General features: G+C 38.9%; 7 long non-coding RNA genes and 1 pseudogene across 12 annotated transcripts, besides 3 other annotated features; 3 read left to right on the forward strand and 5 right to left on the reverse strand.

The window, feature by feature from the left end:
* Positions 1-16,419: 16,419 nt before the first annotated feature.
* On the reverse strand, positions 16,420-45,774 carry LINC01753 (long intergenic non-protein coding RNA 1753). The gene is made up of 3 exons (NR_147162.1): positions 45,727-45,774; positions 22,176-22,222; positions 16,420-16,955 (listed from the first exon to the last, which is right to left on the reverse strand). It is a non-coding gene; the product is annotated as a long intergenic non-protein coding RNA 1753 (long non-coding RNA).
* On the reverse strand, positions 39,525-40,091 carry PIGQP1 (phosphatidylinositol glycan anchor biosynthesis class Q pseudogene 1; annotated as a pseudogene).
* A 123-nt stretch (positions 45,775-45,897) lies between the features above and the next one.
* LINC01755 (long intergenic non-protein coding RNA 1755) lies at positions 45,898-50,930 on the forward strand. Its single transcript, NR_147161.1, has 2 exons — positions 45,898-46,063; positions 50,644-50,930. It is a non-coding gene; the product is annotated as a long intergenic non-protein coding RNA 1755 (long non-coding RNA).
* A 10,949-nt stretch (positions 50,931-61,879) lies between these two features.
* Positions 61,880-159,970, forward strand: LOC105378737 (uncharacterized). Of its 3 annotated transcripts, XR_007067029.1 has the most exons (4): positions 61,880-62,069; positions 62,694-62,800; positions 118,535-118,666; positions 158,829-159,970. It is a non-coding gene; the product is annotated as an uncharacterized LOC105378737 (long non-coding RNA). The 3 variants fall into 3 exon arrangements; XR_001738068.2 differs by lacking the exons at positions 118,535-118,666; positions 158,829-159,970 and adding an exon at positions 76,139-76,276; XR_007067030.1 differs by lacking the exons at positions 118,535-118,666; positions 158,829-159,970 and adding an exon at positions 71,706-71,956.
* On the reverse strand, positions 151,790-226,300 carry LOC105378741 (uncharacterized). Of its 4 annotated transcripts, none has more exons than XR_001738066.2 (4): positions 226,074-226,300; positions 199,542-199,644; positions 155,357-157,927; positions 151,790-154,102 (listed from the first exon to the last, which is right to left on the reverse strand). It is a non-coding gene; the product is annotated as an uncharacterized LOC105378741 (long non-coding RNA). The 4 variants fall into 4 exon arrangements; XR_001738065.2 differs by having other exon boundaries at positions 151,790-152,161; positions 154,055-157,927; XR_001738064.2 differs by having other exon boundaries at positions 151,790-157,927; positions 226,136-226,300.
* Positions 159,989-171,326, forward strand: LOC124904591 (uncharacterized). The gene is made up of 2 exons (XR_007067031.1): positions 159,989-160,436; positions 171,111-171,326. It is a non-coding gene; the product is annotated as an uncharacterized LOC124904591 (long non-coding RNA).
* Positions 180,536-181,735: an enhancer, noted in NCBI's record as "P300/CBP strongly-dependent group 1 enhancer chr1:56545398-56546597 (GRCh37/hg19 assembly coordinates)". NCBI's record gives its function as "activates an origin of replication core promoter dependent on BRD2, BRD4, P300/CBP, MED14 and CDK7 cofactors, with strong dependence on P300/CBP, by STARR-seq in HCT116 cells {active_cell/tissue: HCT116}" and the evidence as "EXISTENCE:reporter gene assay evidence [ECO:0000049][PMID:35650434]".
* Positions 234,095-235,294: an enhancer, noted in NCBI's record as "MED14-independent group 3 enhancer chr1:56598956-56600155 (GRCh37/hg19 assembly coordinates)". NCBI's record gives its function as "activates an origin of replication core promoter dependent on BRD2, BRD4, P300/CBP and CDK7 cofactors, and independent of MED14, by STARR-seq in HCT116 cells {active_cell/tissue: HCT116}" and the evidence as "EXISTENCE:reporter gene assay evidence [ECO:0000049][PMID:35650434]".
* Positions 236,217-236,306: an enhancer, noted in NCBI's record as "active region_1075". NCBI's record gives its function as "activates an Ori minimal core promoter by ATAC-STARR-seq in GM12878 lymphoblastoid cells {active_cell/tissue: GM12878}" and the evidence as "EXISTENCE:reporter gene assay evidence [ECO:0000049][PMID:35858748]".
* On the reverse strand, positions 255,468-259,192 carry LOC124904188 (uncharacterized). The gene is made up of 2 exons (XR_007066109.1): positions 256,530-259,192; positions 255,468-255,866 (listed from the first exon to the last, which is right to left on the reverse strand). It is a non-coding gene; the product is annotated as an uncharacterized LOC124904188 (long non-coding RNA).
* Positions 259,193-264,322: 5,130 nt separating this feature from the next.
* LOC124904187 (uncharacterized) lies at positions 264,323-273,358 on the reverse strand. Its single transcript, XR_007066108.1, has 3 exons — positions 272,687-273,358; positions 269,050-269,301; positions 264,323-266,970 (listed from the first exon to the last, which is right to left on the reverse strand). It is a non-coding gene; the product is annotated as an uncharacterized LOC124904187 (long non-coding RNA).
* Between the last annotated feature and the right edge of the window lie 15,000 nt (positions 273,359-288,358).

Here is a 288,358-nt window from a genome sequence, read left to right on the forward strand (position 1 = left end):
GATCACTTTACAGATTTTGGACTGTTTAGCTTCCATAATTCAAATGAGCCAATGTCTTAAAATAAATCACTTTACACACACACACACACGCACGCACACACACACACACACACACACACCCTATTGGTTCTATTTCTCCAGAGAACCCTAATACATATTTTATCTCCATCATTGGAATATTAGCCATCCAGCTTCATCTTATTTATTTTTGTGGTTGCTATAAGGTTTTCAAAATGAGTCTTCATCTCATCATTAGCCTAACTTTATATAATACTATACCACTCCACAATTAATGTACGCTCCTTAAAACTGCATACTTCTCTTATGTTGCTCCTGTGCTTTTCCATCGTTGTCATATACTTTATTTATATATACTTTATGAATTCCAAAATACATTATGTGTTCTCTAAATTTTCATAAGAAAATATTTTCTATATAAAAATATATTTACCATCTCTGTTGCCTTTTCTTTATTTTTGCAGATCCAAGTTTCCATCTGATATTATTTTCCCTGTACCTGAACAACTTTCTTTAACATTTCTTGTCATTGAAGTATGCTGGAAACACATTCTTTCAGCTTTTGCTTACCTGAAAAAAAATTTTTACCTTCACTTTTGATAGACATTTCTACTAGTTACAGAATTCTGTGTTGATAGATTTTTTTTCTTTCAGTCCTACCATGGTATACTATGCAGCCATAGAAAAGGATGAGTTCATGTCTTTTGCAGGGACATGGATGAAGCTGGAAACCATAATTCTCAGCAAACTAACACAAGAACAGAAAACCAAACACCACATGTTTTCACTCATAAGTGAGAGCTGAACAATGAGCACACATGGACATAGGGAGGGGAACATCACACAGTGGGGCCTGTTGGAGGCTGGAGGGCTAGGGGAGGGATAGTATTAGGTGGAATACCTAATGTGGATCACGGGTTGGTGGGTGCAGCAAACCACCATGACACATGTATACCTATGTAACAAAACTGCACATTCTGCACATGTACCCCAGAACTTAAAGTATAATAAAAAATTATTATTATTCTTTAATTATACTATTTTATTGTGTTCTAGTTTGCATAGCTTCTTACAGTAAGTCACTCATTTTTAGCAATTTGATGATAGTATGCCTTTGTGTATGTGTACATGCATGTTTATTCTTATCCTTTTGAAATTCTTTAATTTTCTTGAGTTTCTAGTTTTCATCCAATTTGCAAAAATTATGGTAATTATTTTTTAAATTTCGTTTTCTGTCTTGAGGTCCTTTCATTCATTTTGAGTTCCCAACTGCAACTTATTTGGACCACTTGATATTTCTCCACACGTTACCGAGGCTGTGTTTATTTTTTGAATCTTGAATCTTTCTCTCTGTGCTTTAGTCTTGATAGTTCTTACGTCTTCAAATTCACTGCTTTTTAAAAATCTGTTATGTTCTGTCTGCTATGAAGTCCATCCAATCAGATTTTAATTTTAGGTACGGCATTTTTATCCCCAGAAGTTCCATTTGGATTTTTATTTTATATCTCCAATTTTTCTCTTCATTGTGTTTATGTTTTTCTTTAAAACCTCTGCTACATGCACATACACACATGTGTATACACACAGACATGTGTATATAAACATACACACACTTATGTATAACTCTTTTTTTTTTTTGAGACAAAGTCTCACTCTGTTGTCCAGGCTGGAGTGTGGCGGCACAATCACGGCTCACTGCAACCTCTGTCTCCTGGATTCAAGTGACCCTTCCACCTTAGCCTCCCAAGTAGCTTAGACTACAAGCATGTGCCACCAAACCTGGTGAATTTTTGTATTTTTTGTAGACACAGGTATAATAATTTCTTTAAATTCATTCTCTGCTAATTCTAGCATATCTATCATTTCTGAGTATGTTTCTATTGGATTTTTTCCCTCTATCAATTATGGGTTGTATCTTCCTGCATTTGGTCCTCTGTATTAATTTTTTTTTTATTTTTTTGTGACAGGATTTTGCCGTGTTGCCCAGGGTAGAGTGCAGTGGCGTGATCATAGCTCAGTGCAATCTTGAATTCCTGTGCTGAAGTCTAGCAATTTTTGATAGGCTGATGGTTGTTATGATTATCACATTGTTGAGTGTGGGTTTGTTTTTTTCCTTTAAAGAATTTTCAGGCTGGGTGCGGTGGCTCATGCCTGTAATCCCAGCACTTTGGGAGGCCAAGGTGGGTGCATCACCTGAGGTCAAGAGTTTGAGATCAGCCTGGCCAACATGGTGAAAACCTGTCTCTACTAAAAAAATACAAAAATTAGCCAGGCCTGGGGGTGGGTGCCTGTAATACCAGCTACTCGGGAGGCTGAGGCAGGAGAAACATGAGAATCACTTTTACCTGGAAGGCGCAGGCTGCAGTGAGCAGAGATCATGTGCTGTTGCACTTCAGCCTGGGTGACAAAAGTGAAACTCCATCTAAAAAAAAAAAGAAGAATTTTCTGATTTATCTGCAATAAAGGTTACTTTCAGATTAGCAATATTTTCTGATTTATTCTGCGATAAATGTTACTTTCAGATTAGCATTATTATTTGAGGTTTTATTTTTTAAAGTTTCAAGGTATTCTTTTACCCTGGGTATAATTTAGTCCTTAGACTAAGGCATAACTCTTTCTGGGTCTCAAGCAAATGATCCAGGTATGACATTATGACTTTTCATTCTGTTTGGTGCTTGGAATCCCCCAGCTCTATATGAGCTTTGAGAATTTCTCAGCTTGCACATTCACAATTGTCCTTTGCCTTTTTTTTTTTTTTTTTTTTTTTTGATGGAGTCTCACTCTGTCGCCAGGCTGGAGTGCAGTGGTGCAGTCTTGGCTCACTGCAACATCCGCCTCCCGGGTTCAAGTGATTCTCCTGCCTCAGCCTCCCAAGTATCTGGGACTACAGGTGCGTGCCACCACGCCCAGCTAATTTTTTTATTTTTTTTTTTTTTAGCAGAGACGGGTTTTCACCATGTTGGCCAGGATGGTCTTGATCTCTTGACCTCATGATCTGCCCACCTTGGCCTCCCAAAGTGCTGGGATTACAGGTGTTAGTCACCACACCCGGCCCCTTTGCCCTTATTCATATAATTTCACTCTACACATCAGTAAATTTATACTGAGCAATACAGTAAAAGGCATCTCTGTGTAATTTTCTGGAGCTTTTCCTCTACATAGCTCTCATCCCTCTGGAACGTTTCTTTGCCTTTAAGAGCTCTCTACTAAAACAGTTGGTTTGCAGTTGCTAAACATAAAACATTTTAAATAATTTCATTTGACTATCTTTCTAGTTTTTCATAGTGATAAAGTCTGTTCTTAGCTACTCTATCATAACCAGAAACAGATATTCAGAAATGACAAGCTTTTTAATATTTGATAATCTGGATATAAAATACTATATAAATGTGGCTTTAATTTACATATCTCTGATTATTAATACAATTAAACATCTTTTTCTAAGTTTCTTGGCCATTTTTGCTTCTACTTATATCTTTGGACAATTTTTAAGAGTTTCTTTTTCATGTCAATTTATATGGATATTTTGAATATTCTTGTACTAATTTTTTGCTAATTATATTATTGCATATATCTACTCCAAATATCTTGTTACTCTTCTCACTTTACATTGTATTTTGTTTAATAATTTTTTAAAATTTTAAATGTGGATAACTATGTAAATTTTCATGGTTCATAGGTTTTTTTTGTATTTTTTAATAACTCTTTGCTATGGTTTCTTCAAAAGTTTTAGAGTTTTACTTTTCATATTTATGACTTTAATTCACTTCCAATAAATTTTTGCATATGGTATGAGGTAGGAAACTTATTTTTTTTATCTGAAAGTATATACAATTGCATTTATACTATTTATTGGGATAATCATTTTTTACTTTATTGGTCTACAATGCTGCAGTTGTCATATATGACGTTTCTATATGCATGATTCTGTTTCTGAACTCTGTATTATTTTCATTGGTCTGCCTATGAGCTTGTGCTAATACCGCATGGTTTTAATTACTAGGGCTTAATAATAAAGCTTAATATTGGGTAGAGCAAGTACCAGCACTTTGTTATGTTCTTTCAACTTTTTCTTAGTTATTTTTGGCCCTTTCAATTTAGTAAAGAAATACCACTAAGATTTGGTTTTGAGTGACTTGAATTTATAAACTAACTATGGAGAACTGACATACTTTAGTATATTGGGTCTATTCAACTGTAGGCTTAATATACATGTTCATTTATTCAAGTTTTCTTTATATCCTTTAATAATTCCCTATAATTTTCTTAATATGAACATAAATATATTTTCATTATACTTATTCCTATATAATATAAAGTTCTTAATCACTATTTGAATGAAATCTTTCTTTTTCTATTATGTTTTCTAATTTTTGCATTTGTGTAAAAGTATATTTGATTTATGTATATCTTGTATCTATCAGCTTTGTTGAATTAATTAATTAGATCTAACACAGTGTCTATGAATCTCTTGGGACTGTTTACAAGACAATTATATTGTCTACAAATAAGGACAGTTATCTTTATTCCTTTATAATTTGTATGTTCTTTTCTTTCTTCACATTGTATTATTTAGGGCTCTTAATACAATATTGACTAAAAGCAGAAATGGTTCTATTGTTTCACTGTAAGTATTGTGTTTGGTAGGTTTTGACAGATATTTTCAACAGGTTAAGAGATTTTCTTCCTAATCAGAGTTGATTATGAGATTTTTTTTCATTTTCACCTTGAATGGATGCTGAACATTTTAAATGTTTATTCTACATCCATTGAGATAGTTGTTTATTGTTTCTCTTATTAGTGTAGTACACTATATAATAGATTTTACTGTGGTGAACCTCCCTGCTTCCTAAGTAAACATTATTTGCTTATGGTGTCTTGTTTTTAACATGGCTGAAATCTTCATGTTAATATTTATTTAGCATGTTTACATCTGATCTTATTTTTGCTTTATATAGGGGTCATTTTTGTTGCAGTCTAACTTTAATGGCTACTGGTTTATTTTAGTTGCTATTTTATCTTGAGTCAATTTAGTTAATTTATATTTTTCCTGAAATGCATCTATTTTAACTAAGTTTGCAAATGTACTAACATAATGTAATTCTTTGTAATTATTTCATTCTTTATGATAAATTATGTTTGTCAGAGGTATTTGGGTATTTGTATGGTGGTTTGAGGGTTTATATATTTGTTCATAAACGTGGTATTGATTGAATTCAGCTCCACCCTTTCTCTACAACACAGCTAGCTGCCAAACCCAGTGACATGTTCACACAACTTCATTAAATCTTCCATTCCATGGATACATGGCCTGATGCTCTAGTAGTCTGGTATATGTATTATTGTCTCCTATTAATAGTTAAAGAATTTGTAGCTCAGGGACTTTTAAAAAGCTGCCCAAGTTTCAATGCTATTTAGCATGCAGTGAGGTTTCTAAAATCCAAAATTCTGGGCTCTTTCCGTCATCGTCATCGTAGCCTTTCTCAGTGTGTGGTCTGATGACCACCTACAGTGGAATCACTGAGGGCACTTGATAACAATTGTCATTCCTGAGCCCCACCCCCAATATACTAAACCAGGATCTCTGGGGGTGGGGCCTAATAATCTGCACTGTAAACATATAGATGATTCTTCTCATTAAATTTTGAGAACCTCTGCACTTATAGTGGCTTTCTTATTAAGTCATTTGACAAAGTGGAATACTTAACAAGTCATTTGCTTCTGAATTTCTGTCTCTGATGGCGGGCATTCCTGGCTCAGGAAATTATAACCAAAGTTCTCACGCATTTATCCCATTTTAAAAGGGGCTTTTAGCCCCAAATGGACACAGGGCCCAGAAAAGGAGTTGTACAAACTCAGAGTCATGGAAATATTAGCGCAGGAAATGAAGTAAGAAAACGGATGTAAGAAAGGGACTGTTGCAGAGCTCCATATTACAATAAGAAATATTATACCCAAGTTCTAATAAAGAAGTCTTATTAAAGTCTTCCTAGGTCCTTTATTAGCTAAGAGATTTTTGTTTCTTTTATCTGTGGTTTGGTTTTTACCTTTCTTTCGCATTTGTTTTCTTCTTGGATTCTTGGAAGTTCCTGTATGCTGATCTTTCTGGAAAAGGATAAAAGAACAATCTCTCTTCTTCATTCTTTACCGTTAATTGCAATAGACTTTCCCCTGTGCTCCTTCATTCAGTCACTGATTCAATATCTCATTCATACATTTATTTACCAAGTACATACTGAGTCTCAGACATTGTACTAGATGCTGCAAGCCCTGTCCCTGAAGATGGTATAATTTACCAGGGGGAAATAATAAATAATTACAACCAAAAGTTGAAAATGCTTAAAAAAGTGTCTCTGGGCCAGGCCTGGTGGCTCATACCTGTAATCCCGTCACTTTGGGAGGCCGAGGCAGGTGGATCACAAGGTCAGGAGATCGAGACCATCCTGGCTAACATGGTGAAACCCCATCTCTACTAAAAATACAAAAAATTAGCTGGGCGTGGTGGTGGGAGCCTGTAGTCCCAGCTACTCGGGAGGCTGAGGCAGGAGAATGGCATGAACCTGGCTGGCAGAGCTTGCAGTGAGCTCAGATCGGGCCACTACACTCCAGCCTGGGCAACAGAGCGAGACTCTGTCTCAATAAATAAATAAATACATAAAATAAAAGTCTCTGGTTGGCCGAATTGGGGGCATTTTAAAAGGGATTGAAGAAAAGAAGGTGAGTGGTTGAGGGCAGCAGGCTACCTGGACAAGATTCCTGTCCACCACTTATTAGCTGTGTCTTAATGTATCTCTCTGTCTTAATTCCTTCATCTGTAAAAGGAGGAAATTATTGAAAAACAATAATATTATTGAAAAAATAATAATGTGTTGTTAAAAGAAGAACTTTAGACAAATGAAATTTAACAGAGCTTAACTGAGCAAGGGAAAAAAAGATTCACGAATCAGGCAGCTTCCAGAACCATTGCAGATTCAGAGAGACTCTAAGGATGCCTCATGGTCACAGCAAATCTATAAACAAAAAAAGGAAGGTGACATACAGAAAATGGAATTGAGATACAGAAACAGCCGGATTGGTTACAGCTTGGCATTTGCTTCGTTTGAAAGCAGTTTGAACAGTCAGCTAGCTGCCTATGAGTGGTTGAAGTATGACTGCTGGGATTGGCTGAGACTCAGCTATTGTTATAGAAGCATGCTCCTAAGTTAGGTTGTCAGTCTTGTCTACTTATTAAGTTAGGTTATGGTTCGTCCATAAGGACTCAAGTGTGGAAATACAGAGGCTTTCCAGGCCACATTTAGTTCAATTTAACAGTGTCTACCTGATGGGGTTGCTTGTTGTGAGATTAAATGATTCAGTATATCTAAAGCGCTTAGCATAGTTCAAGGTATGTAGCTATATATACAGGCTAGTTGTTAATGTTGTTATTATTATGAAAGGGCTCAAGGGGGAACTATTATATTTCTTACTTAAATAACCATGTGAACAATAGCCTGTGGCATGTGAAGGAGTATGGTATCCGGGCAGGGACAGAAAATTCCATGTGATTGGAGTGTCTGTACAAGTGTACATTGTGTGAACCTAAGTGTTGTGTGTGCATAAGAGTTCATGAGTGTGGCCTAATGGTGGAGACCAGGGGCTTGCACCTAGGAACCATGATGTTGGAAAGCTTGGTTGGGGCCATAAATGACATCTGGAGAGGTAGTATCTCACAGTGGATCCACAGCATCGAGTCTAGAACCAGAGGGCCTAGATGTGAATCCCAACTCTTCCAATTACTAGCTGAGTAGTTTCGGGAAGTTGCTCAGTCCTCTGGGCCTCATTTTCCTCATCTGTAAAATGCAGATACTCTTAGAGCAGGGGACCCCCACCCCCAGGCTGTGGACAGGTACTGGTCTGTGGCCTGTTGGGAACTGGGCTACACAGCAGGAGGTGAGTGGTGGGCGAGTGAGCATTACCGCCTGAGCTCTGCCTCCTGTCAGATTAGTGGTGGCATTAGATGCTCATAGGACTGTGAACCCCACTGTAAACTGCACATGTGAGGGCTCTCGGTTGCATGCTCCTTATGATAGCTGAACTGACGCCTGATGATCTGAGGTGGAACAGTTTGGTCTCAAAACCATCTTTCCACTCTGTCTGTGGAAAAATTGTCTTCCATAAAACTGGGTCCCTGGTGCCAAAAAGGTTGGGGACTGCTGTCTTAGAGCATCTCCCTCAACAGGCAGTGAGGAGGACATGAAGTAATATTTGTAAGGTGTTAAGAATTTTGCCTCACATGTAATAGGCTTGATTTATGTTAGTCATTATTATTAAAGGAATGTGTACCTTATGATATTGATATATACAAAATCTACAGCCATACTGAAGTTGGTGATAATATGATCAGATTTTTAAATTATGGATTATGAAACCATAAATAAATAAAAAAAAATAAACATAATAAACATTTTTCTAAACATTTTAGGAAAATGGCTATTTTCCTAAATATGAGGGGAAAAAAATGGCTTTAAAGACTGGGTCCTCATAGAGGTAAGATGGAATGTGCACCCATCATCTTAATAGAGTTTACTCAGTCTAAGATTTGAGTTCTCCAGTGTAGTCCATTGAGGCTGCTTAAATAGAGGTGCAGAACCCAGAGCAGGGAGGGGAAGCCCCATGTTAGTCTGTTGGCTCCTGCACATTTGGTGTCGGTTCATTCTGGGAAGTATGCTGAGAGAGGCAGAAATTACCTGGCTTTGTTCAGAGGAGGGCTCCTGAGATCGTGAGAAGGTTGGAAAACATTGCACAGGAAAATCAGTGAGTTGAACTAGGGATGTTTAACAAAGGAAAGGCTGGGGCCAGGAATATGATGATCGCCCCCACCCTAAGTGTAGGAAGAGCTGTGAAGTGAAAAAGGGAGTAGATGAGTTCTCCACAGTTTCAGGGGAAAGAAAATGAAACAATAGATGAAAACTACAGAGATAGGGATTTCAACTCAGTTTTAAAAGGCAACATTATAGCCAGTTTTCTCCAGCACTTTCAGTATCTTGAAGCTGTCCTCAACATTTTACTTATTTGTTCACCATCATATGCTAATGCCTAGAAGAGTGTCTGGCTCAAAGCAGTGGCTGAGTAGCTGTGTTAGACAAGGTTATCCAGAGAAACAGAACCAATCATTTATTTATATACATATGTATGTGTACATATATATGTGTGTGTGTGTGCATATGTGTATATATAATATAAACATCATATATAAGTATATATGACATAATATATATCATATATGTATGTTCTATATGTCATTTTTTATACATATATATTTACAGAGAGAGAGAGACATACACACAGACAGACAGAGAGAGAGAAAGAGAGGGTGGGGGAAGACTGTAGGGAATAGGTTCATACAATTGTGAGGGCTGACAAGTCCAAATTCTTCCGGGCAGGCTGGCAGGCTGGAGCCCAGGGAAAAGTTAATATTGCAGTCTAGAGTCTAAAGATAGTCTAAAGGCAGAATTCCTTATTCTTCAGGAAACTTCAGTCTTTTCTCTTCAAACCTTTAATTGATTGGATGAGGCCTATTCATATTATTTTGGTAATCTGCTTTACCCAAAGTCTACTAATTTAAACATTAATCACATTAAAAAAAAACCATTTACAGCACCATCTAGATGATGTTTAACCAAACATCTGGTACCACAGCTTCTCAAGTTGACACATAAAATCAACCCTCATGGTAACTAGAAATGCTTTAGGAATAAATGATTAGAGAGTTACCCAATACTGGAGATATTCATGTTAAGATGAGCTGAGATTTTTTTTACAATATAGTTTCAACCTTTATTTTAGATTCAGGGGGTACATGTGCAGGTTTTCTACCTGGATATATTGCATGACACTGAGGTTTGAGTTATGATTGATCTGGTCACCCAGGTCAAGTACTGCGCATAGTACTCAATAGTGATGGGCTGAGATATTTTAAATGCCATTCACGTATCTGACTGAATTAGATGAATTTTAAGGTTTCTCTAATTTTTGTACTTCATGAGTCTAGGAGTGGCATATATCACTAGAGAATTTTTAGAAGAGATGAAAATAATCCTCTATAAATAAATACAAGTATACTTATTATTTATTATTGCACATAAAATCCATCATAATTTGAATATGTTTGCTTTGGCTGAATGATTTTTTAATTTTCTATTGAGTGCATGCATATATATGTGCTACTGTAGACAAAATAGACAATAACCTCTGCCTTTTATATTATAGTAGAAGGGTGGGGAGAAACACAATAAACAATAACGAGGTAAATTATAGAGAATAGCAGATGACGATAAGGTACTATGGAGAAAAGTAAAGCAGGCAAGGAAATGGGAAACGCTGGGGTGAAGGTGAGGAAGGAGAGTGATATGTTTATAGCCAGATCTGGGAAGGCTACACTAAGGATGTAAAATGTGAATACAAAGTAAAAAGAAGTACCATAGCCAGGGTACATTTTGTGCATGTTTCGTAGCAGAAGAAACATTTCCAGCAGAGGAAATGGCAAGGGCAAAGGCCCCAAGGTAAGTTTACTATGCTTGATCAAGAATAACATGGAGTAACCAGACACAGAAAGACGAACTTTGCCTGTTCTGACTCATTTGTGTGAGCTAAAAATTACAAACTTTGAACTCATGGAGATAGAGGGTAGAATGATGGCTGCCAGAGGCTGGGAAGGGTAGTGACAGGTGAGGGGGAGGAATATAGTTAGATAAAATGAATAAGATCTAGTATTTGATAGCACAACAAGGTGACTACAGCCAATAATAATTCATTGTACATTTAAAAATAGCTAAGAGTATAATTAGAAGGTTTGTAACACAAATGATAAATGCTTGAGGTGATGGATACCCCATTTACCCTGATGTGTTTATTATGTATTATATGCCTGTCTCAGAATATCTCATGTACTCCATAAATATATATGCCTACTATGTACCCATAAAAATTAAAATTAAAAAAAAAAGAATAACATGGGGGCCAGTGTGGCTGAAGAGAGGACAGTAATAGATGTCAAAGCCAGAGGAGTCACAGGGGCTGGAGAGGTGGGCCTTATGGTGCCCTATGAGAATAAGGAGGCTTTTGATTTGCACTCAAGGAGAAATGGAAACCACTGGAGGGTCTTAGGCAGAGGGGGAGATGATCTGACTTCGATTTTTAAAGGACCGCTCTGTAAGTAATGTGGATAATATAGCTGGAAGCTATATATATTCTGGGCCTATCCAAGCAGCTACATAAGTTCTCAACTCCTAGTTTCTTACCAGGACCATCCTTCCATTTTATATGATGTTTTTCTGTTTGTTTTGTTTTGCTTTAAACAAGCTTCTTGAAGTATAATTGACATAAAATAAGATGCATGTATTTAAAATGTACAAACGGATAAGTTTTGACATGTGTATATACTCGTGAAACCCTCACTACATTTAAGATAGTGACATATCCACTACCCCCCATGGTTTTCTCATATGGTGTGTTTTTTATTTTACTAATTGCATCACCCAGTTGCTGTTTTAAAAGTAGGGTGGAGTGGGTGGTATGTGGAATAAAGGCAGTGGCCACGTATGTGTTCTCTATTACTGGCAAAAACCTGGTCACCATTCCACATTACTGTTATGGTGGGTTTCCTTCCTCTTTTGCTTACTGAAGAAATACCTAAAAGAGTATTTATAGGGCCAGTTTCAACTATCCCAAACATTTCATTGCACTTTGAAAGGTGTGGCCTACAGTTCTGAGCAGAAAGGGAGAACAACCCATGTTTCATGTGGCAAATATTGCTTGCCAAGATTGTGTGATGGACATACATCTAGCCTTTTGCAGCTATTTTGGTCCTTTTATAAGGAAAGTTAAACCTATTTGGTTTGGAATTGCCTACATTACTGACAGACAAATATAAGCCAATTAAATTGGATAAAAAAATGTGGCAGAAGGAGGAATTTTTCCCCCTGCAGAATAAAGACATTCTAACTTCTGCATCATTATGCTTGGCAGTAATTTCCCCCTTGAAGCTAATTAAGAAATGTGGGTGGGTTCTTTTTAACTTCCTTAATTTTACCTTTGATTATCCTCTTACTTCACCCCCTCCCATCTCTGAGGAGCAATAAATTTTCTTACTAGGTGAGGGGAAATTCCTAAATAATTTAATAACACACCTTGCCAATATTATCCATAGTATCTTGGAATTTCCTTCCATCCAATGTGCTACCTCTCCAGGTTCATTCTCACTTCCAGCCAGATGATGTCTTCTTTATTATCTGCACCAACTCCTCAAGTATCTTATGGATTTTATTATTACCCAGATAGCTAAACAAGATTCATTTTCTCAAGTCCAGATCCATCCACCTATCCATATATTCATTTGTAAATTTTTTGTTCAATTATTATTTAGTGACTCTTTACTGTATTAGTAAGTATACCATATCAGGGAAGAGAGAATGTTAGCAATATGAATACTTTTCAAATCTATGCAGTATATATTTGTCTGTTAAGGTATTCTTTGTATAACAAGTTTGAACTTGGAGGAACGTAATAGGAAGGCAGTCTTGACATAGACCAAGCTACCTTTTCTTATCATGACTTAAAAATAATGTGATATGTTGATTTCTGCTTGTTTCATTCCTTGATTGGGAACTCACAAATCGGAGAAGAAGGTAGTGGGAATGGGTGATAAAGTGGGAATGGTTAATGGGTACACACAGTTAGATAGACTGAATAAGACCTAGTATTCAATAGCACAGTAGGGCAATTCTAGTTAAAAATAAAATATTATATATTTTTAAATAACTAAAAGAGTAAAATTAGAGTGTTCCTAATACAAAAAAGGAAAAATTCTTGAGATGATGGATACCCCAATTACCCTAATTTGATCATTATACATTGTATACCTGTATCAAAACATCATATGTACCTCATAAATATATAACTATTATATAACTATAACTATTGCACCCTCACAGTAATTAAAATTTTTTTAAATTTAAAAATACTTACAAAAAAGAAATGAGGGAAGAAGAAAGCCATATTAAACATTAACTAAAATGTGATTTATAAAATGGGCATAATAGTAATGCTACTGATGGCAGCAGCAGCCTATATAAAGAGGCTGCTGCCATGATACTGGCTGCAGTTGGGGGAGGCATGGCCAGGGCTGCATGCTGCATGGAGCCGGTGGGAGTCAGAAACAGGTGGAAGCACCACTCACTTCTGAATTGGAAGGGAGGGAGCCTTGTGCTCCCTAGGTACAGCTGCAGATGCCCAGCCATGGCTGCAGACCTGGGCATCCCTGTACTCTTGCGGGCCAGAAGCAGACAGGAGCCCCACATGTCCGGGTGCAGGCTAAGGAGTACCTGCTCTCCCACAGGCTCAGGAGTGCCTGCTCCTGTTCTCTGGCCACTCCCCGCTCCCAGTACCCACTCTGATCTTGGAGCGAAGTTGAGGCTGAGCCTGGGTGCTGTCGCAACTCAGTTGAATGTGTACAAGCTCAGGGCAGCACTGACATGTCAGGTCCCTGCCGCCTAGGCCCCCCTCCAGACTTTGGGTGCCAATGAGCATGGGAGGGAAGCAGGGGGGAGGGTGCCTGAGGATAGCTTGGCACTGGCCTCCAGGTGCCCCTGGGCACAAACAGCCTGAGCACCATGAACAGTGGTAGGAGGCAGACAGGCTCCTGGGTGGAAAAAGGTAGGTTCCCAGTGAAGCCCCGCCTTCAAGCCCAGGAAGGCCTGAAGCCTAGGGGCAGGGCTGCCAGTCCTGCAGACATGAGGGAGAACTTATGGTGCTTTTTCCCCAGCCCACCCATGGCCACCCATGGACCAATCAGCACACACTTCCTCCCTTCTGAAGCCCATAGAAACTCTGGACTCAGCCAGATTTGAGAAGACACTGGGGGTGGCCAGCTGCAGAGAAGAGCTACCCACTCCAGGGTCTCCTCTTAGCTGAGAGCTGGGCAGACATTGGAATGACAAGCTGCAGTCAGGACACCCTGCCTTTGGAGAGGAGCTATCCACTGCAGGTCTCTTCTGAGCTATTCTGTCATACTATAAAGCTCCTTTTCACCTTGCTCACTCTTTACTTGTTCATGTACCTCATTCTTCCTGGGTGCAGGACAAGAACTCGGGACCCACCGAATGGCAGTGCTAAAAGAGCTGTAACACAAATACGGCTTGAAATATGCCCCTTGCTCACCACATTGTGGGTGACGAGAAGGAGAGAAGAGAGGAGGAGAGAAGAACTGTGGCCCTTTGGAGAGCCCAAACCTAGGAGCTCCCTGAGCTAGGGCTGTGATGCCCTCTCTGGGGCTCTGTGGTTCCTGGAGTCACCAAGCTTCCAGGCGCCATCATGTTCCCTGGTGCTAGCCACGGAAGCAACTATTTGCAGTATGTCTGGTCCAGCCACAGCCTCAAAGGGAGCCATTGGCTGTACCGGTGCCTGGAGTTGCCTGGCCCACTGCAGCCAGTATGCCTGGCTGTGTGTGATGGCTGGACCCCATGCTCTTTCGCTCACACACCCCTCACTGCTCCACTTGCCCTTGGCAGGCATGGGATCCAGGCCGGTAGCACAAGCCGAGCACAGCCTTCCATGCAGTGTGGGCCCAGTGGGCCCCAGCAAAACTCGGGTGAAGGCACCACTGGCCACAGAGGTTTCTGGCTGGTGAAGTGACATCCCAAGATTCCGTAACCCTACTTTGCAGAATGCTGTGAGATTTAAATGCATTAATACATGAAAAATGCAGAGGAGCCCTAGCTTAATAGACATGAAATATTAGAATTGTTATTGTACCACATTTTCCTTCTAGTTTAACTATTTTGTTGTAGGTAGAGAATCCTTGTCAGAATTTATGGACTCCAGTCATTTCACTGCTTACAAATGATTTAGAGTGAGATGTAAATCCCAGAGTAACCCGTGTCCTTCCCTCTCACCAGCTGACCATATTTCAATCCTAGGAGCTGGGACCACTTTACCATCATTTATCTAAGCAATGTAACAAATTTTATGACTGGAACACTGGTGCCCATTACAGTCAACAGATTTTTTTTCCTAGTTCTATGCTATGTTTTATATTCACATTAAAGTATAAATATTTTCTGTCCATACATTGTGTTTAGACCATCAAATAAAATTTTCTTCCCAAAATCATCACTTCATTGAGCTACATACACTTTTCCCTTGATTTTGTTGATGCTGTTGAAGGTAATTTACACATTATTTCGTTCTGTGTTATAAGGAATAATGAAGTAACTGAGACCTTCTGAGAATCAATGGTAAATTAATTTGGCTCTGCCTGTCTCACTGAAGGCCAGAATTGTTGTGGTATGTCTGTCAGTTTTCATCTAGATGTCTGAGAGCAAGTGTGGGCTTGAGAGCTTATTTGTATCGACTAGTATTTCACCGCACTAGATTTTATGTACTATACTGTGCTTTAGCACCAATAATGCTTTGTTTTTCAAAAGCAAATATCCAGTATTGCTTAAAGACATCCATTTTAATACTATATTCTCAATATGTGAACTGATTGAAAATCTATCATTGAGCATATCCAGTTATATATATTTTTGGATGACTGATATGTCCATAAAATGTGCTACAAAGAGACATAAAACATAGTCCTGAACTTGGGTGTCATAAAAATCTAGTGAGAGAGAAAAAAATAGAAATATGTTGAAGATATACATTTAGCACAGAGTAGGAATGTATTTAGTTGTTGAGAGATATCAAGCAAGGCTTCACAGATAATTCTGATATAACAGTTTTGAAGAATGAAGTTTATCAAACAGGGTAAAAAAATACCATATTTGTCTTAGTTCATTTTCTGCTGCTATAACAGAATACCACTATATTTATATATAGTTTATAATACCACTATATATATATATATATAGTTTATTTGGCTCATGATTCTGGAGGCTGGGTTCAAGAGCATGGGACCGACAGCAGCTCAGCATTTGGTGAAGGCCTTCTTGCTGCTTCATAACATTGTGGAAGGGCAACAGAGTGCACGTAAGAAGAGCAAGAGAGGAATACGGGGCAGAACTCTTGCAATAACTAACTCACTTTTTTTGGTAATGGCATTAATCCATTCATGAGGGTGGAGTCCCATAATCTAATCACCTCTTTAAGGTCCTGCTTCTCAACACTGTTACAGTGGCAATTAAGTTTCAACATGAGTTTTGGCAGGACATTGAAACCATAGAAATATTCAAAAGTATTAAATTATACAATAATATTCTGTTTATGAAAATTAAAGACTTTTCACTCATTTATGAAAACTTTCTCACTAACCATAAATACAAATATGTATATTTAAAAGATCAACATGGAAATATAGATATTTTCCATCTACCTTGTACTGGTTAACTTGCTGAATAAAATATTACCCCAAAACTCAGTGGCTTAAAACAACAGCCTTTTATTATTGCTTGTGTTTCTACAAGTCCACTGGAGGTCTGCTGACAACTAATCTAGGTGGACTCTGAGGGCAGCTCTGCTCCATGTGTCTCTCATTCTCCTCCTGTGACTAGTGGTTTGCTTGAGCAGGTCCTTCTCATGGTGATTGCAGATGTATAGCTGGAAACACTGGAGGCTTCTTAAGACCTAGCACAGTATACCTGAGCACAGGTATACTGACATTTCCATCATCTTTCATTGTTCCAAAAAAGTTACATGGTCAAGTATCAAGTCAAGGGGCAGGGAAGTATATTCCATCCATCATGAGGCCATGGCAAAGATATATATGGTGGCACAGGTGAAAAATCAAGGCTATTAACAGAATTTACTTCATACCTGTGGCAAGAATCTGCAGTAGCTTACAACAAAAAGCATAGAGAGGGTCTATCACTAAAAAGTTGGTCTAAAAGCGACAATTTACAATACCACACCAGGCCAAAGGAAACTGTTGTCATCAGGCATGGTTATGACTTCTGACATTCCTGATAATCAAGGCAAAAGGGAAAGGAAAATAAGATGTCTGAGAAAAGGAAGAGTAACAATTTGTGATGAAAATTAAATAGACACATATATATCTAACTCACAATATATTTACTCTAGATGTATACATTCACATACATTTCACATAGTTAGAAAACGGACTGTTAGCATATTACAAGATAAATTCTTAATCTAATAATCTCATACATGCCCATCATTCATGCTCTATCTCTCTTTCAAATATTGTTCTTACTTTTTACAAAAAAAAAAATTTGAGATCTGAGAATTTTTCCCCTTTTACTCAGAGGTATCTCTGTGTGTAGGGTCATTTAATGATAAGGAACAGACCATCCCTTTTACCTCTGAAGAGTACCCTGTTTTTCAGCCAAGAGAGACCAGACAAAGATAACCAGGCAGATTTTTTTTCACCCCTAGTGTCTGACTGGATGACAAAGAAGTCTGGTGCTTTAGCCAAGTTGTCTGCCAACAATTCCTTTTCTTCACTTGCTATTAGTTGCCTGGTCACAAGAAAAAAAGCAAAACAAAACAGTCTTTATCAACTTATGGACATCTTACTTTCCCACTTAATAAATATTTGGGTCTATCTGTTGCCTCACATCCCGTGTGAGTTGGTATGAGAACCGGTCTGACTATTTTGTATAGAAACAAACACTTAGACATGTGCCTTTGGGCAAATATCTGCAACACTGGTAATACTTTGCATATGTATACTTTTTTCAGTTTCTCAAACAAGTGGCAACATGGTGAGATTGAAAGGTTTGGGTCTGTAACAGCCTCCAATTTTATCCTATTTACTTACTCTGTGTGAAACAGAAACATCAGTTAATATATTAGAATTTCAATTTTTTCATTGGTAAAAGTGATGACAATTATAACTACTTTTAAGTATGGTTAAAAGGATTAACACTGCGAGAGAGAGAGAGAGTGTGTGTGTGTTTGGCAGGGTGGTAGCACATGTTAAGTATTATTCAACAGATGTTAGACTCCTTTCCTGTATGAAGTCAGGACGACTATCCTTATTCATTAATTAAACACAAGCTAAGAACCTGTGCCATATCAAAAAGAGTAAATCAAACAAATAAGAAAACTGAACTATAAAATTAGAAGTGAGTTTCCGGGGGTCACACAAAAGAAAGACTTTAAGGCTAGAAACCATATTTCCTGGTTCTCAATCCATTGTCTATTCTATTGCTATACTTTTTATTCATTTATTTATTCATTCATTCAATCAATCATCCGTTCCTCCCTTAATCATTTGCACTCATTCTATTCAAGGGCTTCTTATATAGCTGTATAGGTTGTACATGTCATAATAGCTGTGTGACCTGGCCTCTTCCAAACTTCACAAACCATGCTCTTCCAACGCTTACTATAGCATTGTTCTTATTCTAGCTACCCTGTGCATTTTTCAGTTTGCTTGTATTGAAATTGTGTACCATATTATTAGCCTCAGTAACAAGTTCAAATGAAGAGTGACAAGCGAGACTTTGTATCTTTCCTCTCATCCAGGTATTCTCACTTTGCCTCCTCAGAAGTTCATTTAAATAAAAGCAATCAATGTATCCATGTTGGCACTTGGGGATGGCCAGCCTGGAAAACGTCTATAAAATGTGTCCCTTGTGCTACAATTGGCTAAAGCATCATTAAACAGAGGAACAGATTCTATGCAGCAGGTTTGTGATAATAGCATTGTGTTCCTTCTCATTGAGGAGGAAGGCTTTAGCCAGGGACAATTTCAATTTTGGTCTGGTCTCAACTGCTCGTTCATCCAAATTATTCAGATTAGCTTCTGAGTCTTTCCCCCATTATGGACCTAAAACAGCTTTGCTCTGGGGTCCTGATTATTTGCAATGGGAGGTCTCTATACTATTTTTATGAAACTGTTTGTGTTTTTCAGGGTTTACTTCAAATATTGAGGTATATTAGTCTGTTCTTACACTGCTATAAATAAATCCCTGAGACTGGGTGATTTATAAAGAAAAAAGGTTAATTCGTTCATGGTTCTGCAGACTGCACAGAAAGCATGATGTTGGCTTCTGCTGGGCTTCTGGGGAGCCTCAGGAAACTTACAATTATGGTGGAAGGCGAAGTAGGAGTGAGCACCTCATATGGCCAGAGCAGGAAGAAGTGGAGGGAGATGCCACATATATTTAGGCAACCAGACTCACGAGAGCTCACTATCACAAGAACAGTACCAAGGGGGAAATCCACCCCCATGATCCATTCACCTCCCACTAGGCCTCACCTCCAACTCTGGGGATTATAATTCATTATGAGAATTGGGCAGGGAGACAGACCTAAACCATATCATGAGGATTCTTTAAAGAATTGGTAAGAAAATTTTGCTTGGTCTCCAGATACTAACAAATGACAGGTAAAAAGTTACTAAATATCAAGTCTTGATTTTTATTTCTGCTTATAGGACCCAACAGATTTTTAGTGGTCTGTGTACTCAGGCCAGCTGCCTCTTTATTTTTCAGTTAAGGCTTAGTATGTATCTTTTTGTCTGTCTTTTAAAAATACACATGTTATTTCTTCCATTGCATGGCAGGAGGAAGTATTTTAAGAGTCCTTGAGTTAGGAAGGGTAAATTTCTGGATGGAGTCCAAGATTACAGCAGCCTCCTCCACTGGGGAGAAACCTGGACAACATTAAATTTCCCATGTAGCATCATTAAACATTCTCTTGTTGCCCTAGTTCATGATTTTATTGTTTAACCAGTTCACACTGACAGTCTTGTGGGTTATAGTTCTGTTTGACTGTCGAGTACATACTATTTCCATTATATTACATTCCAATATGTTCTGAAGGAACATGATACATGTGTGCATGGAGGAAATGTAAGTGACACCAAGTGGGCAGTTCTATTTCTCCTTGAATCTGACTTAATTTTAAGGATTGACTTTTTCCCCTCCTGTTAGCAAATTGTATTGTTCACCTTTACTTTGATATCCTGTATTTTGGACCTCTTCAAATTTTACAAGATTTTAAAACCCTAGTTCCTCCATTCCAGCTAATAGGAACTATTTTGCTTTTTTGCTATTTTGAAATTTCACTGGCTTTGAAGTTGATGTGTTTATTTTTATATTACTCTGTTCAGAAGAGTAGCTAACACCATTTAATAACTACCATACACTTGTCTAGCTTCTTGGTTGCTTCGTTTCATAGGTATCAATAGCTTCTTTTCATTAAATTGTTAATAAACTTGCAGATTAATAATGACTTTCTTGAGGGCAGAAATTAGGACTTTTATTCTATTGAATCCTCAGGATATAACCCAAAAACTGGCCACAGAGTTAATGTTTTATAAATATATGTTGCTTATTCTCATCTTCAGTAGAAGAAAACCCATCAAATAATAGCCATAAAACATAAAAATTAATGAAAGTATAAAAACTGCACAGGTGAGTGATATGGTCAGGCTTTGTTTCCCCACCCAAATCTCATCTTGAATTGTAATTCCCGTAATCCCCATGTGTCCAAGGGAGAGACCAGGTGGAGGTAATTGCATCATGGGAGTGATTTCCCCAGTGCTGTTCTTGTGACAGTGAGTTCCCATGAGATCTTTTACACTTCTCTCTGCACTTCTCCTCCCGGCCATCTTGTGAAGAAGGTGCCTTACTTCCCCTTCGCCTTCCGCCATGATTGTAAGTTTCCTGAGGCCTCCCCAGCCATGTGGAACTGGGAGTCAATTAAGCCTCTTTTCTTTATAAATTACCCAGTCTTGGGCATTTTTTAATAACAGTATGAAAATGGACGAATACAGTGGGTAAGAACATAGATTTTAGAGCCACACAGATCCAAGTCCAAATCCTGGATATGCTGCTGGATAATGATGTAATCTGGATAAGTTAATGATATCTCTTTGTGTCCTCATCTATAAAATGCAGATAATATCTGTCTTATAAAATTTTAATGAAAACTGAATAAAATAGCGCATGAAAGCACAATACTTAGCTCATAGTTAACACTCAATAAATAGTATATATCATGTTAATTATTAGCAGTAGTATCAATATTAGTATTACTAGTAGTATTAATATCAATATTGAAAGAGTGAGATTTATAGGATTCCTGCATCCTTTTTGGCATCAGATCCTAATTCTGACATTTACTAGGGTTTTTCTCCAGTTTTTATTGAGTTATAATTTACAAATTTAAATATATGTGTATTTAAGATGTACAACATAGCATTTTTATGTAACTATACTTTGTGTAATGATTTCCATAATCAAGTTAATTAACACGTGTAATCTCGTATAGTTATTATACTATTTTCTTTTTTTGTGGTAAGAACACTTAAGATCTGCTTTCTTAGCAAATTTCAAGTACATAATACATGATTATTAACAATAATCACCACGCTGTACAATAGATCTTCAAGCTTATTCACTGAAAGCTGAAAGCTATTTGTTCTGTGGCCTGTGTCAGGTAAGGTCTTTCGAGAAGCTGATGCCAAGACAGGATTAGATGTGTAAGAGGCTTGTTGTGGAAAGTGGTTATGAAGGATAAAGATGGATGGGACAAGAGAAGGCAGGTGATGCCGTTCTGGCACCTGTGAAAGGGGGGGTGGGAAGGAAGGAGGCTATTGAGGAGCTGCAGTTCTGATTATGGTCCTGAGAAATCCCTGGCTAGGCCAATGCAGGATCTCAGAGCAGATTTATAGGATTCCTGCATTAAGCAGGAGTGGACTAACTATGGTGCCACTGCTGTGTTCTGTCATGTCCTGGAGGCAGGGCAGGTGAAGTATGGCCTTAGCATGAATGTCAAGATCTGAAGATGCAGCCACATTTTCACCTATGCTTCCAGCAGCAGCTTTTCCTGAATGGAGATCTGACTAGTGCACCTCCATGCCCACCCCTTGGTCTTAAGGTCTATTTTTCCACTTGTTAGGGTCTCTGTTTGTCATCAGTGGCATAAACGACACACACAAAAAACTCCATTGAGGTAGTTAGATTTCACTTGAATGATTTGCCTGAAGTACCTGGAACGTAGTCAAGTGTTCAGAAAATGTTCATTCCTTTCCTTTTCCCCCAGTTTTTCCTTCTATTTTTAACTTCCCATCCCATAAAGGTAGATACCCAATCTTTACTGAATACTTTCAGTGACAAGATTCCAGCAAATAACTCAACATGGAAAAATCCTCACTTTTGTCTCATCTTGTAATCTTGCGTAAAATGTACTGACTAAAGTTGAATTACCCAGTTAATGGATTTGACCCTCTTGTTCTTTTATCTATGCAGTCAGCCTTGGAAAGAGAAAAAAAACAGAAAAAATGAAAAGTAATTCATATTTGGCATTAGATTTTATTTCTTGAGGGAATAAAACTTGTGTCTCAGTGAGATTAAATCATTTATGGAAACACTATGTCTTGAATGCTTTGTCCTATTCAAGTCGTGGGGGCACATTCACAAAATAGAGCTGCTTAGATCAGAGAAGATGAGCTGAGTGGGAAAGATTGGTATCTTCTCAGTGTTCTCAGAGACAAACCCTTCTGAATTCCAGCCAAATAATAGAGCACACAAAACTAGGGCATAGGTTGAAATAATTACATATTACACAGAAAAATTGAAAAATATAAAACATAATTAATGGGATTAGAATTCTACAAAATATTACATAAGCTATGGCAAGCAGATGATATATAAATACACATAGTTTTTAAATGATTCTTTCTATACACACTCTTTTAAAAGTTGCAGTTGGGAGAAGCACACACTTTGCTTTTTGCTTCTGCCTTGACTGTAACACATCACAAAAGTGTTGTTAGATTCAAAACACTTTCATGGAGAAGCTTTCCCAGCTCCAAACACAATCAGTTTAAATTAATTATTTTCCAGATTGCATAATGTTGTGTGGTTGTCTTTGGATGCCTTATAAGCAATATTTAAAAACATATATTACTCTCTGCAGAAAATTTCTCAGTAAAGCACTTTTATTTCCATGGTTGGCTTAACAAGGTTAATCCTGTTTGTATCTGTCCATTTTGGATATTTGAATTGAGTTCTGCTGAGATTCTTTCTATGAGATGGAAGAGAGAGAACTCTCAGGTTTTTGTGATGGCATTTGAAGCTCTACATGGTCAGATCGCCTACTAAAGAACTTCAAGAATTCCTCACTGCTCATAGGAAAAAAGGCAGATCATTTGGCTTAGACTTCATTTCTAAATAATTACATATTTAAAGTTACTAACAATACAAAGAATAATGAAATGAGCACCCATATATCCAAAACCCAGCCTTGCCAAATCTGAACATTTTGCTATTTCAGATTTTTGCTATGATTGAATCATTTTTATTCTAAAATGAGTCTGAAAGTTAGAGCTAGAGTTGTAGGCTCCTGCGATATCCTTCATCTCATCAAATTCCCACTCTTCCAAGAAGTAACCAATGTCCTAATTTGATGTGCATCATTCATGCAAGTGTTTTTGTCTTTCTATTATATATGCAATAGAGTATGTCTAAAAATAATTCATGACATTTACTAGGTTTTAAAATGTGCGTAGAAATTATATTCTATATATCCCACTGAAATGTATTTTTGTATGTGGTAGAGGAGTGAGGATACACTTGTTTTTTCTTTTACAAATGAATGTTACCACACTTCTTCATGTATAGTTTATAATCCTTCCTACCTCATTTTGTAGATTTGTTTAGGTGTTTTTCTTTTCTTCAATTTCTCTTTAAATCAGTTGTGGTAAGCTACATTTTTCTAGAAAATGGCTCATTTCTTCTACATTTTCAAACTTATTAGCAAAGTTTTCCAGAGATTAGCTTTAATATTTTTCATTTTCTGTTATTTTTATAATACATCCACTTTTCAAACTTTTAAGGCCTATGATTAACTTTGCTGTCTACTTTGTTTCCTGACTAACTTCTCCAGAGTTTCTTCTATTATATTAAATTAATTTTTATAATGAAACACAGCTTTTGATTTTAACAATTCTCTCTATTATAGGTTTGTTTTCTATTTCTTTAATTTCTATTTTCATACTTCTTATTTCTTCATTTGTGTGCTCTTTGGGTTTACACTTCAAAAATGTTTCCAATTTATTAAATTGTAAGCCTAGCGTTTTAATTTTCATGCCTTTTGTTTATAATACAGCAATGTCAAGTTACAATTTTTTCTCCAATTACTGCTTTAATTGATTTCTACTTGTTTTGACATTATCATTCACAGAGTTTATATTCTTGGGTGGAGTGGTAAAAGGTGATGAACAAAAATAATTAATAAGTGGTAAAATATATTTTATAGGTGACAAATGCCATAAAATATGTTCAAGGTAAAGTAATGAGGAATTCTGGGGGTAGAGATGGGATTTTTGCTATTTTAAATAGAATTATTAGGGAAGGCCTTATTCACAAGATGATATTTGTGTAAAAACTTGAAGGAAGCACCCTTGCCAATATCTAGGGGAAAAGCATTTAAACAGAGGGAACTGAAATTTCAAAAACTGAGGTAGAAGCAGGGTTGAAGTATTTTTCTCTTGAGTTTCCATTTCTTTATATATTAAACTAAAGTTTGGCCTGCAGCAGGGTTTCCTGACTTTCAAACTTTGGACATTTGCAAATAACCTTCCTGTTATTTACCTTATTCACATACCACCCAAAGAGTGTATAATGTATTGCCAAAAAATGCAGAGAGATGGAGTAGAGGTACTACTTATGTTAGCTTCAACCTAAGTAGGAACTTGTTTTTTGAATATTTATTAAGATAAATTTATAAATTTAATAATAATTAAATTGTCTGTGTGAAAACTACAATCATTCAGTATTACCAGTGAAATAAGTGCCGCATTTAGGAAAACAGCTTTAAATTAGAAAACTTAAACTCTTGTTTAGTTCTATTTCCATATGTTTATAAATTGACTACTGAATGAACATTAGATAATTCTATAATTTTCCATAGATATAATTTTTCTGATTCTCCTTCAAAATCTAAAATACCCTAAGTGTGATAAGAAATGTTGTTGGTTATCAGTATGATGGTCCCTGACTTATAATGATTCAACTTAATAACTTTTCAACTTTACAATGATGTGAAATTTTCACAATCTCAATTTAATGTACAGTATTCAATAAATTACATGAAATGTTAAATACTTTATTATAAAATAAGCTTTGTGTTAGGTGGTCTTGCCCAACTGTAATGTAAGGCTTATGTAAGTGTTCTGAGCACACTCAAGTAGGGTAGGCTAAGCTATGATGTTCAGTAGATTAAGTGTATTAAAAGCATTTTTAACACATAATATTTTCAACTTATGATGGGTTTATTGGGATGTAATTACACTGTAAGTTGAGGAGCATCTGTATTCTTTTTGTAACTTTTGTTTTAAGTTCAGGGGTACATGTGCTGGTTTGTTAAAGTATTTGAGGCAGCAAGGAAGTAGGTATGGCTGGAGCAGAATGAACATGGAACATATTTTGAGAATTAACAGGATATAAATTATTTTAAGTACTTTTACCACTAATGAGATAGGAAGCTACTGGCAGGTTTTAAGCCGAGGATTGACAGAGTCTGACTTTTATTTTTTTTAAGTTTCAAATGTTGAGAGCAGACTCTAGGGATAAGGACAGAATCAGGGAGGCCAGGTGAAGAAGCTACTAAAATAATCCTGACAAACAATGATAGCAGTTGGATTGTATTCATAGTGGTGAGTGAAATTAGTGAAAAAAAAAAGTAAATATTATAGTTGTCATTTTTCACATATTACTCTTCCTGCCATTTCTGTTTATCTTATTTTAAATTCCATCTTCCATGTCTCCTAAATTTCCTAAATGTTTATCTGTCTGTACTTAGTAGTTTCTTCAGGTCTATTTTTCATTTCACTAATTATTTCTTAAGCTTGTTTTAGGCTACTGTTTATACTTCCTTCCAATTTTAATATTAACAACTGTGTTTTTCATTTATATATTCTTTCTCAAATACATCTTTTTAATGATGTCTCATCCTTCTTTCATATATATCTTTTATATCTTTAGTCATTTTAAAGATTGTACCTTTAATCATATTAAACATACCTAATAGTTTCTATCTATTATCTAAAGTTCTTAGAGGCCTGTTGCTATTGCTTTGCTACCTTTCCCTAGTGATTGTTACTTCAGGAACTATGTAATTTTTCTTTGTGAGCTAATTTTCAATGAGGTTTTAACTTGGGAAACATTTTGTAAACTTGTTTGAAGGTATGGCCCATCAAATGGATTTGTGCTTGCTTCTTCTTGGAGCCCCCAAAATAATAGCTGTGTGTATCCCTTTTATGTTAATTTCTCAGCTTGTAGTTTTCCAGATCATTCATACAGCATTGATTCACTACTGTTGCTGTTGCAAAGATTGTCACACTCCAGTCTTAAGTGGCAAAAGTCTTTTGTAATAAATCACTAGAAATGAAAATTTTAATTTTGTGGCCAGGTTGACAAACAAATTTTATTTGTGCCTTCCTATAATGATAGATTTCTTAAACCTTTTATTCTATTTTTGTAGCCCTAGGAAAGCACTTAAACTGTGGGTAGATGTCAGTTATGCTTCCCTCTATCCCCAACATTTCAGGCCTAATATCTCCTTCTTCGTCCATTTACATGCATAAAAGTCAAGAGCTTTTTTAGTCCCAGGGTTTCCTTATGAACTTACTGGTGAGGTGTGCAGGGTTTTTGTTTCTGTTTTTTTTTTTTTTTTTTAGTTTCTGTGGATTTTCCTTTCTTGTTGGTTCACTTATGCCTTTAAATGGTATTTGTTGTGTTTTATGGAGCTGTCGAATGTGACATATTGACAGAAGTAGATGGTGAACTGTTTTGACACTTTGTGATCTGTTACTAATTTACCTTTCTGATTTTATATTTATTACCCATTGATTTACTCATACTAGCTTAATGACTTGGCCAAATTGACAAGTTATTACATTGCTTCTGCTGTTTTTTTCTCCTGGATTTTTTCCATTGCTAATCTCTTAAAACCATATATAACCCATATATTAAGGCTCAGCTTAAATGTCAATCCTTTCAGGAATCTGCCTTTCATATGCCAATGGGCAGGGGTATTTGCTCCTATGATGTCTTATCTTCACCTCTTCATTAGTGCCCATGGGCTTCCCCATCTATTATGCTTATTGTTATGCTCTTACCTTCTCCAGCATCACCCTGCCCTAGCATTAGACTGAGAACATATGATCCAGGACAAGAGCTGTGCTTGATTCATTCTGTATGTAACACAGGTATAGCACTATGTCTTTCAGAGTCTGAGAGTATATTAAATAAAATTGTGTAAAAGTAGAGTTTCAAGCAGAAGCTGTAATATAAACATACCATGAATGGAATTGGTATATCCAGTGAATGCTTAGATTAGATATCTGTAAATCTATTCCAATTTTAAGAACTAATAAAAAAATAATAAAAACAGTAGGAGGCAGCCAAATGCCTAGGCAGATAGGGGTAGGTCCCCAGTGAAAACCCACCTCCAAGCCAAAGACAGTTTAAAGCCTAAAAGACTAGGTACAAGTTAAATCCTTAGACTGGATTGAGAACTTGTCTTCCTGTTTGGCATGCTTTCCTCTTGATTCCCACCCTTCACCTATTTTACCTATACCTACCCTTTCCTAATTGTTTTTCTATGCTGTCATGCCCACCTTTGAGTGGTGACTTTGCTTCAACATTTATTGCATACTCACAAACCAATCAGCATGCACTTCCCATCCTGTGCCTATAAAGACCCCAGAATCAGTTGGTAGAGGGGGAGACAGCCTGCCTTTGGGGAAGAGACAACCTGACTTTGGGGAAGACCATCTGCCCTTCCCATTCCCTCTCTAGTTTCCCTCTCCACTGAGAGCCGTTTTCATTGCTCAATAAAATTCTCTGCCTTCACCATCCTTCAATCATCTGCATGACTTCATTCTTCTTGGACAATGGACAAGAACCTGGGACCCACCAAGTGTGGTTACCCAGAAACGCTGTCACGCTGGCTCTTTGCCCTTGCTGGTGGAGGGCAGCCACCTCACACAATGAGGCAAGGGGCCAACTGAGTTGCTAACATACCACCGTCCGTGGAAGGTGGAACTAAAGGAGCACTGTAACATCCCCTCTGGGGCTTCAGGATCATGGGCACCCTCACATGGGCACTGCCACATTCCCCTCAAGGCGACACACCTGATCTGACCACAGGCGCTGCAGGAAGCTTGTTCCTGTATCGGCACTCAGAGCGGCTGGCTGGGTTCCTCACTCACTCGCTCGTGTGCTCCCTCCCACAAGGGGTTGAGTGCAGTAGGCTGAGTAGAGGGGGCACCCCTGCCATGAGTTCAGCAAAGGGGTCAAGAAAAATCCTGCATCAATAATAGCCCAAATGGTTAAGCCTATTATGTTTCAGGCACTTTGCTAGGTGCTTTACTTAGATGATCTCTAATTCCCCTGACAATTCAGAAAAACAGATGAGGTTAAGGTAGTTGCAGAAGATCAGAGGCAGTAGAAGTCAGAGCTGAGATTTGGATCTAGATCTATCTAGCTTCCAAAGACAACAAAAGGCAAATGTACATAATTGCCAAAAGAGGAAAGCAATGAGCTTTAGTGAAGATAAAGTATTGTTTATTCCAGGTAGATGGTCAGAGACGGTAGACTGAAGTAGATGAAATTGGAAGAATGCCACTCATTTGTTAAGGTACAGTTCCAGTGCCCCCTCATCCAGGAAGCACTGACTCCCCTGCCTAGATAGTTCCTTCCTTCTGGTTTTCCTCAGTCCTCTCTGTATTTACCACAATTTTTACATTTTAATCACTTGATTTTAATAATCTGTTTATGGGTTTTTTTCTCCACTAGCCAATGACTGTCTTAAGGACAGGAACTTTAATTTTTTTTACTCTTTTTTTCATGCTATTCTCATAAAATATTGATGTGTTTCTATCAAAATATTTACATAACATATTCTGGTCTCAGAGATTCATAATGCAAATAAATAAATAAAGGTTCTAAGAACTCTTGCAAAAGAGATTTGTTTAGCCTCAGCTAAAGTAACATTTCCCAATTCTGTTTGACCACAGATCTCCTTTTTTTTTTTTTAGAACACTTACTGATATTTGTGTACTAATATTTTGGAAAATAAACCTTGATATAGTTTTCATACATTACTTTCTTTAATGTTTCTTTTCTCTTTGTTTTTGGGGTGATAGATAAGTAGTGGTGTTCACTAATTTTATAATATAAAATAAATTGTCATCATATCAATTGCTAAAAGAAAGTATGCTGTGTAGCAAGCAGTAAACAGTTTGTTAAAGAAAACTGCTCTCTTGGTAAGAAAAAGTACTTGGCATTTCTGTCTTTGAGGTAGCCACACTTGTCCTAGCAATGTGTGTGTGTCTGCATGGTGTGTGTGTGTGTGTGGCAGGGGGGTATGTGGTATGTGTGGTGGGGCATCCATAAATCCAATCCAAATTTGCTCCTCACTTTGATTACTCTTTTAGATTGTTACTTCGTTTCTTCACAAGCATAGACTTCTTTGTCTGCTGCTTCTGTTGAAGCACATAAATCCAAGTGGCAGCTGTAATATTTAGAAGTACAAAATACATGGGAAAGGGCTCAACAGTTTTCTCAGTGCTAATGGCAGCCAAGGGCTGAGCTGTGTGTGTCATAAATGGTAGGGTTGTCCAAAGGAAAAAATCCTTTGTAGGCAGTTTTATCCTCTTTAAATTTTTGCTTTTAAAGAGTGGAATCTTTCAGTAGCAGAAGCGGTTACAATCAAACCTCACCTGTTTTTTACATCTCACAGCTCCTTGGGGAACACAGCAAATGAAGATGACCCAGGGAAAAAGGGGTAGTGATGCCAAGTTCTTAGCAGAACGGCTTTCCAAAAGACGTGCTATGCAGAGGTGCTTTTCTGTTTCATAACCATTTTGGTGTCTCTTGCCCCATGAAATGACTCTAGAAAAGTCTCCTTTTCTGCAGCCATAAATGCCTCTACTATGATCCTCAGGAAAACACTCATAAAACACACTCATGTGAGGAATTCAATGTTACTTGTCTCATGAGTCCCCAGTATACTACATATGCAGGCATAGACCTATATTTAATACCAAAACATTTGGAAATGGTGCACCCCAAGATTCTCAGTTTCCAGTATAATTATAAAGCACTTGCTAAAGTAGAGTGAAAAAGATGTTTTTATTCCTTAATGTTGTTTTTGTTTTATTTACTATGCTTGGTAAGTAGGTAGACTCCTAAATAAAAAACAAAAGTTAATTTTAAAATATTGCTGGTAACATTTTGATCAGGAAAAATACCATTATTGAGGACCTACCATGGATCAGCATTATGCATTTTATTCCTCTAAATTCTCACAATGCTCTTATAAGGTAACATTTATTCTCATTTTACATATGAGGAAAAAGATCTCAGAGGCTGAGAGGTCACAGAATTATGAAATGCTAGAGCTAATGTCTGAAACAAGGTTTTCAACATCTCCAAGGGTATAATAGGAATGCTGGAGGAGTGGAGGCAATTTCAGGTCAAGTTATCTATGAGATAGTATCTGCAGCAAGACATGAGGACATGAGCCTAGAGTCACTGTGTTGCAGGATTTTTGTCAGCCCCTTTACTGGACTCTCAGAAGGGGTGCCATCTACTCAGCCCACAGTGCTCAACCCCTTGCTGGAGGGAGCACATGAGTGAGCAAGTGCAGAACTGGCCAGCCACTTCATGGAGCAAGCTCCGTGCAGGGCCTGCATCCAGAGCAGGTGTGCCACCACAAGGGGAATGCAACAGCCCCCAAGTGAGGGTGCCTGTGACCTTGAAGCCCCAGAGGGGGTGTTACAGTGCTTCTTTAGTTCCACCAGCCATTGACAGTGGCCTGTTAGTAGCTCAGTTGGCTCCTTGCCTCATTGCATGGGGTGGCTGCCCTCTGCCACTGAAGGCAAAGGGCCGGTGTGACAACATTTCTAGGTACCCACACTCAGTGGGTCCCGAGCTCTTGTCCAGCATCCAAGAAGAATGAAGTCACATGGATGGTTGAAGTGTGGTGAAGGCAGATAATTTTATTGAGCAATGAAAATGGCTGTCAGCAGAAAGGAGAGCTGGAGATGGGATGGGAAGTTCAGGTCCTCTTCCCCAAAGTCAGGTTGTCTCTTCCCTAAGGTCAGGCCATCTCACTTTCTACCTACCGAGTCTGGGGTCTTTATAGGCACCGGACACGGAGTGCATGCTGATTTGTTTGTGAGTATGCAAAAATGGTTAAAGCAAAAGACACTACTCAAAGTTGGGCATGACAGTGTAGAAAACCAATTAGGAAAGGATAGGTATACGTAAAATTGGTGAAGGGTGGAGATCAATCAGAGGAGAGCATGCCAAACAGGAAGACAAGTTGACAGGGAGACATCACTCCTGGTTCATGGCCTCTTCTGTGATGGTGGTGCCATTCCCTAAGATGGAGAAGGGTGGGGACTAACTGGGGTTTGAGAGGCAGAAATCAAAAGTACCACTGGGGTCATAGAATTAGCTAGTGTCAAGTTAAAAGGAAAAGAATACAGAAACTACTAGATATTTTTTCCAAAGAAGCATCTGTTGCAGGAAAATGGCCACAAAGGTCAGGGGTGCATTATAACTTTCATAGCTCTTTGCACTTTTAATTTCTTGGGCCTTTTCCTCCATTAATCTTTTTTAAATGTTTTATGACTATATTGGTGTAATGACAAATATAATCTAAGCTAGCATCATTGTCATATATTTATTTTTTTCTTCTGATGAAAAAATAAAAATGAAAACGTTTCTTTGGCCTCTAAATTGTGGGCCCAAGGTACTGTGCCTGATGGATATGTTGGCTCTCATAACAGTGTTGAAATGAGGGGAGAGTGAAAGGGGAATGGGGTATTCCAGCAACACAAAGGTCCTGCCACCAATGGGCTAGAGTTCGTGAGCTGCACTTATCCGCTGATGGCACTGGAACCACCAAATGCTTCAATCTCATTGTTCCCTCAATTGCTGCAGCTGCTCAAAGTGCCATCACAGAAATTTCTGGAATGGTCACAACTGCTACTGAGCAGAAAATTTCAGGGTTGCCATTGCCAGAGGTACTGCCAACTGCTGAACTGTTCTTAATTTCTTGTCCTTTCTCATCTCCCTGTAGTATGTTTTATTGGCAGAACCTGATGGGAATTCAGCAGGCCTGGGAGTCTGGGGCCTGTCATTTGCAGGCTTCCAGTCCTCCATCCAGGAGACCACAAGAGAGCAAATTCTGGATTGATAATCAACCGATAAGTATCTGGCATATGCATGTTAAGTTTGAGATGTCTGTGAAAGATACCAATGGAAATGTCAAGTGAGAGCACATTGAGGGGGGTGTGGAGAAATGAGTTAGACAACTAAGCCTGCAACTAAGATCACCAACATTTCCACCAGATAAAAGAAGAAAAACTGGCAGAAGAGCCTGGGAAGAAATCCAAGTGGAAAAGCAGCCAAATGTAGAAGCTAAGAGGGGAGAATGTTTTTAGAAAGGGTGGATGATCAGCTGCGTTAAACACTGCTGAAAGGCTTAAGAAGACAAAAACATGAAAATGTCATTGGATTTCACATCATGGCCATTGTTGGTAACCTTGACGAGGGTAATTTCAATCAAGAGCTATGCACAGGGGCCAAAATGGCTTCGTGCTTTCTGATTTACTTTATGAAATCCCCTATGGTATGTGGATTATTACCTCACACATCTACTGAGTTCCAAACTCAGCTTTCTGACAAGTCCAGTCTTGTTTCTACTATCTCAAAAAGTTATAAAATAATCACTGTCCTTCCTTTATGAGCAATAACACTGAGAAATAGAAGGTTCCAATCCTTTCTTGCAAAAATTCTGGCCATGTGCAACTTGGACCACATGGAATCTCAAATTAAAAAATATTCTTAGATGAAAAATTCCAAGGCCTCTAGCATTTCTCATCGGTAAGTGCTTTGAGTGTGCACAGATGGAAACCAGGAGTAGGTATGGTCTTCCCATTACCACCACCCCAACACTTATTTTATCATCCTTTCTTTAAAGAGCAGAGAAGTTTTGGTGTTCTGATCCCTTTATTTTAAGGCAATGGCAGATAACTTTAGATCACATCTGTCAGCTAAAAAAATCCAAGGAAGCTGTTGCATGCTAGTCAGCCTTCAGAAGATGAAAGGTCAAATAATAACTGGTGAGGTGAGAGGAGCTGTGAAAGGGGAAAATGAAAATCTATTGAAAAATGAGGAGTTACCATGTAAGGCTAAGTAGCTGAGAAGGGCCCCAGGAGAATATTCTTGCTGATTCCAAAAAGTCCATGGAATTACTAGTGGCACCAACAGGAATATTAAGATAGAGAAAGAATCCAAAGAAGAATGATATTTTGTCATCTCTGGGGCATTCAATTATCTGGGAAAATCAGGTACATTTCTTTTTCCAATTCCTAAGTTTGTCCTTTGCCTACATTGCTGTAATGATTTCCTTATTTGTCTCCGGCAATTGTCATAAACCCTGATTATGACTCTCTACACTATAGAAAAGATGATATGATATTCCAAACACACAAGTTTAACCACATAGTTTAAACTCTCCATTGCTTCCCATTACTTTCAGGATAAAGTGCAAATTCCTTAAGATAGCTTACCTTTCTTACCTTCTCCACCCATCTACCACCAGATACACATACACCCCTGCCCCAAACTCCAACTATAATAACTACTCCCATTTATCCTGGATAATTCCTGTTTTTCATTCCAGCTTAGATATCACCTCGTGTGGAAAAAAAAAAAAATCCTTCTCAAATCTCTAAGACTGGGCTAAGTTCCTTCACTAGGTACCTCTAGCCCTGCCTTAACATATTTCTCTATATAGATTATTTGACTGACTTCTCCACTAGACTGTAAACTCTGGAGGGTTGGGACTATGTCTTCTTCACTATTATAAGTTGTATTAGTCTGTTTTCATGCTGCTGGAAAAGACATACCCAAGACTGGGAAGAAAAAGAGGTTTAATTGGACTTACAGTCCCACATGACTGGAGAGGCCTTAGAATCATAGCGGGAGGCAAAAAACGCTTCTTACATGGCGGCGGCAAGAGAAAATGAAAAAGATGCAAAACCAGGAACCCCTGATAAAGCCATCAGACCTTGTGAGACTTATTCACTATCATGAGAACAGTATGGGGGAAACTGCTTCTGTGATTCAAATTATGTCCCACTGGGTCCCTCCCACAACACATGGGAATTATGGGAGTACAATTCAAGAGGAGATTTGGGTAGGGACACAGAGCCAAACCATATCATTCCACTCCTGGCCCCTCCAAATTTCATGTCCTCACATTTCAAAACCAATCATTCCTTCCTAACTGTTCCCCAAAGTCTTAAATCATTTCAACATTAACCCAAAAGTCTATAGTCCAAAGGCTCATCTGAGACAAGGCAAGTTCCTTCTGCCTATAAGCCTGTAAAATCAAAAGCAAGCTAGTTACTTTCTAGATACAATGGGGGTATAGGTATTGGGTAAATACAGCCATTCCAAACAGGAGAAATTGTCCAAAACAAAGGGGTTACAGGGCCCATGCAAGTCTGAAATCCAGTGGGGCAGTCAAATTTTAAAGCTCCAAAATGATCTCCTTTGACTCCATGTCTCACATCCAGGTCATGCTGATGCAAGAGGTAGGTTCCCATAGTCTTGGGCAGCTCTGCCCCTGTAGCTTTGCAGGGTATAACCCCCCTCCTGGCTTCTGCCACAGGCTGGTGTTGAGTGTCTGCAGCTGTTCCAGGTGCATGGTACAAGCTATCACTGGATCTACCATTCTGGGGTCTGGAGGACAGAGGCCGTCTTCTCACAGCTCCACCAGGCAGTGGCCCATTAGGGACTCTGTGTGGGGCTTCAACCCCATATTTCCCTTCCAAACTGCCCTAGCAGAGGTGAGGGGCCCACCCCTGCAGAAAACTTTTGCCTGGGCATCCAGGCATTTCCATACATCTTCTGAAATCTAGGTGGAGGTTCCCAAACATCAATTCTTGATTTCTGTGCACCCAGAGGCTCAACATCACATGGAAGCTGCCTAAGTTTGGGGTTTGCACCCTTTGAAACTATGGGCTGAGCTGTACATTGGCCCCTTTTAGCAATGGCTGGAGCAGCTGGGATGCAGGGCACCAAGTCCCTAGGCTGCACAGAGCATGGGGACCCTGGGTCAGGCCCACAAAACCATTTTTTCCTCCTAAGCTTCTGGGTCTGTGATGGGAGGGGCTGCCATGAAGACCTATGACATGCTCCGGAGACATTTTCCCCATTGTCTGGAGGATTAACATTGGGCTGCTTGTTACATATGCAAATTTCCACAGCCAGCTTGAATTTCTCCTCAAAAAATGGGTTTTCCTTTTCTACTGCATCATCAGGCTGCAAATTTTCTGAACTTTTATGATCTGTTTCCCTTTTAAAATGGAATGCTTTTAACAGCACCCAGGTCACGTTTTGAATGCTTTGCTGCTTAGAAATTTCTTCTGCCAGATACCCTAAATCAGCTCTCTCGAATTCAAAGTTCCACAAATCTCTAGGGCAGGGGCAAAAATGCCACCAATCTCTTTGCTAAAACATAATAAGAGTCACATTTGCTCCAATTCCCAACAAGTTCTTCATCTCCATCTAAGACCATGTCAGCTTGGACCTTATTGTTCATATCATTATCAGCATTTTTGTCAAAGCCATTCAACAAGTCTCTAGGAGGTTCCAAACTTTCCCACATTTTCCTGTCTTCTTCTGAGCCCTCCAAACTCTTCCAACCTCTCTGTTACCAAGTTTCAAAGGTGCTTTCACATTTTCAAACATCTTTTCAGCAACACCCTAATCCTGGTACCAATTTACTGTATTAGTCCATTTTCATGCTGCTGATAAAGACATACCTGAGACTGGGAAGAAAAAGAGGTTTAAATGGACTTATTTTACCATCCCATAGGGCTGGGGAGGCCTCAGAATCATGGCGAGAGGTGAAAGGCACTTCTTACATGGTTGTGGCAAGAGAAAAATGAGGAAGATGCAAAAGCATCTTCTGATAAAACCATCAGATCTCGTGAGACTTATTCACTACCATGAGAACAGTATGGGGGAAACCACCCCCATGATTCAAATTATCTCCCACCCGGTCCCTCCCACAACACATGGGAATTATGGGAGTACAATTCAAGATGAGATGTGGGTGGGGACACAGCCAAACCGTATCATAACACTAATGCCTAGCACAACATATGGCTCATTTTATCAATAAAGACTCATTGAATAAATAAATTCATGAGAGAGAAAAAAACAGCTAGGACAATTCCAGGGGCTGAATTGAGCCTGGACATTCATCACTCAAGATATCTCAAGGGAGTGCAGCCAGGAAGGAATCATTGTTGAAAAACTGAAGGTCAAAGTCAATAAATCCAGACCACATGTCTTGTCCAAAGACAGAATATCAACCTAAGAATGAGTTGGCAAATAAAGAGTTTGGTGAGTTTATAGAAATATAGGGGCCGGGCGCGGTGGCTCACGCCTGTAATCCCAGCACTTTGGGAGGCCGAGGCGGGCGGATCACGAGGTCAGGAGATCGAGACCATCCTGGCTAAAACGGTGAAACCCCGTCTCTACTAAAAATACAAAAAAAAAATTAGCCGGGCGTAGTGGCGGGCACCTGTAGTCCCAGCTACTTGGGAGGCTGAGGCAGGAGAATGGCGTGAACCCAGGAGGCGGAGCTTGCAGTGAGCCGAGATCCCGCCACTGCACTCCAGCCTGGGCAACAGAGCGAGACTCCGTCTCAAAAAAAAAAAAAAAAAAAAAAAAAAGAAATATAGGACAAGGTACAAGGAATGGCTGAAGGAGAGAGGTTGTCCTGTTCATTTGGGCTGCTGTAACAAAATACCTTAGATTTGGTGGCTTATAAACATCAGAAATGTATTGCTCCCAGTTCTGAACACTGGGAACTCCAAGATGAAGGTACTGGCAGAGTCAGTGTCTGTGGAGGGCTCACGCTCTGGTTCATCATTAGCACTTTCACTGTGTCCTTACAGTGGAAGGGGCAGGGCAACTGTCTGGGGACTATTTTATAAGGGCACTAATCCCATTCATGAGGGTGTCACCCTCATGACCTAATCACCTCCCAAAGTCCTGACTTGATACCATCGTCTTGGGGATTAGGTTTCAACATATGAATTTTGAGGTAACAAACATTCAGACCATAGCAGTGGAGAATCATCAGTTTGGAGCCCTTTTGTGTGTACTCATCAGGTCTAGCGGAAGTGGGGAGAAGAGTTTCAAGGGGCTCATCTAAGCTGACTTGCATGTATACAGTAAAGTGTAATAGACACATCACAGGGTACTGGAATCAGATCGCTTGCATTTGTATCCTGGCTCCTCCATCTCTTACTAGCTCTGTAACTTTGAAGAAGTTACTAGCCCTTCTACACATCAGCTTTTCTCATCTGAAAACAATCATACTAATAATGCCAAACTCTTAAATTCATTGTGATTTGTTGGTTGGTTTGTTTGGAGACAGGATCTTGCTCTTGCACCCAGGCTAGCCGGCTAGACTGCAGTGGTGCTATCACAGCTCACTGCAGCCTTGAACTCCTGTGCTCAAGCAATCTTCTCACCTCAGCCTCCCAAGTAGCTGGGACTACAGGCATGCACCACCATATCCTGCTTATTTTCAATTTTTTTGTAGAGATGGGGTCTCACTATGTTGCCCAGGTTGGTCTCAAACTCCAGCCTCAAGTGATCCTCCCACCTTGGCCTCCCCAAATACGGGGATTACAAACTTCAGCCACTGCATCTGGCCTAAATTCACTGTGATTTTTAAATGAGCTGATTTGTGCAAATTCTCTAAATTAGTACCTGGTACATAAAAAGCTCTCAATAAGTGTGAGAAATTAGTAAATATTAATGATGCCTTCAAGATTAACATATGCCACATGTGTCCAGGCTCTCTGTGTTGGTCCACATTAAGGACTTTCCTAAAGGCAAGTCCCCCTTTGTTTGGTATATGGTATCCTGTATCTCAGACTTTTTTCACTATGCATAATAGAGTTCTTTCTACCTGCAACATACACTTGGACAGAATATATTTAGAAGTTTAAGATATGAAGTTACTTAACAGCATTTTCTAACAGTGACATGAAACTGCCAAGGCCCTGTCCCATCTCCTTTCACCCTGCTTACTATGGCTGGGGTCAAGCAGCATCATTTCCTCTTTGAAGGCACTGAGACATCCCCAACAGGATTTCTGACTCAGTGGCAAAGGCCCCATTTGGATATTGGACCCCAATCTGAATTGTGCAGCTTCATTTCCTAGAGAAGCCAAATTATTAATTTCATGATATAGGTAGTGATATAGAGGCTTTGTTTTCTTAAAAATTCTTATTCTTTAACATCTGGGAGGCTTTACATTCACAGCAAAAATAAAAAGGTGGATTCATGATCCATCCCTGCAGGATGTTGGGCTAGTGGGGACTCTCCTAGGCCCCATCAGTGTCTGCTCTCCCAACTGGGTGCAAAGGGTCCTTGTGGCCTGCAGCAAAGGAGCTGGTGGGCAGGAGTAGACAGTGCAAGTGCCCCTGAGAGATGGACAGGGAGCACAGCCTCCTTCTGTCTCCAGCACATCTCAAAGATGTCCAACTCAAAAATGACAAACTGCATGGGACACCATTGGGCATCTTCAGGCTTCCCTGCTCCTGGGGATCATGGTGTTCACACAGGCACATCCCACACTCACTTCCGCTCACACCCACACCCAGATTCTACTGACTCTGGCAAACAGATGCAGGCTAAATGCTAGGACCACCTCCCCACAGCTGCTCACACCTTCCCAGGAGGGCTTGTCTCTTGCACCTGGGAAGTGACCTATTTCCTCTAGAGCTAACCAGGGCAGATGGACAACTTGGCCAAGGGCCCTGTTCCCACAAGGACAGAGGGTGGGCAGGCACTTGGCTGCTAACAGAGCAGCCCTGGTCGCCCCATATGGGCTGACTTCAAGCAAAGGGACACCCCCATGACCTGTCAGCAGCTTCTTCTGCAATCATCTCTCCAGGGTCCATCAAGGAGTAAACTCAGTGCAATGCAGGGCATGAGGGTCACTAGTGCTGGCCTCCTGGAGGGCTCTGGCTCACTGGGCCAGATGGTTTGGTCTTGGCTTGGGGTCAGTGGCTGCTTCTTTCCCCAAGATCCACTGGCAATTGCTCTGTTGAGACAGCTGGAAGGCATCGGGGACCCAGGAGTGTATCCTGCAGAAAAACTCCCAAAGAAGAGGATACTTGGGGTCAGAGTCTCAAGGAATGCAGAGTGCATCCTGGGTAGAACCTCCACTGAAGCCTGACAGGGTCAGGTGCTGGGAAGCAGCCAAGGAGGCCTGGAAGCACGCCCCACTGGAAATGGGTATTGTGGGCAGAGGCCAAGGCTCTGCAAACCTCTCTCTCCCAGAATCTGGAAGAGACGATCCCAGCTCTGCTGGGAGGGAGGATGGATGAGGCTCTTGGGCAGGCCTAGTGGTTTAGGGATAGCAGCTTAACAGTGTGGTGATCACAACTTCAGGAGGCAGGTCCCAAGGCAACAAGTGCTAGTGACAGAGAGCAGGCCTGCTGACCTGGCTGGCAGCTCGTGCCTCCTGCTCACTCTCCCCGCAACCTGGGAACCAGAAGGAAGAGTGTGACAGGCAGGGCTCAGGCAGCACCTGCGAAATCCCTGGAGAACTGGGGACAGAGAAGACAAAGAGCAGGGCCTGCTCACACACATAAAGGAACACACACTGCAGTGCCCAGCCTGCCACTGTAGCAGCCGTGTGCTGCCCCAGCAGTTAATGCCACCCTGGAAGAGTGGAGAGCTGACCAGGACCTTGGCCTTCTTTGACTCCAGGGGTATATCAGCTCCGAGAAGAGGAGCTGGCCACACAGGGAGCCCCGGGAGTGCTTGGGTTGGCAGCACAGCTGGGGGTGGTAGGTGTGCACCATTGGCTATAGGCCCTAGGGCTGTCAGGCCACAGGATGTTCTGGATAAAGGAGGGTATGGGGTGGATGTAGCTGATCCACAGGTGGATGTGGTGAAGGAAGATGGCTCGCAGCACCTGTTTCAGTGCTGCGTTCCACCTGAGCCCGGCAGGGGTGCCCATTATCCACTCCAGCAGATTTGGAAGTTACCCCGCCACAAGGTAATAAGCTTGTCTCTTATATTCCTTCTTATAACTATTATTTTTTTCTCTTTTGTAATTGCCTCGGCTTGAGTAATAAATATGGGCTCTAAAAGTGTAAACATACAAACAACAGGTGGAGTATCTGAGAAATCCAGTTAATTCTTTCCTGAGGATTGGGACAGAGTTTTAGTGTAGGCAGCTCCTGCTTTTATCCCTTCTTGGTGCCTTGGCCTCAGTCACGTTGCCTTCCTCCACAGGCTTCTGCTAATTGACACTACTGTCTATAATTCTGCCGTGGGTACCTTAACTGAGAGTGCCTTTTGATTCTTCTGGGGAAATTCATCTACACCATTTCCTTAGACTTCTCAATCATTTCCTCATACTATAAGTAACACCATTTTAGAAAAGGAAAACAGTTTTCCCATTCTTCATCATGACATCCATTATTGGCACCTGTTACGTTTTATCATAGCTCTGAAATTCCTAAACTTCCTCAAGTTCATGGTACTTAGTGTCTCAGTAATTCCTTCATGGCATGCCTAGGCTTAAAGAAATACCTAATAATTCTGTTTATTAAGTAGTTAGTACAAAACAACTTGTTATAATAAGCATTATATTATATTATATATATTATATATGAAAAAATATATTCTGAAATAACCACACTAACTGTATTTGTTTGCTATGGCTTTGTATTAGTCAGGGTTCTCCAAGGAGACTATGTATATAAAATAAGAATTGGCTTGCACATTTTGGAGGCTGACAAGACTTAAGATCTGCAATCAGCAAGCTGCAGACCCGGGAGAGAGGATAGTATCATTCCTGTCCAAGTCCATGAACTAGGAGAGCCAGTGATGTAAGTTCTAATCCAAGTCTTGAGTCCAAAGGCAGGAGAAGATCAAGGTGCCAGCTCAAACAGTTAGGGAACAGTTAGGGAGAGAGAATAAATTCTTTTTACCCATCATTTTATTCTCTTCAGGCTTTCAACAGATTGGACAAGGCCCACCCACATTAAGAAGGGCAATCTGCTTTCCTCAGTCCGCCAATTCAAATGTCAGTCTCACTCAGAAACACCCTCACAGGCAAACTCAGACAATATTTAGTCAAGTATCTGTGCACTCGATGACCCAGTCAAGTTGACTCATAAAATTAGCCATCACTCGTTTTGATGTTAATAAAATATCCCAGACTGGGTGGCTTAAACAGCAAAAAAAATTGTTTTCTCACAGTTATGGTGGCTAGAAGTACAAGATGAAGGTGTTGACAGCTTTGATTTCTGCTGAGGCCTCTTTCCTTGGCTTGCAGATGGCCACCTTCTCACTGTGTTTCCACATGGTCTTTCCTCTGTGCGTGAGCATCCCTGGGGTCTCTCTGTGTGTTCAAATTTTCTCTTCTTATAAGGACACCAGTCGGATTAGATTAGGGCCCACCTAATGGCCTCATTTTAATTTAACCACCTCCCTAATGGCCTTATCTTCAAATATAGTCACATTTTGAGGTACTAGGGTTACGATTTCAACATATGACTTTGAAGGTGGGGAGACCCAAGTCAACCAATAACACTTACTAACGGGGTTTGTGGGCCCATTTGCCATTGTACATTTTCTCATACCTTGGAATCACATTCATCACTGCCACCCTCACATTGAATTTTATACAATACAAGCTTGGCATCACAGTAGCTGCCAAAAACCCATTTTCACAAAGGTGTAACATCATCAAATGGAGTGAAGCATTATCTAATATTGAGACTCACCTAATGGAAACGATCACAAGCTAATACTTTGCAAATGTCAATCATCACTGTGTTTTCCTTTAAAATGTGGGATATCTTGAGGTGTCCCTATGACTTGTGGTGCCAAGAACACCTTACCACACAGTTTGAGAACCATAACAATAGGTAACTTACATATTTATCACGTTGGTCTTCCCACTAACTTCCAGTTTAGTATTGTCCATTTAACTATTTATAAGAGGAGAAAACTGAGGCTAAGGCTGGCTATGTAATTTTACCAAGGTAACACAGTTAATAAATACTAGAATCAGGTCTACTACTCAGTTTTCCAGCACTGCTACTGGCGTAGAGATAAATACTTATATTTACATTGAAAAAATATATACTTAAATAATCACACTTACTGTATTTGTTTGCTTTGGTTATGTATTAGTCCAGGTTCTTCAAATAGGCCATACAAAACTGGGAGTTATTGGGAAGAACAAACGTGATAAATGTGAAAAACTGGGTTGCTCCTAACAACATAGACGTTTGTTAATATAATGCACATACATTGAAAAAATGTATACTTAAATAATCACACTTACTGTATTTGTTTGCTTTGGTTATGTATTATCCAGGTTCTTCAAACAGACCACACAAAACTGGGAGTTATTGGGAAGAACAAACGTGATAAATATGAAAAACTGGGGTGCATAGTGTTGCTTAGTATTCTACATTCAGTCCCACCTCCTTTTAGTGTATCAGTCCTTCCTGCATGTCAGAAAGCTATAAAGTTAAAAGACATTTTTTTCCAGGCTTTTTTGCAGCTGGGGCTCAGGAGACCAATTAGTATTTTTCTTTTTTTTTTAAATTTTATTATTATTATACTTTAAGTTTTAGGGTACATGTGCACAATGTGCAGGTTAGTTACATATGTATACATGTGCCATGCTGGTGTGCTGCACCCATTAGCTTGTCATTTAGCATTAGGTATATCTCCTAATGCTATCCCTCCCCCCTCCCCCCACCCCACAACAGTCCCCAGAGTGTGATGTTCCCCTTCCTGTGTCCATGTGTTCTCATTGTTCAATTCCCACCTATGAGTGAGAATATGCGGTGTTTGGTTTTTTGTTCTTGCGATAGTTTACTGAGAATGATGATTTCCAATTTCATCCAAGTCCCTACAAAGGACATGAACTCATCATTTTTTATGGCTGCATAGTATTCCATGGTGTATATGTGCCACATTTTCTTAATCCAGTCTATCATTGTTGGACATTTGGGTTGGTTCCAAGTCTTTGCTATTGTGAATAATGCCACAATAAACATACGTGTGCATGTGTCTTTATAGCAGCATGATCTATAGTCCTTTGGGTATATACCCAGTAATGGGATGGCTGGGTCAAATGGTATTTCTAGTTCTAGATCCCTGAGGAATCGCCACACTGACTTCCACAATGGTTGAACTAGTTTACAGTCCCACCAACAGTGTAAAAGTGTTCCTATTTCTCCACATCCTCTCCAGCACTTGTTGTTTCCTGACTTTTTAATGATTGCCGTTCTAACTGGTGTGAGATAGTATCTCATTGTGGTTTTGATTTGCATTTCTCTGATGGCCAGTGATGGTGAGCATTTTTTCATGTGTTTTTTGGTTGCATGAATGTCTTCTTTTGAGAAGTGTCTGTTCATGTCCTTTGCCCACTTTTTGATGGGGTTGTTTGTTTTTTTCTTGTAAATTTGTTTGAGTTCATTGTAGATTCTGGATATTAGCCCTTTGTCAGATGAATAGGTTGCACTCACATTGAGATTTTTAAGATGGGAATAAGGTGGAGGTTATTGTCCTGTTTGAGACTTGGACAATTTTTCTGCAGTGGCATCCCAGCAACTGGACTTCAGGCTTACATGTCAAGTCACAGCACTGAGTAGATTCAGTGTTCACTTCCCAGTTACCAAATCTGTGAAGGTTGAGAGCATTTGTGATGACAGCAGCAGATGCCTCCTAATCTGGCTTATTGATCCTTGGCTGTAACCACTGAGGGATGTTCTTAAACTCAAGAGTTCCAGTGGCTGTCTCCTAATTTCCCACATTTTGGACTGCGGCAGAAACAGAAGCTGTCCAGTGTGTGCGTGCATGTGTGTGTGTGTGTGTGTGTGTGTGTGTGTGTGGAGGGGGGTGGTGGCTGGAATCATTCTTGTGATATTCTGGGACATTTTTTGAAGACTCAGCTATTTTCCACATTTTAAGCCCTTAGAACACTTTAGAAAGCCTGAATTCCCTGTTAAAAGATCCTTAAGATACCTTGAGTGATACATGTTTTCTATATGTAAGTTTGGATGATACATTGTAATATGTTAATAACTTAAGAGAGAAAAGCCACTACTTTTGTATTAGAGAAATAGGAAATATAATAGTACATTTCAGCCATCATGACCTGTATGTTTAGAAGGCTCAGGAATTAATGGGCTACTTTCCATTTCTGCTATTAGGATTCATTAAACAGTTAAATGGTTTAGGTGGATCATTTCAAAAATAGACTTTTCTGTATTCTCCCCATTAGCTTTATTTTTGAAGATATAGTCCCACATATATTTCTTGGGAAATACACACACACACACACACACACACACACACACACAACCCTTTAGATGACAGACAATATAACTGAAACTTTTATTTTACCAAGAACATGAGGAAAGAAAGACATGCTATTTTAACACAAATATAAATAGATTCAATAAATCAAACTTGGCAGAGTATCAAAAGAGAAAATCAATTCTGATAATCCTAACTGTAGAGAATTCCCTAGAACTTCAATATGGTCCTGAATTTGGGAAAGTATTTCTCCTAAAGGACTAGTCCCAGCTAAAAGAATTGAGTTGTGCCTTGGTAACTGTTCCCATCAAAGCATGAGGCAGCCTCTGTTTAATAGCCAGTCTGAATGTCACTGAGGCCCAAGCTTGCCTTGTAAACCAGAGAAAGGAAGCAGAGATGTTGTGTGCTCTGAGGTCAGTGGTATCAGTAAGCACCCTGGCAGGCACACGCAAAGGGATAATTGAAAAGGGTTTAATCAAAGGCCCGTTTACAGTTAAGGTCAGGGATAGGGGAACCAACATGGGATGGAGAAAGACTAAGGGGCTAGCAATGGGGGAAGTCATTACTGCCTCTAGTACCGAATGGGCAATACCTGGAACAGCGTGAGCAGTGTAGCCTTGGAAAAGGGTGCACCTGGCAGGAGCTGTAGCCAAAAATGGAGAAAGGCAGCTACTGCTAAACCAGCAGGGCAGCCTAGCTGGCAAAGATAAGAACAAACGTTTCCAAAGCCCATCGTGCCTGGGAAATGTTTCTGATTTCGTAGTAAAACAAAAAACCCTGGATTCCGTGTGACATACTCATTAGGTGTTCTTGGAAATGTTATTTAAATGTTCTGAGGTAGGCTTCTTAGCTTAAAATGGGAATAATAATGTCAAGGATGTCATCAGGGTCAAAGAAAATAGTATATCTGAGAGTTATTCAAAAACTACAAGACAGTGAAATTCCACTCATTTTATCATCATTATTATTATAATCATTGTTAGTATTATAACCTTCAGAGACGCCCATTGATTTTAAAACATTATTTCAACAAGCCATCTTATGACAAATATATGATTTTTCTATGTGCCAGAATATTTCAAAGCTTCACCACTGCTGTCTACCAATATATAAATAGCAGGGCTACAGAGAACTATTAGTACAGTGAAGTTTTCAGAGAGTAAATAGGATACTGTAAGCTTAAAGGAAATGGAGAAAACACAAGTGGCAAGCCTTCTTAGATTTGGTATTCAGGAAAATCTGAAATTTGGAATGTGAGAAGTTGGAGACATGGTCATTCAGACAGTCATTAAACCTAAGGTATCAATATGGCAAACCTATTTCCACCTCATGCACCTACCTCATGTGCCCATGGCACACTGCAGAGCGCAGAGATAATATCAGAACCCAGATCACATTGGAGCTGAGAGAAAACATTAGAATCTTCCTTAATATAGCATTCCAGGCAGATACTGGTAATTAACTGGAGGCAGGAGAGGCGGCACATGAGATGAATCATACTGATTATAACTGGACGCTCAACAGATAGGCAGTATATTGAAATTGACTGAACACTTGGATATTTGTTTGGGCCTCACAGTTTTTAAAGGATTCTGATAAAACAGAAAGTCCAGAAAAGAGCAATCAGTATAGTTGAAAGACCTGGTTATGTTTTCCAGAAAAATGAGAAGACTTGGGTAAGGATAAGAGTAAACTCTTCCAAGTATCTGCAGGGCTATATGCTAAAGAGGGGGTAGATAAGTCCATTGCGAAGTAACTAGAGTTTATGGGTAGAAGTGTCTAAGAGACCTTTATCAGATGTTTAGCATTTAGAGCTAACCAATAATAAAAATGTAGCCTTCCAACATACTAAATTCAGTTGAATCTGGGTGAACCTCTATCAGGGGTGTTTTCAAATAAAATAATTCCTGATTTAGGAGAGTGGGTAAGCTAGATGACTATTAATATCCATTCCACGTGTATATTTCCACAGCCCTAGGTCTTTTTGAGTGCTCAGAGGTGCTTACCAGTTCTCAGAGGGCAGCTGTAAAGGAAAGCTGTATTGGTTCACTTGGGAATCTTCAGATGGGTATAGAATTGGCAAAGTCCCACATAATCCATTTGCCAGCTTTATTTTACAATGTGTTAGCCAGACCTCCCCTAGCCAATATTTTTTGCCCCAGAAGGGAAAGCCCACAATACAGTAAATTACTGATGATGCTGCCAAAAAGGAATTTCACTCTCAGATCAAATTTGGATTAAATGTAGTAAATCCAGGGCATTAGTTTTTAATAATCAAAAAGTTCTGTCAATATGCTTTAAAAGAATAAAATTCCTTCTTTTAAAGGTCCTTTTGATGTAACACTTGAAAGCTGAGATGCAATCAATCATTAACAATGTTTAATATTCTCTACCTTCTAGAAATACAATACAGTCAAGGTGCTGAGGTGTAAAAACTGGCCAAAGCTCAATGCTCATATAAGATGAAACCACTTTTGAAGTATCATTTTCTTACCCACATTCAATTTAGTCATTTCTTCAGTATATCACCTTTATCCATCACTACTTATTTGAACTTAAAGATTTTACCTGATACTTGGGTCTCTAGGTACATGTAGGGGAAAGGAAACATGGTGTAATATCCACAAGAAAAGCAAAGATTAGATTTCTCAATTTAACCTGGCAGCAAAATAGGACTTAGATATCTTGGAATGGAATAGCTAGACATTTATTTAAATTCAAGCAAATGAATCTCAGCAATGCTGCCACTTTTGGGTGGCCAACCTGAAGACAGGAATTCTGTCTTATTTTTCTCTATTTCCTTAACTCTCAGCCCAGTGCTCAAAACATAATGGCAGTCAATATGTATATAGTGAATTGAATAAAATGCAAACTACAAAGTCCTCCCTTCTCAGAGTATTCAATATATGGAATTATCCTTATTTTGTTGTGGTTGTTTTCTAATATGTCTGTCTCCCACACTAGCCTGTGAGCATTGATAGCCCCAAAGAATGATCACTTATGTCACTGTTCCCAGTGTCTAAGTCAGAGCCTGGTGGGCATTCATATGTTCGTTGAATAAATGCTTTCCTCAATGAGTTTATACTCACACACTCAAACAGGCTTTACAGATGAACAGCACTGGTTAGTAGGAAAAACAATGGCTTTCAGAGTGGCTGGAGCCAGCCTAAAGAGTCTTAAATCAACTATTTACTAACCATTTACCCTACAGAAAGATACTTATCCTTTCTGATCTTCAACATCCTCCTCTGTAAAATAGGGAGAATAGCGGTTTAAATATGTGATGTTTATTATTTATAAAACACTTTCATGCATATATTAATTATCATTAGTGTTCATTTTCCCAGTTATATACAGATGTACCATAGGGAAAACAATCATATGACAATTAAGAGGCTTTGGAGTCAGGTTTCCTGGTTTGAAACCCAGACTCAAATTTAGTAGATATATCACTTTAGGAAACTTTATCATCACCTCTGTGCCTCAAGTTTCTCTTCTATAAAATAGAGATACCAATAATACCCACTTCATAGATTGTTCGGGAGTAAAATTTTGTTTTGCATGTGAAGTGCAAAGAACAATATCTGTGTACATAGTACACAGAAAATGCAGTGATTTTTTTTGCATCTTTCTCTTCCTTTATATTGCACATAGAAGTCCTCGAGTATTATCTAGCCCAACATGTAGCAGTTCAAAGCAGAAATCTCCTTCTTATTCTATTCTGACTACATTTTAAAATTATATGATATTGATTCATCTCATCTTCTTTATTAACTTGCTGAGGTCCACAACTAAATTTCCAATTCCTCTTTTACTACAACACTTTTCAGAATCCCAATCCCTCAGTCTCAATGCTGGCCCTGAAACCTAACCCCACTATGGTGAGTTCTATCTCAGTTCATGTTTCCTCCACTTTTCCAGTCACTGATTAAATATTTCAAAATCATTTCCACCTCTTTTTTTTCCTCCCTAACCAATTTTTATCTCAGAATCTTAGTCTTTCTCCATTGTGTTTTCCAAATTCCTTCTTTCTGCTCTATTCTGCTAGTGGCACCCCAGCTCAGATTCATATCATAAACCTAGGCTATTGCATCAGCTTCCTAACTGATCTTTCAGCTTGTAATCCCTCCGTCTCATCTTTCACACCATGGCAAGGCCAATCTTTCCAAAGCACCACTCAGATGTTATGGCTCCCTCCTCAATACAGTAGTGCTCCAGGTTGTTGCCAATGTAAGGGTGAAACTCTTCCTGTTGACATCCATAGCTCCCCTCATCTGTACCCCTTTATCTCTCTAGGACTAAACTTCCAATAAAGGATGTGGGAAAAGTACTAATATTTATTTTATAGACTATTTAAGTGAGGAACTATGCTACACACTTTTGCAATTAAAATGTCATCTCATGCTTCCCACTCCATACTGATTCTCATATATTCATTTGCCCAGCACATGGCTTCCTATAAATGTGAGAACTGCTGCAAGCCACTTTACTTTCAGCAAACTCTACCAGACTTCACTCCTCATTACCCTTTGTGTATCTCCTCTCTACTGGCTGTCACTTTTACCTGTCATATCACCTTCGGATCCTGCCTCCATTTCCTTACTGTGACCCATTGGATCAGCAACAGAGTTTCACATTACTCAAAGGGGCTATGATCTGACATTCCCTTAAGGTAGTCCTTTCATGAACTGTTTCTGGACTCCAAACATAAAAATTACTGGCAACAGGTGCCTCTTTGAATCTTCTGGAACATTGCTAAAGCCAGATGCACATTCAGATTTCTACAAAAGCAATATGAAGTGGGCATTATTACCCCATTTCTCCCAATAAGAAAACCAAGCCTTAAGACAATTAAGTAGCTTGTTCAAGGACACACAGCTAGTGAGTGTCAGATCTAGAACTGGAACCCAGGTGCCTCGAGATAAAATCCTGTGTTATTTTCTAAGTACATGTTTCTTGCGCATATAATAAAATAGGTTACTTTCTTCTATGTACTTACATACTTCAGTACTAACAAACAAACAAAATATCTATTAGGTATGGTGGTAGAAATTATTTTCTGTACCACTCTCCATTCCTAAGTCTTTTGGAATGATACAAACTCTCTGACATCTCAGAATACAGCAGAAATTGCCTTCCTGCACTTTGAAGGCAGCAGGACATAGAGAAAGTGAAAAGACTTATGAACCAGACTAGACAAATCACAATGGACTGACTTGATGGCCTTGAGCAAGTTATTAACTCCCTGGAGGCATTTTCTTATGTAGAAAATGAGAATAATATGTCTTATTTCACTGAGTGGTAAGGAATGAAAACCATATTTTAAACACCTGGGCAAATTGACAAATGTTAACTCACCGTCTCTTCCATTCCATAAATGACTATCTCCTTTTGCTGCCAATAATGAATATATTTTTAAGAAGGAACTTACTCTACCCATATAATTCTAAATCTTCCAATTATAGTCTTCCAAAGAAGACTGAATTCTTCTTTGTTTGTGGGTTAATGTCTTTATATAAAATGACATCTATTGGGAAGAAATGTGATCAAATCAAAGACCAATCTAATTCCTTTTTGTAGATTCATTAAATTATTTAGAGAAGGGAAGAACCCACTAGCTGCCAAAACCTTGAATGGAAGCATAATTTCAAACACTAAACTGTCTTACCACATAAAGAGCAATACAATTCTAACCTCAGAGTTATTCAACCTCAGATGGAGAGAAATTAAACAGAAACGAGTTATATAAGTGAGGAGCCCCATACCAGTTTACAATATTTTCCAGGAATTTATTTATAACAGTCATGGAAAAAATATTGAGCTTCTATTTTGACCTTAATAGTGTATGTGGCAGAGCACCTTACAAAGTTTTCTGATTGGTTTTTACTGTTATTTTATTGTAAAATCTGTGTTTTATCAAATTTTCATGATCAACAAGATTCAGAAGGGCCCTTAGTCATAATCTCAGGCAATATCCCACTCATGTAGGCATCTCATCCTCAGAATCCAAGGGCTGAATAACTACCTCCTACTGGAGAGAAGAGAAAGAGAGGGAAGAGAGAATAAAAAATGACAATAAGTGCTTAGGAAACATCCTACCACACAGGGTTATTAATAATAGTAAATGAGGTTACAGTACTCTTTATTCATCTAGATGTTAATTTCTTTGGGAAAGCCGACATTGAATTTAGTTCTAACAACACTTTTCTAAATTATACTCCTTTGTAAGTTCTTTCTTTCTCTGCCTTTCTGCTAGGATTCCAGGTCTGCACCTGCTTCTCCTCTGATTCTTCTTTACCAGCTATCCATATTTACTCCATCCTGATGAGCTTCAGCTACCACTCTCGAAGTGTGATTCTTAAATCTCTATCTGCAGTTCAGAACTCTTCTGAATACCAGAAACCATAGGTCCAATTGATTGTTGACCATTGCCATCTGGCATTAAACAGGACTTCAAGCATAAATCCAAAACTGAACTCATCAGATTTATCCCAAAGCTCTTTTTCCCCTTGACAATTAGTCAAATAAAAATATAAACCACAAGTGTCTACTTATAGTTTTTATTTTAACATACCCAAGTTCTGGAGTGAAACTGAAAAATTCAATGCATCATTAAAGGAAATAAGAATTCTCAAAAAGCATCTGTCACTACCAAACACCTAGAGTCTGATTAATTTACAACAATCATTTTCCTTTTTAAAAAAGAAAGTTTTCTGAAGTATAATTTATGTGTAAATGACTTTCTTTTCCAAGACATAAGGGAAGAACAGGGAACATATTTACTATCCTCTATTAAAAAATTTTAATTCCAGAAAAATATATTAAAAAGTGAGTTTTAGGCATTGAACAACAAGCAGCAAAAGACTAAGAGAAGGAAATCAAACAAGGTGGGTTCTATGATTGCCCAACTTACAGCCTAGAATTGCAAAGCATGTAGGGAAAACTCAAGTAGATCATGTCTACTTGATCAAGTAGATCATATCTGGGGACGTAAAAGGTGACTAATCTTCATAGATACAGTACCAGAGTGGAGGGAGGTACACACACACACACACACACACACACACACACACACACACAGGTAGAGAGAGTGACCATGAGCATGCTTCAGAGATCTCCAGAGAGGTCCTCCAGATGTTTGACTAAGTACTAATTTATGCATACATGAAAGGAAACAACCCAAATCTAGAAAGAACCATTGGAAATTAGTAAACCAAAAAATTTCCAGAGCTTTCAGAGGGCTGAAGTGGTTTGTGTGACAACCAACCCAAGTGGAAAGACATTGTAATAGAGCATCAGGTCAAATTACCAGAAGACAATCACCATGGTAGTGGGGTTAAACTAGTTCTAGACTTACAGCTACTCTTGACATGCCTTAACAAAGCTTAAAAGCAAACATCAAAAGGATTCAATTGATTCCAAATTACTGCATGCCAGAACAACATCCAATACTATGTAAAGGAATACTACAAAACTCAGCACCCAACAATGTAAAATCACAATGTCTGGCTATGATGGTTAATATTGAGTGTCAATTTGATTGCACTGAAGGATGCAAATTATGGTCCTTGGTTGGGTCTGTGAGGGTGTTGCTACAGGAGATTAACATTTGAGTCAGTGGACTAAGAAAGACAGACCTACCCTTGTTTTGGGTGGGCAACATCTAATCAGCTGCCAGCACAGCTGGAATAAAACAGGCAGAAGAAAGTGGAATAAACAGACTTGCTAAGTCTTCCAGTCTTCATCTTTCTGCTGTGCTGCCCTTGAACGTCAGACTCCAAGTACTTCAGCTTTTGGACTCTTGGACTTACACCAGTGGTTTGCCAGGGCTCTTGGGCCTTTGGCCACAGAGTAAAGGCTGCACTGTCGGCTTCCCTAATTTTGAGGTTTTGGGACTTGGACTGGCTTCTCTGCTCCTCGGCTTGCAGATGGCCTATTGTGGGACTTCATCATGTGATTGTGTGAGTCAATTCTCCACAATAAACTCCCCTTTATATATACCTCTATCCTATTAGTTCTGTCCCTCTAGAGAATGCTGACTAATACACTGACATTCAATACAAAATTAACAGGATATTATAGACCATAATCTGGAAAAAATTAATAGAAACAGACCTTAAATGACAAAAATAATAAAACTATCAGACCAAAAATATGTTGAAATGTTTCATCTTTTCAAGAAGAAAGTGAAAACATAAACAGAATAAGAAGAAAAAATGCAAGATATAAAAATAAGGCGCAAGTGGAATTTCTAGAAAAAAAATACAATGAAACTAAAATAGAAAATAAACAGATTGACTCCTGAAAAAGAAAAATTAACTTGAAGATATAACGGTAGAAATTGCCCAAAATGAAATACATAAAAGCAAAAGAAGCATAAACAGAGCATTAGGACAGAACAAAGAAAATGTTATTCAAAAAAAGTTATTGCTTTAAAAATTTATACCAACAAAGCAGTATAAAATTTATATGTAGAATATCTTCACTATAAGTTAAAGAAAATTCTTTTGGAAAAAGGAAAATGTGGCCAGGTAGATATTCAGATCTACAAAAGGAATGACCCTTAGAAATCTTAAATGTAGACTTTTTCTCCTTAAATCAATTTGTAAAACAAAAATAATATTAAGTTGTAAAATTTGGAATATAGGTAGAAGTAAAATGCATGACAATACCAGAATGAAGTATAAGAAGGGGAAATTGAAGTATACTATTGTAAGATTCTTATACAGTACACAAAGTCACATAATATAATTTGAAGGCGGTTGTAGGTTAAAATAGAAAATCGTAAATCCTAAAGCAACCACTAAACAATGTACCGCAAAAAAAATACAACTATTGAGCCAATAGTGGTGAATAGTAAAATACTAAAAAATAATCCAAGAGGAGGCAGCAAAGAAGATAAAAGGAAATAAGAAATAGAAACAAATAGAAAATAAATAGCAAAATGACCATTTATGCCCACTGTATCAATAATTACATTAAATTTAAATGGCCTAAATACTGTAATTAAAAGGGGGATCATTTTCAAACTAGATTCAAAAAGCAAGACCTGACTCTATGCTTGCCTATAAGAAAGACACTTTCAGTATAAATACATGTATGGTACACATATAAAATAACATCAGAATGACTGAGAGTGTTTCTGCAGGCACCCCAAAAGGGAAGTCAGAGACTCTACTGGGCAGAAAGTGAGAGATCATCAGTGTAGCTTTAACAACAGTGTGATGGTTAATACTGTCAACTTGATTGGATTGAGGGATACAAAGTATTAATCCTGGGTTTGTCTGTGTGGGTGTTGCCAAAAGAGATTAACATTTGAATCAGTGGGCTGGGGAAGGTAGATCCACCCTTAATCTGGTGGGCACAATCTAATCAGCTTCGAGAGAATGTAAAGCAGGCAGAAAAAAGTGAAAAAGAGAGACAGGCCTAGCCTCCCAGCTTACATCTCTGTCCCGTGCTAGATGCTTCCTGCCCTCGAACATCAGACTCCAAGTTCTTCTGTTTTGGGACTCGGACTGGCTTTCCTTGCTCCTCAGCTTGCAGACAGACTATTGTGGAACCTTGTGATGGTGTAAGTTAATACTTAATATTAACTCCCCTTTACACATATATATAGCCTATTAGTTCTGTCCCTCTAACAGAATCCTGACTAATACAAACAGGGACTAGACCTTGTTTCATTACCCCTCTTATAAAACCTTGCATGGATTTTGGCTGGCTACCTTTTTGAATGTGACTCTCTAAAAGATTGGGTTTGTATCTCCCTTCTCTCAGAGATGAAGTAAGGGCATCATTTTTGCCTCCATATTGCACTATAGCAGCTGGATATCATGGAAGGCATTAGAGGATCTTGGGTACAAGGGGTGGACTGTAACAGCCATCTCTTACACACCACTTCACATCCCCTGTGCTTCATCTCTCTCTTATTCCAGTAAGCACAGTTCTATGTACTCTCAGACTGACTTATTGCTGATCCAATCCAACACAGCCTCACCTCAGACCTGCACCATGTGCCTCTCCTTCCCTGGAGCCTCTCGCTTAATTCTGAGGCATGGAAAGTGCTGGGACTGCACTCAGTGCCCACGCATGCAAACCCAGAAGTTAGGCAAAGTGAACACTTCATGGGATGAAACTTTGACAAATGGTAGATGCAAGAAAATGGAGAAATTCGTCTCCTTTGCTCTCCTAATCACAGGTAATCCAGGGATGTATTACATTTGCTTCTCAGTCAGTCCTGTGGGAATAAGACAAGCGGTCACCTCTAGCTGTGACCCCCTCAGCGACATGTCTTTTGATTGTCTTTCTCTGCGTTGCCCCCCAGTGTGCAAAAGCTATTAAATGGGATTGTAGTCCCTACTCAATTACTGGTATATAAACCACTACCTCAATGTCTGAATTCTGAGGAAACCAGGCTAATCAAAGGGGTGACAAAATTACTGTTATTTTGAGATGATGAGTGTCTATCTGGAAAACCAAATAGTCACAGCAGCAACAACAGGAACGACAACAATGATGAAGACAACAACAACAAAGATCCAATAAGAAGACTCAGTACATTGGCTTATGATAAAAATTACTACATACAAATGAATAGCTGTTCTACATTCCAGTAATAATTTACTTTAAAAATTAATAGGAAATGTACTAAACCTAAGGATGACAGAATGACTATACTCTGGGCCATAAAATAGATGAATTACTGGGAGGAAATACCATGTTCCAAGATGGAAAGACTTAGTATTGTAGGTATGTGAATTCTCCACACATTAATCTGTAAATTTAATGAAATCCCAATTAAAATTCTAATTCTTTAACCCAACAACTTAATTCCAAAAGATATCTGAGAGAATAAACTCATGAAAATAGCCAGGGACATTCTGAAAAAGTGTAATAAGAGATGACTAACTCTAATAGATAGGCAACTTTGCTATACAGCTATAATTTTAAAATTGTGCTTTGCAGATATAGACAGTCAAGGAAACTGAGCTGAGTAGAGACAGATGTGATATATGCTAGAAGTGGCATAACAGATCAGTGGGGAATTGATGGAGAGTTTTTTATAATAATAGCACAACTGGCAAGTCACTTGGGGAAAAAATATATTCCCCCTCATACTTCACAAAATAATAAGTTCCAGGTGGAATAACAGCATCTTAGTTTGGTGTGTGTTCTTCCATAACTGTATTTTGGCACTTACTTTTTTTTTTTTACATTATAGATTTCTTGCATACAATGTATTCTTCAACTTACTTTCTTCACTTACTGTTAGTTACCTCTTGGATGTGGGGAACAGACTGAATTTGAGAGTGATAAGAAAAGGGGAGATCATCATAAATTAATTAGTTAATTCAATTAAACAATGATTGAGTGCCTACAAAGTGCCAGGCCATATTCTTGTTGCTGGGGATACAGCAGTGAATAACAACAAGAATTCTGCCCTCATGGATCATACATTCTCGTGGGGAGGACATAAACCATCAATAAAATATTTAAGTAAAATGTACCCTATATTAAATGGTGACAAACGCTTCAGAGGAAAATAAAGCGCATGCATGCGTGCACACACACGTACAAGACAAGGAGAGCAGGCCTCACTAAGATGACATTTGTGTGAAGATGTAGAAGAGGTGAGGGAGAGCCATCCCATCTGGTTATGGGAGCATTTTCTCTGACAGAAGAAACAGTGAGTGCAAGAGAGAGTGAGCCTGGCATAAAAGATAAGACATAGTTCGCAGAGCCTTATAGGCCACTTGAGAACTTCAGTGATTCCACCGAGTGAGCGAGTAAGCTGGTGGAATATTCAAGCCACAGAGAGGCATGATCCGACTTAGTTATTTTTGTTTTAAACAGGATCGCTGTGGTTACTATGTAGAGAATCACACAAAGATGAGTCAGATAAGAGTGTGCCATAATACTGGAGAGAGAGACGGCAGTGGGTGAGATCAGGTTGGTAACAGTGCAGCTAGTTTCTGGATATATTTTGACAGTATTGCTGAGAGGACTTGTTGATCGGTTAGGAGAAGCATGTTAGAGAAAGAGAGGCAGAAGGACTCTAAGGCTGTTATTATGAGCAATAAGAAGGTAGATTTGGTAATCACTGACATGGAAGGATCACTGGGAGGAGGAGGTTTTAAAGGGGGTATCAGGGACTAGTTGTGGATCCGTTAAATTTGAAATGCTTATTATTAATTGATATCCAAGAAGAGATATTGAATAGTGGATGGATATGTAACTCTGGAATTCACAGGACAGGTCAGAAATAGATGTATAAATTTGGGCATCATCAGATCACATTCTACGCCATGAGACTAAATGAGATAATCAAGGAAACAAGGGCATGTTTCAGTAATTCTTATCATAAACATTTAAATTTTACAATAAAATTATATTTGTGTTTTATATATATAATTAAAAATACTTGTAAAGCACTGGAAGAAAATATAAGCAAAAATTTATATAATCATCTATAGAGGAAATTTATATAATCATTCTAGGCTTGACACCAAAAATGCAATCATAAAATAAATCACTAATCCTTATGACTACAAAATATTTTTTAACATTCTATGTATCACATATGGTATGTATAAAAACAAGAAGTCAACACATTACAGGAAAAAATAGTGCCAATGTTCAGACATACAAATTACTGAACTTAATATGTAAAGATTTCTTGCAAATCAGTAAGAATAAGATCAGTACCCAAAAGGAAAAAAAAAAGTACAAATTTGAACACAAAGTTTATATCAGAAGAAATAGAAACCATCCCCAAGTATATAGGAATGTACAAACTAAAATAATAACATTTTCACCTAAATTGGCAAAAATATCTTTATGCTGTACCACCTAGTTTGGGCAGGGGTACTAAGAAATGAATGTTATTTATATTTTTACTGTAAATTGATATTAAGTTTTCAAAGATTAACATGACAAAGTAGCAGAGCATTAAACTCCCTATATTTTTTAACAAGAAATTCTTTTATAACTCATTTGAAAGAAATATGTTTGTTTCTGGATGATTAATTTAAAGGAAATGAATTACAATATTTTAAATTAGTAGTTATTAGCCAGGAGCTGTGGCTCATGCCTGTAATCCCAGCACCTTGGGAGGCTGAGGTGGATGGATCACCTGTGCTCAGGAATTCGAGACCAGCCTGGGCAATGTGGCAAAACCCCATCTCTACTGAAAATACAAAAATCAGCAGAATGTGGTCGCACATGCCTGTAGTCCCAGCTACTAGGGAGGCTGAGGCAGGAGAATCTCTTGAACCCGTGAGATGGAGGTTGCAGTGAGTTGAGATTGCGCCACTGCACTCCAGCCTGGGAGACCGAGTGAGACCCTGTCTCAAAATAAAATAAAATAAAAATATAAATAAGTAAATAAAAATAGTAGTTATTAACTTAAAGGGGGGAAGACTAAATAATGTTAGAGAATTGACAAAGGACATTTTGCTGCATTCCTAGGATATTCTATCATAGGCATGAAAATCATGTTGTAGAATGATATTTACTGATACAAATATTTGTGTGAGTACATGTTTTACTTGCTGAGTTAACTAAGTTGATAATGAAGCAAAGGGTAGAGTAGCCTTTCACTTGAAAACTTATATACTTATAATCTGCACAGAAAAATGCAAAAAATATTTGACAATATTAACAGTTTTTATTTTAGGGTAGTGGGATCACAAGTATTTATTTTTCTCTTTTCTGCTTAACTGTATTTTCTTAGACTTTTACAAAAAAGTTTTTTTTTAAGTTTGTATGGTTGAGAAATGAAACCAGTATATCAAGAAATACAAGAAGAAGGTCCAACAGTCCTGGTTTCCATCCAACATTATATAATCCTGGGGTGTTTCAAAACCACCCAGTTATGTGCTGACAGATTGTCCAGATGTCTGGGATTAGAATTACAGAACATCTTTGTCCCAGCAAATTAGGTGGCTGGGCACACAAACAACCTGCCCTTTATTTTATTTATCTGCCCTTTGACAAGACAATTTTCCCTGTCATCATCATTTTGCTTTTCTGTTATGAATTCAAGGCACTTTACTAGGTACTTTTTTTTTTTTACATTCTTTATTGCATCCATGTAAATAACCTCCAACTGGGGTATTAATATTTAATTTTACATAGGAGGAAACTGAGGCCCAGAGACTTTGAATAACTTGCCCAGTGTAATTAGCAAGTAAGGAGTGGAGCTGAATTTTATATCCTGGTTTCTCTAGCTTCCAAACTTTGGTTTTTCCACTATAATTTTTCTTCTAAAGAATGAGTGGAATAAAAATTGACTTAAATGGTTGAGGGACATCAATTAAATGACAAAAAATCTCATCATGTAACATTTTGTTCCTTTTCAATTATATTTCAAACCTCTTTACATCAAGGAAAAATCCTCAATTTCATAAGAGCATATCTATAAAACCTATTTAATATTTGCTAATCCTCCTTTTTCAATAGTAAGCAAGCAAATCTAATACCAAGTCTACTTAGAATGTAATAATATTGCTTTGCCTTATTGCATTTAGCTTTACCTTCTCTTTAGTGCAAGAGATAGTGATTTTTTTCCATTTACAGTTGTCATGCAGATTTAAATTTAAATTTTCATACATAGATTTTTAAAAATATTCAATCATCAACAGTACAAGTAGCACACCAGTATTGCAAAACATTGCACAGGTTGATTGCAAATACCAAGAGCTTGGGAAATAACTGAACTACTTCATGCTGCCTATTCCCATCATTTTAGGAGTTTGAAAAAGGAGAGAGAGAGGGACACTCTTAACTTTCGTTAAACCTTTATTGTGTCTTGGTAATTTCCCTGTGCAGTCTCCCTGAATTCTCACAGTTGTTCTGTGAGCATTCATACACCCAGTTTACAAATTTGGTAATTGAGGTACTGCATAATGATGTAGCCTAAGGGCACCCAACTAGTAAATGGTGAACTTGGGATTTGAACTCAAAGTCCTGCATCTCCAAAGACTCAGCTAGTTTTAGACCATGCCATCCGAAAGGAGATAGCTAACTGGTTTGCTTTTTTGCAATTCTATACAAGTGTTAAGTTACTAGCATGTGGTAAAACCAAGAGAAGTTCAATGAAGGGGAAATTCCTGTGGGCCAGAGTTGAAAAGCATATGTGGCTGATACGGGCTTTGCAGAACATGTTAGGCCCTGGAAGCAGGTGCAAGTGCATTTCAGATGGAGCAGTTGGGATGGTCTTCATACCACTAAGGCCAGTTTCTGAAACCCAGCACCTCATAGCCCCACTGCTTTATCTCTGACTCCTCCTTTTTTTTTCTGTAAATACCCAGGAAGGAGCAACATTTTAAGCTTCTATCAACAATTCACACCTTACTATGAATTAATTTTTAACACTTTGCTGAAAGCAAGTTGGAATAATGGAAAGCATTCCAAGATCCAAGAGGTTACCAAAGCACAAACATCACCAAATAGACAGTGTGGATGCAACAAAGTTGATTCTCAAATTTATCCCCATTTTTATAATTGCCAACTCTATTCCTTCATAGCTATGTAAAGGGCTTTTCACCATAGTAGCCCAAATATCAATGGTACTCTCCAAAAAAGATTGAGGTGGTTGTCTGACTCATATCTCCCCTACTACATTTCTCCCTGAGATAATATTAGAAAAGAGTCTAGAGACGTATTAGGACCTTATGAAACACATGGCTAAGACTTCTGACCACGTTTTCCAGCTTGTGTGCATATAAAATTCTGGTCAGGGAAACAACCACCATCATGGGCCTCCTCTGGCCACAGCTTCATGTTTATTATTAGGAGATTGCTTACAGCCCCTAGGGAGGTCACAGTGTTGACATGCTTCCCATCCTTTCTCCTCTTTAGCTGGTCAGATAAGGCATTTAAACCTGACACCTCAGATCCTTTCAACGCCAAAACCAGATGTGCTCAGCTGGAAAGAGGAAAGGGTTCCTCTGTGTTCAACAAAATCCAAGCTCTCTGCAGTGAAGAGGGCCAAACTGACAAGCAGGCCAAGGGTTAGTCTTTTCTGTCCCCTCCCTGGTCTCTGCTTCCTTACTCTTCTCATATTGGCCACAGCCTTCCACCTAGAAGGAGGACCATGTTTTACCACATCTGCAAGACTTAGTTGTGCATAACACCAATGTAATATTTTATATTAGAGATATTTATTCAATATGCTTCCTCCTCTATGCCACTGTGGCCTCTAACTGCATCCAAACTCTCATCACCACTGCCTTAGATTATGAAATAATTTCCTAACTGATCTCTCCACCTCAAAGATAATGCTCTGCATTCTAAAATGATTATCAAAATAATGGCTGTCATGAAGATAGTGCCTAGCACCGCTTGAAGGCTGCTGCCAATGTGCTTCCTGTGAGCTCTTCCCATGCATAGTTTCTGCAGCCTTCTCCATCCCCACTTCCACAACATGCCCTTCACTGTAGCTGCCATGAGCTGCTTCCAGTTCCCCCAGATGCCTTACAGTCTACCTCTGTGAGCTCCAGCAGGTCACTGTCTCCACTGGTTGTAAAATGAGGAGACTATAACATCTAATGTTTATTAGTCCTGTGGGTTTAAGATTGCTGAAAGCGTTCTTTCCTTCTCTTCCTTTGAGAGCTCTGTGTGTTCCGTAGATGACAAGGGGGAAACTGAGTCAGATATTTTTCCTGTCAACTACTTTAGCCAGCTCCTGGCACATCATTTCTCTAATATGACTTGGATTCTTACCATTCACTGTGATGTCTCCAGCCCCGGACACACTTAGTTTAAAATGTATGAAGCACCACTGGGGTCCACATGGTTTTATATCTGTTCCAGTGGCCTCATGCAGCTGAGTTCTTCATCCTTTGTGTTCTTCAAGGGGAATGGAATGCTTTATGCTCTTTTCATATCTACTCACAGCATCTACCACAGAGGTAGGGAGAGGCAGGAGGGAAGTAACATTTATAACAACACCATTAGGAGAATGGACTCTGTAGCTTGAGAACGTCAGTTCTAATCCTAGCCCTGCCATTTACTAGCTATGTGACCTTGGAAAAGTTAAGCTCTCGGGCTTCAATTTTCTTATCTGTATAATAGGAAAAAATGAGCTCTTCCTTAGGTTACTATGAAGATTATATTAGTTAATACAAGTAAAGTACTTAAAGCAGTGCCCAAAACATAGTTAAGTGTTATAGACATGTTTGCTGTTACTACTTATTAAGAACTTATTCCATTCCAGGAATTATGCTAGAAACATTAGATAAAAATACAAATAATAATAGATACTAGTTATTAAGCACTTGTTAAATACTTTCATTCTTTATTGATGATTCTCAATTCCTGACAGCAGTGTGTCTCGTTTTATAGAAGACAAAACTGAGGCTGTGAGTGTTTTGGTACCTTGTTCAAATATGAGAATTAGTATATTTTTAAGGCCAAAAATGAGACCCAGGTCCCTCTGAGTCAAAAGCTCATATTGTTTCTATCACAGCATGACTAGCCCTCGTCCGTTTGTTTTCAGGCTTTGTTTTTTCTGCTGAGACAGGCATAGAGGCTGGAGCTCACAGTCTGACATTCTCCCCTGTGCTGTGGAGCCAGGCAGATAATATTATGTGTGGGTTATGCCCAGTTTCCCATCCTCCCACCTCATATTCTGGAGAAGTAATGACATCTCTTTTCCTCCTGCTCAAGAAGGCATTCTGTAGGGTAAGTGAGAGAGGTATTTGTATAGGGATAACCATGACACATTTTATTTAATGAAAGCCTCCCACCTGTCTCCCTGTTCAAGGATCACCTTCTTCAGAAAACCTTAAAAACAGTGATTTGCCTCAGGTGCACTCCACAGTTTGCTGCTCAGAGGTGTCCCTCACTGCTCCCCACCACTGCCAGCCACTGCTCCTGTGGAAGTTGGCTACCCCGAAACTCCTGGTCTATACTCCCCCTTGACAGGGTGCTGTTCCATCTTTCTAGGTAGCAGTGGCTGAGGGTGGACAAGACACTCTTTTTTGTGTAGCCTATTACTTCTCTTCTCCACCATACCATCCCAAAAGGCCTTACTGGAGGTTGAATATAACCAAATTAATTATGATTTCAAAAAATGCTTTATATAATGGTCCATTATAATCCAAGACAAGATTACAATTAAACCCTTTCACAGGAGTGTCTCTATCAGACGCACCCAATTTCTTGCTTAATCCTGCCATCCGCAAGTCTCCACTCCTTCCCCTGATGACCTCCCTTTTATAGATTGTCCTACAATGTGAATCCTTATTCTTCACGGAAACATTGTGGCCTCAAACATTTAATCAGTGTTGACATCTGTTTCCACAGGTTATTTCTGGACACAGTAATCCTTCAGCAATACAATTACCAAGTTATTCAACATGGAAGGCTTTGCCAAGACAGTGGTGGCTGGGATTTGACCCTCTAAGTGTGAGGTTAGTATTGATCTCCAAGCTCCGTCTCCACACATATCTCACCAACCATTCCCCAATACAAGTGAAAATCCTGAGTAAAATACAAACACTTACACCTTCAAATGAATGCACTGATGCTCAGAAACACAACAGCCAAAATCTGTATTAAAGAAGAGAAATACTTTCCTAGTTGCAACAAAATCTACACTGCTATCCTCTACAATAAAGGGTAGCACTGAACCTTGCTAAGCAGAGTAGTGTTGGTTCTTCTATATTTACTCAGTGCTGCTATCAGTTAGGGTAATTTGGTCCAGGTAATTTAAAAAAACCTAAATCCAGTAATCTTAAACAATGAAGTCAGTTTTTATAACCCAAACCTCAAAAAGTACAAGGGACTTCACCAGAGTTTGATATAGTGCTTCAACAATACCACCAAACAACCAGTAAGCCTGTCTCTATCCATCTTTCTCTTCTGCTGTATTAATTTCCCGTCACTACTATAACAAATGACCATAAACTTAGTGGCTTAAAACAACAGAAATGTGTTATCTTACAGTTCTAGAAATCAAAATCCCGAAGTCAATGTCTGGGCAGAGCTGTGCTCCTTCTGGAGCTCTAGAGAGGACACTGCTTCCTGCCTTTTCTAGGTTTTAGAGGCTGCCATCTTCAAAGTGAGCAGCACAGCACCTTCCAATTTCTCTTTCTCTCTGCTGCCTTTGCCACTTCCCCTTTTCTCTCCTTGATATTCTTTCCTCTCTTTTTTATAAAAACTCTTGAAATTACACTGAGCTTATTCCAATAAACCAAGATGATCTATCCATCTCAAGATCCTTGACTTAATCATATCTTCACCGTCCCTTTTGCCATATAAGGTAACATTCACAAGGATTAGGACTTTGGCATCTCTTTGTGTGTGTGGTTGGGGTAGGCATTGTTCTTTCTACGTCTGCTTTCCACTGTGTTAATGTCATCTGGAAACAGTAGTACTTGTATTCATAAAAAGACTGTCAGCAGCTCAAGGGGCTACGTGCTTCTCAGTCCCTTTGGCGTGAAGAACAGAGACTCTTATGGTCTCTCACAGGACACCAAGGAAGCTTCTTGCCCAGGATCATCCTCATTTCTATCATTTTCATGGTCAGAGTTTAGTCTCACACCCTTCCCTGAATCAATTATCATGGCCTCAGGGTTAGACTTTGCAGATCAATGTAAGCCAGGAGCTGAAGCTTAGGGTGGGCTCAGCTCCCATGGATGGAAATGTGGGAGGGGTGGTTCTCTAAAGGAAACTCAGAGTCCTGTGCCATGAAGCAGGAGAGGATAGACACCGGTTGCCAACAGCAGCGACAAAACCCACCGCATGCCAACACTACTATCAGAATATGATCAGTAGGTCCATTAGAAATGGGATACTGCCACAGTTGCCTATCCTTTAATGACCCCTTCTTACTCTTACAAACATCTGGCAGAAGCTTTACTTTTGGGGTCAACTCTGAGTCTTGGATGGCACTGGAAGGCAGGTTCGATGAGGATCTAAATTCCTAATACTTAACTAACACACTAAGGTGGAAGATTAGTGATTTCTCTTCTAGTAACATTACTTTAAAAAATATGCACACTCATTTGTATTTAAACATCAGTAACAAATCCCTGTGGCACACCTCTGAAGGGACTGAATCATACCAGTGCACGGCAACATAGGGGCTGAGATCTGATTTCCCAGACATGAGGTAGGGATCTATGCATTGCTTTGTTCTTCAGCTCTTGCTTTCTTTTCTGTGTTTGCATGGCCTTCTGGAAAGCTGAAATTATTTTCTGTTTTTCTTTGTCTTTCTTACTTAAGTTTTATTCTAGTGCACTTTTGGAAAGCTGGCTTTTGTGTGCACGTGTGCTTTTATATATCCTCCATGGAAACAATTATATGGGTAGGATGGAACTTTACTTGAACAAGTTTCCCTAGCCATAGGCCTCCTAATCTAAGAGTTAGAGACCTTTTACTCCTTATCTTTGTAAGCAAAAAATATGGTTATCTTCATGCTTTTACCTTAGAGTTAATGTTTTGAAGACCTGCTAACTGAAAACAATGTCGCAGATTTATCTTGGAAAATGTTAAAACAGAATTTTCCCCTCACTGTCATCCTATATAGCAAACCTCAGGTAGGTGTGTATGAAACTTTTCCCTTTTGAGTTACATGTCCAAACTTGTGAGTGTTTTTCTTATTTTTACTTTCTAAAATTAGAGAATGCCTGAGTTTGCAAGAGGCGTAAGAGCTATCTAGTCAAGTCTTTGTCAAATGCACAAGCAACATCCTCTAGTGTTAGAGAACTTACCACTCCACAGTCAGTATATTCTATTTTTGGACTGTACGTAACACTTTAATAGTTCTTTGTTTGTAGTGATAAGACTACTTTCTTAGAACTTCTATTCCTTAATCTTATTTCTCACCTTGAAACAACATCATAGAGATCTACTTAATCGAACCATAATCATTTATTTCCAAAGGTGTGAGACACTGTTTCTACTTGACTCATTAGAATAACTTACATCTAGACAGTGACTTCTAGGTATCTAGAGCCATCATGTGCATTAACTCAGCTAATTCTCAAAGTCTTGTGGGGTAAGTATGGTTGTTTCCATCATACAGATGAGTGAACGAGTTCAGATGAGTTCCTGATTCCATTTACATGTGTTTAATGTTAATGCATTGTGCGTGATCTTTGACCTGCATGAAGATTACAATTTAGTCAAAATTTAAAGAAATATATGTCTATATTCTCAGGGAAGTGATAGGTTTAAAAAAAAGAATAATGTTCTTTAAGATAATTTCTATGGTTTGGGGGCTATGGCTACAGACTGATTTAAATTTAAATCAATGAAATTTAATTTGAGAGAGGACTATCCCTGAGCACTCAGGGAAGCCATAGGAAAAAAGAGTTGAAGTCTTACCTGGAGAGATGGTCCAGCAAATAGGAAGACTTAAGGTGCTGAAGAGTTTGGCATGGTGAAGGAGCTTCCGGATGACCAAAGTGCTAGAACCCAATGAGAACATGGGAAAGCTAGACAAGCAGAGACTGGAGAGGCAGGCATGCAGGATATCATAGGGAATTGAAAATAAGTTATTTCCTTAACACTCATGGAAAAGAGTTGTAGAGTTTTAAGCAGAGAAGTGACAATATCTGATTAAAATTTTTAAAAGATCACTCTTGCTACAGTCTAGAGAATGGAATAGAGTGCAAAACTGGCGGAATGACTGGAAGGAGACCAGTGAAGGGGCTATCACAGCAGTTCAGGAAAGAGATCATGGTGGATTGAATTAGAGTGGCTATGGAAATGGTGAAATGTTGATTGTCCCAGTATTTCAGATGAGCACCAGTGAAACATATTTGAAAATAAGGCCTTACGTTATCAAAAATTATTGTGATTGGAGGATATAACATGAGATTTGGAGTCAATGACCAGAACTACCACTTACTAGCTATATCATCTGGGATAAGATACATTATCACCTGGGCCTCAGTTTTGTCATCTATAGAGGAGATATGACCATTATGTCGTTGCTCATAGCATTTTGCCATGTCTTAAAAATGGGGGTCAAAATAACCATCATGTCTTCTTCACACACTTGTTTTGTGAATCCATAAAATTTCAGATGTAATATTGGTACTATGTGGACCATTTCCATTGATCGGATACACAGTCCCATATAAGTAGTTAGATAAGGCTTGGGGATTTTGCTGAAAGATCTAAAGTTTTAGATTCAAGCAGGGTTTAAATCCTGAATTTACCATCTTTTAGCTTTGTTTCTTCAGACAAGTTATCTAAGTTCTCTAGACTCATTTCCATCACATGTATGAAAATACTTGAATTATGGAGTTTTAAAAAGACCGTCAATATTTTAACTTAACCTAAGACCTGGTTTTTTTCTAACCCTCTTTTTGAACAATTCTTCCTTCTGATCAATAATCTCTTTTTAAATCTAATAAAGAGATCTAGGGGGTATGTTTTCAGCAATTTTTATGAAAGACATTTATTAGGCCATAAAAAACAATGTTAACAGTTTTACCCACTTGTTGGGACATGAAGTTCTACGATTTCTTTTTATGGGTCAGCTTGTTTTTCTTCATTTTTTCCCCTCTCCTGCACTCAAAGTCAGCCCAAATATGGTAACAGTAAATCATTCAGACTGGGTTAATATATGCCGTTACAGGTTTAGATACCTCTCTGTCTCCTTGCTCATCTCTGAGACAGAAAGGGAATTAGTCAGACCGTCCTTAGAATCATTGCCTTGCACATTAAACCCTTGAGGACAGTGTAATGCGATCCCTATTTTCCTTACCTTTCAGATCTCTAGCTCCAGAGAAACCACAGCTCTGCTGGTTTTTGTGGTACAAACCACAAAGATGTTTTTTAACTTTGCTTAACTTTCCTTCCATCTGTTCTTTCCTCAAAAATGCACTTGCTGCTTTCCCTTCTCTTTTCATTGAAAGCCAAATTCCGTAGGTTTTGTTTCTTCCCCTTTTCAATCTGGCCTGATGCCTCTGCTTGTCGTCTTGACCTGTCTTTATGGACTTCTCTTGGTGAACTCAGGACCATAATTATTCCAAGGTCTCTCTGCTTTTTATAATTTCAGGTATGGATTATGTGGTGGACTCTCAAATGGTAAAAGCTTGATTTTAAAAATCAGCTTTGAAAATATTCCTTCTTCAGGTAAATTTCACAAAATGCCCAAGAAACAAGATTTCAGTTGCTTCCCACTTTCTCCTCCATGTCGGCACAGCCAGTGACCTACCTAAAGCATGAGGGATTATATTCGATCGTATTCAGAATAGTTCCTTTAAAAGAGACAATTTTAACTGCTCCGTATTTTCTGGATATCACAATCTTGAGTACGAAAGTTGGTTGGATCCAAATCTAGTGAAATTCCAAAGTGTAGGTATCTCAACTATAGAAGCAGCATGATATAGTTCAGTGGCTCCACAGCTATGGAGCATTTGATGTCAGTAGCATGAAAAATGGTTTAAGGTGGTTCACAGCAGTAAACAACAATGAAATGGACTATGAGAAAATTATTTTCTTTTCTGTTCAGTAGAATAACTACCAGGAATTATCCCTCAGTATGGTACTATTCTTGAATACTTCCCTGGCATTTCCTAACCCCTCTTTTGAACAGATAAAGAACAGGCATCAAACTGAAATCCTCAGCAGAAAACAACAATGTGTAGCTAGAATTTAGTGATGTTGCTTGGTTTAATTATAATTTTTATGGTTACATTTTTCCTTTTATGGTTGGTTGCCTTTGTGGGTACAGATTTCTACTCATAAGGTTGATATAAAACATCCTTATAAAGTATACTTAATGTGAGTAAAAAATAAGATAAACAAATTTAAAGAATAATATTAAGAAAATACTGATAGGAGTGTTACACATCTGTGTAGTAGAAATCATGAAAGTGATAACACAAATGAGTGTAATTGAAAAATATCATATTTGAATGAGTATAAATCTTGGAAGGTGACCAGGGACCTAATTTTAAACTGCACTTCTTCTTACTTATTACCTGATGATTTGTAAATAATGTACTAATTTACTTTGAGCCTTAGTTTCCTCTTCTTTAGAATAGAGGGAAAGGTGTATTACATAGGATCATAAAAAATAAAGTAATATAATAATTATCTAGCATAGTACCAGATATGGTGTAGATAGATACTCAATAACTGGTAGCTTTCTTTTTTTTTTTTTTTTTTTTTTTTGAGATGGAGTCTTGCTCTATCACCAGGCTGGAGTGCAGTGCTGCCATCTTGGATCACTGCAACCTCCGCCTCCCGGGTTCAAGCAATTCTCTTGCCTCAGCCTACCGAGTAGCTGGGACTACAGGTGCCCACCACCACATCCAGCTAATTTTTGTATTTTTAGTAGAGACGGGGTTTCACCATGTTAACCAGGGTGGTCTCGATCTCCTGACCTTGTGATCCACCAGCCTTGGCCTCCCAAAGTGCTGGGATTACAGGTGTGAGCCACTGTGCCCAGCCAATAACTGGTAGCTTTCTTTGCCCTCTTATCATTTCACTCCTATAACTTAAAAAGAACGTAATGTATTGGCTAAGGATAACTGAACTATGTACCCTTTCCTGGACAGTTAATATATATTTTAATGAGTTACAAAATATATAGCTGTCATTGCCATGTAGACCTGCTACTCATTACCAATTACATCTCCAAAAAGCACAGGAGCAACTCTTATGTGAGAGTCACTGACAAAAAGTCTGTGTTAATATTTCCTGATTGAGTCAGTCAGTATGACCCACCTCCCCTGTTAAAGTGCTTGCTTCTGGAACACTTCCTTTTATCTCCAAAACGTGCTTCTGGAGCACTTTTTATCTCTCTCTTCCCCTTTTCCTCTACAACCCTAGATACAATCTGTCATCAAGTTATGTATCAATAGCCTCCTTAATGTCAATCACACTTTCCTCTTATGCACTGTTTCCTCCCTGATCCGTGTCTTGCCCATGATGGTAATCTGAAAGGTCTACCATGTCGCTCATGGTCTCGCCACATCACCCCACCAGCTCTGCTCCAGGGCCTTGCAGTCCTTCAAGTGGCCCATATAGGTTGTTCCTTGCCTTCTCCTCAAGCCTTGTGATACCCATTTTCCCCTCCTTTTTTATTGTTTCTTCTTTACACACACGATTCTTCCTTCCTGGCAAGCTCAATGTGCTTCCCCTCCCACAGCCCGTTTCCTTCTAGTTTCTAGCCACCCTCCAAAACTCAGGTCAGTGGTTTCTTCCTCTGGATAATTTTCCCTGACCCTTGTCCAAAACCTTCGATTAGGCCAAACTTCTTGGCTATGCATTTCCTTTCTTCACAGCATTTATGTGTGGTCAACTTTACCAGACAGTGGTCTTTGAGAGAGCACGCATGCCTCGTGTTGCTAAGCATTTGTCCCCAGCACCTAATACAGCGACTAACACATAGTAACACTCAGTAAATATTTGTTGAATGAATGAATAAGTAACTTCCACTGGCACTTACCAGCCTGGACACTCCTTATTCTTGTCGTATTTAGAAATCTCAATGTGATGATAGTGGTTCCCGGTGTAATTTCTGACCTACAGAGAAGAGCCACTACACAATGCTGGGGTTCATTTATTCCTCAAAATCATGGTGAAGGCCATGATGTATCAAAATAAATTAGTTGTCCTCACTACATCAGAGTCTTGTTTGCTTATTGTTTTAATTTTTAAAAATTTTATTGTAGAAAAGACACATAATATAAAATGATAAAATGTACCACTAGTGACATTTAGCACATTTACAATATTATACAACTGTCACCACTATCTAGTTCCAGAAAATTTTCATCACCCCAAAAGGAAAACTCATACCCATTAAGCAGTCACTCCTTATTCCCCACTACTGTCAGCCCCTGGCAACCACTATTCTGTCTTCTGTTTCTTCAGATTCTCTGACTCTGGACATTTCATATAAATGGAATCATCACATTGTTTAGTAGCTGCTAATGTGAGTGTCTGTCTCCCAATCTAGACTTGCCTTTGTTATTTCTTAACCCATCATTAAGCCCAGTGTCTTGCATGTAGAAAATAGGTATGGAATAAATGCTTCTAGAGAAAGAAAAGAACTATTTTCTTTTCAATCATCTGTCATATGAAACACATGCATAAAATATATTTTTAGTTCTGAAGGCAAGGATTTTGCCATATTGTTTCTAGTAGGAAATTAAACTGAAGAAGTGGAGTACACCCAATCTATTAGTTTTTATTATCATATTTATACCAAACTTATTTCCAAAACTACCTTGAAACTAAAAGACCATATGATTCTGGAAAATATAGTAAGGTATTAATACAGAAATAGAGTTTCAGAAGACATAAAGGAAAAGGGAAAACAAATATATTAACCACTTAAGCTAATAGATAATTACCACAATTAAGGATGTCTCTGAATTTCCTGCAAAGCCAAAGTAAGAAAAAAGTATCTTATTATTGTTATATTATATTAAAAAGTAATCACTTATATTTTAAAAAGTGATATTTTTTCTTTACTAATTCTAAAAAAAATCATAGTTTTTAAATTTATTTCTAAATCTTTACAAGTAATGGACTTGTGCTAGAAACTACTCTGCAGTATGAATCTAAAGATGAATCTTTTTAAATCATACTTTCCAGGGCTACAGTTATTATGTCTTGTACAAGAATGCTCATGATTATGTGTCTACCGGTGCTTTAAAATAATCGCCAAGCTTAAGGGTTCATGCATGAACCTGGTAGAGCTATTTACTCAGCTATTAAATTTCTGTTCTATGAAGCTTGTCAATCAAGCCACAATTCAAAATAATTTAAGAGCAGCAAGTTTGTTGAGCCAAGCAATTCTGAAAACACCCACCTTCAATTATAGCAGTGGGTGTAGTTTGGACATGGGTTTCCATGAAGGCTGGTCTGAACCACAGGTCAAGCAGGATGACCTGTGACCATTTATATAAAGGCACCATGATCATTTTTCATTATTTCACACCACCTGGCAGAGACTGAGTCCAAAATAGCCCACCTGTTAGACATTATATTTTGATCAAAAATCAGATCACATAAAGTAGTGCTTGATTTAAAAATTTACCCAGGAGCCTGCAAAAATGGAATATAGTTAAAGCTGTTTTCTGTGTTTGCAAAACACAGGCCTTTCCTTTTCTGTAGCTTGGCAGAATAAAAACTTAATGGAAGGTTCTCATGGGAAACTTTCAGATTTGCTAAGCAATTGATGTAGCTAAAAGCATGCTGAGTCAATTGAGAGGAGCCCAAACTCTGTCTAAATTAGAGTTTCTGGTATACTTAGGAACAATTGCAAGGTTATTTTGGGGAAGCTGGTCTGTGAGTTTTCCTGACATTCCTTTTTTTTTTTTTTTTTTTTTTCCTGGTCAGCACATCACTTCAGCCCCAGGGTTGGATTAATTAAGGCCTGCATGCACACTCCTCCTCCCATCCTGAGAATGATGGTAAAGGTCACAGCTACTAAAACCACAAAGGCCTCAATGACATCCTATTTCAGTGTTAGAATTCCAAGAAGGCTTTTGTTAAAATAAACATCAAGAGATTTTAAATAAACTACACTGATTATTAACTGGCATGCTTTCTTTTTTTCCCCTCAAATGTGATCCATTGAAATCCAATTTATGTGCATTCATTTACTCAACAAGCATTTATGGAATACCTACTAAGCGGCAGGTACTATATTTGGGATGGGGAATGCAATGATAAAAATCTTACAAGGGCATTTGGGAGGCCGAGGCAGGCGGATCACCTGAGCTCAGAAGTTCAAGACCAGCCTGACCAACATGGAGAAACCCCATCTCTACTAAAAATACAAAAAAATTTAGGCAGGCGTGGTGGCGTATACCTGTAATCCCAGCTACTCAGGAGGCTGAGGCAGAAGAATCGCTTGAACCCAGGAGGCAGAGGTTGCAGTGAGCCGAGATTGCGCCATTGCACTCCAGCCTGGGCAACAGGAGAGAAACTCCATCTCGAAAAAAAAAAAAAATTCTTACAAGGGCATTTAAGAAGCTTACATTCGAGAGTAGTCATGCATTCATTTATTCATTCAAAATATATTATATTTACTGAGTGTCTACTATGTTGCAGTCATTACCCAGATAATTAGAATACATTAATAAGAGTAGTCAAGAAGGTACAATCTGAGCACAGACTTGAAGGAGGTAGGGGAGTGGGCCATTCTGACAATGAACAAAGAGCATTTGGGGCAGCAGTAACGGCTCATGCAAAGGCCTTACGATGGATGGAAACATGCCTGCTAGATGGGGCACAGCAGGGAGACCAGTGTGGTGGAGTAGAGTGAGCAAGAGTGGTAGAAAGTGGTAGGAAGAGTGGTAAGAAATGGGATTGGAAAGCAAGCGGTAATCCCAGCACTTTGGGAGGCCGAGGCGGGCGGATCACGAGGTCAGGAGATCAAGATCATCCTGGCTAACATGGTGAAACCCTGTCTCTACTAAAAATACAAAAAAAATTAGCCAGGCGTGGTGGCGGGCACCTGTAGTCCCAGCTACTCGGGAGGCTGAGGCAGGAGAATGGTGTGAACCCGGGAGGCGGAGCTTGCAGTGAGCCGAGATCGCATCACTGCACTCCAGGCTGGGCGACAGAGTGAGACTCCGTCTCAAAAAACAAAAACAAAAAAAAAAAAAAAAAAAAAGAAGAAAGCAAGTGGGACAGAGCAGGAGCCTGAAAGGGGAGGTTGTAGTTATATAAAGCCTGTAAGCCATTGGAAGGACTTGAGCTTTTGTCCTGCATGAAACAAAAACCAAAGCTGAGTTTTAATCTGATTTCTACTTTTAAAGGATAAATCTAGCTTCCATGCTGGGAGTAGATAGACTTTAGAGGTGATCAAGGATCAACGCACAGAGAACAATTAGGAAGCTACTAGAGAAATCTTGGCTGGGGGTTAGGGTGGCTTGGACTAGGATGGTGGCAGTGGAGATGGTGAAAAATAATCATGTTCTGTAAATCTTTTGAAGGTAGAGCTAATAAATTTCCTGATGGATTCAATGTGAGATGGGAAGTAAAGACAGATACCTTGATTCATTCACACATTCTTTCATTCCTTGACTCATTTCTTCACTCATCTATTAATCTACTCAACAGAAAGCAACTCAACCTTTTGTGCCAAGCATTATATTAGACAGTGATGATGTGGAGAAAAGGCAGAATTCTCTCAAAGAGTTACTACTTTAATGGAGACTACAGGCTTATAAACAAAATGTGCTATAAGGGACATATGGAACAAAGAAAGAACAATCATTTTTGCTTAAAAGAATCAATGAATTAGGCACAGAGAAAGAGATACTTGAATTATGTCTTAAAGGAGGAATGGGCATTTGTCAGTTGATTAAATCAGAGAAGGGCATGCCAGTCAAAGAAAGAGTAGACAAAGAGGCAGGAGACAGTTTCACAAATTTGAGAAACTACATATATTTTTGAGTTCTAGTACACATTGCGCAAAGGTGGGAATAGTGAGAAAAAGGCTGGAGAGGGATATGGGGTGAGATTTCAGATAATATTTGACCTCAGGCTAAACATGGTGGCTATTATCTTTTCGTGATGAGATGTTATAGAAAAGGTTTAAGTAGTGGAGTGACGTGGCCAGATTTATGTTTTAGGAAAATCACTAGTTCAGTAGGACTAATGCACTGGAAATACGTGTCAAGTTATTGACAGCATAAAAGGGAATGGTAATTTTGTAAGATCCAATTTGGAGAAAACTCAGGATCATAAAAACTTTTAACTTTGTCATTAAGGTAAATATCAATTAGAAATAAAAGCAAAATTATTTCATTACTGAGAGATAAAGTTGTCTTCTTTCAAAAAGCTGAGAATCACTACTTTAATCCCAGCAATGAGTCAAAATTTTTTTTAACATTTATAACATGCAAGGCTGCATTGTCAGTGACTCTGTAAGATACAACAGTGAGTAACATGTTCCCTTTCTCCAAGAGCAGGCAAGTCTAGAAACAGGTTCTGGAAGCTGACAGGTCTGGGTATAAGTCTTAGGTCTCTTCCTTCTGAACAGTGCTAATCTTTTAAATATGGCTCTCGACCACCTTAGTGATTTGATAAAACACACATACAAGTCCCAGTTGAAACTTACTAGATCAGAATCTCTGTCTGCAGAACCATAGAGACCATTTATCAAGTGCTCTAACTTATGGTTGTGCACAGTAAAATAGCTGTACAACCTTGTGTAGTTTACTTCCCTGAGCTGCAGTTTCCTCATCCACATAATGAGCATGACAATACGGCCTGCCTCTTAAGGTTGTGGGGAGGATTAAATGAGGCAACTTTTAGTAAGGCTTAGCACAGGGCCTGGAAATTACCAGGTACCCAATAAATAATAACTGTAATCAAGGAACCAAAATATAAGGCTGATTATGGTTAGTATTGTAACAGTGTAAAAGCAACAACAAAAAATGTAATGAAACATTACATCTGAGGTGAAATAATTCAGTTCTGAAATAAAAGGGGGTTGAAGAGATGTCATAGAAAGTTCCAATCTTTGTTCATGTTCCTCTTGCCCATGACAACATCCCTCTCTACTTTCCGTACCATGGATAACTCCTAATCTGACACCAAGCCCTGATACTTCCTTCTAGCAACACCTTCAGCCAGGCTGAGCAAGGTGCACTCTTCCTGAGCTTCTGAAGCACCTGCCATCGCATCACTCTGTGCTATAGGGTCAGGATGGCACTTCTCTGCCACCTGGATATGTTCTGTGCATGTCTCTCCATCTAGACTGTATGCTTCTCTTGAGAAGGACCTATCTCATTCCTTCATCTTTACATCCCCAGAGCCCATCATACTCTTTGATACAAGCCTGGGCACTCCTTAAATATCTGTCGATTTGAACTGGGTTCAAACTTCATCACAGGCCTGTTGATTACTTAGGGATCTGAAATAAAGAGATGGATAATAGGACATTCCATAGAGGTTATAGCAATGAATGAGAAATGGGAGCGTATGTGGACAAGGTAGTGAAGAAAGACGGTATCTTGTATGTTACATGTGCTCTCAGGCTACAGGACAAGTAACAGGGTGAACTGTGAGATAAGGGTGGGCAGAAATAATGATTAAGAAGTTGTATGCTATAGACAATGATCATCTGTTGATGAGTTGGACTAAATGGTGATGTGACCAGAACCATGTTTTGAGAAAAATCCAGAGGATGGAGTCAGAGTAGAAGTAGGGAGATGAGTTGTAGACAAACCACTCAAGCAGAAATAAGAAACTCCTGTTAAAGTTTGTCAACAGCCATCATATCTGGTACAAATGAACATGGCCCTAACTCAAAGGCTGTTGCAAGAGCAATAAATGAAGACTGAGAATGTTTCTTGGCATCTCATTCATTCCATTCCATTCCATTAAGTTTTACAATTGTCACTGTTTATTGTCTTCTAAAATCAGCCCATACAGGGTGGATGAGACCATTGGAGTTCTCTCATTCTGTTAAATAATTGTTTGCCATGTAATCTTGAGGCTACATCAGAAAAGCCGGATATAATTTAGGTGTTTTTTCTTTCTTTCTTTTTTTAAAAAACAAAGACATTACTCTGTTTTTATTCATCAGAGAAAGCCCTGCTGCTATTTGTCTGTGTGAACAATTTATTGAGGCTTGGAATTCAGCACTCAGGGAATTGTTTAAATTATCTTGGGGCATCACATCCTCCCCTGGTGTCTTGCCAAAGGAAAGAATTCAAGAAATATTTGTTAAAAGAATAAGTGAATAATTCATTGCAACATTCATTGCAGTGGTATCTGCCTGGAATTTGGCTTCACACTCCTGTTTTCCACAGCTTCAGTTCTACATGTTGGAATAGATCATCTGGACCCTCTGGATTCTGGTCCTGTACTGACCTTCAAGCTGTCTCTTTCAGCTTTCTGTGCTGAGGCAGAAAAGAGGAAAGCTGGACCACACCCAGCCAGGACTACACGTGCAGGTAGTACACAGGAATTGGGAATGTGCGTTTGGGCTGGCAGTATTGCTCTGTGTGGTTGGCAGAAGGAGGCACCATTCACATTGAAAACTAGGAATACGCAGGAGCTATTGTTGGGTTACCATTCCAGAAGTAGTTTCCATCCATGGTGCTTCCTCTGTCCAGGAAACCTCCCCAAAGAGGCCTACGCCCTCCCTTACTTGCAGTACTCCATAGCAGAGCAGGAGTCTACTCAGTCCACCCTGGCGTCTGAAAATGCACATGTGCTCACACCTAAAGCACAAGAAGCACAAAAACAATCCAGTTAGAAACACTTGTCACTCATATTCTCACCATTCTGATAATAACCATTGATAATTGTAGATAAAAGTCACAAATTTACCAACTTAGTGAGAGATTATAACACACTATCAGTATTTGATAGATCAAACTAACAAAAATTAAGAAGGATAGAGAAGATGTGAACAAAATTAACAAGCTGATTTTATATACAGTGGATCCAACAATTTAAAAAATTTATTTTCTGTCCACAAGAAGCATCTAGGAAATACAGCAACCAAAAGCCATAAACCATTTCATAATAAATATCAATAAATAACAAACATTTGTACCACCTACAATGTTTTCTAATTATAATGCAGTTATATTAGAAATGAATACAAAAAGAAAATTAAGACAAACATCACATACATTAAAAATTTTTTAATTTCACCAATAGACATCAAACACATTTTTGGAAATTTCCACAGATATCAATAATAAATATTTTAGAGAGTAGAAATAGTCTTTTTATTAAAATAATTAAAATGTAAGCATATGAAAAGAAATCAGGAAATACTAATTTGTACCTCAGTGAGATTCCATCACACACCTATTAGTATGACTAAAATTAAAAAGAGTGATAATATCAAATGTTGCCAAGTAACATTTGTGAAGTTGTAAAGTAACTGAAACAGTCATATACTGCCTGTGGTCCTATAAATCAAACTATTTAAAAACTTAACATTACCTATTCAACTTGAACATAAACACATGACCAAATGATTCCATTCCTAAGCACATACAAATCTGAAATTCAGAAGTATATCAAAAAATATGTATTAGAATGTTTACAGAAACATTATTCATAATTGCCCCACAAATAATCATGTGCTCATAAACATCAAAATGGATCAATAAGTTGTGATTTATTCATATATTGGACTATTTTGTGCAATAATGGTATAAGATACCAGCAGAGTGGTTACCTTCAGAAAAGAGGAACAGTAGCCATTGGAGAGGGCATGAAAGGGCTTTTTGGGTAGAGGTACTGTTGCATTTCTTGATCAAGGTTGTATCAACATGGATATGCTTAGTTCATGATAATTAATTGAGTGTATATTTATGTTTGTGCACCTTCTTTATGCCTATTTTATATGCTCTTATAAAATATGCCCATATTAAAAATTTGAGAGTAAATTTTGAGAATAAAAATTTGAGAGTATGGCAGATCAGCCTATTGATCCTTTATTTTCATCTAGTTGAGTCTTTTTACTGCCAGTCTCTATTCCTCCAGAAAATATCACAAGCCACAAAAATACTCTCTTCAGAAAAATGTTTATAAATTGACTTCTGGCAGTATGTTAGTCTGGTTATCTAGAATAACCCTTCAGATAAAATAACTCACAATGGTGAATTAGATATTAATCAGTATATTTTAAATGCATTATTGATACTTCTACATCTGTGTAAAATTGAATTACTTATAGCAGACAAATACTTTAAGAACAAGAAAAAAAATTCAATAAATGCAAAATTTATCTCTTAAAAAGTCATTAGAAAACCACTGAAGAAATGAGGGCTTGTGGGATAAAAATTGTGGACAGTTTTTATATCTATAGTTTGTTATACATAATGTCTAGCATTCAGTAAAAACTTACTAGACATGTTGTTAAATAGGTTTGTATAACTGAAAACTAAGAAATAGATGGAGCTGGAGGTCATTATGTTAAATGAAATAATCCAGGAACAGAAGGACAAATTTCTCACTCATATGTGGGAGGCTAAAAACATTTATCTCACAGAGGTAGGGAGTGGAATGACAGATATCAGAGGCTGGGAAGGGTGTGTGGGTGGGAGTAGGCATATAAAGAAGTTGGTTAATGGGTACAAGCATACAGTTAAATAAAAAGAACAAATTGTAATGTTCTGTAGCAGAGTGACTATAGTTAGCAATAATGTATCATATATTTCAAAGCAACAGAGAAAGAGGACTTGAAATGTTCCCAACACATAGTAATAATAAATATTCAATTTGATGAATATCCTAAATACCCTGATTTGTTCATTACATATTCTAGGCATGTAACAAAATATCACATGTACCTCACAAATATGTAAAATATTATGTATCAATTTTTTTAAACCCAAGAAAGAGAAAAAAGACAATCAGACAAAATTTAGATATTGAAGTTAATCAGGCAAGGACATTATCTGTGGTCAACATCTCCAAAAATTGCAGAAAAAAATACATAAAATAAATGATGTGATAGAAAATTCCACCAAAAATCAGGCTCTATAAATAGATATTTGAACTGCCAAAAAAGTAAGAAATTTGAAGAGGCCAAACATGAAGGAGAGCAAAAACTGTGGGACATAATTTGCACTGGATGCAGCTATCATCATGAATAAAAGGCTTCTGTGACATCTTGGTAACTTTAAGTTTCCATTTTATAGTTGTGCAATGCATAGGAATCAGGAGATTGAAGCTTAGGGTGTGCTGGGGAGTGAATTGTGTCACCCCAAATTCATATGTTGAAGCTCTAACCTTAATGTGACTGTATTTGGAGACCGAACCTTTAGGAGGTAATTAAGGTTAAATGATGTCATAAGAATTGATCTCTAATCCAATAGGATTGGAGCCTTTATGAGAAAGATCTCAATCTCTCTCTCCTCTCTCTCTCTCTCTCTCTCTCTTCTTTCTCTCTCTGCCTTCTCTCTTTTTTCTCCTCTCTCTCCTCATGTCATGTGAGGGTATACCAAGAAGACAGCCAACTACAAGCCAGGAAGAAGGTCCTCACCAGAAACTGACCATGCTGGCACCCTGATTTCAGACTTCAGCCTCCAATAGTGTGAGAAAGTAAATTTCTGTTGTTCAAGCCACCCAGTCCACGGGATTGTGTTATGGCAGCCTAAGCAAACTAATACATACTGTAGGCAAATTTAAAAGTTTAACAGGAGGTCCACAACTTAAACTATATCCTCAAAGAATTACACCCTCAGTGGAAGGATAAATAAATTTCCTAGTAGAGAAGGGGAAGGAGACTTCCTTTGTTGACTTGATTCATAAACCAAAAGAAAAAAACTCTTTCCAGAAAATATTTATATAAATCAATCCTCACATGGATTTTTCAGCCCCAGTTTTTGCTACTTTGTAGTACAAAACACATAATAAAGATAATTTAGTTTAAAGTGGTCGTGAGTTGCAGTGAACTAAAACAATTAGCAGAATCAAATGTAAACCCTCTCAGAAAACTCAATTCATACCACTAAGTACTCCCACAGGTAAAGTTCCAGGAAAATATGCTCAAAGTGAAAGATTACAAAATAAAAAAGAAATAAAATGCAAAGAACAAAAGTCAGCATACAAAACGAATAGAAGCATCAGAGCTACAAAGACTTTATATATTAAAAGTATCCAATATTTGCATAAAATAATAATGCCTTATTACTTTTCAAAGAATTAAAAAAGGCTTAAACTTGAGCAAAGTATAAGAAACTTGGGATGTGAGGAATGATTAAACATATTTAGAGAATTACCAAAAAATAACTTAGAGAAATGGAAAATGTAATTAGTAATACTAAACCTTCAACAAATGGTTAAAAATCAGATTATATGCAACAGAGGAGAAAACCAGTAGAGAAGAGAGAGCCAAAAGTATTACCCAAAATGTGACCCAGAGGAACAAAAAACAAAAATAACAACAACAAAACAAAACAGAACAAAAAAACAAAAAATGAAACATATAAAAGATTAAGATACATAAAGGATATAATGTGAAGGTCTAACCAATGAATAAGAGTTTCAGACAAACAATAGTAAGAAAAAAGAAACAAGAAATATTAAATTATATAATGGCTAAGCATTTTTCCGAACTGGAAGAACAAACATTATACTGCCAGTGGGAGTATAAAATCTGGCAGACATTTTGGCATAACCTAATAAAATTAAATGTAGTTATTCCTTTCAACTTATCAATTTTACTCCAAAGGAATATTCCTTAGACAAAGTCTTGCACATGTACATTAGGAGACATGTATTAATACAATATTGTTCACAGGAGTGCTATTCATAATAGTGTGTGTGGTATAGTTGTACAATGGAATGCCATATAACAATAAAAATAAATGCATCAACATTGATTAACCTTGAAAACACAAAAAAGCAAGTCAAAAGAATACATACCATTTGATTCTATTTCATAAAATGCAAAACAATAATCTTTATAGGGATCTCTCTCTAAGATGGTCTCACACACAGAGAACACTACTATTAACTTATTCGTGTATATCCACCCAATCTTTGTTCATTGTTTTATAAACATATGCACTCACTTACTACATACCACATACTACATACCCACACACCACAACATTTTTAAATGCCTGGGATCATACTGTATATATTGTTTATGACCTGCTTGTTTCACCTAGAATAAATCATAAACAGTTTCTCATGTTAAATAAAAACTGTAAATGATTTTATTGGCCAGATAACATTCTATCATATAGGATAGACCATACTTAACCAATTCTGTACTATTAAACATTTAATTGATTCAACTATTTTTTCATAAGTAGTAGCACTGCAATAATGCATATTCTTACACTTGAATCTGTGTTATATCACTGTTCATTTCAATGGGATAAATTGCTCTCAATAGAATAGCTTGTTGAATGGTATGACACTATGGACTACAACCAGTGATATGAGAGTGACCGTGTCCCTAGGAGTCTTTCTAGATAATAATGTTCTATTTAATTTGTATCAATTTGATAAGTAAAAAATGGCATCAGCCTGTTTCAATGTACTCTCCTTTTATTTCTAATGAAGCTGAAATTTTTCTTATATGTGTATTTCTTTTTTAATAGGTAGCATGTGCATTTGTTCCGTCTGTTTGTATATTTATCTTGCCTTTCTCTTTCCTGCGTAGATTGTTTATCAGAAATAATTTGTGAAATGTGTGTGTATGTTTGCTGAGGTTATTGTGCAATAGATTATCTTTTCCCAGCTTTGCATTTGACTATGTTTCCATGCCAGGCAAACCATGTAACTGTCACTGGTCTTATTCTTGGTGCTGCTATGTGCCACGCCTTTTACAGTGCTTCCTGAGATATTCCATATGCCTTGGGGCCACTAAACGAAGCTTCTTTCTAATGCTGTAGGTTGGGGATTGGCAAACTACAACAGGTAGGCCAAATCTTGCCTGCCACCTATTTTTGTATGGCCTGCAAGCTAAGAAAATATTTTAAATGGCTGGAAAAAAATCAAAGGAAGAATAACATTTTATGACACATAAAAATTATATGAAATTCAAATCTCAGTGTCCATAAACAAAGTTACATTGCAACACAGCCATGCTCATTCTTTTATGTATCATCTAAGGCTGCTTTTATGCTAAAATGGCAGAGATGAATTGTTGCAACAGAGACAGCATGGGTCAGCAAAGCCCAAAGTATTTACTATCTGGCCCTTTACAGAAAAAGTTTGCTGATCCCTGCTGTAGATTCATAGCTTGAAAAGAGATAACGAATGACACATTCTATCTCTAATATGTCTCTTCTCACCTTTAGTGCTTGTCTGTTAGGGCTGCTAGTGGGATTTTGCCAGAATCTCTTTTACTCACTGCTATAATGCAGGGCATCTTTCTTTATCAGGAAGGATGGATTTGAGCCATGCCTTCTTTTAATCCAACTCTAGAAATTCCTTGAGGTATCTAAAATATGAATGGTATCTTCCTTTATTTTGGCTTTTATGCTTTTTTTTTTTTACCCATTTTAAATTCCTTTGACCATTTAAATGGCGGTTTGCACATAAGGAGGAACAGCTTTTTACTCAAATTACCTTCTTACCCCAGTTCATAGCTATTTATGTTGCAACTTAGAGGGGTGTTTAAACCAGAGTTTACACTTTCAAGGACTAGCATGGATCCCCTCTCATTCCATGATAATTGCCACTATCTACTAATGTATTTGGAACTGGAAAACAATGTAGGAAGCAATGATCTAAATTTTAAGTGAAAGAGAAATATAGTTAATACCTGATTATTTCTCCAAGTTTATCACACTTATATTTTTGCAAGGGAGACAGAACAGCATTTTTGAATCACTAACTAATAATATTATTACCTCATTGTTAAAGCCAATATTTAAATAGGGTAACAAATAATACATTCTATCTCTAATATATCTCTTTTCATCCTTAGCTCTAGTACAGAGCCAAGAGAAACACTGTGTCCTTAGTCCATAACATTGACTTCCTCACTGTTTAGTAAGGTGCAAGTCCTATAGATGTGATCATTGGTATGGGCAGACCAGGTGAAGGAGCAAGCCAGACTGTTACATGGACCATCAGTCTGTAAGGAACACTGAAACATCAATAAAAAAGGAGATCGAGAAAACATTATCTATGAGAGTTTATCTCAAAGTAAGTACTGCATGAACCTGAACAGAGTACTTTGATAAATCACTTGGGTCATTGCTGAGTAACAAAACATGATAACTAAACTTCCTTCTAAGGATAATGTTTTGCTAAGGGCTATTGTTTTGCTAAAGGAGTTATATGAATGAATAGCGGCGATCCTTTTCCCCATCCGTCTCCCTTGCAGCTTTAAAGAGATGTTCTTAAAATAGATATTCATGGGCCAGTTGCGGTGGCTCACACCTTAAATCTCAGCAATTTGGGAGACTGAGGTGGGCAGATCACCTGAGGTCAGGAGTTCGAGACCAGCCTGACCAACATGGAGAAACCCCATCTCTACTAAAAATACAAAATTAGCTGGGCATGGTGGTCCACGCCTGTAATCCCAGCTACTTGGGAGGCTGAGACAGGATAATCGCTTGAACCCAAGAGATGGAGGTTGCAGTGAGCCGAGATCATGCCATTGCACTCCAGCCTGGGCAACAAGAGTGAAACTCCATCTCAAAAACTAAACTAAAATAAATAGATATTCATAAAAGTTTAAAATGGACACCAACTTTTCAGCCTTCAAGTCATCCACATATCATTCTAGTCCAGGGAAAGGAAATCCCCACATAAGTTTATGAAATACCCATCCTGGGCGTATAACAAGTTGGGGAAAGAGGCTTAATGTGCCTATTTGTATACTGTTTCCCTACTGCATCCCATAGGAAAATAGTACAAAATGCTTCAAAAGTAACCTTGGTACCAGGGGATAATTAAAAGTGATACATGAGAAAAATCATGATGACCCAATGGAAAATGGGTTTTCATTTTCTTACCTTTCTGCAAAACCAGTATCTTTAACAGCAAGGAGCTCAGTGGCAGGAAGGAAGAGTAAGTCAGACGGATATACATTCAGAAAGACAGACAAAAAATGAATTGCTGGCATTGATATGTAAATCATGCAGCGAGCATTTTGCAAAGCATGTTGAAGTATAATTAAAGACTATGCTTGGCTGGGCATGGTAGCTTATGTATGTAATTGCAGCAGTTTGAGAGGCCAAGGAAGGCAGATTGCTTGAGCTCACAAGTTCAAGACAAGCCTGGGCAATATGGTGAAACCCCATCTCTACAAAATATACAAAAATTAGCTAAGTGTGATGGCACACACCTGCAGTTCCAGCTACTCAGGAGGCTGAGGCGTGAGAATCACTTGAACCCAGGAGACAGAGGTTGCAGCTGAGATCATGCCATTGCATTGTAGCCTGTGGGATGGAGCCAGATTTTGTCAAAAAGTGGAGAAGAAGAAGGAGAAGGACAAGGCGAAGGGGAAGGGGAAGGGGCAGGGGAAGGGGAAGAAAGAGGAGGAGAGGGGAGGAGAGTAGAGGGGAGGGGAGAAGAGCAGAGGGGAGGGGAGTAAGGGGGAGGGGAGGGGAGGGGAGTAGGGGGGAGGGGAGGGGAGGAGAGGAGAAGAGAAGGAGGAGGAGGAAGAGGAAGAGGAAGAAGAAAAGACTATCCTTACAGTCAATCAAGTGCTGATATAGGAAGTACGAACTGTCATATGTATGTATGTATGGATAGATAGATAGATGATAGATAGATAGATAGATAGATAGATAGATAGATAGATAGATAGACATAAATATGAATAGAATTATTCCATAATAAACTGAAGACCAACAAGACCTTATGGGATATACAAGAGGACAAGGGTAACAAAAACTAGAATCTTATTTAAAAAAAAAAGGATTTGTACTGGACCAGAACAAGGACTATGTATTCTTTTAGTCATACTGGTTGATTACTATCAACTAAGCTTAAGGAAAGACCAGAAATTGATTTGGAATTTCATTGAAAAGAGACTAATCTGGAGAAAATGAGTTAAAGAGATACATTTAGATTTAATTGATAGTATGTTTTTAAAGGTTTCATTCAAATTTGTTCAGTTATTTTTAAGAAATACTTTCAATATGTTTATTAAGTCTCAAGTTAAAAAATTCAATAGGAAACAACTTAAATGCCAATTAAGAGGTATTAGTTAAATAAGATTTGGTACACAGAGGCTATATTCTAGATATTGAACTATTGGATCCTTTTTAATATGCTGTCTTAATATAATTTCTGGCTGGCTGTGCTACATATTTTATTATGATGTTACTGAGATTTAGCATCACATATTCAAGATACTCACTATGTACCTAGGGGAAAAACACATTAATTTTCTTTTATTTCTCTTATGACTTACACCTTGGCTGACCTTAGTCTTCTATATCTTTTCCTATATCTACCTTTCACCTCTAATTTAGGTTCCAATTTTCCACAGGTTCTAATATGCTAGCATCTATTTAAGCACCTTACATTTCCACATAAACCAACATAACTGTAAAAATCTGTGCTACCCTGATTGCATAAATGTCTCAATCTTACTTTATACCTGAGGAACTTTCTGACTTACTGATATTGGGATAGTTTATCATGACAGATCATGAAGACCAAACTCAATAAAGATGTCAGACTCTGGAATTTACACATGGTAGAACATTGGAAAAATTACTTCCCGTCTTGAACTATGATTTCCCCATCTTCAAAATATGTAGCTCAAAAGATTGTTGTGAGCATTAAATATGATATTATATTTGTGATGCCCACCACAGTGCCTACCTGGTTGCTGAAGCTCCATTGGTAATACTCCCTAAAAAAGATTCCTTCCTCAAATTCCAGAAGTCGGGGTCCTGATGTGAAGGAATGGATTCATGGTCAAGTTCCTTCTGACTTTTAGTAGCACCTACTTCCTGAAATCCCACATGGATTCCTGAGAAATTGCTCAAATGAAAAAGTATAATTTACCATGAAGGAGTAGGAGTATTAAGTTGATTGTCAAGTGTTTCCTCCCTACTAGACTGTGGTCTTCAGAATAAAGGCTATATTATTGTTTTCTATATCCCTAGCAAGTGCCTACTGCACACTGGTAAATATTTGCTGAATAAATAAATACCATTTTTATCCTTTTTGATGAAAGTCCGAGGGTTGTTGATACCTGTCGGGATTAATCATGCACTCATACTTCTCTAAATGTTGAATATGGAATTACTGACCACTTTCTAAAAGATAAACCTTAGAGCCAAATCAGTTTTCCAAAATTCATTCAATCCATTCTATAGCTATATAGAAGGGATTCTATATCTTCTTTTCTCTCTCTCCTTCTATCTCTTCATTTCTCTCTTTACTAATCCCATGTGGTTAGGATCCTAGTATATCTTTAAACTGAGTTTATCTTAATGGTATGTCTTAATAATCCTCACCATCCTCTTCCAGGTAATATGGCATTTCTATCTGTATTTCATCCTAATATTACATAGAAAGTTATATGAGCTTACTACTGGGCCCTCATTTAAAGCAGTTTCTTAATAAATAATTATTAGATTTTGACATCCTTGGATTTAACCTTCTCCAGATATATTATTTCTCCAGAAGTCATCAATAGATTAGCTCTGGAGTTAAGATTAATTTAGGGGGATTTAGGCCATATGTGGGTAGAAGGGACGAAAAGAGGGTTATTTATTTATTTATTTGAGATGGAGTCTCGCTATGTTGCCCATGCTGGAGTGCAGTAGCATGATCTTGGCTCACTGCAACCTCTGCCTCCCGGGTTCAAGCAATCCTCCTGCCTCAGCCTCCCGAGTAGCTGGGATTACAGGTGCATGCCACCACACCCAGCTAATTTTTGTATTTGCAGTAGAGACAGGGTTTCTCTATGTTGGCCAGGCTGGTCCCGAACTCCTGACCTCAGGTGATCCACCCGGTCAGCCTCCCAAAGTGCTGGGATTACACTTTGGCATGAGCCAAAGTGGCATTACACGTGGCATGAGCCACGGCACCCAGCCGAAAAGAGGGTTTTAAGAAAAATTTCACAAGCAAAAGGGGTGTATTTGTACAATATGTAAAAAAATAAAAAGGCTTCTGAGGTCAAATAAAACACTAAGCTAAACAAAAATAAATTCTTGCAGTACATTTCAAATCCTTTATCATAGTATAATGAATTGTGAAATACACAAGGTTTCCCAACATGATTTGGCCATGAAGAACTTTTTTTTTTCTTGGAAAATCTAAAGGGATTAGTGGAAAGGCTGCTCTGTATATCTATCTTGCTCATAATGGCTTTTCTTTGTCTGTTGGGGAAGTCTTGAAAAGATCAATTAGTTTCTTCTGAAAGAAATCTTGTAATATCTTCTTTGACCCTTTGTCCTCTGAATTCATGGAGTGATCTTTGAAGCTCATTAAACCTTAACTAAAGTCACTGCTCTCATAGTTTTTCCTTCACATTATTTGAATCAAATACCTGTTCCACATTTGAGGTCCGTTAGATAGGGATGAAAAAATTTTGTTTAAAAAAACACAATATCCTTTCTTTACTTACTTCATAAATGTGCTTCTTAAACTTTACTTAATCTAATCTTCCAAACTTTACCACAATGGGACAAAAAAATTCTAACATTTTACTGGAAGGACCCTAAGATATTTTCTTTTTTCCTTTTCATTTATGCAACAAGTATTCATTGAGGGCCTACTATATACCAGATACTATTTTAGGTTTTTGAGATATAGGAATGAACAAAGAATACTTTTTGTAGAGTCTACACTCTAGCTGGAGGAGGAAAATAGACAATAAAAATAAATCAAGTAAACAAATAAATAAATAATTAAATATGTCAGACAGTAAACTTGCTGTGGGAAAACAAACAAACAAAAGAGGCAGAGGATAGGTTGAAATTTTAAATAAGATGGTCTCATTGGGAAGGTGGCATTTGAGCAAAGTCTCTAAGGAGGTGAAAGGTACAAACCTGAGTGAGACATGGCTGTTCTCTCTCAACTGGAGAGACAGAGGCACAATTTTAATATATTTTGGTAAGTGACCATGGAAAGTTCAGGCTGCCCTGGGAACACAGGTCAGAGAAAAACTCTTCATTCTGGGAATTCAGAGAAGAATTTTTAGAAGAGATAATGTTTGCCAATATTTATAAAGGGTAAATACACATTAATGTGAAGCTTATTTTCTCTGCTACCTAAATGATGAATTGACAACTAGATGATTAGCCACCTTTGAAGCCTGGTTTTATGCAGAGCTGCATTAAATGTGACACCCTTCACTCAGCAGTGTGAAAAAACTCTAATCATTTACCACCTTAGAGCTTATATATTTTTTTCCATCTACTAACTGGAATCAAGAAAAATAAAAAAATTCAGAAGTGATTTAAAAGCATAATAAATGCTTTTAAATAATAGGGAATTATAGGAGCCCACTTCTTGTGGATTGATTCATAAAATTATTAGCAAGCAACGTTTTAGTTTGTGGACCTGTTGTTTTTGCAGGCTGACCCTTCTCTGCAATTGAAAGAAGCTGCATAATTGTAGGAAAGGGATAAGGACCCAGAAGTGGAATTTCAGGCAGGCATCTCTACAAAACAAGGGTAAGGGGGGAGGTGAGTCTCATAGTTTTCCATGTAGGTAGCCAACTGGTTGGCTTCAGCATGTCACCAGTCACAAGGCTGAAGCTAAATGCTTTGTCAGTGTCTGCCCCTCCTGAGAGGACTGCTGTGGAAACCACAGTGCCCACAGGCTTTGCTGAAAGCCATTTCAGTATTGGTGGAAAGAAAGGGCTATGTCAAACAAAGTGTAGCCCAGCAGATGCTGATCTCTCTCTTCCATGTGCGGCATCTATCCAAACCTGGGAGTTAAATTTTTCAGAGCGGAGGCTCCTTTTGTCGTGAAAGCCTAACCTTCAATTTGAAAATGTTCTGAAAGCTTTCCTCAAGAAGAAAATATTTGTTCAAATCCTCAGAATGCAATAAGAAAATATCCTTCTAGCAAAAGCAATGACTTAGCATTTTGGGATTGGCACAAAAGTAGGAAAACACAGCAAAGGGAATCGCAGCCTGTCTGGCTATTGGCTGAGTCTTGCTTCTGAGGATTAAATTGTCTTATGAACTTGGCTTACCTTCTCTCTTGATGGTTCTTGGATAGTATTCCCAAGACTTCATATTTTTATGTGTCCTAAATTTGCAGAATCTTAAAGAGACACACAATATCATATGACAGACAGTAACTTCCACAATTCCCTCATTTTTGGTATGGGGAAACTGAGGTCTGGAGAGGTTCTAGGACTTATCTATAATGCCCCACAGTTAGTTAATGCCAGAGCTGGGGATAAAATTTAGTCTCCTCCCTCTTTCAACTGTTCCTTATTACCTCCAGCTCTCAGAAGTTAATTTTCTCCCATTGTGCTTTTTATTCCCAGGTTATATGATGAAGTTTACATTAATGTTAGTAATGTCCTTGGAGCTAAGTCTTCGAAAAGTACTCTCAAGTGTGTACCCTTTAGGGAAATATAATCATGAATGAGAAACTAGGTGGTCTGGAAGAGGAATGATCAATGATGACACTTATTCCAAGTTCTCAGCCTCACAGAGCAATAGGAGCCAGCTCGCTTAATTTCTCTGTTTCCATATTTGCAAAATAAGGATTATCTGTGATTATCTGTTTCCATTTAGTGGTTGCTCTGTGAAATATTTGAAATCAGTGTAGTGGTGAGTGGATGATAATGGTGAGAAGCGTTTGGGAGCTAGGGAAAATAGAAGTGTCTGCCCCCTCTCTGTTTTGCTATTCAGTAGCTGTAACTGTACAGATTCTTCCTCAGATTGAAACTCCACTTCCCTTGTTTCCCGGTGGTTAGTCCCACTCCTGCTCATGCGACATAAGAACATATATAATAATCCATTTTAATATATTTACTAACCAGGTCCTTTTGTTGTGCAATATTTTGTATACTTAATTCAGTCCTTCAACAAATGCTTGCCTACTAGAACACTGTGTTAAGTGCTGAGGTTGCAAATGGTTTCTTGTTTAACTTTCATTCAACAAATACTGTATTTCATCTGCATCTACTACATAACATTTCCTGTGGTGGGTGCTGAGAATGCAAAGTTAAGATAGAAACTTGACCTTGAGAAACATATGTCCAGTGAGAGATACAGGAGGAATAAATAATACTTAAACCGCATTTATGTTTATCATTACATTATCATGGCTTTTTCCTAGTAAAAGTTATGTAAATGTTATTTGATGTTTCTGCTGAACATATGAGCATGATAAGCTGCCACATTTCCAAAATAAAGATAAGGAAGTTGTCATTAGTAGCCTGGGTGGTTTTGTGGTAATTCTCTTTCTGTAATATCTATAATACTGTAGGACATTCATGGGCCTCATTTCACTTTTGCAGATGCAGGTGAAGAACCACTGCTTTTTATTAAGCTGCTGCCAGGACTCAAGCCCAACCTCTAACCCTAAAGTCCTTCTAGCCTCTGCAACTCTATGATGTAATCTGCTAGCCTGGACTTCTGAATAACCCCTGGGTACACTCCCAGTACCTGGATTGTTAGTTTATCCACTTTAGAGGATACATCTGAAACATCCCACTAGCTTGAATGGACATAGTAGCCATCACCGTGTTTTACAGACACCATGCTTCACCTGCCAGGCAGGATCCCTTTTAACTTGTCCCATGCCCTTTGCAGTTAATGAGGTTGCATAGAATGGATTCTAGGATGTGATACAGACTCCAGAGACATGTGGACATTGGGAACAATATCATGAATGTACTTCAGGGACATCAGCTGACAGTTCACTTTAAGATTCAAGTGTTTTTCTTCCCCATGGAAACATTTAGCTGAGCAATAATAGGAAAGGAGGAATATGAAAGAAGATATGGACAACTACATCTGGTGTTGTGCATTTTATAATTGTGCATTAAGAAACTTCTAATCCTACAGACTTGATTCTAATAGAAACCAGATACTTCGGAGGTTTTATCTCCCAGGATGTCTTCCAGGATCATAAGAAAATCCCCTACATAACCAGAGAAAGTGAGGTATTAGAGTCTGAGCAATGGACTGGTGTCAGCAATAATGAAATGGCTTTAAGGCTTAGGAGGCCAGATTTGTCAAAACCAAGTGGGGATATGCATGAAGACACAGTGGCATGAAAATAGGAGAGAGAGCAAGAACATTCAGCATGAATGTGTAGCAATGTCTCCAAAGCCAGATTATGCAGTAAAAGAGCCAGAGATCACATGGTCTGCACTGTTTTGTTTTGGTAAAGAACCTCGCCCACACTGTTTTGCATATTCTCTGCACAGAAATATTACAGAACAGTTACATCGTTACTGTTTTCCGTGCTATGTGAATGGGGCCCTAGAATGAAAGCAATTGTTCTTATAGAACAAGGTTTTATCGCATGGTTAAACATGAAACCATGGCTCTTAGTCTTAGTTTTGGCCCTCCCAGAAGTAGAGCCTGATATAAATATTTGGGTACAAATGGATTATTTTGTTCATGCAGACAACGGTAGACAAACAAAAGAAGAAAAACAGAGGAAGGAAGATAGTCACTAAACGGTGTACTATTAAGTCAGTTACCTCAACATGGAGCTGCAGCTTAATCCCCTAGTATTTCTAGCCTGGCACATTGGACAATGTGATCTTCTGTGGTTCCAGAAAAAGAAAGAGATACAGAACTGGCAGCCAGGAGTCTGCTGAAGTAAAAGATACAAGTTCTGTGGGAGCGGCCCTCCAGCATGTGCTGAAATTCCTGTCCAGACGTCTAGAGAACTGCAGTTTAGTGCCCACAGTGGAAGGGAGGGTCTTCTCTTGCATGAGAATCATCAGTTCCAATGGTGAAACCCACAACATCCAGAAGAGCCCCAGATTCTCTTCTGAGACAGTCCTCTTCTATTGTAAAGTTGGAAAGAACGTGATAGTGTTCTCAGTAAGCCCTCCTAGCCCTTCCCTTAAGACACAACCAACAACATCAGCAGCAAACAACAACAAGAATTATAAACATGTATTAGAGAAGCTAATACATTAGGACTATCAAGATCTCTGCTAAAGGCTTAGGGAATTTCTCCCCAGGGGCAGGGCTGACTTGGTCTTAGTGAAGTGTGGTGTAAAGAGAATGGGCTTTCAAATTAGATGAGCCTGAATTGGAATTCCAGCTCTGGTAGTAATTATATATGTGATTCTGGCTCTCTGAGCCTCTATTTCCTCACTTATCAAGTGCAGACCAGTGTGGTCAGCTATATTGTGCGGTTCTTGGTAGAATTTTGAGAGTCTGCATCTGTGAAGTGCCTATTTATGGAACCCCACAAATGTAAATCAAACAACACACTTCAGAGCCCCTTGCAACTTTCCCAAGCGCTGAGCTGCACCCTGTTTCGGTCTTCTTATACAAACCACCTTCTGCAAACCTTGCTCATTTGGGCTGGTCTGACTTGGGGTCCAGTCTAGACCACTCTGCTGTCATGCAGGGAGCTTCTCTGATAGCCTCTGACAGAGCTCTCACAGTATCCTCAAATGCAATATCCTGTAAGGAAAAAGGAGAGCAGCTTTGGACCCAGACATATCTGGCTTTGTTACTTCCTATTTTGCTATGCAGTAAAAGTTTATTCAGTAGCTGTTGTATCCAAATCACTATATTAGGTGCTGTATGAACTCAGGAAAATCCAGGAATTCTGCCAGAGGCAGGGCATTTAGGGATGGAAAAGGAGCAAACACAAGGCTTGTCTCTTTTTGGAACATGGGAAAGTCTCTCATTCCCCAATCCCTAGGCCAAACCCAGCTACCATAAAGGGGGTCAGAAAAGGCATGATCTCCCAAAAGGGATTTTAGAGAGTTGAATAAAAAAGGATGCCCAGAGTCATCACTAAATCACAGCCCATCAAGAAATAAAACAGCAGGAATACTAACTGTAAACCCCATTATGTGAAGGGCGAAAGCAGTTGAAATATTGACATGTCTCTGCAGCATGGGACTATGAACATCTAGAATGATGCTGGCATCTGTTCAGCTTCCAGAGAGGTCTCAGGAAATTTGCAATCATGGCAGAAGGCAAAGGGGGAGCAGGTATGTCACATGGTCAGAGCAGGAGCAAGAGAGCAAATGGGGAAGTGCTACATACTTTTAAGTGACCAGATCTTGCAAGAACTCATTATCATGAGGACAGTACCAAGGGGATAGTACTAAACCATTCATGAGAAATTTACCCCCATGATCCAGTCACTCCCACCACACCCACCTTCAACATTGGGGATTACATTTCAATATGAAATTTGAGTGGGACAACATCCAAACTATATCATCAGTCATGGTCTCTTGCTTCTGGAGTATCCCTGCTTACTGAGTATCTGCCTTCAGGGTGCCGGTCAAATAGCTGGAGTTCAGCCACTCTCTGATGAAGGGAAATCCACATGGTTTTGATGATGATGGCCTTTTGACATTCAGCTCCCCCATCTCTCTCCTATCTTTCTCCAAACCCTGACAATATTGGGCACTCTGCTGACTCACTGTCTAAGCAACCCCGAGAGAAGTAATCCCTAGCTTAGTGACAGGGACACAAACTGAGCATCTTTACACTTTTTGAGCACTTTTCCTGGGTCTCTTTTCCCTGTATTGTAGGAAAAAGCAACACTTTCATGAGGTGAAAGGAGAAGTTAGCACCTCCCTAAAAAATGACACCCCTTCTTTCTCCCAGTCCTCTTCTACTATGAAATTGGAAAGAAGGTGATAGTGGACCCAGTAAGCCCACCTAGGAGGGTGTTGGGTCCCAAATGTGGCATGTTTCTGCCTTAAAATGTGGATATGGGACACTTAAAAGTTCTTTGTTCTCATCTTTATGTCTTGGTAGTAATTTTGCGAAAATTAAGAAAAGTCCCACTTAGCACCTAACCTTCTGTTGTTATATCAAATTTTGATGTGCCCCCACATGTATTATTTCACTTGAGTGTCAAAATAACTGTAAAATTTTAGGGTGAATTTTAGCCCCATTTTATAGGGGGAGAAACTAAGGTCTAAAAAGTTAAGTGACTTGCACAAAACATTAATAATAGAATGTGGATTTGAAAATAGAAACCAAGTCTCTTGACTGTCTCTGCCTCCTGCTTTTTCAGACATCAGACTAGACTGTGGGCCAAGACCATATATTACCTATTTATTTATCCTTATACACCTGACAAAAATGGCATATATTCCTCATCTAATAACTAAATGGAAGAGAAAAGAAATCAACTTATTTACAGATTTTCAATTAAATCCCAGAACCTCAGAATCAAAAGGGACATTAAAAACCATCTAATCCAATTCTCCATCTGGTAGTTGAACCCTATTCACAAGCCTATTTTTCTTCCCAATATAGCTCTTTAGTCTTTTAAATCCTATAATCATAAATTCTGTGCATGCTCTTCTCTCAGCCAAGTACCTTCAGTAAATTAATATAATGATTCCACAAGGGACAAGGTCCTGAATCTTTTGTTGTCCAAAATCAGCAACAGGCCTTGCCAGTCTCTTTCACACTTGTTTGCTAATTCCCTTACTTACACTCTCTTATTTAATCCTCACAAAGAACCTATGGGGAAGGTGTTATGATTATTATCTCTATTTTCATATGACAAAACTGAGGCTTAGATTAAACAACCCTTCCAGAGTTACATAGCTAGAAAACAATAGTGTCGTATTTTGAACTCATGACCATCTGATTCCAGAGCCTGAGGTTTCACACACGACAGCTCTCAGACATGATCCCTAGTTTGTGGTCTGACCAGGACAGTGTACATTGGCCAACCCCCTCATTCTAGAATACTATACTGAAGTCTGCCTACACCATCTAGGAAAACATTCTTGTCTGTAATGAAAAACAGATTATTGCTTCTCTGTACTGTCCTGAAAATATAGCTTTGTGGCATTTTCCATTTTCATGTGTTTTCTCTCCCAGGCACTCTCATTTCATGAATCTGTCGGTTTTAAGAAACCAATACACATATCTCTCACGTTACAGTCTGACAAGGAGAGTGAAGTGTGCGTACATCAGGGCAATTGGCCTGTCACTGCCGTCAATAAAGGAAAGCTGCTTGCTGAGAAGATAACTCATGTCATCCTGACTGAAGCTGAAATGGGAGATTTCTCTGTGCCTTTTATATTCCCCACAATCCTGTGCCCACGAGATAATTCTCCAGAGGATTGCTGATATTGGGAGATACTCTGAGACGTGTAGACATTCTGACTGCAGTATCATTGACTCACTAAATCATCCAGACTGATTTCCTCACCACATAGAAGAAGACACAGAGGGAGATGGTCACCCACCCAATGTCACATAGCAACTTATTGATAAGTATACCTCTTCTCATGTCCAGGCTTGAATGCTTATTATTCAATACTTCCTCAAGTAACAATCTGACAATTATGACTGACAAGGTAGAGGATAGGTGAGAAGTCTGATTTATTGAACATTTTATGATAGTCATCGTACATTTAATATTTAATTTTCATTGAGCATCAACACTACTTTAAAAGCTAATATTATCTTCCTTTTACAGATGAGGAATTTAAGACTCAAGAATTTCTAATTTTTCTGTATGCACATGACAAGGAAGTGGCAGAACATACATTTAAAAGCAGATCTCTCCCATTCTTTCTGCCTAACTTTCCCCATCCCTCGTCTCTCTCCCATTCTATCTCTCTTTCTCTCTCCCCACCCTCTCTCTCTCCCTCTCTCTCTCTCTCTTTCCAGTGTGTCCCTTTCCAAGTAAATAGAACCACCATCTATACAACTACTGAAACTGGCAGTCTTCCCTTTCTTTCAAACCTCTCATTTAATTAAGTTCCAAGTTCAAGTTCTTTACATTCTAGCTCTTGGCCGGGTGCAGTGGCTCACGCCTGTAATCCCAGTACTTTGGGAGGCTGAGGCTGGCGGATCACAAGGTCAGGAAATCGAGACCATACTGCCTAACATGGTGAAACCCCATCTCTACTAAAAATACAAAAAATTAGCTGGGCGTGATGGCGGGCGCCTGTAGTCCCAGCTACTCGGGAAGCTGAGGCAGGAGAATAGTGTGAACCCAGGAGGCAGAGCTTACAGTGAGCTGAGATGGCGCCACTGAACTCCAGCCTGGGTGAAAGAGCAAGACTCTGTCTCAAACAAACAAACAAACAAACAAACAGACAGACAGACATTCTACCTCTTAAAAATTTACCTAGTTCTTTTCCTCCCCGACTTGCACTACCCTCAATCATGACATAATTTACCACCTGGACCACCTTAGAAGCTTTCTACTTTACCTTCTTTTCTTCACTCTCCTCACTGGTACTAGAGTGACCATTTTACCTAACAGTATCACTTATTTACCTAGAACTCATGGGTGGCTTCCCATTGCATTTGGGATGAAGCCCGAAATCAGCATTCATGAATATCTTTTATTTTCTTTTACTATAACTAAATATCACAGACTGCATAATTTATAAAGAATAGAGGTTTATTTAGCCCATGTTTCTGGAGGCTGGGAAGTCCAGGAGCATGGCACTGGCATGTGGTGAGGGCCTTTTGCTGTGTTATAACATGGTGGAAAGCATTTGCATGGTGAGAGGACAAAAGTATGTCAGCTCAGGTCTCTCTTTCTCTTCTTAAAAGGCTGCCAGTCTCATCATAAGGTCCCCAACCTGATGATGATGTCTAATCCTAATTACTTCCCAAAGACCCTACCTCAAAATGTCATCAACATACAAATTTGAGGATTAGGTTTCCAACATACAAAATTTGGGGGACATATTTAAACCATAGTATCAGGTGAAATTCACCCCCGATATTTCCCATAGGTTCTTTTCTATTTTCCCTAAGTGTTGGCCGGTCTGAGAAATAAAGGGACAGAGTACAAAAGAGAGAAATTTTAAAGCTAGGTGTCCGGGGGGAAGACATCACATGTCGGCAGGTTCTGTGATGCCCCCCAAGCTGCAAAACCAGCAAGTTTTTATTAGTGATTTTCAAAAGGGGAGGGAGTGTATGAATAGGGTGTGGGTCACAGAGATCACAAGCTTCACAAGGTAATAAGATATCACAAGGCAAATTGAGGCAGGCGAGATCACAGGACCACAGGACCGGGGTGAAATTAAAATTGCTAATGAAGTTTCGGGCACGCATTGTTACTGATAACATCTTATCAGGAGAGAGGGTTTGAGAGCAGAAAACCAGTCTGACCAAAATTTATTAGGCGGGAATTTCCTTGTCCTAAGAAGCCTGGGAGCACTACGGGAGACTGGGGCTTATTTCATCCCTCCGCTACAACTGTAAAAGACAGCCGTCCCCACAGTGGCCATTTCAGAGTCCTCCCCTCAGGGATGCATTCTCTTTCTCAGGGATATTCCTTGCTGAGAAAAAGAATTCAGCGATATTTCTCCTATTTGCTTTTGAAAGAAGAGAAATATGGCTCTGTTCCGCCCAGCTCACCAGCAGTCAGAGTTTAAAGTTATCTCTCTTGTTCCCTGAACATTGCTGTTATCCTGTTCTTTATTCAAGGTGCCCAGATTTCATATTGTTCAAACACACATGCTCTACAAACAATTTGTGCAGTTAACACAATCATCACAAGGTCCTGAGGCGACATACATCCTCCTCAGCTTACAAAGATGGTGGGATTAAGAGATTAAAGTAAAGACACGCATAGGAAATCACAAGGGTATTGACTGGGGAAGTGATAAGTGTCCATGAAATCTTCACAACTTATGTTCAGAGATTGCAGTCAAGACAGGCGTAAGAAATTATAAAAGTATTAATTTGGGGAACTAATAAATGTCCATGAAATCTTCACAATTTATGTTCTTCTGCCATGGCTTCAGCCAGTCCCTCTGTTCAGGGTCCCTGACTTCCTGCAACAGCATAGCAATAAGACCTTCTGAGAACTGGTATCTGTCCTTCCCTTTCAGGCTCCACTTTCTCCTTTGTTCTCTAGGCTTTCCCCCAGCCTTTCCTGTGCTTAGAGACATCTTTGTCTGACTAATACTCAGACTTCAGGTCTCAGCCTGAACTTCACTTGTGGAAACTCTTCACAAGTGGAAACACTTCAGGAACTTCCTAAATCAGTTGAGCTCTCCCTTTTATACAGTTCCCTGACACACTTTACTTAATTTTTGTCTCACTCAACAACCTTGTAACATATCTTCCATAGCCATCTTTCCTGGTAGACTATATGTTCCATGAGGAGTGGGGTTTGACTGTCACATGTACTCTGGTATCCCCAGCACCAAGTCCAATGCCTGGCATATGTTGGGCATGCAGTTAATACATGGTGAATGAATGAATGAATGAATTAAAGGATGAGCTTTCTGAGAAGATGAGAACTATGTAGAAGCCTAGAACTTCTGCTACAAACAGCCTTTAATCTACCTCCTTATAGGCTGCTACACTTGGGAAACATAGAATCTGGGTATTAAGTGTGGTTTGTTTTGTGCTATTTAATACTTCTTTGTCTTCCCAAAATGAATAGTAGCTTTGTAAACAATAGATGATGGAGAGTGTGTTTTTGAATTCATTAACATTGCTAAACATGATGAATCTTATCATTGCATACAACATGTTGGCCACATTTTTTTCCTTTTTGTTGCCAAATATTAAAATGTGTGCTGGTTTAACTTCCCCCTAACGGTCCTCTTTCAGTGATAAATAACCATCAGGCCAGCATATGTGTCTGAGTGTTGGCAGTAATATTTATGTATAAACACAATATGCCTAGATGTAGCAACTTAGAACAGCACAGTGCTTGAAGGGACTCTGGGAATCATTAAACACAACCCTCTTACTTCACAGATGTGAACACTAGACTTCCAGGTCAAGAGGGTAGACTAAGAACATGCTAGAATTACTCCCTCCACAGTTCAAACTCATAGAAATCCTGGATGAAACATTTTTTAAAAATACATAACCCAACTACAAAGCAAGGAAGGGAAGTTTCCAATGCCAGAAATTTAGAAAGAACCATTGTGGTAAATGGAAGCTGAAGACGAACTATTCCTGAGGGGATTAGGCCCAGTGAAAGCTTTAGGAACTAAAGTTTCAATGCTGATTTTGGGGACGAATTGGGTCCCAAGATTCAGCTCACTATAGGGAGCTGAAGTTAGGACTGCTGCATAGACTTAGAAATTGAAATAGGCTTTCCATCCTCAAAAGAGGATCTGAAAATCTCTAACAATTAGCACCAGGCCATAGCCAAAAGTAAGCCTATCCATCTTGGCTAAGGATGGAAATATAGCATGAAATTGAAAGTTTAAAATTATGCCTTAGCAGACACAATTGACTTGGCTTATCAGTGTGCCAAATCGAAAGTTTATAAACTAAAATAGAAATCAATTTAGAGAGAATGTACTCTACAGTGTCTGGTCAAAGGCAACCATTAAAGCACCTTGTAGGCTTGGGACAGGAAACCAGATGCTACTTTAGGAAATGTAGGATTCTCCATAGCCTTTGGAAGAACTTGGAGATCAACATTAGGAAGACAATTACTGGCTTTCAGGAGATCTGGAGTGCAGAAATGGCATGTACATTGCTACCAGTGAGTCCTGTTGCCCGAAGGGCTGAAGTGAGTCACACTCTAAAGCAGGGGACAGCAAGCTATGGCCGGTGGGCCCACAGTCTGCTATTGTATTGCTGGCTACTCATGAATTGAAAAAAAAAAAGCTCTTTATAAAGGGAAATAGAAAAGAAAAAGGATAATATGTAATAGAGACATTACATAGCCTGCAAGGCTAGGCTATTTATTATCTAGTTCTTTACAGAAAATGTTTGCTTGACCCTTGCTCAGGAGGATCTTTAGAAGGCACTGGGACAACCATCCCTTTTCTGCAGATGCTCTTGCATCTTCCTGCAGCAATATGGCTGAAGAGTTATGACTTCTTTCTTTCTTCTACTTTCCAAATCCTATGTGAGTCCTTCTCATTGTCAAAATCCCCCTAAAGGATTCTGGGAAATGTAACTTTTACACTTCACTCTTAGATGCAGTAGAGAATGTAGAAAGGGCAGGGATGATACTGAGGTGACAATCCAGATAAAAAGTCCAGGACCCAGTGTGAACATGGAAGAAAAATCCTATAGGTGATAATTTATGCAGAAGGAGAGCTCATAGAGCAAAATTCCAAAACGTAAATAGAAGTCAATGCATATCAAAGGGATCACAAATTCTCCAAAATGGGAAAAATTATATATGTAGAAGTAGAGTTAATATAGTGATCAGAAAAGGAATATGATGCAGAAGTGCTTAAAATATTCAAATGATTAAAGAATGGCAACAATAAAAAAAAAGAGAGTTTGCTTTTAAGTACATATTTTTTTAAAAACCAAGTAACCACCAAGATACCACTTTACACCCACTTTACTGTCTATTGAGCTTTGCTGGAAAAAAAAAGTGAATGTATTAGGAGTAAATGTAAGAAGTAAGTGTGAGAAAAATAAAAATTGGCAAACTGATTGGTAAATCTAAATAATTATTGAATATAAATAATATAAAGACAACAAAAATAATAATATTTATGTGAGTGTATTAAATAAGCTGGAACTATAAAATTAGACAATAACAGCATGACGGTTGGGGTAGAATGTTAGAAGAGAGATATTAAAACATGCTCAGGTCCACATCTCTTTTGAGAACAGGATGTAGATGCTGATTAATTTTAATATGCTAAACTCTTAAGGATAACTATTAAAAGAATAGGTTTGTAGAATTTCAAAATATAGTATCAAAAATATGAGGATCAAGGCCAACTTATCATTCCAATAGAAGGCAAGAAAGGAGAAATTTCAAAGGACCCAGGGGCTCAAAGAGGAGTCCTAGTGAAGTGAAAGTCATGCAGCCAGTTCATGAGTGATCCAGGACTAATCCCAGTGGACATGACTCCCAGTTTATTGCTGTGATATTTATACAAAGTCGTCTCTCTCCATATATCTCTGTTGATTTTTACAGAGAAACCATGTGAATTCCATTGCCAAAGTTTTGTGCTCCCATAAAAAAAGGAGATGCAATTTAATGGTATAGGAAGAGAAAAAAAAATGTTCTTTGTATTTAAATATACATGGCTTAAAATTCTGGCTATGCCATCTACTAGCTGTGCCATTGAATAAAGTATTTAATTGCTTAACTTCAACTTAGTCATTTGTTGAATTAAGTAGTAATAGCTATCTTACAATGATGATGTAAACATCAAATCATTCAATACATATTAAATATACATAAAGCACCTGGTTTAATTCCTAATGCTTAGTACAAATTCAGTAAATGTACATGGAGTTAATGGGAGAGGAATTTTCAAAATAGGAAGAAGTATATCCATGATAGAGAGGCAATGTTGAACATCAGCTCCAAACAATGAGGCAGACCTATTAACAATAAATAAATGATGATGAGGTGAGAAGTGAAGACCAGGAACAGGCTGGGAAGTACAAAATTAATAGTACAAAACGAATTAAGGCAAGGCCTCAGAATTGGATCTGAGTGCGATCCGAGAGCTCCAGGGGCTCACCTATACAGTACCAGTTATAAAGCATGGAGACAGGCCTGATGGCTTAGCAGAGATTGGCCCACAGGCCATTGCCTGTTTTTCTAAATATTATTTTCATGGAACCCAGACACACTCATTTGTTTACATATTGTCTGTGGCTACTCTTGCACTACAATGGCAGGGTTTAGTCATTGCAGCAGAAATCATGTTTTCAGCAAAGCCTAAAATATTTACTATTTGTCCCTTTTAGAAAAAGTTGGCTCACCCCTGGCTTAAAGGAATATGCATTTCCAGACAATCCCTACCATCCTGTGAATGGTGAAGCCAACCCTATGCCTTTAAACCAGACCAGCCTATCATGTTAAGTTGAGTCAGTTAAAATGAGCCCCAACTACTTCCAGCCTACTTATCACAAGTGCCTTCTACTCCCTTGCTTTGGTCCCATCTAGTGACGACTGACCTTTATACCCCTAGCTTTATCTCAAATTTCTGATCTGTGCTTACCTCTTGAAACTGATAGTTGAACCTAATTCCCTAGTTTAATCTTTGAAATACCTTCAAGATCCAAGCTGTGTTCCCTGCCTCTCCTGCTCTGTCTGCTTTGTGTCAATGTTCTGTTTCACCCAAATCTAGTGCTCCAAGAGGCAGGAAGAGATGAGAATCCCTCTGAGAGCAAGAATCATGCCTTACTGCTGCTTTTTTCATGGTTTCTGACACATAATAGAACCCATTAAAAAGTGTGTTGGGTAAATAAACATTCTATGAAGAGAGGAAAATCCAGACATTCATGGAAAACAAGCTGGCCAAAGGAAAGTGGGTAAGAAGGAAGGAAGGTATATACCCTGGTTTCATAAGAGGGAGGTGGTGTTAGGAAACTGGTAGAAGGTGAAATAGGAGTGGTAGGAAGGAGCCAGATCAAAGAGGGCTATGTGCACATGGTAAGATGTTTGGCTTTGATTTTGAAGGCAACGGAATGATTTGCAGTTAGGGATAGGACAGACCTCTTAACTGTATCATACTGTTTCAATATCTCATGATTTAAAGGTGAGGAATAGAAGGTGGCAGGGACAGAGAAAAGGAAATGGAGAAGTTTGAGGGTCATCCACTTCCCACCCTGCTGGGCTTTGCAGTGCAGGAACTGAGCCCTATAAACTCTATTTCCCAGGCCCCTTTGCCCACTGGCCTCTGGTTCAATTTGGCAATGGGAGCCACTGGCAAGAGGTTGGAGGATGGAAGGAGGGAAGATGCCAGGGTATTTCTTCCCTTCTTTAGTCCATAAAGTGTCTTAAATGGTGTCTGTCACTCTATTGCCATAGTGCTCTTCTTTCCTGGGTTCTGCTAACATCATTTCCCTTGGTCCCCACAGCCCTAGGCATGAAAGTTTCTAATCACTAGGTCTCCTCACTGTCCCTGTTTCCCCTTTCAGCTCTTCCATCAAGTTTGTCACCATTTCAATGCTAAGTTCTCTCCATTAAACTTCCTAGGTAAGTTCTGTGTTTCTGAATGGAATCAGATTGAAGCATTGAGGAAAGAAGACAATTTATTTATCTACATTTTTTAAAACCTCGGCATCCCTAGTACTTAGCATTGGCCTGACACGGAGTAAACACTCAGTAAATACTCATTTAATTAAACTTTGAAGAAAATTAAGCTCTTTCCTTTTCTATTCCAACTCCTAATAACAATGAATCCACACAGCAAGGATGAAACTGATAACAAAGATAAGAAAGTAATAAGAAAATGTTTTTATGATCCCTGAAAGTGGAAGCATCACAGTCAGACAGGCTCATGTCTCAGGGTCTGCCACGTAAGCTGTGGCCATGAGAAACAACCTTCCCATAAGACTTGGTCTAGACAAGGTGGCTAGGATACAGAAGCCACTTTAATTTTCTGAGGAAGATCAAATTTAGATAAATTGCTAGAGCTATAAAAGCCTTGCGGTTCAAGTCAGAAGATGTGACAGCAATTAACAGCTGCATGAGGCTCGGCAGGAGGTCAGGAAGATCTAAGACCAGCAGATACGGGCTCATGCTCTCCAGTGTGGTATCCAGTTCCTAACCTCCAACGAATCCCTGGAATATATATAGAGATATATTCAGACTTTCTAGGGCCCCATGTTTTGATCAGACTTTCCCCAAGAGGCAGCAGGATTATACACTGCAGTAAGGACAGACCTTGAAATCTGAAAACAGAATGCTGATTTTCACTTTGCTACTTAATGACCTTATGAGCTAAATATTAAACTCTAAATGTAAGCTGCATTTTAAAAGTCTATAATATAGAGATAAAAGTGTCTACATCACAAGGGAATTGACCTCTAAATGAAATGATCTAATATATTGATAAAAAATAGAGTAATATGGTTAAAGGGGCATGCTACGAAGCCAGTTTTCAATTGGAGCCTCTGTTATGACCCTTATTCATCTCTCTAAACAATAGTTTCTTCACCCCAAAAATGAGGATAATAACTATTCGATAGTGTTGGTGTAAAGACTAAGGTAAATTGTTGTAAAGTTTTCAGCAAGGCACCTGGTACCTTGTAAGCTCTCAACACCATCAAAATCAATTTGCCGTTTTGTACATTTGATACATGCTTATGGGCATTCTTTAATCCTCACAACACCCCTAAAGTGAGAATAGCTATTCATTCTAGTTAAAAGATTTTTATACTGAAGTTCAACTTGCCTAGGATAACCTAGGTCATCCTTGCCTAGGATTACATAGTTATTACACACCCAGAAATGATTCTGACTACAAAACCCTTACTCAAAAATAATATTACCTATGAATTATTAGTTATTAATATAGCGATTGTTGTTACTATTATTGAAATATACATAAGGTGCCTGGTACAGATTAGTTCTTTTTATCTACTAGTTTTCTACTTTTTATGCATAAAGAAACACTGACTGCCCTCTGTGATGTACCCCACGGTGGGTGAGGTTCAAGAGTCATTTTCTTAAGTAAACAGTATATAGGCTTGTTTTTCATGCTGGTAGACAAAGTGGGATTTTATTTTATCCCAGAGATAAGAAATACCTTTTTTTTCATTTGTAGTGCAACATCTGATTCAAAGATGGTGTATATTTTGGAGAGATTTTGACTAAAAGTAAGGTAATGTCATGTGTATTTTTTATAGCAAGCCAAGGAAATGGTTTAGAAGGAGCAGTGAACTTGGAGTTCAGGAACCAGGAGCTTAGATTTAGCCCTACAACCTGTACACACCCCGATACTTTTCTGGGCCTCAGTTTGCTCATCCAGAAACACACTATTGAGTGATGTGTCTTCTGACATTCATTCCTATCCTAAAATATGAACGCTATTTTGCCCACAATGTTAATATCTTTTATGATGATGATGGTAATAGAAGAAATTTACTTAACTGGGCACCTAAAAGGCCTTCATTTGATAGCACTAATGTAGGCTCATATCCTCAAGTACTTGGCTTGCAGCAAAGTGTTAGTCTAAAATTACAGCTCCCTCAAATCACATTATTTCTATGTATTAAGCTGAACTCTAACACTTAAAGTTTGAAGTTTTTATGATTTTGGCCACAGTAGACATCCTGTTTTCCAGGGAGAAAGGGCTTTAAAATGCACTTCTCTGCAAATCTACTCTCAAAATCATATTTTGATGAGTTAAGGCCAAATGAATAAAAACATACGGATTTTATTTTCCTTGAAAGTCACATGGGCTAAAGGTAAGGAAAGAAAAAAAAAAAGATGAGGAGGAGAAAGAAAGAGAGAGAAACTACACAATGGAGGAGAGGGATTCCATTGAACTAAAAGACCTGGCATCATTTTCTGGAACAACTTCCAAATAAGGGTTTTTGTACCAAATTCACTATCACTCTAATAGCTGAAGCTACTCTTGTATCTCCAAAGATTAGACTCCAAATGCAGCATGATGAGAGGAAAGAACAATGGTGTTGGAATCAGACCACAGTTTGAACCATTTGCTGGTAGTGTTACTCTAAGCAAGTCAGTTATCCCAGGAGCTCCATTTCTGCAAATGAGAATAATGATACCTGTAACATATGGCTATTATGAATCTTATTAACAACATATATAAAGGTTCTAATAATGTACTTGGAACATAGTAGGACCAAGTAATCTAGTCTGATTTCTATAATATATCATTTGGCACCTAATCTACCTATCAGTGGAAAGATGGACTTCTGGTGGAACCATCTAAATTTAGCATCTGTAAATGTACTTTATCAGCTCTGCCTTCCTTCCTCTTTTCATTTCTAAGTTCTGTGAAAAGTCAACAATCTGTAAAAATGGTTGTACGTGTGTTTTAGAACTACTGTGACTGCAAAACAATATATATACACAAATATGTTACCTCTGCTGATAGGGAAAACAAGGAAAGAGGAAAATCTTCATTTTCTCCTCAGTTTGTGGTTAGGGCAAGTTCCACGCTTGGTTTTTTTGGGGTGTTCTTGGCCACCTCACCCTTAGGCTTGCCCCTATCTCCATTTAGTTCCCACAGAACTATCTTTCTAGCTGTTTCCAAGGTTATCTTCTATTATCACTTCTCTCAAAGGCCTTTGGGGTTGGTTGGAAAAGGAATTAATTAAAGCCACATCCCCTCCTTCTCTCCTCTCAGGCCTTGGGCCTAGATCTGTCCTTTTCATGTTAATACTTAATCCTTGTACCTTCTCCTCATCCCTACTACCTTGAGAATGGGAGGAAAGAAAGAGAAACCTCATAGTGTTGTTGCTGCTGCTATTGGTTCTGACAGGTTAAGTAGGCTGAAGTTTAAAACTCATTCTTTAAAATATTCTAAACCTTAGACCAAATTGCCTTTCAAAGTCTGATCTTGTTAGAATGTTAGAATTCTATGTCCTAAATATTCACATATACTCTATGACTTGCTTTTCTTGTCTTTAAGATATGTTTAATAAATCATGTTTGCCTAAGTGCTAGGTGTCACACATCTGACACCATTTCTTAGGGAGTTGCTGTATAGAGACTCTGGATCTCTGACTTTTATGGAAGTGCTAAGGATCAAGTGAAAACAACAAATGAGCTATAATGAGAAAACAGTTTTATATATATATATATATATATATATATATATACACACATACATATATATATACAAACCCCTATGCATTTTTCACCCTAGCCAAGAGAGAAGTTATTATAATAGAAGTTATAATAGAAATAATGATGATGATAAAGACAATAAAAATAGTATCACCCACCTATTTCCTGAGCATCTACTCTGTACCAACACCGTATAAGATGCTTTACATGCATCAGCTTCCTCAATCCTCTCTATAATTCCTAAACTGCATATTTTATCTTAATCTTACAATTGAGGAAAAAGAATCTCAGAGAGGTGAAGCAACCTTCCCAAGGCCACACTGTTCATTCACGGCCAGGACTGGATACCAGGCTTTTCAGACCTTGAAGTGCCTACTCTTTCCACTGATGGAAGGAGGAGGATTCCTTATTGACTATCTATGGATGGGCCAGAATATAACTTTATTGGATCAGAAAGGCAGTGATGGAGGTAGGCAATGGAAGTTCTTGCAGGAGACACCCTGCAAGAGCATTGGAAGCTGCCTGACCATTGGAAGCCAGGAGAAAATTAAGAATCAGCAGTGGGGAGGATTGCCAGCAATTGGAAGACTGAAGGGTGAGTCTGAATATAGGGCAGTTTCAAGATTTATGCAAAATAGCATCTTTATTCAGGGCTGCCAAGTTGGGCCACTACCACATAAAGGTGTCTTTGTAAGCTCAGTTTTGAAACTAAAATGAACCTCAATGGCCGGGATAAATCAATAGCTCAATGACCCCTGGCCTAGGGAATTCCCACCACCCTAAGTGAATCTCCCCTTCTCACCTGTACAGTGTCACAGTCGATGAAAAATTAAAATTTTTTAAATTGTATTAATATTATTTATAATGTAATACTGTTGTGACTATCATATATTGAGTTTCTCTACTAGGTGATGGGCAGGGGACTAGGCACTTTATATAAAATTATTTAATTTAACTCTCATAATAAATAAAATCAATATCATTATCCCTTCAGAGGTTTAGGAAGCTGAAGCACTTAAACCAGTTGCATGGTAAGTGGCAGAATAAGGATCTGAACAGGAAGTCCTGAGGAATACATTATACGAAACTGTGGATATAAGGAACTAGGTATCTTGAATAACTGAAAACAAATAACAATCAAAAAACGCAAGAAAACCTTTACCTTACTTCCTCCCCAAAGGGGAAAACTCCAGTGATGTTAAACAATCAGATTTATATCTAGCTAAGAGTTTTCAGCATAGCAGTAACAGTTCTAAGAATCTTTTTTGATTTTCTGAATCTAAAGCAATTGCACTCTAGTTTATAGCATCTAAAAATCCAACTTTCTTTCATTCTTTTATATCCATAAGTAGAGCCAAGTAGGAGAGACAAGGAATGTAAAATAATAGAACTTTATTGGTCTCACCATAACTCAAGTGGATTTTAAAGCACACTGCCATTGTTTAAATACCAACACCATTGCCCAACTTTGTCTCTCTCTGTATGGACTGGTCATCTTCTGCTCCATTCTTAAAACATACCTCCCATATCACTTTCTTGGGGAAGTCATGTCCTCAGGGACGAATCACCCATTTCATTCTACCCCTCCTATACCTACCCATTGTTGAAGTGATGACAACATCTAGAGCTCATCTGCCATAATATCTGCCATGTTATTTTCATTATGCATCTTCTGCCGACTCTAGGACCACATCTTCTTTTCTCTTTGTTTCTTTTCTTTTTATTCCTTTCCTTTCCTTTCTCTCTCTCTTTCCTTCCTTCCTTCCTTTCTCTCTGTCTTTCTCTCTCTTCCTTTCTCTCTCTCTCTGTCTCTCTCCCTCTCAATGCATGGCTCACCTATCAATGAAAGAAGGAATAAATTAATACATTCTTTATTAGTACTCGAGCCTGGTTTCCCTATTAATCCAGAGTACTGCTTTATGCCAAACAAACCCACATCCATACTTTTAAATTGTAATTTAGCCAAAACAAATAATGTGAAATTATGTGTGTATTCCTTAGGTTAATAGTTACAACCCAAGGGCCTCCACAAGCATTCTAGTCAAGAATATGTACTACAAAGGTGATCAGCCAGCATCATACCAAAGAGATTATACTCCTGAGGCAGCTACTAGAGCAATAGTTTGAATCCATCCCAAAGCTTCATTATTTTTAGCAAAGTAAATGCCATAAGTGTTTTTAATTGGTGAAATTGATGGTTGGCTAGCATGATGTCTGTTAGAAATGGTCTTTCATTGGTGAACTGCATTAAAATTGGCAAAAATATTTGAGTGATTTCCCCACATTTTTACATTTGTACTCTCCTCACTCTGGCCTAACAGGATATAAGATTTCAGGAAGGCCTATAGTCTAAGAATGGTGCTAAAATGTTTAGCTCTAAATGTTCCTAAGCATTGGCTAAGAGAGATGATTCTCGATGGCTGGTGTTGACTTTAAGGGTCACAAACCCCTGCCTCTAGAAAGTTGTTATGTTTACCTCAGGGTAAATAAAAAATCTTTTATTCAAAATGGTGTTTACAGCACCTGAAAAGACAAATATCTGGAGCTTGATCAACTATAGAAAACATATGCGTGAACTCTTTGGTGTCAGCTTGCCAATGATGTATTTGTTTTTTTAAAAATGTTTATAGGTATGGAAAAATTTGGTCTGAGATTAGCTTTCAGGATAAACTGGTAGCAAAGTTAGGGGACAGCAGCTAGTGCTCTGCCACCCCGAACTTTTTAGACCTATTATTTTCTGCCAAGAAGATTCCAAGATGTGCGTTTGACCCAACTGGCTTAAGTTATTTTCTAAAACATGACCTCAGCATCTTGCTATAACTAACCAAGACAATTTGCACATACGAAGTACATTTTCTGTATGGAGAAATAAATGTTTATCCAAAGTGCATGGAAGCAAATTAGTGCCCCCACTGAAAATTGCCAGATTGTTTTAAACACAATCCAGTTCTGTCAGTTGAGGATTTTTACACTTGCTAATGCAAGGTTCCTTTGCCTTTCTGAGCAACAGATTCAAGATAATAATAGTGGACTTCTCTCCAAAATCTGGTCCCATATTACACAAGTTGGCCTTTTCCTCTCTGTTGTTTTACAAAAGTGCTTGCAAAGTGTCACATGCTAAAATTCCCTCCCCTCTAAAAAGACTTCTGTGGTTATATAATCACAACTTTTAGTTGCAAATAATTGAATCCATACTAGCTAATTTGAACAAAAAAAGTTTTAATGAAATGATGTTAGATAACAATGTGAAATGCTAAAATGTAGCCAGTGGAGATATCTAGCCATACCATAGATCTGGCCCATAGGACTCTTCTAGTGCAATGCCTCTCAAACTTTAATATGCACACACATCTGCTGGGACATGGTTAATCCAGATTCCAATTCTGTAGGTCTGACATATGTCCTGAGCTTCTTCATTTCTAACAAGCCCTCAAGTGATGCCAATGCTACTGGTCTGTCAACTAGTTTGGTAGTCAGACTAGCAGATATCCCTACTGCCACCACAGCTGCCTGCCAAGAGTACCTATGATGCTAAGACTGGACTCCAGAACTTCTGCCTCGTCTTCTCCAGAAGAATAGAATAGTTCTCCATTTTCCCTTTCCAGATGATTCAATCACCCTACTTGGCTGTCTCCTCTCATTGCCTCTTTTTTCTTCTAGAATTTATTTAAGAATGTTTGCCTGGCATAACCCACGTCACACTCTGCCCCTTAGCTCAAGGCTGTCTGGCAAAGGCAGTTTTTAGATTTCCAGCCAGCATAGGAAGGCACCCTAGAGAGGGGTTGACATGGATGTTGAGTAAGTCAATGTGCAGTATTTTCTAAAATTATTGATAATATTAACAATAAGAATAATTGTAGGGAGTGGCCAAGATGGCCGACTGGAAGCAGCTGGTATGCCCTGCTCTCATAGAGAGGAATGGAAAGGGCGAGTAAATACAGCACCTTCAACTGAAATATCCAGGTACATGCATTGGAACTAATCAAGGAAACAACCTGGCCCACAGAGAATAGGAAAAAGCACGACAGGACAATGGTCCACCCAAGAGCAACGTGGAACCAGAGAAACCTACCCCGTCCAGAGAACTGATGAGGGAATGTGCAACCCTGGGAACCCGCATTTTTCCCATGGATCTTTGCAACCCCAAGGTCAGAAGATCCCCTCATGAACCCACACCACCAGGGCCTTCCGTCTGACACACAGAGCTAATGGAGTTTTGGAGGAGCAGCTACTCAGGCACATGTGGAGACCAAGGAGCCTTAGATACCCAAGCTTTCTGGGCTTCCCCGCAAAAGCAGCTGCAACTCTGGCAAGCAGGAGGTTAGACTCCTGTACATCCTCCTAGGAAAGGGGCTGAATCGAGGGGGCTGAACAGTGACAGTCAGCAGGCCCCGCTTCCACAGCACCTCACAGGATAAGATGCTCTGGCTTGGAATTCCAGCCAGCCACTGGTAACAGCATTATACCTCCTCGAGATGAAACTCCCAGGGGGAGGGGCAGGCTGCCATCTTTGCTGTTTGGCTGACTTAGCCATTCCAGCCTTGGGGCCCTGGAGAGTCTGAGGCAACCAGAGGCCAAAGAGGACCCCCCGCACAACAAAGCTGTTCTACCAAATCCTGGTCAGACTGCATTTTTAAGCGGTTCTGTGATCCCATTTCTCCTCACTGGGTGTGATCTCCCAAATGGGGTCTCCAGCCACCTCCTACAGGTGCATTTGGGCCTGTGATAAGTCTATGCCTCCCTGGGATGGAGCTTCCAGAGGGATGGTCAGGCAAACATCTTTGATATTTCGCTAGGTACTAGAAAATCCAAAGCGACTAGAAACTTGAGGGGTCCCCCAGCATACCACAGCAGCTCTATGGGAAACTGGCTAGACTATTACCTGGGTGCCTGTTCCCATATCTTCTCACCAGGCAGATCATCTAGGCTTGGGCCTCCAGCCACCCCCTGCTGGGGTTATTAAGCCAATAGCAGCTTTGCAACTCCATTGACAGAGCCCCTAGGGACAACTTAAAGCCCTTCTGCCACTGCCTTTGCTGGGGAACTGCCCTTGCTACCCTTGGACTAATGAAGAAGTAAAGACCCCAAGTGTCTTATCCATACCTCCAACAAGTTGCAGTTGACCCAAGGAGAGGAGGCCAGTCCATCTACCACAGGTCTCACCCCCAACTGCACATCACCAGATAGGGATCCCTTAGCTTAGGCCCACAGCACAGACCCTCCATCCTGGGCTGAATGTACTGAGCAATTGCTGACCTGCATCTCTCTGTGGTGGCACCCCCAGGAAACAAGCAAAAGACCCTTGGCCACTACCACAACTAAGGTCCCTTTTTTGCTGCCTCCAAGTTAGGAGAGGAACATAAACCCTGAGATTGCCCCAGAGCAGTAGTGGGCAGCCTAGGAGTACCAAGCTACAATCTACAGCCAGCACTCAATGGGGAGAGGAGCCCACACCTTCAGAGCATTGAGAGGGAACACAGCTGCAACTGTGAGGAAACATAAGAGAGCCAAATAACCAAGCAAGAGTCTACCAACTGACCAATATGCCTAAATGCCACCTACTGGATCACATCCCAAAGCTTCAACATTAAAAATACCTCACTAACATGCCCCCCACCCCCCATGAAACCAAAGACAAGAAGTCAGCTTCAAATAAAGACCCTGCACAAAGCCTTGGCCCTGTGAAAAGAATCAGAAAAGAAGTCTATTAACTATACTGAATCTACACTGCAGTTAAAGGAACACCTACACACAGAGTTGAGAAATAACCAATGAAAGAACTCTGGTAACCCAAATGGCCAGAGTGTCCTCCAAATGACCACACCAATTCTCCAACAAGAGCTCTTAACCAGGCTGAGTTGGCTGAAATGATAGAAATAGAATTCAGAACATGTATAGAAATGAAAATCATCAAGATTCAGGAGAACAGCAAAACCCAGTCCAATGAAACTAAGAACCCCTGCAAGTTTCTACACAAGAAGATTATCCTCAAGACACATAATCATCAGATTTTCCAAGGTCAAAATAAAAGAAAGAATGTTAAAGGCAGCTAAAAAGAAAGGACAGGTCACCTGCAAAGGGAACCCCATGAAGGTAACGGCAGCCCTCTCAGCTGAAACTCTACAAGCCAGAAGATATTCGGGGCCTGTATTCAATATTCTTACAGAGGCCAGGCGTGGTGCCTCATGCCTGTAATCCCAGCACTTTGGGAGGCTGAGGCGGGAAGATCATGAGGTCAGGAGATCAAGACCATCCTGGCCAACATGGTGAAACCCCATCTCTACCAAAAATACAAAAAATTATCCAGGTGTGATGGTGCACACCTGTAGTCCCAGCTACTCGAGAGGCTGAGGCAGAGGAATCACTTGAACCCAGGAGGCGGAGGTTGCAGTGAGCCGAGATTGGGCCACTGCACTCCAGCCTAGTGACAGAGTGAGACTCCGTCTCAAAAAAACGAAAAACGAAACAAATATTCTTACAGAAAAAACCTTCAAACAAGAATTTCATATCTAGCCAAATTAAACTTTCTAAGCAAAGGAGAAATAAGATTTTTTTCCAGATAAGCAAATGTTGAGGGAGGGAGTTTGTTTACTACCAGACCTGCCTTACAAGAAATCTTGAAAAGATTACTAAAGGCTGGGTGCGGTGGGTCCTGGCTGTAATCCCAGCACTTTGGGAGGCCAAGGCAGGCAGATTGCTTGAGGTCGGGAGGTCAATACCAGCCTGGCCAACATGGTGAAACCCCATCTCTACTAAAAGTGCAAAAATTAGCCAGGCATTTTTGCACATGCCTGTAATCCCAGATACTTTGGAGGCTGAGGCAGGAGAATTGCCTGAACCCAGGAGGCAGAGTTTGCAGTGAGCCAAGATCACACCACTGCACTCCAGCCTGGGCAACAGAGTGAGACTACGTCTCCAGAATAAAATAAAATAAAATAAAATAAAATGAAATAAAGGGCCAGGTGCGGTGGCTCATGCCTGTAATCCCAGCACTTTGGGAGGTCGAGGTGGGTGGATCACAAGGTCAGGAGTTTGAGACCAGCCTGGCCAATATGGTGAAACCTCGTCTCTACTAAAAATACAAAAAAAATAGCCAGGCATGGTGGCACATGCCTGTAATCGCAGCTACTTGGGAGGCTGAGGCAGGAGAATTGCTTGAATCTGGGAGGCAGAGGTTGCAGTGAATCAAGATCGTGCCACTACACTCCAGCCTGGGTGACAGAGTGAGATTCCATCTCAAAAAATAAAAATAAAAATAAATAAATAAATAAAGAAGTACTAAATATAGAAAGGAAAAACCACTACCAGTTAATACAAAAGCACACTTAAATACAAACCGACCAGTGACATTATAAAGCAATCACACAAACAAACCAGCATAATAACCAGCTAACAACACAATGACAGGATCAAATCTATACACATCCATGCTAACCTTTAATGTAAACAGGCTAAATGCCTCAATTAAAAGGCATAGAGTGGCAAGCTGGATAAAAAGGAAGGACCCAAAGGTACACTGTCTTCAAGAGACCTATCTCACATGAAATGACACCCATAGACTCAAAATAAAGGGAAGAAGGAAAATCTACGAAGCAAATGAAAAACAGAAAAAAATCAGGGTTTACAATCCTAATTTCAAACAAAACAGACTTTAAACCAACAAAGATCAAAAAAGACAAAGAAGGACATTACATAATGATAAAGGGTTCAATTGAACAAGAAGACCTAACTATCCTAAGTATACATGCACTCAACACAGGAGCACCCAGATTCATAAAACAAGCTCTTAGAGACCTGCAAAGAGACACAGACTCCCACAGAATAACAGTGGGAGCCTTCAACACTTCAGTGACAGTATTAGACAGATAATTGAGGCAGAAATTTAACAAAGATATTCAGGACTTAAGGTCAACATTGGATCAAATGGATCTGATAGACCTCTACAGAACTCTCTCCTGCTAAGCAACAGAATATACATTCTTCTTATTGCCACATGGCACATACTCTAAAATAGACCATATAGTTTGACATAAAACAATCCTCAGCAAATGCAAAAGAAGCAAAATCATACCAAAAACATGGTTGGACCACAACACAATAAAAATAGAAGTCAAGGCTAAGAAAATCACTCAAAACCATGCAATTACATTGAAATTAAATAACATGCTCCTGAATGACTTTTGGGTAAATAACAAAATTAAGGCTGAAATCAAGAAGTTATTTGAAACTAATGAGAACAAATATACAACATACCAGAATCTCTGCAACACAGCTAAGGCATCATTAAGAGGAAGATTCATAGCACTAAATGCCCACATCAAAAAGCTGGACAGATCTCAAATTAACAACTTAACATCACAACTGAAAGAATTAGAGAAGCCAGAGCAAATCAACCCCAAAGGTAGCAGAAGACAACAAAGCAGAATCAGATATGAACTGAAGGAAATCAAGACACAAAAAACCATTCAAAAGATCAATGAATCCAGGAGTTTATTTTTTGAAAAAACTAATAAGATAGATAGGCTGCTAGCTAGACTAATAAAGAAGAAAAGAGAGAAAATTCCAATAAACACAATTAGAAATAACAAAAGGGATGTTACCACTGACCCCACTGAAATAAAAATAACCATCAGAAACTACTACAAACACCTCTGTGCACACCAACTAGAAAGCCTAGAAGAGACACATAAATTCTGGACATTTACATCCTTCCAAGACTGAACCAGGAAGAAATTAACTTCCTAAACAGACAAATAATGAGCTCTGAAATTGAATCAGTAATAAATAGCCTACCAACCATAAAAAGCCCAGAACCAGAAGAATTCATAGCTGAATTCTACCAGACGTACAAAGAAGAGCTGGTGCCATTTCTACTGAAACTATTCCAAAAAAATTGAGGAGAAGGGTCTTCTCCCCAACTCATTCTATGAGGCTGGCATCATACTGATACCAAAACCTGGAAGAAACACAAGAAAAAAAGTAAACTTTAGGCCAATGTCATTGATGAATCTTGATGCAAAAATCCCCAACAAAATATTTGCAAACTGAATCCAGTGGCATATCAAAAAGCGAATTCACCATGATTAAGTAGTCTTCATCTCCAGGATGCAAGGTTGGTTCAACATATGCAAATCAATAAATGTGATTTATTACATAAGCAGAACTAAAGACAAAAACCACATGACTATCTCAACAGAAGAAAAGGCTTTTAATAAAAGTCAACATCCCTTCATGTTAAAAAAAAAAAACTCTTAAAAAACCAGGTATTGAAGGAACATACCTCAAAATAATAAGAGCCATCTATGATAAACCTGCAGCCAACATCATATTGAATGGGCAAAAGCTGGAAGCATTCCACTTGAAAACTGGCACAAGACAAGGATGCCATCTCTCAATGCTACTGTTCAACATGGTATTGGAAGTCCTAGCCAGAGAAATCAGGCAAGAGAAAAAAAATAAAGGGCATCCAAGTAGGAAGAGAGGAATTCAAAGTATTCCTGTTTGCAGACAACATGAATCTACATCTAGAGGACCCCATAGTCTTGGCCCAAAAGCTCCTTCAGCTGATAAAAAACTTCAGCAATGTGTCAAGATAGAAAATCAATGTACAAAAGTTACTAACATTTCTATACATTAACAATAGCCAAGCTGAAGCCAAATCAGAAAGGCAATCCCATTCACAAATGCCATGAAAAGAATAAATACCTAGGAATACAGCTAACGAAGGGGGTGAAAGATCTCCACCATAAGAATTACAAAACACTGTTCAAATAAATCAAAGAAGACACAAACAAATGGAAGAACATCCCATGCTCATGGATAGGGAGAATCAATATTATTGAAAGGGCCATGCTGCCCAAAGCAATGTACAGATTTAATGCTATTCCTATCAAACTACAAATGACATTCTTCACAAAGCTAGAAAAAAACTATTTTAAAATTCATATGGGACCGAAAAACAGCCTGAATGGCCAAGGTAATCCTAAGCGAAAAGTAAAGGGTGGAGTCATCACATTACCCAACTGCAAACCATACGACTGGGCTACAGTAACCAAAACAGCATGGTACTGGTACAAAAACAGACACGTGGACCAATGGAACAGAATAGAGAGCCCAGAAACAAGGCCACACACCTATAGCCATCTGATTTTTGACTAAAATGACAAAAACAAGCAATGGGGAAAGGATTCCCTATTTAATAAATGGTGTGGGGATAACTGGCTAGCCATACGCAAAAGATTGAAGCTAGACCCCTTCCTTACACCATATACAAAAATCAACTCAAGATGGATTAAAGACTTAAATATAAAACCCAAAACTATAAAAACCCTGTAAGACAACCTAAGCAATACCATCCTGGACATAGGAACAGCACAAAAAAAGCAATCACAACAAAAGCAAAAATTGACAAATGAGATCTAATTAAGCTTAAGAGCATCCTGCACAGCAAAAGAAACTATCAACAGAGTAAACAGACAACCTACAGAATGGGAGAAAATATCTGCGAAGTATGCATCTGTCAAAGGTCTACTATCCAGCATCTATAAGAAACTTAGACAAATTTTCAAGAGAAAAACAACTCCACTGAAAAGTGGCAAAGTACATGAACAGACACACTTTTCAAAAAAAGATATACATGTGGCCAACAGCATATGAAAAAAAGCTCAATATCACGATCATTAGAAAAAGGTAAATCAAAACCACAGTGAGGTACCATCTCACACCCGTCAGGATAGCTGTTACTAAAAAGTCAAAAAACAACAGATGCTTGCAAGGTTGCTGAAAAAAAGGAATGCATATCACTGTTGGTGGGAGTGTAAATTAGTTCAACCATTGTGGAAAGCAGTATGGCGATTTCTCAAAGAGCTAAAAGCAGAACTACCATTCTACCCAGCAATCTAATTACTGGGTATATACCCAAAAGAATATAAATCATTCTACCATAAAGACATATGCATGCAAATGTTCATTGCAGCATTATTTACAATAGCCAGGACATGGAATCAACCTAAATGCCCATGAATGACAGATTGGACAAAGAAAATGTGGTACATAACCACCATGGAATTCTATACAGCCACAAGAAAAGGACAAGATTATGTCTTTGTGGGAACATAGTTGAGCTGGAGGCCATTATTCTTAGCAAACTAACACAGGAACAGAAAAACAAATACCACATGTTCTCACTTAAAAGTGGGAGCTAAATAATGAGAACTCATGAACACAAAGAAAGTAACAACGGAAACTGGGGTCTACTTGAGGATGAAAGGTGAGAGGAGGGAGAGGAGCAGAAAAAATAACTCTTGGGTACTGGGCTTAATACGTGAGTGATAACATATTCTGTGTAATAAACCCCCATGACATGAGCTAACCTACATGACAAACCTTGACTTGTACCCCTGAACCTAAAATTTTTAAAAAATAATAATTGTAATGGTTAAAATCTATTGCAAGCTTACTGTATACCAGAAATTGTGGTAAATTATTTACTTACACTATTATTTAATCTCCACAAAATCTCCATGAAGTAGGAATTATTATTGTCCACTTACAGGTTAGGAAACTAAGAGATAGCTATTAGCTGACTGCCCATGATCACAAAGTTAGTCAATGATAAGGACAGAATTTGAGGTGGTCAGCCACTGAAGCCCACACTCACTACTATGCTCTTCTTCTTCAGATAAGACTGGGAAATCATATTCCCTTCTCAGAAATTCACAATACAGTGCACTTCAAAACCCTGGAAAATTTCTGCAGTAAAGAAACTTTTTTACCTTGCTTAGTGCAGTATTTCCCAAACATATCTGGGGCATGGAACTTTTTTGTCAAGTAATATTTATTAACATTGGGCAGAAAATGTTCCACAAAACCAACTTTGGAAAATGTAGTCTTAAATAATTTCTTGGCTATAGGCAGACCACGGTTCAGGATTCTAAGCCAGACAGACCTTGCACTGTCACTTGATACCCTGCATGAGTATGTCTCAAACTTTGGTGTGAGTCAGAAGCACCTGGATTTCTGATTCAGTAGGTCTGAAGAATTTTTCTTCCTAACAAGTTCCCCAGGGATGCTCATGGTGCTAATCCAAGGACCATGCTTTGAGAACTACTGGCCTGGACATCAGGCAAGTCACTGTCCATCTCGGAGCTTAGGTTTGCTTATTTTTATCTCCTTTGTAGGGTCATCCATTCCTTTATTAGCAAATATTCATGAATGCCCACTATGTGCAACACACGGTGCTTGGTGCAAGCATACAGTGATGAATCAAGTAGAGAAGGCCCTGCCCTTATGGAGCTTACAGCCTGGCTGTGGTAAGTATATGAGATAATGAAGTGTGATATGTGTATCATCACGTATGGTCCATAGAAGGTGTTCACTAAATATTGTTTCCCTTCTTTTCTTCCCGTTGGCTCACCTCCAAATAAATCTTGCCCATTCCTACATCACTACCTGTATCCATAAATATGAGCTCCATTCTTTCCCCCAACCTAATCATATTAATCTTTTAACCCACAACTCAGAAACCACTTCTTTACTGATTTCTTCCTTAATTGCCCCATCCCGTGGTTACCGTTTGTTATATGAAACTTCTGTAACACTTATAATCTACTTTATATATAGGACTTCAAATGCAATTATTATCTTCCATTTATATGTCTACATCTGTATGTAGATATAGATGCAGCTAGATATATAGATATCCCCAGGAAAATCATAAAAATCCAGAGGGCTTCACTTCTTATTAACATTTCCAAGTATTCCTGTGGTACCTGCTATGTGCAAGACAGCATAGTATATATTTTTTGCTTCCTCCACAGTGCATTGTTAATCATAAATCTTCAGAAAATTAGCACTGTATACTTTACTCATTTAATAAAATTTACTGGGTCCCTATCATTTGGTGCAAAGTGACAGAGATTCAGAGACAAATACAGTCCCTTTTACATGGAATGCTCCCTGGAATCAGGGAGAATGTTGATTTTACATCTGAATCCTTAATAGCCACACAGTATCTGGCACAGTGAAGGAACTAAACACATTTTTCAAAAATATATAAATAAAAGAATGGTTTGGAATAGCTCACAGACAAATGACTATACTATACAGGGTCAAGAACAATAATAGAAATCCACCCAGAGCTCTGTTGGATCCTGGAGAAGAGAGTGTCTCTTTCTATAGAGTAGAAGTATTCATAGGAAATAGATAAGATATGTGAACCTGGGGTTGAAATGTGAGAGAAATTCTCCTATTAAAGAATGAAAGAGAAGCCCATAAGAGGAAATGGTCTTGAAGAAAATGAGTTGTTACCAAAACACCGAAACTAAAATAGCAACTGAAAGTTATTGCCAAGAGTGCCCAGTTGAGAATAAAGGCAGGCAAGTACCAGTTTGGAAAGGCATGGATTATATGCAAAGGAATGTGGATTTTCTTCTCAGGTAAAGACTGCACACTTGAAAGTATACATTATATTTGCCAGGCCAGATTTTAAATAATTTTAAAGGACTTGAAAATATTAAAAATTATAATATTTTCCACAATACAATCACATTTATCACATTTTTTTGCTTGTCTTGAAAAATTGGAAGAGCTGGCAATACTGGGCCCACATTTATCATGGCATTCACAGCTGTTGCTAAGTAGAAGTTGACCCCTTCATTTGTGGTAAGCATGCCTCAGTTTTCCACACATGTTCTTTATTTTGGATCCATTAATTAATTAATTCTTCATTCATGAGACATTCTTGAGTATCTACCATCTGTCAAACACTTCTCCGGGTTTGCGGTAAAAAGATACAGTTGTGCATCACTTAATTATGGGGATATATTCTGAGAAATGCATCATTTGTTGATTTTCTCATGTGAATACCATAGAACGTACTTACACAACCCTAGATGGTATAGCCTACCACACACCTAGGCTATATGGTATGGCCTATTGTTCCTAGGCAACAAACCTGTATAGCATGTTATTGTACTGAATACTGTAAGTAATTGTAACACAATGTTATGTATTTCTGTATCTAAACATATAAAAGGTACAATAAAAATACAATATAAAAGAAAAGAACTGGTACACCTGTATAGGTCACTCACCAAGAAAGGAGCTTGCAGGACTGGAAGTTGCTCTGGATGAGTCAGAGAGTGATGAGTGAATATGAAGGCCTAGGTCATTACTGTATACTACTATAGATTTTATAAACACTTTATGTTTAAGCTACACTTCATTAAGAAAATTTTCTTTCTTCAATAAGTAAATTAACCTTAGCTTACTGTAACTTTTTAAACTCTTTTTAGCTTTTTGACTCTGTTGTAATAACACTTAGCTAAAAATACAAACACACTGTTCAACTGTGCAAAAATATTTTCTTTATATACTTTATAAACTTTATTTTTTTAACTTTATACTTTTTTTGTTAAAAAATAAGGCACAAACACACATTAATTTAGGGTCAAGATCATCAATATCACTGTCTTTCACCTTCACATCTTGTCCCACTAGAAGGTCTTCGGGGCAATAACACACATGGAGTTGTCATAGGAGACAGCATTTCAACATCAGGTTCACATGTCTTACCTACTTCCTGTGAAATTTCCTATGATAGCAATGTCTTCTTCTGAATTACCGCCTGAAGGACCTGCCTGAGGCTGTTTCACAGTTGACTTTTTTTAAAGTAGGGAATGTACACTCTAAAATAATGATAAATGTATAGTAAATACATAACCAGTAATACAGTTATTTATGGTCATTACCAAGTATTATGTACTGTACATAATTGCATGTGCTATACTTTTACATGACTAGCAGTGCAGTAGGTTTGCTCACACCAGCACCAACATAAACATGTGATTAACGTGCTGCCCTATGATGTCATGAGGACTACAAAGTCATAAGATGATAGGAATTTTCCAGCTTCATTATAATTTTATGGGACTGTCATTGTATATGCAAGCAAAATCTTATTATGCAGTGCATGACTGTATATATGTGTGTCAAGGATTCACAGTTTAGTGAGGAAGATGAGTGTACAAATAAGTAAGTTTACCAGAGTTACCAGAGCTTTGCTGGAACTCTCCACTAGTATGGCGTGGAGGATTTCAGATAAACCTGGCAATGTTCTTGAAAGGCTTCATAGATTAGGTGAGACACAAGTGTGTTGTTAAAAATTGAACAAATGAACCCCTCCCAAAAGGACAAACGGGAACATGGGCTTTCCAAAGAGAGAGCACAGGTGAATAGGCCTGATAAAGAGAAGGAAGTGAAGACATTCTTCATGGTTTGATGTGGGGTGAATAATGGCAAAGGTGGGAGAGAGGAGGGGATGAGGAGAGGTAAGGCCAAGTTGGTAGGCAAGGGTTAAATCATAAAACATGTTAGATCCTTTGCTAAGGAATTATACTTTCTTACCAAGAGTACCACAATGTATTAGTTCATTTTGTGCTGCTATACCCAAAACTGGGAAGAAAAAGAGGTTCAATTGGACTTACAGTTCTACATGGCTGGGGAGGCCTCACAATCATGGTGGAAGGTGAAAGGCATGTTTCACAGGGTGGCAGACAAGAGACAATGAGAAAAAAGCAAAAGTGGAAACCCCTGATAAACCCATCAGATTTCATGAGATTTATTCATGTGTGTCAAGGATTTACAGTTTACTGAGGAAGATGAGTGTATAAATAAGTAAGTTTACCAGAGTTACCAGAGCTTTGCTGGAACTCTCCCCCAATATGGAGTGGAGAAATTCAAATAAACCTGGCAAATAAACCTATTCTTGAAAGGCTTCATAGATTAGGTGAGACACAAGCATATTCTTAAAAATTGAACAAATGAACCCCTCCTAAAAACAAATGGGAGCATAGGTTTTCCAAAGAGACAGCACAGGTGAATAGGCCTCATAAAGAGAAGGAAAATTCTCATTATTAGGAGAATAGCACAGGAAAGACTGGCCCCCTTGATTTAATTATCTCCCCCTGGGTCCCTCCCACAAAACGTGAGAATTCTGGGAGATATAATTCAAGTTGAGATTTGTGTGCAGACACAGCCAAACCATATCATTCCACCCTTGGTCCTTCCAAATCTCATGTCCTCACATTTCAAAACCAATCATGCCTTCCCAACAGTCCCCCAAAGTCTTAACTCATTTCAGCATTAACCCAAAAGTCCACAGTCCAAAGTCTCATCTGAGACAACGGAAGTCCCTTCTGCCTATGAGCCTGTAAAATCAAAAGCAACCTAGTTACTTCCTAAATACAATGGGGGTACAGGTATTGGGTAAATACAGCCATTCTAAATGGGAGAAATTGGCCAAAACAAAGGAGTTATAAGGCCCATGCAAGTCCCAAATCCAGCAGGGAAGTCAAATTTTAAAGCTCCAAAGCAATCTCCTTTGACTCCAGGTCTCATATCCAGGTCACACTGATATAAGAGGTGGGTTCCCATGGTCTTGGGCAGCTCTGTCATGTGGCTTTGCAGAGTACAGCCTCCCTCCTGGCTGCTTTCATGGGCTGGCATTGAGTGTCTGTGGCTTTTCCAGGTGCACAGTGCAAGCTGTCAATGGATCTACCATTCTGGGGTCTGGAGGTTGGTGGCCCTCTTGCAGCTTCATTAGGTGGTGCCCCAGTAGGGACTCTGTGTGGGGGCTCTGACCCCACATTTCCCTTCCACACTGCCCTAGCAGAGGTTCTCCATGAGGGCCCCACCCCTGCAGCAAACTTTTGCCTGGGCATCCAGGCATTTCCATACATTTTCTGAAATCTAAGCAGAGGTTCCCAAACCTTAATTCTTGACTTCTGTGCACCTGCAGGCTCAACACCACATGGAAGCAGCCAAGGCTTGGGGTTTCCACCCTCTGAAGCCACAGCCCAAGCTCCACGTTGGCCCCTTTCAGCCATGGCTGGAGCAGCTGGGACACAGGGCACCAAGTCCCTGGGCTGCACATGACACAGGGACCCTGGGCTCAGCCCACAAAATCACTTTTTCCTCCTGCACCTCTGGACCTGTGATGGGAGGGGCTGCCATGAATGTCTCTGACATGGCCTGATGACATTTTCCCCATGGTCTTGGCGATTAACATTAGGCTCCTTGCTACTTATGCAAATATCTACAGCTGGCTTGAATTTCTCCTCAAAAGATGGGTTTTTCTTTTCTACTGCATCATGAGGCTGCAAATTTTCGGAACTTTTATTCTCTGTTCCCCTTTTAAAATGGAATGCTTTTAACAGCACCCAAGTCACCTTTTGAATTCTTTGCTGCTTAGATATTTCTTCTGCCAGATACCCTAAATCATCTCTCAAGTTCAAAGTTCCACAAATCTCTAGGGCAGGGGCGAAATGCCACCAGTCTATTTGCTAAAACATAACAAGAGTCACCTTTGCTCTAGTTCCCAACAAGTTCCTCATCTCTATCTGAGACCACCTCAGCCTGGATCTTATTGTCCATATTGCTAACAGCATTTTTGTCAAAGCCATTCAACCAGTCTCTAGGAGGTTCCAAACTTTCCCACATTTTCCTATCTTCTTCTGAGCCCTCCAAACTGTTCCAACCTCTGCCTGTTACCCAGTTCCAAAGTTGCTTCCACATTTTTGGGTATCTTTTCAGCAGTGCCCCACTCTACTGGTACCAATTTACTGTAGTCCATTTTCATGCTGCTAACAAAGACATTCCCGAAACTGGGAACAAAAAGAAGTTCAATTGGACTTACAGTTCCACATGGGAGTGGCCTCAGAATCATGGCGGAAGGTGAAAGGCACATCTCATAGAGCAGCAGACAACAGAAAATGAGAAAGAAGCAAAAGCAGAAACCGCTGATAAACCCATCAGATCTCTTGAAATTTATTCACTATCATGAGAATTGCATGAGATTGACCAGCCCCTGTGATTCAATTATCTCCCCCTGGGTCCCTCCCACAACACGTAGGAATTCTGGGAGATAAAATTCAAGTTTAGATTTGGGTGAAGACATGGCCAAACCATATCACAAGACTATATAAATAGAGACATTTAGTGCATGTCAATGGAGACGCCAAAACCCTAAAAACTCTAAAAGTTTTTGGCCTTAGCAAGATTTGTTCAGAAGTGAAGTAGGTCAAAACCTTCTTCAAAATACTTTTAAATAAATTAATAAAGTAGACAAACAGTATATTTTGATTTTATTTTGTCTTTCTGGTGTCCCAGAATGTTAAGGCTGGGAGTTATCTTCTGAAGTATTCAACCCCTCATTTCACAGTTAGAAAATGGAAGAACAGAAAATAGGAAAGACTTCCCCAATTTTACACAGTGAGTACAAGTAGGGCTGCTGATATGGTTTGGATCTGACTCTCCACCCAAATCTCTTGTTCAATGGTAATCCCCAGTATTGGAGGTGGGGCCTTGAGGGAGGTTGCTGCGGTTTGCCATGGTTACTACGGGACTGAACGAAGGGGGACAAATGCACAAATGAGAACTTAAGACAAAAGTAACTATTTTAAAGGAAGGGGCCAAGGAAGAAGAAGAGGGCTCCCAGCTTCTACTGAGCAAGGGCAGCTGCCCTGAGCTTCTATAGCCCTTTGTATTTATTGGGTAGAAAGAGCAGGGTAGAGGAGGCAACGATTGGTCAGCTGCTTAATTGATCACAGGTTCACATTATTGCTAACAGGCTTCAGATATGCCTAATCACAAAAAACACTGCACTTGGGGCGTGACTGCCCTCAGCATTCCTTCTGGGTGGCAGACGCAGTTTGTCAGTTTGCCAACAACCTGTTTTCATGAGAACAGTTTGCTGTTTACTCATATAGCCTCCAGTGGTATACTGAGTTGATCATGACCCTCACTCTTCCGGCCTGCAACAGGAGGTGACTGGATCCTGGGGCAGATTCTCATGGTTTAACACCATCCATGTTAGTGATGTCATCGTGATAGTGAGTTCTCATGATATCTACCTGTTTAAAGGTGTGTAGCACCTTCCCCCTCCCTCTCTTCCTTCTGCTCTGGCCATGTGAGATGTCTTACTTCTCCTTTGCCTTCTGCCATGATCGAAAGCTTCCTGAGGCTTCCCCAGAAACAGAAGCTGCTATGCTTCCTGTACAGCCTGCAGAACCATGAGCCAATTAAACCTCTTTTCTTTATAAATTACCCAGTCTCAGGTATTTCCTTATAGTAGAGTGAGAACAGACTAATACAGCTGGGTCTAGCCACTGAGTTTTGTCCCTTGCTCAATCCAGAGCCTAGATACAATCACTCCACTCGAGAACTTTTCTTACCATGGTCAAGCTGCATTGCTGAGCCCTGTTTTCTGTAACTGCCTTTCTCAAGCTACTTTTCACAAAAATTCCTGTTTCCAATGATTTTCATTACAAAAATTGGAATTGTGTTCCCAGGAGGGAAGAGTTCTGGTTTAAAGACAACATAAAATTGCTCTCAACTTTTTGATAGAAATCACCCAATTAGAGGCACCATGCTCTTTGGGACAAGTCACAAATCAGAAAAGAAATTTTGTTAATTCCTTTTTTGGGTCATGTTTGGAAATAGGGAAGTGGGGGAGTTAGAGGTGAGGTGGAGAGGAGGAATTAATTACACTGGAATGAGTTGCGAATTATGCCTGCACAGTGGCTAGAATTAGGTCCCCAAACTAAAAGGTCCACAGGAAACATAAGCAGGCTATCTGCTAGAACAAAACTCCTGGATGGAGAAGTTTCTCTGCTTCTGCGTCTGGCTTTTCTAACTCTTTCCTTTTTTTCCACTCAATAGCATTCGAGTGGCTTATAGAGGAAAGTCTTATACCAAAGCTTATTGGGGACAAATGTTTAGAACAACCAAAAAAATTTTTTTGAGAGGGAGTCTCACTCTGTTGCCTAGGCTGGAGTGCAGTGGTGCAATCTCAGCTCACTGCAACCTCTGCCTCCTTGCTTTAAGCGGTTCTCCTGCCTCAGCCTCCCCAGTAGCTGGGATTACAGGTGCCTGCCACCACACCCAGCCAATTTTTGTATTTTTAGTAGTGATGGGGTTTCATCATTTTGGCCATGCTGGTCTTGAACTCCTGACCTCAGGTGATCTGCCCACCTCAGCCTCCCAAATTACTGAGATTACAGGCATGACCCACCGTGCCCAGCCTAAAATAACCACAAAATTTAAACCACTGTAGAGCACTGAGCAGGGAATCAGGAAACCCACTGCTATCAATTCAAGTCACCTTCCAAGAAATCCTCCTTCTTTTTCCAGCAAGCTGACACCAATAGGGTCTCATTATTTGTGGATTCCATATTTGCAAATTCACCTGCTTTCTAAAATGTATTTATAACCCCAAAGTCAATAGTTGCAGTTCTTTTGTAATCATTCAAGAACATGCGCAGGGTGGTGAAAAATTTGAGACACCCAACACACACATCCCTGGGTGAGGTCTAACAAGGCAGTGTTCCAACTTCTTGTTTCAGCCCCACACTGTGAACGAGGGCCCTTTTGCGGCTTATATGTGCCACATTTTTTATATTTTCATTCTTTCTGCTGGTGATTTCACTGTTTAAAATGTCCTCAACACATCCCTGTAGTGCTGTCTGTTGTTCCTACATGCAAGAAGGCTGTATGTCCAACAGAGAAAATACATGCTAGGTAAGTTTCATTCAAGCATGAGTCATAGTCAGCTGCCCTTGAGAATAATGTCAATGAGTCAACAAAATGTATTGAAGAAGGTGTCTTTAGACAGGAACAAACATAAAACAAAGTTATCAATTGATTGGTTGATGGAGATGTTGTGACCAGACGCTCACAGGAGCCTAGCCCTGTCTTTCCTCTGAGAGAAATGGTTTAGTACTTGCTAATTCCATGTTTCTGGCAACTTTATAGAACATAACTCCACAAAGTAAACAAGAATTGATTGTAATTCACTGACAGCTCACAAATCTCCATTCCAGAGAGACTTTCCCTGACTTCTGTATTTAAAGCAGCACGACCCCTCCCCTAAGGTACTTCCCATCCCCTTTCCTGGTGTTTGTCTCCATGGCACTAATCACCTTCTGACACAGTGCAGGTTTTATTTGTTTACTTGTTATTGTCTGACTCTTCTAGAAGGTAAGTTCTATGAGGGCAGGGATATTTGTCTACTTAGCTCAGTACTCTATGCTTAGTACCTACAATAGTGAATAGTGCACAGTAGGCACTTAGGGATGGTTAAATGAATACATTAATGAACATACTTGTTGATATAGTTTGGACCTGTGTCCCTGCCCATATCTCAAGTCGAATTGTGATTCCCAGTGTTGGAGGTAGGGCCTGGTGGGAGGTGATTGGATCATGGGGGTGGATATCCCATGAATGGTTTAGCACCATCCCTTTGGTGCTGTTCTCATGATAGTGAGTGAGTTCTCACAAGATCTGGTTATTTAAAAAGTGTGTGGCATCTCCTGCTTCTCTCCTGCTCCTACTTTTTCCATGTGATGTGCCTCCTCCCTTTTGCCTTCCACCATGATTGGAAGCTACCTGAGGCCTCCCAGAAGCAGATGGCACTGTGCCTCTTGTACAGCCTGCAGAACCATGAGCCAATTAAACCTCTTTTCTTTATAAATTATCCAGTCTTGGGTATTCCTTTATAGCAATATGAAAATGGCCTAATACACTTTTCAAGGCTTCTGGGAGGAAAAACAGTAAGTCTTGTTCCTTCTCCTAGCTCTATCAGCATTTTAGTCCCTATATTACCTTAACCAAAATATGTACTTTCCTGACACTTTATTTATAAAGTAAAAGGGTAAATTCTTATCATTTTATGAATCATGTTCTACTTTGAAAATATGAGAAAAGCTATGAATATTCTACCTAGAAAAAAAAATGGACATTCATATTTACACACATTTTACCTATATTTTCAAGTGGTTCACAGAAGTCCATCTATAGTTCGTGGATGTTAGTTTAAGAAATAGTCACACTGGACTAGAAAGATTATCTAAGTTCTTTTCTAACTCTTAACACCTATTTTTTTATCCACGCTGTGATAGTTAATATTAAGTGTCAATTAAGTGGGTTTATTTGTGTGTTTCTGGGTGTTGCCAGAAGAAATTAACATTTGAGTCAGCGGACTCGGAGAGGAAGACCCACCATCAGGAAGACCAACCCACAGTGTGGGTGGGCACTATCCAATCAGCTGTCAGTGTGGCTAGAAAAAGCAGGCAGAAGTTGGAAGAAGCTGACTTGCGGAGTTTTCCAGCTTTCATCTTTCTCCCGTGCTAGATGCTTCCTGCCTCGAACATCAGACTCCAAGTTCTTTAGTTTTTGGACTCTTGGACTTACACCAGTCGTTTGCCAGGGGCTCTCAGGCCTTTGGCCACAGACTGAAGGCTGCACTGTCGGCTTCCCTGCTTTTGAGATTTTGGGGCTTGAACTGGCTTCCTTGCATCTCAGCTGGCAGACAGCCTATTGTGGAACTTCACCTTGTGATTGTGTGAGTCAATACTCCTCAATAAACTCCCCTTTGTATATACATTATCCCACTAGTTCTGTCCCTCTAGAGAACCCTCACTAATACACATGCCCTAAGGAAAAAAAAAAATCTCCTGATAAAGTACCACATACATGGAAGTAGGTTAGGAGATGTGGGAAGAACATAGGAGACACCATAAAAAATAAGACTCAACTTTCAGCTCCAGCGGGGCTGCTTTTCAGCAAAAGAAGTGGACAGTCAAATATAGAAGAAAATAATTGCGGGTGGAGAGAATGGGGAAATAATGGAGAAAGAATATTAAAAATGCAGGAGGTGTTTGAGGAAGAGAAAACAATTCTATTCTCTATCTGGGAGCCCCTGGCTGGCTTACATATATGTACAGGTGGGATGGAGAAACAAGTCCTCATATTCTGTCAGCAAAATCACACAAGGACTGTCATTATCTGCTCCTGAAGCTTTGGTAAACCCCTATCTCCTGCCTTCCTCACCTTCTGTCATTCTGAGATAGCCTCTGTGGTCTTGGTTCACCACTTCCCCAACTCCGGCACCAAGATTTGTTTGGTTTACTCCTTTTGGTCTTTATGCATACACTAAGTTCCAGGACTATATCCAATACTCTCATATATCTTGTCTCATTTCTTCATCCTTTTTTTTCCAGATGAGGAAGTTGAGGCTCCAAAGGCAATATGCCCAAAGCCATTCAATAATTGGTAGAGCCAGAGTTAAGAATCAATGACTTTGGGCTGGAATCCCTTGTTCCTTCCACCATACCATGCTGCTTTTGCCTGTGCTTGTCTATCCTCATCCTGGTTGGGTAGAATTTGAAAGGACATATTGGGAGGATGCAGAAATAGGGTGTGGCCTGAAGGAAATTGGAAAGAGGTGACGGACAGATGTCAGGACACTATACTAATCAGAGACACCACATTGAGGTTATAGACCAATGAGAATAGATGAGGAGTTCACACAGTTGCAGGCAATGCTACACTGCATCACTATACCATATCTCATTTAAACATATCCTCATCAATGCTTTATTACACTATCAATAAAAATGGTAAATATAATTATGTTTATTGTATAGATAAGGAAACTGGAGCTGTAAGACAAATGACTTGTTGGGTTCTTACAGTGAGTCAGGAGAAGACCCAGACCTTGACCCCAGTGTGAGTGACTTCACATGCTGCCCTCCTCCTACCATATAACAGTCTATTTGCTTTGCCACACTCTTAATTCTGAAAAGACAATACTCCAGATGAACATTCCATTCTGCTCGTAGAAAAGTCCTGAAGGTTTAGGTTGAGACAATTGATTTCAAATGGTTCCTTTGAGTAGATACTTCCACCACTCCCAATTTTCAACTTGTTTTATAGATATCTTCTGATTCCACATATCTCCCTCCTGTTTTTATATGAGATCATCTGGCTTTCCAACTGAATTCCTTCTCTACAAGCCAGTGAACCTCGATTGGACAGGAAATGAAGTTTCTCACCTCTAGTTCTCATGCTTGCCAGCTGTCCCCTGTATTTCCCTTTACAGCCTAGAGAATGTGCAAACACAGACCTTCTCTGGCCTTGTATGTCATTAACAACACTGCTACCTGTTGGTGGAACCTGAACGCTAGTCCTACAGAACTCTCTGCACATGTGCCTTCTACACATCCTGCTCTCTGGTTTCAGTAAACTAATTTATATTTCAGGCACAGTCTATCTCATCTTGGTGCCCCTCTGTTCATGCTAGCCCAGTTCATCTGAGACTTGCTAATTTCAAGTCCTCTTGCCCAAGGCTTTCTCACCTTTTAAAAACCCAGCTTGAATGCCACTTCCTCCAAGTAGGTTTCATTGTCTTCTCCAGTGGATATTAATCTCCCCTACATATATCACTGTCAGCTGCGTACTTCTTAGTAGAATCTTATCTTATCACAATTGATACAGGTGCCTCAACTCCTTTAACGACTTGACTTCTCTACTCTCTTACAGCAGGAACTATATAGGAATTTTGATTCTCCACAAGATAGTGCCTTAAATGTATTAGTTAAATACACTCCCTCCAAATTAATATTGTCATTATAATGTCTATAATTAAACATTTATTTGAAGCAAGTATTTTTCACACATTATTACTATTCCTCATAACAACCCTGCAGGATATTTTTCATCATTCTCTTTGCTTATATGATAAAGCCAAGACTAAGTCAGGTTAATAAGTTTTCCAAGGTCACTCAGCCAATAGATCAATAAAGGAGCAAGGGCTTAAACTTTATACTTCCAATGTCCTTTGATCTTGGTATTATAGTTTGGCAATACTGAAAAATAAACTTGATAAGTGAGTTTGCATGCCATAATCAAAGTCTTTAAAGTTTAACCCTTCACATCCTTACCATCTGGAACAAAATTATAATGAAAATTATTATAATTTTTACACTTGTAATCCCAGCACTTCAGGAGGCTGAAATGGGAGGATCACTTGAGCTCAGGAGTTTGAGACCAGCCTGGACAACCTAGTGAGACTCCATCTCTACAAATCATAATTTTAAAAAATAGCTGGGCATGGTGGTACATGCCTGTAGTCCCAGTTACTTGGTAGGCTGAGGTGGGATGATTGCTTGAGCCAGGGAGATTGAGGCTGCCGTGAGCTATGATTGCATCACTGCACTCCAGCCTGGGCAACAGAGTGAGATCCTGTTTCAAAACAAACAAACAAATAAATAATTGGCATGGAATCCTTGTGCAAAAGCCATTCATGTTGAGAAACAGTATAGTATAGCACTTATGAATACAAATTCTGGAGTCATACTGCCTTGGATGGAAGGCTGGCCACGCCACTTGCTACCTGAGTATCCTCGCAAAATTACTTCACTTCTTTGTATCTCATTTCTTCATTTGTAAAATGGGCAACACTTTCATCCCTTCTTCCAAAGGTTTATTGTGAGAATTAAATGACCTATATGAATAAGCCACTTAAAAATGTGCTCAAAAAGTTAGTTTAGTTGTTGTTATTATTATTGGGCCATTTGGCCCGTAGGTAGGATCCAAACTGCAGATTAGTTTAACTGTAATTGTTTCGTATGCTATATTTTAAACCGGTGATTTAGTGCCAACATTTAAAATTTTGCAGATTATACACACACAAAATTCTAGATTCTCAGCTTCCTTTGGGAAATCAGAAAGTCTAGCAACTCTTTGAACCTATTCCTACCTGGCCACAATCCACTGGTACTAAGTAACAGCATTCCCCATTTAAAAAGGGCACATGCTTCCCAGTGCATCATCTGTGCCCAGATTTCCTGTTGCTGTATGCTCAGCCACTTCTTTTTTTTTTTTGCGCTTTTGAACTAATGATCCCTGTGTTATGCCTTTGCTTAGACTGTTTTGAACTTTTATCTAATCTACCATATGCTTCAATGAGTTATCAATTTTTCCAGTCCAAACACAGTTTTAAGCATCAAATTAGCAGTACATTTATATTAACTAGCTGATAGGAAAATGGATATTGAATAGAGATAGTTGATGATGAGGAAAAAGAAAAACCCAACAGCCGATACAGTGCCTTATCACAATAAAGCACCACATTGAAAATAAAATTCAAAATGTAGTATCTCAAAGTAATATCGTGTTACACAAATGCTTGCTTACAAGGGTGATCCTGCCCCCTGCCACCCACTTTAAGGCCTTACTCAATATTACACCTCCTTATTAGGTATTTTAAAATATTTCAATCATGCTCAGAAGGAATTTCTTACTTGTACATCTCACAAAGCACAATTTGAGAAATTCTGTTCTAATTCTTGTCTCAACCTCCCCAAGATTGTAAATCCCTGGAACACAAGGACATTATAGAATTTGCTTGTATGCCCTTTAGGGTGAAGCAAAGTGCATTGTAGTTATTTGATTAGTGTATATTTGAATAAATTGTTATAAGATAATTTAAAAGTTCCAGCAAAGCCAACTTAAAAGGAGTCTATATGGCTGATCGCTATTCTTGCTACATTTTATGCAAGTAAGCAGACCAGGTATAAAGAGACTAAAATTTATTTTGAAAATAAATTAGTCCTATTATAATTTATTCTTGGTAAAAGTAGAGAAACTACAGGAGAAAAAAATTTAGATTCTAGCCCTGACCATTGTGTTAAGTTTTTATTATTTGCCTACAATTTGAGCTAAATCCTGAATTCTTGCCTGGCTACAAGAAGTCTTCTCTAAAAGAGAGCTGGGTTTTACTTTTCCTCATGCTGCTTAATGGATGACATACAAATTCTTTTTTGACCACAATCTTTGTATGCATTATAGTTCTACTATTCAAATTATCAATGTTATGTATCTCTCATTGTTTTATTTTGGAGAAAACCAAAATCATGGTACTCTGAGGACTAGAGATGATTCAGCAAAACCTGTGAATCTCCTCCAATCCCACTGGGCCTAGATCAGATTCTGTTTTCAATACCAAGCACCCTCCCTAAAGGCCCAGGGACCATTGCGAAAGAGAAGGGTGCATGAGATGGTAAGAGCCAGATTAGGGAGGTGGAATGTGGAGGCTGAAACAACTCTATCTTGAAAGCTAATCTACCAAGTTGGCTTCTGATCAGCCGCTGTTCCAGGAAGGCCTCTAAGATTTCCAGTTTATCTATTGTTTCTTGTGTAAGAGCAAGCACTTACCTTAACTCCTGCCCTTAGGTCAAACAACCTTGATGTTATCATATGTACTTCAATTGTCCTACACGTCCTTTCTGAACCACCCCTCCCTTATGGAACATAAGCTCTGGGTCTGGGAGGATAATGGCACAGGGATCCCTCATCGTGTCTTGCTGCTGCCCAAGACACAGACAAGGCTTCTGTTCATAAGTTCCCATTAAATGTTTCTGAGAAAAAAAATGTATGAAGAATTTAGAGCCATCTAGTTCCTACACTGCTTAAGCGGAAGGTATAAAATATAACTTTTCACAAATAGTTCAATGAAAAATAAAATGCTTTTAAAAAGCATTGGGCATATAAGTGAGTCAGTTCCCATTAGAAAATAATGTGTTTATGTTACTTTGACTTTGAAACCAAAGTTGGCTTCCACTTTGTTTTTGGATGGCATGAGAGTTGCTTAAACTCTAAATCAATTTTCTCATTGTTGAAACGAGCATTTATGTTTACCATCATGTCTTGCCTTGGACCTCACCTCCCAAGAGAAGCCTTTCAGAACACCCAAGACGGGATTTAAGAGCTGTCCTGTGTGCTCCCATAGACTTCGTTTGCTACCATACTACCTAGAAATTGCCTAGACTGTAACTTCTATGAAGGTAAAGATGATGTGATCATCTTTTTTACCGTGTGATCCCCCGAGCAGATTAAATGCTCAGAAAATATTTATTGACAGAAAAAAATGGACGAGCAAATCCACAACTACATGAGTATACTTCCAAGATGGTTGTAAGAACCCAAAACTATTTGTAAAGAGCCAACAAATTTAAGTTGTCATCATTGTTATAAGCAACATTGAATATGGGGTGGCTGAGCTGAGAAATCTGCTTTGGCCATAACTGCAGCCTGTTGCTCCCATCTGTCGCTGTCCTGGCCCTGGCCCCTTTTCCCATTACACCCCCATGGAGCTTTCCTGAAGCTGACCCCATGCAGGCAGGACTGGAGGGCTGTTTTCCAGCCTCACCAACCTAATTGTTCCTCATTTCCTGCCCATAAATGGTACAAGGTGTGGAGTTGCACCTCCCAGTGTCCCAATTTCAATCATTTGTCTACATTAATCGATGCTAATGGCTTTTACAAATGTAAGTCTTTAAGCTCCTGTAAGTTACATGTGTTTGAGGAGGCCATTGAAAGAAAGCAAACTCAGTGTTCCTGTAGCTTCCAGGGAAATGTTCTCCAAATATCCTGAAAGCAGGGGCAGGGCCCAGCATTCCAAAGCCCTGTGCCTTTGCTCGGCAATCTCTCAAGAGATTGGGTTGTTATTATTAATAAAGTGTGACTTTTTCCAAATGAAAGAACAAAGCCCTGCATGTTACCAACTGCATGGAAAAGACAGGCTTAATGACATTTGAATTACATCAGTTTATTTAACACCAAAAATTGTGTGTGTTTAACTTATTTATTTTTAATTTTTTAAAATGTAACAGCATTAGGTAAGATTTTCAAAATAGTTTTGTCCTTGAGCCCAAGACTACAATACTGTAGTTATTAGCATCTTGGAAGAGTCACTATCAGTCTTTTTTTTGTAGTTATTGCATTCAATATAATACAGTTTGTCTTTTTTTCATATATTTTTGGTAATAATTGTAGTCTTAGGAACTAGTATTATTTATTTTAGTGCATATAGTCCAATCTCCTTAACCATTCTCTATTATTAATCATTTAAATATAAGACTGATATTTTAAAAAACATACTAATTTAGAAAGTAAGCAACAGACAGGGAAAAATACTCACAGCAAATGCAAGCAATTACTCACCCACTTTGGCATTAGCCATTTCATAGGCATCCTCAGCCCTTTAGGAAAAACCCCAAATGTCATTACTCTGAGAACCAGAAATAGGAAGGCAAACATCTGGTGATAACAATACAGAGCAAGAAATAATTCAAGAAAAACACACTTTTCAAAACTACAAGTGCAATAATAAATGTGAATAATTGAATGTTCCATAATCAAAAGGCAGTTTCCAAAACAAATAAATAAAAATCAAATGATATATTATTTACTGCAAATAGTATTGTTAGATTAATTACCTGATGCAATCACAGACTCCAAAGCTACATTGTCCTAAGATAGATTCCCCCAAAAGCAGCCACTGAGACAAAGCTTGTGTGCAGATAGTTCATTCGGGAAGTGATTCCTGGAAGCAGGTGTGAAGAGCAGGGCAAATGCAACACAGAGAGAAAAGCAATATGAGGATGCATGACTGAGCTGGTCACCACTGTGGCAGAGGGATGCTTGATCCTATGAGGACTCCTAAGGAACCTTCCAGAAAGCATCTCAGAACTCTTCTCCCAGGGTGGTGAAAGGAGGAAGAACATATTCATTGGCTCTCAATTCCACTGGCCAAGGGTAACCCCATGGGAATTAATGCATTCACACTTGGACATTTCCTGGCTTTGTTGGTTAAAATAACACTGTGCTGGGAAGGTTTGAAGTGGTTCTTAGGAGGCTTCTAATATGGTCCATCCTTAGCCACACTCAGACTGCTTGTGCTTTTCATTAAGATCACCTCCTCCAAGGAGGTGCCTAGCTGCTGTTCTACAAGGGAAGCTAGATAGTCACAGCCACAGCTGTCCCAAGCCTTCATTAGCATTCATCTCCCTCCTCCAACACCCTCTAGAGATTTCCCTCACTCCCAGCCAATACTTCAGCTGGCCTAGACTGCTTTCCTGATGGATGCCTCAGAATTTCATCCCTAAAGGGCCCTGAGCGCTTGGCTGCTCTTGTGTGCGTGGTTGCTTCAGTCACCTGTTCACTATTATGACCATGCATGGAAATATCAAGAATTATCCTATTGATTCCACTAAGTTCCAGACATACTCAGCCCTGCCTCTATTTTAAGGTATTAACCCTAACTCCTCTTCATATTCAGGGTCCATTATCCTCTCCAGTCCAGCAACTCCCTTTTTTACCATTGATAAAATGATGAGGAGCCCAGATGACCAGGTGGACACACAGTTTGAAGTTTAGTGGATACCTTACTGTGTCTCCTGATATAAGTGTCCCCAGCTTGGGAACTGGAACCTTTAATCCAGCAGAGTCTAACAATCAAGGCTCAAGAAACTCACCCTGAAGGTGTGCATTCTGGGACCTCTCATGTAACCAGTTATCTTAACCTGCATTTCCCCAAAGGCAGAATCTGAGACAAAGTCTTGTATGCAGGTAGTTTACATAGAAAGTGAATCTAGGATGGAGGGATGAGGAACAGTACAAAAACAAAGATAAAAAGCCAACAGAAGGAAACATTTTTGATTGGGCCACTGCTATGGTAGACAGGTGTTTAATAAATGCATTTTGAAACTTTCACCCCAGGAGTCAAAGGGAAAAGTATTTGTATCAATGTGTGATTGAATTTTTCCTTTGCATAAAGTTAAGTCACTAATCATTGCCAAAATTCTCTTTCTTTAAAACCCTGCATTTCCAACATGCAGTGCAGGCTAATTTTATTTTATTGTCCAGGTCAAAGACATTTTCCTGTATCAGTTGTCGTTTTCAATTTTTCTCGCCCCAAATTTCTAAATTATTCTGCCTTGTAGCTCCAGTATTGGATTTCTCTTAAGTTCCAGGACTTCAGCAGTCGTCCTCTCTGTTTAGTGTAACTTCCAGTCTTCCAGTGGTTCACATGGTGTCCCTATTTCCAAAGGGGCTCTGCTTACCCTTCCTCTTACTCTCCACATCCCCCCATGCATTATGGATTGATGTCATGCTTCACCATCTCCATCAACCCATTAGCAGAGCAGAACATATTGTGATAATAAAAATCTTTGCCAAAAATTCCTGGCTGTGATCGCATTGAGCCCTGAAAGAGCACGTTTTATTTTTCAGATAGATTCAAACAAGTGGTAACTCCAAGTAGGTTTTAACTTCTTCCTTTTAAAGAAGAAGGATTTTTGGCTGAAGTCAGCATGGAAGACAGTCAGAAGACACAAGTTCAGGCTGTGCTACTTACCTGATGTGGGACTTTCAGGAAACTGAATCTAAAAAGAAGCAACATTTGCCTGCCTGTAAAATGAATGTGATAGTCACATGGCCTGTACTATCTGCACAGGCATGTGCACACAAACACAGAAAGAGAGAGAGATTGAATCTCTGGTGTTTCCTCCTCTTCTTATAAGGACATCAGACTAGGACCCCACCCTATGACCTCATTTAACCTTAATAGACTTCCTAAAGGCTCTATCTCCAAATATATGTTAAGGCCTCAACATACATATTTTGGGGAAAACAAATCAGTCTATAACACCTCCTTAACTTATAGCATAAATAATCAAGGTGGAAAAAAAGAGACCTTTCTTTCTTTCTTCAGATTCATTCATAGGAAAGAACCCTCCAATCCATTCTTTAAAAGAGAGCTCCCCATGTCCCCGCAATTCACAGTCCTAACTCCACCTCCACCTCCACTTAAATCATCTCACCCAGGAAACTCACTTGACTGTTGCTTTTCTTTTTTTTTAATTTTAAAATTTTACTTTAACTCCCAGGATTTATGTGCAGAAGTGTAGGTTTGTTACATAGGTATACATGTGCCATGGTGGTTTGCTACATCTATCAACACATCACCTATGTTTTAAGCCCCACATGCATTAGGTATTTGTCCTAATGCTCTCCTTCCCCCTGCCCCCAACCCCCCGACAGTCCCCGGTGTGTTTTCCCCTCCCTGTGTCCAAGTGTTCTCTGTTCTCATTGTTCAACTCCCCCTTGAACTAATTAAACAAAAGAGCTTCTGCACAGCAAAAGAAACTATCATCAGAGTGAACAGGCAGCCTACAGAATGGGAGAAAATTTTTGCAATCTATCCATCTGACAAAGGTCTACTATCCAGAATCTACAAGGACCTTATGCAAATTTACAAGAAAAAAAAAACATCAATGAGTGGGCAAAGGATATGAATGACACTTCTCAAATGAAGACATTTCTGTGGCCAAGAAACATGAAAAAAAGCTCAACATCACTGATCATTAGAGAAATGCAAGTCAAAATTATGAGATACCATCTCACACCGGTCAGAATGGTGATTATTGAAAAATCAGGAAACAGTAGATGCTGGCGAGGCTGTGGAGAAATAGGAATACTTTTACACTGTTGGTGGGAATGTAAATTAGTTCAACCATCATGGAAGACAGTGTGGCAACTCCTCAAGGATCTAGAACCAGAAATGCCATTTGACCCAGCAATCCCATTACTGGGTATACACCCAAAGGAATATAAATCATTCTACTACAATGACACATGTACACGTATGTTTGTTGCAGCACGATTTACAATAGTAAAGACATGGAACCAACCCAAATGCCCATCAAGGATAGACTGGATAAAGAAAATGTGGTACATATACACCATGGAATACTATGCAGCAATAAAAAAGAATGAGATCATGTCCTTTTCAGGGACATGGATGAAGCTGGAAGCCATCATCCTCAGCAAACTAACACAGGAACAGAAAACCAAACACTGCATTTTCTCATTCTTAAGTGGGAGTTGAACAATGAGAACACATGGCTGTTGCTTTTCTAGGATTTCCTGTCACAGACCTCCTGCCTTCTTCACCTCTGAGGACAAGTTGCAGAGCGTATTGTATATGCCTCAGTCCAGGTGCATAAGCACGCTCTTCTGCCACTCTTTCTTCAAGTTTCTGAATCTGCCTCTATATCTTGTTTCTAGCTCGTTTTCCCTCTCCCAGGCTCCTCTTCTCTCTTCTTTCCCCTTTTCTCCTCTCTTCACTGTCTCTTTCTAAGGTGTCAGTATACTACAAAAATCCTGAAAATACAAAGAAAATAGTGTGTTTATTTGAGCTTTTTAGATTAATAGTTGGCCTAATGTTTTAAATATGGAGTTACTTCATCTGAAAAGGTATCTGAGGTTAAAGAAAAGTAGATTGACCATATTGCTTGAAAATTTAACTAGTATGCTGTTTAAAAATCATCTTATTTTCCATCTTCCGACTTTTGGACATCCTGAAGGCATCTCTGCCTTCACCTTTCCTCTGTTTTTTCTTGCTCCCTCCTCTTTTATCCTCTGTTTCTGTATCTCGTCCTTGTTTCACTGCCTCTCTCTGCTCCCGTTTCTAGTCTCTCATGGGCTCTTTCATCATCTCTCTTCTCATTTCTCCATCACTATGCCTGTTCTCCTCTCCCTAGCCCCTTCTCTCCATGTGGCTCCCTCTCTCCCACAGACACCCTCCATCAGCGGCTCTATCTGGCTTTATAATTTCAGCATAGCATTTTTGGCACAAGATCTTTTCCAATTTCCTGATGTAATAACAATGAGGCTTAGAGGAGATTATGGTGAAAAGTCTCCTGTGGATGGACAAGGTGTCAAATGAGCTCTCTCACTGATAGGGTTCAATAAATTGAGCCTTCTCATCATGGTCCTTAAATGAGTGGTGCATGTCTAGGCTGGTCATGTGGACCCAATTCCCAGCCAGATGGGAGACACATTGACTGAAGGCAGCCTGGGTCCTGCAAAGGGCTCTCAACCAAAGTCAGGATCTCTGCATGAGAAGCCCCCTCCAGCATTCACAGAATGTCTGATCTCCAAAAAGTCACTTGACCTCACTGGGCTTTAGTTTCTACAACTCTAAACAAAGGAATTGGACTGACAGTGTTGAGGAGCCTCTGTTTTTGCCTTTATGACTCTATGATTCCCCTTCATATATGGCAAATACATACATATGTGTGTGCCTGGTAAATATAGGTGCCAATTTTATGTAGATAAAACACACATGCAAATAAGTGTGTGTCTCTGTATATAAAGCACACACATGCATACACACACATTGTCTTAGTCTGTTTGCACAGCTATAACAAAATACCTTAGACTGAGTAATATACAAACATTAGGAATTTGTTGTTCATAGTTCTGGAGGCTGGGAAGCCCAAGATCAAGGTGTCAGCAGGTTTGATGTCTGCTGAGGGCTTGCTCTCTGCTTCCTCCTTGCTGTGTCTTCACAAGGTGAAAGGGGGCAAGGAAGTTTGCTCAAGCCTCTTTTATAAGGACGATGATCTCATTCACGAGGATGAAGCCCTCATTACTTAATTACTTCCCAAGGGCTCCACTTCTTAATGTGGTCACACTGGGTATTAAATTCTAACATATGAATTCTGGGGGGGACACAAACATTCAGACCATACCATTCCACCCTGGGCCCCCAATATTCATGTCTTTCTCATACGTGAAATACATTCATTCCATCCTAAGAGCCCCAGACAATAGTTGGTGTTGTTCCAGCACCAACTCCAAAGTCCTAAATCCAGAGTCTCATCTAAATATCATCTAAATCAAATATAGATGACACTCAAGGTATGATTCATCCTGAAGAAAATTGCTCTCCAGTTGTGAGCCTGTGAAATTAAACATGTTATGTGTTTCTAAAATAGAATGGTGGTCAGGCATTGAATAGTTACTCCCCCTTCAAAGAGAGAAATAGGAAAGAAGAAATAAGTAATAGGTCCCTACCAAACCCAAAACCCAATCAGGCAAACATTAAATCTTAAGGCTTTAGAATAAACTTCTTCTTTTTTAGGAGTCAGGGTCTTACTCTGATGCCCAGGCTGGAGTGCAGTGGCATGGTCATAGCTGACCGCTGTCTCTAACTCCTGGGCTCAAGTAATCCTCCCAACTTGGCCTCCCAAAGTGCTGGAATTGCAGGCATGAGCCACTGAACCTGGCCTGAATAAAGTTCTTTGATTCAAAGCCTCACCTCTGGACAGAGTGGAGTGGGAGGTTGGCCCTCCAAGGCCCGAAGGGGGCTCCAGCCCACGACATTAACCCATGCTGCAACTCTCACAGGTTGGAGTCTCATGCCTATAGCTCTTCCAGGCTGAAATTGAATGCTGGTGGCTTTATCAGTCCGGGGTCTTTGGGGTGGACCTGCTCCCATGGCTTCACTGGGCATTGCCCTAGTGGGGCCCTCTGGAGCCGCTCTACCACTGTGGCAGTTCTTTGCCTGGGCCTCAAGTTTCCGGGGGCATCCTTTGAAATCTAGGTGGATGTAGCCACACTCCCACAGCTCATGCATCCTGCAGCATGGTGAAAATGGCTCTGTATGGACACAGCTAAGGTTTACCATTTGTGCCTTTTGGAGGGGCAACCTGATCTGCACTTGGGCCCACTTGAGTGACGGCTGGGGTGGTCAAGAAGCACTGCACTGAAATGTGAAGAGTGGAGCCTTGAAATCATTCTGCTCTTAAGGCCTTAGCATTCTGGGCACGTGATAGGCAGGACAGTGCTAAAGATCTTCAAAATGCCTTGGGGGTCATTCTTCCATCGTCTTGATGAGTTGCACCAGGCTTCCACCCATCCACAATAATTTTCTTATCAGATGGGCACTTGGGCACATCCCTGGCATTCTTTCCCGAGCATGCTTTTGCAGTCTTTACAACATGGCCAGGCTAAGAATTTTTCAAGCCTTTAAGTTCTGCTTCCCTTTTGACTATAAATTCCTTCTTTAATTCATTTCTTTCTTCTCACGTTTTGCTATAAACAGTCAAGAGAAGACATGCAGTGTCCTCAAAATTTCACTTAGATATTCCTTCTGCCAAATATCTTGTTATATTGCTCAAGTGTTCTGACCTGCTGCAAAGCACTAGGACATAAATGCAATTCAGCCAAGCTCTTTGCCATTTTATAACAAGAATTGCCTTTCCACTAGTTTCCAATATCTTGTTCCTCATTTCTGTCTCAGACCTCATTGAATGGCCTTTACCATCTATATTTCGCCCAACATTCTGATCATAACCACTTAGGTAATCTCTAAGAAGGTTAAGGCTTTCTCTGAAGTGCTCTTCTTCTTTTGAGCACTAGCCAAAATTCCCCTTAAATATATATACTTTTTCTAGCATGGTCCTTCAAATTCTTCCAGCCTCTACCCATTACCCAGTTACAAAGCCACTTCTGCATTTTTAGGTATTTCTTACAGAAGTACCATGCTTCTTCATATGAATTTCTTCCTTAGTTCTTTTAGGCTACTATAACAAAATACCTTAAGCGGCATAATTTATAAATATAAATTTATTGCTCCCAGCCCTGGAGGCTGGGGAGTTTAAGACCAATGTGCCAGCAGATTTGGTGTCTTATGAGGGCCTGTTCTTCATAGATGGCACTTTTTATGTGTTCTCACATAGTGGAATGGTCAAGGAAGCTAGCTTCAGCCTCTTTTATAAAGGTACTAATACCATTCATGAGGCTGGGGCCCTCATAATTTAATCACTTACAAAGGGCTCCACTCCTCAATACCATCACATTGGGTACTAGGTCCCAACATATAAATTTGGGGAAGGCACCAACATTCAGCCCACAGCACACATGTTTTTTGGAAGAAATACTTTGAAAAACCATCCTAGAATTTATTTCCCACAAAATACAATGGGTCATAGGTGAGAGAAGCTTCACTCCTCCCTGGAACTCTCCAACAACACTAAGAGTGAAGAAAAGGCTTGGAAAACATAATGAAAGCAAGGTTAGGATATAGAATTATTGGACATGGTATTTTATGGTTTTGTTTTATAAGAAAATACTGGTATTTTACTAAAAAGACTAAATAGATCATATATTTGAGTCCTGATTCACAAATATTTTAAATTTGATGTTTATTAAAATGCTAATAATCCATTGGGTTTGAAAAGTAAAATGAAATTAGCAAATGCATTAACAGACAGTGATTGCAGAAAGAAGTATATTCTATAAACTATTTTCCTCTTGGATCAAAAATGTACCTACATATGGATTGGCCACATTGGATGTGCAAAAATGGGGTTTCTAGGGCCCCAGGGAAGTAATTACATCATTAACCAATTAATTATTACATGGCTACCATGTACCTGAGTTTCAAAGAAGTCAGATATGGCCCTTCCCCTCCTAGAGATGTACAATAAACATATAAACATACCCAAACAATATATTGATGCAATGACAGAAAAGAGAGGAGGCAATATAACAATATGGGTGATTGGAGTGGAGAGGATTTGGGGTAGAAAATGTAACAATCTGCTCATGATGAGATCCGCTCCTGAATGCCTTCCTTTTCTCACCACCCCAAGGATACAGGAAGCCTTGCTTTACATAGAGCCTGCTCACCAGTGGGCAGTGGGCACGGGTAATTGAAATTAAGCTAACATATTAAGCATATCACTCTTAGCTGCTCTTCATAGAAGGAACAAGATTTCATTTTTATTTTCCCAACCACCTCTCACAAAAAGTATTGTCTTCATTTTACACATAGGGGAGTTGCAAAATCACACTCTGATTCAGATATGCAAAGAAATACAACTCATTTTCTCCTTAACTCTCATGAGTTTAACTATTAATGAGTCTCTATTTACTCAGTAGTGACTTAGGGTAGTAGTTATAGGACAAAGACTATAATCCGGTCAGCTATACTTATATCCTATGCAATAATTTAAAGTCCTTTTGGGTTATTGTTTGGCTCTTGTTAGGTAAAATGTACTGAGTCTCTCATATTTTGGCCCTCTTCTCTTTATCTTCTGTATATTGGTGTTTGAGAGGCAGGCCAAAGGCAGCAGAGTAGAAAGGCAGGCCCTCAGGTCACTAGTGCCTTCTTCTGTGGAGGGGCCATTCAGAGCTGCTATTTGGGCTGGCTATTTCCACTGTTGTTGGCAACAGCCTGTATTCCTGGGCATTGACCTGTCCCCTGCTGCTAGGGCTGCAGCTGGGCAACTCAGGTCTCTCTCTCCTCTTCTCTCTCTCTGGTATCTCTCCCTCTTTCCCCCACCCTCTCATTTCCCCCAGCCTCTCAGCTTTATGAGGGCCTGGGATGCTTACTAATTCAGTCTTCTCTCTGACCTCTCAAGTGCCACAGATACATCACCTCCAGTCTCTGCCCTGGTCTCTGTCCTGTACCTGGCTCTCACCCCTTGCTGGAGGGTCCTATGGAAAGTTTACTGCTTCTCAACTCAATGGCTTTCCATGCCTCCTCAGAGTCATGTGGGAAATTTGGGGCACCTCATCACAGAAAATAGAAGTGGCTTTGAAAAGCCAAATTCTGTTTCTCCCTCTGCCTCTCTACTCGTCTGAGTTTGCTTTGCACCTTTTTTCAGAGTGCCAAATAGAAAGCCAAGAAGAATGACTCCTTCCCCAACATCACTCACCTAACACCTACCAGCCTTCCCCATGCTGGGCTGAGGCACAGAGGGAAGTCAGGGCACACTCCATTTGCCTCTCCTATCTCCTTCTCAGTTCTGCTTCCCAGAAACTCTGGAGCCAGAAGAGATGAACTTTCAGGGTTCTTACTTCCTAAACATACATGCTTCTCCCTCAAGGCAGTAAGCTTCCAGACCCAGCTGCCACAGGTGGAAGGAGTAATCATTTTACAATTATAGAAGAAACTCAGTGATCCAAGTTGTTCAGGTTTGTTTCTTAATATGATATGGGAACTTAGAAAATCTCTGTGGTTGCTGAACCAATACCCCCATTTTCCTTACTATAGATCCCCATTTTATTTAGAGCCACAGTGTGCCCATTTCAAAGTGTTCTCCTTCTCCCTGACTCACAGGTTACTAGAGCTGCTCGCGTGACCCAGTCCTTGCCAAGGAGATATGAGTGGAAGTTGCTGAATAGGGTTTTCCTTTTTAGAAAGACACAGACTTGGTTGGTGTTCATTTTTTGGTTTATGCCCTTTTCCTTTCCCCTTACTTCTGCCAAGTATATAGGCACAATGCCTAGTGTTGCGGTAACCACTTGCAAGCACTAAGGATAGTGACAGGGAAAGCTAAAAGGAATCTAGGTCTGTATCAATCATGGTCCCACCATAAGCAAAACCAGTGGGAGATGAGTGATAGATAGATAGATAGATAGATAGATAGATAGATAGATAGATAGATATACAGATAGATAGATATACAGATGACAGATAGATAGATAGATAGATAGATAGATAGACAGATAGACAGGCAGATTTATTGCAAGAGACTGGCTTATACAATTGTGGGGGCTGTCTAGGCAAGTCTGAAATCTGTAGGGCAGGCCATCAGGAAGGGCAGGCTGGAACTCAGGGGCACAGGATAAAACTGTAGTCCATAGGTGGAATGAGGCTTCTTCAGCAAAGCATCAGTTCTGCTCTTAAGACCTTTAGATGGTTTAAAACAATCCCACCCAGCTTATCTAGGATAATTTCCTTCCTTAAAGTGAATTCAATCATATCTACAAATTACCTTCACAGCAACCTGGATTAGTGTTTGATTGAATAACTGGGCACTCTTGCCTAGCCAGCGTGACACACAAAATTGACCACCACAGGGTCCCAATAGCATCGAGTTGCCACCACAGTAGCTCTGGACTACCTGCCTTTGTCTTTGTAGTCCAGAGCTACGTGGTGCTCTGTTTGTTTTCCAGAGAAAAACAAATGCTATTAAGATGTAGTAGCCAGGTTTCCATTACATACAACCAAATGCAAATCCTAATTAATATATTATTTTGCTCAGCTTTAAGCCCTTAACTTATAGATTCAAACAAATATCTAATTTTAGAGTCAAAACGAACAATAGGTCTGTTCTTGTAGGAGGGTGTTGTGCTTCTCCCCAAGCTCTGAAATTCATTGCTTCAAAGGGTAAGAAGGCCCACAGGCAATAAGATTTATGAAATATGAAAATGCAACCGAAAATGTTTAACAAAAAAAATCGTTTTAAATGCTACATATGTACAAAATTAGTAATTTGATCAAGATTGGAATCCAGAACTGTCTGAAACTGAAACCTGTCCCCTTTTCTCCTATGCCAAGATATGAGCAAAACTCTCTGCTTGGCTGTCTATAGGAAAGAGAACCATCAACAAAGGTGAATTTGTTTAAAGCTGCATATTCATAAGAATTATCATCATAAAAACTGCCAGAAATATTTTTTAAATCAGATTTATTCAATATTAATTCATTCTCACTAGTGCTATTGAAACTGAAATTTCAGCTTCTATATCTTAGGCTGGTCTATGGCTGTGTGAGAAACAAGAGAAAGAAAATTAAAGCTGACCACTTCTCAATGTGAGCTGTCCAAAACCACAAAGAGGTACTTTGAGTAAGTGGGACAGGACAGGGGCAAGTGGGTCAGCCAGTGCTTCAGTGTCTACTTGTTCTTGTCCAGTGAGCGTGTCAAGATGGGGCTATTAATTTGTAAGTGTCAACTTGATTTTCAAAACTTTGGTGCTGATCTGTTAAGACAGCATGCACCTTCCTTCCCTTCAAAGACCCCTGATGATAAAGACTCCTTGTGTTTCTCTGGAGTCTTAGGAGATCTTCCCTTTCTTTGCTCCTTCAGTGCCACAAACATTTAGCAGGTAGACATGGTCAAATAAAGATTTTGATCTTCATTTTATGTAAGAGGAAGCAGCTTTAAAGACGAGAAGCTTTAAAGACAAATTGAATTTATGTGGCAAGCAAACCACATCACCTTCCATGATCCCTGAGGAAGAAATAGAGGAAAAATCAGCACCTTAAAATACTTAGGAAAATCTCTTAAAAATTGAATAAAATTTGGGCCAGAATGTCTTACTTATGACAAGAGACCAAGAAGTGCAGAAGAGCATGGACCTCTACCTCTTTTCTAACTGGAGGACTAAGATTCACAAAATCTGCCCAGAGCAGTGCACTATCCCGTATTTCAAATATTGTTTTCTTTAATTTGCCGCAGCTTCTACATCAGAACTTGCTGTTTCACCTTGCACTTTTATAGAGATGGCTTCTTTCCTTCTTTCTTGTGGGGTTATTAGAGATGGTTTGAGGAGGCTGCATTTGTCCACTTGCTTATTATTTGTTAAATGCCATTAAGTTCATTTCTGAATTGTTTTAAGGCCATGTGTATATTCAGACTCCATCACTTCTTGGGCCAAGTTGGGAGTGTGGTAAGTACCAACTGAATCACTAATGAGATCCCCTGTGGTTGGTCATGAATAGTGGGAAGAAGAATAAAAATTCACCCTTTTCTTAGACTAAAATAAAACTAGACCTACTTCAAACAGTTAAAAATAAAAACATATCTTACCATGGTGTGTCCTTCTGATTATGTCTTAAAGTAGATAATAATTACCAGCATTTGCATAGCACCTTACAAATTATGGAGTACTTTCAGAGCCACAATTTCAATCAATATAATTGAGAATCTGACCTTCTGAGGGGGTCAAGAAAAACTTCTTTGAAGCAGCAACTTTTGAGCTTGGCCCTGAAGCTAAAACCCATTCCCTTTCTGCTATACCAAGATATTAGCAAAAGTCTCCATTTGGCTGCCTATAGGAGAGGAATCATCAAACATGGGTTTGTTTAAAACCCATTTCATAAGAGTAATCACATAAAAACTTCCAGTAATATTTATTTAAATTAGATTTATTTACTATTTATTTGCTTTCCCATCTCCATTGAAATTAAAATCTCAGCCTATATAGCTTCATCAGAGTGACAATTATAGGCTAGTCTATGGCTGTGTGAAAAGCAAAAGCTGAAACAAATAAGCAAAAAAAAAGAAAGTATATGTTTTGAAAGAGCAAGAATATGGTGTCTAGGGTGATGAGGGGAGACTCCAGAGGGAGTTTAGCCTGATTTTGAGGATATAATAGGCACAGTAGATGCTTTGAGAATATATACAAGCATACCTCAGATATATTGTAGATTCAATATTGAAGTAAATACTTCAATAAAATGGGGAATCACATGGATTTTTGGGTTTCCTAGTGCAGATAAGAGTTAGGTTTATACTATATCATGGTCAATTAAGTGTACAATAATATCATGTGTAAAACAACAATGTACATATCTTACTTTAAAAATACTTTATTTCCAAAAACTGCTAACCATCATCTGAGCCTTCAGCGAGTCATAATCATTTTGCTGTTGGAGAATCTTGCCTTGATGTTGATGGCTTCTGACTAATCAAGGTGGTAGTTGATGAAGGTTGGGGTGGCTGTGGCAACCTCTTAAAATAAGACAACAATGAAGTTTGCTGCTGCAAAAGATTTCTCTGTAGCATGCAATGCTGTTTGATAGCATTTTACCCACACTAGACCTTCTTTAAAAATTGAAGTCAACCCTCTCAAACTCTTAACTAAGTTTATGTAATATTCTAAATCATTTGTTGTCATTTCAACAATGTTCACAGCATCTTCACCAGGAGTAAATTCCATCTTAAGAAAACACTTTCTTTGCCCATCCATAAGAAGCAACTCCTTGTCCATTCAAGTTTTACCAGGAGATTACATTAATTCAGTAACATCTTCAGGCCTTCACTTCTAATTCTTGTGATCTTTCTATTTTCACCATGTCTGCAGTTAATTTCTTCATGGAAGTCTTGAACCCCTCAAAGTCATCCATGAGGATTGGAGTGAATTTCTTCAAAACTCCTGTTAATGATGATATGTTGACTTCCTCTCATGAATCATGAATGTTCTTAATGGAATCTAGAATGACAAATCCATCCCAGAAGGTTTTCAATGGACTTTTCCCAGATCCAACAGAGGAATCACTATCTATGGAAGCTATCAACTTATGAAATTTATTTATTAAATAAGAAGACTTGAAAGTCAAAATTACTCCTTGATCCTTGGACTTCAGAATGGATGTTGTGTTAGCAGGCATGAAAGCAACTTTAATCTCCTTGTACATTTATATATATATATATAATATATATATTTATTATATTTTAAGTTCAAGGGTACATGTGCACAATGTGCAGGTTTGTTACATATGTATACACGTGCCATGTTGGTGTGCTGCACCCATTAACTCGTCATTTACATTAGGTATATCTCCTAATGCTATCCCTCCCCCCTCCCCCCACCCCACAACAGGCCCCAGTGTGTGATGTCCCCCTTCCTGTGTCCAAGTGTTCTCATTGTTCAATTCCCACCTATGAGTGAGAACATGTGGTGTTTGGTTTTTTGTCCTTGCGATAGTTTGCTGAAAATGATGGTTTCCAGCTTCATCCATGTCCCTACAAAGGACATGAACTCATCATTTTTTATGGCTGCATAGTATTCCATGGTGTATACGTGCCACATTTTCTTAATCCAGTCTATCATTGTTGGACATTTGGGTTGGTTCCAAGTCTTTGCTATTGTGAGTAGTGCCTCAATAAACATATGTGTCCAGGTGTCTTTATAGCAGCCTGATTTATATTCCTTTGGGTATATACCCAGTAATGGGATGGCTGGGTCAAATGGTATTTCTAATTCTAGATCCCTGAGGAATTGCCACACTGTGTTCCACAATGGTTGAACCAGTTTACAGTCCCACCAACAGTGTAAAAGTGTTCCTATTTCTCCACATCCGCTCCAGCACCTGTTGGTTCCTGACTTTTAAATGATCGCCATTCTAACTGGTGTGAGATGATATCTCATTGTGGTTTTCATTTGCATTTCTCTGATGGCCAGTGATGATGAGCATTTTTTTCATGTGTCTGTTGGCTGCATAAATGTCTTCTTTTGAGAAGTGTCGTTCATATCCTTCGCCCACTTGTTGATGGAGTTGTTTTTTTCTTGTAAATTTGTTTGAGTTCTTTGTAGATTCTGGATATTAGCCCTTTGTCAGATGAGTAGATTGCAAAAATTTTCTCCTATTCTGTAGGTTGCCTGTTCACTCTGATGGTAGTTTCTTTTGTTGTGCAGAAGCTCTTTAGTTTAACTAGATCCCATTTGTCAATTTTGGCTTTTGTTGCCATTGCTTTTGGTGTTTTAGACATGAAGTCCTTACCCATGCCTATGTCCTGAATGGTATTGCCTAGGTTTTCTTCTAGGGTTTTTACAGTTTTAGGTCTAAATTTTAAGTCTTTAATCCATCTTGAATTAATTTTTTGTAAGGTGTAAGGAAGGGATCCAGTTTCAGCTTTCTACATATGGCTAACCAGTTTTTCCAGCACCATTTGTTAAATAGGGAATCCTTTCCCCATTTCTTGTCTTTGTCAGGTTTGTCAAAGGTCAGATAGTTGTAGATGTGTGGTATTATTTCTGAGGGCTCTGTTCTGTAGTCCCTTTGAAAATTGGCACAAGACAGGGATGCCCTCTTTCACCACTCCTATTCAACATAGTGTTGGAAGTTCTGGCCAGGGCAATCAGGCAGGAGAAAGAGATAAAAGGTACTCAATTAGGAAAAGAGGAAGTCAAATTGTCCCTGTTTGCAGTTAACATGATTGTATATCTAGAAAACCCCATCATCTCAGCCCAAAATCTCCTTAAGCTGATAAGCAACTTCAGCAAAGTCTCAGGACACAAAATCAATGTACAAAAATCACAAGCATTCTTATACACCAATAACAGACAAACAGAGAGAGCCAAATCATGAGTGAACTCCCATTCACAATTGCTTCAAAGAGAATAAAATACCTAGGAATCCAACTTCCAATGGATGTGAAGAACCTCTTCAAGGAGAACTACAAACCACTGCTCAATGAAATAAAAGAGGACACAAACAAATGGAAGTACATTCCATGCTCATGGTTAAGAAGAATCAATATCGTGAAAATGGCCATACTGCCCAAGGTAATTTATAGATTCAATGCCATCCCCATCAAGCTACTGATGACTTTCTTCACAGAATTGGATAAAACTACTTTAACATTCATATGGAACCAAAAAAGAGCACACATTGACAAGACAATCCTAAGCCAAAAGAACAAAGCTGGAGGCATCACGCTACCTGACTTCAAACTATACTACAAGGCTACGGTAACCAAAACAGCATGGTACTGGTACCAAAACAGAGATATAGACCAATGGAACAGAACTGAGCCCTCCTTGTACATTTTTATCAGAGTTCTTGAGTGACCATGTGTATTGTCAATGAACAGTAATCTTTTAAAAGGAATCTTTTTATCTGAGCAGTAGGTCTGAACAGTGGGCTTAAACTATTCAGTGAACCATGCTTAAAAGATGTACTGTCATTTAGGCATTTGTTTTTCCTTTATAGTGCACAGAGTAGATTTAGCATAATTTTGAGGGGCCCTATAATTTTCTGAATGATTAGTGAGCATTGGCTTCAATTTAAAGTCACCAGCTGCATTAGCCCTTAACAAGAGAGTCAGCCTGCCCTTTGAAGCTTTGAAGCCAGGGATTGACTTCTCCTCTCTAGCTATGATAGTCCTACATGGTATCTTCTTCCAATAGAAGGCTATTTCATCTACCTTGAAGATCTGTTATTTAATGTAGCCATCTTCATCAATGTTCCTAGCTAAATCTTCTGAATAACTTGCTGCAGCTTCTACATAAGTACTTGCTGCTTCACCTTCCACTTTTACGTTATGGAAACGGTTTCTTTCCTTAAACCCCATGGACCAATCTCTGCTAGCTTCAAGCTTTCCTTCTGCAGCTTCCTCATCTCTATCAGCCTTCACAGAATTTAAGAAAGTTAGAGCCTTGCTCTGGATTAGGGTTTGGCTTAAGGGAATGTTATGGCTGATTTGATCTTCTATCCAGACCACTGAAACTTCCTTTCTATTAGCAATAATGCTGATTCACTTTCTTATTATTCATGTGTTCACTGAAGTAGCACTTTAAATTTCCTTCAAGCCTGTTTTCTTTGCATTCACAACTTGACTAACTATTTGGCACAAGAAGCCTACTTTCAGCCTTTCTCAGCTTTCAACGTGGCTTCCTCATTGAGCCTAATCATTTCTAGTTTTTGATTTACAGTGAGAGATATGCGACTCTTCCTTTCACTTGAACACTTACAGGCCATTGTAGAGTTATTAACTGGTCTAATATCAATGTTGTTGTGTCTCAGGGAGTATGGGGGCCTGAAGAGAGAAGGAAGAAAACAGAGAGACCATCAGTTTGTGGAGCAGTCAGAAAATACACATTTATCAATTAAGTTTATTTCCTGGCACCCCAAACAATTACAATACTAACATCAAAGATCACTGATCACAGATCACTATAACTCATATAATAATTAAAGAGTTTGAAATATTATAAGAATTACCAAAATGTGACAGAGACATGAAGCAAGCACATGCTGTTGGGAAAACGGTACCAACAGACTTGTTCAATGCAGGGTTGCCACAAACCTTCAATTTGTAAAATATGCAGTATCTGTGAAGTGTAATTGAATGAAGTGCAATAAAACAAGGTGTGCCTGTGTGTATATATTCACTTTGTACACACACACACACATATGTGTATATATATATATGTGTGTGTATATATACATATATATACACACACACACACAATTCAATTTGGATTCAATTGAATATAGGCCACAGTGTTTGTTGCTATTGTACATCATAAATGTTTGTTGAAATATATTTTAAAGCTTCTCTCCTATTTTATTGTCATATGATCTACTTCTTTTGCCATTTCCTTACTGAACACAGACCTCAGCACATGGTAAGTAGTTTGATAAGAACTTGATCAACTAGACTGATTTGACCCCTTCAAATTTTGTTTCCTGAGTTCAAAGGGCTTTACTGTCAACACCACTTAGACAATCCAGGAGCTCACCTTCCCACTGCCAAAAGGGAGAACGTAATATGATGCAGAAAGGTTCCCTACTCTGACAAGTCTGTGGGAGGGTTTGGTTTCATGGCCGGAGACCTAGCAATCAATTAGAGAAAGGGAAATAGTTGCCATTGGAAACCCTGAGGCCCTGTAGCTGTCAGAGGGAGTGAAAGGCTGGAAGCTAATCAGGCATAATGAGCTGACAGTACCATAGATCATGTCAGCTAGCATTCTTATTAATTTCCTGCCCAACAGCCATGCACAGAGGACCAATTCATCCATCAGTCCTTCCCCAGCCTAGGATGTTAAATCACTTGTCAAATCAGGAATGCAGTGATGAAAATTCAGGAGGTGACATAGAGGCAGGAATATCATTCATCATCCCCTAGACCCAACCTTTGGTAGCATCTTACACATACTTCCTTCTGACGGGAAGGACCAGACTCTGAGCATCTGAAACTGTCAAGGGCCAGAAAGAACATCTAATTAAGTATGGCAATAAAGTTCACTCATAGGAGGTGCACCCTAAAGTGAGAAAGATTTTGCAATTATGTCCAGAATAGAAAGAAGTAATTTATTTGCAATGTCTGCCAAGGACACAGCAAAGGATCAGTGTGGCACATGTACCATATTCGTGGTGTCTCTGACTTAGTCCAACCTTTTATTTTTCATATTGTTAAGGTGGGGCCTAAATAGGGTAAGGAGTTTTATTCTTTCATATATTTATTAACCCAATAAATACTAAGTAGGTATTCACTATGTGCCAGTTCTTGAGTGAGGCTCAAAGAAAGAAAAGATAAATTAAGACACAGTCCAGCTCTTAAGGAAAAAACAGTCTAGTAGGAAAGATTGACAAATAAGGGATGATTATTTGAATTAACACCAGTGATATGCACAGGCCACAGCAGGAAGACAAAGGAAAGATATTCTATCCAGCCTAGGGATTCAAGAAACACTTTTTACAGGAGATGATAGTTGAGTGAATTCCTTTAAAATGTATTCAAGGTCGTACAGATAAATAAGCAACAAACCAAAACTATAACATTTGTGTCCTCTTATGTAATCTAGTAAAACAGGAAATTAAATAGGAAAAGTTAGCATTTACATCCTATTTATGACATATTTTCTAAATATAGAAATGGTAGTGTATGTATTGGAGAGAACATGGTTTGTATATGATGTCTGCTTACCAGGTGTGTGACCATAGGCAAGTTCTTCACTCTCTGATCCCCAGTGTCCTTTGAAAATAAGAAAATTTACTAAAAATTGTTGTTGTAAAAATTAAGATACAGTATGTTCAAAGCTTCTAACCCTATGCCTGGAATGTGTACATAAACAATGACTATAAGCTCCGTCCCACATTATTTCACTTTCACCTTTTCAGAAATATTACAGAGTATTCATTTTGCATCAGGCAATATTTGCAGCTGCAGATCAGAAGGTAGCACAGGCCCTTGATCTGTGCTGTTATTGAGGAATGTTCAAAGAAGTGAGTGACCTACTGCCTTGGGGATGATTTGGGATGCTTCACAGAAAAGATGATTTTTGAGCAATTTTCCGGGTAACATTGAGGGATAGGACAGGATATGCTGGCAGAAGAAGTACCTTGAGACAAGACAAAGAAACAAGGAAGAAGTCATGTTTGAAGAACAGTAAGATTAAAGTAGCTGCACCCTAGATTGCACTTGAAGGAAAGACAGGGATGAGAGAAAGAAAATAGAGTTGGTTGTGAAAGCTGATAAATCAGGTGGAGTCTGATTACTTCTTCATTGGGAATGAGCTGCCAAAGGAAAGTTTTAATGTCACCTATCTGGCTCCTTTTAAAAATCCCTGATAAAAATATTGTCTCCTCTTTTAATACATATTTTCTGGCCTCTGCAGTCCATCTTGGCACCTAAAACAGTTTTCTTCTTCCCAAATCTAGGGGAAGTATATTGGGTTAGGATGAGCAGGCATGAGTGCCTCACATAGAGGATATTCTCAAGGATGAGAATTTGGGGTACACCTTGTGATTTGAGGGGGAACTTGAGGGAGACAAAAGATAATTTCATGGTCAGAAAGATAAAAGTTTAACTGGGGATCATTATTATACAAAGAAATAAATACATAACACCGTCATGACCTTGAGGAGAAACATCCGGGTGCAGTTCAGGGCTTAGGCTGTGAACACAAAATGTATAACCCAGGGGACTTTTTATGTGTGTACAGACAAAACAGAGACCTGGAGTGCACTATGTCACTCAAGGAGATGACACATAGGCAGAACCCTGAGGTATCAGAAAGGATTTGCCAAGAAAGAGACAACAGAGGCAAGGAAGGGCATCTCAGGCAAATGGATTGCCACGTGCCAAGGTGCGGAGGTTCCAGAGAGCAGTTTCTCAGTTCCAAAGTGATTTTGCTTTCACTCAGGTTACCTCAGTTGGGGTCACAGATGCTATGATCCTTATTTCAGAGTGAAGGAAGCAAAGGATGAATCAGGTTAGGCAACTCACCCAAAGTCACTCATCTGAGCTGCACAGAAAGGAAGCCAAACCTGGACCGACTGATCAGGGATTCAGATCCTCTCCTCTAGGTTCACCACCTGTGATGGAAAGGTTATTACATCCCTTCTTTTCATCTTTGGGGAGAGCAGTTCCTATTGAGTGAGGAACTAGGAGAGAAAACAACACCATATCAAGCTAATAGTAAAGAATCACTAAGGATATGAGATCAGAGTTGGCAGGCAGCTTCTGAAATGGGGGGATCATTTATGTTAAATTCAAACATGTTGACAATTTAATCCACCTTGAATCAGCCTCACTATTGCAAGACTCACAGCAGCCTGCTATGAATGTTACAGATAATTTCTTTTTGCTAGTTAAAGCTAGTACCCCAAAAAGGGATTGGAACTGGTTGGTAGAAACTTAAGAACTGTTTTTCTTTCTTCCATTCATTCATGCTTTTTAATAAGGAAAAATTGAGTTTCCTCCATGCACCAGTCTCTGTGCTAAGCATTAAGGATATAGAGATAAATCAGACACTTCCTTCATACTGAAGAGCTCACAATCTAATGTGAGAAAAGAAACCAACAAGTACAACCCAATAAGAAACTTGTATAAGGAGTGGAAAGTACATAGACTGAGAGGAGCACAGAAATGAGAGTTACTGACTGGCTGAAGTGGACTAAATCAGGCTTCTGAAAGACATGGTTTTTGAAACAGACTTAGAAAATGACTAGAGATGGCCAGTGGTACAATTTGAGCATCAAAGAAAATCAACAAAATCAATGTCAAAATCCATTGACTAAAATAAGACTACATATGTGAGTCCCTATGGATCTGAGTAAGCAAATGATCGGGAAGGGAAAGCTTTTCCTTACAGTAGAAAGCCAACTAATAAAAGTAAAAAAATATTGTATTTAGAAGATCACCATTTGGTAATTGCTATACTCTCAATGTGTCCTCCAAAATTCATATGCTGAATCTTGATACCAATGTGATAGTATTAAGAGGTGGGGACTTTAGGAGGTGATTAGGCCAGGAGGGCTCTGCTCTCATGGATTGGATTAAGTGCCTTAAAGGGCTGATAGCAACTAACTAGGCCCTTTACCCTTCTGCATTCCACCGCGTGAGGACACAATGTTCATCCTCTCTTGAGGACTTAGCACCAAGGCACCAGGCCCTCACCAGACACTGAATCTGCTGGTGTCTTGATCATGGAATTCCAAGGCCTCCAGAACTGTGAGAAATAAGTGTCTGTTATTTGATCAATTATGTAGTCTGTGTATTTTGTTATAGCAACACAAACTAAGACAGCAGCCATGACAATAATAGATTTAGACAAGAATTATTAATGGATATTAAAACTCCTGGATGAAAGTTTCAGGAGTAACAGGATATGTGCATAGTTTTAAGTTATCTCTTGCAAAGTCACTTATTAATTACAAAGGGGAAAATGTAAACTTCATAGCAGAGAAATCTGGAAGATACCACCTAACCAAGAGATCAAAATTAACATCACCAGTAAGGGGACAATTTCACATCTTGTGCCTCTTGACACAAAGCACTGAGAAGAACACACATCTTTCTGTGACATTTTTGCCAAAAAATAGCATAATCTAAATCTAATCATGAGGAAACAGATAACACCAAATTAAGGAACATTCTGCAAAATAACTGACCTGTCCACTTTAAAAATGTCAATGCCACAAAAGACATAGAAAGATTGAACAAAATTGCTCCAGATTAAATTAAATACATCATTATTTTTAAAATAATAATTGTGATATAAGAACAAGTAGCAGAAACTGGGAGCATTTAGGGCAAACCTAAACTCATGGTCACCTTCCTTAGAGCTGAAAGGTACCTGACCCATTCAGAGAGCCAGCTGTACCTGTGCTGTATACTGCTTGAAGAGCAGCAATTATAATATTTCATTTGATGATCATGACAACTCTGTGAGGTAGTATTTGTAATTCTTGTTTTATAAGTAAGGAAACTGAGGTTCAGAGAGGTTCAAGAACGTACTACTGCTTCCAAAGAGGATGTTTTTTTTTCCAGCATGCCCAACTGGAAGGGCCCCGGGATACATAAGCCAGTGACAGTTGAACTAAGCACACTCAGTAAAAACAGGAGCTGAAGTAGTCATGAGCATCTAAGATATATCCAGAGGCTGAAAAAGCCTAGCAGAAATTACATTTATCTTACAAATAATAAAACGGTTCTATTGCAACAATTGCTACTGGAATGATCACATTGCTTTGGTTTTGGCAGGAGTGCTACCAGTTTAATGAGTCACACCACTTTCTTGTTAGAGGCTCTGAATGACAGCTGTGTATTTCTATGGTTATTAAAACTGAGAAAAACCAATTAATTGTGATAAACACATTGAATCAGTTAGGAGATGATAGATTACACTATGATAGCAAACAACTCCAAAATCTCAGTGCCTTAAAACAGCAGAGGTTTCCGTCGGCTTCTGCTGCACGTCTGCTGAATCAGCTGGGGGATCTGCTCCTCAATGTTTCTTCGCTCCAAGAAACCCAGGCCAATAAAGCAGTTTCTATCTAGAACATTGCCTTCTCCCTGCAGAGGAAAATGAGAACTCTTGAGGACTGCGCACTGGTGATTAAATACTTCTCTTGCAGATCACTGGCCAGATTAAGTCCAGTGACCCAGCATAGCCCTAGGGGGCCTGGCAGTGTGATCCCATCCAGTTATCAGAAGGCGAGAGCATTTGAAATATTTAGTGAAGACCCCTAATGACTACCAAGTTTATGGAGTTTTGTAGATTGTAGTGTCTTCAGCAAATATTTAGCAAAAAAACAGTTTTGTGCCAGGTATGGTACTAAACACTGAAGATAAGACATGGTTCTCTGGTTTCATAAAACTTAGGACTCCTTGAGATTAAAGTTTTACAAAAAATGGTATCTTTGGTGGTAGCAAATTAAAAAGTCCCAGCTCTAGGCCCCTTCTTTTGGAGAAGGGGAAACTAAAGCCCGGAGATGTTCTCAGGATGATCGAGATGGAAGAAGGCTGGTTTCTATACCCCAGCACTTTATTAAAGCAAGTGAGAGAAAGGAGGCTTAAAGCCATCTCTATGTTTACAAAGCTCTCTTGAAAGTTGCATAAATGGGTTAGGGTGTTCTGTTTACATAGAAAGGCTAAGGAATGTAGACAAGGCACCCACTTTGAGTATGGGTATGACAGAGGCCAAAAAGGCCATGAACCCTAAAAAGGGCCAGGAAAGCTATGGTCAGCTGCCCTGACCTGGCACCAGGCCACACATCATGCTGTCTATAGACTCTCCCATGTTAATACTTAGCATGCGAGATGGGCAATTCCCCAGTCTGAAGAAGTGCAGACTTCTCATGAAACAGTTCAAGTGTATGTGGTTAAAAAGCACAAACAAAAACTGTTCATTCAAAGTGTCTAAAAACAAGACTGACTTATATATCAACTTATAGGATGCTTTCTTTGTCCACAGTAAACATCTTGGGAATAGAGCAGTTGACTGGACATCTCTCATGTGCAGCAGCAGCAGGAAAAAGAACTTTGGACTTTATCTGGTTTGCCTTTGATTCTCAGTTCTCTCAGTTACTTGCTAAGCAAATGACATCTCCTTTCTCTGTTTCATATCCCTCATCTGTTAAACAGGGATCATAATACCTAACGTCGTGGGCTTCCAAGACAAATCCTAGGGGAGGAATTCTGCAATGCACCCAGTACTTGCCAAGTATTGTGTCTGGTATTTAGCACAAAAGGAATTTTAGTTTCCTCTACCTCTCACTTTGGGAGCTCAGATAAATTAGTAGCTGTATTTTCCTAGACAAAAGATTCTATTTGTTTATGTGTCCTACACTGCATTAGGCTAAGCTATGGCAAGAAAGAGAAAAAAAAAACTTAAGTGGATTAATACATTTAAAATGTACTTCTTGCACATGTAATACTTCTAGGTGGGTGTTGTCAGGGTCACTCCTCCCCATGCTGGTGGTAGCTTGATATATTTACTCTGTGGCTTCCAAGATTACCCAAGGTGTTGACATCTCAGTGGACTAGAAGAGAGAATGAGCATGGAGGCGCATTTGGGGAGAGTGAGGAGGGCTGAACCTGGAGATGGGATCATTATTCATGCTTCACACTGACTCCCAGAGAACTGAGTTATGTGGTCACAACTCATATAAGGGAAACCGGGAGATCTCATCTTGCTGTATTTTTGCAAATAAAAATTAAAACCTTAGTTTCCCATAAAGAGGCAGCGTAAACATCCGGCAGGGAAGAATGGAATTTTGGGGACAGTTAGCAGTCTTGATTATTAATTAAGAGCAAATAGTTCTTCCCTTGTAGCGTTCATCACCATCCCTCAAAAACACAAGTAATAGAAAAAGCTGAGATAGAGTTACCCTGGGAGAATCCAAGAATAACTTTGGTAAGGTAAGTGTATATAAATTGAAAGAAAACACTCGACTGCTATTCTAATCATTCTTGTAATCAACATTTATTTAATTTTTATTAGGCATCACTTGGTGGGGATACAAAGATGGAAAGAGGAAGGCAATGTATGTATGCTAGGAGGATCAGAAGACAACCATAGTTAGCTAAGAGGTCATGATTTAGCAACAAATGAAACCAGACTTGTCTAACAAATTTCTCATCAACAAACATTGTACAAAAAAAAGTACTGAATAAAAGTATTGCCTATGTTGTTGTTCACACCTATGTATTTACTAGAATGTCTGAGAGGGCTGTACTGTATATATGACTTTAAATTTTAGTTGATTTATTTATTAACCTTGAAAAGAGTAAGTACTTCTTAGTGAAAGCAATTCTTACAGCTTTGTTTTCAACCAACTAAAAATGATATCACTCTTACATATTGTCCTCCATATTCTGAGGTCTTAAATGTACTTTTTTCTGATTTGTATTTATGTCCTGAGACAGAGATTTTTGGAAAAGAAAATAAACCTACAGTTAAAAGAAAAAAGAAAACAATGAAAATAGAAGCTGAGCTTAGCTGAGGATATGAATAACGAAAAGCAACCACCTTACCGCAAAACAACTCTAAGAAGTAGGATTATCATCACTCAATTTACAGGTAAATAATTTAACAACAGATTATAATATAGCAAACTCTTTCTTAGTATTAACTAATCATGAAACATTGTTCTAAATGATTATCTATCTACCTATCATTTATCTATCCATTTATTATCTATCTACCTATCATCTATCCATTTATTACCTATCTATCTATCTATCTTCTATTCATCTGTCTACCTCTCTCTTTCTTATGTAATCCTTGTAGCAAACAATGAGAGTTGCCTATCCTAAGTATGAGGAAACTGAGGTAGAGCAAGGTCATAACATGTTCAAGTTCACAGAATTAGTAAGTAGTAAAGTTAGGATTTGAAGCCAGACACTCAGGATCCATTTTCCATGCTCTTAACCATCATGCCATACTGACTAAACTATTTAAATTCATGCCCAAGGTCACATTTCAAGGGGGTAGCAGGAACAGGATGGAACCCTGGTGTGTGTGACTATGAAGCACTCACTTTGTCTTCTGCTCCATACTGTCTCTCAGTAGGTCTGAGATACAGAGTCAAGAGGGGAGAGGGCGTTGTAGGTGAGGGGTCCAATTCAGCAAGTACTGAGGGAAGACAGAAAAAGCCCCCAAAACATATGCCCTTGCGTGTTCCAGCCTCCAGTGTCTAAATGCCAGTGGCTAATCTTGTAACTCAGTGGAAATTCTTCTTTGGTTACACAGGCCACAGCCCCTGGTCCAAGATACATACATACCGTCAATGTGTTTATTCACCTGAAGGGAGGCTTCCCTCAAGTTGGTGCCTGAGTTGTCCCAGCAACATGAAAAGACAAGGCAAGCCTTGAGACAATCCAGAGGCCAAGAAAAGGGTAGCTGGCTGTGAAAGCAGGCAGTCCAGAGCAATCCTGGCACCACGGTAGATCCCAAAAGCATTTGAGCCAGAAGGGGCCTAATGGCTCACCCAGAGGTGAAGAAACTGAGAGCTTCAGGACAGTGCCAGTCACTCTGTTAAAGGCTTTAATGAGGTTATATCATTAATTTCTAACAAAATCCCAATAAGAAGTGATTCCCATTTATAGATAGGAAAATGAGGCTTCAAAGATACGATATGGCTTACCTGGGGTAGAACTAGGATTCAAGCCCAGAAATGCCTAATTCCAGGGCCTATGTTCTTAGTGGCAAAGCCATTTTCCCCAAGGCAAGTCACTTGCCCACCAACTACATAGCTATCCAAGTGACAGCCAGAACCAGCGTCCTGTGCCCTCTGCCTTCCAAGGACCCCAGATTTCCCTGGCTATCAAGTAGCCAGACCATCACCCACATAGAGATCAGCCATGTATTTCATCAGTACCTCTTAACATTCTGCCCTTCATTGCCCTGGAATGGGTCTTGTTCAAACTTCCCTTCCACAGCTCAACAAATAAGCAAACAAAAATAAAAAGCTTAGCTTTCCATGAAAAGGCAGTATAAACATCTGGCAGGCTTGCTGGGTCTTGGCTTCCTCTGCCTCGGTTTAAGTGCTCAACTTGAGTGTATTTGGGTTTCAACAGAGGAGGCTTTGCTAGACATTACTCACCCCCCTGCAAAAGCAAAAACTTAGTGATAGAAATACAAGTGCTCTTGTTTGTTGACCAAAAGCTAAACAAATCATTTGAGGTTTTGGGTTAAAAAAATCTTTCAAAAATGTAGTTCCCACATATTCAGTTGGGATATGTGTAAGTGTATATGTGTGTTTGCTTAAATCTTGTCTGAAATAAGATGGGGTATAAATATAAATATGTGCAAATAACTTAAATAAATTTTAAAAAACTCATTTTTTTCAGTTTTATGAATTGAAATGGGCCAAAATTAATCTCAAATATGGGCCAGCCTTTGACAAAATCCTCCAGTTGGTTAAATTTTTTTATACCATCTGGGTAAGTTTGGGAGTGAGTTAAGCCCTCTGGGCTCTAATTCCTCATCTATAAAATGAGGATAATATTAGGATAATATAAAATTGACTGTGGTGAGGATGGATTTAGAAAATTCTGTGAAAGCCTTATAAACTGCAGAGTCTTTCATACAGACAAAAGGCTGTGTTTACTGCTATTTTCTCTGGCAGGCACAGGTCTTGTAGTGGCAAATTCTCCTCCATGATTTACCAACGCAGTTGCTCTCATGCTGCTCCTTGGCTGCCCAAGGACCCCAGGAAGCGTCTTCTCCATTGGCAGTCCCATCTCCCCAATAAACACCAAAACTTTTGCAAGAAATAGGTGTCAGGTGGATTTGGTTGTAGATGGGGGAGAAAAGAAAACTAAGATAGCCAGATTCAAGAAAGCACAATTTAAATAGCCACTCATAATACTAACCAGGTTAATTCCTCCCTCCAAGAAAGAAGACAAAAGAGGAAGTCCTTTCTAAGCAGCAGAGCAGAACACTCATCTTTCCAGAAGGGCATGGTAAGAGGAAGTGCAGAGTAGGCAGTTATATAACAGGCCTAACAGGTAGCACAGGCAGGAAGGAGGATGGGTATGAGCAAGACTGAGAGAGGTTCATCAGTGCTGGATTTTCTAACAGCAGTGAACTAAACCCATGCTTAGGACATTGGCAAAGGAGGAATGGCTAATAAGTAATTTGATTTTATTTTCAAATTACATATGTGGGAGGGAAATCATGATGCTTTCAGTGCTGTGGACATATAAAGACCCTGGTCCTGATCCAGGAGGCACTTGGGTACCGAGTGTCAACAAGAGCCCCTAAGAGAAGATAGGGTGAAGCCCCCATGGCCCTGCCACCTGATGTGTCACAGCAGAGAGGCATTGAGTATGGGAAACACCATGCTTAGGAACATGGGGCAAAAAGAAGTGGAGGGACAGCTCAATAGAAGGGACTATATACAAATCACATAGCCAGACAGGGCTAGCAGGTACAGCAGGTTCTAGAAACCCTGAGAATCAAGAGCAACAGGGCATAAGTGCCTCAGGAGCCTAGGTCTTAAAAGGCTGCAGCTCCAGAAACAACACAGACAGAAAAATTGATCCAAAACATGGAGGGGAACATCAGGAAGATATTCTGGACACAGGACTGGCAAGAAACAGGAATGGTGATGGCAAGCTTGGCTGGGATTGAGGGTGGTATTTGCCCTATCCCTCCATGAAGCCCTGAGTAGGTAGAGAAACTCTTGTTATCCATATCTCAGAGCCTCCAGTCAGAGAAACCAGGGCACTGTTCTGACGCATGGGCGTCTTTCGTCATTGAACTTGAGGGGAAGAGGGAGTGGCAGTTGCACAGAAGGGCCTGGATTGGGAAAGGTCAGAAAATGAACACATGCCAGGTTAAAAGCCAGTGACGGAGACTGGAAGAGCAGAAGACAGAGCCAGAGGACCTAGTGCTACATTGATGCTGGGATGGACAGGGAAACAAGGTCAAAGGTGGGGGCAGAGTAAGGGGGTTTTAAATGCTTTTTAATGACACAGCTATCAGACTAGTTAAAAAGCCCAGATCCGTATGAATTCCAAGCAAAAATATACCCTGCGCAAGTGCAGACCACCTAGACTTGGCCTTCTGCCTGATAAAATTGTTGGAATTCTCCAAGGAATAGCAAAGTCAGATTGTGATGAGGGGGCAGAGGTGAGAGCAGATAATAGATGAGAAAGAAAAGTGTTATTGTCTTAACAGGTAGCACAGAAAAGACATTCTTTCCCCCTATAAAGAATCTTTGTTTATTAAAATTCTTTAAAGCAGCTTGAAATGAAATCATCACTTTGAGATATGCATTGGCATGAGCTAAGGTCACCAAAAGAGATAAATAATGTATAATACATCCAAAATTAATAGTGGTTTGGGGGTACTGGAAAGACAGAAGTTTGGGGAGAAGAAGGAGAAATGAAGAACAATTAGTGAAATGGCATGAGACTAGGCCACTGTACAACATGAAGAGAAAAGTGAAAGCTCCTCACTGCCAAGGTTGCCGAAAGATGTTTAGGAACAATGAAGCTTTGTATCAGTAAGATATTGCTGCATAACTAATGACCTCAAAACTCAAAACAACAATAAGCAAGTATTTCTTGTTCACGCGTCTGTGGGTCAGCTGAAAGTTGGCTGGCCTAGGCTGCGTATGGCTCCAGGCCATGTGTCTGTTCCAGGTCTATGACACAAGGCTGTCATCCTTCTGGGATGAATGGGCTACATAGTGCACACTTTTCTCTTGGAAATAACAGAATTACAATAATAGGAGCCCTCCTTGAAAGCACATTTTAAACCTCTGCCTATGTTCCCTCTAATAATAATCTTTGGTCAAAGCAACTCACATGACCAAGCCCACCATCAATGGAGTGAGCAAGTAAACTCCTCTGATGGAGGAGGGCTGGTAGTAAGAGTGGATATTTGCTAAACAACGATCTGATCTACCACAAGCCTTATGCTAAATTTAAAATTATTTGCATTGCTGCAATGTAAATTCCTTCTCTGACCACTCTCTCAATCTTTAGTAAATGTACCACAAATACAAATTTTTTGAGCTGCTTTTCTAGAGAAATCAAGGCAGAGGATTGACATGATGCAGAACAGAGACAGTAGATGAAAGTAAGTGATCCACAAGACAGAAGGCAAAATCAGAGGTGGCCATGAGTACCTAAGCCTCCAAAAATCATAGGCATATTGGGAAAATCAGAGAAATAAGGGCCAGAACCAATCTTGTTTAGACCTCAAGGAGAGCTCATCTGCCAGCTATGTTACTTAAGACTATTGGTAATGGCCATTGGTAAGTGAGGCTAGACTGCCTTTCCATTGTCTGACAGGAAGCTATGGCGGAGCAGGACAGGCCATAGAAGCCTCAGGGCTCATTCTGAACAGCAGGGAGGAGGAGGTCATCAACCAAGTCCAGTTAGGAAATTTGGTCCAGAGGGATCCAGAGGCTTGTATCTGAGTATAAGGTGAGGATTTTTTTTCCTAAGAGTAAAGTTAAAACAACAACAACAACAACAACAAACCCTAGTCTTTAGAGAGGAGGTGTACTGCCATTGCAGAATTATCAGTTAGACTACTTGAAGTTTAGTCACTATACTCACTTAACTAGGGCACTTCAAATTATTCCTGAAGTAGAAAGTATTGAGTATTAACCTTCAGAATAAGGGAGACATAGAAGGCAAGAATTACCATGTTGAAAACTTGCTCAATATCCGGAAGTACATACACTATTATCTGATTAGTCCCCACATGACCTCCTCTCCTCAGAGATAGGAATTATTATTCCCACTCTATGAACAAGAAAATGAGATCATAGTGGCTGGCCTTTTTCAATGGAAAAGGCAAAGCCAAACATGTAAGGTGGTGGTTGTGAAACCATACAGCTGCAGCAAGAAGAGAAGCATGGTACAAAAGAATGGTTGCTGCATACAACCCTTGTTGGATACATTTATGAGGATTCTTGTCATGCTTGTCAATCCTAGATGAGTTTTTATGACTATGACTCATACGATGTTCTGTGACCTCAAGGGCTTTACAATTGCAAAGCGGATAATCTAATCTCTTTGGTTTGAATGAAGAAAACATACCTAAATTATGCATTAATCTCACCCTTCACCTATGTTTATAGCGTCTTCATCCAGTCTATTTCTATTGCCAGAAAAGGAGACAAGAGCTGGGACAGGGTAGGGAAGTAACATTTAATAAATGTTATGTTGTGTCATCTGTGTATAAATCAGTACATAAAAATGCTTGATAATAAAGAATATATGAGCACCTCTATAGCATGACACTACTGCAGGTCAGTAGACTTAGGAAGACAGTTACAGTCATAAGAAAATTATAGATATTCAGTTTTCTCCCTTGGACAAATACTTTGACCACTTATAAATCTTAACTATCTTAGTGGATAAATACCGTATTCACTTTCAAATGCATATTTCAGCCCCCTTCTCAGAGCCTTCTTGGAGTCGGCTAACTTAGGAATGTAAGTCTTTCCTCTCTCTCCACTAATGAATATGAGATCTGTCCCTTTCCTGTATTCCATTAGACCCTTACTCTCAGATGGGGGAGAACTAGTAGATCTTAGTTGGTATTTGTGTACAACTGAAAAACAGTGATTTCGAGGTGTTAAGGGATGAGAGTGGCTGGGCTATGAACTAGTGAACAGCCTCATCCTTCTCTGTGATGTAGTTTTTGAAATGATGAGGCCATGTTAAATGGTCAGTCCGTAGCAGAATTTCTACTGCCTAGGAAATAGTTACACACTCTGCTATATCGCTATCATTTACTTTTCATTCTTTCTTAGAAATTCAGTCTCTCTGCCTACATTTCCCATCTGTTCTTGCATACTCTCTGCTGTATCTACTAGAGCCCCTAGCACGTTAGTCATAATTGTTTTAAATTCCCACTCTGATTAAGTCCAACATTCCTGACATATTTGAGTCTCATCCTCATTCATTATTGGTTTGACAAACCTAACATAAAATCACCACATGAGATAAAATGTGTGAAAGCAAAGAACACATAGGACAGTCTCAACAAAACCATGTTTAACTGAATAACCTCCAAATCACCTTCACAGCAGACCATAAGATGAGAAGTTTGATTTGTTTGTTTGTGTCTTTTTCTATCAAGGAACCTATGTAATAAGGTTAATTAGGAAACAAGTTTTCCTAATAAAGCCTATCTTCTCTCGGAGTCTGAATTCCATGGTGCTCTACAGTGTCCTTTGCTTTACCTCTTAATACATTTTTATAAGGAAACACTCATACAACTCTGCAGGGCTTTGACACTTTGCAGTGGATTTGAGGGCAGAGGAACCCATGGGCTGAGACCCTGTTTTTGAAGCAGGATGGAGGATGGTGATGGGATTGGGTAATGGAAGCTATTTATTTACCACCAGCTGCCTCCAGCTGTGACACCCCGCTAGGTTATGGAATAAAGCACAGTAAATAAACACCCCGAGGAGACACCCTGAAGCACAGCACACATGGAAATCCATCTCCTCACAAATCCTAGAAAAATATGTACTCAGTGCTGAGCACGTCCAAAATAAACCATCCCAAGCCAATGATTTGGAATGATTTCCATGTTTCTGTCCTGGGAGTGATTTGGAGGAATAAACCAGGATGGCTAGGGTAATTGCTCTGAGCAGGTACATTGTCCTTCACCTCTTCTTGAAGGGCTAACTCCTATTCATCCTTCAAGTCTCAGCATAGGGATCACCTCTATGGAGACATCTTCCCTGACATCTGTGACCACGTTGCTTCCCCAAGGCTTCCACAGCCCTGGGCTTCCCCTGTCACAGAACTCATCACATTATATTAAAATTACCATATATTGCATCTGTCTCTCCAACTAGACTGTAGGGTTCACTGGAGTCATGAACCATATTCTAATCATCTTTATATCCTCAGCACTTAGTACAATAACTGCTCGTAGCTGCTCCACCAATGTTTATGGAGCTGAGCTCATTCTGCTTGCAAACGTCATTATTTGTTGTTTCTTAATTTCCACAAAGAAGAAGGAGAAAAGGAAAAAGGAGAAGGAAAAGAGGAGAAAGAAAAGAGCTGGAGAAGACCTTAACCATTAGCACGAGTCTATGGACCAAAGGCATGAAATATCACTCCCTTTATCCTGCCCCTTCCTGCTTCTTAGCAAGAATGATTGTATTCAATTTCTCCCTTCTCTGTCTTTCCTTTTGTAGTCTCTCTCCTTGAATCCCATGAAGAAAACATAAGCAATTTGGCAGTACACAGTTAGAAAATCCCAATCTCATCTCACCTCTTTGTTTTATAAATGAGGAAACTGAGTCTCAAGACATCATCATGAGCCCACTTCTACATTTACTTGTCATTCTCTCTACCCATTTAATCATTGTTTCTAAGCTCACTCTTACCCTTCACCCATGAAGAGCTCATTCCCACCTCTCACCTTCACCCTTAGCTCCATTCCATCCACAACGAGGAATGTTGATCTAGATCTTGACAGTCTAAATTATTGTGTTCGACACACTCATAAAGCTTTCAGAAAGGTCAAAATGTGAAATGCTTATGATTCTGATACTTGCTGGATTATATGTCTTTTCCCTTGCATGTTGTAAGTCCGATCCAAAGAGAACTTGTCTTCCCATCACACTCTGACTGAGGTGATCAAAATCAGTTTACAAGAAACATATACTTTCCAATAATGATAAAAGATTAGCAAGAGAGTCATTTTTGTTGAACTCTGCTAAGCAGTCTGCTCTCAGCTAGATGTTTTGCATCTAGGATCTCATTTCATTACCAGAAAAACTGCAAGACAAATTTATCCCATTTTATAGATGAGAAAGCTGAGGTTTAAAATGTTATAGTTAGTATGTAGATGAGCCCTAGATTCAAACCCAGTTCTCTGGTTTCAAAGCATACATTTTCCCTGCTATTCAATGAAGACATTTATGATAGGTCATTGGATGGGGTCTAAAAAGAAAAAACAAAACTAAACTAAACCCCCCAAAATGAAGACATTTAATTGAAGGAAAAAGTCCTGTTTAGAGGCAGCATCTAATCTCTTCACCTCTTTCTTAAAGCTGTCTTCTTCCCCTCCTCTACCCCTCCAAGATGTCTCTAGAAAAGGTTGATTGCTATTCAGGGTGGTAGGATGCCCCAGACCACAGAGGCATAGAGCAGAAGTCAGGCATCAGAAATTAGGAGGGTGGTCGAGGAATAAGATCCAGGAATATGGGAAGGAGTTGTAAGAATATCGAATCCAGCTCATTCTGTAAATGTAGCGTGTTTTCTTCCCACCCCCCAGCAGTCAGGAAAGCCTTTAATGGGCTTCCACCTAGCACTTCAGCTGTTGCCCAGCAGCATCTTAAAGGCACCACTAAACACTTGCCATGGTGCTCTCATCAGGCTTTGAAGGATTGCCCTGTGGGCTCCACAATTGTTATTGAAGCTGCAAGAACTCAGTTACTTCCTGGAAATTGCAGGTTCAGCCATAGCGAAGTAACCATTTTAGCCAAACCAAATAAATTCAGAAACAGTACTCCCACTAACCCCAAACAGCATTCTCACTAACCCGAAACTCTCCCGGCTTTAAAGCAGAGAATAGAGACTCAGCAAGGCCACTTTATAATTTCTCAGATACTTTCTTTTCAAGTCCAGACTCATGCTCAATTTTTATTCTTTGATTTTACTTTTTCAGAGCAATAAATTAGTAGTTTTAAATTAGTGGTTCATTCTAAGACTAGAGGGCAGAGTTCAACAATGATTCAGCAGAGAGGGTTATTCCAACAACTTGGCACAAGGAGTATTGTACCAGGTGACTTCTCATTCATTTCTTCATTTATCCTCACAACAGCCAATTGGGTACAATTTCCCTCTCATATTTTAGATGAGAGTTTAATTACACCACCCAATGTCATACAACTGAGAAGATGCTGTGTAGAATTCAACTTTTATTCATATCACTAATTCACAACAACATCTCAACCTAAAGAAGAAGAACTACACAACAGTGGCCAGTTTCAGGACGTAACAAAATGCCTGTCATTGGCACTGAGATATGAAACAGCAGAGGATGCATGAATCAGTGCACTTTAAATAAGAAATTTAGGGGTGAGTAATAGGAGAGAGATCTGGACAGGAAGTCAGGGCCAGATCATTAAAAGCCATACTAAGGCAAATTGGGCACTAGGCAGTGAAGGAATATTTGAATAGATTTAAGTAATTAGTTCATAATTTTTCAATGAATATTTTGTGTAATACCAACTATATGTTAAGTCCTAGGGACAAAACTATAAACAAAACAGGTGTTTCCTGCCTTCACTGGATCCACAGTCCAAGAGAAATGAGTGTCATTTCCATGTAGTGTGAAAAATGCTCTGATGGGGGATGAATGGGGTCTTGGAAGAGTATTAGGAGGAGTAAGGAAGGGACAGATTCCCAAGGGAAGTCATGCCTAAGCCAAGATTTGATGGAGGGTGAGTGTGGGGAAGGAGGTAGTGAAGGAGATTGTTACAGGCAGTGGAAAGAGCAGGAGCAAGGCCAGAGATGAAAGTATGGTGCTTTAGAATAATAGGACTTTGGGAGAGGGCTGGTGGGCTTGATGAGAGATGGAGCTGGAAGGGTAGCAGGGGCTATATCAAGAAGCCAGGGAGTGTTATCAGCAGTTTTTGTTTTAGAAAATCACTGTGAGTGTAGTGACAGCTGGATACGAAAAAACCATGAAAACAAACTTAAGATTCTCCATCTTTGAAAATACCATGAGTATATGGTTCAATAAATTGATGGAACCTCAGGAAGCAAATTTTGTCATTGCTCCCTATCAGTTAGGATGCTTTCAGCTGCACGCAATAGAAACTCAGACTGGCTTAAAGAATAAGGAAATGCAATAGCTCTAGGAGGAGCTCTAGGAACTCAGAAGGCATAGCACAATCAGTGGCTCAATAGTATAATCAAGCATTTTGGCTTTTTCCATCTCTGCATTCAGCCATCCAAAACACTGGCCTCATCCTAAAGCTGGTCCCCCTTGAGAATGTAACATGGATGCCAATATCAATTGGGACTAGATGCTTCTTTGTTGTCATCACTGAGAAAGAGAAGGAAAAGTATTTTCCTCAATAATGGAATATAAGTCTTTTCCTTTATCTTTATTACAGGTCACTACTAAATCACTGACCATGGGGGAAATGTCACTTGTTTATTGGCTTAGATTAATTGAGATTTATCTTTAGAACTAGGAATGGTATCAATCTTTCCTGTGTCTCCTTCCTAACACTACCATGGTTTTCTTCAGGCATCCATGTCCTCCAGGATATAAAGGAAGAAGTTGAGGGATGGATGCAGAGTATACTATTCTCCACCATTACAAATTGGGCACCTTTGCTTTTGAATGAGTGACCACAGCCCTGGAAACTTGTATGCTTTGCTAATTGAGGGCAGATGAGCCTCAGGTCAATCCCCCATCAATTATCCACTCAACAACAATAAAATGCTAACTTGTATGCCCTAACCCAGTTTGTTTAATTATTTGGAAGTGATTTTGTATCTAAACAACCCACACACTGGACATAAGCAATCCTGGATAAAATAGAAGTTTATTAAACTCATCTTCATATTTACATAAATTATTTTTTAAAAAGACACCATCTAGGCCAAGACCAGTTTTATTTTTCCCTTCAAAGAATAATGTTGAGGATCAATTTCTCCAGCTTAACATCACCAGCCTTGGCAGCAGCTCATATTTGGAATATAAATGATGTCATCTGGTTGGCCTTTTCCCATCACAAACAGTAAATCTCTAAATCTGGAGAGATCTTTTATTTGGTTACACATATTGTACAGCATCAAGGGGTTAGAACACATGTGCTAGAGATTATTAAAATCATCTGGAGGAGAATGGCTTATTATTGGAAAGCCCAGAACTTATGACCCTTTCATGCCTGGTGTCTCCATCAACTCTTCTTTCGCTCCTACCTTTTCAAAGAAATAATTGTGGCCGATTGGCCCATGATTATTTGCATACTAAGGTTTTTCTGGTGCACCATGCCTCTTCTCTGGAAAAAGATATCCCTAGCAGAGTATAGAGAAAGGGGAACAGGATTAGGAATCAGAAAGCCAGTCACAGCAACATGCCAAAATATGACTTTGGGTAACACATTTGAACTCTACTAATTTCACTCTCTCATCTATAAAATGAAAATAATAATAACCAGCCTCACAGGAATTTTTTAGATAGATAGTTTTTTAAAAAGTCATTGAATATCTGTTTATCACTGTATAATTTGCTAAAATCTTTCAATTACATTAGCATTAGTCTTACCTAGCACAAGAAAGACACTCAACAGATATTTGTTGAATAGCATGTAAATTGGTGATATTATAGTTTGATGGATTCTGAGTCGTTAAGGTATCTATCACACCTCTGAACTTAGTTTTCTTTATTTATAATGTGTATTCAACTGTATCTCTTTTTAGGGTTGTTGTAAGAGATAAAGAAAATAACATACATGAAGTATCAGTTTCGGGCACTTTGGTGTGTACTTGAGAAAGAGGTTTCCTTTTCTCTGATCGCTTCTTCTTTCAGAGCTTCATTCTTCTCATTCAACAGAATTGGTCATAATTATAACATTCTACTTGTTGAGGAGATAGCTGTGGGGCAAAGAGAACAGGGGGGCCAAGCTTTGGTCCTAATTTTCCATCTTCCCAGTTGTGTGAACTTTGACAATTTGGGGGAGTCTGTTTCCCCATTTGAAAAATAAGGAGCTTGTCTAGATCTGAAGTTCCCAAATTTTTGAAGTTTATAGAGCAAACAAACAAATAAACAAACAACAACAACAACAACAACAAAAGACCAGTACCAACCAGGAGCCTAACATAACATGGTCAATTTTTTGATCTGAGAAATAGATTTTTGAAAAATAACTGTCACTTACCATTACAATCATTTCAAATTAAAGGACAAGGAACTCCAAAAAAGAAAAAAAAGAAAAATTATGAAATATAAGACATGACTCTAAAATGATTACATTAACCTCATGGGGAAAGATGCTGAATCGTCTTATTGTCCTTATTTTTTTCTCATTTTTCCACAGACCTGTGAAAACTTGTTGTGGACCAACATGGGTCTTCAGAGTAGTACTTGGGAACCTGTACTGTTCTGTATTGTGGACCAACATGGGTCTTCAGAGTAGCACTTGGGAACCACTGGGATGCATGACATGGAAGGGCTCTTCTAGCACTATGTCCTGTGATTCTATCATAATTCCACCATGGTGAAAAGCTGGGATACTTAAACAACAGTTTGTTTAGGTGAAATCAGTAAAACAATGATCTGATTCAGCTAAGAAGCTGATCCCTGAAGTCATTTTGCTGAACTGAATGACTCTAGATCTTGATAGGAAGTATAATTTAGTCAAAACAATCTAAATTGTTATGTGTGGATTGACACATATGAGTTGTTCCCGCAGGTCTTCAAAATACTTCCTTGCCCCTAATGAGGCTGACTCAGGCTTTGTTCCCCACCAACTATAAATTGATAAGTATCACACTTGTACCTACCTACATCAAAATGAGAGAGATATGTGAGTGAGCCAAACATATCCAAAGCATTCCTAATTCAGGCACTATGTGCTCACCCTGAGGTTAGCTTCTCTGACACCTTCCACTCTCTAATCTTGAGCCAAAATATGTCTCTACACTCTACTGTGGTGATCTCAAAGTCCCTGTATGAATGCCTCATATTTTATCACCAAAATTCTAAATAGAGACTCTCTGTTTCATGGTTAGCACTCATTTCTACCAAGCTTGATCATCTGAGGTGGACCAAATTAGAAATAGGCAAGCAAAATAGAGGTAGGAGAAGCTATTAATACAGGTCAGGAAGAGATTAGTTTTGGCTGGGTGCTGTGGCTCACAGCTGTAATCCTAGCATTTTGGGAAGCTGAGGTGGGCGGATCACTTGAGGTCAGGAGTTTGAGACCAGCCTGGCCAACATGGTGAATTTCCATCTCAACTAAAAATAGAAAAATCAGCTGGGCATAGTGGAAGGCACCTGTAATCTCAGCTACTTGGCAGGCTGAGGCAGGAGAATCACTTGAACCCAGGAGGCAGAAGTTGCAGTGAGCTGAGATTGCACCACTGCACTCCATCCTGGGCAACAGAGTGAGACTCCATCTCAAAAATAAATAAATAAACAAATATAGACAGGTCAGGAGTTGTGGGTTGTGGCTTTGCTTGACTTCACAGAAGAAAGAGAGAAAAATCAAACAGAACTAACTGTAAGCTACTGAGGACAATAATAGATGTTCATATCTTTGGTTCTAAGTCATCAAGAAAAGTTTAAACTATGTACAAGAACCTTCTCAAGGAAGCAGATAATTCATTGAGATAGATGCTTGGGGGTGAGGGCAAACCTCAGCTATCAGGAAATTCATCTCAAGTTAGCAAACGTGAATTCTCCTGTGATCCTAGGGTAATGAAGTAGTAACAGCAATAGAAACAACCATAATAATGGCTGGCTACTGCATTGTACTCTGCCTCTTAGGAGTACTTCCATTTTCTCATTTAATATTCAGATCAACCCCATGAGGAACAAATAATAATTTTTATTATCCACTCATTTCTCCAAGTGAGGAAATCAAAGCTCAGCTTGGTTAAGTAGCTTGCCAAGACAGCAGAGCTAGTCAGTGGCAGAGTAAGAATGCAAACCCTAGTCTTCTAACTTGAAGCCCAGTGCATTTCCCACCCTCTGATCTTCTCTCATCCTTATAAATAGCCATAAGACTAAGTAGTTCAAAAATATCTTCTTTCTGGTTCTCAGGCCCATTACAAATGCCACTTGCCCTGGGTAGGAAAATAAAGCCCAAGCTCTTTGCTGGACTATGTGCTAAGTCCTTGGCGCCCAGAAATAACCTCCTGGAGACTATGGGCCTTATATTTACCGCAAAGCAGTGGGTAAATAACTAGTTGGTGTTTTAGTGTTTTGTGGTCACTTAATCTGTTGTGTTGCTTCCCAAGACTCTGAAGGTTTCCTTTTTCAGTTAATTCTTATTTACGTTTCTGAGGTCTGTGTTGTTTTGGGTTTGGTTCATTGGATGTTTTTCTTGGAATGTGTTGCCATTGGCTTCAGGATGTTCCTGCTCTGCTATTTCATGGAATTTTCCCCGAGTGTGGATTGCTATGTATTTCTTCGGGGCAGTGAGCCAAGGCAGTGCTGGTATGTAATCTGTTCCTCTGGCCAGAAGACTTCTTGTCACCCATCCACATGGTGCTTGGTTGTATTTCTCCACTGATAATTCCCCTCCATCTGTTAATGTGCAGGAACCTTGGACTTCAGCCATCTTGTGTGTTGTGCGTTATTGGCTCTGGATAAGACAAGGCCAGTTGCTTCTGATAGAGATTGTGTCAACTGATTCTACCAGTTTGTTCTATCAGCCCAGGGTTGGGGAAGGAGATAGATGCCAAGTGTCATAGAAAGAGTGGAGAAGGCTCACAGGGTTAATGCTATAGACAAAGCAAGAATTTGTGATTGAAAACGTCCAGCCCTTCACACAGCCCTATGCCCCAGTAGGAGAAGAGCCAGGAATGCCAGGTGCATTGAAAACACCACACTCTCCCATGGCTCTCAGCGAGCCTTTCTTCCTTTGTCTTTGACAATCCAATACAAAGTATGTGCCAAAGAAAAATAAGAATTTGTTCCATATCAGAAAGTTTCGTTCTTTGGATATTTTCTTTGTGGGTAAAAATAAAATATTAGAAAGGTCAAATAGTGTTTGTTCAATAAAATGGTATGCTTCCCAAGGCTTTCAGCCTAATTAAGATACAAAGCACACATTGAGGCAGAAAGTTGCCCTCGATAAATTCTTTGTTTGGCTATTTTATTTATCGTACTTCATTCCATTGTTTTGTGTGTTGTATATCTTACTCTTTCCATAAGGAATTTGTGATAGCTTACAAAAATGTGTCAATAAAAAATAAAATATCTTTAAATCACTGGAAGCATCAAGGTGAATGGATAATATTAAAGATATGAATAAGATTAGGGTTAGTATTTCATAACAGATAACCCTGTAAAATTGTTAAAAGCGATTCATCAAATTGACTAAAAAAATCCTACCGTTTATCACTTGAAGTGTGCTGTGGCTCTCTAATCTATAGGTAGTCTAAATTGGGTGCATTTAAGAATCTGCACAGTTTGATTTTAATTTGGAGGTGAAAGAGGCCAACTCTAATCCCCACATTGACTTCACATGCACTGGCGCACATCTGAAGGTCAACAGTTTTCATATTTGCAAAGAGACAAGAGGAGAACTAATACTTACTAGGTACCTAATACATATTAGGCATTGTACCAATAATTTGACATTTAATAATTCATTGATATTCTCAACCACTCTATGAGATAATAATTACCTCCATTGGACAGATAACATAAGCAAAGCTGAGTAACTTGGGCAAGTGTACTCAACTAGTAGGGACAAAACTAAGATCAACACAGGTATATTTGACCTCAAAGTCAACGTTCTTCTCATACTGTGCCTGACAGACAGGTAAGAGGGTATGGAATATGCTTCCCCCAGTTGATGAGTGTCGAAACTCTCAAACAAACGTGGTTTATTCTGAGCTTGCCCTCAAGCTGTAGGTTGACCAGGAAATAAGTATAAGTTCAAAGCAGATCACAGTGTTTGGAAGTTAAGGTCAACAGAAAGACATATCTGTGGTTATGACACTATACACTGCCATACAAATGTCCTCCAACCATTCCAGAGAGAACATAGGTAAGTTCCTCCAAATTGAAGACATTCATAAAAATAAAAGAATAAGAAGCTATAGTTGTATATGGAATGAGCAGTCATATTAATCAGACAGAGAATGGCTATGGTGTTTGTTGTACCTTCCAGTCAGAGCAAACCAGTAACATTAGAAATCTTTGTGGTCTCCAAAATTCTTGCATCTCTGACCCTTCTCAAGTGTCATCCTCTCTATTTTTCCCCATTTTCCCTTCCTGGCAAACTCCTACTTATTCCACAATTTCTCAAATGCCACTTCTGCAACGACTTTTCTCTGTCTCTCATATGACCTTAAAGAGCTCTCTTTTCTGTGCAGTTACTAAAGTTAGGTACATCCACATCATACAAATTCATTACTATAATTTTGTATGCTTCCCCCAGTTCCTATTGGATAGTGAACAAATATATGACAAAATATATATTTTCATCTTCTAATTTCTAGTTAGATTATTTAATTTTTAAAACAACTTTTGAAAGTAGCAATTTTTACTATTCTCATTTTACAGATGAGGAAAATGAGATATAAAAGTATAGAGTAACTTGTTCAGTTATAAAGCAAGTACATGGCAGACTTATACCCAAGCAGGGTGGTTCCAGAATCCTTACTATATAAATATCCTCATCAGACCTGTCTGAACCCCAGTCTTCTATTTCTTACTCTTCTTCCAGAGAAGGTTCTTCTAATCCTCTTCTCCCAACATCCCCACCTCTTCTCTCATCACAACTTGATTTCTTCCTCCCACAAAGTATGTTGACTCCCACCTAATTATGGAGACTAATACGGAGTTAGCTGGAGCCCTATCCTGGCTCCAGGGTCCAAGTGCTCCTCTTACAACCCTCAGGCTACTCAGTATACAAAGGACTCTCCAGCTATGAGGGCCCACCCATCATGGGAGGGAGTGGGGGTTTATAAATAAAAATTATAATATTAATAAAACATCTGCTTCAGGTTGAGCTCAAAAGAAACCAGACTCTGAATTGAAGATTAACATATAGGACTTTACTGGGGAGCTCTTGCATACTTAATTGGGATGATACTTGTGGAAAGGGAAGAGAAAAATGCAGGGTGGGCAGAGTGAGAAGCTGAGCTGTGATATATAGCTCCAACAAAGGCCTCAGCTTACCCCATGGGGAGTTCTGGTGTTGGTATGGTCTTTCAGAATTATACCAATTTGGGATACAGTGGCCAGGCCATAGATCAGTCATAGGAGGCAGGTTGACTCTCAAGAGGAGGTGTGACCTTGACTAAGGAGGGCTGAAACTGAGGGCTGTCTTCAGCATCCCTTCCTGCAGCTGGGGAAGTTAAGTCCTCCATTCCTGAAAGGAGACAGGGGTTCCATGTGGCCATAACAGCATCTATCCAACATCCCATCCTTTAAACACCCAGCATCCTAATATTCTAAGCACTTTAGCAAGGCAATTAAAGCAATTAAGGCTTAGCAACGTAAAGTAACTTGGCAGAGGTTACATAGACAGTAGCAACTGAGTTGGTACTGGAACTCAAGCCTGGCTGATTGCAAAGCCTATGTTCCTTCTCCACATCAACTTATCTCCCTCTGGCACATTATAAATTGTATGACAGCATGTATGTGGTAATCTTTTGAAGACCAGAAATACACACTCATAGAACTGATCTCTTTCCAGAACTGCACTCTTCCATCATCCCCCAAACAAGCAATTCCCTCTGAGCCCACACACCCTCTTGCTCTCATTTTCCACATGTTTACTTGGATGTAGTCGCCAATTACATACTAGGCAGATGTCATCTGGAAAAGAAGCCACAGTCATTGTCAAAGAAAAGTTAAAACTGCTCTCAAATTGGACTTGATGTCTAGTCTGGTCTACAGTTGAGGCTACTTTGCCTTTAAAAAAATATTAGCAATCTTTCCCAGAATGTGGTTCATGAATCCTTTGGGTAAAACTATAGGTACCTTAGCAGGAATCGAGGCAGTGACAATAAACTTTATTAGTAGTTATTGTATTATTTAACACATGCACTCACAGTTAAAAAACAGAAATAAAAACAAAAGTCAATTTCACTTAAAAATGTCCTTACTAAGCATTAAAAAAAATAATTTTATTACTTGAAAGAGCAACTGACAAACTATGGTTATTCATATGGTATATGTCATAAGTTTTCTCAAAAATGAATGAAAAGACCCTGCCCCTTGAAGGAAAACAACTCATGGCATTCTCTGCCAATGATTAAATTCACATTTTCAAGCAAAAACTAAAATTTTGGAAAACTTGTATCTGCCTTCAGGAGCTTGACATCATACTAATACTTACAGATTTTCTGATGATGTAGACTTCTGGTGAAGCTAAGAAGTGTGATTTTTTGTTATTGTACAAAGAAATGAGTCAACATTTTGAAGATCTGCATAACTCAGTGAACTGATATTTTTCCATATAGCCAGTGCAGAATGTTACAAAACTAGGTGTAGGCAAAAATAATCCATTCAAATTAAAAGATACACCAAGTGGATTTCAATGTAGTAGAATACAAAAAGCGCATTGATGTGGCTTTATATTTCACATTGCAAGTAATCTTTTTTTTTTTTTTTTGAGATGGAGTCTTGCTCTGTCACTCAGGTTGGAGTGCAGTGGTGCAATCTCAGCTCACTGCAAGCTCCGCCTCCCGGGTTCACACCATTCTTATGCCTCAGCCTCCCAAGTAGCTGGGACTACAGGCACCCGCCACCATGCCCAGCTAATTTTTTATATTTTTAGTAGAGACGGGGTTTCACTGTGTTAGCCAGGATGGTCTCAATCTCCTGACCTCGTGATCTGCCTGCCTCGGCCTCCCAAAGTACTGGGATTACAGGCGTGAGCCACTGCACCCGGCCACATTGCAAGTAATCTTTAAGGAATTACCACTTGCCAAGTTTTGGTGTAGTATCAAAGAATACCAATAATTATCTAAAAAGGTTTTAAAAATATTAATTTTATACCCAACTATATATTTGTGTGAGGCTGGATTTTTCCATAGACTTCAGACAATATATTGCACAGATTCTGGCTGCAAAAGTAGATATGAGAATCTAGCTGTCTTCTATTAAGTCAGACATTAAAGAAATTTGCAAAAATATAAAACAATGCTACACTGTTCACTGTTTTTAAAGAAAATATAGTTATCATAAAAATGTTATTTTGTAAGTGTGTAATGATGTATTGTTATATTAAAATAAATTAATATTTAAAAATAATGTTTCAGTTTTAATTTCTAATGTAAATAGATATTACCTACATAAACAAAATTGCTTTTAATTCTGTTATCACTAGAGAGAGCGTACATAAACAAAAGCACTTTGGGTTGCTCAATAATTTTCAAGAGTGTAAGGGGTTCTTGAGACCCAAAAAAAATTGAAAACCACTAGTCTAGGATCGCTCAGTCAACATCGAGTAGAGGTAGGATTTTTTTCCAAGTGAATTATTTAAAATACTGAATGGATAAGTGGAATAAACACTTTTTAAAATAATTTAATGGAAAAAGAATGAAGTATTTGAGTATGTGGGAAGAGTCCAAGAGCATATTGGCTAAGGCTGACTGCATGAAGATAATGAATCTTGAATATGAAAATATGAGGACTACAAGATGCCTTAAGGGAGGAAGAATATGACTTATTCAGTATGTACCAATGACAGGCACATGGTACCTGCCTATGATTCTCACAATGGTTAGAAGAGCCAGATACTGTCATTCCCTTTTCTCACAGAAAGCATTGAGGCTCAGGGAAGTTCCATGACAAAGAGTGCATGTGGCATAGCTGGGAGCTGATCCCTGAGAGATCTGATTCCATATTGTTCCTGTCTGTTCCCCCACACTATGCTACTTCCCATCTGGTCCCCAACCCCTCCTCACTCCTTATTTTAAGAAGGAGGAAGTGAAATTTAGAGAGGAAAAATAACATATGGAAGCCACAGAAGGAATTAGTGGCAGAATCAGACCCTGAAAGTATCTTCTGGGGCTCCCCAGACGGTGCTTTTTCCGTTGCCCCATGCAGTGTCAGGCCACGTCCCCTTGGAGTAGAAGAGATCTTTCAGGGTGGGCTACATGGTCCCTGACACTGAAAACTGAGGGTCCCAAGACAAATTTAAGGAGAATTCTTTTCTGTGAAAGGAAGTTTGAACATCCATACAGTAAGGCGGATGATTCTTCCACAGCAACTGAAAGAAAAAAAATACAAGAGAAAGGCCGAAGTAAAGTTTTTAGTCATGGTGAAGCACTCTTGCTCTTTCTCTGACTGTAATTCCATTAAACAAACGTTTATGAAGCACCTTCCGTAGGTTGGATATTGTGTTAGCTGGAACATCACGCTGGCTGTTGAAGCTTCAGGGAGGAATCACAGATATTTCCAATGCTGGAGAGTCTCACAGTATTGTGGGAGACACCAAAGGAAGCAGAATTCCAATGTGGAATGCGTCATCAAAGCTCAGATAGGAAAAGCCCAAGGTGGTATGGAAATCTAGAAGATAAATCTAACCCATTCTGGGCCTGATAATATGGCATCTGAGACCAGTCTCAAATGACTCATTAGAATTAACTAGTAGAGGAAGGAGAGAAGGCAGAAGGAACAGTATGTGTCACACACCCAGGGTGTGACTTCCTGAAGAACTGAAAAATATTCCCGTATGACCGGAGGCAGAACGTGAGTTATAGCTTATAATGCCTTGCGAGTTGGCAACTGCCCCTCCCACTCTTGGATTCTATAGTTGGTCTTATTGAAATATCTTAAGTTCAGGTTTTAAATATTTTTTAAAACCCCATGAATTTATCATTGCTATCTTCTTGTACCTCTACAAGTCTGGAGAGCCCTGGCTGGGGATCAGTGGACCAGAGACTATAATTTTCTGAGTTTGCCCTAGGGAGCTATTACCACCGATATTTCTGCACATCATCTCACCCAGTGCCTGGCCCACAGTAGGTGCCCTATAAATGTTTAATGAAGCAGTAAATGGTGTTTCTCCTCTACTTCTGCTTGTTTCTTTTTTCTATTATCTTTCTTCCAGCTGCTGTAGAGGAAGAATCAGCACCCCACTCTGCATGCTCAAACTTCCTTCCTTCAGATAGATTTTTCTCTCTCTTTGTCTTAGGATCCTCAGTTCTCAGGCCTGGGGATGGGATATAACCCACCTGCAAATTTGCTCCCACTCGGTGGGGAGGGGTCTCAGTCCTTGACAGCTGATGGAAACCTTGGTACATCACATTTTTTACATCTATACCCAACTTACCAACAATTCCTTGAGGACAGGGAATCTCTGAATTTTTCATCTCTGAATTTCTACTATAGACCAAAGAAGAGTTTATTTAATGAGGAAGAAAGGAAGGAAAAGAAGTAAAGTTTTAGCCATAATGAAGTCCTCCTGCTTTTTCTCTGCTGTAACTGCTACCCAGATACTCTGCTAAAACTGCAATGACATCTTTTCTTTCCCACATGGACAAGTTTGTCATGACTCTTGTGTTTATATTTCCCAACCCACTCTGATTCAGAGGAAAAAAATAAAGAGGACTCCATAGGAAAGCGCAAAGCCCAAACAGCAGAAGGCCGGGTGTGGGGAAGATGCTGAGTGTGGGAGTCAGCTTCCAGCCGCAAGCAGATGCTGGATCCTTCTCTCCAGTTCTTCCTTGATTTCGTTTCCTCCCCACTGCAGCCAAGATACATCCTGAGCTGTGACAGCTGATGGAAACCGGGCAGAGGAACCCATGGAAAAGTCTGCAGAGGCAGGATGAGTCTTGAGCCAGGTCTTTCCAAAACCCAAAATGAAGGTGACTGTGAGGGACTTTCAGCTGCCGCTAAGATGATAAAGTTACCACCATTTCCTCCAGTGTCTGGTTAAGTCTTCTCTGAAATTTTGCTTCATCAATCATCTCCTCTTTGAGCTCTAACCTTTCCTTTTCTTCTGCAGCATATAAACCTAATTGAATCTCTTTCAGCCAAAAGGAATGTCTTTTAAAAAAATACTATCACCAACGACAAAAAATGAAAAATTAAATGTGTTTCTGAATCTCCATTTATCTTTTATCAAATTTCTTTTCTTTCCCATCCAATTTTTTTAAAGAGTTGTTTACAGTCTCTGGCTCTATTTCCTTATTCCTCATTGACTTTTCCATTCCCTCTGCCTCTTCTTCCTCTCTCCAAATCATCAATTCCATTTTGCACATTTCTGTCTTTAGCTTATTTGACATCTTGGCAACATTCGATCCTCTTGGCCATTCCTTCTTTTCCATTGTCATACTTAGACTTTTCAGAACTATTCTCTGCTAATTTTTTCTCTCTCTGGCCAATCTTTCTCAGAGCTTCTCACTGCTTCCCTTGCTCTCCCCTGTAATATTGATGTTTCTTATATTTATATTTTTCTTGGTCCAGTTTATTTCTTCTCTCTCCTCATTTAAGAAACATTTTTGAGTACTTTCTATATACCAATCATTGTTCTAGGTAACTGAGGATTAGCATATAAATTCACAGTCCTTTGGAGATTGGAGTATAGAGGGGAGCACAGGATTTCCCGTTTAACCACTGTTACTAGAAAATTTAATCTTTATCCATCACTTCACCTGCCATCAATATGCTCCTAAATTTATAATCTAGGTTTCAATTCTGAATTTAAGCCTGTGTTCCAGACTCATACTGCCACCCACCTACCTTGTACGTTATTTCCATTACATTTAGGAACTGGATCAATTTTGTTTATTTAAATTAAATTAATTTCTTTCAGGAAACCTATTCCTTTTATTTCCCATCTCTGTTAATGGCATCATCACACAACCAGCCATTTAAACCCTAAACTTTGTAGACATTTAAGAGTCTGCTGTTTTCCCCCCATTCTTCAACCAAATCAATTTCCAAGCCATAGGGATATCACCTCCTAAACATTTCTTGCTTCTATACCTCCCCTTTGCAACAAATTTGTGAAAACCTACTCAGGTCACCATCATTGCTTCCTTCCCTTTTTAATAAGCACCTATTAGCCCTATATCAATTTATCCCTATACAGAATGAACTTTCTAACATAAAATAATTGATCATGTTGCTGACCTGCTTAAAACCCTCCAATTGTTCCTTGCTGCCCAAGTAAAGGCAAAACTATTACCAGCTAGCAATGTCCTCCATGTTCTAGACATTCCATGATCAGGGCCTTGCTAACATTTTAGCCATATTTCCCCAACCCCTTCCTGCAGAACCATATAACCCAATGCTACAATCAAACTGTGATTTTTAGAGTTATTCAATAGAGGTGTCTCATCCTTATGTCTCAGTGACATTGCAAAAACTCTTCCCTCTTCCTGAGACACCATACCTTTTCTTTCTTCTTTTAGACTGCTCTGTTATTCTTCATTATTCAGCTCTTTGGCTAAAGTCTTTTCTTACTCCATCAAGCATAAGTAATTTATTTCTTATAACATTTTGCATTTATTTAATTTGCAGCAACAATCATATTTTTAGAAACTATTTGCTTTGATTTTTAAGCTCATAAAAGTTATAAATTATACAGTTTTTCTGTTTTATTCTCTGCTCTGCACATGGCACATATCATTGATGCTACAAAAATGTGTTTATATAATAAGCCCTGGAAACCAAACTCTTTCTTATGGATTCATTTTAATTTGCTAGGATTTTAATTTCACAGTGTCATTTTTATTTTGTCATCTGGCGGGCAATATTCTTCAAGTGTATATCATCAATGGATACAAAATGTTTTCACTAAAATTGAACCTGTCACTGGTGAGTGCCCAACCTGATAACGGAAGAGGTCATTGCTGAGCTCCTAATGTGGCATTATTTCTGGGGGATCGGCTGGTCATCTAGTAGCAGGTTGATTATCTTGAACCCATCTCATCATGATGGGGGCACTATTTATTCTGATAGGGATAAACATATATTCCAGGTAAAGATTTTCCTTCTCTGCCTGCATACTTATAACAGCTCTACTTTTTGTGGTCTTACAGAATAACTTATGTATTGTTATAATGTCCAGTATAATTTTGCTTCCAACTAATGAAAATATTTCATAACAAAGAAAGCGAGACAGTGGGTTCCCACTCATAGAATTCACTAGCATTACCATGTGCCCCATTGCTCAGATATAGCTGGCTTGACAAAATGATAGAATGGCCTAATAAAGGCTCTCTTTTGGCACCAGGTAGAAGACAACATCCTATAGAAAAAGTTTTGCTTGCCAAATCACCACCCTGGGCTCAGAAAGCTTGGGTTCCTACTGCTCCGAGGAAGAAATACTTCCACCAGAGAAAAAGTTCTATTTCTGTTGAATGAAAAGCTGAGACTACCTCTCCCCCATATGTTAAGTCTTCTTGAGCTGCTGAACCAACAGAGAAGAGTGTCACTGTTCCAGCAGAAGTATTCAATCCCAATTACCAGATGTAAATTGGGGTGCTACTACTACATTACAGTGGTGAATAAGGCTGTGTCTGGAGTTCAGGGGGCCCTTTGGGGTACTTCTTGCTCTCCTTTGAATAGTCCTATTCAATGGAAAACTATACATCACTCAAAACAGGATCTTCAATGACTTAGATATCATAAGAGTAATGATTTGGATTACTTCCATAAATAAAAAATGTCATCCAGCTGTAGGCCCTGGCCTAGGGTGGCTTTTGTAGAGCTAAGGACCGACAGTGGCTATTCTTGGCTGGCTCAAAGGACACAGGCAAACAGCTGACCACAGGGTTAGGTTACAAGATAGCAAAAAGAAGAGAGTGTTATTCTCTCAAGTTGCTAAGGACATTTCCAATATGATAATTTTTCTCCATATAGTAACAAAGAGAACTTAATCATCTGTGAACTAGACCAAGAGGGGGAAATGGGTATTAACTTGAAAGAAAAATATGTCAAGAAGCAAACCCTTTTTCTCAACCCCTCCACAAACTTTCTGTGGTCTTCTCCATTCTATAACAATGTCCTAGTGCACTCTATTGTTTAAGTTACAAATTCAGGGACGTCTTTTGCCTTTTCCTGTCCTCACCTAAAGTTGAGGGAGCCTGGCATACTGCAACAATCCAGACCGACAGACTTGGGTTCAAATTGCAGCTCCAATACTTTAGAGGGCTGTGACCTTGGACAACATATGTTCCATTTCTTACTCTCAATTTCTTCATCTGTAAAATGGAAATAATGATACCTAATAAGTCTTAATTAGGGACAATATGAAACAACTAATATATTGAACTGGCATGACTTGTAGAACAATTAAACACAACTTTATTTCCCATCATCCCTTTAAAATGTTTTAAGTGGATGTGATCTTCTCATTCTCCTTGATGAAAGAAAAAGTGCACATCCCACAAGTTTTTATTTTTTTCTTTTTGTCTTAGGTGATAGATAGTCCCAAAGTTCTGTAAGAAACAGAACCTGATTCCTTAGAGACATCAAACAAGGGGAAAAAACAAAAATAATTAGGCCTGGGGAAAAATAAAAAATATATAACTATCATATTTGAAAATTATGTAAGTATTGATAGGAAGCCTAAAATAATCTATCGACCATTTTTTAGAAATAATAAGATGTTTTTAAAATGTGGCTGACCGTAGTGGCTCATGCCTGTAATCCCAGAACTTCGGGAGGCCGAGGCAGGCAGATCCCCTGAGGTCAGGAGTTTGAGACCAGCCTGGCCAACATGGCAAAACCCCTGTCTCTACTAAAAATACAAAAATTAGCCAGGCGTGGTGGTGAGTGTCTGTAATCCCAACTACTCAGGAAGGTAAGGCAGGAGAATCTTGTGGAGGTTGCAGTGAGCCAAGATCACAGCACTGCACTCCAGCCTTGGTTGATGACAGAGCAAGACTCCATAGCAAAAAATAATAAATAAATAAATAAATAATTTTAAAAGGTGGCTGCTTATAAGATCAACATATAAAAGTTAATTCTTATAAACCTCCAGAATACATAAAGCACTCATATGAAACAATAAGGTAAGGCCAAATATCTATAAAATATAACTTACATGAAGACTTAAATTAATGAAGAGCTATACCATATTCATAGAAAGACTATTATAAATACGTTAACTCTCTCCATATTGATCTATAAATTTAATACATTTCCAATTAAAGTTCCATTATAATGTTCTGAGAAAACTGACTCCCTAATTCTAAACTATATATGGAAGAGTGAAGGTCAAATAATAACTAAGATGCTTTCAAAGTGGGAGAATATCCTCTATTAGTTATCAAAACTCATTATAAAGTTTATTAATTAAGACAGTCTGGTATTGATGCAGGCACAGATGAATCAACCATAGGATTACAATAGAGAATTCTAAAAAAGACCTCCACATATAGGAAAAATTGTTATCTCACTGAGAAGCCCCACAGATTATTTGAGAAAAGAGGATTTATTTATTAAATGGTTCTATGCCAATTGGATATCCAAAAAACGAATATGTATATATTTATATATATATATCAGAAAAACTTTAAGATGTATAGATTTTACAGAAAAATATATGAGAATGGGGTTAAAATGACTTATTAAGACACGCAAAAATGATAATATAAAACGAAAAAGTGATACCTTCAACTGTATTGAATTTGAAGACTTTTATTCATAAAGAAACCATAAAGACAGTGAAAAAATAAGCCAAAAACTAGAAGAAGGTATTTGTAACACTTTTAAGTGACAAAGGATTGTGTACAGTATGTAAAAGTAACTATTACAAATTAATAAGAAAAGTCAAATTACTCAAGAAAAATGGAAAATATGAATTGGCATTTCACAAAAAAATTACACACATATGGCAATTAAATATTTGAAAAGATGTTCAACATAGTAGTCTAGGAAATGAAAATTGGGATATGATTTTTATTCACCATATTAACAGAAAAATCATTTAAAAAATCATTAACAAAAAAATCATAATTAATTTTTATTCACCATATTAACAAAAAAAACAAATGACATTTGTTGTTGAGGATGTGAAGGGAATGTAAATAAGTACAATAATTAGTTGGCATTGTTTTATAAAATTAAATATTTACATACCCTATGACACAGAAGTTCCATTCCTGAAGATTTTTCTCCAGAGAAATGATACAAATGTGTATCAAGAGACATGCAAAAGAATTTTACAGCAACATTGCTTGTAATAGCAAAATAAATAAATAGGTAAAATTCCATTATGGTGTTCTGAGAAAACTGACTCCATAATTCTAAAACGTATTTGAAAGAACAATGGTCAAATAATAACTAAGATGCTTTCAAAGTGGGAGGATAATGGAATACTATGCAGTCATAAAAAGAAACAAGATCATGTCTTTTGCAGGGACATGGATGAATTTGGAATCCAGTATCCTCAGCAAACTAATGCAGGAACATAAAACCAAACAGTGCATGTTCTCACTTACAAGTGGGAGCCAGATGATGAGAACACATGAACACATGGGGGGAAACGACACACACTGGGGGCTGTCAGGGGTTGGGGAGGGAGAACATAGGAAGAATAGCTAATGGATGCTGGGCTTAATACCTAAGTGATGGGATGATCTGTGCAGAAAACCACCATGACACACATTTACCTATGTAACGAACATGCACAACTTGGACATGTACCCCTAAACTTAAAAGTTGAAGGACAAAGAAAAACAACAAAGTGGGAGTATATTCTCTATTTGTTATCATGACTAACATGATATTAATAACACATTATTATTATATAGGAAAATGATATTTGAATCATGGCATAGTTACACATTTAAATATTATAGAACAATAACTATAGCTACAGATTACTGCATAGATGTATCTTTTTTTTTTTTTTGAGACAGAGTTTCATTCTTGTTGCCCAGGCTGGAGTATAATGGTGTGATCTCGGCTCACTGTAACCTCTGCCTCCCAGGTTCAAGCGATTCTCCTGCCTCAGCCTCCTGAGTAGCTGGGATTACAGGCATGCACCACCACGCCTGGCTAATTTTGTATTTTAGTAGAGACAGGGTTTCTCCATGTTGGTCACGTTGGTCTCAAACTCCCAACCTCAGGTAATCCACCCGCCTTGGCCTCCCAAAGTGCTGTGATTACAGGCGTGAGCCACTGCACCCGGCCAGATGAATCTTAGTTGTAAAGTGAGTTTCCAATTATTATATTCAGTATTATAACAAAACTAATTTTGAAATATATAGTTTGAAGAATAAATACATGTGATAAAACTATGGGAAAAATGATAAATATAAAAATCAAAAGGGAGGTTGCCTATGAAAAGAAGACATGATAATAAGGAGAAGTGAAGAACACAGAAGTAGCTAGAGTATTAATAACATCTTACTTTTTACGTTTGGTAATTAGTTCTTAGGTGTTCATTTTATTATTTTACTTCATAGCTAGATTACAAATATCCTTATGTTCCACAGGTTATTGAGGCTCTTTTCATATTTTTGCAATCTTCTTTCCTCCCTGTAGTTATGACTGAATAATTTCTATTGACCTGCCTTCAAATTCAGTGACTCTTTCCTCTGTTCACTTCATTTTGCTAGGGAGACCATACAGTGAGTTATTTACTTCAGTTCTTAAATCTTTCAGTTCTAACATTTCAATTTGAATCTTTTTTTATAATTTTCTATTTCTCTCCTGAAAGCTTCCATCTTTTCATTTATTTCAACAGTATTCATCTTTACCTTCTAGAGAATGGTTGTAATAACTGCTTTAAAGTCTAGGTGTGATAATTCCAACATCTAGGTTATCTCAGGGTTGATACCTATTGATTTTATTTTCCCCTAAGGGGTAGGTATATTTTCCTGGTCCTTTGTATATAAAGTAATTTTGGATTACACCCTGAACATTTTGAATATTTTGTTGTAAGATCCTATATTTTCTAACAAATGTTGACTTGTTATTGTTGCCTTAGCAATTAAATCAGTTAGGTTCAGATCACACATTTTATCCCACTTGCTGTGGATTAGTTCCAACATAAGTTCAGTTTTCAGACTTTGTTTTACTTTATTTAGGTTTGTTCCATACACATCCATTTTGAGGGTAAGTTAGGGACTGTGTTAGTTCATACACAGACTTAGGGTTCCCTTCCAAGAACTCTTCCTCCAAGATTCCATCATACTTTTTGGTTCTCATGGGAACTAGAGAACTCCTTTTCTGAGTTCTTTGGCTAGAAATTCAGGATTCCTTTCAGTATTTTATCCCCCTATGTTGACAAACAATTATGTAATAACGGGCCAGTTATGGTGGCTCACACGTGTAATCCCACCACTTTAGGAGGTTGAGACAAGTGGATTGCCTGAGCTTAGGAGTTCAAGACTAGCCAGCACAACATGGCAAAACCCTGTCTCTACTAAAAATACAACAATTAGTTGGGCATGGTAGTGCTGCCTGTAATCCCAGGTACTCAGGAGGCTGAAGTGGGAGGATTGCTTGACCCTGGGAGGCAGAGGTTGCAGTGAGCTGAGCTTGTGCCACTGTACTCCAGCCTGGGCAATAGAGTGAGATCCTGTCCCCAAAAAAAAAAAAATTCAATACAAATGTGTCTACCATTGGGGCAAAGTACACTGAGAAAAGAAAGGGGATGGGCCAGGGACGGTGGCTCATGCCTTTAATCCCAGCACTTTGGGAGGCCATGGTGGGTGGATCGCCTGAGGTCAGGAGTTCAAGACCAGCCTGGCCAACATGGTGAAACCCCATCTCTGTAGAAATACAAAAATTAGCTGGGCATGCTGGTGGGCACCTGCAGTCTCAGCTACTTGGGAGGCTGAGGCAGGAGAATCACTTGAACCTGTGAAGCGGAGGTTGCTGTGAGCAGAGATCATGCTATTGCACTCCAACCTGGGTGACAGAGTGAGACTCTGTCTCAAAAAAAAAAAAAAAAAAAAACAGATACAAGAAAAAAAAGAGAGGGGAGGAGCCAAGATGGCCAAATAGGAACAGCTCCGGTCTACAGCTCCCAGCCTGAGCAACGCAGAAGACGGGTGATTTCTGCATTTCCATCTGAGGTACCAGGTTCATCTCACTAGGGAGTGCCAGGCAGTGGGCGCAGGTCAGTGGGTGCGCGCACCGTGCGCGAGCCGAAGCAGGCGAGGCATTGCCTCACTTGGGAAGTGCAAGGGGTCAGGGAGTTGCCTTTCCTAATCAAAGAAAGGGGTGACGGACGGCACCTGGAAAATCAGGAAAATCGGGTCACTCCCACCCGAATACTGCGCTTTTCCGACGGGCTTAAAAAACGGCGCACCACGAGATTATATCCCCGACCTGGCTTGGAGGGTCCTACCCCACGGAGTCTCGCTGATTGCTAGCACAGCAGTCTGAGATCAAATTGCAAGGCGGCAGAGAGGCTGGGGGAGGGGCGCCCACCATTGCCCAGGCTTGCTTAGGTAAACAAAGCAGCCGGGAAGCTCGAACTGGGTGGAGCCCACCACAGCTCAAGGAGGCCTGCCTGCCTCTGTAGGCTCCACCTCTGGGGGCAGGACACAGACAAACAAAAAGACAGCAGTAACCTCTGCAGACTTAAATGTCCCTGTCTGACAGCTTTGAAGAGAGCAGTGGTTCTCCCAGTACGCAGCTGGAGATCTGAGAACCGGCAGACTGCCTCCTCTAGTGGGTCCCTGACCCCTGACCCCTGAGCAGCCTAACTGGGAGGCACCCTCCAGCAGGGGCACACTGACACCTCACACTGCAGGGTACTCCAACAGACCTGCAGCTGAGGGTCCTGTCTGTTAGAAGGAAAACTAACAAACAGAAAGGACATCCACACCAAAAACCCATCTGTACATCACCAGCATCAAAGACCAAAAGTAGATAAAACCACAAAGATGGGGAAAAAACAGAACAGAAAAACTGGAAACTCTAAAAATCAAAGCACCTCTCCTCCTCCAAAGGAACACAGCTCCTCACCAGCAACAGAACAAAGCTGGACGGAGAATGACTTTGATGAGCTAAGAGAAGAAGTCTTCAGATGATCAAATTACTCTGAGCTACGGGAGGACATTCAAACCAAAGGCAAAGAAGTTGAAAACTTTGAAAAAAATTTAGAAGAATGTATAACTAGAATAACCAATACAGAGAAGTGCTTGAAGGAGCTGATGGAGCTGAAAACCAAGGCTCGAGAACTACGTGAAGAATGCAGAAGACTCAGGAGCCGATGTGATCAACTGGAAGAAAGGGTATCAGCAATGGAAGATGAAATGAATGAAATGAAGTGAGAAGGAAAGTTTAGAGAAAAAAAGAATAAAAAGAAATGAGCAAAGCCTCCAAGAAATATGGGACTATGTGAAAAGACCAAATCTACGTCTGATTGGTGTACCTGAAAGTGATGGGGAGAATGGAACCAAGTTGGAAAACACTCTGCAGGATATTATCCAAGAGAATTTCCCCAATCTAGCAAGGCAGGCCAACGTTCAGATTCAGGAAATACAGAGAACGCCACAAAGATACTCCTCGAGAAGAGCAACTCCAACACACATAATAGTCAGATTCATCAAAGTTGAAATGAAGGAAAAAATGTTAAGGGCAGCCAGAGAGAAAGGTCGGGTTACCCTCAAAGGGAAGCCCATCAGACTAACAGCGGATTTCTTGGCAGAAACCCTACAAGCCAGAAGAGAGTGGGGGCCAATATTCAACATTCTTAAAGAAAAGAATTTTCAACCCAGAATTTCATATCCAGCCAAACTAAGCTTCATAAGTGAAGGAGAAATAAAATACTTTACAGACAAGCAAATGCTCAGAGATTTTGTCACCACCAGGCCTGCCCTAAAAGAGCTCCTGAAGGAAGCGCTAAATATGGAAAGGAACAACCGGTACCAGCTGCTGCAAAATCGTGCCAAAATGTAAAGACCATCGAGACTAGGAAGAAACTGCATCAACTAACGAGCAAAATAACCAGCTAACATCATCATGACAGGATCAAATTCACACATAACAATATTAACTTTAAATGTAAATGGACTAAATGCTCCACTTAAAAGACACAGACTGGCAAATTGGATAAAGAGTCAAGACCCATCAGTGTGCTGTATTCAGGAAACCCATCTCAAGTGTAGAGACACACATAGGCTCAAAATAAAAGGATGGAGGAAGATCTACCAAGCAAATGGAAAACAAAAAAAGGCAGGGGTTACAATCCTAGTCTCTGATAAAACAGACTTTAAACCAACAAAGATCAAAAGAGACAAAGAAGGCCATTACATAATGGTAAAGGGATCCATTCATCAAGAAGAGCTAACTATCCTAAATATATATGCACCCAATACAGGAGCACCTAGATTCATAAAGCAAGTCCTGAGTGACCTACAAAGAGACTTAGACTCCCACACATTAATAATGGGAGACTTTAACACCCCACTATCAACATTAGACAGATCAACGAGACAGAAAGGATACCCAGGAATTGAACTCAGCTCTGCACCAAGTGGACCTAATAGACATCTACAGAACTCTCCACCCCAAATCAACAGAATATACATTTTTTTCAGCACCACACCACACCTATTCCAAAATTGACCACATACTGGAAGTCAGTGTGGTGATTCCTCAGGGATCTAGAACTAGAAATACCATTTGACCCAGCCATCCCATTACTGGGTATATACCCAAAGAGCTATAAATCATGCTGCTATAAAGACACATGCACACGTATGTTTATTGCGGCATTATTCACAATAGCAAAGACTTGGAACCAACCCAAATGTCCAACAATGATAGACTGGATTGAGAAAATGTGGCACATATACACCATGGAATACTATGCAGCCATAAAAAATGATGAGTTCATGTCCTTTGTAGGGACATGGATGAAATTGGAAACCATCATTCTCAGTAAACTATCGCAAGAACAAAAAACCAAACACCACATATTCTCACTCATAGGTGGGAATTGAACAATGAGATCACATGGACACAGGAAGGGGAACATCACACTCTGGGGACTGTTGGGGGGTGGGGGGAGTGGGGAGGGATAGCATTGGGAGATACACCTAATGCTAGATGACGAGTTAGTGGGTGCAGCACACCAGCATGGCACATGTATATGTATGTAACTAACCTGCACAATGTACACATGTACCCTAAAACTTAAAGTATAATAATAAAAAAAAAAAAGAAAAAAAAAAAAGAAAACCACTTCAAAATAAATAAATAAATAAATAAATAAATAAATAAATAAAAATAAAATGCAAAAAAAAAAAAAAGAAAAAAGAAAAAAAAGAAAAAGAAAAAGAAAACAAAAGAAAGAGGATGGAGAAACAGGGATTTCCCCTACATTCTTCAGGCTGGAGGAGTCTTTTACTCAGTTAATTAGGCCAGAGAAACAGGCTATCTCCTTGGAACTTAGAGGCCCACACCACAATCCCCCAACTGCCATGCAGCTTCCCAAATGGGGCTGGAGCTAGGGAAATGCCAGGAAAAAAAAAGGAATGAAAAAAAGAAAAACAAATGAACAACAGGGATTTCTTCCCATACTCTCCAGCTCATGGAAAGTCCCTATGCCCAGTCCTTTGGCTAGAAAGTGGGAGATCCCTTTCAGAGATTTTCCAACACTTAGCACATTTTAATTATTTCATTTTTATTTAGAATGACTTAGTTCTGTCCTACTTCCTGCATAATGAGCCTCATGCAAGCATGTGTGTGTGTTATGTCACAATTGTGTCATCCCACACAGTTGGTAGTCAAGATATATTTGCTGACAGATTGCATAGTATCTGACACTTAGTTGCTATACAAAGTGCTATCTGGGCTCTGCCGATAACCCCTTGCCTTTATTTTAGTGCACACTAACCTGACCTCCAATTGCAAGCTTGTGAATTTCTCTGCCTGAGGTCTTTCTCAGGCAACTGAAGCATGCTTTGTCTGCATCTGCAGCAGGTTAGTGCCAGAAAGTTAACATCTGCTGAAAAAAAGACCTCAACCGATGACTAAAGGAGTTGGTTTATAAATACCCCAGCCCATTTCCCCTCAGGTAAGTTAATTCTGTGCACTGGTTTTCAGAATTTTTCCAACAGCGTTTAGTTCCAGTTGTCCACAGTAGTAGTAGGTTTGAAAATGCACAATTTGTTGGCTATTTCCCTTCTTTGACTCACTTTACCAATTCTATTTTGGTATTTCCTTATCCTCTTAAATAAACTACTTTTACCTAAATCCTTGCTTTTAGGGGTCTACTTCTGAGGTCACCCAAAATAAGGTATCTACATACTCTACATACCTAGGAATGGGGGTTTTATTAAGATCTTTTCTTGTAGCTGGTAGATGGACAGAGCACTGGACTTCAAGTCAGGAGGTCCTAGTTTATCCATTTGTCAGCTAGGTAACCTTGAACAAATTCCTCAATTTTTCTGAGGCGCAGATTTCCTCATTTGAAATGTAGAGTTAATAAAATCTACCTCATAATGTTCTTGCGAGGATTAAATAAAATAACGTAATATATGAGAAAATAACGTAATATATGAGAAAATACCTATTCTGGAAGCCGGCACATAGTGCATCCGTGTATGCTAGTTCAGTGTAAGTATAAAGAATTCTTTCTTGTGCTGTGAACTATCATGCCTATTTTATTTTCTTCCCGATGGGAAGTGGGGGTTGTATTCACATGTTGTGTCAACATCAGGAATTGCTAATGGTGGGGAAATGTTGGAGAGATTGTATTGTTTCATCTTGAGGAGCATGCTTCTAATTAGCAAGAGAGCCTGTTTTATTTCAACATAAATGGGCAATGGCTAAGCAGATGGTCCCACTATTCCTGAGTCCCAGTGTGCTCCAGAGGAAATGTACAACAAACACTTCAGAGTGAGTGCATTGTTTTTTAATTTATATGAAGCTCTCTTTTATTTGAAAATTGTTTCATGAAGTTTTCATTACTTCACAGACTTTTGGACCTTAAAGAGACCCTAGTGATCAGTAGGAATAACTCCCTATTGTTTTATAGTTAAGGAATCAGAGGCTCTATTGCCTCCCCTCCCCAAAAGCATTTCAGGAACAATGACAACTATCTTCAACTATTTAAAAGATTAATAAATAAGAGATCAATAAGTCTTATGAAACTGACTTCAGAAATTAATGGAGATGGGTCATTTTGAATTCCACTTGAGGGGGAAGATTTTATCAACTAGAGCTGTCCAACAACCAAGGAGATAGCTGGATGTGAAAAGTCTGCCATCACTGGATGTATGTAAGAGGACACTGAACCTGTGGGGCATTCTAGAAGGGATTCCTGCTCTGTGGGAGGGAAACTTAACTAGGCACCAGAGTCCCTTGCGAGTTTATAATTTGACAGTTCTGGGTTTCTTATAGCAAATACCTTGCACAGTACAGAATGCATAATATATGCACAGCAAAAACATGACGATTATTACCAAACATTCTGTGCCCACTAAAGTTGCCATAGAGATAATTAATTCTCTTCTTACTTCTATGAGTGTCTTCTTTCTTCATATTGACACTCCATTCATTTTATTTCTCCCTGCCTGCAGTAGCCCAGGGGATGTAACAGCCCTGTTTCCAAGCATGCGGGAACCCCCAGTGTTTGACACAAGGGGGGCTTCTAGGAGGCCAGGCTTGGCAATGGGGAAGAATATGGCTGTAGAAGCCATGGAGGGGCACGGCTTGGACCATCCTTCAAGAAACAACTTGCCGTAGGTGCAAGGAGTACAGTGAGCTGACTCCTCCAGATACTAGCTCCTTTAGGACTCATCTCGGCTTTCTTGCCGAGGTCTCAGAAGTCCCAGATAGCCCCTTGCTAATGGCTGAGCATGGTAAAAATGCCAAGTGGCCATTTCAGCATGAATTAGGACTCCTCTTTCAGCTTATCTTTGCTCTGTGGCTGACTGTTGCATCAGTGCTCTTATCAAACCTGCATCATGATCTGAGGTTTCTTCAACCCAATCTTGACTCTCATCTGTCTTTCCCAGGTATTGGATCTACATCATGGTCTGCAGGTGTTCCCTGCCCCATCCTGCTTCTTTTCCTGTTGCCTTTCATAGTACCTTCAGCAGAGCCCTTATATAGTACCCCTAACTCCATCTCAACCTCTGCTGTCAGAAGGACCAGTTGACTCCATGGCCGACCTGGCAGTTGTGGAGCCCATGATAAAGGGAACAGAAGACCACATCCCAAAAGTAGGAGAATCTGAATCATCAGCATGATTGAGAAAACAAGAAAGGGAATTGAAGAACAGGAAGTACAAGGAAAAGTCAGAAGGCAAGAGCGTGGGGTTTGGAGGCAGGTTCCTTGAAGAAAATATTCTAGAATGGGGAATCATTTCCATAAAGACTCCCAGCCACACACTAGGGCCAATGTTCCTCAGACAGAAGACACTTAATGTTTTATCTAATGGGGACCAGGAAAAGGGAGAGAAACTGCCTATGCTCTGTCCATTGACACTGGCTGTTGCATTGCACAATATAGCAGCATCAGCAACAGGATTTACAAACGTGGAAGTGCCAGCTTTTTCGGGGCAGATAATAATAACACCTAATATTTTATTGCATGAATGGTATGCATCAGGTCCTATTTACTGCTGTTAGTTCATTTATCATTTAACAGTTTCTGAGGGTCAGAAATCTGAGAGTAGCTTGCTGGACTGGGTTTTTCATGAGGTTGTAGCCAGGGCTACAGTCATTTTAAAGCTTACCTCAGGATGGAGGAACAAAATCCAAGTCACATGTGGTTTTTGGCAGGCCTCAGTTTCTCACCATGTGGGCCTCTCCATGGGGATGCTTGACATAGCAGCCGGCTTCCCACAAAGTGAGTAACCCAAGACAGAGACAGCACTCAAGGCAGAAGCCACAATGTTTCCTAACTTCCTTCATCTCAGAAGTGGAATTCCCTTATTTACAGCATATCCTATTGTCAGAGACAAACCCTGGTACAGTATGGGAGAGCACTACACCAGGGTGAGAATACCAGGAGGGCAGGATCTATGAGACCATCTTGCAGGCTGGCTACCAGAACCTTTAAAGGAACAATATGAAGTAGGTGTTTTACCACGGAGGAAAGTGAGGCTCAGAGAAACTGCAATACCAGTGGAAAGTCCAGGTTTGAACTGAGAGTCTATGTTCCTAACCACTATGCTATACTGCCTCTCCAAACAGAGGAGTAGAAGATAGGGAAGAAAGAAGATGAATACGGTTGAACTTGATCATTGTGGGTAGTTAAGCAAGGAATGTCATAAACAATGATAATTTGTATAGACATGTACAGCTTAACAGAACAATTCCTCATTATCAAGGGTAATCTTTACATCAAACCTATAAAGAAGGAATTATTTCCCCATTTTCCAGATGACAAAAACTCAGAAAGACTAAGTGCCTCCCCATAGTTACACAATTAATCAATTAATACACAGTGGAGTTCAACTCAGATCTTCATTTCTAAGTACAGGATTCTACACTGTATATCAGCTATTCTTTCCACTAAAAAACCAAGGACAAATTGGTGTTTTCAATTCTCTAGCAATAGAAAATAAGGTAACAAAATTGGGGAGGAGCACCAAGAAATTTGTTAGCTACATGTGAAGTAGAGGAAGCCTGCTCTGAAGAATGGAATTGGTTGGAATTTTTTCAGTGTTTCTTAAATATAATATACATACAGAAAAGCATACATATCACAAGCATTTGCCTTATTGAACTTTTATAAATGAACAAGCCAAATGAAGAAATAGACATTACCATTCACTCCAGAATCTCTTTCATTCCCATTTTTTGTTACTACCCCCTACTCAGTAAACACTATGGTGACTTATAAAACCATAGATTAGTTTCCATGTTTTCGAAGTTTATATAAATTGAATCATACAAAAAAGTATATGATTCCATTTATATAAACAGCTTCTTTGACTTAATGTTATATCCATGAAATTTATCCATACTGTTGTGTACACTTGTATTTTTTCATTCTCAGTGTTGTATAGTATTCCACTGTGTGAAGGTACAATTTATTTATCCACTGTACAAAGGGTTAGGAAACTACAATTCATGGGCCAAATTTGGCCCGGCTCTTATTTCTGTACAGCCTGAAAGCTAAGAATGTTTTCTACATTTTTAAATGTTTTAAAAAATCAAAAGAGTGATATTTCATGGCACATGATAATTATATGAAATTTAAATTTCAGTGTCTATAAATAACTTTATGGAACATATCATGCTTACTCATTCTCATATTATCTGTGGTTGCTTTCACGTTACAATGGTAGAGTGAAGTAGTTACAACAGAGACCATCTGTAGTACTATTGCTTTGCACTGTTGCTTGGGGCACCAGAAATATTAATGATGCACTTATAATTCAGTTTTGCCTCTTGGACTGAAAATTTACCATCTGGCTCTTTACAGAAAATGTTTGCTGATACCTGCCTTATATTATTGATGGGCATTAGGGCAATTTCTAGTTATATGCTATTATGAATAGTGCTGCTTTGAACATTCTATTTCATGTTTTTGGTGAACTTACATAAGCAGTTATTTTGGGTGCATATCTAGGAGTGGAATTGCTAAGTACTAGGATACGTTCAGCTTAGTCGGTACTGCCAAAGTGAGTTGTACCAATTTCACATTCTAACCAGCAATGTATGAGAACTTTACTTGCTCCATATTCTCACCAATGGTATGTATTTTATGTTTATTTCATTTAATCATCTGGTGAATGTGTAGTGGTAATGCAAGAATGGTTTTGTAATGATAATTACAACAACTTTTTTTCTAGGCTCTGATAATAGTCTCACTTACATTACGGCTTTATAGACAAGTCTATTTGATAGCCATGAAAATAGTAGTCAGCAGAGTTAAGGAATTTTTAGGTCACACAGCTATTAAGTAGCAGGACAAGGATTTGATTGGCTTTATAGCCTATGTCCTTTCTATTACACTAAACTGCCTCTCCATATGACAATTTAAAGAAACATTACACCCTTGGAAAGTATCAGCAATAGTAGTGTGTTTAGCATTCAAACGTTTGTTAGAAAAAAAGAGAGTGGTGGTTTATGAAAAGTAGGTACAGGGCGAGCATACCTTCATTTCTGCTACTTTCTGCTGCAGTGGTTAACTGTGTGCCTTCTGCCTCCCCTCAGTCCTCTGGCTGGTTATGTTTATTACATGTTCTGACAGTTGAGGCCTGTGGTGAAAAATGATAACAGATTTGTATTCTCAAGATCATCTCCAGATGCTGACTAGAAGCACCTCTGGATTCATGATATATTTATCTTTAGTATTTCTTGAAGATGAATGATTGAAAAAAAAGTTCTAGGAGCACTTCAGCATAAATCACAGAGAATTCCTTTCTGTGGCAATATGGAATGTGTTTCTCTATTTCTTTAAGAAGAATAATGTGTGTATTAATAACTTGGTTGGAATGGGGACTGGGCCAAGATGAGATGATCACGCAAATCATTATTGATGGTTTCTCGTAGCCAAGCAATCTGTTCCCTCAAACCTGGAGTTTGTCATCTGTAGGGGAATAACTGCTGAAAGGCCACATCTGAGTCACTTGCATGAGTCCTCTCCTCTCCATTCATCCCAACTGCTACTTTTCCCAACCAGTTTTAAAGTATTTTTTTTAGTCTAAATTGCAAAACTCTCACATCAGTTTTAACTTCCTCTCCTATTCAAATTGATCCTATTCTCCTATTCTCTCCTATTCAAATTGACCCTAGAATTGTCCTGTTGATCTGTTTATGCTGTTGCCTTGATCAAATACTTCCAGAGACTCTTTATTGCCTATATCAGTGCTGTACAATCATTTTTGATTCTACACTACTACCTGTGAAAATTACATCTATGAATTTACATAAAAATTATAATGTATATATGAGGCATTTATGAATTTGTATTTTTATATAAAAATATGAAAATGTACAGTTTTTAAAGGATGAGGTAGCATATATCAAGGGTCAGCAAACTTTGTCTTAAAAAAATAACAGATAGTACAGATTTTAGGCTTTTGTGGGCGATAAGGCTCTATCATATCTTCTCAACTCTGCCATTATAGTGCAAAAGCAGCCATAGACACTATGCAAACAAATGGGTATGAATGTGCTCTAATAAAACTTTATTAATAAAATGACCAAATTTGGTCCTCAGTCCATATTTTGTGGATACCTGATATATATCTTTAGCTACTTCAGATGTGGCCAAGGTCAAACTGGTCCCAGGAACTCAAATACTCCTGACTTTCCTCTCCAACTCTGCTGTGCATGTCTATGTGGTTATCCCTGCAGCTGAAGCCTGGCTTCCTCTGCTCCACAGATTACCACACAGTAAAAGCTGGCTGGCAGCAGGTCTCAACTTTGATGTTACAATCCAGGCACACACCAAGAGCCCTGTTCAACTCTCTTAGTTCTAGATGGAATTTCCCAGAAAAAAACTTATTTGCCCAACTTAGTGTGCCCTTGCCATTTCAGTAACATTATATCACATGGCGATTTTTACTACAACCACTCAGATGGAGAGAAAGGGAACAATTCCTTCAGAAGGCATGACAGGCAAACAACTTTCTCAGTATCTTCTACCATAAGGAGCAGCACAAAGAGAGAAATAATTAATCATCACAATAGTTAGGATCATTTTCATAAAGAGAAGCAACTGTAGTTACAGAAAGCATATGAGAGATAAGTTGTCTTATATTGCTAAGCACTTATTGTGCATAGAACTATGCAAACAAACGGGTTATGACTGTGTTCTATGTGGTAGTTTCTTTAAATCAATGAGTGGTTTTCAAATAACTTTTAGCATCTATGCCAGAAAGAATGTATTATGTTATACTGTGGTAACAAACAACTCTAAAATCTCAGTGGCTTCAGAAAGCAAAGATGAACTTCTTGTTCATACTACCTGTCTATTACAAGTTGACCAAGGGCTCTTCTCCCCTTTCTCCATCAGGAATACACGTGAACTGAACATCCCCCAACTGTCTCCCACAGCAGGAAGAAAAGAAAGGGGTGAATCATGCAATAGTCTTTAAAGGTTTCTTCTTGAAAGTGACACACATTGCGTTCACTCATATTTAATTTGCCTAATCACTTAACTTTAAAAAGGTTAAATGAGTAATTAAGCGATGTGCTTGGATTGTATTACTGGTACCAATTACATGCTGCTCTCCTGCAATAGGACTGTGTATCTTTACCATACATTGTGTGGTATACATGACTGTGGGATAAGTACATGTTCCCATTTCATCAATATTATGTTTGGCCATATGGCTTGCTTTGGCCAATTAAATGTAATCAGAAGTGATATGTGTTACATTTGAGCAAAGAATGTAAAGCCATCATATGGTTCTGTCATTGTTCTTTTCCCTGATAAAAAAATGATATGTCCCAAATAAGGGCTGTTCAGGCAGGCTCTGTTCTAGAACGAAGGAGATACATAAAGTGAAGCCATGTCTACCTACAGTCAACATGTCAACTACATGAGAAACGAACTTTTGTTCTTATAAACTACTGAAGGTTTGGAGTCTTTTGTTGTAGCAGTATAACCCAGAAGAAGGTGACTACTACAGAGAAGAACCAGAGATATCAATAAATAGCTCTAATGACTAACACAACCAGCCTTTATAATGACAGAATTTTTACTTGCTTGCTGCTGTGCACACATTATACGCACACACCCGTCTTCAAGGAGTCACCCCAAAAGTCTGTCCAACCACTATATCCAACACAAAGTTCAAGTTATCTGGATGTGTTCATTTGCTGAGGCTGCCATAACAAATACCACAGACTGGGTGACCTAAACAACAGAAGTATATTTTTCACAGTTCTGGAAGCACAGTTTTGGAAGTCCAAGATGGAGATATTGGCAGGATATTCTTCCAAGGGCCCTCTCCTTGGATTGTAAATAGCTGTCTTTTCTCCCTTGTCTTCACACAGTCCTGCCTCTATGCCTGACTGTGTCCTAATCTTCTCTTCTTATAAGGACAACAGTCATGATGAATTAGGGACAACCTATATGATACTATTTTACCTTAATTTTCTCTTTATTTAAAGGCCCTATCTCCAAATGCAGTTACATTCTGAGACATTGGGGGTTAGGACTTCAACGTTTGATTTTTGGAGGAGGGACAATTCAGCTCAAATACTGGGCTATATGCAGCAATCTTTTTATCAGAGCATTTGTGCAAAGTTGTTTTTTTATCAGGTCCAGAATTGGTTTCTCTTGATCTGGAGACCTTTGTACTAAAAAGATAAATCATCTGTGCCCTACACACCCAATATACAAGAGAACAGAAAAGCCACAATAAATAACTTCATTAGAAAGATAAACTACAGGAGACACATAGCAGAAACTGTTCAATAGTAAATCGGAAATCCTAACAGGCAGAAATCTTGAAGGTCCCCTACTTAAGAGTAGAGAATGTGCCTAAGTAAAGCCTGACTACACACTCAGGGAGTATCATCTCTCTACTTTTATCTCCATTATCTTTGGCTCTGACCTCTGGAGACCGTATCTTTTTCATTACAGGCATACCACAGGGATGTTGTGGATTCAGTTCCAGACCACCACAACAAAGCAGATATCACAATAAAGCAAGTCACACAAAGGTTTTGGTTTACCAATGCATATACAAGTTATGTTTACACTACACAGGAGTCTATTTGGCATGCAATAACACCATGTCAAAAAAAGTACATATGATAATTTTTTAAATTGTGCTGCTAAAAATTGTTAATGATCATTTGAGCCTTCAGCAAATCCTAATCTTTTTGCTCATGGAAAGTTTTGCCCATGTTGATGGCTGTTGGCTGATCAGGGTGTGGTTGCTGAAGGTTGGGGTGGCTGTGGCAATTTCTTAAAATAGGACAACAATGAAGTTTGCTCCATTGCTTTACTTCCTTTCATGAAAGATTTGTCTGTAGCATGCAATGCTGTTTGATAGCAAATTTTAAAATGTTTATTTTTTAATTGACACATAATATTTGTACACATTTATGAGGTACATAGTGATATTTTGATACATACAATATATAGTGGTCAGATCAGGGTAATTAGCATACCGATAATCTCAAACATTTATCATTTCTTTGTATTGGAAACATTCAATATCCTCTCTTCTTGCCATTTGAAAATTTAATGTGCTGTTAACTATAGTAATCCTACAATGCTATAAAACAATAGAACACATTCCTCCTATCTGGCTGTAATTTGTTTCCATTAACATATCTTTGTTTCCCCCCTTTTCCCTACCCTTCCCAGCCTCTAGTAACCTCTATTCTCTTTATTTCTATGGGATTTTTATCTTCCCCACGTGAAGGAAAACATGCGATGTTCAACTTTCTCCTTCTGGCTTATTTCACTTTATATAATGTCCTTCAGGCTCATCTATGTTGCCACGAATGACAGGATTTCATTCTTTTTTTATGGATAAATAGTATTCCATGCTGTATATATGCCACATTTTCCTTATCCATTCATCTGTTGTTGGACACTTGGGTTGATTCCATATCTTGGCTATTGTGAATAGTGCTGCAATAAACATTGGGGTGTAGATATCTCTGTGATATACTGGTTTCCCTTTTTTTTTTAGATATCTACCTAGTGGGATTGCTAGATCATATGGTAGTTCTATTTGTAGTTTTTTGAGGAAGCTTTATGCTCTTTTCCATTGTGGCTGTACTCTTCCACATTCCTACCAACAGCATGTAAGAGTGCCCTTTTCCTTACAACCTCAACAGTATTTGTGATTTCTCTTTTTGTTAATAGCCACTTTAACTGAGGTGAGATTATACCTTATTGTGGCTTTGATTTTCATTTTCTTTGTGATTAGTGATGTTGAGGATTTATTCATATATTTGTTGGCTATTTGTATATCTTCTTGTTAGAAATGTTTATTCAGATCATTTGCTAATTTTTTAATTGAATTGTTTGATTTCATTGCTTTTGAGATGTTTGAGTTTCTTGTATATTCTGGATGTGAAGCCTTGTCACAGGAATAGTTTATAAATATTTTCTTTCATTCTGTACATTGCCTTTTCACTGTGTCAATTGTTCTCTTTATTGTGCAGAAGCTTTTTGGTTTGATGTAATCCCATTTATTTTTGTTTTTGTTGCCTGCGTGTTTGAGCTCTTATTCATAAAATCACTTCTCAGACTAATGTCCTGGATAGTTTTCCCTGTTGCTTCTAGTAATGTTATAGTTTCAAGTCTCATACTTAGAATTTTAATCTATTTTGAGTTGATTTTTATATAGAGTGAGAGATAAATGCCCTTCAAAATTGGAATCAATCCTCTCAAACCCTACTGCTGCTTTATTAATTAAGTTTATGTAATATTCTATTTGTTGTCTTTTAAACAATGTTCATGGTATCTTCACTAGGAGTAGATTTCATCTCAAGAAACTACATTATTTGCTCATCCGTAAGAAGCAACTCCTCATCTGTTCAAATTTTATCATGAGATTACAGAAATTCAGTCTCATCTTCTGGCTCTACTTCTAATTCTTATTCTCTTGCGATTTCTAGCATATTTGCAGTTACTTCCTCCACTGAAGTCTTGAACCCTTCAAAGTCAATCATGATGGCTTGAATCAACTCCTTCCAAACTCCTGTTAATGGTGACATCTTAACCTCTTCCCATGTTCTTAATGGCAACTAGATGATAAACCCTTCCCAGAAGGTTTTCAATTGACATTTCCCAGATACATCAGAGGAATCACTATCTATGGCAGCCATAGCCCTTTGAAATTTATTTCTCAAATAATAAGACTTGAAAGTCAAAATTACTCCTTGAGCCATGGACTGTAGAATGGATGTTGTGATAGCAGGCATGGAAACAACACTTTTCTCCTTTTACATATTCATTGGAGTTATTGGGTGACTATGTGTGTCAATGAACAGTAATATTTTTAAAGTATTTTTTTCTGAGCAGTAGGTCTCAATAATGGCATTAAAATATTCAGTAAACCATACTATAAACAGATGTGCTATTATCCACACTTTTTTGTTACATTTCTAGAGCACAGACAAAGTAAAGTTAGCATAATTTTGAAAGGCCATAGGATTTTCAAAATGGCAAATGAGCAATGGCTTTAATTTAAAGTTTCCATGTGCAGTAGCCTTTGACAAGAGGGTCAGCCTCTCCTTTGAAGCTTTGAAGCCAGGCATTGACTTTTTCTCTCTAGCTATGAAAGATGGTATCTTCATCCAATAAAGCTGTTTTAATCTACATTGAAAATCAATTGTTTAGTGTAGCCACCTTCATCAATAATCTTAGCTAGATCTTCTGGATAACTTGCTGCAGCTTCTACATCAGCACTTGATGCTTCACCTTGCCCTTTTATATATGAAGATGGCTTCGTTCTTAAACCTCATGATCCAACCTCTGCTAGCTTCCAACTTTTCTTTGCAGCTTCCTTACCTCTCTCAGACTTTACAAAATTAAAGAAAGTTAGGGCCTTGCTCTGGATTAGGCTTAGACTTAAAGGAATGTTGTGGCTGGTTTGATCTTCTATCTAGATCACTCAAATTTTCTCCATATCAGCAACAAGGTCATTTCACTTTCCTATCATTTGTGTGTTCACTGGAGGAGAACTTTTCATTTCCTTCAAGAACTTTTTCTTTGCATTCACAACTTGGCTAAACATTTGGCAGAAGGTGCCTAGTATTCAGCTTATCTTGGCCTTTAACATGGTTTCCTCACTAAACTTAATTATTTCTAGCTTTTGATTTAAAGTGAGAAACATTAGGCTCTTTTTTTCACTTGAACACTTAGAAGCCATTATAAGGTTATTAAATGGTCTAATTTCAACGTTTCCTCTTAGAGAATAGGGATACCTGAGGAAAGGAAAAGAGACAGAGGAACAGGTGGTTGGTGGAGCAGTCAGAACACACACATTTATTGATTAACATCACCGTCTTATATGGGTATGGTTTGTGGTGACCCACAACAATCCCAATAGTAACATCAAAGGATCACTGATCACAGGGAGATTGAGTGACTTCTGTCCTGGTGAGGTAACAACAGAAAGAATCCCCTCCACCAAGAAGGCTGCCCTTCCCAAATCCTCCTCAAATTGGCCTGCGTGGTAGTCTCCCAAGATATTTCTTTTCCTCCTTAGTGATATACAACTTTTGTTCATTTTGGTCATAGGAGAAATTCCAAGAAATAAGAGAGGTAAGTTGAAGTGACTGACAAAGGATGGAATGCCACAGCTGTTGAGGTTGAGAGGTAGGCTCAGCAGTCCACCCTTGTGTGATCTTGAGCAAGCTCAGTGACCTCAGAGCCTATGTTTCTCACTGGTTAAATGAATATAACACAGGTGGCTGGGGAAAATTGTGGACAGGTGACAGGACTAACGTGCAGCTCCCACTTGGATGGACAGAACAGTGTGTGGAGACTCACACTGTGAAGTTTTGCTCCAAGAACCACTGCAGGGACATACCAGGAAAACCAAAAGAATTCACAGACCCTTTGAAAGAAGCAGTTTGCCACTATGAACTCCCGAGACAGCTGAAAACCTGTGAGTTCCCAAAGTGTGAGGGGGGGAAAAGTCCACTTTGAATTCTTATCCCCATTGAGGAAAATGGAAATCCAGATCATAGGAGAAGAATTTAACCTTACCTAAAGCTGAAATGGATATAGGGAGCCAAGTGAAATATAAAAGCAGAAGCAGCAGAAGGAAGAGCCCTGTAGGCACTCCTGGTCATCAGCTCGAGCCCAGGAAAGCCATCCCTGGCTTTATTACCTCAAAGGGGTCCTTGGAGAAAGCAGCCAGTGAAATTGGGCAGGGGCCACAAGGTGAAGGAAGCTTCTAGTTTATTACAATTAAATTTTGTAATAACTTTGACTGAGCATGAATTTTCCTGAGTAGAATCTGGGTTTGAGGGGGGCAGACAGGAAGTGCAGATACAAGCACAGAAGTGACAGTTGATGGTGAGGGCAGGTGGGGAAAGGAGAGGACTGAGAGCCCTGCTTGCTTTCTCAGAAGGGAGGCTTGTAGCCTTGGGCAAAATATCAGCCCTGCTCACAGGCTGCCTGGATATAAACTTGGTGCTGTTAGTGGGGCACAGTGAGAGTGAGACTGGCCTTGCTGGCTGCGTGGGAACTAAGTGAGGCCTGTCACTGCCGGCTTTTCCCCACTTCCCTGGTGACCTGTATGACATAGCAGAGGCAGCCATAATCCCCCTGGGAACATAACTCCATTGGCCTGAGAACCAACACCCATCCCCCACAGTGGCCACATCAAGCCCTGCTCAAGGAAAGTCTGAGCTCAGACCTGCTTAACCCTGTCCCCAACTGATGGTTTTTCTCTACCTGCCCTGGTAGGCAAAGCAAAAGACATGAACACTTGGGAACTCTATGGCCCTGCCAATTGCCTGAGAAACCCAAGTACTTATCCTGGCCAATGTAGGACAAGCTTATATCCCCCTTCTATTACCACAGTTGGTGCTCTCTTCAAAGTGCCACCTCCTGGCTGGAGGCCAACTAACTCAAGCCATTACAGCAACTCAAAACAGAACAACTCTGCTACAAATAAGGAAAAAACAACAGTTAATTCTACTGCCTGCAACACCATGGCTAATCAGAGGTCCTGAGTCTATCTGTGTGACAACTTCACTGCTAGCATAACCAGCATTCAAGAAAACCAGTGCACTAAACAAAACTACAACCAAGGACTCCCACAGAGTCCACTTCACTCCCCTGCCACCTGCACTAGAGCAGGTGGGGGTATTCATGGCTGGGAGACCTGAAGACAGATCACATCAGAGGACTCTTTGCAGACATTCTCCAGCATCAGCCAGGAGCCCAGGAGCCCCAGTGGGTAGCTAGACTCAGAAAGATAAAAACAATTGCTACACTCTGGCTCTCAGGAAACCTGGTCATGAAGGGAAGGAGGAGAGCACCACATCAAGGGATCACCCCATGGGACAAAAGAATCTGAATGGCAGTCCTTGAGTTTTAGATCTTTCCACTAAAACTGTCTACCCAAATGAGAAAAAATCAGAAAAGTAATTCTGGTAATATGAGAAAACAAGGTTCTATAAAACCCTCAAAAATCACACTAGCTCTCCATCAGTGGATCCCAACCAAGAAGAAATCTCTGAATTGCCAGATAAAGATTCATAAGGTTGATTATTAAGCTACTCAAAGAGGTACCAGAGAAAGGTGAAAACCAACTTAAAGAAATAAAAAAAATACATGATATGGATGAAAATGTCTCCAGAGAAATAGATATCACAATGAAAAGACAATTGCAACTTCTGGAAATGATAAATTCACTTAGATAAATGCAAAATACACTGGAAAGTTTCAACAATAGAATTGAACAAGTAGAAGAAAGAACATCAGAGCTCAAAGACAAGGCTTTTGAAGTAACCAAATCTGCCAGAGACAAAGAAAAAAGAATTTTCAAGAAATGAACAAGGCTCCAATAAATTAGAGATTATGGTAAATGACCAAGCATAAGAATAATTGGTGTTCCTCAGGAAGAAGAGAACTCTAAAGTTTGGAAAACTTATTTGAGGGAATAATTGAGGAAAATTCCTTGCTCTTGTTAGAGATCTAGACATCCAAATACAAGAAGCTCAAAGAACATCTGGGAAATTCATCACAAAGAGATCATTGCCTAGGCACATACTCATCAGGTTATTTAAACTCAAGACGAAGGAAAGAATCTTAAGAGCTGGGAGGCAAAAAGGAAAACCTATCAGAGTAAGAGCAAATGTCCCAACAGATACCCTACAAGATAGAAGGGATTGGAGTCCTATTTTTAGCCTCTTTGACAAGATAATTATCAGTCAAGAATTTTGTATCCAGTGAAACTAAGCTTCATAAATGAAGGAGAGACGAAGTCTTTTTCAGACAAGCAAATGCTGAGAGAATTTACCACTACCAAGCAAACACTACAAGTAATGCTAAAAGAAATTTGTTTCTAAATCTTGAAACAAAACCTCAAAATATACAAAAATAGAGCCTCCTGAAAGCATAAATCTCACAGGGCCTATAAAACTATAACACACACACACGCGCGCTCGTGCACACACACACACACGCACAAAAAGGTGACCAGGCAACAACTAGCATAATGAATAGAACAGTACCGTACATATCAATACTAACATGGAAAGTAAATGGTCTAAATGCACCACTTAAAAGATACAGAATGGGCCCAGCACAGTGGCTCATGCCTGTAATCCCAGACTTTGGGAGGCCAAGGCGGGCGGATCACAAGGTCAGGTGATCAAGACCATCCTGGCTAACATGGTGAAACTCCGTCCCTACTAAAAATACAAAAAGACTTAGCCGGGCATGGTGGCACATGCCTGGAGTCCCAGCTACTTGAGAGGCTGAGGCAGGAGAATCCCATGAACCCAGGAGACGGAGGTTGCAGTGAGCCAAGATTGCACCACTGCACTCCAGCCTGGGTGACAGAGCGAGACTCCATCTCAAAAAAAAAAAAAAAAAAAAAAAAAAAAAAGATATGGAAAGCCAGAATGGATAGAAATCAAACAACCAAGTATCTGTTGTCTTCAAGAGACTTACCTAACACATAAGGACTCACATAAACTTCAGGTAAAGAGATGGAAAAAGATATTCCATGCAAATGGAAACCAAAAGCAAGCAGGAGTAGCTACTCTTATATCAGACAGACTTTAAAGCAACAGCAGTTAGGCCAGGCATGGTGGCTCACACCTGTAATCCCAGCACTTTGGGAGGCCAAGGCAGGCAGATCATGAGTTCAGGAGATCAAGACCATCCTGGCTAACACGGTGAAACCCTGTCTCTACTAAAAATACAAAAAAATTAGCCAGGCTTGGTGGCAGGTGCCTGAAGTCCCAGCTACTCAGGAGGCTGAGCCAGGAGAATGACATGAACCTGGGAGGTGGAGCTTGCAGTAAGCCTAGATCACACCACTGCACTCCATCCTGGGCGACAGAGTGAGATTCCATCTCAAAACAAACAAACAAACAACAACAAAAAAAACAGCAGTTAAAAAATACAAAGATGGACACTATATAATTATAAAAGGATTAGTCCAACAGAAAAATATCATAATTCTAAATATATGTGCAACTAACTCTGGAGCTCCCAAATTTATAAAACAATTACTGCTAGACCTAAGAAATGAGATAGATGGCAACACAATAATAGTGGGGGACTTCAATACTCTACTGACAGCACTAGACAGGTCATCAAGAGAGAAAGACAACAAAGAAACAATGGACATAAACTCTATCCTAGAACAAATGGACTTAATAGATATTTATAGAACATTCTACCCAACAACTGCAGAATATACAGTCTTTTCATCAACACGTGGAACATTCTATTTTTTTTATTTTTAATTGATTTTTAAATTATGGCCATTTTTACAGGAGTAAGCCAGTATTCCATTATGGATTTAGTTTGAATTCCCTGATAATCAGTGATGTTAAGATTTTTTTTCATATGTTTGTTGGTCATTTGTGTATCTTCTTTTGAGAATTACCTATTCATGTCCTTAGCCCACGTGTTGATGGGATTATTTATTGTTTTCTTGCTAATTTGTTTGAGTTCCTTGTAGATTCTGAATATTTAGTCCTTTGTTGGATGCATAGTTTGCAAAGATTTTCTCCCACTCTGTGGGTTGTCTGTTAACTCTGATGATTATTTATTTTGCTCTGCATAATCTTTTACATTTAATTAAGTTTTATCTATTTATCTTTGTTTTTGTTCCATTTGCTTTTGGGTTCTTGGTCATGAGCCCTTTGCCTAAGCCAATATCTAGAAAAGTTTTTTGATGTTATATTGTAGAATTTTTATGGTTTCAGGTCTTACATTTAAGTCTTTGATCCATCTCAAGTTGATTTTTGTGTAAGCTGAGAGATGAGAATCCAGTTTCATTCTTCTACATGTGATTTGCCAATTAGTCCAGCACTCGAATTTGTTGAATAAGATGTCCTCTTCCCTGCTTTATGTATTTGTTTGCTTTGTTAAAAATCAGTTGGCTATAAGCATTTGGCTTTATTTCTGGTTTCTCTATTCTGCTCCATTGGTCTACATGATTGTTTTTATGCCAGCATCATGCTGTTTTGCTAATGATAGCCTTGTAGTATGGTTTGAAGTTTGGTAATGTGATGCTTCCAGATTTGTTCTTTTTGTTTAGTCTGGATTTGGCTATGCAAGCTCTTTTTTGGTTCCACGTGAATTTTAAGATTGATTTTTCTAGTTCTATGAAGACTGATGATGGTATTTTGATGAGAATTGCATTGAATTTGCAGATTGGTTTTGGCGGTATGGTCATTTTTACAATATTTATTCTACCTACCTATCCATGACTATAGGATATATTTCCATTTGTTTGTGTCATCTATGATTTCTTTCAGCAGTGTTTTGTGGTTTTCCTCATAGAGATCTTTCTCCTCTTTGGTTAGGTATATTTATTTATTTATTTTTCTTTTCTTTTCTTTCTTTTCTTTTGAGACAGAGTTTCACTCTGTCGCCCAGGCTAGAGATCACTGGCATGATCTCAGCTCACTGCAACCTCTGCCTCCTGGGATCAAGTGATTCTCCTGCCTCAGCCTCCCAAATAGCTGGGATTACAGGCATGCACCAACATGCCCGGTTAATTTTTGTATTTTTAGTGGGATTACTGGGTCAAATAGTAGTTCTATTTTTTTAAGTTGTTTTAGACATCTCTGAACTGCTTCCCATAGTCACTGAACTAGTTTTCATTCCCACCAACAATGTATAAGCATTGTCTTTTCTCCTCAACCTCACCAACATTTGTTGTTTTTGACTTTTTAATAATTGCCATTCTGACTGGTGTGAGATGGTATCTCATTGTGGTTTTGATTTGCATTTCTCTGATGACTAGTGATGTTGAGCATTTTTCATGTTTGTTGAAAATCAATGTACAAAAATCAGTAGTATTTTTATACAACAATAATGTTATCGCTGAGAACCAAATTGAGAACACAGTTTCATCTACAATAGCCACAAAGAAAATGAAATTCCTAGGAATCCATCTGACCAGGGAGGTGAAAGACCTCTACAAGAATTACAAAACACTGCTAAAATAAATCAAAGATGACATACACAAATTAAAAAAAAAATTCCATGATCATGGATTGGAAGAATCGATATAGTTAAAATGGCCATAGTGCCCAGAGCAATTTATAGATTTAATACTATTCTTATCAAAATACCAACATTATTTTTCACAGAACTAGAAAAAAACTACTCTAAAATTCATTTGGAATAAAAAAAGAGCCTGAATAGCTAAATCCTAAGCAAAAAGAACAAAGCCAGAGGTACCACATTGCCTGACTTCAAACTATACTGTAAGGTTACAGTAATCAAAACAGCATGGTACTGGTATGGTACAAAAACAGATCAGTAGAACAGAATTGTGAACCCAGAAATAAACCCACACACCAACAACCATCTGGTCTTTGACAAAAACAACAAAAATAAGCAATGTGAAATGGACTGTCTATTCAATAAATGGTGCTGGGAAAATTGTCTAGCCATATGCAGAAGAATGAAACTGGACCCCTACCTCTCAACGTATATGAAAATTAATTTAAGATGGATTAAAGATTTAAATGTAAGACCTGAAACTATAAAAATCATAGAAGAAAACCTAGGAAATACCCTTGTTAATGTTGGCTTTGGCAATAAATTTATGGCTAAGTGACCAAAAGCAATTGCAACGAAAACAAAATTGACAAATATGACCTAATTAAACAAAAGAGCTTCTGCACAGCAAAAGAAATTATCAACAGGGTAAACAGACAACCTACAGAATGGGAGAATACACTTGCAAACTATGCCTCTGACAAAAGTCTAATATCTAGACTCTACAGGGAACTTAAACAAATCAACAAGCAAAAAACAAACAATCCAATTGAAAAATGGGCAAAGGACATGAATAGACACTTTTCAAAAGGTGAGGTATTTGATCCTTTGTTGCAAGCTGCTTTCAATTTCCTCACAAATGCATGGTTCAGAGGTTATTTGGAAATTTCAGCTGAGTTTAAACATTGAATTAGGGCTGCCATCCTTTGACTCTTTCCTCCTCACTCTCTGGTGGCTATGGTTGCCACAGGTTTGCTTTATCTGCTTTATTTGGCTAAAAATATGTCAGGGTTTTTAAATCAGAATTGTAGTTACATGGCATTGTCTACACTATGATTGTGGGTACCTTCAAAATAAAGCCACATAAAGCACGGAACTTGCTCCATTTGGTTCCTTCATCTCGTGTTTCAACTTTCCTCCACAACCTTCTGCTTTTGCTCAGTCTCCAGAGTTTTCAAGTTAGTTAGTGTTTTGTATCTTTTCCCAAGTTCTGTTATTTGCGGTAGCTCACTACTCCATACTGGAGATGAAATTTTAATTCCAATTTTTAAAATTTCACAATAAGTTCAATTTTTGTAACTTTAAGGTTTTATGAAGTCATTAACTGAGATGAATAAAGATGTTTTACTAAACACATGAAGTTTGACGTTAAAGTTTATGATTCCCAAGTTGCCATCTTATTTCATCCTCAGCATCCAATTTCATTTCCTGTTTTGTTTTGGTTGCACAGTATTGAGAAAGCTTGATTTATATGAGTACACAATTGTAAAAGATAGTTTTTAAAAAAAATAATTTATCTTAGCATATCAGTCAATAAAACAGAAGCTTTATTTTGAGGTTTGCATAAAGAGGAGTCAGATTGGCAACATGATCTTCTAATCCAAGTTTTTTATAAACATTCTGTGAGAAGCTAACATCCATCGTCAAATGTGTTTGGGAGAATTTGCCTAGTATACTCCACTAGAGAATCATGACAAATTCTAGATCTTGAGGAGAAATCTTTTAAATCCAATTCAACTCATGTTTCCCAAAATTACTTATCACATACTCCTTATTTCAAAAAATACCTGGTAACAAATTGTAGGATCTGTGTTTTAAAATTTGGAAAACAAAAATTCATAATCCCAAAGGAAAGGAGAAAAATATAAGCATCCAAAATAGTGCCTACCATATAGTAGGTAACTAATGGATGCTAACACGCATTATTTTACTTAATCCTTACAATAACTGTATGAGGAAGATTTTGTTTTCCTGTTCAGACGAGAAAACTTGGGCACAAGAAGCTATTTTTTTAAACATACAAAATGCTATCTCATATCCCAAGGGGCAGACAGTGTCCTTGGACAGCCAAGGGCTATTGCTTCAGTCCCACCCAAGCATCAAAGTGGACTCAGTGGGGATAGAGCTGAACAGGGGTCAAGAGTCCAAGAATTCTCAGGATAGTAATCAGGGAAGGCAACCAGTATTGTTTTGGAGAACAGACAAGGCAGTGGCCAGAAAAATGGTACTGAGAAACATCAATAAAAGAGCTGAGAAAATAAATAGGGGAATTTAGCAGAAATATGAATACTTGGGGAGGTCGGGAACAATAATTACTTAAGAAGGACAAAAGTGAGAGGAGCAGCAATCCAAACCTAAGGTCATCTTACAAGGGGATTAGGATTTTGTATAGCAATAGGTTTAACTATTATAAAGGATTGTTTAAGGAAACGTACAGGTTAATAAAAGACATAACAAATTTTCAAACAAGCTTTAGAGAAAAAATGCTAATAGATGTCATAGGAGGGGACAAAGGCTATACACTAGTGCAGTCATGGAGGCTTCCTTGAAGAAATGGGTTATGAGTCAACACTGAAGTCAAGACAGGATTCATATGGCCTGGATCAGTAGAGAAAAAACATTTATATAATTGTCAAGAATTCTACTTTTACCTGTTATGTGGCAATGTGTACCCTTACCAATATAAAATGTCTAGGAAAATAATTTGTGAATTTCAAATTTTATTGAGGGCCTACTATGTGAAAATTATTTTAAAAAAGTAATTGGGGCTTCTTTATTTTAAGACATAATAATTAATTTTATTTTCCTAATCCAAGTAATTTTAACAAATAGTTTTTTCATTGTTCAGTTCCTTAGACTTTATGTTGCATGGTGGAAAAGAAATCAGCCAACTTCCTGGCTTTAGCACTACTTTCCACTCTAAAGTTATCTATGCAAGACAAGTGACAATTTATCTCATTACAATATTTTAAGTGAAAAACTTGATTTTTCCAAGTATTTTGGCTTCTAGTAAAATGTTTTCCAGCCTAACTTCTATAATCCACTATACTTTCAATCATCCATTCTGTGCTAAGAATTTTTGCAAGTTCCTCAAAGGCAAGGGCCATGTCCTATATGTACATTTATTTCACTTTAAAGTAAAAATCATTTTCCATTATAAAAAGATTGCATTTTAAAAATAGAGAAAATATCACATAGTTGTAATACCCAGGGATAACTTCTGTTAAGAGTTTGCTGTATTTTTCTACAGTCTGCTTCTGCCACATATATTTCTTACATAATTGTGATCAGATCGTATATACAAAATATGATATATAGAGTTAAAATATTATGTCTACCTTTTCTGATTATAATACAATTACAGGACAATAATTAGAAATTTAGAATTTTAGAAGAGTATAAAGAGAAAACACAAATGATGTAAAAATCCATCTATCCAGAGACAAAATATATATTTTGGCTTATTTCTTTAGAATCTTTTTCCTTTTTTCCAAACCTAATTAAATTTATACTATGTTGTAATGATTTTGAAGCATAATTAACACAAGCAACATTTTATAGAGAGAATCAGGTGTGTGATTATTTAGAAAGAGGCTTGGTGACTAATGATATCTAGGACGAGGTGGTTTCTCAGTACTTTCCTAATTATTTATTTAGAAACAGAGTCTCACTCTGTCACCCACACTGGAGTTCAGTGGTGCAATCTCGGCCCACTGCCTCCTGGGTTCAAGCGATTCTCCCGCCTCAGCCTGCTGAGTAGCTGGGATTACAGGCGCCCACCACCATACCTGGCTAATTTTTGCATTTTTAGTAGAGACCAGATTTTGCCATGTTGGCCAGGCTGGTCTCGAACTCCTGGCCTCAAGCAATCAGCTTGCCTCAGCCTTTCAAAGCGGTGGGATTACGGGCGTGAGCCACCATGCCCAGCCAGTATGTTTCTATTTTAAAATAAAGACATGAAGAAATTATAAAATGTTTCTGACAATGAATTAAGGTGTATATGCTATATGGAGCAGCATTAAGCCATTTAGTTGGTTTTCTCCTTGTTTGTATGGAGGAGGGAAACATGTCCCTTCTTCAGAAATTTTGTTATCTCAAGCTACCTAACATGCAACTGTTGATCTCTGATTAGCAAATGCAGAGCTGTACATCACCAGTGGCTTTTGTGCTCAATGTTTGTAGACAATTCTACTGATTTTTTTTTTTCATTGAGTGAAGGCGAAGCATGTAACGTGAAAAATACTTCTGTAATAATAGGGAATTATAACAACAACAATAACAACAATATGGTCATAATACCTACCACTTCAGAACGCTTACCATTTGTCAGGGACTATGTTAACCACTTCATATGGATTTATCACTTGAAATTTATTCATTCACATGAATAAATTTAATATATGTAAGCTGCCTGCTAATTGCTGGGAATTAAATAATGAGAAAAGAAACCAGTTTCAGAAGGATCTAAATTTGCTGTCATGTAGTTTAGAGATTAGTGAGGAAGAGACTTGATCAGCAATCATGCCAACAACCAAATAATTACAAGCTGTTTGAACTCTGAAAGAAAGACCCACTGTTTTGAGAGCATCTGTGGCTGATAAACCTTCTCAAAACTAGGAATGCATGGAAGGTTACCTGAGGAATAAGCTTTGACTAAAGTTTGCATATTGACAGGCAGCTAATTCAGCAAAAGAGGAGGAGAGTATGATTGGGGACAAACACAAGTAGTGTAAAATCAGGCTATGGACATAGGGAGATTCTAGATCAGGTAGGGTCCTTATAAGCTCTGCAAAGATTTCTGTCTTTATCATAGAACCAATGGAAATTCACTGGGGAGCTTTCAAATATGGAATTAATATGTACATATCTATATGTTTGATGATGACACTGGCTACATTGTGGTGATGAAACCGAAGAAGGCCAGAGTGGATACAGAAGAGCTGGAACAAGAGTAATAGCAGCAGAGATGATGAGCAGGTACATGCATTCAGGGAAATTCTGGAAGCAAATTTGACAGTGGTTGGGCTCTCTTTTGGAATGGATACTAGGGGTGTGGCAGGCAGGTGAAGAAACAGCAGGAAGGGGGTGGAATTCAAAAAGAAGTGGAGGAATTGGCCTTCAATAGAAGATAGAACAGATCCTCCAACTTCTCTTTGAGACATCTTTCCCTTTTGCATATTCAGCTCCTGGTTTAGGCCCTGATTAGTTTAGGCCAACCAGCATAGCCTATCCCCAGACCACAGTGATTGGTCAGGAATGAAGGTGTAAGCCAATCAGAGCCAATGAGATGCAAGGAGACATTCACAGGTGCTTTGGAGAAAATGAAGCTTCCCTGAAAGGTCTCCCATTCCCTGCACAATATGGTGTGACAATATGGCACTGGGTACTGCAGTCAGCAGTCATTACAGTGGGGTACTCAGAGATGTCAGAGGCACTGTGTAAAGCTGAGGATGGTGGTGTCACCCAGGAAAGCAGAGGCAAGAGAGAATGGAAAAAAAAAATCAAAACCTGAAACAAATGAAGATAACACTGTTATGTTAGTGACATCATTTTGGCCTTTAAATTAAAGAAATCTTAGATTAAAGATTTCTTAATGTCAGCCCTGCTTCTGGACTTTTTGGTTACATTCATCAGTAATTCCTTTTTTTTGTTTAACCCAAATCAAAGGTCGCTTTGAGTTGAGTTTGAGTTTTCTATGATTTCCCTACAATGTCCTGAGAGAGATACAGGTTTTCCCCATCAATTGACTTTCTCCAGCAGCAGTCAGCTTCTCTGATGCAGGTGAAGAGAAAGCAGATAGAGGAATTAATCCAGAGTTCAAATTTTGCCAAGTAGCTGTGATACAAAAGAAAGGGAGAGGGGTGTTGACAGGAGAGTTACGGAGACAATGGACTTACTGAGTCTAAATCATAAGGAGTGAAGCTAAAAAGATTAAGAGGTCTGACAGATTGTAGAAATGAAGGATCAATTCACAGCAGGTTCCAAAGAGGTTAAAAAATATTTGGACTAATAGCAAATTAACAAACAAACTGGAAAGGCACAAAGTGATGGAGACAAAGCAGGTTGCTTGAACTAGTTATTTCAAATTTGAGAATATTTTGAATGGTGGCAAAGTAAAAAGTTGGAGTGACAGAGGGGATATCTGAAATGAAGTAAAGGAGAAAGGAGCGTAGCAAGTGAGAGGGCAGGCTGTTGGTTGACTCCATCCCCACAGAGATGGGACGATCACCTGGGATGAGGGAAGGGATTGGGATGGCAAGGAGGACTCATTTAGTCTGTGATGTTCAACAAGGGTGTGGGAGAAACCGCAAGAGTTGAAGATACTAGTGACGAGGGGAGGGTGGTATACCAACAGGCACAGGCCTAATGGGAACAGAATTTTTACAAGATGATGAAGAAACAGAAATCTGGAAGCAGAAATGGGACATAAGGGACTCAACAAATCCACTCTAGTCCTGGGGTTCATGGAAGAAAATGGGAGAGAATAAAAAGATCCTGCATGTGAGGGCTGTCTGGGAAGTAAAATCCAGCAGGAAAAAGCCCGGTCTCAGTTAAGGGAAGGAGTGAGTAGAACATTCTGAGAATAGACCGGGAGTAGAGAGGACTTTGCTGATTCTGGAGTGGCAAGTCTTCAGAATAGAAAGGATGAATTTAAAAGGTATCAGAGAAGTAGAGAGATGGGTTGAAGATGAGAGCTTTGCCTAGCCTTATGGTGAGGGTGGTATAGTTAAAGGCTATAGGGCAGCAGACAACCACCAAAGTAAGTTATATTTTGGGTGTTAACAGTTAAAAACAGGGATGGAAATTTAAGAGGCCGAGGGGGGAGGATCACTTGAGGCCAGGAGTTCAAGACCAGCCTGGACGATGTGGCAAAACACCATCTCTACTAAAAATACGAAAATTAGCCAAGTATGGTGGCGGGTGCCTGTAATCCTAGCTACTTGGGAGGCCGAGACAGGAGAATCACTTGAGCCCCAGGGACTGAGGTTGCAGCGGGCCAAGATCATGCCACTGCACTCTAGCCTGGGCAACAGAGCGAGACTCTGTCTCAAATAAAATAAAATAAAATAAAATAAAATAAAATAAAATAAAATAAAATAAAATAATAAAATAAAATAAAATAAAATAAAATAAAATAAAAATAGCAAAATAAAAAACAGGGATGGGTGCCCTAGTGGGGAGATCCATTTGACAGAGTGGGTGCTGAGCCTCATGCAGGAGGGCATGACTCACATGAACTAAGATAGTGAAAATTCCAGCAGCTTCAGTGACTGAACACCTTGGCCTGGCTTAGTTGCCATAGGAGGACTGGGATTCAGCTGTACTCAATTCCTAAAGCTGGGGAAGAGTGAGTCCAGGAACCACATGCACAGTGGGAGCTTCTAGGATCCATGCTAAGCACTACCAATACTAGCACAGAAGGAATACTCAGGAAATATTGGTAGCTGCTGCTGCTCTTGCTGTTTGTGTTGTTGATGTTATTATTGTTGAACCACAATCCCTTACCTGCAACTGGGTCCTTGCCTATCTGTGTAAAAAGGGATTGGACTTGCTAATTTCTAAGATCCTTCTCAGCTGGAAATGTCTATGCTCCTATAGCCATAATATGTAAACGTTCAGTAATGGATCTTCTTTCCTAAGTAGCCACTTCCTCCACCTTGAAAAACCCTTCAGCCTAAAGGTTCAGATGTGTTCAGTCATTTCTTCATTCTTGCGCCTGGTTCCACAGTGACAATACCCTATGTGTATTCAAAGATTAAATACTATGTCTACTCAACCAAATATGCTATTACATATTAATTATATGGCTCACATAAAACAGGTTAGAGTTCCTTGGCAAATTAAAAATATGGCATTTGCAGCATATGGGGAGGCTTTTTTTTAGGCTCTGCATGAGATGAGGCATCTGTTATATTGCCAAGCTGATCATTCTATATTCCCTACTCTTCACATTAAGTTCCCTGTTTTAAGAGGCTCCAGAGCCCTCCGCACAACTCCAGATCCCCACTTCTAATCCTTAAACTTACAGAGCTTTTTCTTTCAAAATTAAAACAAAAAATATGTTTTAAGTATTTGTCTTTTTAAATTTGAGTACATTTCCCTTTATTTTCTTTGAGTTTTGATTAACGATGATTATCTCTTTTTTGCAACTCTAAGATGGCTGTGGTTCCATGAAAGGAAGAATATACTTATTATAATTAATATTCTAATTTTAATTCTTATGATTCCTTCTTTATTGGTAACAAAATGCCTTTATTCCCTTTTTATTTAACCTTCATGCACACACACACACACACACACACACACACACATACACACACAGTTATTAAGATGTTTGTATTACTTCCATGACATATGAGGACACAGAGGCTCTGAGAACTGAAGCAACACATCTGAGGTGACACAGGCTCTTGTGTTTCAGTGTGACATCCCACAATCCCTGTGCTTCTCTGTCATGATCAGTCGGTGAGTCAGACACCCCACAAGGTTGTGAATATCATGAGGATATAGGAGGGTATCTTATTACCCCAGAACTTAGTACACATAGTAACTTCTCAGAAAACATCTGCCAAGGAATGAGAGCTCTGCTTTTCATCGAGAATTGTTACAAATAACATTTCTTTTTATCAACACATCAGTTCTTTAACATTGCTATATAATCCTCTTGGTAGAAATGAAGAAATGAATGTGCAAGAAACTAAGCAATGATTTTGACATCCCACAGCATGTAAGAGGTAATGAAAGGACATGAATAGGGCTTCTATAGAATGATCAACTTGGCAATATAACAGGTCTTCTGGAACTTACTCCTGAGTTCTTCCCAATAAGCTACATTGAATTTTTTGAGTATAGTTGTACTTTAGATATGAACAAATACCCTGCCTACATCACAGGCATGAGTCCAGAAATTCTTCTTACACAGATGAGGTGACACCGTGGTCCTGAGAGGGCTAAGAGAGCTGCAGGAATCCAAGATAAGGACAAAGAGGCCACAGTGAGCTTGGACTTAGTAACCAAATGGCCAAGATAGTGCATCCCTGCAGTGGTGTCTCCAAAGATGCTCCAAAGAGCCAGAATGAACAAGTTGCCCCTCAATAATCAACATCCCAGAGGCAAGAGAAGACCAACCACAAACCACACAGCCCAGTGAGTGGTCCTTTCCTGGGTTATCCTGGGATCACATGGTCACATCTTTACATGGAGCCACAAAAGAGGAGAAGGGGAGAGTAAGTTCTGGAAAACTAAACATTTTGGAAAAAAAAAAAAAAAGAAGAAGAAGAAATCCCTCAAAAGAACTAAAACAAAGATAACTTTCACCATTTAGATGTTCCTCCTCCCACTCCTGACTGTGAAGCAGAAGAGTGAGTTTCATCAGAAAGATTAGAGACATTATGGAAAATAAAGAAGCTACATTTTCTTTTTTTTTCCCTTTTTATTTATTTAACTTATATTTTAAGTTCAGGTGCAGGTTTGTGCAGGTTTGCTACATAAGTAAACTCGTGTCATGGGGGTTCGTTGTATTGATTATCTCATCACCAAGGTATTAAGCCTAGTACTCATTAGTTATTTTCTCTGATCCCCTTCCTCTTCCCACTCTTTACCCTCAGGTAGGCCCCCAGTGTGTGTTGTTCCCCTTTATGTGTCTATGTGTTCTCATCATTTAGCTCCCACTTATAAGTGAGAACATGTGGTATTTGGTTTTCTGTTCCGGCATTAGTTTGCTAAGGATAATGGTCTCCAACTCCATTCATGTCACTACAAAGACATGACCTCATTCTTTTTTATGGCTACATAGTATGCCATGGTGTACATGTACCACATTTTCTTTATCTATTCTACCAGTGATGAGCATTTAGGTTGATTCTATGTCATTGCTATTGTGAATAGTGCTGCAATGAACATACTCATGCATGTGTGTTTATGATAGAATGATTTATATTCCTTTGGTATATATCCAGTAATGTGATTGCTGTTTGTTTTTAGGTCTTTGAGGAATTACCACACTGCTTTTCACCATGGTGGAACTAATTTATACTCCCACCGACAATATATATGTGCTCCTTTTTCTCCACAACCTTGCCAGTACCTGTTATTTTTACCTTTTTAGTAATAGCCATTCTGACTGATGTGAGATGGTCTCTCATTGCGGTTTTGATTTGCATTTCTCTAATGATTAGTGATGTTGAGCTTTTTTTCATAAGCTTGTTGGCCACATGTGTGTCTCCTTTTGAAAGTGTCTGTTCATGTCCTTTGCCCACTTCTTAATACAGTTGTTCATTTTTCTCTTGTTAATTTGTTTAAGTTCCTTATAGATGCCAGACACTAGACCTTTGTCAGATGCATAGTTTGCAAAAATTTTCTCCCATTCTGTACGTTGTCTTTTTATTCAATTGATAGGTTCTTTTGCTGTATGGAAGCTCTTTAGTTTAATTAGGTCCCATTTGTCATTTTTGCTTTTGTTGTGATTGCTTTCAGTGTCTTTGTCATGAAATCTTTGACCATTCCTATGTCCAGAATGATAATGCCTGGGTTGTCTTTCAGGATTTTTATAGTTTTGGATTTTACATTTAAGTCTTTAATCCATCTTGGGTTAACTTTTTTATATGGTGTAAGGAAGGGGTCCAGTTTCAGTCATCTGCATATGGCTAGATGGTTATTGCAGCACCATTTATTGAAAAGGGAGTATTTTTTCCCATTGCTTGTGTTTTTTGACTTTGTCAAAGATCAGATAGTTGTAGGTGTGCAGCCTTTTTCCTGGGCTCTGTATTCTGTTCCATTGGTTTATGTGTTTTTGTACCAATACCGTACTGTTTTGATTACTGTTGCCCTGTAGTATATTTCGAAGTTGGGTAGCATGATGCCTCCAGCTTTCTTTTTGCTCAGGATTGCCTCAGCTGTTGGGCTTTTTTCTTTTTTTTGGTTCCATATAATTTTTAAAAGAGTTTTTTTCTAGTTCTGTGAAGAATGTCATTGGTAGTTTGATAAAAATAGTATTGAATCTGTAAAATACTTTGGGTTGGCCATTTTTAACAATATTGATTCTGGGATGTTATTCCATTTGTTTGTGTAATCTCTGATTTCTCTGAGCAGTGTTTTGTAGCTCTTCTTATAGAGATTTTTCACCTCCCTGTTACCTGTATTCCTAGGTATTTTATTTTTTTGTGGCAATTGTAAATGGAATTCCATTCTTGATTTGGCTCTTGGCTTGACTGTTATTGGTGTATAGGAGTATTAGTGATTTTTGTATGTTGATTTTGTATCCTGAGACTTTGCTGAAGTTTTTTTATCAGTTGAAGGAGATTTTGGGCAGAGACTATGGGGTTTTCTAGATATGGGATCATGTCATCTGCAAACAGGGACGGTTTGGCTTCCTCTTTTCCTATTTCGATGCCCTTTCCTTCTTCCTTTTGCCCAATTGTTCTGGCCAGGACTTCCAATACTATGTTGAATAGAAGTGGTGAGAGAGGACATCCTTGGCTTGTGCCAGTTTTCAAGGGGGGTGCTTTCAGCTTTTCCTCATTCAGTATATGTTGGCTATGATTTTGTCATAGATGGCTTTTATTATTTTGAGATGTGTTCCTTTAATACTGATTTATTGAGTTTTTAACATGAGGGGGTGTTGAATTTTATCAAAAGCCTTTTCTACATCTATTGTAATAATCATGTGATTTTTGTCTTTAGTTCTGTTCATGTGATGAATCACATTTATTGATTTGCATATGTTGAACCAACCTTGCATCCCAGGGATAAAGCCTACTTGATCATGGTGAGTAACCTTTTTAATGTGCTGCTGGATTCAGTTTGCAAGTATTTTACTGAAGATTTTTGCATCAAAGTTCATCAAGGATATTGGCCTAAAGTTTTCTGTTTTTGTTGTGTCTCTGCCAGGTTTTGGTATCAAGATGATGTTGGCCTCATAGAATGATTTAGAGAGGAAGAAGCTACATTTTCTTACCACAGTTGAGTCATAATATAGAGTTCAGACTTCCTGCATATTTAAAGATGACATTTTTTTTTTATATATACTTTAAGTTCTGAGGTACATATGCAGAATGTGCAGGTTTGGTACATAGGTATACACGTGCCATGGTGGTTTGCTGCACCCATCAACCTGTCATCTACATTCAGTATTTCTCTTAATGCTATCCCTCCCCTAGCACCCCACTCCCCAACAGGCCCTGGTGTGTGATGTTCCACTCCCTTTGTCCATGTGTTCTCATTGTTCAACTCCCACTTATGAGTGAGAACATCTGGTGTTTGGCTTTCTGTTCTTGAAAGCTCCTTTAGAATTTATTCGTTAATCCCCACACCCTGAGAGGACAAAAAGAGAAAATAATTTCTGCGGGTCTATAGATTTGTCTATTACAGATTATTGCATATTCATTCAAAGAATATTTTTGATTGCCTTCTATAAATTAGACATTGAGCATAGAACAATGAGAGAAAACAAAAAGATTGTGAATTTACTGTGTAAATTAAAGGTGAGGAGTTTGGTAACTGGTCCAAGGTCAAATAGTTAAACCATAGAGCCAGGATTAAACTCGGCTAAATCTGACTCAAAAGCCCATAGATTTTCTGTCTCACCATACTAGTTAAATATGAACTACAAAATCATAGAATTTTATGCTTAGAGGTGTACTACTCTGTTTTTTAAAGCCAGATGGGCAACTTGTTTTATTTAATAAATCTCTAAACTCCCTTAAAGAAGTTTGCATCCCTATGTCTATTCGCGTCAGCTAGCTGGTGATGAGGCTGACATTGTTTCAAGAAAACCAAACTGAGCCATAAGAAATTAAATACCACAGTGGTGTTTCTAAAGCATGGTCCCTGGACCAGCAGCATCAGCCTTACCTGGGGATTTGTTAGAAATACAAATTCTCAGACCACACCCCAGACCTACTGAATCAGAAACTCTGGGTGTGGGACCCAGCAATCTGTGTTATAATGAGCTCTCCAGATAATGAGTTGTACACTACAGTTTGAGAGCAACTGTTCTACAGGCAATGGGGTCCCACTGTGCTAGCTCTCCTGAACCTCGGCATACCTCAGGATCCTTCTCTACACAGAGACCCAAGAAGCCACTAACAGCATTTCTGAATTGGTGTTTATAAAGAGACCTATTTGCCAGTTATGGGTAGTTCAACCAACAATTTCACTGATGAGAAAATTAGCTATAGAGATCAAGAGTCGCATATACAAACTCACAGAGCAAAACAGTGGCCAAAATAAAGTCAAATCCAGTTTAGTCCTTCCAAACACCACAGTGGTTGGCGGAACCACTGTTTCCTGGTGAGCAGAAACAGAAAAGGGTAGAAGGGAAGGAGTTAATAACTTTCATAGGCCAAGATGTGGGTTCTGGTTGAGGAACCAGTGAACAACCAGCGGTTGAGAGGGAATCTGACACCTAGGTTGGGACTAGAATAGGCCCACATGGAGCAAGGGAGGCAAAAGAGAAATCTGAGCTGAAAATGGAAGGGTATCGCTCTCTCTTACCCTGTTTGGGAGGCCTCCAGCTTCCCCAGATCATGCTCTGTTTTGCCATGTGGATGAATTACCTCTCTTTGTGCCTGCTTCCTGGACCCTCCTCTACCCACAGCTGCTGGATCTGATCTTCATCCATCTTCACCCAGGCCAAGGACCCCAGGGAGCTCTGGGGAGGCTCCAGTCCACAGTAGTAATGAGAAGCAGGACTTCCAGGAGCCCTGCTGCCGATGAGAGTCAGGGAACACGATCACCTAATCGTTGTGAAATTACCAGGTATGACTGAGCAGGTAAAGAATGTTTTGTTTGGCTCAGGATGGGGGGTGAGGGAACCTCATGATTTTGAATCCACCAACTTTTCCAAGGGAGCAGTTATTGCTGTATTGGTTTGTTTTTGTTTTGCCAAATCAATGCCATCCAGAATATTCATTCAGTGTATGTATAACACTGCATTGTCTGAATTGGTAGAAATAAATGGAGTCTTTTCACCTTTGATCCAGATGCTAGTATTTCATCCCAGTTGAAATTTCCTTTATGTAACTAGCCTGATAAGACACTTAATATCTTCAAGCCTCAATTGTTTCAAGTATAAAATTAAGATAATAATTAAGATAATTCCTGCTCTATCCTTATCATAGGATGAGGTCAACTGAGATCGTGGATATGAAAGTGCTTTGCAATCTGCAAAATATCACACAGATGAAAACTGTATGTTATTACTATCACTGAAAATTTTCTTGACCATCTTCTATAGGCCCAATTTCATAACATGTGTTGTGGCTACATCTTAGAGCTGATCATTAAAAGGAAACATTCTACCCCTGACATCCTAAACTCTAATATACAAATCTTTGCCTCTAACTTTCTATCAGTCCAATTTTCCCTTCCTTAGGCCTACCACACATACAAGAGTTTTCCTCTTGTCACCCAGGCTGGAGTGCAATGGCGCTACCTCGGCTCACTGCAACCTCTGCCTCCTGGGTTCAAGCAATTCTCCTGCCTCAGCTCCCCAAGTAGCTGGGATTACAGGTGCCCACCACCACACCCAACTAACTTTTGTATTTTTAGTAGAGATGGAGTTTCACCATGTTGGCCAGGCTGGTCTCAAACTCCTGACCTCCGCCTGCCTTGGCCTCCTGAAGTGCTGGGATTAAGGCGTGAGCCACTGCTCCTAGCCCACACATGATACTTTAATCTCATCAGGACCCTCTAGTTCTTTGTCCCTTATTTTTTCCACTATCAGTTTCCTCCTGCCAATACTTTCTTTTCTATCCATTGGAACACATAGTCCATCACTTTAGTTATTTTATTGCTAATGCCTTTATTATCCCAATCTTTTGTTCTCCTACCATATTGTCAATCAAATTCTCAGTCCTGTGTCAATGTGATCATATACCATCTTCTCTTCTCCCCCTAGTTTCTGAGCATGGTTAGAAGGAATGACAAAATTAAATAAATAAATGTGTGCCACTCCAAAGTTATGGTCTTTACGTTCAGTTGGGCCTTACCAGCAGAGCAAATATTTCAAATCGTACTCTGGTCAAACCACCTTCCTAATTATTGCTCCCTCTTCTCTTAGCAGATAAACTGGTTGACTCTTCAGAGAGAAAATTGAGGCTATCAGGTAAGCACTTGAAAACTCTCCTTCCAGAATCAATATAGTTAAAATGTCCATACTGCCCAAAGCAAACTACAGACTCAATGCTATTCCTATCAAATTACCAATATCATTTTTCACAGCACTAGAAAAAATTATCCTAAAATTTATATAGAACCAAAAAAGAGCCCAAATAGCCCAAGGATTCCTAGGTGAAAAAACAAAGCTGGAGCCATCGCACTAGCCAACTTCAAACTACACTTGAAGGCTACAGTAACACAAACAGTATGGTACTGGTATAAAAATAGACACATAGACCAATGGAGCAGAATAGAGAGCCCAGAAATAAAGCCACACACCTACAATCAACTGATCTTTAACAAAGTCGGCACAAATAAGCAACAGGGAAAGGACTCCTTATTCAATGAATGGTTCTGGAAAAATTGACTAACCATATGCAGAAGAATGAAATTGGACACTTACCTCTTACCATATACAAAAATTAACTCAGGATGAATTAAAGACTTACATGAGTGACTTCAAACTATATAAATCTTAGAAGAAAACCTAGGAAATACTCTTGTGGACATTGGCCTAGGCAAAGAATTTATGACTAACTTCTCAAAGCAAATGCAGCAAAAACAAGAATTGACAAATGGGATCTAATTAAAGTGCCTCTGCACAGCAAAAGAAACTATCAACAGAATAAACAGACAACCTACCGAATGGAAGAAAATATTCACACACTATGCATCTGACGAAGGACTAATATCCAGAATCTATAAAGAAGTTAAACAAATTAACAAGAGAAAAACGACCCCATTAAAAAGTGAGCAAAGAACACTAATAGACACTTCTCAAAAGAAAACCTACAAGTGGTCAAAAATTATGTAAAACAAAAGTGCTCAATATCACTGATCATCAGAGATCATCATGCAAATCATAACCACAATGAGATACCATCCTTCACCAGTCAAAACGGCTGTTATTAAAAAGTCAAAAAATAACAGATGTTGGCAAGGTTGTGGCACAAAGGGAATGTTTATACACTATTAGTGGGAATGCAAATTTGTTCAGCCCCTGTGGAAAGCAGTTTGGAGATTTCTCAAAGAACTAAAAATAGAACTACCATTTGACCCAGTAATCCCATTATTTGGTATATACTCAAAGGAAAATAAATTCATTCAATCAAATAAAATCATTCAATCAAAAAGACATCTGCACTTGTATGTTCATCGCAGCACTATTCACAATAGCAAACACATGGTATCAACCTCAGTGGCCATCAATGGTGGATTGGATAAAGAAAATGTGGTACAAATACACCATGGAATACTATGCAGCCATAAAAGAAAATGAAATCCTGGCTTTTGCACCAACATGGATGCAGCTGGAGGCCATTATCCTAAGTTAATTAACACAGAAACAGAAAACCAAATACCATATGTTTTCACTTATAAATGGAAGCTAAACACCGGGTATTTAAACATACAGACACAAAGATGAGAACAAATAGACACTAGGAGCTACAAAGGGGGGGCAAGAGCTGAAAAACTATCAAGTACTGTGTTTACTATTTCGGTGACAGGATCAATAGAAGCCCAGATTTCAGCATCAGGCAATATCTCCTTGGATTCCGTGCCAAACTAATAGACACCCTTCTCCTATTCAAGGCAAATCTTTCCATCTCTTCTCCCAGTCAATTTTCACCTGATTCCTCTAGAGAGTCCTCCTTCCTGGACATTTAATTTCTAAAAGGTTGAAGGAAAGAAAGGAAGTCCACCCTTATGTCTTTGCTAGCACCTGTGCTCATTTCCCTTTTTCTTCATAATCAAATTCTCCCCAAGGAATAATCTATAATCACTGCCTTGACTCCCCCAGTTCCCACTCAGTCTCTAATCCATGAAAATCCCATACCTTCTACTGTTATACCAAATCTACCTCAGTTAAACTTATGGATTATTTGCTAACTCAGTTGACCACTTTGCCACATCTCACCAATACTTAGGATTTGTCTTCTTCTTATAACTCTCTTTCATTGACTTTTGAGATATGAGTGCTTTCTGAGCTCCTTGACCTATTCTGACATTTCCTTCTTGAACTTTTTAAAAAACACATACTAGATTCTTTATCTCTGCTCCCTGAAATGGTGAGTTTTTCAAGGCTAATTTGTCTGATTTTTTTTTTTTGAGCTATTAATACTTCCTTGGTGATTTCATCTCTTTCAGGGGTTTTATGATGATAATTCTTTCACTGATGGTAATTCTCAATTTTGAAACTCCAAAGTTAAGTGTGCAATCAACTAACTACTGGACATTTCCACCCAATCAATGTGTCCAAAAAAGGAATTCAATACCTTTACCCCAAATCTGGCTTTCCTCCTATGCTCCTTAACTTGGTGAATGGCATCACTAGATACCTAACACACTAGAGCTAATTTAGACCTATCTCTCCCTCTGACATTGAATTAGCTCTCGAGCCCTGTCCACATCTCTCTCTCCATCTTTTCTGCCTCTGCTTAAATTCATACTTTCACTCTTTCTCCTATGGATTTCTGTCATCATTTCCTATTTTATTTTCCTGCCTCTAATATTAGGTCTTTTAACACATTTACCAGGTCAGAGTAATCTTTCTAAAACAAAAATATGTATATTTATTATTTATTAAGAACATACTATATGTCAGGTATCATGCTAAATTCTTTGCATTCATTGTTTCATTGGAGCCACACAACAACTCTATAGGGGAAATATTAATATTCACATTTTTCAGGAGAAAAAACAAGTCTTAGAAAAATCATGTTATTTTTCTAATGCCACAAAACTAATAAATGGGCAAATCAGCAATTAGTCTAAAGCCTCTGTGCTTTATGTCCATCCATTAATATGGTTCTCAATGGCTCAAAGGATAAATCCAAACTCCAGAGTATGCCAACTCCCCAAACACACCTGCCTCTACATGAAACTCTTACCCTTCTCACACCTGTTCCTTCTCCTTTACTCCCAGTGAACTCGGTAGAGACCTCCATGAGAGCACTGGTATAATTTCATCATATTTGTTCATTTATTTTCCACCTGTGTGTGAGCTTCTTGAGATCACCATTTTGTCTCCAGGACCTAACATTGTCTTTGGCATACAGTACACGAGTTAGCAAACTATAGCCTGTAGCCCAAATCTGATTTGCCAGCTGTTTTTGTAAATAAAGTTTTATTGGAACAATACTACTTCTGGTCATTTACATATTATCTATGACTTCTTTTGTAGTATTCTTCCCTAAGAATACTACTAAGTGAAATGACGCATTCAAAGTGTTTAGTACAGGGTCAGGCACAGTGGCTCATGCCTGTAATCCCAGTACTTTGAAAGGCTGAGGCAGGAGGATCACTTGAGCCCAGGAGTTCGAGACCAACATGGGCAACATAAGGAGACTCCGGCTCTATAAAAAAATTTTTTTCATTAGCCAGGCTTGGTGGCACACACCTGTGGTCCTAGCTACTCAGGAGGCTAAGGTGGGAGGCTTGCTTGAACCCAGGAACTTAAGGCTGCAGAGATCCATGATGAGCCACTACTCTCCAGCCTCGGTGACAGAGCAAGACCCTGTCTCAAAAAATAATAATAATAATAAAAAATAAAAATGAAGTGCTTAGCACAGACTCGGATACACAGATAATACTTGTTATGGACTGAATGTTAGCTGCTGCCCCACTGCATAAACTCCTATGTTGAAGCCAGTGTATCTGTATTTGGAAGTAGGGTTGTAAAGGAGCTAATTAAAGTTAAATGAGGTAATAGGGATGAGACCTTGACCTGATAGGATCAGTGTCCTTATAAGCAGAAGTTCTTTCTGTGTGCTCTCTTTCTTTTACTCTCCTGTACCTTTCCTACCTAGAGAGGGCACGCTAATAAGAGGTCATGCGAGGACATAGTGAGAAGTCATCCATCTGCAACCCAAGGGGAAAGCCCTCATCACAAACCAACCCTGCTGGCACCTTGACCTCGGACTTCCAGTCTCCATAACTCTGAAAAAATTAACTTCTGTCATTTAAGCCACCCAGTCTATAACATTTTGTTGTGGAAGCCTAAAAAGACTAATAAAAACTCAACAAACATTATTTTCTAGTATTATTATTATAATTGCTACCATTATCATCATCATAGGGTCATTGTTATTATTATCATTGTTATTTTTGACATAGTACATACAGTCCTTGATATTTTAGGCAGTTAATACCTTTTGTTATTATTAAAATTGATATTAAATTTAAAAATTATCTGGACTACTTAAACCAATAACCATTTTCTAAGTTTCAGGAAGTCATCTGTATATTTGAGACAAATATGACCTTGTTTTAACCACAGCTCCCTGAGATGAACAGAATAAGGGGTATTTTTCCTGTTTTTCAGAAAAAAAAATGAAAATAGAGGATAATGGAAGTAAAGGCATGTGTCTATGGTCAACTAGCTAGGTCTGGCTGGAGCCAGGATTTGAACTGTATCATTTAAATCTTAGACCAAAACAGAGGCCTCGACTGTGTCATCATCATTGAGTCTTAAAACTAACATGGAAGCAGATGTCAGAAGACCTGGATTTCAAGACAAATTCTGCCAATTCCTAATCATGTGACATTGTCCTAGATATTTAACTTATTCATGCTTTAATTTCTCAGACCATTAACTGGAGGTTGCAATAGTCAATGTCCTAGCAGGAAACTGATGGTGCACACAAATGGGATGAGTGAAGACAGGTTAATGAATAGAGTACTGCAAAGGTGTGGACAGGGTTGGGGAAAACCAACACAACATGGTGAATTATGTGGAGAAGGGGGCAGCTAGCAACAGCAGGGAGCCACTTCCACTCCTAGGCCCCAAGGTTTGAGAGTTGTACCTGGAAGGAGCTCTAGCTGGAACCTGAAGCGTAGGACCTCCTAGAAGAAGCTGTGACCTTTGGAAGAGGTGTGCAGCCAACCCAGAGTCTAACATTATGGATTTCAAAGAAATGAATACTCGGACCTCACGTTCTTTTTTTTCTCTAATTATCTGCTTGTGTTCCCCATTAACATTAACCAAACAAATAAGGAGCCGAAGACATTGGAGCCCACTGTGTTCTACAGATCAGTCCCCTGGGGCACAGAGCAGGGTAGAGAAGAGTAAGAGTAGATCCAGAGGGGAAAGGAAAATACCCAACATGAACGATAATTACTCTATCTGCTCCCCCAGAGTTATTGTGAATGTACATTGTCATTTCTCAGGTACTAAGAAAACATAAAGCATTGAGAGTGTTTCTAAAACACTCTCAATATAAACAATCTCAAGATAAGACTGTTCTTACCTTGTTAATTTTGCCATTCTATCAACCTGCAAGATAGTAATTTCCATCCTCTATTTTGCCAGTGAAGAAATACATAATTAATCTCAGAAAGGTTACTTTTCACCCAACTGATTGCTGTTCAAGTGTTAATCTCTACAGCTCTAAAATCTTTCCTCATTTTCCTATTTCAGGCCCATTTTCCTTTTTCTCTTTACATATGAACCCATCAGTTGTAGCTCTAATGAAACCTTTATTTCCAGAATCTTTGGACTTTCTGTATATCCCTTTATACCTGGCAGCACAATAGTATGTGCAGACAAGTTTTATCAGGCATTTTTGATGAGCTTTCATTCTTAAATTTACCCCTGCAGACCTCCCAAAGACAAGTGCTGAATTTGTTTTTGAAGCCCTCCCTATGGCTGGAGCTAGCCGGTCTATTTTGATACAGGGTGTGGAGGCTTCCCTGGCTGTATCACACCCACCTAGATAAGGGAGACAGGATGCCACACGACCTTCTGATATTTGCCAAAGAACAGACCAGTAGGGGAATCAAGAGAGCATGGGTGTGCCTAGTTAATCAGGCAACGCAGACTAAACAAGCCTCCACATTTCCTTCCTCTGGGTTTTAATGAAAGTTCTTTCTAACCAAGAATGAAAACAGTCATTTGTTCATTCAACATTCGCTGAGCACCTGACAGGCCTTGTGCTGGGCACAAGAGATGAAGAGACAAATGAAATACAATTCTTCTCCTCAAGGAGTTCAAAGTCAGGCAGGCAAGACAAACACATAAATAGACAATAAAAATACAAGATGGTGAGTATTCTAACAACTTTGAACAGAGGTCTAAGAAAAAGCAAGGTCCTTTGTCTGGTACTTGGAGAAGCCTCATCAAAGAGCTAACACTGGAGCTGGGTTTTAAAGGAAAAGTAGGGAATTATCAAAAACAGATAAGAATTATAGTAATAATTCTAGAAACTTATTGACTGCCTTTCATGAACTAAAACATAGGCCTTTATCATTAACTCTCACGTCAATCATATTCTAGAAACAATTAAGCTGGAGCTCAGAAAAGAAACAGCATGTCCAGATTCACAAAGGTAGGAAATGGCAGAGCTAAGTCTCATGCCAGGTTTTTCTGGCTCTAAAAACTCTTTTATTTCAATACTGCTATTCCAAATGGAGATAAGAGAGGCAGAATGATACCTTCAGGGAAAAGTGAGGTTTTGAGACTAGCTGAAACATAAAGCCCTGGGGGAAAGGGCTGGGAACAGAGGCTGGAAGATGGCAGTAAGCTCAGATATTAAAAGGCCTCACATGTGTCACCCCATTTAGATTGTTTTGTAATTATTGGGAAGCCATAATCATATTTCTAATTTATAAATGTCATTCTAACAGAAGTGAAGAGAAAAATTGGAGGCATATGGAAGACAAGGAGACCAATCAAAAAGCTGTTGTCTTCTTCCAGGCCAGAGACATTTGAGACCTGAATGAAGAATGTATTTAGTGAGCATACAGATTGCAAAATCAATATGAGTTGGAGCAATTCTGGAATGGGTCCCCCCATAAAACATGACTGTGCATTCCTAGAAAAGCTCTTTGAGATCATCTGCATTTTGTAGATGGAAAGTTGAGGCCCAGAGAGGAGACAAGGAAGTGCACAGAGAGTGTCAGCTTCAGAGCTCACTCCATCTCCTGACCCAGATGGGATCTGATGCCCTTACCTGTCTTTTTGGCAGCCTCTCATGGGAGCTATAACACAGGCCCACACCACCACATCACTGGACATTCCCGCCTGTGAGATGCAGCCGTTTCTCTTTCCCAGCAAGTCATTCTGGAATATCTCGCAGTACATGGACAAGATCCAGCCATCTAGGAAGGCTGATGGGAGGAAGCCCTAACAATGAACAAATGTGCAGGGAAAACCCCCAGTGATTCCCCAAATGAGCTGAAGCAAAGCAAACCTTCCGGACCTCATGCTTCACTGAGCAGGCAGATTGTCTGAGCAGGACCAGGTGATGAGGAAAAGCAGGATGGTATAACTTGCAATTCCTGAGACAAGCTTTGAAGCAGAAGCCCAGGTGCAGTCATTACATTACTAGGAATATCACTTACCTTCCTCTGTGTGCCAGCAGCCCATGAGGGGAAAGAAGGAGCACTGTGCAGAAGTGCCCTCTAACTAGAGACCTATAGCTTGTTTTTGGGTTTTTTTGTTTGTTTGTTTTTGTTTTGTTTTATGAGATGGAGTCTCGCTCTGTCACCCAGGCTGGAGTGCAATGATGCAATCACGTCTCACTGCAACCTCCACCTCCCGGGTTCAAGTGATTCTCCTCCCTCAGCCTCCTGAGTAGCTGGGATTACAGGTGCCCACCACCATGCCTGGCTAAGTTTTGTATTTTTAGTAGAGATGGGGTTTCGCCATGTTGGCCAGGCTGGTCTCGAACTCCTGACCTCAGGGGATCCACCTGCCTCGGCCTCCCAAAGTGCTGGGATTACAGGCATGAGCCACTGCACCCTGCCACATGTGGCTTGTTAAAGATCTTACTTTGTGTTAACAATGACCACACCAATTCCAGCATCCTGCACAGACTCATATTGACCTCCTGTGGCCACCTGTCCAGCATCCCAGGAGGCTCTGCTGGCTAGCTTGGATTTCCTCCTAGCTAACCCTTTAGCTCTCCGATCCTCAGCAGACCGAGGCCTGATATCATCCTTACCTCCCAGTTAGCTCCTCTCCTCTGAAGGGGGAAGCCAGGAGCAGGGAGAGCACAGTCTACGGGCCAATGCCGGGGCACCCCTTCCCAATTAGCCAGAGCCTCATCCCTGAAAACATCTTCAGCCTGCTGGCGAGTGCAGCCTGGTGTGATGCTATACCCATATTCCCTAGCTTGTATGGTTACCTGACTGCCAAGAGCCAGCATCCTATTGGTCTAGTGAGTCTACACCAGGTGGCCAAGTGAGTGGCAAAGAACAGAGAAAAAATATGAAGCTACAGTAAAAATGGTCCAGACAACTTTGAAGACAGACAGGAAACAGGGCATCCAGAGGACTTTCAGATGCAGGGTATAAGCACATGCAGCAGCATTATATGTATCGTCAGTGCCAGCTAATTCAGGCGAGGCAGTTTCTTCTCAAGAGGCTAAGAAAGGAAGACAATTACCTTTCTGGTGTTCTCCTCACAGCTTACCACCAAGAGCCTTCTGGGGATCTGGCATGTTGAAAATGCTCTAGCCGGTTCTACCTCCCTACCTTTGGTCATTTTCTTTTCCTGCCTGGCATCCTCTCTGACCTTTCCCTTAACTCTTATCCATAGTTAATGTTCCAGCTCATTTTACACCTTCTTTCCCACAAAGCTTTCTGCCTTAGTTTGAGTTACTCAGAAAACAAAAGCCTGAGTCAGAGACCCAGATGCTGGTCATTTACTTGAGAACAATCCCAAGAAGCAGAAGTGAGAGTGTGTGATGAGTGAAATGGGAAAGGAAAAACCAATATAAGGTATATTGTCAAGGTCGCCATTGCCAGGACCTCCTGAGAAATGTAAGGCATGCCTTCCACAATTATCCACCAGTTGTATAGGAAACTGGAGCATTTATCCATAGGCTTCTTCACTCCTTGTTCCCCTTCCCTTGTTCCTGAATGAGGGTTGCCCCCACAGTACTGTCTTAGTTTATTTAGGTTGTCCTAGAAGCAGAGCCTGAGACAAGGATTCGAGTGAAAGTCATTTAAGAGGTGATGCAAGGAAGCACCTGTAGGAGAGTGGGAACTTGATAGTGTGAAGGAAGGAAGCCAATCAAGGGTGTGAGAGCAGGCAAGTTACCACTATAGGCAGCTGGAGCTGAATCCTGCTGGGGAGCTGCCAGTGTAGAAACATGCCTCAGATTTATCCCTGCAGAGAGATTGGCTGGAGGGACTTTATCCACCACTTTCATAAGTCATCACTTGAGGTTTATGCCATGGGTTGGGGGTGGGAGTTTAATTTCCTGGCACTTCCTTCATTCCCAGCATATAGACAGAGTGGGGTCTTGCTGTCAGAGAGAGCCTGCAGGCAAAGATTTACAGCTACTCACCCATTGGAAGTAAAGTGTATAGACTTTACTCTCTACAAACTAGAAAACATAGGTGTAACATCTCCCCCAGGTTGTGCCCTCCAGCAGGCTGAAGATGCTCCCAGGGTCCTGAAGGAAGAAGCTGAAAGACAGGGACTCTGGCAGAGGGAAGTGATTCTGAACTGCCTACAACTGTAGTTGAAGTTAGAGGTGGGTGAAGGGCAAGGGCAAATGGAGCACCAAGGGTGTGTCTAACACCATCACTGACTATGCCAAGCCACACTGATTGTTTCTGTCCTTCCTCTGAGCACCCTTTTTTTAGTATCCTTAGACATGCATAGGTTGCCCTATATATACATGTAAGTTGAGCACTTGAAAGTAGAATGCAAACTTTTGGGATTAAGGCTCTGTGACTTAGCCTTTTTAGCACTTAGCAGAAAGTTTTGTATCCAACTATAACTGTCTACTTTTGCAAGAAAATTGAAGCATTCATCATGATCTCCCTCCCTCCCCTATCTATAAAGTTATCTTCATATTTATGTTATATATATGAAGTTACTTCATATATATGATGTAAGATATATATATATATATATATACACATATATATATATATATATATATATATATGAAGTTATCTTCATGTCTTACATCTGTTACTCCTATCTTGGAAATAACAAGAAAGAGGTTTCTCCTTTCGCTGATTAAGGTAAACCCATCTATCTGCTCATGTTTTCTATGCCATTGATTTCACTCCTCTTCTGGGAATCCTCACTCCTTTAGTTATCTCTTCTTGCAAATTGTCTGTGTAGCAGGTATGTGGGCCAAGTGGTGGTCCTGAAATCTGGACCATCCTACTCCATTTCTTCTTTGCTTGAAGCCTCAGAGTAGCTGAAGAAACAAACCCTTGGGATAAACTGCAGGATCTGTAGTGAGCAATCAGCTGTGGCTCTACCAGGGCAACCAAAAAACCTGCATTCCATCTAGCTTGGCAAGGGACTCCATTCTGTATGATCAATTGTGTAATATTAGACTGGGAAAGGGGGCACCTGCTTTCTCCTTCCCTTCAGTCCTGACAGGGTGAGGAAAAACAGAGCTCGTGGGATAGGAATGAAGCGTGAAAATGCCCTAGTCATGCCCAACACACGTTCTGTCCTCAGCTTCCCTCTCTAATTCCAAGGCCTGCCATTCCCTAATACCCAGCTTAGCTTTCAGAAAATAAACTGCTCCTTGTCAAAATCATTTGAATTCCTTTACAATATAGAACGTTCCTGTTGACCTCCATGGAATCTAGAAAATTAAATGCCTCAAAGATGCGGAACATGGATTGGAGAACTACAATAATATTTTTGCCATGTTTTCTGCCTCCTGAAATCCTTTTGGGAACATAGTTGGAATAAATAACCCTACATAACTTAAAAACAATTCATTCATGGCACTTCTCTTGACCCATTCTATCTTTTCCCCCTGTCTGATTCCTACTTCCCTTCTTGCCACAGGCCTTCATGTTAATGAGTTTGAAATATGTCCTTAAATATTTATGCTTACTTGTAAAATATGTAGTGTTGGCTTGGGTGTGTATATGTCTTTAACTTATATAAATCATATGGTATTATAAATTTCATTCTGTGTCTTTTGTGACTCAATGCTAGAGATTTGGGAGGTGAAATGAGGTAGTGTTTGTTTAATCTTTTTTTCATTTGAAACACATCACACATATGAAAGAGTGCATGAACTTTAAAACCCTCGTGTATGGTCATCCCTGATATCATCTCCCCCTCCACACTAGAGGAACTTTTTAAGCTAAACTTAATGTTAATCACTTTCTTTTTTGTTGTTTTGTCCATTTATTTTTCCTGGTCTCGGACTTTATGTAGTGAATCATACAGAATGTATTCCTCAATGACTTGCTTTTTTGGCTGAACTTTTTTTTAGATTTATCTATGTTGCTAGTATAGCTGTGGTTTATTCATTTTCATTGGTGTACAATGTGCTGCTATACCATACTTTATTTATCTGTCTACCACAGGTAGACATTTGGATTTGTTGCTGTTGTTGTTTTTGCTATTCTGAATAACGCTGTTTTAAACATATTGACCTTGTTTTTGTGTGCAGCTGGACAGAAATTTATCAGTGGAACATATCTAGAATTGGCTGTGCTGAGTCATAAGGAGTGTCACTCTTCTGTTCTAAGCAAGGCAAAATTACGTTCTAACGTTAGTATACTCACTCACACTCTCTCCCATGGAGTTTGATAATTTTCTTCTTCATATTCTTGGAAATAGTGACATTGTCAAACTTTTTATTGTCAACCTAGTGGTCATAAAAAGGTATTCAATGTGCATCTCCTCAATTGCCAATCAGCTTGAATATCTTCATAACTTTATGAAACACATATGTTTTCTCTTATGTAAAAGTCCTGTTTGTATTTTTTGCTTATTTGCCCTTTAAGTTTTTGATCTTTTTCTTAAGAATTTTTAGGAGAATGTGTGTGTGTGTGTGTGTGTGTGTGTGTGTGTGTGTATGTGTATTATGGATACTAATCCTTTGTCATGTATATATTACAAATATCTTCCAGCTTTGGATTTTAATTTTAGCCCTGTTTATGATATCTTTAGTAAATAGAAATCTCTAATTTTAATGGGATAGAATTGATCAATTGTGTGTGTGCTATGTTATGCATAAAAAATTATTAGCCCAGTATGGTGGTGCGTGCCTGTAATCCCAGCTACTCAGGAGGCTGAGGCAGGATAATCGCTTGAACCTGGGAGGTGGAGGTTGGAGTGAGCCGAGATCATGCCACTGCACTCCAGCATGGGTGACAGAGTGAGACTCCGTCTCAAAAAAAAAAAAAAAAAACTTTTTTTTCTTGTTGTCCTTAAGATTTTTCTATGTAAATCAAATGCTAAAATGGTACACCATCAAGGCCTTATTCATGTTATTTGCCTTCTCTGAAACTTGATTTGTGAAATAATTTTGTCCCGAGGGTTTCATGGGGGTTACATGTAATAAGAGTGTACGAAAGAGCCTAGCAAAGTACATCACACATAATTGGCACTCAGTATATGTTAGTTCATCCACTGGAACATAGTTCTAGTTCTATATTTTGAGGCTTAGGTATTTGCAAGTAACTTAGTTTTTAACAGGAAATATTTAGTCCGTGTTATTTATATGCTGGACATTTTGTAAATGTTTTATTCTTCACAAACCATGTAAGGTAAATAATATTATCATTACCATTGTACAGAAGAGGTAATTTAGACTCAGAAAGAATAAGTTACTTACCTTGGGTAACACACACTAAAGGGCAGTGCCATTATTATATTTGCTATATGCCTTTCTACCTAGACTGTGAAATACCTTATGGGAGGATCTGCATTCAAAGAATGGCAAGAATCCTATAGCGCTGGAAAATAAACTATATCTGTAGGTGTGTGGTGTGAATTTGAGGATGTGGTAAACTGGAAAAGATAAAAGTGGTCTACTTATTGCTTTTCACTTTGCAGAGCATATAATATGATTTCCCATGGTACATATCCTCCATTCATTCCCTCAGACCTGACTCAGAGTCTCTTAAAACCACCCATTCCCCTAAGTGTCTACCTTGAGCCCACTGCCTTCCTGATTTGCATCCTAAAGACAGTTGCCCATAATTTAACTAACCACATTGTTCCTCTCCAAGGAATTCCACATCCAGTGGAACATTGCTCCAGTCGTAAGGTAACGGGACGCCAGAGACTATCTTCCTGTCAGAATCTTGAGTCACCCAGGGCACACGTGTCAACAGGGTTTAAAGCTTTGTTTGTTTGCCTCCCCAGACAGACGTTGAAACAGAATCTCCCACCACCAAACTGCCTAGACAACCAAGCAACTCAGTAACCACTTACTAAAGCTAACAGTCTTTTGGCATTCAGTTTCCCACCAGATGAATTATAGCATAGTGTACAGTGAATTCATTCAGATCACTGAATGTTAAATGTGGAGGCCCTTAGTAATTACCTAGACACCATTGTAGCAGGAAGGGAACAAAATGCAAAGAATGAATGCAAGCAAATCCCTTTACCTTAAATGTACATCATGGGTTGAAGGATCTAGTATTACTGAGTTTCCCTCATCTACAAAATGAAGATTTAAAATATCTATCCTTCCTACATCATAGGGTTGTTGTGAGAATCAAATTCAATAATAAATAATATCCATGCCTCTGTGATGACCTGCTTTAAACCAAGTATAAAGTTGTATATGTAAGAGAAGGAGAGCAAATGCAAATGTGTTGAATTAGTCAAGAAATCTAAAAAATTCAATTTTAAGTAAATTGTCCCATAAAATGCATAGCTAAATATTACAGATTTGGACATTGCTATTGTTTGAATATGATTTGTCCCCACCAAAACTCATGTTGAAGCTTGGTCTCCAATGTGGCAGTGCTGAGAAAGAATATCTTTAGGAGGTGATTAGTTCATTAAGAGGGATTAGTGCCTTTCTTGTGGGAGTGAGTTTTCATCTCTCACAGGTTATCATCAGAAGCGGACCAGATGCCTGGCCCTGGATCTGGGACCTCCCAGCCTCCAGAATTATGAGCGGCATAAGCTTCTTTCCTTTATAAATTACCAAATCTCAGGTATCCTGTTAAACCAACAGACAATTGACTAAGACAGGTATGTGTTTTTTGTATTGGATAGACAATATGGAGCAAGTACACAGGGCATGCGGCTGATTCCACAAAAAAAAAGGGCCAGTAATTCTGTTTTAAGTTGTGTCTACATAGAACATAAGGGCCATTATTCTACAATATTCCAAGATGTCATCAACAATAATTTCTTGAAATAAAGCTTTTGATATTATTGAGAAACAACAAGTTCAAGACTATACTTTATATAAATTGTTACAATAAAGTTTGTTTTGTCTTTTGCTGCTTAACTTACAACCCCATAACAATAGCAACTAATTGTGTAGGTTGGCTTGAAGGTTCCTCTGGCAAATGTGCCAAGGCTTGCTTGCATAGCCACACTCAGCTAAAGATCTGCCTGGGCTGGAAGTTGGCGTCATTCACAAGTCTGGGAGAGGCTATTGGCTATCAGTTGGGGTGCCTGAGTTCTTCTCCATGTGGCCTCTCACCTTCTAGGTGACTGGACTGACTTTCCTAGATGCCTTCTCAGGGCAGCCATCCAAGAGGACAAAGGAAGAAGCAGCAAGGCCTTGCAAGGCTTAGTTTCAGAAGTCACATAAATTTACTTCTGCCAATTCTATTTAGAAAAGTGATTCACTAGGATGTCCAGATTCAATAATTTTTCTTTTTTTTTTTGAGACAGAGTCTAGCCCTGTTGCCCAGGCTGGAGTGCAATGGCACAGTCTCGGCTCACTGCAACCTCTGCCTCCTGGGTTCAAGTGATTCTCCCACCTCAGCCTCCTGAATAGCAGGGATTACAGGCGCCTGCCACCACACCTGCCTAATTTTTGTATTTTTAGTAGAGACGGGGTTTCACCATGTTGGCCAGGCTGCTCTTGAACTCCTGACCTCAAGTGATCCATCTGCCTAGGCCTCCCAAAGTGCTAGGATTACAGGTGTGAGCCACCACACCCAGCCTCAATAACATGCTTTTTTAAAACAAAGGTCCATCTCTGGATGGGAGAGCCAGAAATGTTACATTGAAAAGGGAGCATGCATGCATACTGGGAGGAGAGGAATTTGTGGCCATTAAACAATCTATAGATTCTGCCCTCTTGCCACAAATTATTCATATTCCTCCCACATGTAAAATACTCTCACATCCAAACTAAGACCTCCAAAAGTCTAATCCCAATTATTTCAGTTACCTATTGCTTCATAACAAATAATTCCAAAATGTAGCTGCCCTTGTTAAAATTGAACAATAACCATGTATTATCTTTCACTGTTCTGTTAGTCAAAAATTCAGGAGGTGAGTGCTTCTCTCTTAGGGTGTCCCACAAAGTTTCAGTCAAAATGTCAGCCACGAAGTTTCAGTCAAAATGTCCCATGTGAAGGCTTGAATAGGACTGGAGGACCCACTATCCAGAAGGCTCACTCACGTGGTTGTGGACAAGACACTTCCATTCCTCTCTAAGTCGACCTCCCTGTAAGGTTGGAAGTTGGCTTTCCCAGAGTGAGTGATATGACAGAGAGCAAAGAAAAATCTAAAGTGTCATTTGTGGCCTTGCTTTGAAAGACAGACATAGTTTTTTCTCTAGTAGTTCGTTAACTACCAAGGCCAGCCCTATTCAGTATGGGAGGACACTATAAAACTCCATAGGAGGCCATTTTGGAGGTTTGTTATCTCATAGATTATGGCATCAAGTTCAAAGTCCAGAATTTTATGATGTTCTTCAGGTCTGTATGTAAATGAAGTTTCTTAAGTGTGGGTTTCAGGCACAGCAAATCTTGAACAGTAGCAACTCCAGAGCCCTGTAAATTAAAAAGACAAGGTATCTTTCCCAGGCACACCCAACATATAACACTGAGTTAGGGGAAAATGATCTACAAAAGACAATCCCATTCCTAATGGGATAATGGGAGACACATAGAAGTCACTAACTCTTAGCAGTCTTGAAATTTAGATGTCGCATTTGTCAGGCTTCCTGCATTGAGAGCAGAAAATGTTCCTCGATTGGAAACAGGTTCTTTACCCCTGGAGTGGGCTCATTCTTCTCCTCGAATCTTCACCTTGCTCTCTGAGCTCTTTGTCTAGCTTTCTAAAAGGCTCTTCTTTTTCTAAAGGAAATGAATCTTGCTTGTATCTGAGTAGCTTTCTCAAGAAGCCTGTGTGCTCTGCTTCTCACAAGCCTCTTGTCATGTGAACTGTCTTCATCCCTTTCAGTTCAAGGTACCAAAATTCAGGTTACTAATTCTATTGCAACATAATTCTTTTAAAATCTTTGTGGTTCTCCCCTTTCATCTTAACAGCACTTACTCCAAGTGCCCAAAAGCCAAATCCACAATTCTTTTTTTGAGACAGACCTCTATCCACTTTAGAAAAGTTAGGCTTCTTTGGGACAATGCCACTGAGATGATTAGAAGTTTTTTTTTCTAGCTAAAAGGATTAGGCATCTTAAATCTTATGAGATCTTAACAAAAGATATTATAGCTACACCTTTGGTTTGATCTGATCTTTGCCCTGAAGCCATTTTTTACTTTGATAATCTTTTGCCAGCTGGAGAGACATAAAGTATAAAACAGTTTTATTTTCCAACCCAGCAAGTACTTGTTCTCTTACATTTTCTCTTAATTCTGCTTGCAAATGCTACAGTTCTTTAATTAGCTAATCTCTCTTTTCATACTGTATTATATGGAGTTAAAGTTAAAAATTTAGTATTTTTATCCTTCTGCTTGAATCTTTCTTTAGACCGATCCAACAAGTTCAATCGGTACTTTTTTTTATCTTCCAAATTACTATAATTCTGCCAGTCTATACCAAGGTTGTCCCCCACCTCTTTTTTGTCTTCAATCACAGTTTCCTTTCTGCTCCTCTAACTTCTCTTCTCTCTTCTCTTTCCAGCCCCTATCCACCATCTGGTTCCAAAGCCAATGTCATAGCTGAGATTTTTGTTATGGCAGCATTATACTTCTAGTTACCAATTCACTTTAGTTTTCTATTTCTGTATAACAAATCAACCGAGAGTTAGTGGCTTAAAATAGCAGTAATTCATGATTTCTCATAATTTTATGTTTTGGCTAGATGATTCTTCTGGTAGTTTTGGAGGGGTTCATTCATACGGGTGCATTCAGCAGGATTGCTGGCTGAGCTAGAAGGTCTAGGGTGACCTCACTTACATGTACAGCATTTGGTGCTGGCTGTCAGCTAAGGATAGGCCAGTATTTATCAAATGGGGGAAATTATGCCTCCATGGGACATTTGGCTATTTATAGAAACATTTTTTTATGGCCACAACTGGGTCAGGTTACTTGTATCTAGTGGGCAAAGGCCAGAGATATTAACATACATGCTACAATGCCCAGGACAGTCCCCCACAAAAATAAGTTATCTGGCCCAAAACGTCAATAGAGCTAAGGTTGAGAAACCTTGTGATAAATGTTTTTATATGCATTATCTTCTTTAATCTTCACAATTACCCTATTAGACAAGTTAGATTCTTAAGTAACTTAAACAAGATCACACAATTAGTAAAGGGCAGAGTTGGGACTTATATATTCTGAGCTCTTAACCAGTATATACTATATGGTGTGCATTCCACCCAGATTGTTAATCTAAGATTGATTTGCTAAATACCAAAACCACACCCAGGCAATAGTCTAATTCTCCACCATTTATTTCTTCTTTGATCTTTTCCTTTCTAGCTTAATGGCTTTCCTAGAAACAGAGCCTGAGGTAAGTATTGAATGCTAATGCTTTATTTAGGAGGTATGTTTTTATGGCTGCAAAATTGAGCGAAAAGGGAAGCGAGGCAGTTTGAAGCAGAACTATAAACGTAAGGTGTTGCATTTCAGCAGGGGCATCAGTCTACCTATATGAGATATTTCCACATGGGCTGTTCCGGGAGGAACATGCTCCTTGGTTCAGTCTATTGCATGGAGGAATGGAAATGTGTCTGCCAGCTCCTTCACATCTCCTAAATTCCATTGCTCAAACTTTACCTTCCAGAGATTTAACTCCCCCACAATCCTAAGTTGCATCACCTGGCTCCTATAGCAGCTGCTCAGGAAGCCAGGTCTCGTGCCCGCAGCTTGGTCTTTGTATGAGTCCAAAAGTGTTGTGAGCCACTATTGATTTCAGGAGTGATGTTGGTTGGCCTTAGGAAGTTTAACACTGTGAGTTATCACAGAATCAGACTGCTGCAGCAGCTGGGGTAGAATAAGCAATCTGGGATTCAAAAGGCAGGTAAGGCCAAGAGACTCTGAGGTGGGACATAAGATGTGTCTGATCCATTCTTCAACATGACTCACTACTCCCATGCACCGTCATCGAAAGGAAACCTTTCTGGCTTGGAAGAGCTGGTGTATCAGTTGAGATTCATTAAGCTTAAAGAAGCAGAAAACCTAAATGAAACTGGCTAAGATAATGAGGAAAGAAGGGAAGTTATTGGCTTACATGCCTACGAGTCCAGAAGGTCAGCAGGTTTCAGATTTGACGGCTCCACTGTCCTGAAGTTCTTTTGACTCAGTCTTTCTCCACAGGCCAACTTTCTATTCAGGCTATCACTAAAATGGCTGCAGCAACTCTAGGCCATTAGTGCACACATGACCACATTCCAATATCCAGAGGAAGACAGAAACTATCTCTTCATTTGCTTCTTTCTTACAAATGAAGAAACGTTTCCTAAAGGGTGCCTCAGCCAACATCCCCTTGCAGCTCTCATTGCCCAAGCTGGGTGATACATTCATTCCTTAACAATCCTCATTACAGGGATTCTAAACACTTTGATTGGCTGGGGCCTGGGCTCCTGAACCAATCACTGTGAAGAAAGATGGATCACCATGACTGCTTAACCCAATGGGGACCCACCTCCTGCACTGGGGTAATCCTCAAACTGCATGACAACCACAAAATGCAAGGGGGTGGGGAGGTGGACTTGGTGTTAAAGAGAAAACCACACTGTCGACAAGAGCCAGACTTCAAAAGCATCTAAAGAAACAAAGACAAAGCTGCCATCATCATTTGTTAGTAGACAGTTGTCATGGAGTGGGGATTGACTCACTTTAAGCAAAGTAGGTTTCAGCCAGTCTGTGTAGTTCTCCATGACTCTTACTGTTTCTTTCACTGGGACTCTCTATTCCCCATCCCTGCCTTTGATAGTGCATCTCATCCCTAAGCTTATTCCAAAAGCCTTCCTTGTTGTTTCACAGCCAGAAAACACAGGCTGAGTGATATATAAAAGCTTTGGAATTAGTAGCAATTTTAGAAATCTAGATCAGGGTTTTTCAAACTCCATGGCTCTGGAGAGCTCTCTCAGTTGTGAAACTTGTAGGGCTGAAAAGAAGAGCTAAGTAGTCGAGGCTCTAGGCCTCCTAAACCCCCCAACCAAAGCAGCTGTAAATTCATTTATTTTGCGTAGCTATATAGCTTTATTCAAGATTAATTTTTATTCAGGGGATTAAAAATCAAATCCCCTTATTATAAAAATGAGAAAACTGAAGCTCAAAGAGAGGGGTGGAAGCGTGTGTTGAAGGTCATGGTGCTTATCTGTACCTCCTCCTCAGGACACCTATGCTAACATTTGAAAAGTTTCACCTGTGCCTCATGAGCCCTCTCTTCTCCAGAATCAGTGGCCCCAGCTTCTTCAAATCTCACTCCAGTGAAGAGATTCTAAGCCATCTCACCAATTCATTGTTCAACTCCTTGTTAAAATCACTTCACTTCAAGTGTAGTGCCAAGAAATAATCATGATGAGTCAAATGCATCTGAGCAGCAGAGAGAAGAGCAGGACTGCCCTATGTCCCATCAGAATGTTGCACTCTTAATAATATAGCCAGGGATCACATTAGCTAGTTGGCAGGCACAGAACACCATTGCCTCATACTGTCCGTTAAAACTCTTAAGATGTTTTTACAAGCTGCTGCAAAGACTGTTCTCCTCATCCTGTTCCTATCCTCTTGTTTACTTAGACTCAATTGCAGGGTTTAACATGTATTTCATTTATTCTAAAATTCCACAATTCTAAGTGCCCACCGTGTGCATTTCTGGGCATTCCATGAGCACATGGAGAATTCTAGGACAGGAGGAGCAAATTCAGCTACCTTGAGGAGCCAGGCAGGTAGGGACAGAAGTCATATAAATAAATGAAGATGGCCAGGTATAGTTCAAATTTGTGAGCTATGAAGTCTGGTTAAAGGAGAACTAGGCCTCATCTAAAGAAATAGCTTTATTCAGCCTCAGCTAGCCATTGCCATGCAAGAATCAAGTCCAGAGTTGCTAGATCTTATGATTTAAAAAAAAAAAAATCTGGAAATGTGGATGTTGATTGGAAATATCCAGTCTTTTAAATGTTGGCCACTAACTCTCAAAGTTCTAATACACTCTATTGGCCAAACAAAACACATCTGCAGGCTGAGTTCAGGCCATGAACTTCAAATTTACAAACTTTGCCCTGTGAGGATGAGGGAGTTGGGCAGCACTAGTTAATGAGACAAAAGTATAAAAATGACTCGTGTTATCTTGGAATTAATAGCACAACATTTATTTTTAATATTACCCTATTAATCATACGCTTGAACTTTTTAAAGCTGGAAAGAATCTCTGGGATTATATTGTTTAATCCTCTTGTTTTATAAAAAAGGAATCTATGATTCACAGAGGAGAAATGAGTTGGATTTTAATTAAATGAATCCAAATGAATTCATGAAATGAATAAAAAAATTCAAGTTCTTAGAAATTGAGGAGATAATTGGTACATTAGCTCCTCAAACCTTAGTCCATGGTTTCTCAATCTAAGCATTATTGACATTTTGGACTGGATAATTCTTTGTTGTGTGTGTGGGTGGGGTGGAGGGGGAAGAGTTGTTTTGTGCATTGTGGGATGTTTAGTACCATCCGTGGGCTCTACCTACTAGAAGTCAATAGCACACTCCTGCAAGTTATCAGTGGCAAATGAAGGCAAGAATGTTTTTAGATATTACAAAGTGTCCCTGAGGGACAAAATTGCCACTGCCCTTGAAAATCACTATACCCTCTTCCAATCCCTTTGTCTTATGGTTGAGAGGACTCAGAAAACTCGAGAGCTTTCCTCAAAGTCACATGGGGAATTATTGGCATTGCTGGTACCAACACTTGAATCTCATCTTAACTCCTTCTAGAGTGCCCTATTAACAAAAGCCTGCAAATATGAGCCACAATTTGATCAGTAAGTTTTGTAAAACTGCATATTTTAAATTAAGAGGCAGCATGGCATAATGGTGAAAAGCATGGATTCCATGACTGACAAATCTGCATTTGGTTCTCAGCTCTTCTACTTACTTGCTTTGTGACATTGACCAAATTAACCTCTCTGAATGTTTGTTTACCACCTCACCTGAAAAATGAGTGGTAAAATGTATATAGTGCTTGTCACAAGATAGGGATTCATCAAATGGAAGTTGTTGTTATTATTATTATTATTATTACTATTATTTAACTGGACCTGGAGTCAGTAAACTGTAGCCCACAAACTGAATTTGGCCTGCCTGTTTTTGAATAGCCTGTGAGCTAAGAAGTTTTACATTTTTAAACGGTTAAAAAATTTTAAAATAACAATGCCATTTTATGGTACATGAAAGTCATGTGAAATTCAAAGATCAGGGCTCATAACTAAAGTTTTATTGGAACACAGCCACGTATTCATATGCACGTAGTCCATGGTTGCTTTCATGTAAAAGCAGCAGAGTCAAGTTGTTGCAACAGAGATCAGCTGATGGGCAAAGACTAAAATATTTATTGCCTGGCCCTTTACAGAAAGATTACCAGTCTCTTAACTAAACCTGTAATCTCCAAGTAGAAAAGCAGGCAACCACAATTTGTGCAGAGCCCTCTGGTGTGCAGGAGGTAACATAGCAAAATAATTCATTTTTCCTTCTGATGCCCCTTGCAGTTCTAGCATCTATAACCATTGTATTTTACTCTGCTCACTTGAGACATTTCTTAGCATCTGTGTATATCCAGTATTTTCAGAAAACATAGGTTCCCAAGTTATCCGGGAAACATGAAAAAACTTTTTATAGATGTCCTCTCCTGAATAAATCTCATTGTAGAATTGCTACTTAAGGCAATTTTTTTTTCACAATCTGGAATATTTATCAAAAAGAAAGGAAATGGCTTGCTCAGTGTTAAGCCAAGCACATATTTTAAGTGTTGTATGATTTGGACAGGACAATAAAAAGGGATATCCGGTAAAAAGGAAGAATAGATAAGAACTATCTGCCAAAACTAAACTTTAAGAGATGTCGTCATGTTACCTCTTTTTTTAATACCTTGAACATCTTGGTTACAATTTAATCTTACTATAGCCTGAGATTTTAAATGCCAATACATGTTTATAGCCCTAGCCCTGACACTAAGTAGATTTGTGGTCTTCAGAATTCCTTTACAATTCAATACAATACATATATTGATTGTCTAATACATGCCAGGTGCTGTGATGGGCATTGGAAGTATGAAGATAAATTAAACATGGTTTTGCCCTAAAGGATTTCACTGAGGATCTGGTTAAGTCATCAAGCTTCTTTGAGTGCCACCTTCTCATCTGTAAGAGTGGGGCACGGAAATAAATATTTCATCTGCTCCAGAAACTTTTATTGAGCACGCTTGTCTTGCCATACACTCTAGGAGATATCAAGGAATGAAAATAGGACTGTATCACTATAACAATTCAATTACAAAGCATGCCTAGTCTCTGCCCTTCGAAGAGGTCACAATTATAATACAACATAATAAATGCAAAATGAATATGAGAAGCAAGTGAAAGGGAGCCACTATTTTTTCTTAAATAAGGGAGGACAGACTCCACAAAAGAATTAACATTAGAGTAAGTCTTAAATGATATTTTCATTTATGACATGGCATGTTGGGAGCTCCCATCACTAAAAGGGATAAACAAATTTAGAGACTGGGAAAGAAGACTGTGACCAACAAAATCAGCCCCTCGCCCAATGGACCTGGCAATTCAAAATCAAGTCAAATGGAGATGGGCAAGACTCAGTGTAATCTTAAGTTTAAAACCAGGGAGAATCTGATTCAAAGGAAAGAGGCGTCATGTGATTCACGCTTCAGAGCATTTGCTGTTCTTGGTTCTCAAGTACACTAAAACGACTCATTCTAAAGGAGATGATGGAAGTCAGGCACCAGTTTCCCCAAGGGAAAGGACATATTAGTACTAGGAATGAGTCAGGCCAACAGTCAAGTGCTCAGTTTTTAGGATTTCACTCTGGACCAGTAGGACAGAAACAGGTATCTAGGATCAGGATCAAGAGAGAGCAGTACCACATGCTCGCCGGTGTCTAGAAGAAGCTATCTATACACATGTAAAATTACAGATTAATTCAAGTCCTCATGTACATGTAGCAAGAGAGCTTTGTACAGCTTGTCACTCCTGAGGGAACATGATCTTGCAAGCCTGGGTATCATGGCAGGAAGCTCAGGCACTGAAGAAGCAGAGGGAGTTGGTCACAAAGAGAAAGAAGGATGAGAGGACTTTGTAAGTGGAAGCACAACATGCACAAAAGCACAATGGTGCACTTCTACTCTCAAACAGTCTCCATCTTCCCTTTCTTGCCCTCCAAGTTGCCATATGCAATTGTTTCTCCAATGCCAAAGAGAGAGCCCCATCATGACTCTCCATTTAGTGAGTCTTCAGTAGTTTGGCAAGAGAAGTAGGATTTGTACACACTGTTTTATGCTGTTCTCATTAAACTAAATTAAATCCCAAACTCTCAATCCCATTGCACAAGGCACAAAATAGAGCCAGACCTGCTTTCCTCAGAAAAAAACATCCCTTGACATTCGGACTTTTGAGGACTCTTCAAAAATTTTGGAAGCCTCTGCCTGACTCAGTGACCACATCTTTTCCCTGTTTCCCAATACAACATCATTCTACTCACTCCTTCATTTCCAAGGGTCCTCTATAAAGGTCTGTCCTACTGTGGCCAGTATGGAGCACACCTAGTCACAGCTAGTTATTGACCCCTGACGTTCACCCCACCGCTTCTCAGGGTACCCAGGTTTTACTAAGTTACCTGGTGTGCTGCACCAAAGCCTTCCTCTCTGCCCCACTCCCCCCCTTCCACCAGCCTCCAATCCACTCCTAGACCACAGTGCATTTGAGGGAAATTCAATCCATATGTTTCCTTTTCTTTCTAGAGAATGCATCCAGCATTGTTTAAAGAGGGAGGCAACAGCCAAGAAGAGCTATGTGAGGCCTCTCTTGGCCCTCCAGTTCTTCATTAGGGAGCAAAGAAAGGAGGACTTTGCCAAGAGCAAACCTGAAACATTCCTTTGGGTTCAGTTCAATCGCCTGCAAGTCACGTTTCCACACAAACATGTCCCCAGGACTGAGGATGCAAGGCACTGTTCAAGGCGTCTCTTGGATGAAGACATGGCAAAAGCTACCACCACCATGCAGCTCTGTGATGTATGTGAAGAGAATCCGTTTACAGGAGATGATTGTAAATTATTACCCTCTAAAACTGACATATGCCTCTCTGAGAATATAAACTCCATAATTATGAGCACTCACTTTCAGAGAACCAATGACTTTAGATCTGAACCAATGACTTTAGAGTTCAAAAGACCAGAGATATCTGTCAGATGTCTCAATCACATCATTTTAAAATAAGAGAAAGTTTAGGCTAAGAGAGAGCAAGGGATTTGTCTAAGATCAAGGGGCTGATCAGAGTTTCATGTAGAACCAAGACTTGTGATTCCAAATTCAGCAGCTTTGACCTCTGCTCTTTATGCCCTGGACTTACGCAATACTCAGTGCCTGACACAGATACATTTTCACACTTCAGCCTTTCTGACTTACTCTGAACCAATCCTTTTGAAAGTTTTCTTTATTTATCATATCTGCTTTTCTTGCATTTTAAAAATAAACATTGTGGCAGTCAGAGATCCAAGATTCTGTTACTAAAGTACAACTGGAAAATCTTAAATATATCACGTAGAATCTGAGAAATCACTAATAAGAATTATAGTAAAAATTTATGACATCAATATAACAATTTCATTATTTTTAGAAAGCAAGGTCCTTGTGTGTCTTTTTAAAATATGTTTATCTAACATGCATTCATTTGGCACCTTCTTAAGGTCTTCCAAGTATTCATGTGGAGTGCTAAAGATTTTACAAAAACCAACAACATTCATTATCTTCTGCCTTTATGAAGGTTCTTGCTGGTGGCCCCTTTCAGCTTTAAACCTCCAAAGTTTTGTTTTTGTTTTGTTTTGTTTTGTTTTGTTTTTTTGAGATGGAGTCTCACTCTGTCGCCCAGGCTAGAGTGCAGTGGCGCGATCTTGGCTCACTACAAGCTCTGCCTCCTGGGTTCACGCCATTCTCCTGCCTCAGCCTCCCGAGTAGCTGGGACTACAGGCGCCAGCCACCACGCCTGGCTAATTTTTTGTATTTTTAGTAGAGACGGTGTTTCACCGTGTTAACCAGGATGGTCTCCATCTCCTGACCTTGTGATCCGCCCGCCTCGGCCTCCCAAAGTGCTGGGATTACAGGCATGAGCCACAGCGCCCAGCCTAAACCTCCAAAGTTTTATAATAAAATATATATATAAAAAAATAATAATAATAAATAAAAATACAAAAAAAAAAAAAAGAAAAAAAAAACCTCAGATGTCAAGGGAGGCCACTGCTGAGAGAAGCAGATAACAAGGATCCAAGAATGAGGTAGTTGAGAGTAGGAGAATGGAGGAGGATGCTGGAGGTTTTGAAAGTACGTAGGTGACAGAAGTGAGGGGGAAAAGGTAGAAGCCAGGATTCAAGGAGCCCTGCAGATAATACTGGTTATGGAACATAATGTCATAAAAGACCATGTCTGATCATGGACTTCAGAATCAAGCCATGGAAGTCCAGATCCCAAATTCCCCAGAACTAGTTAGAGAAGTTAACTTTCAACCATTCACCATTCTAAGCTCCTATCTCTTAATCTATAAAATGAGGATAAGCACACATACTTCCAAGGATAAAATGCAATCGCAGCAAATTTAAAGAGACTGACACAAATTGACCAGGTATCATAAAATTCCCTCCTCTCTATGTAAGACAAAGCCTAGAAAGACGGACTGTTGCTCTGACCTTCTCTAGTCTATTTTGAGACCAGATGACCTTTTCCTCTTGACAAGGGAGTTTTGGAGATTGGAACCACAAAAGAATCAAATCCCGTGGGCACAAGCTCCATTTGACTCTTACAAAAGGATACATTCCTTCCCTTCTCATCCAGTCAACCTGGTTTTATTCTTCCTATCCACACCTTACCTTGGGCAAAAGTGAAACAAACCCAGTTATCAAAATGTTCATGGGGTGAGGGTTGGGAAGGGGTGGGGGAACATCAGTCTCCTAGGGTTCTGGTCTGTTTGCACAGCTGCAGTCAATTAGGTAAAATTGTAATTGTTTTATACTTTTGCTCAATGCTTAATCCTGAAGAAAGAAGAATGGATGGTTGGTTTTCCTTTTTCATCTTGTTTTGTTTTTATTTCTTGTCATAATATTTAGATAGTATTTGTGTAAAGGAAGGCAATCATAATGAAATGGATAATCAAACAGAGGGCTCTAAGGCACATTTACAAAAGCCATCACCTCAGAAATGCTTCATTTACCCAGACAGTGGGCAGCAGAGGGCATGGGAAAGTCTGTTTCTATGGACAGGGAAATGATTCATGTCAATCAGCTCGAGAGTCCCTCTTCCAAAACACGTTATATGTAAGACATAGCATAATAAATTGCCCCAATAAGCAAACAGTCAGGATGCATCACATACCTTGGAGGGGCTGAACCTATGCTAAGGACTGAAGGTGCTAACATGAGTGAGACACCGGCCTTAGAGCCAAGATGAGGGTGAGGTGAGCAAGGCACTTGCCTCCAGAGCAAAATTTTAAGAGATGTCAGCAAGATAAATAAGACTGTAATGCAATATTTTTAAAGAATCAAAATTAATGCCAAAAAAACCTATGGTGCACAAAATATCAAAACTTTTGTTTGCTTTTACCTTTGATTATTAATTAAATATGCATTTAGACTATGAAAAACTTTAAGAAAGCCACAAAAAGAGCAAAAAATAACAATGTTAACCTAATTGTAAAAGGAAGCTTACACTGAATGTGGAAAAAAAATTAGTAGCAAAAGCCATATGAAACAAAACAATTATGAAAATAACTATTAATGTTTTAAATCTCTCCTTTTTTAATAGAAAACATTTTTGCTAAATATTTTTAATTTTTAAAAATAGACATTTAGGGATAATAGGTTTGCTTTAAAAAATGAGACTTATATTACCCTCTAAATAGAATCCTTTAATTTGAAATTTGAGAATATTATTGAGAGTCAAAAAGTATTCATTTCCTTTTATCTAAAAATCATACTTTAGGAAATCTGTCATAGATATAACCAAAATATAGAAACAGCATCATTTGTAACTTGAAAAATAAATTAAAACACCCCCAAATAGTCCATTATCCAATCATTAAAAATGATGTTGATAGAGACCAGGCAATGTTAAAAATAACTACTTAATAAGCATAAATACATATATACCACAGTAATGACTACATAAAAATTGCATTTAAAAAGCTAAAAGTAAATACACTATAATTGTAATAATAATTTCATTTTGGTGGTAGAAATCCGGTTTTCCTTCTTTGTTTCTTTTTTTATTCTTTATTTCCTTTCTTCCTTTTTGTTTTTAGGAATTGTATTATCTATTGTATTTTACATTGTATATTGTATTGAACATTATTTATTATACTGTATCACTCAGGGTCCAGGCACGAAACAAACAGGTGGTATACTCAAAGAAATAGCTCAAAAAGTATTTAATTACTGGACTATTTTCAGAGCTGTGGCAGGGTTAAGGGAAGTAACAAGAGATGACAAAATACACCTGGGGTCTAACAACAGCTGGGAGCTGTGGCTACTCCTAGGTCAGAAGTGGAGAAAGCAGTTTCTGGAACCAGGAGAGAACTGTAGTTATAGGTGGAAGCTGTCCAATAGGAAGAACCATCACTACAAAAACTGTAGTATGAGATGGGAATAAATATTCCAATCTTTCTCTCCTCTATCCTTCCAGTCTTCTACTAGTGTCTTCCATTGGCTGAACTCAGCTGAACACTACAGGGTAAAGAAGCCCAGATGATGCTGTCTGTTGAAGTCAGTTTCTTGAAGCACAAAGCAGGTAAGGGGAAAGGTGAAAAGTGGATCTGGAGGAACAAACAGGATATACCCTGCAAAATCATTGATATTACTATTTCTAAAATAGAAAAAATACACAAATTTAAAAAGTGATGGCATTTGAAACTTACTTCTGTCATCAAATGTGATAAAAATAATTCCCATCTAATAAAATTATTGGGTAACCTTGAAAATCAACAATGTCTGTTAACTTTTTGTCCTTATTATTATTATATACATGTTTATGGTGATGATGGTGGTGGAGGTGATGGTGTTGGGGTGCTCATGGTGGTAGTGATAATGATGCTGGTGATGGTGATGACGGTATATATAATGGTGATAGTTGTGATGACGGTAGTGGGGGTGGTGGTAGTGGTGTAATGATGGTGGCGATGCTATACATGTTGGTGATGGTTGTGATGGTGATAATGATGGTGGTGATGGTAATAGCAATAGTGATGGTGATAGTGGTGTTAGTAGTTGTGTTATTGATGTGCTATTCTTTTACATAAACTTTGAGTTTCATGTGATATCAGATGCTATCTTTAAGTGATATATGTCTCTATTCAAAGTAATGCCATTAGACACATCCACTTCTCCTATGAGATCAGGGATGATCAGTTGGTAAAACATGGCTCCTTCAGGGCCCATCTCTATGAAAGATCTTTAATCCATAGAAAAATTTAACTCACCCCAGGGTACATTCACTGAATAACTACTATGTGAGGACTTCAGAATGAATGGAAGTGCCTATCTTCATAGATAGGATTTGCGGCCTGAGAACAAGGACAGGAGTCAAACATACAATACTATAAACACGGCATCCTACACTGTGATTATCTTCCTCACAGAGTGCCTAGCACATATAACCTTGACAAGTATTTATTTAAGAAATGCATGAAGGCTGTAAGAATTATTATAGAAGTCCAAATCAACTTGATTTTATAGAGAAGATGATATTGAACACTTAACTAATCTAACTACTTCACATCTTTTAACTCAGTAAGTATTCTCAAAAGTTCTATGAAATAGACATAAATATTATTCCCACTTTACAGATATGGCAACTGAGACAATGATTAAGCAAATACCTCTAAGTTGTATAGCTAGCAAGTGAATAACTTGGAATTCACCTCCACCACCATCATCACCATGAACATGTATATAATAATTATAATAATAATGACAATCTCCAGGTAATCCCAGTTCTAGAGCATGGGCTTTTACACTTAATTTCCTCCAAGAAGGCTTTATGGTGGAGGAGGTGGAATTAGAACTGAGCCTAGAGGAATGGGTAGTAACACAAAAACCCCGGGGAAGGCCATTCAAGGGCAAGGAAACAGCAATAAGCAAAGGCCCACAGAAAAACCATGGAAGTAGTTTGAATGACATTCTCAGAAATGCCCTTCAGGGAGGATGATTGGGAAGATGATCTGGAATTCAACTTGCAGATGGAATGGAGGGAATCATGCTTGGAACAATGAAATAAACAGAAAACAAGCTGGAATAAATTACTTTATATTCCTTTTCTTCTTTCCTTTTTTTTTTGAGATGGAGTCTTGCCCTGTCACCCAGGCTGGAGTGCAATGGCGCAATCTCGGCTCACTGCAACCTCCACCTCCTGGGTTCCAGCGACTCTCCTGCCTCAGCCTCCTGAGTAGCTGGGATCACAGGCGCACGCCTCCATGCCCAGTTAATTTTTGTATTTTTAGTAGAGACGGGGTTTCACCATGTTAGCCAAGCTGGTCTCGAACTCCTGACCTTGTGATCCACCCGCCTCGGCCTCCCAAAGTGCTGGGATTACAGGCATGACCCACCGCACCCGGCCAATTACCTTATGTTCTTTCGGGTCTTTGATGGATGTTCTGTTTGCTTCAGAGGGACTCCTATCCTGGATTACCTTCAAGGTGAGCAAATAATGGTGGGGGCGAGGGGGGTGGTGCGGGGAGGACACAACTCTTCAGATTTGATGCTGTTTTGTCACAAACCTGATCAGTGATCTCAGCAATCAAGATGCAGAAATGAGTCATAGCGATAGCACTGTTCTGTACATGGGAGGCAGTGTCGTTGTGGGCAAAGGAAGTCTTGCACTAGGGAGCAAGAAGGACCAACATGGGAGGGCCCTCTCAAGCCCAGGTGGGAATTCAGCCCAGAGGCCTGGTGCAGCTTCACAGGAGAGCACAGCGGGGCTGCAGCGCAGGCCAAGTCTGGGAAATCTCTCTGCAGTTTCCTGTTCCCCAGCTGTATTTTATTGGCCAAGCCCACCTGCCCCAGCCCTCCCCTTTTCTAATACACCAAAAGTCACAGCAGCACCTCTGATTGTTTCTGCTACATTAAAACTGGCTGGAAAATGTGAAAATTCCCTCTATCTCAGGAGAGCAAGATGAATGAGTACAGGGAAGTTATTTTTAAATCTCCTCAAAATAAAAACAATGTCAGAGGTGGTCAGGAGAATGAAAGAAAAGTAAATAAATAAATATCCCAGGCAAGGAAAGGCATGAGAAGAAAATACTATGTGTTTTTATTTGGCTTGGTTTCTTTCAAATAAAAATGTTGTTTGGCCAATATTCTGAGTGAGAATTTCTTTTTTGGCAGTGAGTTGGCTGTGTTGAGGCTCTCTTTGCAGATCACCAGAGCACTTCAAACCCGGCACAGGATGTGAAGTGTGGTTACCTGCATTAAGCCTCACTGTCAGCCTAGGCCAGGCATGTGGTTTGAATTCCTCCCCAACTTTCCTTGACTAGTCCATTTATCTTCTTTGACAGGTAGTCCTGAGACTCTGTTCTAGCTCAGCCAAGTTGTTTCACTGTATGCTTGCCTCAGTTTCCTTGTATATAAAATGGGGCTACAATGGCTTGCGCAGCAGCCCTCTCCAAAGTGAAGGAAGCAGACCTCCCCTAGAGGGTGGGAGGCCAGAGAGTGCAGGGATGGACAACTTACAGGTGCATGGGCAGGAGGTGGGCATTTTCAGATGGAGCGTTTTAGGTGCTCATAGATGGGCCAATTAGCACCTTCCAGTTACTGCTAGGTGAGGGAAAGGTGAGAATAAAAGGATATTCACAACCTATAAAAATACAGGCCGGGCACGGTGGCTCACGCCTGTAATCCTAGCACTTTAGGAGGCCAAGGCAGGTGGATCACTGGAGGTCAGGAGTTTGAGACCAGCCTGGCCAATATGGTGAAACCCCATTTCTACTAAAAATACAAAAATTAGCCAGGCATGGTGGTGGGCACCTGTAGTTCCAGATACCCAGGAAGCTGAGGCAAAAGAATCGCTTGAATCCAGAAAGTGGAGGTTCCAGTGACCCAAGATCACGCCATTGCACTCCTGCCTGGGCAACAGAGTAAAACTCTGTCCATATACAAAAAGTATATATATATATGATATATATATATCATATATATATATCATATATATATGATATATATATATGATATATGTGTGATATATATGATATATATATTCATATATGACCTATCTATAGGAGAAAAAAACAAAAACTAAATATATATTTTAATTACCTTTACTAGGGAGAAACACACTAAATACAAATAAGGGGCCCATTCAATAGTAGTGGTGTGATAGTCATGCTTGAAGAATTTTATTTTTATCCATTCCTTTATTTAATTTTTTAATAAATACTTAGTAAATGTCTCCTGTACTCTCAGGCACTAACTTAGTACTATATATATATGTATGTGTATATACATACATATATATATATATGGAAAAAAAAACAATGACTGATGCATCTCTCTCCCAATGGGTCTTACATTCCAGGGGAGAAGAGAGACTTTAAGCAAAAATAAATAGATAAGTAAATAAAAATTCTGATAGATACTATAAAGAAAAAAATAAACTCCTCTGAAGAAAATCTCAGGGGTCCACTTGTGATTGTGGCATTTGAGCTAAGATCTGAAGATAGCAGGAGCTAGCTATGTGAACAGTGGGACAGAGAACATTCTAGGCAGAAGAAATGTGATGTACAAATGCACTTGACAAAGAAGATGCCAATGCATTTGGAGGTCAGGGAGCCGAGGTCCAAGATAGAGCTGGATAGGCAGGAAGGAACCAGATCATGCAGGGATCTGTAGGGGATGTTAAGATCTGTGGATTTCATTTTAGCTGTAATGGGGATTTGCAGAAGAGTTTTAAGCAGGGAAAAAAGAGAAAGTTTTAGGAGAGTGAAAATAGTGGGGCCAGCCAGGAGCTCTCTGAAGAGACGTGAGGTTGACGTGAACTAAATGGCCACAGTGGAAAGAGTTGGAGGCTCCAAGTTGTATTTAGGGGTAAAATGCAAAGGACCTGATGACTCATTGCATGAGTAGTAGCAAGGTTGAGAAGGTGGTAGGACAAGCTCCCAGAGTCCCAGTTTGAGCACTTGCATGGAAGAATGGTATTTACTGTGAATCAGTAAGCTGCTTTGAGGAGCTCACAGTCCAACCTTCAGAAAAGACTATTTGCCATGCAGATGCATATGTGCCATGCTTGAGGAATATGCAAAGCATTACATGAGTAGAAAGGAAGGAGACTATGAACCAGCATGCAGTTAGAAGAGGAGGCATCATACAAGGGGCACCCCTGGAGCTGTCACCTGAAAGACAGAGAGTGTTTAACAGATGGAAGGTAGAAGGTAAGTCTTTCAGGAAGAGGAAGAGCATTTAAAAAATATATAAGTAAAATTCCTGGCTGGGCGCAGTGGCTCACACCTGTAATCCCAGCACTTTGGGAGGGTAGGGTGGGGGTGGATCACGAGGTCAGGAGTTCAAGACCAGGCTGGCCAAGATGGTGAAACCCCATCTCTACTAAAAACACAAAACTTAGCCAGGCATGGTGGCAGCTGCCTGTCATCCCAGCTACTCAGGAGGCTGAGGCAGAGAATTGCTTGAACCCAGGAGGTGGAGGTTGCAGTGAGCCAAGATCATGCCACTGCACTCCAGCCTGGCCAACAGAGCAAGATCCCATCTAAAAATAAATAAATGAATAAATAAGTAAAATTCCCAATCTTACAGAACTTTTGAGATAATTTATGTGGAAGTACCTAAAACCATGTCTTGGATTTCATTGATGACGCTTACACCACTGTCACCAACCTGTCCAACAACAAAGGTTGTATGTGTAAATCTCATTCCTCTCCAGCCAAAGGGAGAATAAAATTCAAATAGACATCCCTGCCTCTTCCTTCCAAACCTAAGATATGTATATGAAATGATCAACATTTGCTCACCTGCAGGGCTGTTGACTGAAGCTTACAAAAAAGGAATTGATTTGTAAGTCTGGATGGTTTTATGTTTTGCATTTTAAAATTTTATTTCTTTATGTTTTAAAGTTAAGGTCATTTTTTAAATTCCTGCTCTCTCCATTTGTCTCTGTACATCCCTTGGTAACTTGCACAGGGCCTAGCACAAGGAGGTGTTCAACAAATATAACTAACAAATATGAGTCAGTAGAGCACATATAGGGGTCTCTGTCTCCTATTTTCCAGGCACTGTATTAGGTCAGGGTGTGCAGAGATAATTAAAGCAAGGTTTCTCTTCTCAAGGTCACAGACATAAATCTAAAGAAAAATATATGCATATACTTATATGCAGTGTGATAAATATGTGGAAATAAATATATATAGTCTCTCTTCCACTCCTTGACAAAATTCAGAAGTTAAAAGAATACAGCCAAACCAAAATATTTTTAAATTTATAAGCATTTGCAGGCTTGAAATCTCCAAAGCAAAGACTTGAGGGTACAAAAATCAGACTAAAGTGCAGTGAGTGGAATTCCTTGAAGTTACCCATAAATATTCGTCAAGCCTTTCTCCAGTCCTATACCTACTCATAAATCCCCGTTTCATTTCAAGAACTTTTACATTTGATCAACGATGCGGAGTGATGTTTAAACCAGGCCATTTGGAATATTCAATTTTCATACATAGTTTTAAGATTTTAATTTCCACTCTGCATGCCAGCTCAGATTTTCCCTGTCCTGAAATAAATCAGGATTTTCAAGACATGAAAGCAGGCTCCAAGTACAGAAGGGCTTTCTAAACGTTCAGCCTGGTTGCACTGCTCAGTCAAGTCATACTCACAAACAACTTACCTCTCACCTCATCTCAGCCCCGGGGGATGGATGGAAAACTGGCAGCAAAGCTGGTAAGAGAAAAATACCCAGCACTCAAGATCAATATGTCAAAAAGAGGTGAGAGCCATTCATCAAAGGAGAGAGGGACAAACCCAAAGATGTTCTGAAACATTTACCCAACCAATCTGAAACCAATTGGCCCCTCCACTTAATCTCCTCTTTCCACATCTTGCCAGTGGCCACAGAGATATGAAGGCACAGCTAGCTCCTAGCAATACAATGCATGATGTATACAGGATATTGCTAATATATCATAGAATCAGAGCATGCTAGAACTGAACGGGTCTTTAAGGCTCATTTAGCCAACTGCCTGGTATAGAGAGGAAGCACTGGGGAAGCAGAAAGAGCCCTGGACTTGAGGTCAGACCAGAACAGGTTTCTAGACTCCACTCTGTTATTTTCAAGCTGCATGATCTTAGGGATGTCACTTTAACCTTTCTGAAAATTATATTCCTCCTCTGTCAAAAGGGAAAAAAGTTTTATTCATAGGGATTCTTATATGATAATATAAGAAAATGCACCTTGGAAATTGCACTGAACATATACATGGGTGAGAAAATATTATTATTGTAAAGAACCCAATAAATGCTACTTGAATCCAATCAATAGTAGTGTAAATACTTTCTTACCTGAACCTTCACCTAATGATCTGATAGAATATCCAATAGCTTCCATTCATTTTGTAAAAAATTTAAAGTTATGCCTACAGAATAGAGGGTGTCTAGTGCTGTTGGGTTAGTGTTCAGCATGCCAGAATCTTATCTCCCAGCAGTACAGTGATATGCTAAGCAAAAGTCAGTTGTATTTGTCCTCATTGTCCTCTGTTGTATTTTTTAATGTAATAAGATTGAATGAAATATCATGTAAGCTAATAAAATGTGAGTTTTTACACTTGATCTTAGCCAAAAGGCTGAGAAACGATAAAACTTGAGGTTTTATAAAGACATTTGTATTTATATGATAAAGTTCATACAACTATCTCAATACAAATATTTAATACAACTGTATCAAGACCAGTAATTAAAGTCAACTTGGTAAAAGACACTTGTCAAATTAGTCATGATAAAGACCACGGTAAAAGATTGGAGGAAAATTATAAAAAACTAAAAGGCTTAAACATTCAAATTCCCTCCAAGTGCCTTTATAGCTTGCTTCACTTTAAAGAACCTTAAAATTGTAGAGGTTATGGGTACAATCACTCAAGAGAGTTGGCTGATATTCGGCCATCAGAAAAGGAAACCCTGCAATATGCAACAGCATGGATGAACCTTGAGGATATTAAGCTAAGTGAAATAAGCCCATCACAGAAGGACAAAGGCTGCATAATTCCACTTATATGAGGTATCTAAAATAGACTCATAGAATCAGAGGGTGGAATGGTGGTTGTCAGGGGTTAAGGGAAGCAGGAAATTGTGAGTTGCTAATCAATGAGCATAAAGTCTCAATTATGCAAGATGAAGAAGTTCAGAGACCTGCTGTAAAACATTATCTCTATACAGGTATATACAGCAATACTGTACTGTACACTTAGAATTTTGTTTAGGGGGTAAATCTCATGTTAAGGGTTCTTACCATGATAAAACAAAATTTAAAAATTAAAGAGAAAAAGAATTAAAAAGAGAGAAATAGTCAACTGGCCATTCCAGTCAGTAGATCTACAGGCAAAGCAAAAGCCTTAGCCCTATATTGAAAGATTGTTATATCAATTGCACATTAATATGATTCCCCTCCTAACTAAAGCTAATAAACTAAAGCTAATATTGTTATATCTATTGTGTATTAATATGATTCTCCTCCTAACTAAAACTAACCAGTGGTCAGTCCTAACTGACTTGTAGTTAATTATTTGTTGATGTTTATATATCCAGTTATCTGCCGATCTATAGGAGCCCTGAATATAATTCGTATTTAATGCCAGTTCCTTGCCATTGAGGAACCCACAATCTAGTTAGACACTAATGAAATGTAAAATGCTTTATAATTCAATTAACATAAAAGTTATCTTCAACTCTCCTCTGAGTGCAATAGTACCAAAGAGAAGACTAGATTTTTCAAAATATTTGAGGAACTGTTGTGTCTATTTTCTACCAGGTTTTGTCTGTTACTTCACCAGTTATCTCCTTATATTTCCTTCTTATCAATTCACCTTCTCACCATAGAGAAAGTTCTCAATTGGTATAAAAGGTATGAAAGAAGGGCTTTGAAGATGAGATTAAATAATAGAGAAAAATCCAGGAGGCAGAAATAAATTGAATAAAGGCCTGGGAAGTAGATAGGAGGGTAAAAAGACTTGAATGCATTTGTTCTCATAAACATTTTTTTTTTCTCAAATCTTGATTCTTTTTTTTTAACTTTTATTTTAGACTCAGGTGAACATGTGCAGGTTTATTATATAAGTAAATTGCATATCATGGGGGTTTGTTATACAGATTATTTCATCACCCAGGTGTTAAACATAGTACTCAATAGGTAGTTTTTCAATCCTCACCCTGGTCCCGCCCTCTACCTTCCAGTAGGTCCCAAAGTCTGTTGTTTCCTTCTCTGTGTTCATGTGTACCCAATGTTTAGCTCTCACTTGTAAGTGAGAACATGCAGTATTTAGTATTCTGTTCCTGCATTAGTTTGCTTAGGGTAACGACCTCCAGCTCCATCCATGTCCCTGCAAAGGACATGGTCTTGTTCTTTTTAAACCTGTGTAGTATTCCATGGTGTATATGTACCATATTTTCTTCATCCAGTCTACTGTTGAAGAGCATTTGATTCCATGTTTCTGCTATTGTGAATAGTGCTGTGATGAACATATGCATGCATGTGAATTTATGGTAGAAAATTTACATTGCTTTGGGTATATACCCAATAATGGGACTGCTGGGTCAAATGGTAGTTCTATTTTAAGTTATTTGAGAAATTGCCAAACTGTTTTCTAAAATGGCTGAGCTAACTTACATTCCCACCAACAGTGTATAAGTGTTTTATTTTCTCCACAGCCTTACCAGCATCTGTTATTTTTTAACCTTTTAATATTAGCCATTCTGATTGGAGTGTGATGGTATTTCATTTTGGTTTTGATTTGGATTTCTTTAATAATTAGTGATGTTCAGCATTTTTTCATGCTTATTGGCTGTGTGTATGTCTTCTTTTGAAAAGTGTCTATTCATGTCCTTTGCCCAATTTCTTTGGTTTTGATTTGGATTTCTTTAATAATTAGTGATGTTGAACATTTTTTCATGCTTATTGGCTTGTGTGTATGTCTTCTTTTGAAAAGTGTCTGTTCATGCCCTTTGCCCAATTTCATTTGGTTTTGATTTGGATTTCTTTAATAATTAGTAATGTTGAGCATTTTTTCATGCTTATTGACTGTGTGTATGTCTTCTTTTGAAAAGTGTCTATTCATGTCCTTTGCCCAATTTTTAATGGGATTGTTTGTTTTCTGCTTGTTATTTTGTTTAAGTTCCTTATAGATTCTAGATATTAGAAGTTTGTCAGATGCAGTTTGAAAATATTTTCTTCCATTCTGTAGGTTGTCTCTTCACTCTGTTGATTGTTTCTTTTGCTGTACAGAAGCTCATTAATTTAATTAGGTCCCATGTGTCAATTTTTCTTTTTGTTGCAATTGCTTTTGGCATCTTTGTCATGAAATCTTTGCCAGGACCTATGTCCATAATAGTTTTTCCTAGGATTTCTTCTAGGTTTTTTATAGTTTTAGGTTTTACATTTAAGTCTTTAATCCATCTTGAGTTGGTTTTTGTATATGGTAAAAAAAAAAAAAAAAAAAAAAAAGGGTGGGGGGGGCGGTCCAGTTTCAATCTTCTGCATATGGCTAGGCAGTTATCTCAGCACCATTTGTTGAACAGGAAGTCTTTTCTCATTGCTTGTTTTTGTAGATGTTGTCAAAGATCAGATGACTGTAGGTGTGTGGCTTTATTTCTAGGCTCTCTATTCTGTTGCATTGGTCCATGTGTCTGTTTTTGTACCAGTACTATGATGTTTTGGTTATTGTAACTCTGTAATATGGTTTAAAGTCAGGTAACGTGATGCCTTCAGTTTTGTTCTTTTTGCTTAACCTATTTTTCACTATTCAGGCTCTAAAAGTTCCATAGGATTTTTGAATAGTTTTTTTTTTTTTTCTAATTCTGTGAAAAATATCACTGGTAGTTTGCTAGGAATAGCACTGAATCTATAAGTTGCTTTGGGCAATATGGACATTTTAACAATATTGATTCTTACTATCTATGAGCATGTAATATTTTTCCATTTGTTTATGTCATCTCTGATTTCTTTGAGCAGTGTTTTATAATCTTGTTGTAGAGATCTTTCACCTTCTTGGCTAGCTGTATTCCTAGATATTTTGTGTGTGTGACTGTTGTGAATGGGACCTCATTCTTGATTTGGGTCTCATCTTAGACGTTGTTGATGTATAGAAATGCTACTGATTTTTGTAAATTGATTTTGTATCTTGAAACTTTGCTGAAGTTGTTCTCATAAACAAAAACACATAAGTTTTTCAGGCACTTAGGCACCTTAACCTCACTGTCAATGTGCCAAATCTAATCAGCAGGCTTGTTTAGCCCACACAGTGGTTTTTTGTTGTTGTTGTTGTTGTTTGTTTTTGTTTTTTTTTTCTGGAACCAGTTGACATTATTTATTTATCCATAGACACATAAATATAGTATCATCTTTATATATCAGACTTCATGCACAGATCAGCAGTTTCTCCTAAAACATCAGAAAGTCCAGCAATACCAGCATTCCCACATGGCAGCAATGAGCAGATACTTTCCTATATAGCAGCTCTTCCCTGCAGATGAGACAGGATCTCTCCCATATGTTAGGCTCAGCTCACTTCCTGGTTGCTGGTGAGCCTCACTCACTTATGTTCCTGTGAGCACATGTAGGCAGTTAAGGTTTGATCCTTTTTACCTTGCAGCTTCGTGATACTGGGTCCCCGCCCTGAAGTGGCTGCAGAAAAATAGGAAATGATCCAGGTGGCAGGTGAAACTCTGCAAAGAAAGGGCCATGAGAATGACACAGAAATACATGCAACCCAGACACCTTTCAAAAATATCATGGGAATCAGTGAAATATTGTGTTGAGGGGAAGGAGAGGCAAGAGATTAATTTTAGAACACCAAGAGAAAGGTGATGGGATAATTAGGGAGAAAAACAGAAAGGGATGGAGAAGGAGGAAGAAGAGAGGGAAGGGGACAGGACGAGAGGAAGAAAATATTTATGTAGCTGCTCTGCCAAGCATTTTTACATGAGCAGGTTTCAGGGGAATATTGTGAGATAAATTTTGGATGTAGTGAGTTTTGAAGTCAGTGGAACTTCCAGAGATGGTGTCTAAAGGGCAACAGACAAGAAAACAGGAAGATCATTTCTTCAACAATTCTTAATAATAAAAGTAATAATGATTAAAACATCTAATCCATATTGAACGTGTACTCCAAGCCAGTTGCCATGCTAAACATTTCCCATGTATGAGCAATCTTATGTAATCTTCCCAACAATTGTAAGAGGTAACAACAACAATAATAATAATAATAAAGCCAAAACAAAGTACAGAGTTACTATGCCAGACATTGCTTTGAAGGTTCTACACATACCAGGGGCCAGGCGCAGTGGCTCACGCCTGTAATCCCTGCACTTTGGGAGGCCGAGGCGGGCGGATCACGAGGTCGGGAGACCGAGACCAGCCTGGCTAACACAGTGAAACCCCGTCTCTACTAAAAATACAAAAAAAAATTAGCCGGGCGAGGTGGCGGGCGCCTGTAGTCCCAGGTACTCGGGAGGCTGAGGCCAGAGAATGGCATGAACCCGGGGGGCGGAGCCTTCAGTGAGCCGAGATCGCGCCCCTGCACTCCAGCCTGGGCGACAGAGCGAGACTCCGTCTAAAAAAAAAAAAGAAAGGTCTACACATACTAACTTATTTAATTTTTGCAACAGCCTTATAAGATAGGTATTTTGTTATTGTCTGCATTTTACAGATGAAAAAAAGTTAAAATCAAGAGGAATCAGGTGACTTTCCCAATATTACTTAGCTAGTAAGTACTAACATTGGACTTCCCACTCAGGTCTTTTTGAATCTGTAGTTTAACTGTTGAGCCATTACAGTCTACTAGCACCCTGTACCAGGCACTATATTTGTCACTAATGACTCAAAAAATAAAATAAGATAGGCAGTCTCTACCCTCAAGGAGCTCACAGTCCATTGAGAGAGACAGCCATGTGCACAAATGCTACAGGCTAATATCCAAGTGTACTCTTAGAGATATGTAAGTACTAGATGCTATGAAAGTGCAGAGGTAGGGGAGCTGAATCTACAGGTGGGAAAGGGGGGTTGTCAGGGACTGGCAAATAAGTCTTCACAAAGGATGTAGCACAAGGTGGCTGATTCTAAAAAGAGGAATACAAATTTTCTAGTCAGGGAAGAGAGAGAAAAAAGTGAAAAAAGGCATGGAAATATGAACGTTTAACTCATCCTTGGGGAACATAAAGATGTCCTGGATGGCTGGGAATTTGTAAAGTGGAAAAGGGCAGAAGAAAATAACAATATAAGAGCAGATGGAAAACAGACTGTGGAGGCTTTAAGCGCCAGGTTAGGCAATGAAAGGATGTAGGAAGCTAGTATTTCTTGTGAGCACTGTTATGCAAAAGGTGTGGACTTTGTGTTGACGGTAATGGGGAGAAATTGAAAGAGAATAACATACTCAGATGTGTATCTGAAAAAGGTCTCTCTGGCAACAAGGCAACAAGGTGGACACTGGAATGTGAAGGTGCTAGAAGACTACAGAAAGTGTATTTAGAAGAATGGCAGCAGCCTGGAAAAGCAAGGATGGGGAATGAACCCAAGGGGTCGAGAAAAAAGGAGAGATAAAGAGAAATTGTAGAATTTTGAGATTAACAGGTTATGCCTTTGGAAGTGAAATACATCTTCTGGCTTTATATTAATCATTTAAAAGATAATCTAATGGGATAACTTCCACAAATTTAATTCATCTTTACTATGCTGAATAAATTGTTTTACTCAATTGAAAGGCAAGTTGCTATTTTTATCTTTTTATATTTGTATCCGTGATCTACCTCTTTCCATAAAAGATTTGAGGAGTCTGGAAAATCACCAAGTGAAATGCAGTGTCTGATGGCAAGGGGCTTCTTACTAGAAGAACCACTCTGGCAGCATAAATCTGTCAAGTGAGACAGGTTCAAGTTGAAGATATCAAGAAACATCCTCTGCGTCAGCTCCAGACTCCAAGTTGCTGTCCCTTCCTTTCTCTGGTGAAACAAATGGTGAGAAAATGTCCAGTTTGCTCTGCTGCTAGACTGAGCCTTTCTCTGGGAAGAGGAAGAAATATTGAAACTGGCAATGGGTTTCAAACAGAGCATGCACACCCTTTCCTGAAGACATTTAAAATTACATATGAAAACATGTAAATAAATCAAAACCTTAAATGAGGCAACACTTTATTCTTAAATCAGATAAACTCTAAGCCAAGGTGAACCTCTCAAAAACAACTATATATTTAGTATAATGTATATTTATATATTTATAAACTCACGATTGTGCACAAAGCATTTTATTTTTTTGCCTCCTTAATCTCATTTAATTCTTGTATAATAGCCTTCAAAAGAGGCTGGAAAATAATTATTAATTATCTCCATTTTACAGATTAAAAAACTGAAGTTTAGAGGTTGAAGTGACTTTTTGAAACTCATACAACTTTAGTTGTTAGTGATAGACTTAGGTCTAAACATCAATTTTACTAACTCTAATTTTAAGGAAAATGGGAGCGTTATAAAGATAGTAAGAGCTAACATTTAGAATAGTTACTATGTGTCAGTCAATATGCTTTGTGCCTAATGTGCATTGTCACATTGAATTCTGTGTTTTTGTTTTTGTTTTGGAGATGGAGTCTCGCTCTGTCGCCCAGGCTGGAGTGCAGTGGCGCAATCTGGGTTCACTGCAAGCTCCGCCTCCCGGGTTCATGCCATTCTCCTGCCTCAGCCTCCCGAGTAGCTGGGACTAGAGGCGCCAGCCACCATGCCCGGCTAATTTTTTGTATTTTTAGTAGAGACGGGGTTTCACCGTGTTAGCCAGGCTGGTCTCGATCTCCCGACCTCGTGATCCGCCCGCCTCGGCCTCCCAAAGAGCTGGGATTACAGGCGTGAGCCACCACGCCTGGCCTTCACATTGAATTCTGAAACCACCCTATGATAGAGGCAGTGTAACTGTTCCCATTTTACAGATAAGGAAGCTGAAGCTAGAGGTAATGACTAGACCAAGGTCATATAGATAATTATTGGAGGAATTGAGGTCAAACTCAGGCATTTGGTGTCAAATCTAGCTCTTAACCAAACAAACATCTATTTAAATTCTGCCTTGGCTAGCTATTAACTACATGTTCCTGGCCAAATTATTGCAATTTTGGAGCTTCTGTTAAGTTTCATATATATATAACCTGGTTTGGCATCCTGCTCTTAGTAGGCCACCAATAAATGTTAGGTTCCCTTCTTTCAACCACAATGCATTGTCACTAGTAATTTTTATGGCAGAAGTAATCATGTTAGTTAATCTAACATCCTAAAATGGCAGCACTTGTGTTGACAGCCAGAAGAAAACCAGGGACTATAACTTAAGCTCACCTTAAAGTCGTATTTTACTGCTATTCTCAAAATTTGCTCCCTGGATTCTTAAGATGTAATTAAAATTTTCTGTTAAGGAGGAAACAAAAACTATGCATGTCCATAAAATTAATTATCTTGCCAATAAAAGCCCGTTTCTGATGGAATTCCTAAATGACCTAAGTATATTAAATCTGAGTTACTTAGTAATATCATAGTTTAAAAAAATAAACTCTTGTTAAGCAAAGATTGGTTCCAGAAAATTGTCCTCCAAACACTGCAAGCTTTAGAACTTTTAAAATGAGTCACTTGAATTTGAAACTATGCCATATTTGAAAGTCAGAGCTCTGGTATAAGGGTTACAACTCTGTCAGGTAAAAGTGCTTCTTTTTAAAAATAAAATAATTTTTGTATTTATCCCCATCACAAGAAGAAAAAATAATATTATTAGACTACATTGATTTTTTAAATTGCAGTTACCAAAAACAGCTGTGTATTCATTTATATACATAAATTTGTATTTCATAAATTTATATTTTACTAATCCTAAAGCTATTTTCATACACTTGTTTTAAAAAAGATAATATTTCGAGAAACTACATTTTTTCCAGTATACAAATTCTTGTGCCCACATGGATTTATGAATCCCTTCCAAAAAAAATTTCTAACATCCCACAATGATCCACAGGATGGAAACCACTATTCGAAAATATTACAACTAAAAGGGACATTTAAGGTTAATATAAACCACCTTAATACCTACTGAACATGTCCCAGCTTCAGTTTGAATCCTAGGCACGTGTTGTCTGTTTGAACATACTCAAAGACCTGAGAGTTGGGGGTAGCTGGACTTGGCATGCCCAAAGAGACAGGGGTGTGGTAAGTACCTCATGAGTTGGCCTATCCTGCAGTGGAGATATTAGGAAACCCTTTAGAAGGAGCTTATATTTGCTTAAATCTCTCCTGTCCCCTAAATCAGTGAGAGTCTGATCAGGAAAATGAAAACTACACTAATTATTTCAAACAAGGGTTGGGAGGGAGGATTTGATGCAGGCACTTGGTTCCAAAAGCATTCGAAAGCAAAGGAAGCCAAAAGGGGGTTGTAAATAATCCCAGAGATTAGTAACTTCAGGAAGCTGCTACCACCAGTAGGGCTGGAGGCACAGAAGGATGGAGGTGGTGTTAGCAGAGCCTAGGAACACTAACTGCCAACTCTGCTGCTGCGGGGTCAGACAGCAGCTACTGCTTATGCTGCTGTAATCACAACTGCCCGACTTACTGATATCACTGAAGCCCATGACCTCTGGCCATCACTAGCAATCACCCACCAGATCTACTGCAGCCAGATCTACTGAAGGTGGCTGGAGTACATAGCCACTCAGTTCTGCCAGTGGCAACAGCAAAAGCATAAAGAGAAGAGCAATGACCTTCCTCTCTATCTGTCTCCCTGCCCCAGTTCTAGCTCTGCTTTGCATGCAGTCTGCTGCTGTTACCTCCCACCGGTGAAACAGAAAGGGAAGCCCACCATCAAGGGAGTCTGGGAAGTGTACTTTGCAGAAGCCTAGCCCCTATGATACAGAACAGAGCATGGAAAACTTGGAAAGGAGCTGACAGCAGTCAGTAGTTGGTGCAGTCTAGCCCTTTAGTTACTCAGATTCTTTCTCACCCTTTTAGCCATATTTAACTTCCATTGATAACAGAATCATGGCCCTGCACGACATGATGTACCTCTTCCTCATACAAAAATTCTCTCATCATTTTCAAAAACTGAGAAGCATAAAGCCCTGTCAGCCACCATTTCCATGATTCACAATTCTACCTAGATATTCTATGACCTAAAAAAACTAAATTATAAAGGCAACTACCACCAACACTGCTCATATAAAATATTAAGAGTAAGGGAAAAAGAAAAAATAATTTGTTTATATTATAAATATATATATATACACACACACATATATATATAAAATGCAAGATAGAACATGGATATAGCTGCTTTGGTTTTTGTTTCTATAATGGATCATTTACTCCATAGTTAATATTTATCCACATTCCTTTGCCCTTGGCCAGTTCTCCAGTAAAGAGACCCAAAGCTCACCTATTATGTCCGATCACTGTTAGCCCTCCTAAATCTTGATGCTGCTTGGAGGCAGCAGTACCATCCAGAGCTAACCCTGGAAAATGAGAAGACTATGATGGACAGCATCCTCAGTTTAAATCAATTTAGACTTGGATAAGAGCTCTCCATTTTTGATGTTCAGTGAATAAATAGTTTTACAAAATGTTGGCAATTTCAGTTAGGTTATTTTCTTTTAGAATATGGACATATTTTTACCATTTTACCAATATGTTTTGTTTCCATCTACTATCTTGTTAGTTTTCTGTTTATCCCACCTGGTTTTTTGGTTTCTTTTTTCTACTTTTTCTGATTTTGTTTGGATGAATTATGCAGGATCTGTGTTACATTTTATCTTTTCTAGTGATTTATTAACAACAACGTTTAGTTTTATTTATTTTGTAGTTTTGTTAGGATTTACAGTATGCCTCTTTTAAACACTGACTACCATCAAATAATATTCATCAAATATCAAATAATATATAATGTAAGAAACTTAAAAGAGTAAACTATCATTTCTGCCCGCCTTACTTTGTGATCCTCATCATACATTTCACCTCTGCATATGTTAACTATACAATGTAGTTATTATTTTTATTTAAATAATTAATTTGCCCTTAAAGATACTCTTTTTAAATGAGAAAAAAATGTTTTATACTTACCCATGTATTTACTATTTCCAGTGATGTTTCATTTTGTAGATCTCAGTTTCCATCTGGTATCATTCACTTTCATACTGAAGAACTTCCTCTACCATTTTTTATAGTGCAGGTCTGTGGATGACACATTCTATCACCTTTTGCTTATTTGAAAATGTCTTTGTTTTGCCTTCCATTTGTGCATGTTGTTTACTTTTTCCATTCTGCTAGCATTTTAATCATAGTTATTTTAAATATCTGGTTTGATCACTCAAAATTTCTGCCAGTCTGAGTCTAAGGCATGCTTTCTCTCTTCAGACAGAGTTTTTGCATTTTCACGTCTTCTAGTTTTTTGCTGACAGCCTGAGAGGATGTATCAATTAGAAGGAAATGAAGTAAATAGACCTTTTGTGTGAGGTTCAATGTTGATCTGGCTAGGAGTTACATTGTGTTTGCCAGTTGCTATAGCTGTACATATCAAAGGCTAGCATTTTCTCTGGGTGTCCTTGTTTTAGTCTTCCCTGTTATTTTTAGATTTCCCTGGAGACTCTTCCTTAAATAGGGTCTGAGGCTTACAGTTCTTTGGCTATAATGCCCTGTTATTATACAGTAGCACAGTTGATGTTGTGGAAAGTGGTACAGGCTCCAGCACCAGGCTTCTCCTCCAAGGCTTCCTTCTTTCTTTAAGCTGAATTCTTTGTATCTTCCTGTCTCTAATATTCAAGGTAGTGGCTTGCCCTGTTACCTCAATTTTAAGAAGAGTTGTGGATTTCCAGTTTTTTCAGATTTTTTCTTATTATGAGAATGGGAGTGATAACCACAAATCAGAAATCTCATTGTCTTCTATTTTCAAAGAATATTTTTCCTGAATGTAAAACTTAGTTTGACATTTTTTTTTTTACTTTTCACACATTAAAGATATTGTTCTGTTGTCTTTTGTGCATTGGTATGATAAGAATTCAGCAATCATTGTTTTCTTTTTTAATTTTACACATAATGCATCTTTTTATCTTGCTGTTTTTAAGGTTTTCTCCTTATTGCTGATTTTCAATAATTTGTCTATGATGCACCTTGATATTTTCTTTGTGTTTGTCCTGTTGAGATCCTTGGGAAAAAAAAATGGCAATTATTTCTTAAATAATTTTTCTTCCCTCCTTTTTCTGGGTCTCTAATTATATAGATATTATACTATTTCATATTTTCTCAAGGTAATTGAGGCTCTGTTTATTTTTTGTCTTATGTTTCTTTTATCTACATGTCTTCAGTTGGTTAGTTGCAAGTTTGCTAATCTTTTGTTCTGTTGTTAAGTCCATCAGATGAATATTGTATTTCAGATACTTCATTATTCAACTCTAGAATTTCCATTTGGTTATTTCTTGACTCATTGTGTTTATATTATTCTTTAGATACTTCGAAATATTTATAATAGCAATTTTAGAGTTCTTGTCATCTAATTACATCATCTCTATAACTTTTGGATTCATTTCTACTGACTGATTATTATTCCAGATATGGGTGACATTTTTCTGTTTCTTTGCATATCTAGTATTTTTTATTGGATATTGGACATTGTAAGTTTTACATTATTAAATATCTAGATTTTGCTGTCTTCCTTTAAAGAATGTGACAGCTTGTTCTGTTCGACATTTAAGTTGCTTGTGAATCAGCTTTTGCTTTCACATATTGTTTTTAAATCTTGTTAGAGTAAGTCTAGATTTAGACTGTCCTTTACTCTGCTACCATGGCATGAACCTTCTTGAATCTCTACCGAATGCCCTAGAGGGTCAACAAGATTTCTGTATTCTGATTGGTCAGAACTCCCAGCCCTTTGTTGGCTCTAGGAATTATTTGGCTTACACTCCCTCATTAGGAATTCTTTGCCAGATACTTGTTCTTCACTTGACCTCAGAGAGTCCCATTCTATACATGCACCAGATAATATTCAGCCAAAGGCTCACAGGGACTCCTATGTATATTTCTGGATCTCTTTCTGGGCTTATCTCCCTTTTCTCTGATACTCTACCTTGCAGTTCAAGTCACTTAGGCCTTCCCAAACTCCTCTCTTTGTTTTCTCAACTCAGTGAAACTTTCAAGCTTTGCTTGGGTTCCCCCTCCCTATGCCACATTCCAGAAAGTGCTCCCAGACTGAAAATTGAGTTGACTATAGGGCTCACCCCATTTGTTTACCTTCTCTCTTGGAGCATGATCTTGTATCATCCAATGTGTGAAAACAGATGTATCATATATATTACTCATTTTTTCTAGCTGTTTATAGCTAGTGAGCAAGACCATTACCAGCTACCAATTATAGATACTTTTAGAATTTCACTATAGAAAAAAGATATATAGGAGATTCCACATATATAGTTATACATTAATTTGACAAACACCTGTTAAATACCTAACAAGTTCCTGGCACTATGCTTCAAGACAAAGCAAAATGGTAGACTGGGAAAAATCTAACATTTGGAGTCAAGAGATCTGGGTTCCAGTCTTGGTTATCTGTTTGCTCACTTTGTAACAAGTTACCTAACCTCTCTGAGTCTCAGCTTTCTTACCATTAGACATAGGTAATAATATGCTACTTTGCAGGATCATTGTTAGGATTAAATATATTGTCTGTAAAAACAACTGGCCAATTCCTGGCACATAGCCTGAGCCTGATTGATTGCAATTATTAATTTTATCGAATGTGCTATGGAAAAAATTGAAGGGACAATAAATCAGCAGATTGGGGTGAGAAATGACTCCATTGGAGGCTAGTAATAACCCTATGTCTGGCAGTAAAGGAAGAAACTGGGAGAAATCCAAGAGAAAGAAAGAACAATGAAAACTGAGAGCTTAAAGAAATAAACTTTTCTCTCCTGGTTAAGTAAGGGAAAGTCTCACAGTATGAAATCTGAGAATTTCAGTCACACTCAGGCACTGAAAGGCAGACCAGCAGCTACCGATAGAGAAAGTGGATTCCTTAAAAACAGAAGATGAAGCACCAGAAACGATGGGCTTGATCTCTGTCAGGAGAATCACTGTGCATACATAAAAACTGATGGAAATATGCTCCTCAGTGTCATCTCCAAATATCAGGTGGAGGACTCCAGCTAAATCTGAGATTTCATGACATGCATAAAGAAGACTTTGCCAGCTCTAAGGGACAAACATAAAAACAAAAGTGTTTCAAGTTAATTAAACTTAGTAGCACAATCTTTTGGTTAAGTGCATTTTCTGTTTTTCAGAAATACCCAAGAGAGCTGCAAGAAAAGAAGATGGAGGTTGAAGGAGAAGGGTAAAAGCTAACACATAATCCATGCTGCTAATTAACTGGGGGGTTGAAATGAAAGAATGACTGATATAGGTATGAATCTTTAAATTAGGCCATTTCCCAACTCTCACCAAAATTCAGATTTTGTTCTTTCTGCTCTAACTTCATTTTTCAAAGTAACCTTAACAGTAATGTGTTAAAGTAAATTAATATTGTGTTGATTTGCTGTGTTCAAATTTAATCTCCCCATAGAATGCAAGTGCCTTGAATTCAGTCAATGATGACTTATTTTTCTTTATACTGTATCAGCAAATACAATATCATATACAATATGGTATAAAATGCATACCATGTATTATAAAGGCCCATAGTAGGTGCTCAATAAATATTTTAAGCATAAAAGTTGGAATAAATTAACGAATGGAAAGAAAATCAGCTTTTCTGACAAAATTAACAAAAAAATTACAAAGGAGTTACTTTTTCAAATGAAGCTGACCACTCTCCAATGAGAACTCCAATGCTTGTTAAAGCTGGAGCACATTTTTGTAGAAAGCTTTTAGACAAACCATCTCCCTCTCCTTCCTGCTGCCCAATTTAGCCATAGAAAATACAAATAGTCGTGGTTACTTTGAGAAGAATTCTCAGTGGCACTAACAACAGGAAATAAAATGGGGTGATTTGTGGGATGAGAATTTAGTGAAATTTGGGAATTTTATATAATATTATCATTTTGGTTGGTTTTTACTTTATTAAATTAAAATTCTTTAAAACTCAAGGCAATACAAACAAATGAATTCAGACAGAAATAAATCTTATTAAATAACATTCTGTAAGAGAAGCTTTTTGTTGATTTTGTCTGCTACCTTTTTTAGAATAATCAAAGATAGTTTACTTATCAGTGACATTCCTAGTAATATTTCTTAAAATTGACTTTTTCGGAGTGGCCAAACCACACTATGGAATAGAAGTACTTATTATTTTCTATGTGGCTAATTTAAAAACAATTATATATAACCATCCTACAGATGATATTGACAGTTGAATTGGTTTAAGAAATTAGCAAGCCTAAGCAACATGGCAAAACTCCATCTCTACAAAAAATAAAAAAAAAAAAAAATAGCTGGGTGTGGTGACATACACCTGTGGTCCCAGCTACTTGGGAGGCTGAGGTAGGAGAACTGACTGATCCTAGGAGGTGGGGCTGCAGTGAGCTGTGATCATTCCACTGCACTCCAGCCTGGGCAACAGAGTGAGACCCTGTCTCAGAAAAGTAAAGAAAAGAAAAGAAAACAGACTTAGAGCCAAAAAAAAAAAAAAGTCTATCATCTAGCCTGTTCTGACTCCTTTTATATACATTGTCCATGTTCTATGGCGCTTCATCACACCAAGAAGTCCTTTTTTGATATCAAAGGCTTAATTACTCTTTGATCAGACTTTGAATTTCTATGGCCATCTATAATTGCTCAAAGTTTAGTTTCCAAATTTGTAACAATTGTACTTTAGGAGATCAGGTGCCATACAGAGGCAGTCTTTAATACTTACTAACCTGAGAACAGGTTAATGAATGGAAAGAAAGTAACTTTCTCTATTTCCCTGGTCGGGCATTATCACTAATATGTTCTAATATGTGTGAGAAATGCTATAAAATCCTTTTAATCTGAATACTAACCTCTTAGCCAAATGTAAGCTTTAAAAATTTGCATCTTCCCAATTAGACAAAAATGGGTTTTTTTAAAATTAGATTTACATGTAGTAAAATGTATAATATTAAGAATATGATGACTTTTGACAAATGTGTACATCTGTGTAATCGACACTTCTAAAGAAATACAGGGCATTCCTATGCCCAGAAAGCTTTCTCATGCCCTTTACCAGACAATCTTCCATGTCAGAGATAGTCATTCCAAAATTTATTTTCAATCATAAATTAGTTTTGCTTATTTAGCACCTCATATTGAATCATACAGAGTTCTGGGTATTTTTTTACCCAGTTTTTTGGGGCTTAGCATAGTGTTTGAGAGCTCTACCCATGAAATTCAAGTATTATTGAGCGGCATTAAAATGTTTCAATATATTTGTTTCTCCATTTACCTTTTGCTGGGCAAAAGGGTTGTTTCCAGTTTGGGGCAGCTCTGGATATTCTTGTGTAGGTATTTTTATGAACAATTTGGTTTCCATTTCTCTTGGAAATATACCTAAGAATAGACTTATAGGATCATAAGTTAAGTGTATTTTAGCTTTGTTAGAGACTGCCAAACTTTTCCACAGAGGTTTAGTGGATACTGTAGCATGCTGCCCAGATTCCTTCTTCCAGGACTAATGCACCCATTCCCTCAACTGCTAGAAATGGCAACCGACAGTTCTTAACTAAATCCCTTTCTGAGATTCACCCTCAGGTAAAGAGAGTCACCTTACCAAGATAACGCTCAGGGTTGGGACAAGAGTGAGGGAAAAGAGTTGCCTAGAATGCAAAATTTAAAGAGGTACAAGCTGAGCGCAGTGGCTCATGCCTGTAATCTCAGCACTTTGGAAGGCTGAGGCAGGCGGATCACTTGAGGCCAGGAGTTCAAGACCAGCCTGGCCAACATGGTGAAACCCTTCTTTACTAAAAATACAAAAACTAGCCAAGCATGTTGGCAGGTGCTTGTAATCCCAGCTACTAGAGAGGCTGAGGCCGTAGAATCACTTGAACCCAGGAGGCAGAGGTTGCAGTAAGCTGAGATCATGCTACCGCACTCCAGCCTGGGTGACAGAGCGAGACTCTGTCAAATAAATAAATAAATAAATAAAGAGACACTTGCTCTGAGGTTCAGGCAAGTGCAGTCTCTTTTTTTTCTGCCGCCAACATACATTCACACACAACTTCAAAAATCTCTATTCTCTACCACCCTTAAGAGTTAGGCCTATTAACAGATAAAAGGTTGCAACTTTTAACTTTTGCCATCAATAATGACTTTTTCAATCTGTAGAACATTATGCAACTTATAAAGCAATTTTATCTGTATATTCTCTTTTGTCCTTGTATGAAGCTTAGCAGAGAAAAAGAGACTTTACAGATAATGAGATTGATTCAAGACATTAAGTGACATTGCCAATAACAAAGCTGGAATTTAAGCCCAAGTCCTAACATATCTCAAGTACCAACCTTATTCATGACTGCCTGCCCAATATGCTATGAGGTCTTTCCTGGCAATATGTTTTTTTTTTTGTTTGAAAGAGGTGAGTAAATGGAAAATGCATGGGCCGTGATGGTATAAACTTTCCCTCTGCCAAAATACAAGCCAATGATGGTGCACACTGGCTCTGCAATAGCAAAATATCTCTGGAAGCTGGAAATTTTCTAACGTGAAAATTACTTTTCTCATTATATGTGGTTCTGTTTCCTTACTTGGCACTAAACTATTAATCAGTAGATCTAGGATTTACTCTTATACTTTAAATAATGGACTATGTCATTTTGGGGAATTCATATCACCTCTCTGTTTCATTTTCCCCATCTGTAAAACTAGTTTCTAGAATTCGTGATTTCAGAGATTGCATGTGTGCATGAAAAGACAACCATGCTATTTTTCAATGTGGATTTGTCATTTTATGAAAGAACAGAATAAAGGACAATTCTTTAAAATATATTCAGCTGATGAAATCAATGAAAATGCCATCATGACGAAACCTGAGCTGAGGACTGGCCTTTGGAAACCACAGTCCTGGGTGATCGCTAAGGTTTTTGATTCATGAAGTTATCAGCCTCTTTGAAGGCAACACAAGAGTGGTTGTATAAAAGCATGATCCCTTTTGGTAGCAGTTCATAATGGTTCTGATTTTCTGGGGAAATTTCATCAAGTGGCTTGCCACTGGAAGCCAGACACCAAAGAAGAGGCCTGGCCTAAAGAAAGCCAGGGATTAAAGACAATGTTGGATTGCCAGCTTGTTTTGTATGAGAACCATTCACATCCAGCAGAGTGCTTGAGGTTGTGAGAGCCCCACAACCAGCACGCTATCCCACAGCATCACAAGCACAGCAAGGTCAACTTGATCTGTAGCAGGTTATTACCCTTGCACTTGAATGCTAAAGAAGGAAGCAGGCTTTTCATTCATAGCAGTCAGCTTTAAACCTGAAAAGGCCTCTCTGAAAATAAAAAAGTAACAACTAGCAACAGCAAAACAATTCAGCTTTACCCTTTACATTTGTTCTTTTTCCAATTTACTATTAAAAAGTGTAGAGTATAAACTGTTGCAGTAAGTAAAACTTATGCTAGGTTTTATAGTGGGTAAACAATATTCTTATATGATTTTCTCATTTAATCCTCATAGCAATCCATTAAAATATACTCTATCTTCCCATCTCATACATGGAGATGCTGAAGCACAGACCTTGGAAATGATCTGTACAAAACCACATGGTCAGAAACTGGTGGCATCAGATTGTTTGCATGGGTTAAAATCATGCTAGATTAAAACTTGTATGAGTAGCACCAAATCTGCATCCACAAATCTGCTAAATCCCAGGGCCTAGCATATACAAATTATTTTTTGAGTGAGTGAATGAATTTACTAAAGAACTAAAGCATCACATTTGTTCTTTTTAGGCATCTTTGGCTAGTCATTATGAACTTCCTGAGAGCTTCTGGAATTACAAAAAAGGAGATGACAGCTTTCTATTTTTGTTTATTCAATACATTATTTGCTAACAACTGCCACATAAAAGGCAAGGTGTTAAATACTAAGGAGGGCATACAAGGATATATATAGACCTTACGCATCTATATCTGGAAAACACAGTCATCTTGAATAGAGAAATCACAATTTCCCTACACCCTTCCCACCTCTTCCTCTCACCTCATCTACTGCCTGCTTCCCACATCAATAAGGCTGGAAAATGCAAGCATTTGCCTATAGAGACAATGTTAAGATTTCCAGTTACTAGTCCAAGATTTCCATAACAGTAAGATAAACAAGGAACTAATTCAAAGGGACACCCGTTTTTCCATCATGACTGTGTTCCTGGTAAATTACCTATGTCTTATAAATCAAATGTTTATAATACCGGCTTCCAGTAAAATTGGAGAATTTCATTTTCATTTATGGTCCTCTTCAGTTAGTAATAGTTCCTAACACAAAATCTTAAATTAATAGTTTTCAATCCTGAGCACACTCACCAAGGGAGTCTTAAAAACGTATAGTGCAATTTCCTGACCTCACTCAAGCTCCACTAAAACTGAATATCTTGGTTTCACTTTCAAATTGCTTTTCCAAAAAGAGAAAGTAAAGAACAAGTATATAGTTTTGCTATGTAGGGAGCAGAGAAATGGAGGAGTAGCTACAGGGGTATGTGGGGTAAAATGATTCTTTTTGAAGATGAAATATGTAACATCGTGCTTATATCCTGATGGAGAAGATACAGTAGAAAGGGGGAATATATTAATAATTCAGGAGAGAATGCAATTGCTACAGGCAAATCCTTGAAAAGGTGTAAGGAGATGGATCTGTGCACAAAGAGAGAGGCAGGCCTTTGATAAAATTGTGGATATCCATCTATATTAAAGGAATAGAAGCAGAGTATGATAGGTTAATAGATACTATGGTGAAAATGTGTAGAAGTTTTACTTTCTCCATGAAATGGGAAGCAAGTTCATGAAGGAAATGATGGGGAGGGAGAAGAGAGAAGAATTTGAGAAGGGAAGTGGAGATATGAAATTGTTACCTAGAAAAGTAGCATAGTGATTAAACCAGGAAAACGGGGAGCATGTAAACACCACATCAACAAAACAAAGACCTGCCCTTATGACATTTACATTCCAATGACAGAGAAAACAAATGAACAGGATAAAAGCAAGGGCAAGGACACTGTCTATAGAATGGCCAAGGAAGGCCTCCTGATTAGATGACACTTGGAGAAGATCTGAGTGAACTCCTGGAAAAGACTGGAGGAGTGATTATTCCAAGCAAAGAGAACCCCAAATGCCAAGTCTATAAGGGAACATGCTTGATATATTCCAGTAGCAGCAAGTAACTGAGTGTGTCTGGAATGGAATGAGCAAGGCAAAGAATATGAGGACACAAAGGCAGAGAAGAGACCAACGTACAGACTAAGATGGGCACAGGAAGGACTTTGAGTTTATTCTACATGTTTATGGAAGCCACTGGAGGAGCTTGAGTAGAGAATTAATCACCCGACTTCTCTTTTACAGAATCCCTCTGCTGGTCTACTACGAATTTACGGTGGCAAGTATAGAAACAGAAAGACCAGTTACAAATGGCTTCAATAGTTGAGGAGAGAAATTATGGTGGCTTGACAGTGGTAGTAGTGGAGTGGTGGGAAGTGGTCAGATTCAGAATATATTTTGAAGATAGAGCATAACAGGATTTGTTCATGGATGGATGCAAAGTGTGAAAGAGAGTGAAAGATCACTTCAAGTATTTTGCCTAAGCAATGGAGCAACTGGCAATGACATTTACCAAGATGGAGAGCATTAGGAGAAGAGGGAATCGAGAGTTCAGTTTCAGTATTTTTTACATTATATTACCATCTCTAATATATATGACTATCATCCCTTTAGACAATCAGTTGTCAGATAAGAATTACAACTTTCCAAAAGTCCCAGCACCTAGCCCAGTTTTTAACATATGGTAGGTAGTCGGCCAGGCGCGGTGGCTCTCGCCTGTAATCCCAGCACTTTGGGAGGCCGAGGCAGGTGGATCACAAGGTCAGGAGATCTAGACCATCCTGGCTAACATGGTGAAACCCCATCTCTACTAAAAATACAAAAAATTAGCCGGGCGTGGTGGCAGACGCCTGTAGTCCCAGCTACTCGGGAGGCTGAGGCAGGAGAATGGCGTGAACCCAGGAGGCAGAGCTTGCAGTGAGCCAAGATCACGCCACTGCACTCCAGCCTTGGTGACAGAGTGAGACTCCGTCTCAAAAAAAACATATGGTAGGTAGTCATCAAAATTTACTGGACAAATCTTTATAATACAGTTTTATTAAATTATAATGCATTTAAATCAAACCTTCTGTATGACAAAAGATATCATTAAATAAAAATGTAAGCTGTAGACTTAAAAAAGTATAATCACAACCCACGTATTTTACCAAGCATTACTAGTCAGAACATATAAAGATCTCTTTTGAGTTTATAGAATAAAGATAAACAGAAAAATAGCCAAAGGGTATGAACTGTTGGTTAATGGGAAGCGAAGAGGCTAAGTGAAAAGTTTATGAGAAGACACTCAAAAATTATTTACCAGATTCATATTAGCAAAAATTAATTAATTAAAAATCAGAAAAATGCAAATTAAAACAATGAGATAGCCCTCAAATTCATGATGTAGCATTAAGATTGGCCAACATGGCTGAGCACGATGGCCCATGCCTGTAATCCCAGCACTTTGGGAAGCCAAGATAGGCAGATTGCTTGAGCTCAGGAGTTAGTCTGGGCAACATAGAAAAACCCCATCTCTACAAAAAATTAAAAAACTAGCCCAGCTTGTAGGCTCCTGCCTTTAGGTCTAGCTACTTGGAGGGCTGAGGCCAGAGGACCGCTTGAGCCCAGAAGGCAAAGGTTGCAGTGAGCCAAGATTGCATCACTGCACTCCAGCCTGGGTGACAGAGGGACATCCTGTCTCAAAATAAAAAGGAATTGGCCAGCATTAATAAATCTGGTAACACCTAATGTTGACAAGGATGTGGGGAAAAACGTATCATACCTTATTGGTAGTATCATTAATTGGTACCATCACTTTGGAGAGCAATTTGACAATACATGGTAAAGTTGAAAGTTGTAGAGATTCACATACTCTACAGCTCAGCAATTCCACTTCTAGATTTCTCTCCTAAAAAAAGAAAAAAAGAAAGAAAACTATCTTGCATATGTCCAAAGTTACTTATACAAAAATGAACTTTTTAGAATTGTTAAAAAGTAGGAAACCAAATATTTCTCAGTGGTGATGATGGGGGGCTGGATGCATACATAAACTAAGGAGCATACAAATAACATAAACTAAGAAGCATACAAATAACATAAACCAAGAATAATACCTATGTGTTATGGGTTGAATTATGTCTCCCCAAAATTCATATGTTGAAGCCCTAACCCTCCAGTTCAGAATATGATTATATTTGGAGATAGAGACTTTAAAGAAGTGATTACATTAACATGAGACCATTAGGGTGGACTCTAATCCAATCTGACTGCTGTCCTTATAAGGAAAGGAAATTTGGGCAAATACAGAGACACCAGGAGATGCACACACACAGAGAAAGTACCATGTAAGGCCCCAGCAGGAGGGCAGGCATCGTCAAGCTAAGGAAAATGGCCTCAGAAGAAACCAGACCTGCTGAAACCTTGATCTTGGACTTCTGGCCTCTGTAACTGTGAGAAAATAAACTTCTGTTGAAGCCATCCAGCCTGGGATGGGGTTGTGGGGGTGGTTATGGGAGCCCTAGAAATGAATACACTATTCTGTGCACTCTAGATGCATTCCTCCTTTGATCTTCACAACTACTTGATAATGTTGATATAATTGTTGACATTTTATGTATAAGGAAATCAAGACCCAAAGATCCTATGCAAATTGATGTTGAGCACATCACACTTACTTAACAGTAGACTCAGAGTTTGAACCCAGAATCTGATGACAGAGTTCATTCAGTTCCTAACCTATCACATTCTTTAAAATTTGGGGGTTTTCATCATTCTCAGCAAACTATCACAAGAACAGAAAACCAAATACCGCATGTTCTTACTCATAAGTGGGAGATGAACAAGGAAAACACATGGACATAGGGAGGGAAACATCACACACTGGGGTCTGTCTGGGGGTGGGGGGCTAGGAAAAGGATAACATTAGGAGAAATACCTAATATAGGTGACAGGTTGATGGGTGCAGCAAACCACCATGGCACGTGTATACCTATGTAACAAAACTGCATGTTCTGCACATGTACCCCAGAACTTAAAGTATCAAAAAAAATTTTTTTTTTTTTTTTTTTTTTTGCCAGAGTCTCGCTCTGTTGCCCAGGCTGGAGTGCAGTGGCATGTCTCAGCTCACCGCAACCTCAGTGGGAGGCAGAGGCTCGAGAATTGCTTGAACACGGGAGGCAGAAATTACAGGCGTCCACCATCACACCCAGCTAATTTTTGTGTTTTTAGTAGAGATCGTGTTTCACCAGGTTGACCAGGCTGGTCTTGAACTCTTGACCTCAAGCAATCTGCCTGCCTTGGCCTCCCAAAGTGCTAGGATTACAGGCATGAGCCACCCCGCCCGGCCTAAATTCTTTAAAATTAACAAGCGATATCAAAATATATCAACAGAGATAAGTGACCAAAATATAATGATGAATGCAAAAGGTATCTAGCAAAAGAATATTTCCAATGTGATATTATTTATAATAATTTTTAAAGCACACATAACAGAAGTTACACCTTTGAAAAAGGAGGAGAGTATTGTGCTTAACTGTTTCTTTCCTTTTTCCTCTTTTATAAGAGAGAGCTGAAACGAATATGTCAAGATGTTAATGTCTGTTCAATTTTTGTCATATATAATAGATGTCTGCTAGATTATTTTCTATGCTCTTTTCTATGTATGAAATGTTCATAGTTTAAAAAATATTTTCTTTTAAAAAGCAAAATATATTGCTTTAAACATCTTTCTTGTGATTTAGACAGTAAATTCCATGTCCATAAAAGGGCGGTTAATTCTTTCTGTCTTGAATGTAAACACTGAAGAAAATTTTATAGTGTGTTTGTGTGTTTGTTTTTCAAATGACATATTAAATGGGCATTTTTTAAAACATATGTTGGGTGTCTTACAAGATAGTCTAGACCCCTTTACAAGTCAGGTTGTTGAGTTGATCATACAGAAAAAGACTAAAGGAAGTGATTAGAAACAGATGTGACGCTTTAAAAGCCTCCACTGTTAAAAGCAGAAAGGAGTCACAGCGGGAGCTGGGCAGAGTTGGAGTTATGTTTTATGTCCATAGGCATCCCCTACCCTTACTAAAGCCCATCTCAAATATATAGAGAAGATAGTTTTCTCCATATGGACAAGATAGAACATTGATTCAGGAGCTGGTTGCTCTGAGACACAATTAAGAATCAGCCTAGAATCAGTGGTTGGAATCTTACATTGCCTTGTTAGAAGGAAAAAAAGCATTAATGTAGGATTTATATATTGGAAAGCTCTACAGAAGCTGAAATACAGTAGCAAATGAAACGAAGAGTCTTAAGAAAACAGGAGTCATTACAGAATTAACTAAATATACTAATTTCTGTCCTTTTCTGGAAAGCTGGTAAAAATCCCTACAGATCAATTTGCTGTTTTACAAAGAAAGCATCAAACATTGCTCAGTGCTGTTAGGAGACAATTCTCCATGGTTCTCTCCTGTTCCCACATGTCTTCTGAGCAAAGGCACTGACATCTTTTGTTCTGGGCTATGTTTTCAAGGATACTTATATAGTAAACAACCTCAGAAGACAGAGACGGTGTCTTTCTCTGGAGTAGAGAGCAGGATTTTTGCTTTCCAATATAAAAGAGAAAGATTTCCCAAGCTCAGGATTCCTCATTAGTGAAGAAACCCCTCTATGTGGGCCACTCTATATCGCCCTCATGGTATTTGGAAGACAAGCGTTGCCGATGAGAACAAGAAGCTCATGCTGTTTGCTGTATGATGGGTAAAAGTCCTTTGTCTCTGGTCTCAGAGTCTTGTGACTTCTGTCAGCATCCATGAAACAGGCAGAGTAACCTGTATTACTTTGCAAGCAGGGAAAAATTGCAGACCCTTTATATTTCTTAAGTGTTACATCTAAGGTTAGTGGTTGAATACATTAAATTCAAATTTAATGAATATATGTCAATCACTTACTATATGCCAGGGGCTGTGCTAAGTATTTGACATCTATTATCTTATTTAAGCTTCACGTTGGTTCCATGAGAAACTGAGGCATAACTAGTTACATAACCTACTAAAAGACCCATAGTTAGTGAGTGACATTTTCACGCTTCCCAGCCCAGGTAGTCTGACTAGAGCAGCTACTCTTAATGACTTTCTATTTCTGCAGCAATATTTTCAATTATTATTGTTGTCCCTATTAAAAATAAGAAAATAGATTCTGAATTATAAGTGTTTGCTCATAGTCTCAAAATTTATTCATGCGAAATTATGATGTTAACTCCATTATGAAATCAAAGGCAATATTTATTATTAAGTAAAGAAGTAGCTTTCAAATATTTTGCATTAAAATCTTGATTCTTACTGTAATCTTCTAGTATATTCTATTCATTTTGTAATTCTTTTTCTAAAAGCAATAAAAGCACAATGTTGCAGATAAAGTCAACGAAAAGATGCTAAAATTAGTAGACAAAAGTTTGAGGAGAAAGAAGATTTGCATAATTTCCAATTATCTTTTCCAAGAAATGTATCAACTGCAAAGAAAAAATGGTAACTTTATAGTAGAGAAACCCAGCAGATACCAACTTAACCCAGTGATTAAAATACATTACCAGCAAAAAATTAAAAAAAAATGCAGGGATTATTCTGTATTTCAAGAAAAAATACATTACCAGCAATAATACAAATCAATAGCATAAACTCCTAGATGTAAGAGGGACACAACATTTTTTCTTAGTATTGCTACAAACATGTATAACCTCATTCCTATCATGAGAAAATACTAGACATACCCAAATTGAGAGACATTCTATAGAATACCTAATCAGTATTTATTAAAACTGTGAAGCTCATGAAGACAACGAAAGCAG

This window comes from Homo sapiens, chromosome 1 (genome assembly GCF_000001405.40).
Source record: "Homo sapiens chromosome 1, GRCh38.p14 Primary Assembly".
Lineage (NCBI taxonomy): Eukaryota > Metazoa > Chordata > Mammalia > Primates > Hominidae > Homo > Homo sapiens.